Source organism: Triticum aestivum, chromosome 2A (assembly GCF_018294505.1).
Source record: "Triticum aestivum cultivar Chinese Spring chromosome 2A, IWGSC CS RefSeq v2.1, whole genome shotgun sequence".
Taxonomy (NCBI): domain Eukaryota; kingdom Viridiplantae; phylum Streptophyta; class Magnoliopsida; order Poales; family Poaceae; genus Triticum; species Triticum aestivum.
The window spans coordinates 191,429,427-191,717,784 of record NC_057797.1 but is presented as its reverse complement, the minus strand read 5'-3'; the positions used below and the strand labels follow the sequence as shown (position 1 = coordinate 191,717,784).

At 46.6% G+C, this 288,358-nt stretch overlaps 1 protein-coding gene across 1 annotated transcript; it reads left to right on the top strand.

The window, feature by feature from the left end:
• Positions 1 to 73,822: 73,822 nt before the first annotated feature.
• Positions 73,823 to 221,654, top strand: LOC123191620 (equilibrative nucleotide transporter 3-like). The gene is made up of 11 exons (XM_044604283.1): positions 73,823 to 73,861; positions 74,918 to 74,986; positions 75,122 to 75,226; positions 141,870 to 142,025; positions 142,102 to 142,245; positions 142,351 to 142,448; positions 142,520 to 142,700; positions 151,165 to 151,170; positions 156,503 to 156,657; positions 156,738 to 156,961; positions 221,464 to 221,654. The coding sequence occupies exons 1-11, from the start codon at positions 73,823 to 73,825 to the stop codon at positions 221,652 to 221,654; spliced, it is 1,368 nt and encodes a 455-aa protein (XP_044460218.1).
• Positions 221,655 to 288,358: the final 66,704 nt, after the last annotated feature.

The window sequence follows — 288,358 nt, the reverse complement described above, 5'->3', positions numbered from 1 at the left end:
TATGACCAGGATCGTATGTCTGCATGGAGTTCCGAGGACCATCATATCGGATAGAGGAAAACAGTTTACTTCAAAGTTTTGGCATCAGCTGCACCAGACTTTGGGAACGAGATTGGAGTTCAGTACATCATTTCACCCGTAGAACGATGGACAGGCCGAGAGAGCCAACCATATTCTGGAGGACATGTTGAGAGCTTGTGCGCTAGATTATGGATCTAGTTGAGATGACAATCTGCCTTACGCAGAGTTCTCATACGACAAGGTGCAGAACACCATTCAAGTTACTAAGCCAGTTTGAAGATGGCACCGTTCGAAGCCCTGTATGGACGAAGGTTCATAACACCATTGATGTGGGATGAAGTTGGAGACCGACAGTTGTTTGGACCAGACTTGATCAAAGAGTCTGAGGAGAAGGTTAAACTGATTCGAGATAGATTGAAGATAGCTCAGTCCAGACAGAAGAGTTATGCGGATTCGAAAAGCAAGGAGGTAACCTATGAAATTGGAGACAGAGCATATCTGCGAGTATCACCTGCGAGGAGTGAAACGTTTTGGAGTTAAGGGAAAGTTAGCCCTGAGATTTGTAGGACCGTATCGTGTTTCGAAATGGATGGGAGTAGTGGCCTACAAGTTGGAGTTACCTGAAGGACTGTCAGGAGTTCACGATGTGTTTCACGTTTCCTAGTTGAAGAAGTGCCATGCTGAGATGGCCGACATACCGCTAAGAGATACCGTACCCATGGAGGCGATTCAGTTGGACAATGACTTGACTTATGAGGAGAGGCTAGTCAAGATTTTGGAGTTTGCCAGCCGAGTCACCCGCAGCAAGGTTATTAAGTTTTGCAAAGTTTAGTGGAGCCATCATACCGAGGACGAAGCCACATGGGAACAAGAGGATGATCTTCGCAAAGACCACCCACACCTATTTTCTAGCCAACCTGAATCTCGAGAGCGAGATTCATCTTAAGGGGGGTAGGTTTGTAACATCCCAAATTTCCAATTTGGAATGTTATACATAGATCATTCTTGCATATCATATTTTATTGCTTTTCTTCTAGCGATCCTCGAAATCCTAAGCAACTCAAGGACCCTCGGAGAGAGTTGGGGATTTCCCCGGTCAAATTTGATTTTGTCAAATTTTGAAACGAGGATTTTGGTTTTAATTATTTTTCTCTTCGAAAATAATTCATATTAAAATATATGAGAGGAGATAACATGACTTCTCCAAAATAATTGAAATATTGGAGGAAAAATATTAAAATCAATATTTGTTTTATTTGGTTTTTTTGCAATTTTGTTTGCATTAGAAAAATTGCACGTTTTCAAAATTGCATTTTAGGGCCAAGAAAATGTTCATCTCGTACTAAATATTTCATTTAGATGGTGAAAATTTGTTTTGGCATTTTTAGTTTTTTATTTTATTTTCTAAGCTTTTTTTTTGTGTCGGTGGAATTTTTTTTTAAAAAAGAGTGCGCAGGCCAACTGGGCCGAAGCCCAGCCGCCGGCCCGTCCCCTCCCGCGTGCCATCTCCAACCAGGAGACCGGCCGCCGCCGCCGCCCGACGCGAGGAGTCCGACTCGGACTTCCCCGCCGCCCTTGTCCCCTCCCCAAGGCACACACCCCCTCCTTATATACTCTCCCCCCCGCCGCCACCACCACCCACCACCGCTGCCTCGCCCCGCCCCTCAGCCCAAGCCGCCGCGCCGCCGCCGCTTGCCCGTGCCGACGCCGCCGCCTGCCGCTGCCGTGCCGCTGCCGCCGCCTCACCCGCTGCCACGCCTTGCCTCGCCGTCGCCGCCGTACCTCGCCAGACCGACGAGGTAGTCACCGGTTTTTTTAAAAAGAAAAACCGATCTGGTTTTTTTAAGAAAACCCTAGCTCATTTTTTTTGGTTCGCCGGTTTTTCCCGGTTTTTCTTTTAGCGGACGCTCATCCGGACGTTTGTTTTAATGAACGGTTTTCACCCGTTAGTTACAGATCACGAAAACTCGTTCGTTAGCCTGTTCATCAGTTTTCTTTTATCAGATTATTCCGTGATTATTCCTGATCACGATTTCTGATCCGATTTTCGTTCTAGTTTATCTTTTCGCTCGTTAGTCGGAATCAGGCGATTCAAGCGCCTAGATCTTCATCTCGGGACCCTCTTTCCGCTTAACCAACTAGAACAACATTTTACTACTGTAAAATTTGACCTAGGTCCATATTAGTAAACGGATCTTGTTTCCTTCGCCGTTTGAGTTTCGTTGCTCCGTTTGATTTGATTCTTTTTGCAAACCGTGCTTCTTTGCTATGTTGATCTTCTTATTTGAGATTTACCCGTGCTTCTTTGCTTGATATCTTATGTATGCTATTGTTTGTTTGCGATAGAATTCCCGGAGTGCGAAGCATGTTTTTTGGAGTCTCAAGGTTTCGCGGATCGTCAACAAGGCAAGTAACACTTTGATCATACCCCTTTATCACCCAGTTTTTATGCATTAGTTCCAATCCTCAAACATTGCATGGTTAGGATGTCTTTAACATGTGGGTTGGGAAGTAATTGATGAGGTTGAACCTATTGCCCTATTACATTCAAACCCTTGGGAGTTACTTCTGCGCGTTGCTTATATTGCTATGCTATGCTCGTAGAAGTGGTTTGGGTGAGTGAAATCCATGACAGATGTGAGATTGTTAATTAATGGTTCAACTTAAGGTGGCAACTTAAATACACATCTGGGTGGACTGAGGCACCCGGAGTACCCAGTGTTGCCTGTATTTTTTTGGAAATCCCGTTGTACCCTTGTGATCTTCCTATGGACCGCCACCCAGGCTCAAAGAGAACTGAGATTATTCATGCTAGAAACTTCTGTGTGCAGCCACAAGCTATTATGGGCTCTAGCATAGTTGAGTAAGTTGCGTGAAGCTCTTGAAGAGGTGAATCAGCAGGTAGAGGGATGTAGGTTGGTATGGTTTGCCCGGAGTAAGGACTTAATGCTTCTGAAATACTATGTCTCGGTCATCCGTTTCTCAGACACCCGACAGTGTGAGAAATCCAACGGAGGAGATCGGGTCTTGTGGGGAAAAGTGCGCAAACCTCTACAGAGTGTAGAAACTAATCATGGTTAGCCGTGTCCCCGGTTATGTACATCTTGAGTATCTAGTACTTGGAGTATCTTAAGTATCTCATCACTCTAAATTAATATTGTTGGGTTGATAATTACCTTAATTCGGATTGAGTTGGAGGAACGTTCTCAATGATGTTTCAACTACCATGATAGTTAATTTAAAATCTATTCCTTCATTGTAGGAAAAATTTGGCTTTTCGCAAAACTATAACCATAGAGCTTTCCACCAGCCAAATATGCATGTAGTGATAGCATTATTCTGTTCTTGCTCTACTGTGTTACTTTGCTAGCATATTCCATGTGCTGACCCGTTTTCGGGCTGCAACATATTATGTTGCAGACTTTTCAGACGAGGAGTAAGGTTCGTTAGGTCATTGCCGTGCAGCTTAGCTATGCCGTTGGAGTTGATGGACTCACTTTATCTTCCAAGCCTTCCGCTGTTATCGTATTAGATGGCCTTAAGCCATATTTATTGTAATAAGTTCTCTTTGGAGACATTCGATGTAATAAGTGTGTGATTGCTACTCTGTTATAAATCCTCAAGTACTGTGTGTGTCAGCATTACCGATCCAGGGATGACACTGAAGCACAGAGACTTGACCGTTTGAGGTCGAGTCGCTACACCATCATTAGAATATACATGCTAAGTTCTATAATGAAAAATTCCCACTAGTATATGAAAGTGATAAAATAAGAGACTCTCTATCATGAAGATCGTGGTGCTACTTTGAAGCACAAGTGTGGAAAAAAAGATAGTAACATTGTCCCTTCTCTCTTTTTCTCTCATTTTTTTCTCTTTTTTATTTGGGCCTTCTTTTTTGGCCTATTTTCTCTTCTTTTTCCGTCCGGAGTCTCATCCTGATTTGTGGGGGAATCATAGTCTCCCTCATCCTTTCCTCACTGGGACAATGCTCTAATAATGATGGTCATCACACTTCTTTTTACTTACAACTCAAGAATTACAACTCAATACTTAGAACAAAATATGATTCTATGTGAATGCCTCCGGCGGTGTACTAGGATTGCGATGAATCAAGAGTGACATGTATGGAAAAATTATGAACGGTGGCTTTGCCACAAATACGATGTCAACTACATGATCATGCAAAGCAATATGACAATGATGATGCGTGTCATAATAAATGGAATGGTGGAAAGTTGCATGGAAATATATCTCGGAATGGCTATGGAAATGCCATAATAGGTAGGTATGGTGGCTATTTTGAGGAAGATATAAGGAGGCTTATGTGTGATAGAGCGTATCATATCACGGGGTTTGGATGCATCGGCGAAGTTTGCACCAACTCTTAAGGTGAGAAAGGGCAATGCACGGTACCGAAGAGGCTAGCAATGATGGAAGGGTGAGAGTGCGTATAATCCATGGACTCAACATTAGTCATAAAGAACTCACATACTTATTGCAAAAATCTACAAGTCATCAAAACCAAGCATTACGCGCATGCTCCTAGGGGGATAGATTGGTAGGAAGAGACCATCGCTCGTCCCTGACTGCCACTCATAAGGAAAGCAATCAAAGAACACCCCATGCTTCAAATTTGTCACATAATGTTTACCATACGTGCATGCTACGGGACTTGCCAACTTCAACACAAGTATCCATCAATTTCACAATTACTCAACTAGCACACCTCTAATATTACCACCTTTATATCTCAAAACCATCTATCAAGCATCCAACTTCTCTTAGCATTTAAAATTTATAGCCAAAGTGAATTACCATTCTGTTCTAAAGGACTCTCAAAATGATATAAGTGAAGCATGTGAGATCAATTATTTCTATAAAATAGAACCACCGCCGTGCTCTAAAAGATATAAGCGAAGCACTAGAGCAAAAATTATCTAACTCAAAAGATATTAGTGAAGCACATAGAGTATTCTAATAAATTCCAATTCATGTGTGTCTCTCCCAAAAAGTGTGTACAGAAAGGATGATTGTGTTAAACTAAAAAGCAAAGACTCAAATCATACAAGACGCTCCAAGCAAAACACATATCATGTGGAGAATAAAAATATAGCTCCAAGTAAAGTTACCGATGGACGAAGACGAAAGAGGGGATGCCTTCTGAGGCATCCCCAAGCTTAGGCTTTTGGTTGTCCTTGTATTTTACCTTGGGGTGCCTTGAGCATCACGAAGCTTAGGCTCTTGCCACTCCTTGTTCCATAATCCATCAAATCTTTACCCAAAACTTGAAAACTTCACAACACAAAACTTAAAAGAAAATCTTCATGAGCTCCGTTAGTAAAAGAAAACAAACCACCACTTCAAGGCACTGTAATGAAATCATTATTTATTTATATTGGTGTTAAACGTACTGTATTACAACTTTTCTAGGGTTCATAAACTCCATTACTAGCCATAGATTCATCCAAATAAGCAAACAACACATGAAAATCAGAATCTGTCAAAAACAGAACAATCTGTAGTAATCTGTAGGTTTAGAATACTTCTGGAATCCAAAAAATTCTAAAATAAATTTCTTGACGTGCGGAATTTATCTATTAATCATCTTAAAAAATAATTAACTAAATAGCACTCTCGAGTAAAAAATGGCAGCAATTCTCGTGAGCGCTAAAGCTTCTGTTTTTTTTACAGCAAGATCAAAAAGACTTCCCCCAAGTCTTCCCAACGGTTCTACTTGGCAAAACACTAATTAAACACAAAAAACACAACCAAAACATAGGCTAGATAAATTATTTATTACTAAACAGGAAAAAAATCAAGGAATAAAAATAAAATTGGGTTGCCTCCCAACAAGCGCTATCGTTTAACGCCCCTAGCTAGGCATAAAAGAAAGGATAGATCTAAGTATTATCATCATCTCCAGTCCCATCATTATCAAGATTCATATTGCAAAACAAAGATTTAATAGGGGACACATCAATAACTTTTAGATCTTCATCATTATTATCATGGAAACTAGAAGAACAAGCTTTCACAAAGCAATCTTTTTTAGCACGCATCCTAGCGGTTCTTTCTTTACACTCATCAATGGAAAGTCTCATAGCTTTGAGAGACTCATTGATATCATGCTTAGGTGGAATAGATCTAAGTTTCAAAGAATCAACATCAAGAGAAATTATATCCACGTTCCTAGCCAACTCATCAATCTTAGACATTTTTTCTTCAATCAAAGCATTGAAACTCTTTTGTGAAGTAATAAATTCTTTAATATTAGATTCAAAATCAGAGGGCATTTTATTATAATTTCCATAAGAATTGTTGTAGGAATTACCATAACTATTAGAGGAATTACTAGGAAACAGCCTAGGATTAAAATTACCTCTATACGCGTTATTACCAAAATTGTTCCTACCAACAAAATTCACATCCATAGATTCATTATTATTCTCAATCAAAGTAGACAAAGGCATATCATTAGTGTAACGCCCCGAGACCGATGTGCCAGGTGTCCTCCAGTTATTCACTATTGTTGCTTGGTCTTTTCTTGCGTTTCATGCATTCAATATCATGTCATCATGTGCATTTCATTTGCATACATTTTCGTCTCATGCATCCGAGCATTTTCCCCGTTGTCCGTTTTGCAATCCGGCGCTCCTATGTCATCCGGTGTCCCTTTCTACCTCTTTTCGTGTGCGGGTGTTAAACGTTTTCGGATTGGACCGAGACTTGCCATGTGGCCTTGGTTTACTACCGGTAGACCGCCTGTCAAGTTTCGTGCCATTTGGACTTCGTTTGATACTCCAACGGTTAACCGAGGGACCGAAAAGGCCTCGTGTGTGTTGCACCCCAACACCCTTCCAAAGTGGCCCAAAACCCACCTAAACCTGTTCCATGATCTCGGTCATTTGATCACGATCACGTAGTCGAAAACCGCACCTCATTTGGACTCTCCTAGCTCCCTCTACCTATAAATATGTGCCCCTTTCCGAAATTCGCGGTCTAACCCTAGAGTCTTCCACCCTCGCGCCGCCGGACACAGCCATCCCGCGCCGGACATGTCCGCCGGACGCGTCTCCCGGACCAGTTAGGAGGTGCCACGTCTGCATCGACGCCGCCCGCATCCACTCACGGCATGCCACGTGTCCGCCTGGCCTCCCCACTTCGCCGCACCACCCGCCGGCCCGCCCGGGCCCAGGGCCGGCCCCCGCGGCCTGTCTCTGCGCCGCTGCTCACCCGCGGGTTCCCCGCGCCCGAGCGCCTCGTTCCTCTGCGCCGGTCCCGCCATGCGACCTAGCTTGCCGAGACGCCGGCCTACGCCGCCGCCGAATCGCCGCCGCGCCCCGTCTCCGCCACCACCTCGTCTCCAGCACCGCCGTCCCTCGTCCTCGCCTACTCGTGCCGCTAGGGACCCTGCCTCATCTCCGGCCATGCTCCGGCTAGATCCGGGCGGGAGCGCCCGGATCCGCTCCTCGCCGACCTCCTCCGCAGCCGCCCTCGCCGGAGATGACCTCGAGATGCGTGCCCCGTTGACCTAGATCCAGATCTGGAGGGTACAATTTCGCCTAAGTCCTTTTTCCCTGTAATATTTTTTGCCCATATTCATCGCATCATAACTCTGCACTCGTGGCTCCAATTCGCGCGTGTAGCATATCAAAATGTTCGTCTCGACGAGTGCATCATTTCATCTCATTGCATCATTTTCATTTGAGCTCATCTTGATGCCCGAAATGCTTTTGGAAGAGGGCTATGTGATGAATATGTCAGATCTGTTTCAGCAAATGACGTTTTGTCATTTTTGCCATCATTAATGTGTGCATGCTATGATCCTGAGCTCTACATGTGTTTTGTTATATGCCATGCCATCTTTGCAGAGGTGCTTGCCATGTATTTTTGTGATATTTGTGGTGTCTAGCACAAGCATGCAAAGTAGCGTAATCATTGATGTTGATTTCAGGGACTTCGAATTTCACTAAGTCCTTGTCCTGATTTTATTGTTATGCCATATGTTCATGTTGTTTCCTAGTGATCCATGCCTCTTTTGAGGATGGTCAGTAAGGATGTTTTGTTAATATTGTTGTGCTATTTCCATCTGTGTCTTTGTTTGCATTTATGGAGCAACCTAGCTTGAGTCAATCGAGCTCTTCTTTTAATATAAAAATGTTCCTGGCAGATTGTTGGCATGTTTAGCGATTTTGCCGAGGATGTTGTTGTTGATCTGTGCATGCTATGTTGTTGTTCTTGCCATGTCTAGCTTCTATGCCATGTCTTCTTGATGGGTGTATGCTTATATTTTTATGCCATGCTTTGTAGTGAGTTCATCGAGCTCGTAAACATGCCTACTTGTTAACTGTTTTGCATGCTCCAGTTTTTCACTAAGTTTGAATCTATTTATGTTTTTGCTATGTTCACATGCTTGCAATTGTATTTTCTGATCCCTTTTGGCTCAAGGTCATTAAGGGTCTTTTGTTAAGTGGCTTGAGTAGATTCATGCTATTCCTTTCTTTGCCATGTTAAGTTCCTATAGCATGTAGTTTTCATGCTCTAAAGTTTGCTTCCTGATGATAAATTCCAGACTTGTGTTAATTTCACTCAGTCTGAAACCTGTTATCATTTGCTCTTTTTCCATGCTTGTTTGAACCTGCTATTGAGTGAATTAGCCATAGCTCAGTGTTCATCTTTTGTCAAGCATCTTGAGTGGATCCCTGCCATGTATTTTGTTGCCATGTTTGAGTGCTGCAGCAGATTTATCTTGATGCATTTCGATGGCTACTTGCTGATTATCACAGACCGGTGCCATATTTGCTTTTGCTTCCATTTCCAAACCGTGCATCCGATTCCGGTGATCTTTATATCGATTTCAACCGAAATCACCTCACCTTTCCAATGACACTCTTGGATTTCTAAGTTGAGGCCAGGTCCAATCATTCCTTTCCAAATCATGCATATGCACCGCATACCGCATCCCGCATATCATGCCTTGTTCATGTGGTGGTTGTTTACTATGTCGTGTGCTTCTTTCCGGTGTTGCTTCTTCGGGTTGGTTCCGATAATGTCGCATTTGTGAGGACCCATTCGACTATGTCCGTTCGTCTTCTTCGTGGACTCGTTCTTCTTCCTTGCGGGATTTCAAGCAAGGTGACCATACCCTCGAAATCACTTCTATCTTTGCTTGGTATTTGCTCACTCTTTTGCTATGCCTATGCTACGATACCTGCCACATGCTTTACCATGCCTCCCATATTGTTAAGCCAAGCATCTAACCCACCTTGTCCTAGCAAACCGTTGGTTGGCTCTGTTACCGCTTTGCTCAGAGCCTCTTATAGCGTTGTTAGTTGCAGGTGAAGATTGAAGCTTGTTCCATGTTTGGAACATGGTTATTTTGTTGGGATATCACAATATCTCTTATTTAATTAATGCATCTATATACTTGGTAAAGGGTGGAAGGCTCGGCCTTATGCCTAGTGTTTTGTTCCACTCTTGCCGCCCTAGTTTCCGTCGTATCGGTGTTATGTTCCCGGATTTTGCGTTCCTTACATGGTTGGGTTATAATGGGAACCCCTTGACAGTTCGCCTTGAATAAAACTCCTCCAGCAATGCCCAACCTTGGTTTTACCATTTGCCACCTAGCCTTTTCTTTCCCTTGGGTTCTGCAGACTCAAGGGTCATCTTTATTTAAACCCCCCTGGGCCAGTGCTCCTCTGATTGTTGGTCGAACCGAGTAGACTGCGGGGCCACCTCGGGGCAACTTGAGGGTTGGTTTTACTTGTAGGATGTCTCATCTGAGTGTGCCCTGAGAACGAGATATGTGTAGCTCCTATCTGGATTTGTCGGCACATTCGGGCGGTGTTGCTGGACTTGTTTTACCATTGTCGAGGATGTCTTGTAACCGGAATGCCGAGTCTGATCGGATTGTCTTGGGAGAAGGAATATCCTTCATTGACCGTGAGAGCTTGTGATGGGCTAAGTTGGGACACCCCTGCAGTGATTGAACTTTCGAAAGCCGTGCCCGCGGTTATGGGCAGATGGGAATTTATTATTGTCCGGTTGTAGAAAACCTGAAGTTGATCTTAATTAAAATGCACCAACCACATGTGTGACCGTGATGGTCTCTTCTCGGCGGGGTCCGGTAAGTGAACACGGTGTTGGAGTAATGCTTGACGTAGGTTGTTCTAGGATCACTTCTTGATCATAGTTGTTCGATTGTGCTTTTGCCTTCTCTTCTCGCTCTCATTTGCGTATGTTAGCCACCATATATGCTAGTCGCTTGCTGCAGCTCCACCTCATACCTTTTACCTTACCTATAAGCTTAAATAGTCTTGATCGCGAGGGTGTGAGATTGCTGAGTCCCCGTGACTCACAGATACTTCCAAAACCAGTTTGCAGGTGCCGATGTTACCGAGCAGGTGACACAACCAAGCTCAAAGAGGAGCTCAATGAAGATCTTGTCCTTTGTGTTGTTCCGTTTCTAGTTGATCAGTAGTGGAGCCCAGTCGGGACGATCAGGGATTTGTGTAGCATTTGGGGTAGTCTTCTTTCATTTTGGTTCCATAGTCGGACGCTGATTATATCTGAATGATGTAATGCTTTATTGTTGTATTGTGTGAAGTGGCGATTGTAAGCCATCTATGTATCTCTTTCCCTTATGTATTACATGGGTTGTGTGAAGATTACCTCACTTGCGACATTGCTTTCAATGCGGTTATGCCTCTAAGTCGTGCTTCGACACGTGGGAGATATAGCCGCATCGAGGGTGTTACAAGTTGGTAATCCGAGCCTTCCCCGACCTTAGGAGCCCCCTGCTTGATCGAATCGTAGGCGTTGTTGAGTCTAGAAAAATGTTTTGAGTCTTATAGGATTATATATATTGGAGAGTTAGGAATTATTTTTACTCCTTAGTCCCTTCGTCGCTCTGGTGAGACATCCTGACGTAGAGTTTTGACTCTTCTCTTCTCAAATTTCACTAAATTTTTTAGGATCACGCGGGTATCTTGGAATCGTTCTGATGGTTTTGTGACGAGAACATTGTTCTGGGTGCCTCCTGTCATTTAGGGGTTGTGGCAGTGTCCTGGGGATTTGAGCTCCGAGGTGTTGTCATCACAATTTTATCGTTGCAGTTCTGGAATACCTGAGTTTAGTTTCACCGACATTGAAAATCTCTTTTATGCAGTTGTTGGTGAGATAACCTCGACGCCACCCAGTACTGGGGCGGGAGTTCGGGAGTATTGCCATAACTTGTATAACGGATGCTTTTCGAAGGTTGAGGTAAACGATTTCCAAAGGTTTCTTGGTTATGTTTTGAAGGATGGATACAGTTGGATGTATGATTTGTTAGTTTTGGGTGAGATATTATGCTTCCCCTGTATCCCCAACACCTGATTGCATAAACAGGAAAATTTCGGGAGTTTATAAGTGGGAATTCAAGTAGCTCTTAGGATTTCTTTCCGACAGAGGTATGATATGAAATTGGGGTTCGATGTCTAGTGGTCCAACTATCCACGGTTGGTTTTACAGTGGTCTCGTTGTGTCTTAAAGAGTCCTTGGCTATGTCGACTCCGGGACGCTTCGTATGTCATGTGCACTACCTTGTACAAGATGGTGTTGTACGATCAAGCCCGTGTAGGCCCCACCACAAAAACTTCGGACGAAATCTCTATCATATGTTTGTTCCGGCTTATTCTGCAAGCCAATCCTTTGTTTTGTTTTGAGTTGTGGTATTCGAGTTGCTTTGAAGTCAAATGTTGATTCCATACCTTCCCCAAATGGCGTTCTCATACTCCGATGTGAATACCAATCCTTCTCGATCATCAAGATTGTTTTGTCAATCCTTTTCAACCGGTGTGCTTCTCTTCAAGCGGACCCGTCCATTTTCAACATCCGCAAGATTCAATCTAAGCTCTCAACATTGTTTGTTTCATCCATCCCAAGTTGCCTTTGTTTTCCCACCCTCCCACCCTTGTTTCTTCAAGGACTCAGATTTCTTAATCAAGTATCCTTTTATTCATGTAAAGTCTCTCCATTCCTTTCCGTTAATGTTCTTACCCAGTGATTCTCATGAAGATTCTAACGGAGCCTCAAGTTCGTCATTCTTCATTCTTTTCTTCTCCGGTGGAACCAATTCAAGCTTTGAAGATCATATCCTTTCCTCGTTTCAAATGTCTGCTCTTGCCGGTGCACCTCTCTATCATCCACTTCTCGCTATTTAATTGTTCCATAGTGCTCAAGATATCTCGAAGATTCGTGTTTTCCACTCTGCATTCGTTCAAGATCTTTCGAGGTTGTTATCTCATTCAAGTCATTTAATTCAATTGGTGCAACCTCTCTTTTAAATCATTTCAATGGTGTTTCTTTTGAGTGGGCCCTAACCCACATGTCTTTTTCCAGGATCTTACCTGACTCTTCTGATTTTCCTGAAGCTTTTCAAATTCATTTCAAAGTGTGACGTAAGAATGAATTTTCATCAGTCAGATGTGTTTCTGCAAGATCTCTCAATTTTCTTTTCATCATTGGATCAACCTTTCCAATTTTAATTCCGGAGTACCTCAATAAATCATGGTGGTGTTTCTCGTCATCATTCTCAGGTTTTGAAGACCGAAGAAGACTTTTCCTCCATATCTATCCGCTCTCTCAGAGATTCATGGCTCTAGGTTGATGTCATCGTCTCATAACTATTTTTGATAGTGAGAATTCTTTTCACCCATCTGGAGTAATTCAGAGTATTTTCATTTTGATTCTCCGGAGCCCATCATCTCATAATTATTCATTCTCAGCTTTCAGTTATCATTCTCCAATCTTACCAGTGCTTCGTTCATATATATCCTCTAATCAGTTCATGATCCCTTCATTCTCATGTACCAAATTCCCTCAAGTATCTTCATTCGTTCTTTAATTCCTTCTTTCCGGTGTTTCTTTACCTTTTCTTCAATCGTTCTCAATTCTTACAGTGGTTCATTCAAGACTTCTTTCCCTTCATTATCATATTAATTATTCGTTGTTTCAACCCTACCGATGGTTCGTTGAAGACCTTCTCAAGTTTAAGCTATACTTCTCTTTAATCCTTTCTACGAGAATAAGTAGTATGCCAAATCCACTGCTTGTCATCAATTTAAATTGGTGAAGGATAAGCATAATATAATTCTTATTCTTGTTTCATCGAGTAAATTCAATTCCTTAGTCCGGAGGCTCATCAAGCTCTCGGTTTACTATTGTTTCATCTTTTCTTTTCCGGAGTTCCAAGCTCTCTCAAATATATCGTCGTGAAGGTCCATCTAATCATTGCAAGGTTGCACCTTGTGTTTTCAACTTCTCTTTCCTTTCATTTGATCATCATTTTGTTACCGGAGTTCTTCATGGAGGTTCTACATGATGGTTCATCAAGGATTTAATTCCTTCTCCAAGTTTTCATCGAGATTCCTTTTAAGGAGCTCAAGCATTCTTCATCTCGCATTCTGGAGTGCATTTCTTTCGTCCGTATCATTGGAGGTGGTATTATGTCATTCTTGATAATTTGAGCTCATGTTTCATGATTCACAGGTTATGAAGAATGGGGTATTTTAAATCCATCAACCTCTTCATTGGAGTTATCTTGGGTTATATTCCACTTAAAGCCTTCCCTAAGGATTATTGCTAATTATGGTGCTTATAAGTGACCCAAGTTCTTCATCTATCCTCCCGGTGAAATATTGTCTCGTCTCCTTGTTCATATCAATCCAATTTTTTCCCGTGAGTGGCAGGATGTCACCTCATAATTTGAGATGTATTCCATAAGCCCACATCAAGCTTATTCTTTTCGTCGTTGGTTTTCCAACAACTCCGTTCAACCCTTCTCCTAAAGATGCACTTTTCAAGCTTTTTGTGCCAGAAGTTGTCCTTTTCTTCTCCATTCTTTTAGTTCAATTATCTATTTTTCTATCTTTTCATTCCGGAGGCATTGCGATGTTGCTCTTTTCAACCCATCATCTTGTTTTGTCAAGATCATGCTTCTTTCTTTGCTTACCCATTTACCGGAGTGTTCTGTCCTTTTTGCTCAAGTTCTTTTCGCCTTATCAAGCCTTGCATCCCTTCTCAACCGGAGTGCTGCCCAAAGTTGTTCTTCCTTGTTCCTCTTTGCTAACATAGTGCTTTCAACTTCAGTTATCTCCATTGTATTCTTTTCTCGAAATGGTTTAAACTTTTCAAGGTTCTTTGCTCTTACTCATTTGTCAAAGGAAGCAACTTAGTTTTACCTCTTCTCTTTCTCTTCCGTTTTCCCTCCGGTGCCATTCTAGATCTCGGGACGAGATCCTCTTGTAGTGGTGGAGTGTTGTAACGCCCCGAGGCCGATGTGCCAGGTGTCCTCCAGTTATTCGCTGTTGTTGCTTGGTCTTTGCTTGCGTGTCATGCACTCCATATCATGTCATCATGTGCATTTCATTCGCATACATGTTCGTCTCATGCACCCGAGCATTTTCCCCATTGTCCGTTTTGCAATCCGGCGCTCCTATGTCATCAGGTGTCCCTTTCTACCTCTTTTCATGTGCGGGTGTTAAACGTTTTCGGATTGGACAGAGACTTTCCATGTGGCCTTGGTTTACTACCGTAGACCGCCTGTCAAGTTTCCTGCCATTTGGACTTCGTTTGATACTCCGGTTAACCGAGGGACTGAAAAGGCCTTGTGTGTGTTGCAGCCCAAAACCCCTCCAAAGTGGCCCAAAACCCACTAAACCTGTTCCATCATCTCGGTCGTTCGATCATGATCGTGTGGTCGAAAACCGCACCTCATTTGGACTCTCCTAGCTCCCTCTACCTATAAATATGTGCCCCTCTCCGAAATTCGTGGTCTAACCCTAGGATCTTCCCCCTCGCGCCGCCGGACACAGCCATCCCGCGCCGGACATGTCCGCCGGACGCATCACCCGGACCAATCAGGAGGTGCCACGTCTGCATCACCGCCGCCCGCATCCCACTCCACTGGCGCGCCACGTGTCCGCCCCGGCCTCCCCACCTTCGCACGCACCACTCGCCGGCCCGCCCGGGCCCGGGGCCGGCCCCGCCGTTCTCCGCGCCGCTGGCTCACCCGCGGGTTCCCCGCGCCCGACCTCCTCGTTCCTCCACGCCGGTCCCACTGTGCAACCTAGCTTGCCGAGATGCTGGCCTGCGCCGCGCCCCGTCTCCACCACCACCTCGTCTCCAGCATCGCCGTCCCTCGTCCTCGGCCTACTCGCGCCGCTAGGGTCCCTGCTCATTCTCCGCGCCATGCTCGGGCTAGAATCTGGGCGGGAGCGCCCGGTCCGCTCCTGCGCCGACCTCCATCCGCAGCCGCCCTCGCGGAGAAGAACCCCTCGCGAAGTTGACCTCGGGATGTGTGCCCCGTTGACCTAGATCCAGATCTGGAGGGTACAATTTCGCCCAAGTCCTTTTTCCCTGTAATATTTTTTACCCATATTCATCGCATCATAACTCTGCACTTGTAGCTCCGATTCGCGTGTGTAGCATATCAAAATGTTCGTCTCGACGAGTACATCATTTCATCTCATTGCATCATTTTCGTTTGAGCTCATCTTGATGCCCGAAATGCTGTTGGAAGAGGGCTATGTGATGAATATGTCAGAACTGTTTCAGCAAATGGCCTTTTGTCATTTTTGCCATGATTAATGTGTGCATGCTATGATCCTAAGCTCTACATGTCTTTTGTTATATGCCATGCCATCTTTGCAGAGGTTCTTGCCATGTATTTTTGTGATATATGTGGTGTCTAGCACAAGCATGCAAAGTAGTGTAATCGTTAATGCTGATTTTAGGGACTTAGAACTTCACTAAGTCCTTGTCCTGATTTTATTGTTATGCCATATGTTCATGTTGTTTCCTAGTGATCCGTGCCTCTTTTGAGGATGGTCAGTAAGGATGTTTTGTTAACATTTTTGTGCTATTTCCATCCATGTCTTTGTTTGCATTTATGGAGCATCCTAGCTTGAGTCAATCGAGCTCCTCTTTTGCTATAAAAAAGTTCCTGGCAGATTGTTGACATGTTTAGCGATTTTGCCGAGGATGTTGTTGTTGATCCGTACATGCTATGTTGTTGTTCTTTCCATGTCTAGCTTCTATGCCATGTCTTCTTGATGGGTGTATGCTTAGATTTTCATGCCATGCTTTGTAGTGAGTGCATCGAGCTCGTAAACATGCCTACTTGTTAACTATTTTGCATGCTCCAGTTTTTTACTAAGTCTGAATCTGTTTATGTTTTTGCTATGTTCACATGCTTGCAATTGTATTTTTGGATCCCTTTTGACTCAATGTCACTAAGGGAATTTTGTTAAGTGGTTTGAGTACCTTCATGCCATGCCTTGCTTTGCCATGTAAAGTTCCTGTAGCATGTAGTTTTCATGCTCTAAAGTTTGCTTCCTGATGATAAATTCCAGACTTGTGTTAATTTCACTCAGTCTGAAACCTGTTATCATTTGCTCTTTTGACATGCTTGTTTGAACCTGCTATTGAGTGAATTAGCCGTAGCTCAGTGTTCATCTTTTGTCGAGCATCTTGAGTGGATCCCTGCCATGTATTTTGTTGCCATGTTTGAGTGCTGCAGCATATTTATCTTGATGCATTTAGATGGCTACTTGCTGATTATCACAGACCGGTGCCATATTTGTTTTTGCTTGCCATTTCCAAACCATGCATCCGATTCCGGTGATCTTTATATCGATTTCAACTGAAATCACCTCACCTTTCCAGTGGCACTCTTGGATTTCCAAGTTGAGGCTAGGTCCAATCATTCCTTTCCAAATCATGCATATGCACCGCATCCCGCATATCATGCCTTGTTCATGTGGTGGTTGTTTACTATGTTGTGTGCTTCTTTCCGGTGTTGCTTCTTCGGGTAGGTTCCGATAACGTCGTGTTTGTGAGGACCCGTTCGACTACGTCCGTTTGTCTTCTTCGTGGAATCGTTCTTCTTCCTTGCGGGATTTCAGGCAAGATGACCATACCCTCGAAATCACTTCTATCTTTGCTTGCTAGTTTCTCGCTCTTTTGCTATGCCTATGCTACGATACCTACCACATGCTTTACCATGCCTCCCATATTGTTAAGCCAAGCATCTAACCCACCTTGTCCTAGCAAACCGTTGGTTGGCTATGTTACCGCTTTGCTCAGCCCCTCTTATAGCATTGTTAGTTGCAGCTGAAGATTGGAGCTTGTTCCATGTTTGGAACATGGTTATTTTGTTGGGATATCACAATATATCTTATTTAATTAATGCATCTATATACTTGGTAAAGGGTGGAAGGCTCAGCCTTATGCCTAGTGTTTTGTTCCACTCTTGCCGCCCTAGTTTCCGTCATATCGGTGTTATGTTCCCAGATTTTGCGTTCCTTACACGGTTGGGTTATAATGGGAACCCCTTGACAGTTCGCCTTGAATAAAACTCCTCCAGCAATGCCCAACCTTGGTTTTACCATTTTCCACCTAGCCTTTTCTTTCCCTTGGGTTCTGCAGACTCAAGGGTCATCTTTATTTAAAACCCCCTGGGCCAGTGCTGCTCTGAGTGTTGGTCCGACCGAGTAGACTGTGGGGCCACCTCGGGGCAACTTGAGGGTTGGTTTTACTCGTAGAATGTCTCATCTGAGTGTGCCCTGAGAACGAGATATGTGCAGCTCCTATCGGGATTTGTCGGCACATTCGGGCGGTGTTGCTGGACTTGTTTTACCATTGTCGAGGATGTCTTGTAACCAGGATGCCGAGTCTGATCGGATTATCTTGGGAGAAGGAATATCCGTTGTTGACCATGAGAGCTTGTGATGGGCTAAGTTGGGACACCCCTGCAGGGATTTGAACTTTCGAAGCCATGCCCGCGGTTATGGGCAGATGGGAATTTGTTAATGTCCGGTTGTAGAAAACCTGAAGTTGATCTTAATTAAAATGCACCAACCGCGTGTGTGACCATGATGGTCTCTTCTCGGCGGGGTCCGGGAAGTGAACACGGTGTTGGAGTAATGCTTGACGTAGGTTGTTCTAGGATCACTTCTTGATCATAGTTGTTCGACCGTGCTTTTGCCTTCTCTTCTCGCTCTCAGTTGCGTATGTTAGCCACCATATATGCTAGTCGCTTGCTGCAGCTCCACCTCATACCTTTTACCTTACCTACAAGCTTAAATAGTCTTGATCGCGAGGGTGTGAGATTGCTAAGTCCCCGTGACTCACAGATACTTCCAAAACCAGTTTGCAGGTGCCGATGTTACCGAGCAGGTGACACAACCAAGCTCAAAGAGGAGCTTGATGAATATCTTGCCCTTTGTGTTGTTCCGTTTCCAGTTGATTAGTAGTGGAGCCCAGTCAGGACAATCGGGGATCTGTGTAGCATTTGGGGTAGTCTTCTTTCATTTTGGTTCCGTAGTCGGACCTTGATTGTATCTGGATGATGTAATGCTTTATTCTTGTATTGTGTGAAGTGGCGATTGTAAGCCATCTATGTATCTCTTTCCCTTATGTATTACATGGGTTGTGTGAGGATTACCTCACTTGCGACATTGCTTTCAATGCGGTTATGCCTATAAGTCGTGCTTCAACACGTGGGAGATATAGCCGCATCGAGGGCGTTACAATTAGGATCGGTAGGAGCACTCTTATTAGCAAACAATTTCAGAAGTTCATCCATCTTTCCACTCAAAACATTAATTTCTTCAATTGCATGCACTTTTTTACTAGTAGATCTTTCAGTGCGCCATGGAGAATAATTAACCATAATATTATCTAGGAGTTTGGTAGCTTCTCCTAAAGTGATTCCCATAAAAGTGCCTCTGGCGGCCGAATCTAAAAGATTTCTAGAAGCAAAATTCAATACGGCATAATTTTGTTGTATAATCATCCATAAATTCAAACCATGTGTAGGGCAATTACGTATCATTAATTTCATCCTCTCCCAAGATTGTGCAACATGCTCATGATCAAGTTGCTTAAAATTCATAATATCGTTTCTAAGAGAGATGATCTTAGCGGGAGGAGAATACTTAGAGATAAAATCATCTTTGCACTTATTCCATGAATCAATACTATTTTTAGGCAAAGACGAAAACCAAGCTTTAACACGATCTCTAAGCGAAAACGGAAATAGCTTAAGTTTAACAATATCATTATCCACATCTTTCTTCTTTTGTATATCACACAAATCAACAAAGTTGTTTAGATGGGTAGCGGCATCTTCACTAGGAAGGCTAGAAAACGGATCTTTCATGACAAGATTCAGCAAAGCAGTATTAATCTCACAAGATTCAATATCTGTAAGAGGAGCAATCGGAGTGCTAATAAAATCATTATTGTTGGTATTGGCAAAGTCACACAATTTAGTATTATCTTGAGCCATTGTGACAAGCAAGCAATCCAACACACAAGCAAACAAGTGAAGGAAAAGCGAATGGAAAGAGAGGACGAAAGGAAAAGAGGGCGAATAAAATGGCAAGTGTGAAGTGGGGGAGAGCAAAACAAGAGGCAAATGGCAAATAATGTAATGCGAAGGATAAGAGTTGTGATGGGTACTTGGTATGTCTTGACTTGGCGTAGATCTCCCCGGCAATGGCGCCATAAATCCTTCTTGCCACCTATTGAGCATGCGTTGGTTTTCCCTTGAAGAGGAAAGGGTGATGCAGCAAAGCAGCGTAAGTATTTCCCTCGGTTTTTTAGAACCAAGGTATCAATCCAGTAGGAGACCACGCGCGAGTCACCTCGTACCTACACTTTTTTTTCATTTTGGATTTTAAAACATATACGTAAAACACAATCTACTACATTAATTCTTTGGTCTCAATTTCGCCCACTAGTATTTATAATACTTCAGGAGCTAATGAAACTATTTTGGAAGAACCTCGCAACCAACGCGATAAAGGGGTTGTCAATCCCTTCACGGCCACTTGCAAGAGTGAGATCTGATAGAGATAATAATAATAAGATAAATATTTTTGGTATTTTTATGATATAAATTGAAAGTAAATATTGCAAAATAAAATAGATTAGAAACTTGTATGATGAAAAATAGACCCGTGGACAATAGGTTTCACTAGTGGCTTCTCTCAAGATAGCATAAGTATTACGGTGGGTGAACAAATTAGTGTCGAGCAATTGATAGAATTGAGCATAGTTATGAGAATATCTAGGTATGATCATGTATATAGGCATCATGTCCGTGACAAGTAGACCAACTCCTTCCTGCATCTACTACTATTACTTCACACATCGACCGCTATCCAGCATGCATCTAGAGTATTAAGTTCATCAGAACAGAGTACCGCTTTAAGCAAGATGACATGATGTAGATGGATGAACTCATGCAATATGATATAAACCCCATCTTTTTATCCTTGATGGCAACAATACAATACATGTCGTTTCCCTTTCTGTCACTGGGATCGAGCACCGCAAGATTGATCCCAAAGCTAAGCACTTTTCCCATTGCAAGAAAGATCAATCTAGTAGGCCAAACCAAACTGATAATTCAAAGAGACATGCAGAGATAACCAATCATACATAAAAGAATTCAGAGAAGATTCAAATATTGTTCATAGATAATATTGATCATAAACCCACAATTCATCGGATCACGACAAACACACCGCAAAAAGAGTTACATTGAATAGATCTCCAAGAAGATCGAGGAGAACTTTGCATTGAGATCCAAAGAGAGAGAATAAGCCATCTAGCTAATAACTATGGACCCGAACGTCAGAGGTAAACTACCCACACATCATCGGAGGGGCCATGGAGTTGATGTAGAGGCCCTCCGTGATCAATGCCCCCTCCGGCGGAGCTCCGGAAAAGGCCCCAAGATGGGATCTCTTGTGTGCAGAAGGTTGCGGCTGTGGAAATAGGGTTTCATGGTGCTCCTGGATGTTTTGGGGGTACGTAGATAAATATAGGAGGAAGAAGTAGGTCGGTTGAGCCACGAGGGGCCCACGAGGGGGAGGGGCGCCCATGGGGGGTAGGTGCGCCCTCTGCCTCGTGGCCACCTTGTTGGTTGCTTGATGTCCACTCCAAGTCCTCTGGATCACGTTTGTTCCAGAAATCACGCTCCCGAAGGTTTCATTCCGTTTGGACTCCGTTTGATATTCTTTTTCTGTGAAACACTGAAATAGTCAAAAAACAGCAATTTGGGCTGGGCCTCCGGTTAATAGGTTAGTCCCAAAAATAATATAAAAGTGTAAAATAAAGCCCATTAACATCCAAAACAGATAATATAATAGCATGGAACAAGAAAAATTATAGATACGTTGGAGACGTATCTTCCACATACTAAACTATCATTTAGTCTTTCGCAATTGCTAACACTCACGCAATATTTATGGATATGAAGTTTTAATCGGACACAGAGAAAGATAGGGGCTTATAGTTTTGCCTCCCAACCTTTTACCTCAAGGGTAATGTCAACAATAATAGTTCATGAAAACTCACATCCAATTAGCTATATATATCAGGATCTTTCCAACAGACAGTACTTGCCAAAGGATAAAATTTAAAAAGGAAAGGTGAAGATCACCGTGACTCTTGCATGAAGTATAAGACTAGAATGAAAGATAGGCCCTTCGCAGAGGGAAGCAGAGGTCGTCATGTGCTTTTATGGTTGGATGCACAAAATCTTAATGTGAAAGAACATCACTTTATATTTCCACTTGTGATATGGACCTTTATTATGCATTCCATCTCTTTTATTTCTTCCACATCACAAGATCGTATAAAGCTTATTTTCTCCACACTAATAAATCATACATATTTAGAGAGCAGTTTTTATTGCTTGCAACAATGACAACTTACTTGAAGGATCTTACTCAATCCATAGGTAGATATGGTGGACTCTCATGGCAAAACTGGGTTTAAGGATATTAGGAAGCACAAGTATTATCTCTACTTGGTGCAAAGAATTTGGCTAGCATGAGAGGGAAAGGCAAGCTCAACATGTTGGATGATCCATGACAATATAATTTATTTTGGATGTAAGAAAACATAACCCATTACGTTGTCTTCCTTGTCCAACATCAACTTTTTAGCATGTCATATTTTAATGAGTGCTCACAATCATAAAAGATGTCCAAGATAGTATATTTATATGTGAAAACCCCTCTTTCTTTATTACTTCCTATTAATTGCAACGATGACCAAAACTATGCTTGTCAACTCCCAATAATTTTTATTCATCATACTCTTTATATGTGAAGTCATTACTCTCCATAAGATCCATATGATCTTTTTATTTCTTTTTTACTCTTTTTGTTTTATTTTTATTCCCTCAAGATCATAGCAATAAAATCAAGCCCTTGACTCAACACTAATCTTTATTATATATAGCTCACGGACTCAGTTACATAGAAGGATCATAAAGCAAAACTCAAAACTAGATCATACTAAAACTTTATTCTACTAGATCAAAATATTACCAAAAGGATCAAACTAAGAAAAACGGTAAAGATAAAAGTGTGATGGTGATACGATACTAGGGCACCTCCCCCAAGCTTGACAGTTGCCAAGGGGAGTGCCCATACCCATGTGTTTATGTCTCTTTCTTCGGGGGGGGGGTGATGTGATATTCTTGGTGATGATGCCCCTCAGGATACGATTCTCTTCCTCAAGCTTATTGACTTGCTGCTTGAGGTCCATTATTTCCTTACGGAGCTTGCCCGTGATGGCTAAAGCTCCTTTCACCCAAGGATGTTGCATAGCTGCGGGAGAACAAGTAACACTCTTTTTCATATTTTCATAAGAAATAAATCTAACGTTGGAAGGGATGACCGAGTTTGGAATATCTGAGCTCTGTAGTTCCGCAATCGTGAATCCGGCTTGGAAACGAGAAGTAACTTCTTGATCCTCCTCCATGGCATCTATCCTTTTCAAGTCAGCCTCCATCTCTTGCTCAGTTAATGGACCAAAGTGGTCAGCATTGTTGTTTGCTCTTGGCCCCGGTATCGGATGAGACAACCGACTCTCCCCGACTGACTCTTGAGAAGACATCTTGCTCTAAATATGCAGCAGAAACAGCTCAAAACAAAAACAGAGGATGTTTGTGTGGTACGGTGGTCAAAACCTTCGGGGGATTATATAATGAATTTTTACCAACCAAAAGAAGTATCGTGCAAGAAATCAGAATCCGGAGGGCACACGAGGTGCCCACAAGGCAGGGGGTAGCGCGCGCCCTCCACCCTCGTGGATGCCTCATGTTCTTCCTGGACTACTTATTTTCCTATTTTCTTAATATTCTGAAACGGAGAAAAATTGCTATTAGAACTATTTTGGAGTCAGTTTAGTTACGGTACCACATACCTCTTCCTTTTTAGAGTCTGAATTGTTCTGGAAAATGTCCCTTATGTATTCCTCCGGGGTTACGATTTCAGTAACATTAGTTTCAACATTTATAGGATTACCTGAGATATAATGTTTGATTCTTTGACCATTCACCACCCTTGGATTTGTGCCTTCGAAGTTGTTGATTTTTATGGCACCGGAACGATAGACCTCCTCGATAATGTAAGGACCTTCCCATTTGGAGAGGAGTTTTCCTGCAAAAAATCTTAAACAAGAGTTGTATAACAATACATAATCACCTACATTAAACTCACGTTTTTGTATCCTTCTGTCATGCCATATTTTAACTTTTTCTTTAAACAGTTTGGCATTCTCATAGGCCTGGGCTCTCCATTCATCAAGTGAGCTAATGTCAAAAAGCCTCTTCTCACCGACAAGTTTGAAATCATAATTGAGCTCTTTAATGGCCCAATATGCCTTCTGTTCTAGTTCAAGAGGTAGGTGACATGCTTTACCATAAACCATTTTATACAGAGACATACCCACAGGATTTTTGTATGCAGTTCTATAAGCCCATAATGCATCATCAAGTTTCTTGGACCAATTCTTCTAGATCTATTACAGTCTTTTGCAAAATTAATTTAAGCTCTCTATTACTCAATTCTACTTGACCACTAGACTGTGGATGATATGGAGATGCAATTCTATGATTAACATCATACTTAGCAAGCATTTACGAAAAGAACCATGAATAAAATGTGAACCACCATCAGTCATTAAATATCTAGGGACTCCAACCTCGGAAAAATAACTTCTTTAAGCATCTTAATAGAGGTGTTATGATCAGCACTACTAGTTGGAATAGCTTCTACCCACTTAGTAACGTAATCAACAACAACTAAAATATGTGTATACCCATTAGAGGAAGGAAATGGTCCCATATAATCAAAGCCCCAAACATCAAATGGTTCAATAACAAGTGAATAATTCATAGGCATTTCTTGACGTCTACTAATATTACCAATTCTTTGACATTCATCACAAGACAAGACAAACTTACGGGCATCCTTGAAGAGAGTAGGCCAATAAAAACCGGATTGCAATACCTTATGTGCAGTTCTATCTCCAGCATGGTGTCCTCCATAAGCCTCGAGTGACACTTGCGTAGGATCTGTTCCTGTTCATGCTCAGGTACACAACGTCTAATAACACCATCTACTCCTTCTTTATAAAGATGTGGGTCATCCCAGAAGTAATGTCTTAAATCATATAAGAACTTTTTCTTTTGCTGGTATGTGAAACTAGGTGGTATAGACTTAGCAACTGTGTAATTAGCATAATCAGCATACCATGGAGCAGTACAAGAAGCATTTATGACAGCTAATTGTTCATCAGGAAAGCTATTATCAATAGGTAGAGGGTCATTAAGAACATTCTCTAACCTAGACAAGTTGTCTGCTATGGGGTTCTCAGCTCCCTTTCTATCAATAATATGCAAATCAAATTCTTGTAGCAAGAGAACCCATCTAATAAGTCTGGGTTTAGCATCTTTCCTTTCCATAAGATATTTAATAGCAGCATGATCAGTGTGAACAGTTACTTTAGAATCAACTATATAAGGTCTGAACTTATCACAAGCAAGTACAACTGCTAAAAATTCCTTTTCAGTAGTAGCATAATTTCTTTGGGCACTGTCTAGAGTTTTACTAACATATTGGACAACATTTAATTTCTTATCAACTCTTTGTCCTAGAACAGCCCCTACAGCATAATCACTAGCATCACACATAATTTCAAATGGTAAATTCCAATCAGGAGGCTAAACAATAGGTGTAGAAATCAAAGCTTTCTTAAGTATTTCAAATGCTTCTACACAATCATCATCAAAGACAAAAGGAACATCTTTTTGTAAGAGATTAGTCAAAGGCCTAGAAATTTTAGATAAGTCCTTAATGAACCTCCTATAAAAACTGGCATGACCAAGGAAACTTCTTATACCTTTAATGTCCTTAGGACACATCATCTTTTCAATAGCATCAACTTTAGCTTTATCGACTTCAATACCTCTTTTAGAAATTTTATGCCCCAAGACAATACCTTCATTAACCATAAAATGGCACTTCTCCCAATTCAAGACAAGATTAGTTTCTTCACATCTTTGCAAAACTCGATCAAGGTTTCTTAAGCAATCATCGAAAGAAGTTCCATAAATAGAGAAATCATCCATGAAAACCTCAACAATCTTTTCACAAAAGTTAGAGAATATAGGAGTCATACATCTTTGAAAGGTAGCAGGTGCATTGCATAAACCAAAAGGCATACGTCTATAAGCAAAGGTACCAAAAGGGCAAGTAAAAGTTGTCTTTTCTCGATCCTCCTTTGACACAGGTATTTGAGAGAAACCATAATAACCATCTAGAAAGCAAAAATGTGTATGTTTGGATAATCTTTCTAGCATTTGATCAATAAGAGGTAAAGGTTAATGATCCTTTTTAGTAGCTTTATTTAATTTGCGGAAATCAATTACCATTCTATAACCTGTAACAATTCTTTGTGTGATCAATTCATCTTTATCATTAGGAACAACAGTAATACCTCCCTTCTTAGGGACACAACGGACATGACTTACCCACTGACTATCAGCAATGGGATAAATTATACCTGCCTCTAGAAGCTTTAGTATTTCTTTTCTTACCACTTCTTTCATCTTAGGATTTAACTGTCGTTGGTGATCAACAACTGGTTTTGTGTCTTTCTCCAATTTTATTTTGTGCTGGCATAGAGTGGGACTAATGCCTTTAAGATCAACAAGAGTATATCCAATAGTCACACGGTGCTTCTTCAGAGTTTTCAATAATTTCTTTTCTTCATGCTTTGAAAGGTTAGCACTAATAATAATAGGATATATCTTTTTTTTCATCGATGTAAGCATATTTAAGAGTATCAGGTAATGGTTTAAGCTCAAACACGGGATCACCCTTGGGTGGAGGGGGATCCCCTAAGATTTCGACAGGCAGATTGTGTTTCAAATTAGGTCACCATTTAAGGAATACTTCATCTATTTCCCTTCTTTCGTTCATAAACATATCATTTTCATGGTCTAGCAAATATTGATATAAAGGATCATTAGAAGGCACGACAATAGAAGCAAGACCAATAATTTCATCTTTACTAGGCAATTCTTTATGATGGGGTTGTCTATGAAATTTAGCAAAATTAAAGTCCTGATACATATCCCCCAAACCAATAGTAACAACATCCTTTTTACAATCTATGTTAGCATTAACAGTATTCAAGAAGGGTCTACCAAATATAATGGGACAAAAGTCATCTTGTGGGGAACCACGAACAAGAAAATCAGCAGGATATTTAACTTTCCCACACAAGACTTCAACATCCCTAACAATCCCAACTGGTGAAATAGTGTCTCTATTGGCAAGCTTAATTGTAACATCAATTTCCTCTATCTCATCAGGTGCAATATCTTGCATAATTTATTTATATAAGGAATGAGGTATTGCACTTGCACTAGCACCCATATCACATAAGCCATGATAGCAATGATCTCCTACTGTAACAGAAATAACAGGCATGCCTACAACAGGTCTATGTCTATTTTTAGTATCGGGTCTAGCAATTCTAGCAGCTTCATCACAGAAGTAAATGACATGCCCATCAATATTATCGGCCAAGAGATCTTTAACCATAGCAATACTAGGTTCAACTTTAATTTGCTCAGAGGGTGTAGGTGTTCTAGTATTACTCTTATGAACCACAGTTGAAGCTTTAGCATGATCCTTTATTCTAACAGGGAAAGGTGGTTTCTCAATATAAGCGGTAGGAATGACAGGATCAACATTATACGTGATAGTATTTTCTTCAACTTTAATAGGTGAAACTAATTTTACTTTAATGGGAGGATTATATTTAAACCACCTCTCCTTAGGGAGATCAACATGAGTAGCAAAGGATTCACAGAAAGAAGCTACTATCTCATAATCAAGTCCTTATTTAGTGCTAAATTCACGAAAGGCATCGGTATCCATAAAAGATTTAACACAATCAAACTTTGGGGTTATACCTGACTCCTTACCTTCGTTAAGACCCCAATATTCAGAGTTGCGTTTAATTCTTTCAAATAAATCCCATTTGAATTCAATAGTCTTCATCATAAAAGAACCAGTACAAGAAGTATCGAGCATGGAGCGATTATTGAGAGAAAGCTGGGCATAAAATTTTTGAATAACAATTTCTCTTGAGAGCTCATGATTGGGGCATGAATATAACATTGACTTAAGCCTCCCCCAAGCTTGAGCGATGCTTTCTCCTTCGCGAGGCCAAAAATTATATATATAATTATGATCACAATGAACGAGATGCATAGGATAAAACTTCTAATGAAATTCCAATTTCAATCGGTTGTAGTTCCATGATCCCATATCATCACATAGCCTAAACCATGGCAATGCCTTCCCCTTCAAAGATAATGGGAAGACCTTCTTCTTGATAACATCCTCGGGCATACCTGCAAGCTTAAATAATCCACAAACTTCATCCACATAGATTAGGTGCAAATCAGGATGTAATGTTCCATCACTTGTGAAAGGATTAGGTAGCAGTTTCTCTATCATACCCGAAGGGATTTCAAAGTAAACATTTTCAGTAGGTTCAGTAGGTTCAGGAGCAACTCTTTGCTCTACTAGTCGGGGTGAAGATACCCCGAACAAGCCCCTCAAAGGATTATGTTCCATAGTAACAAGTGACAGTAAATTTCAGCACACTATATAGAATTTTCCTTACCAAATTCCACCTACCAAAGGCGCTTCACTCCACGACAACGGCGCCAGAAAAGAGTCTTGATGACCCACATGTATAGGGGATCTATCATAGTCCTTTAGATAAGTAAGAGTGTCGAACCCAACGAGGAGCAAAAGGAAATGATAAGCAGTTTTTAGTAAGGTATTCTCTGCAAGCACTGAAATTATCGGTAACAAATAGTTTTGTGATAAGGTAATTTGTAACGGGTGACAAGTAATAAAAGTAAATAAGGTGCAGCGAGATGGCTCAATCCTTTTTGTAGCAAAGGACAAGCCTGGACAAACTCTTATATAAAGGAAAGCGCTCCTGAGGACACATGTGAATTATCATCAAGCTAGTTTTCATCACGCTCATATGATTCGCGTTTGGTACTTTGATAATTTGATATGTGGGTGGACCGGTGCTTGGGTACTGCCCTTCCTTGGACAAGCATCCCACTTATGATTAACCCCTATTGCAAGCATCCGCAACTACAAAAGAAGTATTAAGGTAAACCTAACCATAGCATGAAACATAGGGATCCAAATCAACCCCTTACGAAGCAACTCATAAACTAGGGTTTAAGCTTCTGTCACTCTAGCAACCCATCATCTACTTATTACTTCCCAAGGACTTCCTCTAGTCCCAAACAATGGTGAAATGTCATGTAGTCGATGTTCACATGACACCACTAGAGGAGAGACAACATACATCTCATCAAAATATCGAACGAATACCAAATTCACATGACTACTTATAGCAAGACTTCTCCCATGTCCTCAGGAACAAACGTAACTACTCACAAAGAATATTCATGTTCATAATCAGAGGGGTATTAATATGCATAAAGGATCTGAACATATGATCTTCCACCAAATAAACCAACTAGCATCAACTACAAGGAGTAATCAACACTACTAGTAACCCACAGGTACCAATCTGAGGTTTTGAGACAGAGATTGGATACAAGAGATGAACTCGGGTTTGAGATGAGATGGTGCTGGTGAAGATGTTGATGGAGATTGACCCCCTCCCGATGAGAGGATCGATGGTAATGATGATGGTGATGATTTCCCCCTCCCGGAGGGATGTTTCCCCGGTAGAACAGCTCCGCCGGAGCCCTAGATTGGTTCCGCCAAGGTTCCGCCTCGTGGCGGCGGAGTTTCGTCCCGTAAGCTTGCTTATGGTTTTTCCCGGATGAAAGACCTCATATAGCAGAAGATGGGCATCAGAGGGCTGCCTGAGGGCCCACGAGGCAGGGGGGCACGCCCAGGGGGTAGGGCGTGCCCCCACCCTCGTGGATGGTGGGTGGCCCCCCTCTGGTGCTTCCTTCGCCCAATATTTTTTTATTCTGAAATGTGCTCCCGTGAAGTTTCAGGACTTTTGGAGTTGTGTAGAATAGGTCTCTAATATTTGCTCCTTTTCCAGCCCAGAATTCCAGCTGTCGGCATTCTCCCTCTTCATGTAAACCTTGTAAAATAAGAGAGAATAGGCATAAGTATTGTGACATAATGTGTAATAAAAGCCCATAATGCAATAAATATCGATAGAAAAGCATGATGCAAAATGGACGTATCATCATTGCAAACATGTTTCATTCATAATAGGCTGATTCAGGAACGATGAACTAATCATATTTACAAAAACAAGAGAGGTCGAGTTCATACCAGCTTTTCTCATCTCAATCAGTTCATCATATATCTTCATTATTGCCTTTCACTTGCACAACCGAACGGTGTGGATAATAATAATAATAGTGCATGTGCATTGGACTAAGCTGGAATCTGCAAGCATTCAATACAAGGGAGAAGACAAGGTAATATGGGCTCTTGGTTAGATCAACTATAATTCATATGAGAGCCACTCAACATTTTCATCATGGTCTTATCCTCTTGACCCCCAAAGAAAAGAAAATAAACAAAACTATTTACACGGGAAAGCTCCCAACAAGCAAAAGAAAAACGAGAAATCTTTTTTTGGTTTTATTTTTAATTACTACTACTACAAGCATGGAAAATAAACTAGCTAAAAGCTACAACTAATTTTTAGTTTTTCATAAGGTTTTTCAAACACACAAGAAGAAAGCTTAAAAAGATATTAAACTAGCATGGATGATACAATTAAAAAGTATGAGCACCGACAACTGGCATGAGTGTGTGAACATGAATGTAATGTCGTTGAGAAATACATACTCCCCCAAGCTTAGGCTTTTGGCATAAGTTGGTCTATGGCCACGGATCAAAGCTACTCTCTCTGGTGTACTGAGGAGGGTCCTCGGGGTGCCACTGGTTGGCGATCTCCTCCAGATCCCTCTGATAAACAGACTGATGGTGAGGATCATATAGTGGCTCCGGCTCTGGAGCTGATGTCAGGCCCTGGTATGCTTGAACGGCCTCCGGCAAAACTAGGTACATGTTGTTCGAGCTGGTCATGGAGGAAGTTGGTGAGGCCTCCGTAGTACGAGGGAGATTATACTTGGGCTTCTTATTCTCTTCACTTTGCTTATCCTTCGAGCTTCGGCTCGATGAGCCCCTCAAAAATCTCTTCATCTTTTTCTGAAAATTTCTGAATTTTTTAGTAACTTAAAATAAAAGTGAACCAAACTCAACAAAGTTGATAGCAACTACTCCTACAAGTGTCCAGAGGCTATATCATGCATTAAAACTACCTTCGACCACTTAAATTTGACATGCAAGCTCAAGAACATGGTCACCTAAGTAGAAAAAATTTGCAATAAATAAAGCACTAGAACAAAAACTAATTGGACCATTGGAGGAGTCACATACCGAGGAACAATCCCCCAAAGCAATTTTGTGAATGGAGCTTTGAGCAAGGAGATCTAAAATGGCAGCAAGATGAGCTAGAACACGGGTTTGAGCTGGTGGATGATTTTTTCTGGAGGAAGACGAAGTGTGTGGGTGCAAGAATAAGTGGAGGGGACCCACGTGGGGTCCACGAGGCAGGGAGCGCGCCCAGGGGGTAGGGCGCGCCATCCACCTTCATGAGCACATGGTGGGCCCCCTGGTCTGTTCTCAGTGCCAATAATTCTTAAATATTCTGGAAAAAATCATATTAAATGTTCAGGGCATTTGGAAAACTTTTATTTCGGGGATTTTTTTATTGCAAGTATAAATTAGAAAATAGACAGAAAATACTATTTTTACTTTATTTAAAATAAATAATAGAAAGTAAAAGGAGGGTACAGAGAGTTGTGCTTTCTAACTTCATCCATCTCATGCTCATTAAAAGGAATCCACTAACAAGGTTGATCAAGTCTTGTTAACAAACTAATTCCGAATTGCATCAAACCGGAGAAATTTCAAATAACACTAGGTTACCTCAACTGGGATATGCACATCCCCAACAATAAGAATATCATATTTCTTCTTGACAGTAGGAAGAAGAAATTCAAAACCTCCAATAGTAATTGTTGTAATTTTTCCAATAGAATTGATACTATGGACTTGAGGTTTTTTCCTCGGGAAGTGTACCGTATGCTCATTACCATTAACATGAAAACTGACATTGCCTTTGTTGAAATCAATAACAGCCCGTGCAGTATTCAAAAAGGGTCTACCAAAGATAATCAACATACTATCGTCCTCGGGAATATGTAACATCCCAAATTTTCAATTTGGAATGTTATACATAGGTCATTCATGCATATCATATTTTATTGCATTTTGTTTCCGCAATCCTCGAAATGCTAAGAAACTCAAGGACCCATGGAGAGAGTTGAGGATTTCCCGGTTTTCATATTTGATTTTATCAAATAATGAAACGAGGATTTTGATTTTAATTATTTTTCTCTCCGAAAATATTTCCTATTAAAATACATCAGAGGAGATAATATGACTTCTTCAAAATAATTGAAATATAGGAGGAAAAATATTAAAATCATTTATTCATTTTATTTGGTTTTATTCAGATTTTATTTGCGTTAGAAAAATTGCATGTTTTGAAAATTGCATTTTAGGGCCAAGAAAATGTTCATCCCGTCCTAAATATTTTATTTAGACGGTGAAAATTTGTTTTGGCATTTTCAGATTTTTATTTATTTTTCTAGGCTTTTATTTCTGTCGGCGAAATTATTAAAAAAAAGTTTCCCGCGCCCGACTGGGCCTAAGGCCCAGCCGAGCCAGGCCGGTCCGAGCCGCCGCCGCTTCCCCCGCGCGCCGCCGCCGCCGACCCGGACTCCCCGCCGCCACCACTGCCTTGCCCCCTCCCCCAAGCAGCCGCCTCCCCTCCCTTTAAATACCGCCCCCTTGGAGCCCAAGTCATCGCCGTTGCCGCAGCCCCTCGCCCCGCCGCCTGCAGCCGCCCGCGCCGCCGCCAGGAGCCACCGCCGCCGCAGCCCCGCCACCCCACGCCACCCCGCTGTCGCACCGGAACCCCGCCGGAGCCGAGCCGAGGTAGCCGCCCCGCCGCCCCGGTTTTCTAAAGAAAACCGTTCGATTTTTTTTAGAAAACCCTAGGTTTTATTTTTTTAGATCAGTTTATTTAGTTTTTCTTTTTCTCGGTTTATTGTCCAGCGAGCGTTCGCTCGTTCGTTCGTTCCAACGAACGCATTCATTGTTTAGTTACAGTTAACGAACGTCTGCTCGTTAAACTGTTCATCATTTTCTTTTTCTCAGATTTATCCGTGATTATTTCTAATCGCGATTTCTGATCCAATCTTAGTTTCTGTTTATCCTTTCGCTCGTTAGTCGTAATCAGGCGATTCAAGCGCCTAGATCTTCGTGTCGAGATCCTCTTTCTGTTTAACCAACTTGAACAAGATTTTGGTACTGTAAAATTTGGCCTTAGTTCAGATTAGTAAGCGGATCTTGTTTCTTTCGCCGTTTGAGTTTCGTTGCTCCGTTTGATTTGATTCTTTTTGCAAACCGGAGTTCTTAAGTTGAACTTTCTGGTCAACCTCTTTTGTTTGAGTTTTTGCTTGTGCATCTTGCTTGTTGCGTATGTATTTTATTGTTTGTTTGCGATAGAATTCCCGGAGTGCGAAGCGTGCTACTACGAGTCCCTAGGTTTCGCGGATCGTCAGCAAGGCAAGTAACACATTGATCATACTCTTTTCATACCCAGTTTTTATGCATTAATTCCAATCCTCAAACCTTGCATGATTAGGATGCTATTAACTTGTGGGTTGGGAATTAGTTATTGAGGTAGAACCTATTGCCTTGTTATATTCAAACCCTTGGGAGTTACTTCTATGCGTTGCTTATTACTATGCTATGCTCGTAGACGTGGTTCGGGTTTGAGTGAAATCCATGACAGTTGTGAGATTGTTAATTAATGGTTCAACCTAAGGTGGCAACTTAAATTAACATCTGGGTGGATTGAGACACCTGGGGAACCCAGTGTTGTCTGTATTTTTTGGAAATCCTGGGGTACCTGTGTGATCTTCCTATGGACCGCCACCCAGGCTCAAAGGGAACTGAGATGATTCATGCTAGAAACTTCCGTGTGCAGCCACAAGCTATTATGGGCTCTAGCATAGTTGAGTAAGTTACATGAAGCTCTTGAAGAGGTAGATCAGCAGGTAGTGGGTTTTTGTAGGTTTGGTATGGTCTACCCGGAGTAGAGAGTTAATGTTTCTGAAAGACCGTGTCTCGGTCATCCGTTTCTCAAACACCATGAAGTGCGGCAAATCCAACGGAGGCGATCGAGTATTGTGGGGAAAAGTGTGCAAAACTCTGCAAAGTGTACAATCTAATCATGGTTAGCCATGTCCCCGGTTATGGAGAATCATGAGTATCTAGTACTTAGGTTATCACAAGTATCTCATCACTTTTAATTAATATTGTTGGGTTGTTAATTACTTTAATTGGGATTTAGTTGGGGGTACCTTCTCAATGTTGTTCAACCACAATGATAGTTAAATATAAAATCTATTCCTTTGTTGTAGGGAAAAATTGGCTTTTCGCAAAAACTATAACCATAGAGCTTTCCACCAGCCATATATGCATGTAGTGATAGCATTATTCTGTTCATGCTCTACTGTGTTATATTGCCAGCATATTCCATGTGCTGACCCGTTTTCGGGCTGCAACGTATTATGTTGCAGACTTTTCAAACAAGGAGTAAGGTTCGTTAGGTCGTTGCCGTGCAGCTCAGCTATGCCGTTGGAGTTGATGGACTCACTTATCTTCCAGACCTTCCGTTGTTATCATATTAGATGGCCTTAAGCCATATTATTGTAATAAGTTCTCTCTCTTGAGACATTCAATGTAATATGTGTGTGATTGCTACTCTGTTATAAATCCTTCTAGTAGTGTGTGTGTCAGCATTACCGATCTAGGGATGACACTGAAGCACAGAGACTTGACCGTTTGAGGTCGGGTCGCTACAAGATGGTATCAGAGCACACGCTGAGTGTAGGACACGACCACTAAGATTAACCCTAGGTCACACTTCTCTACTCATTTCTGACTCCTCTCCCCTTTCTACTCTTTAGGATGACGGAGATGAAGAACAAGTTTGCACAATCGGATGAAGACACACCTTTTGGACGCCACTTGAAGGAGGTCAGTAGGTGCTTGAACATTGGAATACCAAGCTTCACTGGGACGTACAATGCCACCCTACCAGAAGAGGAGCGCTGGATGATTCAAGTACAAGTTCCAGGAAGAACATTCTCGCCAACTTCTAAACCCATAGAGTTTTCTTTTGAAGCACCCACCTGGAGTCTAGGCAAGAGCATGACAGCCCACATTACCATGGGACGCATTGGAGAAGTATACAACAGGGAACTCAAGGACACTATCTACCAAATATGTGGGCGCCGAGACGAGCAATGGGAAGTAATCAGCACCAAAAAGGATAGATCCATTGCAGCTTTCATCCAGGAGTTAAACTAGCACATTCGACGCCGGGAGAACCAGATGTGCGTGGACATGATGGACTTGAAGAAGGCGAAGACTAGGATCAACGAACTGGAGAAAGAACTCAAGTTTACACGCGATGGATATGACGAGGAAATCAAGACACTACTGGAGAAGAATGACGACCTGGTTAAGAAGATCGGAGTATTCATGGGAGGTCCAGCACCGGGAGTAGAAGATGACGATTCCACTTGCCCGGACAACTACATCATCATCGACGACACCGATTCAGATCCTAGTGATGATGACTTCGAATATGAAGCTGGAGCAGACATCATGGAGTCTTCCACCGATCAAAATTTTTAGATGACCACCACATATTAGTAGTATTCCCCCATGTATTTAGTAGTAGTTGAGCACTTTTGCGATAGTTCTAGACCGTTGTATGCCCTTGCTTGATCGATTGAGTGAAATGTTTGTGTTTGTCTCATGTGCATATGGGTAGTGCTCTCTCATTAGACCCCTTTTTTTATTTTGATCTCTTCCATCTAAACCCATCAGATGCCTTCGAGACGTGACCCCGGTTTTGCTTTCCCGCCGGAGCTCACCCAGTTGATCCAGCAGCAGAATGCGTTGATGCAATTGCTAGTTCAGAACCAGGGCAACAACACCAAGAACAACAACAACAACCCACCGCCAGTGGACAACCTAGCCCGTTTTCTAAGGTTACAGCCACCGGTGTTTTCCAGTAGCACCGAGCCTATAGTTGCTGATGATTGGCTACGCCGTACTGGAAGGGAGTTGACCACCGCAGGTTGCACAGATGCTGAGAAGGTGCGCTTTGCCGCACATCAATTGGATGGACCAGCAGCCTCATGGTGGGAGAATTACACTGCCACCTTTCCTATAGCCAATATCACTTGGGAGTAGTTTCAGCAAGCTTTCCGCACAGCCCATGTCTCAACAGGAGCTATGCAGATGAAGAAGTAGGAGTTCCGCAACCTATGCCAGGGGAACCATACTATGGCTCAGTACGTGGATGATTTTAGCAAGTTGTCACACTATGCCCCTAATGATGTGGCCACAGATGCCGCGAAGCAGGGGAAGTTTATGGAAGGGCTGAATAATGAGATGAGCATGCAGTTGATGGTAGCAACCTTCAACAACTATCAGGAGTTGGTAGATAAGGCTCTTATGATTGAAGGGAAGCAACAGCAGATTGAGAGCCGCAAGAGGAAGTATGGACAAGGGAAGTATAACTCAGGAGCTCAGCAGAAGCCTCGCCTAACCCCGAACTCAGGAGGACTTGTTCATAACCATGGAGGTCACAACCACACAGGAGGAGGATCACATAACCACAATGGTGCTTGAAAGTGCGTTATATCGACTAGAGGGGGGTGAATAGGCGATTTTTATGAAAGTCTTCAAAACGTGCGAGTTATGAAGACAAACCGCGAAGATTATGCCTATTACTATGCAGCGGAAGTTAGATTACACTAGGTCAGCCATGATCATGTATTCAATAGAGAGAAAGCACAATGACAAACAACTTCAGTGTAATAAGGATCAGGTAGGAAGAAGTTATGAAGCCAAACAGTTCATACATTCACGTGGGGAAGACAAAAGATAAAGCAAGCATGCAATGGCTTCACAATGTGTAACAGTAAGAAAAGGAAGTGAAGATGAAACCAGTGACTCGCTGAAGACAATGATATGTTGGACCAGTTCCAGTTGCTGTGACAACTGTACGTCTGGTTGGAGCGGCTAGGTATTTAAACCTTAGGACACACAGTCCCGGACACCTAGTCCTGAACACACAGTCCAGGATACCAAGTCCTCACCGTATTCTCCTTGAGCTAAGGTCACTTAGTCCTCGCCCAATCACTCTGGTAAGTCTTCAAGGTAGACTCCCAAACCTTCACAAACTTCGTTCACTGGCAATCCACAATGTCTCTTGGATGCTCTGAACGCGACGCCTAACCGTCTGGAGGATTCACAGTCCTCAAGTGTAATAAGTCTTCAGATCACACAGACAAGAAGACTTAAGTGATGCCCAATTTACTCTGGCTCTGGGTGGTTAGGGCTTTTCTCCTCACTAGGAATTTTCTCTCAAAGGCTTCGAGGTGGGTTGCTCTCAAACGACAAAAGCCGTGCACTGAAATCTGAGCAGCCAACCGTTTATGGTTGTGGGGGTGGGCTATTTATAGCCACTTGGCAACCCGACCTGATTTGTCCGAAATGACCCTGGGTCACTAAGGAACTGACATGTGTCTCAACGGTCAGATTTCAAACTCTCATGGCAACTTTGCTTGGGCTACAAGCAAAGCTGACTTGTCCGGCTCTGGACAAGATTCGCTCTCATTGTCTTCGCTCGAAGACATAGGTTTTTGATTTAGGCATCACTTCAGTCATTCTGACTGGTTCTCCTGGACCCCACTTAACAGTACGGTGGTTCCTATGACTCAACACAAAAGAAAAAGAACTACGAAAGATCTAAGTCTTCGAGCTCCATAGGCTTCATAACGTGTCTTCTTTTGTCATAGTCTTCAATGTGAATATCTTCATATACCACCTTTGTCTTCAATGTCTTCATACATTTTTAGGGGTCATCTCTGGTAGTAAAACCGAATCAATGAGGGACTTCTACCTGTGTTTTCCTGCAATTCTCACAAACACATTAGTCCCTCAACTAGGTTTGTTGTCAATACTCCAAAACCAACTAGGGGTGGCACTAGATGCACTTACAATCTCCCCCTTTTTGGTGATTGATGACAAACTAGTTGAAGTTTTCAATGGGGAATATAATGTGTGAAGTTTGTAAAGGATAGGGAATGTCTTCATAAGTTGCAAGGGCTCCCCCTGAAGATGTGCATATAAGTTAATTTGCTTTTGGAATGCAAATGCACATGGCAGGTTGTACTTGTGGAGATCCACTTCAGCTTATGATGACAATCCACTATGCATGTGCAAGTATATGAAGACAATGACATGCATAATGGAAAATGGACGTCTGCAGAATGAGATAAGTGCGGAATTTATCGTCGCACACGCGGAATTTATCTTCGCAAACAAAGTAGCAAACGAGTAGCAGACGACCATCGAGTTTTAGTGTTTACAACTCAAAGAACCAAATGAAGCAAAAAACAAGAGTTGTAAGCACGAAGCAAAATATATCAAAACATAAGGCACCCGCCCATATTGACCCGCTTGAAGACTATAAACATCATACGCTTCTCCCCCTTTTGTCAGTAATGACCAAAAAGGTTTGAAGACATAGAGTTTGCTACGCGTTCCCAGGCGCAGCAGGGTCGGTGGAGTTGTTTGGCGGTGCAGAGCTGGGATGAGCTGAAGCAGGTGGTGGTGATGTAGCATCATCGTCTTCATCAATAATCCTTGCAGTAACTATGGCAGCAGATGAAGAAAACTCAGAGTCTTCAAGTGATGGTGTGTTGCGCATCACATCCCTTCTGGGAGGTGTGGTGTCAAACTTGAAACTCTCTGTGAAGCCATCCTCTTCAAGTTCAGCTTCAGTACATATCATTGAGAGCCCTTTCCATGTACGACGGCATGTTTCATGTGTAACGAAAGAATTCTTGGTGGCTAGGTTTCGAAGACGATTGACATCCACCAAGAGGCTCTTCATCTGACGCTTTAGCCAGTCGTGATGCCTATCTTGCTTTTGGTGAAGGGCCACAAGAAGCTCTCGGTCAGTGAGGACACGAGCACGCTTCTTGGGTCTTGGAGCATTTGTGCTGTCTATGGCTTCAGTAGATGCTGGTGCACGTGTAGTGCCAGCCAATGGATATACCCTGGATATGGCTTCAACACCTTCAACATTCTGCGTGAAGCTCTGGTGTTCTGCATTCTGAAGACTTATTGGTTGCTTGTTAGGCTCAGGATATATTGCTTCAGCAGAGGTATCCACATCTGGCAAGAAGATCCAATGGTTTCGGGCAGAGGGCTGATACGAGATCGCAAAGTGCAGTTTGATTAGCCTCATCACCCAAGGAGCATAGAACTTCAAACCAAATAATTCCGAGCCTGACGCTGCAAGTTGGCGTATGAAGAGATCCTGTGCGTTGAAGCATTTGCCATGCATGATATAGAATATGAGAGTCTTCATTGCACCCTCAATCTTGGCATGTGGTGAGTGTCCCTTAATGGGCCAGAGAGTGCTCCGGATGATGTGATATATGGCCCTGGCCAGGTACTCTAGGTCTTCAACGAAGAACTCAGTTGGATAGGGTGCATCCTGAGGCAATGGCTTCATCATTGAGAGCATCTGACTCATATTGGGTTCAGGCCTCTGGAATATGCTTTCAATGGCTTCAGAATGTAGTTGACAGCCTTCCTCGAAGAATTCGCCAGGAGTGGGTAGCCCGGTGAGCTCAATGATATCAAATGCATTGGCTTCATGATGGACATTACCGATCATCCACTCCAGGACCCAAGTCTTCGGATCTCTGTTGTATCCTTTTATATGGAGGGTGGCATAAAACTGAAGCAAAAGCTCTTCATTCCAGTGCTCTTCATCCGTCACAAACGGCAGCAGACCCACTTGCTTGAAGCAATCCAAGGCTTCCTCAAGACATGGCAGACCAGTAATGTCAACCTCAAGGCGCTTGTGCGGGAAGATGCGACCTTGGTTGTATAGGATGCATGAATAATAGCTGCGCTGAGAATAGCTCCAGAACCTGTCTGATACGATCCATTCCCTTGAATAGGGGTTCTTGGAGCTATTGAAAAATGTATTGTCTGCCTTGAAGCTGTTAATATCAAAGGAGCCAGGTGCTGATGTAGGACCTGGAAACCTTGGAAGCCTTGGGACTGGCTTCTGGACATGAGGCCTGTGCTCAATATGATAATCAAACTGTGGACCTGCAGCAGACTCAGGGACTGAAGTGTCTGGCTCAGTAGCTTTGCTGTCCGCTGAAGCATTTGGTGGGGCGGGCTCCACATTGGCTTTAGTGTTTGTGGTGGCAGCCGCAACATTTTCTGCCTCCGCTTGTGTAGTTGGAGGGACAACCTCAGGCACGTTCTCCTGAAGAACTGCATCTTGATGGAGCGGGGGAGTGGGTTCTGGAGATGCTTCTTCATTGTCTTCGGCTGATGCAGCCGAAATTTCTGCAGTATGGACTTGAGGCCGTGGACCTTTGCGAAGCCTACGGAACACAGACGACACTTGTGGGGTCGGAGTGGGCTGGACCTCAAAGTCTTCTTCCTCCTGAGGGCGATCCGCCCATGACTCATCTTGTGCCATTGGCGTCAGAGGACGACCAATACTGATGAGTTCACTTGTTTCAAGCTGAGGAAGGGCTGCATCATCTTGTACATTGTCTTGATGACCAATGTCTTCAGCAGCGATGGGGTCGGCTGCTGGAATATCTTCAGCTTCAGGAGCCTCTGTGGGAGCAGGCTCATGAACTGTCGGTCTTCTTTCTGCATTGGGGTGAATGACAGAGAGGGGTTCAACCATCAAGGGCTCTGTGGGAGCAACCCGAGATTTCTTGATCTTGCGCTTCTTTTTGCTGGGGGCAGTAGGAGAGGCTTTAGAGCTCTTCCTTTTTCTGGCTTCAGCCTCTGCAGTTCTTGTCTTCTTAAGCTCTGAAGCTGTTGACCGGCTCTTTGGCTTCGAGCTAGTCGTTGCAGTGGGGAAGACAATTTGAACCGCTTCTTGTCTAGGTGCCTCTGGTTCATTCACAGCAGACTGCTTCTTCTTCTTAGCGGCCATCTTGGGGTCGATGCCAGGACGCCCAAGTGCCTTGCACTTCTCGGCCTCATTGTAGGCCTGCACACATCGTTCTGCCAGAGACTTCATTCGCTCACGCGAGCCCTGAGCTTCAGCATGCTTCTTCAGAAAATTTTCTTTGAGCTCATGCAGCATGGTTTTGAAGCTCTTCACTTCCTGCACGCTGATCCTGGCCATGTGCTTCTTGAACTGAGCCTTTTCATGATCAATTTTCTGCTTCAGCTCAACTATGCGCTGAGCAATGGCAAGTTCTGAAGCAATTGCGCCTTGGAAGGCGACGCTGAGGCCAACAGGCAGCTGCAGATCTTTGAAGCTTATGTCCGGTGAGGCAAACCATTCATCGATGAAGTTGTGGATAATGGCAACATCAAAGAGAGGTAGGTTGTTAAAGGTTTCTGCTTCTTCCTTGCTTTTGATAAGCTGCTCTGGAGCGTCATCTCCTAGATCTTCATCGCTTGATAGATCAATGGCTTCGCTGCGTAGAATGGCAGCAGAAGTGAGCTCTTTGCCTGTTTGTTGCCGGGGCTCCTTTTCCTTCTGGGGCTTGGAGACGCGGGAGACGTCTTCAGACTGCACACTGACTTCAGGAGGTGCAGTTTTCAATGGCTTCGCCCTTGAGATTTTTGAGGCAGGGGCCGGCTTTGAAGCTTTTGGTTTCTTTGTCTGCTTTGGCTTCGGCACAGCAGGGGCTTCATCAGACTTAGAGTCAGCTGGGGGGTCATTCACTGCAGTCCCTTGGACTAAGATGTGAGTGATCAGGCCCTCAAGATTGGCAAACGGACCGATTACATTGGGTTCTGCGTCGCGTGTGCCATCTGCCCTTGGTGCGGAGGGACCAGGGTTGAAGTCTAACCCAAATTTCTTCTTGTTTAGCTTCGCTGACTGTTGGGCAAACTGAAAGTTGCGCTTGAAGAGATTGTCGTCACGACACCAGAGGAGTGACGACGGATGCGCATCGTTAGGCTGTGGTCCTCGGACCATGCATGGGTAGAAGCCTTGAGCAATGGCTTCATCTCTGGTCCTGGGACAAGAGTTCTTGTATGAGATGTCCCCCCATGGTCTCCTGATGGCACTTTTCTCAGCATACTCCTGAGTGACGAAGCGGTATTTGAACCACTGTTCTGCCCAATAGCGTCGAATCCATTGGATTCGGGTCTTGCGCTGCCCATAGCTCTCTTCTGGATCTATTTTGTACATTTCTGTCAAGTCTTCAGGCAGATCCTTGGAAGTTCCCTCACGTCTCTGTCTGCCCCCCTTCCTTGCTGCTGCTTCTGAAGCCATAAACTTTAACTTGAAAGGCTTCAAAACTTTCAAAGGCTTCAAAGGCTTTCTTTTTCTGGACCAACAGGAACTGGCTTCAGGAGAGTTTATGTGATGCTGTAGGAATTCTGCAAATGAATGCAGACTATGAGAACCGAAGGATTCTCCCACGGACATGTACCTGTGACAGCATTAAGGTGCGAGGGAAGGGGAAGAGGTCATATGCATTCTCAGAAGGTTTTGAAGATTAATCAGTTTAGAAGACATTGACCTCATCGTGCGAAGACATTCACTCATAGATAAGAAGTTGGTTCCAGATTTGTACGAACCCACAGATCAGTACAAGTGAGGAATCTAACTACTTTATGAAGCACAAGTGAATATACTAGGCATGTTATGAGATGCAGCGAGAGATCTAACTAGTGTGAAGAGAAACTTCTTATGGTAGAAAGTGACAGAACCATGAGATCAAAAGAGGCTGTAAAAAGAAGTTTTATTTACCACACTGGAACTGCTAGACGGAAGGGAGTTGATGCCGAGCAGTTCAGTCCTCCGTGCCCTAACTTGGCGACGGAAAACACCTACGGCGACGGCGGAGAGGACGATGTCCGCGGTCGGCGTGAGGACGGCGTTGGAGAGGTTGCGGCAGCGAAGCGCTTCGTCTCCGGCGTCGTCGAGTGCTAGCGGTGGCGCTAGGGTTCTTGCGAGGGTGGAAGAAGGAGATAATGACTGCGGTAAGTGTGAATTTATAGGCTCAGGGGCGGCACTGTGCTATTACACAGGTGCCCCTGGCGGTTCGCATTTGAGGAACGCGTGGCCAGTTAGCGGAAGTTTGGGGTTTGTTCCACGTCCCACGCACGCCTAAATTGTCGGGCGGTCGTTCCTGCTTCTCCGGATTTTATGTGGAGGAATGAGCATTAAAAATGGACTTTATGGTTGTCTCTATATCTTCAGCTGACAAGGACACAGTGAAGACATTCGACAGTTTCAATAGAATGCATATGACTTGGAGAGATAGAATTTGAGATAGAAAGCATAGAGAGATTAGGGTCCGATCACATTCACTTAGTTCAAAAGATTCAACCAAGAAGACATAGCTATAAGTGAATGCTGTAGAGGACAGAACACTAGCATATATATATCTATATAATCAACGTAGTGAAGATAATCATGAAGACATGTTGAAGCCAACCAATGAAGACAACCAAATGTGAAGATATTGCAAGGTAACGCCATGAGTGAAACACTTCAAAATGGAACGTTTGGTGGTGGCGTTACCCACCGTATAGGAAGTATTAGACCCAGACACGGCGCACAATTATCGTGGCGCTCCGAAGTCAAATTCCACATTAATGTATTCACACTTAGAATGTATGTCTTCATTGAATGAAGATATACTTTACTTTGTGTGTTGCACATCTAAGTCATCAATATGCATAAGTGTTAGGATGTGTGCCTGATCACAGGACATTTGAGGATTCCAAGATATTTAGCTCACACCGTAACTTGCAAAATCTCTTCTCATCCAAGGGCTTGGTGAAGATATCCGCCAATTGCTCTTCAGTGTTGACGTGTATGATATCAATGTCTTCCTTCACAACATGATCTCTGAGAAAGTGATGACGAATTTCAATGTGCTTTGTCTTCGAGTGCTGAACTGGGTTGTTGGCAATCTTGATGGCGCTTTCGTTGTCGCAGTAAAGTGGCACTTGCTTCAGATGAATGCCATAGTCCTTGAGTGTTTGCTTCATCCACAGAAGCTGAGCGCAGCAAGATCCAGCAGCAATGTATTCAGATTCAGCAGTGGAGAGAGATACACAGTTCTGCTTCTTTGAAGACCAACATACAAGTGATCGTCCCAGAAAGTGACATGTGCCTGATGTAGACTTGCGATCAACCTTGTCACCAGCATAATCAGCATCCGAAAATCCAACCAAATCAAACTCTGAGCCCTTTGGATACCATAATCCTAGAGTTGGGGTGTGAGCCAAATATCGAAGAATTCGCTTCACAGCTAAGTGATGCGACTCCTTTGGTGCCGCTTGAAATCGAGCACACATGCAAACACTAAGCATAATATCTGGCCTAGATGCACATAAATAAAGCAAAGACCCAATCATGGAGCGGTATACCTTTTGATCGAGCTCTTTACCATTGTCGTCAGGACCTAGATGATGTTTGGCTGGCATTGGTGTTGTGAAGCCTTTGCAGTCTTGCATACCGAACTTCTTCAGGCAATCTTTGAGATACTTCTCTTGAGATATGAAGATGCCATTGCGTTGTTGTCGTATTTGAAGACCAAGGAAGAACTTCAGCTCCCCCATCATGGACATCTGATATTGCTCTTGCATCATATATCCAAACTCTTCACTGTACTTCTGGTTGGTGCAGCCAAAGATAATGTCATCCACATATATTTGGCACACAAACAGTTCACCATCATATGTCTTCGTGAAAAGAGTGGGATCCAGGGAACCAGGTATGAAGCCTTTGCTCTTCAGGAAGTATTTGAGTGTGTCATACCAGGCTCTAGGGGCTTGTTTGAGGCCATACAGTGCCTTGTTGAGCTTGTATACCATGTCAGGATGTTTTGGATTTTCAAAGCCAGGTGGCTGTGCAACATACACTTCCTCTTCAATCTTGCGATTGAGAAAGGAACTTTTCACATCCATTTGATATAGAAGTATGTTATGATGATTTGCATAGGCCAGCAGTATGCGTATAGCTTCAAGCCTTGCTACAGGAGCAAATTTTTCATCAAAGGCAATGCCCTCCACTTGAGTATATCCTTGAGCAACGAGACGAGCTTTGTTTCTGACAACTTGACCATGCTCATCTTGATTGTTGCGGTATATCCATTTGGTGCCTATTATGTTGTGCTTCCGTGGATCAGGACGCTTAACCAGTTCCCATACATTATTCAGCTCAAACTGTTGAAGCTCTTCTTGCATAGCTTGAATCCATTCAGGTTCCATGAAGGCTTCTTCAACTTTCTTGGGTTTTGATATTGAGACGAATGCGAAGTGCCCACAGAAATTTGCTAGCTGAGTTGCCCTTGAATGAGTAAGTGGACCAGGTGCATTGATGCTGTCAATTATTCTGTCGATCTGCACTTCATTGGCAACACGAGGATGTACAGGGCGAAGACTTTGCTCTTGCTGATCTTTCTTGAACTTGACGCCCTCGATGCCTATGACATGCTTCTTCTTTGCAAGGGTGTGGAGGTTCCTCATGCCAGCATGCCCAAGCCTCCGATGCCAAAGCCAGCATTCTGAAGCTTTTGCAAGAAGACATACTACAAGTTGTGGTCCTGCTGAGAAATCTACCACGTACAAATCACCTTTCTGATACCCTTCAAACACTAGAGACTTGTCAGATTCCATTAGTACCAGGCAACGATATTTTCCAAACATTACGATCATATTCAAATCGCAAAGCATTGAGACAGACATTAAGTTGAAGCCAAGGGATTCAACAAGCATGACTTTATCCATGTGTTGATCCTTTGAGATTGCAACTCTACCTAGACCCAATACCTTACTTTTACCAGTGTCAGCAAATGTGATGTGGCTCTTGTCGGATGGACGTAATGTTGAGTCCATAAGAAGGCTTCTTTTGCCAGTCATGTGATTTGTACACCCACTGTCAATAATCCATTCTGAAGACTTTGAAGTCGCTGGTGTCGTACCCTACAGTGCAGTTAGGGGGATAGGCTTCACAAAGAGAATTGTGAAGCATAAACATTTGACGAACCAGTGGGTTATGAAAACTTAGATCCAGATTAGGACTAATAGGGAGAGTAGCATGCGATTCAGGAACGAAGTACATAATGATGCCATTCGGGCATTTTATCTTGCGCCCTACAAGATTTTTAAGGTCCCCAGCAATAGCATCAGAAGATTTTGTTTTTCTGCTGGAGACCTTTCCCTGCAAAAGAGAGTTAAGCTTTCTTAACCACCCACATCTTCAAGGGTGGCTTAGAAGCAATAAGTCTAAGTGCAGCATCTGAGAATTTTGGCTTTGAAGCCTTAGCAAACAGTCTAGCAGGTGGACAATAGTACTCATAGGAATAGGCAGAATAATTTTTGGTCATATGAACATGACGATTCGAAGAACCGCTCTCATATTCATATGCCTGAGTATGGTTTCCCTGCACAACATTTGCATTAGTGTGACTCAGGTGAGTCCTCTATTTGTATGGAGCCTTTGGACCATATGAAGCCTTTGGTCTGAGGTTTGTCTTCTTCAAGTGAGGTGTCATGAAGACATTCATAGGAAGATTTTCCAGACATTTTTTTGAAACCCAGATCTTCTTCATAGGCGGTCCATTCCTGCAGCTAGTACCAATGTACCTGGCAAACACTTCACCATTCTGATTCTTAAACAGTTTATAGTTTGCATCAAAGGATTCATCAATGGTAATGGGGTTAGCACAAGTGAAGCCAGATAAATTGGATGGATCTGCTGAAAGTTCCTTTGCAGCAACCCATGTGGTTTTGGGGTACTGCTCAGGTTTCCAGTAAGAGCCATCTACATTTATTTTCCTTACGAACCCAACACCCTCTTTCCTAGGGTTTCTGTTCAGAATCTGCTTCTTGAGGACATCACATAATGTCCGATGTCCTTTAAGACTTTTGTACATCCCTGTTTCAAGCAATGTCTTCAACCTAGCATTCTCATCAGCAATAGCAGTGGTATCCTCAGCAGAGGGGTTAGTTACCACATCAACAGTTGAAGATATTGCAACAGAAGTAGCAGTGGAACATTCAGCAACAGAAGTAGCATTATCACGCTCAATGCATTTAAGACATGGTGGTTCAAATCCTTCCTGAGCGGGACTGATCTGTTCGGCGCGAAGTGACTCATTTTCCTTTTGAAGATCTTCATGAGCTGCTCTCAATTTCTCAAGTTCTTGCTTCCTTTGAAGATAATCATAGGAAAGCTTTTCATGAGTTGTTGAGAGAGTATCAAGACGATCCTCAAGTTCCTGATACTTAACGTGAAGATTTTTTATGTCTTCAATTAAGGATTCAGATCGAGTCATTTCAGCACCCAACAGATCATCGCTTCTGTCTAACAGTTTTTGAATATGTTCCATAGCTTTCTGTTGTTCAGTTGCAATTTTAGCATGTGTTTTGTAGCTGGGTTTTGAATCACAGTCAGAGTCATCGTCACTAGATGTTTGATAGCGAGTAGTGCGTGTGTTTACCTTGGCACCGCGTGCCATGAAGCAGTAGGTAGGAGTGGAGTCGTTCTTGTCATTTGCGTCGGTGTCGGTGATGCAGTCATTGTCTTCAGTGTTGAAGATGGACTTGGCGACATATGCTGTAGCCAGACTCGCAATGCCAGAATCAGACTCCTCCTCAGACTCCACCTCTGCCTCCTCAGATGCAGACTCCTCCTCTGAATCCATCTCTTTGCCAACAAACACACGTGCCTTGCCAGATGTGCTCTTCTTGTGTGATGAAGACTTTGAGGAAGACTTGGAAGAAGACTTTGAGTATTTCTTCTTCTTCTTGTCGTCAGAATCATATTCCTTGCTCTTCTTCTTTCTTCTGTTCTCATTGTCCCACTGTGGACACTCAGAGATGAAGTGTCCAGTTTTCTTGCACTTGTGACATGTTTTCTTCTTGTAGTCATGAGCAGAAGCTTCATCATTCCTTGAGCTTGATCGTGAAGATTTTCTGAAGCCTTTCTTCTTGGTGAATTTTTGGAACTTCTTCACTAGCATTGCAAGTTCCCTTCCAATGTCTTCAGGATCATTAGAACTGCTGTCAGATTCTTCTTCAGATGAGGAAACAGCTTTTGCCTTCAAGGCACGAGTTCGCCCATAGTTTGGACCATAGATATCTCTTTTCTCAGAAAGCTAAAACTCATGTGTGTTGAGCCTCTCAAGTATGTCAGATGGATCGAGTGTCTTGAAATCAGGATGTTCTTGAATCATCAGGGCTAGAATGTCAAACGAACTATCAAGTGATCTCAACAGCGTCTTGACGATTTCATGTTTGGTGATCTCAGTGGCAGAGAGGACTTGAAGCTCATTTGTGATATCAGTGAGCCGATCAAATGTGTGCTGGACATTCTCATTGTCATTTCGCTTGAAGCGGTTGAAGAGGTTGCGAAGTACACTGATTCTTTGATCTCTCTGGGTTGAGACGCCTTCATTGACCTTGGAGAGCCAGTCCCAGACCAGCTTGGATGTCTTCAAGGCACTCACACGGCCATACTGTCCTTTTGTCAGATGGCCACAGATGATATTTTTGGCGGTAGAGTCCAGTTGAGTGAACTTCTTGACATCAGCAGCAGTGACACCTTCTCCAGCCTTGGGAACGCCGTTCTCGACGACATACCATAGGTCGACGTCAATGGCTTCAAGATGCATGCGCATCTTATTCTTCCAGTAGGGATATTCAGTACCATCGAAGACGGGGCATGCAACAGAGACTTTGATTATCCCTGCAGTCGACATAGCTAAAACTCCAGGTGGTTAAACCGAATCACACAGAACAAGGGAGCACCTTGCTCTGATACCAATTGAAAGTGCATTATATCGACTAGAGGGGGGGTGAATAGGCGATTTTTATGATAGTCTTCAAAATGTGCGAGTTATGACGACAAACCGCGAAGATTATGCCTATTACTATGCAGCGGAAGTTAGATTACACTAGGCCAGCCATGATCATGTATTCAATAGAGAGAAAGCACAATGACAAACAACTTCAGTGTAATAAGGATCAGGTAGGAAGAAGTTATGAAGCCAAACAGTTCATACATTCACGTGGTGAAGACAAAAGATAAAGCAAGCATGCAATGGCTTCACAATGTGTAACAGTAAGAAAAGGAAGTGAAGATAAAACCAGTGACTCGTTGAAGACAATGATATGTTGGACCAGTTCCAGTTGCTGTGACAACTGTACGTCTGGTTGGAGCGGCTAGATATTTAAACCTTAGGACACACAGTCCCGGACACCTGGTCTTGAACACACAGTCCAGGACACCAAGTCCTCACCGTATTCTCCTTAAGCTAAGGTCACTTAGTCCTCGCCCAATCACTCTGGTAAGTCTTCAAGGTAGACTCCCAAACCTTCACAAACTTCGTTCACTGGCAATCCACAATGTCTCTTGGATGCTCTGAACGCGATGCCTAACCGTCTGGAGGATTCACAGTCCTCAAGTGTAATAAGTCTTCAGATCAAGCAGACACGAAGACTTAAGTGATGCCCAATTTACTCTGGCTCTGGGTGGTTAGGGCTTTTCTCCTCACTAGGAATTTTCTCTCAAAGGCTTTGAGGTGGGTTGCTCTCAAACGACAAAAGCCGTGCACTGAAATCTGAGCAGCCAACCGTTTATGGTTGTGGGGGTGGGCTATTTATAGCCACTTGGCAACCCGACCTGATTTGTCCGAAATGACCCTGGGTCACTAAGGAACTGACACGTGTCTCAACGGTCAGATTTCAAACTCACATGACAACTTTGCTTGGGCTACAAGCAAAGCTGACTTGTCCGGCTCTGGACAAGATTCGCTCTCATTGTCTTCGCTCAAAGACATAGGTTTTTTGATTTAGGCATCACTTCAGTCATTCTGACTGGTTCTCCTGGACCCCACTTAACAGTACGGTGGTTCCTATGACTCAACACAAAAGAAAAAGAACTACGAAAGATCTAAGTCTTCGAGCTCCATAGGCTTCATAACGTGTCTTCTTTTGTCATAGTCTTCAATGTGAATATCTTCATATATCACCTTTGTCTTCAATGTCTTCATACATTTTTAGGGGTCATTTCTGGTAGTAAAACCGAATCAATGAGGGACTTCTACCTGTGTTTTCCTGCAATTCTCACAAACACATTAGTCCCTCAACTAGGTTTGTCGTCAATACTCCAAAACCAACTAGGGGTGGCACTAGATGCACTTACAGTGCTAAGAATGGGAATGGGAGTGGAGCTAACAACAATCAGAACCGCTCCAACCCGTCCACACCCGCCAAAAGAGAACTAAGTCAAGTTACTTGCTTTAAGTGCGGGAAGACAGGGCACTATGCCAATGATTGCCCTGAAGGAAGGAATGGAAACGGAAATGGGAGCGCTGGGAAGAAGCCTAATCCATTCAACAAGGGACAAGTGAACCACGTTAACGTGGAGGAGGTTGAAGAGCAGCCGGACGCGGTAATAGGTAAGTTTTTGGTTAAGTCATTTACCGCTCTTGTTCTTTTCGATACTGGTGCATCACATTCATACATATCAAGGGGATTCGTGGATAAGTTTAAACTAATAACCGAAACCATTAGGACCCCTCTTTTAGTGAGTTCACCCGGAGCAGAGTACATGGCTAGCCGATGGTGCGATCAGATACCCCTAACCATTGGTACACATGTTTTTCCGTCTGACCTAATTATCTTGGAGTCACAAGGATTGGAGGTGATATTGGGTATGGACTGGATGTCAAAGTATGGAGGAAATATTGACTGTGCTAGTAAGTCGATTTATCTCACCACCCCGGAGGGAAAAAGGATTAAGTATGTATCTAGGCATGCGCCAAGAAGTAGCCAAGTAAATACCCTCACGGGAGTTGTTCAGGAAGAAGTGCCTGTAGTAAAGGATTACCCGGATGTTTTCCCAGAGGAATTGCCAGGCATGCCACCAGATCGAGATATCGAGTTTTTGATTGAGCTATTGCCAGGCACAGGGCCAATATCCAAGAGACCCTATCGGATGCCCGCAAATGATTTGGAGGAAATTAAGAAACATATCAAGGAGTTATTGGAGACAGGTTACATTCAAAGAAGTTCATCACCTTGGGGAGCCCTCGTGCTTTTGGTTGAGAAGAAGGATAAATCCCTAAGGATGGTTGTTGATTATCGAGCCTTGAATGAAGTAACGATTAAGAACAAGTACCCACTGCCGATGATCAACGATATGTTCGATCAGTTACAAGGAGCCAATGTGTTTTCAAAGATCAATTTGCGATCGGGGTACCATCAGTTGAAAATACGAGAGAAGGATATACCAAAGACATCGTTCACAATACGGTATGGGTTATACGAGTACACGGTCATGTCATTTGGACTGACTAATGCCCCTGCCTATTTCATGAGCATGATGAACAAGGTGTTCATGGAGTATTTGGACAAGTTTGTGGTGGTGTTTATTGATGATATTATGGTATACTCGAAGAACGAAGAGGAGCACAAGCAGCATTTGCGCTTAGTTCTCGACAAACTCAGGGAACACCAGTTGTATGCTAAGTTTAGCAAATGCGAGTTTTGGTTGAAGGAAGTCGGGTTCCTTGGACATGTTATATCGGGAGAAAGTATAGCAGTAAACCCTAGCAAAGTTCATTCAGTCATTGAACGGTTGGCACCCACCACAGTTAGCGAGATCTGCAGCTTTCTTGGACTTGCAGGATACTACCGAAGATTCATTGAGAACTTTTCCAAGATTGCGAAGCCAATGACTGAACTATTGAAGAAGGATACTAAGTTTAAATGGACAGAAGATTGCGAGGAAAGTTTCTAGGAGTTGAAGAAACGTTTGACTACAGCCCCAGTGCTAACACTGCCAGATATACATAAGGAGTTCCAAGTGTATTGCGATGCCTCTCGCTTAGGACTTGGATGTGTGCTTATGCAGGACAGAAGAGTTGTTTCGTATGCCTCACGACAACTAAAACCTGATGAGTTGAATTATGCCACGCATGATCTGGAGCTAGCAGCCATAGTGCATGCGTTGAAGACTTGGAGACATTACCTAATTGGGAACCGTTGTGATATGTACATGGATCATAAGAGTTTGAAGTACATCTTCGCCCAGAAGGAGTTGAACCTTAGATAGAGGAGATGGTTGGAGCTTATAAAAGATTACGGCATGAAGCTACACTATCATCCAGGAAAGGCCAATGTCGTAGCAGACGCTTTGAGCCGGAAGAGTTATTCTAATATCCTGGAAAGTAAGGGACTGCCGAAGGAGTTAGCAGAGGATATCATGGAACTTCGATTAGAGATAGTTGCTAGAGGATTCGTTGCAACAATGGAGGTCCAGTCCACATTGCTGGACAAGATTCGGGATGCTCAGAAGGATGACAAAGAGATTGCTGAGATAAAGGAGAAGATGGGCAAAGGAAAGGCCAAAGGTTTTCATGAGGATGAGCACGATACCCTATGGTTTGAGGACCGGGTATATGTGCCCAATAACCAGGAGATCAGGAAGTTAATACTTCAAGAGGCTCATGACTCACCCTACTCGATACACCCTGGAAACACCAAGATGTATTTGGATTTGAAGGAACGTTTCTGGTGGACTGGTATGAAGAAGGATATTGCCGAGTATGTAGCCGTATGTGATGTATGTCAGAGAGTGAAGGCAAAGCATCAGAAGCCAGCAGGACTGTTACAGCCTATGCCGATACCCGAATGGAAGTGGGATAAACTTGGCATGGACTTTATCACCGGATTGCCCAAGACCAAAGCAGGATATGATTCAATATGGGTAGTAGTTGATCGCTTGACCAAAGTGTCTCACTTCATCCCAGTGAAAACCACTTATACAAGTGCGAAGTTGGCCAAGATATACATGTCCCGGATCGTATGTCTGCATGGAGTTCCGAGGACCATCGTATCAGATAGAGGAACACAGTTTACTTCAAAGTTCGGCATCAGTTACACCAGACTTTGGGAACGAGATTGGAGTTCAGTACAGCGTTTCACCTATAGACGGATGGACAGACCGAGAGAGTCAACCAAATTTGGGAGGACATGTTGAGAGCCTGTGCGCTAGATTATGGATCTAGTTGGGATGACAATTTGCCTTACGCAGAGTTCTCGTACAACAATAGCTACCAAGCCAGTTTGAAGATGGCATCGTTTGAAGCTCTGTATGGACGCAGGTGCAGAACACCGTTGATGTGGGATGAGGTAGGAGATCGACAGTTGTTTGGACCAGACTTGATCAAGGAGTCTGAGGAGAAGGTTAAATTGATTCGTGATAGACAAAAGATTGCTCAGTCCAGGCAGAAGAGTTACGCAGACTCGAAACGCAAGGAGGTAACCTATGAAATTGGAGATAGAGTATATCTGCGAGTATCTCCCTTGCGAGGAGTGAAACGTTTTGGACTTAAGGGAAAGTTAGCTCTGAGATTTGTAGGACTGTATCGTGTTTTGGAACAGATGGGAGAAGTTTCCTACAAGCTGGAATTACCTGAGGGATTGTCAGGAGTTCATGATGTGTTTCATGTCTCACAGTTGAAGAAGTGTCATGCTGAGATGGCCGATATACCGTTAAGAGATACAGTACCCTTGGAGGCGATTCAGTTGGACAGTGATTTGACTTACGAGGAGAAGCCAGTTAAGATCCTTGAGTTTGCCAGCAGAGTCACCCGCAGTAAGGTTATCAAGTTTTTGCAAAGTTCAGTGGAACCACCATACCGAGGATGAAGCCACCTGGGAACGAGAGTATGATCTCCACAAATACCACCCACACCTATTTTCTGGCCAACCCAAATCTCGAGGGCGAGATTCATCTTAAGGGGGGTAGGTTTGTAACATCCCAAATTTTCAATTTGGAATGTTATACATAGGTCATTCATGCATATCATATTTTATTGCATTTTGTTTCCGAAATCCTCGAAATCCTAAGCAACTCAAGGACCCACGGAGAGAGTTGAGGATTTCCCGGTTTCCATATTTGATTTCATCAAATAATGAAACGAGGATTTTGATTTTAATTATTTTTCTCTCTGAAAATATTTCCTATTAAAATACATGAGAGGAGATAATATGACTTCTCCAAAATAATTGAAATATTGGAGGAAAAATATTAAAATCATTTGTTCGATTTTATTTGGTTTTATTCGGATTTTATTTGCGTTAGAAAAATTGCATGTTTTCAAAATTGCATTTTAGGGCCGAGAAAATGTTCATCCCGTCCTAAATATTTTATTTAGACGGTGAAAATTTGTTTTGGCATTTTTAGATTTTTATTTACTTTTCTAGGATTTTATTTCTGTCGACAAAATTATTTAAAAAAAAGTTTCCCGCGCCCGACTGGGCCTAAGGCCCAACTGAGCCAGGCCGGCCCGAGCCGCCGCCGCCTCCCGTGCGCGCGCCGTCACCGCCGACCCGGACTCCCCGCCGCCGCTGCCTTGCCCCCTCCCCCAAGCAGCCGCCGCCCCCTCCCTTTAAATACCGCTGCCGCCCCTGGAGCCCAAGTCGTCGCCACCGCCGCAGCCCCTCGCCCCGCCGCCTGCAGCCGCCCGCGCCGCCGCCAGGAGCCGCCGCCGCCTCCCGCCACTGCCGCCGCAGCCCCCCCACCCCACGCCGCCCCGCCGTCGCACCGGAACCCCGCCGGAGCTGAGCCGAGGTAGCCGCCCCGCCGTTCGGTTTTTTTAGAAAACCCTAGGTTTTATTTTTTTAGATCGGTTATTTAGTTTTTCTTTTCTCGGTTTATTGTCCAGCGAGCATTCGCTCGTTCGTTCGTTCCAACGAACGCGTTCATCATTTATTTACAGTTAACGAACGTCCGCTCGTTAAACTGTTCATCATTTTCTTTTTCTCAGATTTATCCGCGATTATTTGTCATCGCGATTTCTGATCCGATCTTAGTTTCTGTTTATCTTTTCTCTCGTTAGTCGGAATCAGGCGATTCAAGCGCCTAGATCTTTGTCTCAAGATCCTCTTTCTGTTTAACCAACTTGAACAAGATTTTGGTACTATAAAATTTGGCCTTAGTTCAGATTACTAAACGTATCTTGTTTGTTTCGCCGTTTGAGTTTCGTTGCTCCGTTTGATTTGATTCTTTTTGCAAACCAGAGTTCTTAAGTTGAACTTTCTGGTCAACCTCTTTTGTTTGAGTTTTTGCTTGTGCATCTTGCTTTTTTCTTATGTATGTTATTGTTTGTTTGCGATAGAATTCCCGGAGTGCGAAGCATGCTACTACGAGTCCCTAGGTTTTGCGGATCGTCAGCAAGGCACGTAACACATTGATCATACTCTTTTCATACCCAGTTTTTATGCATTAGTTCCAATCCTCAAACCTTGCATGATTAGGATGCTATTAACTTATGGGTTGGGAAGTAGTTATTGAGGTAGAACCTATTTCCCTGTTATATTCAAACCCTTGGGAGTTACTTCTACGCGTTGCTTATTACTATGCTATGCTATGCTCGTAGACGTGGTTCGGGTTTGAGTGAAATCCATGACAGTTGTGAGATTGTTAATTAATGGATCAACCTAAGGTGGCAACTTAAATTAACATCTGGGTGGATTGAGACACCTGGGGAACCTAGTGTTGCCTTTATTTTTTGGAAATCCCGGGGTACCGTGTGATCTTCCTATGGACTGCCACCCAGGCTCAAAGGGAACTAAGATGATTCATGCTAGAAACTTCCGTGTGCAGCCACAAGCTATTATGGGCTCTAGCATAGTTGAGTAAGTTACGTGAAGCTCTTGAAGAGGTAGATCAGCAGGTAGTGGGTTTTTGTAGGTTTAGTATGGTCTACCCGGAGTAGAGAGTTAATGTTTTTGAAAGACTGTGTCTCGGTCATCCGTTTCTCAAACACCATGCAGTGCGAGAAATCCAACGGAGGCGATCGAGTCTTGTGGGGAAAAGTGCGCAAATCTCTGCAGAGTGTACAACCTAATCATGGTTAGCCGTGTCCCCGGTTATGGACAATCTTGAGTATCTAGTACTTGGGTTATCACATGTATCTCATCACTTTTAATTAATATTGTTGGGTTGTTAATTACTTTAATTGGGATTGAGTTGGGGGTACCTTCTCAATGTTGTTCAACCACCATGATAGTTAAATATAAAATCTATTCCTTTGTTGTAGGGAAAAATTGGCTTTTGGCAAAAACTATAACCATAGAGCTTTCCACCAGCCATATATGCATGTAGTGATAGCATTATTCTGTTCATGCTCTACTGTGTTATATTGCTAGCATATTCCATGTGCTGACCCGTTTTCGGGCTGCAACGTATTATGTTGCAGACTTTTCAGACGAGGAGTAAGGTTCGTTAGGTCGTTGCCGTGCAGCTCAGCTATGCCGTTGGAGTTGATGGACTCACTTATCTTCCAAGCCTTCCGGCTTTATCGTATTAGATGGCCTTAAGCCATATTATTGTAATAAGTTCTCTCTCTCTCGAGACATTCGATGTAATAAGTGTGTGATTGCTACTCTGTTATAAATCCATCAAGTATTGTGTGTGTCAGCATTACCGATCCAGGGATGACATTGAAGCACAGAGACTTGACCGTCTGAGGTCGAGTCGCTACAGAATATCAGGAATAACAAAGTCCGTTAAAATATTAACGTTCGCAACCACAACAGGCACATCCTCACAAATACCGACAGGTATAGCAGTTGAAATTCTATGATATAAAGAGAGATGCATAACACTAACATCAGCTCCAAGATCATATAAAGCAGTTTTAACATAGTTTCTCTTAATGGAGCATGGTATAGTTGGTACTCCTGGATCTCCAAGTTTCTTTGGCATTCCACCCTTAAAAGTATAATTAGCAAGCATGGTGGAAATTTCAGCTTCCAGTATCTTTCTTTTATTAGTAACAATATCCTTCATGTACTTAGCATAAGGGTTCATTTTAAGCATATCAGTCAAACGCATACGCAAAAAGATAGGTCTAATCATTTCGGCAAAGTGCTCAAAATCCTCATCATCCTTTTTCTTGGATGGTTTAGAAGGAAAAGGCATGGGTTTCTAAACCCATGGTTCTCTTTCTTTACCGTGCTTCCTAGCAACAAAGTCTCTCTTATCATAACGTTGATTCTTTGATTGTGGGTTATCAAGATCAACAGCAGGTTCATCTCTACATCATTTTTATTACTAGGTTGAGCATCAACATGAACATCATCATTAATATTATCACTAGGTTCATGTTCATTACCAGATTGTGTTTCAGCATCAGAAATAGAAATATCATTGGGATTCTCAGGTGTGTCAACAATGGGTTCACTAGAAGCATGCAAAGTCCTATCATTTTTCTTTTTCTTTTTCTTAGAAGAACTAAGTGCACCAATATTAGTCCTCTGAGAATCTTGCTCAATTATCTTAGGGTGGCCCTCAGGATACAAAGGTTCCTGAGTCATTTTACCCCCTTTAGTCATAACTCTAACAACATTATCATTTTTCTTATTATTTAATTCATTGAGCAAATCATTCTGAGCCTTAAGTACTTGTTCTACTTGAGTGGTAACCATAGAAGCATGTTTACTAATAAGTTTAAGTTCGCCTTTAACTCTAGACATATAATCACTCAAGTGTTCAATCATATAAGCATTACGTTTCAATTGTCTACCAACATAAGCATTGAAGTTTTCATGTTTAACAATAAAATTATCAAACTCATCTAAGCATTGGCTAGCAGACTTATAACGAGGAATATCACCTTCATCAAATCAATAGAGAGAATTTACCTTTACTACCTGTGTCGGGTTATCAAGACCATGTATTTCTTCAATAGGTGGTAAATTCTTAACATCTTTAGCTTTAATACCTTTTTCTTTCATATATTTGTTTGCCTCTTGCATATCTTCAGGACTGAGAAATAGCATACCCCTTTTCTTCGGAGTTGGCTTAGGAGTTGGTTCAGGAAGTGTCCAATTGATACGTCTCCAACGTATCTATAATTTTTTATTGTTCCATGCTATTATATTATCTGTTTTGGATGTTAATGGGCTTTATTTTACACTTTTATATTATTTTTGGGACTAACCTATTAACCGGAGGCCCAACCCAAATTGCTGTTTTTTTGCCTATTTCAGTGTTTCGCAAAAAATAATATCAAACGGATTCCAAACAGAATGAAACCTTCTGGAGTGTGATTTTTGGAACAAACGCGAACCAGAGGACTTGGAGTGGATGTCAAGCAAGCAACAAGGTGGCCACGAGGCAGGGGGCACGCCTACCCCCTAGGCACGCCCCCCCCCCCTCGTGGGCCCCTCGTGGCTCAAACGACCTACTTCTTCCTCCTATATATATATATATCTATGTACCCCCAAAACATCTAGGAGCACCACGAAACCCTATTTCCACCGCCGCAACCTTCTGTACCCAAGAGATCCCATCTTGGGCCCTTTTCCGAAGCTCCGCTAGATGGGGCATTGATCACGGAGGGCCTCTACATCAACTCCATGGCCCCTCCGATGATGTGTGAGTAGTTTACGTCAGACCTTTGGGTCCATAGTTATTAGCTAGATGGCTTCTTCTCTCTATTTGGATCTCAATACAAAGTTCTCCTCGATCTTCTTGGAGATCTATTCGATGTAACTCTTTTTGCGGTGTGTTTGTCGAGATCTGATGAATTGTGGGTTTATGATCAAGATTATCTATGAACAATATTTGAATCTTCTCTGAATTCTTTTATGTATGATTGGTTATATTTGCAAGTCTCTTCGAAATATCAGTTTGGTTTGGCCTACTAGATTGATCTTTCTTGCAATGGGAGAAGTGCTTGGCTTTGGGTTCAATCTTGCGGTGCTCGATCCCAGTGATAGAAAGGTAAACGACACATATTGTATTGTTGTCATCGAGGATAAAAGATGGGGTTTATATCATATTGCATGAGTTTATCCCTCTACATCATGTCATCTTGCTTAAAGCGTTACTCTATTCTTATGAACTTAATACTCTAGATGCATGCTAGATAGTGGTCGATGTGTGGAGTAATAGTAGTAGATGCAGGCAGGAGTCGGTCTACTTGTCACAGACGTGATGCCTATATACATGATCATACCTAGATATCCTCATAACTATGCTCAACTCTATCAATTCCTCGACAGTAATTTGTTCACCCACCGTAATACTTATGCTATCTTGAGAGAAGCCACTAGTGAAACCTATGGCCCCCGGGTCTATTTTTCATCATACAAGTTTCCAATCTATTTTATTTTGCAATCTTTACTTTCAATTTATATCTTAAAAATACCAAAAATATTTATCTTATTATTATTATCTCTATCAGATCTCACTCTTGCAAGTGGCCGTGAAGGGATTGACAACCCCTTTATCGCGTTGGTTGTGAGGTTCTGATTTGTTTGTGTAGGTACGAGGTGACCCACACGTGGTCTCCTACTGGATTGGTACCTTGGTTCTCAAAAACCGAGGGAAATATTTACGCTGCTTTGCTGCATCACCTTTCCTCTTCAAGGGAAAACCAACGCATGCTCAAGAGGTAGCAAGAAGGATTTCTGGCGCCGTTGCCAGGGAGTCTACGCACAAGTCAAGACATACCAAGTACCCATCACAAACTCTTATCCCTCGAATTACATTATTTGCCATTTGCCTCTCGTTTTCCTCTCCCCCACTTCAGCCTTGGCATTTTATCCGACCTTCTTTTGTTCGTCTTTCCATTTGCTTTGATGTCTTACTTGGCTCGTTTGTTCGTTTGGTTGGAATAGTTGTTTATTTATTGCTAAACTGAGAACCTAAGATCTATGGATCCTCATCCACTTGCTAATATTTTTAAGAGATCCAACTATGATGAACCAATTGCTAGTGAGTTTTATGCACTAGATTATCTTTATGAAGTTTTGCTTGAAATTCGTGAATCTTAAACTTGTGATGAAGTACTTCATGGAGTGATTCTCGATGGATCTTTGACTAGAAAGCATGATTGCAATGATGATAGTATAAATTCTATTAATGTCAATTGTGCTTATAATATGCAAAACCCTAAGCTTGGGGATGCTAGTTTTGCTATTTCTACTACTTGTTGCAATGGTCATGATTGGGGTGATTCTTCTTATAATCTTGAAAATTTATTTAAGCCCCATGATGAATATGAGATTGACTATAATGTCTGCAATAATATTGAAAGTGGGTTTGGAAGAGTGTCAACTTTAGATCCCACATATTTGGAGAATGTTCAATCTTATGAAGTTTTTGATAAAAGTGGGTTTGGAGAGGTCATGACTTTAGTTAATGTTAATCCCACTATGTTGGAAGAGTGTCAACTTTGCATACATGTGGATCGTGTTAAGAATATGTTTTGTGATAGCTATATTGTTGAATTTTCTTATGATCCTACATGTAATTATTATGAGAGAGGAAAATATGGTTGTAGAAATTTTCATGTTACTAAATTACCTCTTGTTATGTTGAGATTGCTATTGTTTCTTTCCGCTTCCTTGCATATGCTAGTTTTTGCTTGCCTTGACAATTTTTTTGCCTATAAGATGCCTATGCATAGGAAGTATGTTAGACTTAGATGTGTTTTTCACGTGTTTTATGATGCTCTCTTTGTGCTTCAATTCTTTTCTTTCATGTGAGCATCGTTGAAATCTTATGCCTAGCTATAAGGCTTTAAAGAAAAGTGCTTGTTGGGAGACAACCCAATATTTTTCCTTGCTGTTATTCAATAATAATTTATCTAGCCTCTGTTTTGGTTTTTTTCTGTTTAATTAGTGTTTGTGCCAAGTAGAACCGTTGGGAAGACTTTGGGAAAGTCTTTTTGATCTTGCTGTAAAAAACAGAAACTTTAGCACTCACGAGAATTGCTGCCATTTTTTTACTGGAGAGTGATATTTAGTTAATTATTTTTGAACATGATTAATAGATAAATTCCTCACGTCCAGAGATTTATTTTAGAATTTTTAGGGTTCCAGAAGTATTCGAAACCTACAGATTACTACAGACTGTTCTATTTTTGACGGGTTCTGTTTTTCGTGTGTTGTTTGCTTATTTTGGTAAACTATGGCTAGTAATAGAGTTTATGAACCATAGAAAAGTTGGAATACAGTAGGTTTAACACCAATATAAATAAATAATGAGTTCATTACAGTACCTTGAAGTGGTGGTTTGTTTTCTTTTACTAACGGAGCTCACGAAGATTTTCTTTTAAGTTTTGTGTTGTGAAGTTTCCAAGTTTTGGGTAAAGATTTGATGGATTATGGAACAAGGAGTGGCAAGAGCTTAAGCTTGGGGATTCCCAAGGCACCCCAAGGTAAAATACAAAGACAAACAAAAGCCTAAGCTTGGGGATGCCCGAAAGGCATCCCCTCTTTCGTCTTCGTCCATCGATAACTTTACTTGGAGCTATATTTTTATTCGCCACATGATATGTGTTTTGCTTGGAGCGTCTTGTATGACTTGAGTCTTTGATTTTTAGTTTACCACAATAATCCTTGCTATACACACCTTTTGGGAGAGATACACATGAATTGGAATTTATTAGAATACTCTATGTGCTTCACTTATATCTTTTGAGTTAGATAATTTTTGCTCTAGTGCTTCGCTTATATCTTTTAGAGCACGACGGGGGTTCTATTTTATAGAAATAATTGATCTCTCATGCTTCACTTATATCATTTTGAGAGTCCTTTAGTACAGCATGGTAATTCACTTTGGCTATAAATTTTAAATGCTAAGAGAAGTTGGATGCTTGATAGATGGTTTTCAGATATAAAGGTGGTAATATTAGAGGTGTGCTAGTTGAGTAATTGTGAAATTGATGAATACTTGTGTTGAAGTTGGCAATTCCCATAGCATGCACATATGGTAAACTTTATGTGACAAATTTTAAGAATGGGGTGTTCTTTTATTGCTTTCCTTATGAGTGGCGGTCGGGGATGAGCGATGGTCTTTTCCTACCAATCTATCCCCCTAGGAGCATGCGCGTAGTGCTTGGTTTTGATGACTTGTAGATTTTTGCAATAAGTATGTGAGTTCTTTATGACTAATGTTGAGTCCATGGATTATACACACTCTCGCCCTTCCATCATTGCTAGCCTCTTCGGTACCGTGCATTGCCCTTTCTCACCTTGAGAGTTGGTGCAAACTTCGCCGGTGCATCCAAACCCCGTGATATGATACGCTCTATCACACATAAGCCTCCTTATATCTTCCTCAAAACAGCCACCATACCTACCTATTATGGCATTTCCATAGCCATTCCAAGATATATTGCCATGCAACTTTCCACCGTTCCATTTATTATGACACGCATCATCATTGTCATATTGCTTTGCATGATCATGTAGTTGACATCGTATTTGTGGCAAGGCCACCATGCTCAATTTTTCATACATGTCACTCTTGATTCATCGCAATCCTAGTACACCGCCGGAGGCATTCACATAGAGTCATATTTTGTTCTAAGTATTGAGTTGTAATTCTTGAGTTGTAAGTAAAAAGAAGTGTGATGATCATCATTATTAGAGCATTGTCCCAGTGAGGAAAGGATGATGGAGACTATGATTCCCCCACAAGTCGGGATGAGACTCCGGACGAAAAAAAAGAAAGAAATAAAAGAGGTCAAAAAAGAAGGCCCAAATAAAAAAATTAAAAAAAGATAAAAAAATGAGAGAAAAAGAGAGAAGGGACAATGTTACTATCCTTTTTTCCACACTTGTGCTTCAAAGTAGCACCATGATCTTCATGATAAAGAGTCTCTTATTTTGTCACTTTCATATACTAGTGGGAATTTTTCATTACAGAACTTGGCCTCTATATCCCAATGATGGGCTTCCTCAAATGCCCTAGGTCTTCGTGAGCAAGCGAGTTGGATGCACACCCACTTAGTTTCTTTGATGAGCTTTCACATATTTATAGCTCTAGTGCATCCGTTGCATGGCAATCCCTACTCCTTGCATTGACATCAATTGGTGGGCATCTCCATAGCCCATTGATTAGCCATGTCAATGTGAGACTTTCTCCCATTTTGTCTTCTCACACAACCTCAATCGTCATATTCTATTCCACCCATAGTGCTATGTCCATGGCTTGCGCTCATATATTGCGTAAAAGTTGAAAGAGTTTGAAAAGGCTAAGTATGAAACAATTGCTTGGCTTGTCATCGGGGTTGTGCATGATGAGAGCATTTTGTGTGACAAAAATGAAGCATGGCCAAACTATATGATTTTGTAGGGATGCGTTTTCTTTGGCTATGGTATTTTGATAGGACATAATTGCTTGATTAGCATACTTGGAGTATTACTATTTTTATGTCAACAATAAACTTTTATCTTGAATCTTTCGGATCTGAACATTCATGCCACAATAGAGAAAAATACATTGAAGAATATTCTAGAAACCATTCCACATCAAAAATTCTGTTTTTATCATTTATTTACTCGAGGACGAGCAGGAATTAAGTTTGGGGATGCTTGATACGTCTCCAACGTATCTATAATTTTTTATTGTTCCATGATATTATATTATCTGTTTTGGATGCCAATAGGCTTTATTTTACACATTTATATTATTTTTGGGACTAACCTATTAACCGGAGGCCCAGTCCAAATTGTTGTTTTTTTGCCTATTTCAGTGTTCCGCAAAAAAACAATATCAAACGGAGTCCAAATGGAATGAAACCTTTGGGAGCGTGATTTTTGGAACAAACGTGATCCAAGGACTTGGAGTGGACGTCAATCAAGCAACAAGGTGGCCATGAGGCAGGGGGGCGCGCCTACCCCCTTGGGCGCGCCGTCCCCCTCGTGGGCCCCTCGTGGCTCAACCGACCTACTTCTTCCTCGTATATATATCTACGTACCCCCAAAACATCCAGGAGCACCATGAAACCCTATTTCCACTGCCGCAACCTTCTGTACCCAAAAGATCCCATCTTGGGGCCTTTTCCGGAGCTCTGCCGGAGGGGGCATTGATTACGGAGGGCCTCTACATCAACTCCATGGCCCCTCCGATGATGTGTGAGTAGTTTACCTCATACCTTCAGGTCCAGAGTCGTTAGCTAGATGGCTTTTTCTCTCTCTTTGGATCTCAATACAAAGTTCTCCTCGATCTTCTTGGAGATCTATTCGATGTAACTATTTTTGCGGTGTGTTTGTCGAGATCCGATGAATTGTGGGTTTATGGTCAAGATTATCTATGAACAATATTTAAATCTTCTCTGAATTCTTCTATGTATGATTGGTTATCTTTGCAAGTCTCTTCGAATTATCAGTTTGGTTTGGCCTACTAGATTGATCTTTCTTGCAATGGGAGAAGTGCTTAGCTTTGGGTTCAATCTTGCGGTTCTTGATCCCAATGACAGAAAGGGAAACGACACGTATTGTATTGTTGCCATCGAGGATAAAAAGATGGGGTTTATATCTTATTGCATGAGTTTACCCCTCTGCATCATGTCATCTTGCTTAAAGCGTTACTCTGTTCTTATGAACTTAATACTCTAGATGCATGCTGGATAGCGGTCGATGTGTGGAGTAATAGTAGTAGATGCAGGCAGGAGTCAGTCTACTTGTCACGGACGTGATGCCTATATACATGATCATACCTAGATATTCTCATAACTATGCTCAATTCTATCAATTGCTCGACAGTAATTTGTTCACCCACCGTAATACTTATGCTATCTTGAGAGAAGCCACTAGTGAAACCTATGGCCCCCGGGTCTATTTTTCATCATACAAGTTTCCAATCTTTTTAATTTTGCAATCTTTACTTTCAATTTATATCAGAAAAATACCAAAAATATTTATCTTATTATTATTATCTCTATCAGATCTCACTCTTGCAAGTGGCCGTGAAGGGATTGACAACCCCTTTATCGCGTTGGTTGCGAGGTTCTTCCAAAATAGTTTCATTAGCTCCTGAAGTATTATAAATACAAGTAGGTGAAATTGAGACCAAAGAATTAATTTAGTAGATTGTGTTTTACGTATATGTTTTAAAATCCAAAATGAAAAAAAATTGTAGGTATGAGGTGACTCGCGCGTGGTTCATAGCCATAAAAAGGATCAGATTCAACCAAAGTAATTAACTCGGGATCGACAGAAAAATCATAATCCTTATCGATAATACAGATAGGTGAAGTAGCAAAAGCAAGGTCATATTTCATTCTAGCATTCAAGCATTTTTCTTTAAGCTTAGCTAATAATTTCTTAAGATCACATCTATCATTGCAAGCTAAAAAGTCTCTAGCAGTTTCCTTATCCATAACATAACCCTCAGGCACAACAGGCAATTCATATCTAGGGGGAGAATCTTCATCATCACTTTCATAAATATTATCAGTTTCAATAATTTCATTCTCTCTAATCCTGGCAAGTTGTTCATCAAGAAATTCACCTAGTGGCACAGTATTATCAAGCATAGAAGTAGTTTCATCATAAGAATCATCCAAAGCAGAAGTGGCATCATCAATAACATGCGACATATCAGAATGAATAGCAGGTGTAGGTATCGCAAGTTTACTCAAAACAGAAGGTGAATCAAGTGCAGAGCTAGATGGCAGTTCCTCACCTCCCCTCATAGTTGAGGGAAAAATCTTGGTTCTTTTATCTTTCAAGTTCTTCATAGTGATCAGAAGATATAAATCCCAAGTGACTCAAAGAATAGAGCTATGCTCCCCGGCAACGGTGCCAGAAAATAGTCTTGATAACCCACAAGTATAGGGGATCGCAACAGTTTTCGAGGGTAGAGTATTCAACCCAAATTTATTGATTCGACACAAGGGGAGCCAAAGAATATTCTCAAGTATTAGCAGCTGATTTGTCAATTCAACAACACCTGGAAAACTTAATATCTGTAGCAAAGTATTTAGTAGCAAAGTAATATGATAGTAGCGGTAACGGTGGCAAAAGTAGCAGTAGCAGTTTTGTAGCAAGCGTAACAGTGGAAATGGAAAAGTAACTAAGCAAATATCAATATGTGAAAAGCTCGTAGGCATTGGATCAGTGATGGATAATTATGTCAGATGTGATTCCTCATGCAATAGTTATGACATAGGGTGACACAGAACTAGCTCCAGTTCATCAATGCAATGTAGGCATGTATTTCGAATGTAGTCATACATGCTTATGGAAAAGAACTTGCATGGCATCTTTTGTCCTACCCTCCCGTGGCAGCGGGGTCCTATTGGAAACTAAGGGTTATTAAGGCCTCCTTTTAATAGAGTACCGGACCAAAGCATTAACACTTAGTGAATACTTGAATTCCTCAAACTACGGTCATCACCAGTAAGTATCCCGATTATTGTCACTTTAGGGTTAACGGATCATAACACATAATAGGTGACTTTAGACTTGCAAGATAGGATCAAGAACTCACATATATTAATGAAACATAATAGGTACAGACCTGAAATCATGGCACTCGGGCCCTAGTGACAAGCATTAAGCATAGCAAAGTCATAGCAACATCAATTTCAGAACATAATGGATACTAGGGATCAAACCCTAACAAAGGTAACTCGATTACATGATAAATCTCATCCAACCCATCACCGTCCAGCAAGCCTATGATGGAATAAATCACTCATGGCGGTGAGCATCATGAATTTGGTGATGGAGGAAGGTTGATGGTGACGATGGCGATGGATCCCTCTCTTTGGAGCCTCAAAAGGACTCCAGATCAGCCCTCCCGAGAGAGATTAGGGCTTGGCGGCACCTCCGTATCGTAAAATGCAATGAATCCTTCTCCTTGATCTTTTTTCTCCCTGAACGTGACTACATAGAGTTGGAATTGAGGTCGGTGGAGCACCAGGGAGCCCACGAGGCAGGGGTGCGCCCAAGGGGGTAGGCGCGCCCCCACCCTCGTGGATAGGGTGTGCCCCCTGGCCTTGACTCTTTCGCCAGTATTTTTTATATACTTCAAAAATATTCTCAGTTGATTTTCAGGTCATTCAAAGAACTTTTATTTCTGCATAAAAATAACCCCATGGCAATTCTGCTGAAAACAGCGTCAGTCCGGGTTAGTTCCATTCAAATCATGCAAGTTAGAGTCCAAAACAAGGGAAAAAGTGTTTGGAAAAGTAGATATGATGGAGACGTATCATAGAGTCTTGAGCTTGAGCCAATATATGTCCTTAGCATTTTGAGGGGTCCACATCTCTAGTCCATGCCATGCGAGTCATTGAACTTTCTAAAATGATTATATTGAAAGAATATTAGTCCAATGAGCTATATGTTTTCAAGAATTACCAAAACCACCCAAGGATTAGTTGCTCTTTCAGAAGGAAGGGGGGCCGAATCCTACTAGGAGTGGAGTCCTAGTAGGACTCCCCCCATGGCACGCCACCCCTAGGGCCGGCCACCACCTCCTCCCCTCCTTTATATACGGGGGCGAAGGGCACCCCAAAGGCACACCAATAGTTCTCTTATCCGTGTGCGGTGCCCCACTCCAAAGTTTACTCCTTCGGTCATAGCGTCGTAGTTCTTAGGCGAGGCCCTGCGTGGATCACATCACCATCACCGTCACTACGCCGTCATGCTGACAGAACTCTCCCTCGACCCTCTACTGGATCAAGAGTTCGAGGGACGTCATCGAGCTGAATGTGTGCTAAACACGGAGGTGTTGTACATTCGGTACTTTGATCGGTTGGATCGTGAAGACGTTCGACTACATCAACTGCGTTAACCTAAATCTTCCGCTTTCGGTCTACGAGGGTACATGGACACACTCTCCCACTCTCATTGTTATGCATCTCCTAGATAGATGTTGCGTGATCGTAGGATTTTTTTTGAAATTGCATGTTACGTTACCAACAGGCCATAGGGGAGAGAGAAGGCAGCCCACAAGGGGTGGCCGCCCCCCCACGGGAGTCCGACTTGGACTAGGGAAGGGGGCGACGCCCCCTTTCCTTTTCCTCCTCCCTCTCCTCCCCCCTTGTCCCCCTCCTTGAGAAGGAATAAGAGGGGGGGTCGAATCCTAATAGGACTAGGAGTCCTAGTAGGACTCTCCCCACTTGGAACGCCCCCTAGGGCCGACCTCCTCCCTCTCCCTCCTTTATATACGTGGGCAGGGCACCCCTTGGTGACACACCAATTGTTCCAAGCTGTGTGCGGTGTCTCCCTCCACAGTTTACTCCTTTGGTCATATTAACATAGTGCTTAAGTGAAGCCCTGCGCGTATCACATCACCATCACCGTCACCACGCCGTCGTGCTGACAAAACTCTCCCTCGACACTTTGCTGGATCAAGAGTGCGAGGGGCGCCATCGAGCTGAACGTGTGCTGAACTCGGAGGTGTCGTACGTTCGGTACTTGATCGGTTGGATCACGAAGACGTTCGACTACATCAACCATGTTAACCTAACGCTTACACTTTCGGTCTATAAGGGTACATGGACACACTCTTCCCCTCTTGTTGCTATGCATCTCCTAGATATATCTTGCGTGATCGTAGGAAATTTTTCAAAATTACTGCTATGTTCCCCAACAGTGGTATCAGAGCCAGGTTTATGCATAGATGATATGCACGAGTAGAACACAAAGAGTTGTGGGCGATCATAGTCATACTGTTTACCATCAACGTCTTATTTTGATTTGGTGGCTTTATTGGATGAAGCGGCCAGGACCAACCTTACATGACCACGTTCATGAGACCGGTTCCACCAACAAACATGCAACTTGTTTTACATAAAGTTGGCTGGCGGGTGTCTATTTCTCCAACTTTAGTTGAATCAAATTTGACTACGACCAGTCCTTGTTGAAGGTTAAAACAACAACAAAGTAGAGGACGTCTAACTTGTTTTTGCAGGGCATGTTGTGATGTGATATGGTCAAGACATGATGTGATATAAGTTATTGTATGAGATGATCATGTTTTGTAAAAGTTATCGGCAACTGGCAGGAGCCTTATGGTTGTCACTTTATTGTATGAAATGCAATCGCCATGTAATTGCTTTACTTTATCACTATGCGGTAGCGATAGTCGTAGAAGAAATACTTGGCGAGACGACAACGACGCTATGATGGAGATCAAGGTGTCAAGCTGGTGAAGATGGAGATCATGACGGTGCTTTGGAGATGGGGATAAAAGGCACAAGATGATGATGGCCATATCATGTCACATATTTTGATTGCATGTGATGTTTATCTTTTATGCATCTTATTTTTCTTAGTATGGCAGTAGCATTATAAGATGATCCCTCACTAAAATTTCAAGGTATAAGTGTTTTCTCTGAGTATGCACCATTGAGACAGTTCGTCGTGCCGAGACACCACGTGATGATCGGGTGTGATAAGCTCTACGTTCTCATACAATGGGTGCAAGATAGTTTTGCACGTGTGGAATACTCGGGTTAAACTTGACAAGCCTAGCATGTATAGACATGGCCTCGGAACGCTGGAGACCAAAAGGTCAAACATGAATCATATAGTAGATATGATTAACATAGAGATGTTCACCATTGAAAACTACTCCATCTCACGTGATGATAGGACATGGTTTACTTGATATGGATCACATGATCATTTAGATGACTCGAGGGATGTCTATCTAAGCGGGAGTTCTTAAGTAATATGATTAATTGAACTTAATTTATCATGAACTTAGTCCTGATAGTATTTGCATATATATGTTATAGATCAATAGCTCGTGTATAGCTCCCATGTTTTATTTTAATATGTTCCTAGAGAAAACTAAGTTGAAAGATGATAGTAGCAATGATGCGGACTAGGTCCGTGATCTGAGGATTATCCTCATTGCTGCACAGCTGAATTATGTCCTTGATGCACCGCTAGGTGACAGACCTATTGCAGGAGCAGAAGAGGATGTTATGAACGTTTGACAAGCTCGGTATGATGACTACTTGATAGTTTAGTGCACCATGCTTTACGGTTTAGAACCGGGACTTCAAAAACATTTTGAATGCCACAGAGCATATAAGATGTTCCAAGAGTTGAAATTGGTATTTCAGACTCATGCCCGTGTCGAGAGGTATGAGACCTCTGACAAGTACTTTGCCTACAAGATGGAGGAGAATATCTTAGCTAGTGAGCATGTGCATAGAATATCTGGGTACTACAATCGCTTGAATCAAGTGGGTGTTAATCTTCCAGATAAGATAGTGACTGACAGAGTTCTCTAGGCACTATCACCAAGTTACTAGAACTTCATGGTGAACTACAATATGCAAGGGATAACGAAAACGATTCCCAAGCTCTTCGAGATGTTGAAATCGGTGAAGGTAGAAATCAAGAAATAGCACCAAGTGTTGATGGTTAACAAGACCATTAGTTTCAAGAAAAAGGGCAAGGGATAGAAAGGGAACTTCAAGAAGAATGGTAAGCAAGTTGCCACTCCCGTGACGAAGCCCAAAGCTATACCCAAACCTGAAACTAAGTGCTTCTACTATAAAGTAAAAGGTCACTGGAAGTGGAATTGCCCCAAAAACTTGGCGGATAAGAAGGATGGCAAAGTGAACAAAGGTATATTTGATGTACATGTTATTAATGTGTTCTTTACTAGTGTTCATAGTAGTCCATGGGTATTTGACACCGGTTTAGTTGCTAAGATTTGTAACTCGAAACGGGAGTTGCAAAATGAACAGATACTAGTTAAGGGCGAAGTGACGATGTGTGTTGAAAGTGATTTCAAGGTTGATAAGATCACCATCACACACTCCCTATACCTTCTGGATTAGTGTTGGACCTAAATAAATGTTATTTGGTGTTTGCGTTGAGCATGAATATGATTGAATCATGTTTATTGCGATATGGTTATTCATGTAAGTCAGAAAATAATTGTTGTTGTGTTTACATGAATGAAACATTCTATGGTCATACACTCAATATAAATGGTTTATTGAATCTCGATCATAGTGGTACACATATTCATAATATTGATGCCAAAAGATGCAAAGTTGATAATCATAGTGCAACATATTTGTGGCACTGCCGTTTATGTCATATTGGTGTAAAACGCATGAAGAAACTCCATGCAGATGGGCTTTTGGAATCACTTGATTATGAATCATTTGATGCTTGCAAACCATGCCTCATGGGCAAGATGACTAAAACCCCGTTCTCCAGAACAATGGAGCGAGCCATTGACTTATTGGAAATAATACATACCAATGTATGAGGTCTGATGAGTATTGAGGCTCGCGGCGAGTATCGTTATTTTCCGACCTTCACAAATGATTTGAGCAGATATGGGTATATCTACTTAATGAAACACAAGTCTGAAACATTTGAAAACTTCAAAGAATTTCAGAGTGAAGTGGATAATCATCGTAACAAGAAAATAATGTTTCTATGATCTAATCACGAAGGCGAATATTTAAGTTATGATTTTGGCCTTCATTTAAAACAATGTGGAATAGTTTCACAACTTGCGCCACCTGGAACACCACAACATAATGGTATGTCCGAACGTCGTAACTGTACTTTATTGGATATGGTGTGATCTATGATGTCTCTTACCGATTTACCACTATCGTTTTGGGGTTATGCTTTAGAGACAGCTGCATTCACATTAAATAGGGCACCATCTAAATCCGTTGAGACGACACCATATGAACTGTGGTTTAGCAAGAAACCTAAGCTGTCATTTCTTAAAGTTTGGGGTTGCGATGCTTATGTGAAAAACCTTCAGCCTGATAAGCTCGAACCCAAATCGGAGAAATGTGTCTTCATAAGATACCCAAAAGAAATTGTTGGGTACACCTTCTATCACAGATCCGAGGGCAAGATATTTGTTCCTAAAAATGGATCCTTTCTAGAAAGGCGTTTTTCTCGAAAGAAGTGAGTGGGAGGAAAGTAGAACTTGATGAGGTAATTGTACCTTCTCTCGAATTGGAAAGTAGCTCATCATAGAAAACCATTCCCGTGATGCCTACACCAACTAGTGAGGAAGCTAATGATAATGATAATGAAACTTCGGATAAAGTTACTACTGAACCTGGTAGGGCAACTAGAGCATGTTCAACACTAGAGTGGTGCGGTAATCCTGTTCTGGAAGTCATGTTACTAGACCATGACGAACCTACGAACTATGAAGAAGCGATGATGAGCCCAGATTCCGATAAATGGATTGAGGCCATGAAATCTAAGATAGGATCCATGTATGAGAACAAAGTGTGGAATTTGATGGACTTGCCCGATGATCGGCAATCCATAGAGAATAAATGGATCTTCAATAAGAAGACTGACGCTGATGGTAATATTACTGTCTACAAAGCTCGATTTGTTGTGAAAGGTTTTTCACAAGTTCAAGGAGTTGACTACGATGAGACCTTCTCATCTGTAGCGATGCTTAAGTCTGTCCGAATCATGTTAGCAATTGCCGCATTTTATGATTATGAAATCTGGCAAATGGATGTCAAAACTGCATTCCTTAATGGATTTCTTAAAGAAGAGTTTTATATGATGCAACCAGAAGATTTTGTCGATCCTAAAGGTGCTAACAAAGTGTGTAAGCTCCAGGATCCATTTATGGACTGGTGCAAGCATCTCGGAGTTGGAATATACGCTTTAATGAAGTGATCAAAGCATATGGTTTTATACAAACTTTTGGACAAGCCTGTATTTACAAGAAAGTGTGTGGAAGCTCTGTAGCATTTCTGATATTATATGTGGATGACATAATGTTGATCGGGAATGGTATAGAATTTCTGGATAGCATAAAAGGATAATTAAATAAGAATTTTTCAATGAAAGACCTCGGTGAAGCTGCTTATATATTGAGCATCAAGATCTATAGAGATGGATCAAGACGCTTGATAGGACTTTCAAAAAGCACATACCTTGACAAGATTTGAAGGAGTTCAAAGTGGATCAATCAAATAAAGGATTCTTACCCGTGTTACAGGTGTGAAGTTGAGCAAGACTCAAAACCCAACCACGGCAGAATATATAGAGAGAATGAAAGTCATTCCCTATGCCTCAGCCATAGGTTCTATAAATTATGCTATGTTGTGTACCAGACCTATTGTGTACCTTACCACGAGTTTGGAAAGGGGGTACGATAGTGATCCAGGAGTGGATCACTGGAGAACGGTCAAATTTATCATTAGTTACCTAAGAGGACTAAGGAAATATTTCTCGGTTATGGAGGTGATAAAGAGTTCATTGTAAAGAGTTACGTCGATGCAAGCTTTGACACTAATCCAGATGACTCTGAGTCTCGATCTGGATACATATTGAAAGTGGGAGAAATTAGCTAGATTAGCTCCGTGCAGAGCATTGTAGACATAGAAATTTGCAAAATACATATGTATCTGAATGTGGCCGACCCGCTGACTAAACCTCTCTCACAAGCAAAACATGATCACACCTTAGTAATCTTTGGGTGTTAATCACATGGCAATGTGAACTAGATTACTGACTCTAGTAAACCCTTTGGGTGTTGGTCACATAGTGCTGTGAACTATGGGTGTTAATCACATGGTGATGTGAACCGTTGGTGTTAAATCACATGGCAATGTGAACTAGATCAATGACTCTAGTGCAAGTGGGAGACTGAAGGAAATATGCCCTAGAGGCAATAATAAAGTTGTTATTTATTTTTCCTTATATCATGATAAATGTTTATTATTCATGCTAGAATTGTATTAACCAGAAACTTGATACATGTGTGGATACATAAACAAAACACAGTGTCCCTAGTATGCCTCTAGCAGACTAGCTCATTAATCAAAGATGGTTAAGTTTCCTTACCATAGACATGTGTTGTCATTTTACGAACGGGATAACATCATTAGGAGAATGACGTGATGGACAAGACCCGTTCATTAGCTTAGCATAATGATCGTTAAGTTTTATTGCTATTGCTTTCTTCATGACTTATACATATTCCTTTGACTATGAGATTATGCGAGTTAGTTGCGGGATGATGCATTACGGAACGAGAAAGAGACTTGCCGGTAACGAGATTGAACTAGGTATGAGGATACCGACAATCGAATATCAGGCGAGTAACATACCGATAACAAAGGGAATAACGTATGTTGTCATTGCGGTTTGACCAATAAAGATCTTTGTAGAATATGTAGGAACCAATATGAGCATCCAGGTTCCATTGTTGGTTATTGACCGGAGATATGTCTCGGTCATGTCTACATAGTTCTCGAACCCATAGGGTCCGCACACTTAATGTTCGATGACGATTTGTATTATGAGTTATGTGTTTTGGTGACCAAAGATTGTTTAGAGTCCTGGATGAGATCACGGACATGACGAGGAGTCTTGAAATGGTCGAGAGGTAAACATTGATATATTGGACAATGGTATTCGGACACCGGAACAGTTCCAGATTGTTTGGGGTATTTTTCAGAGTACCAGGAGGTTACCGGAACCCCTGGGGAAAGTATTGGGCCACTATGGGCCATAGGGGGGGAGAGAAGGCATCCCACAAGGGGTGGCCAAATTGGACTAGGGAAGGGGGCGGCGCCCCCCTTTCCTTCTCCTCCTCACTCTCCTACCCCTTTTCCCCCTCCATGAGAAGGAATAAGAGGGGGGCGAATCCTACTAGGACTGGGAGTCCAAGTAGGACTCCCCCCACTTGGCGTGCCCCCTAGGGCCGGGCTCCTCCCTCTCCCTCCTTTATATAGATGGGCAGGTCACCCCTTGGTGACACACCAATTGTTCCAAGCCGTGTGCGGTGTCTCCCTCCATGGTTTACTCCTCTGGTCATATTCACGTAGTGCTTAGGCGAAGCCCTGCGCGGATCACATCACCATCACCGTCACCATGTCGTCGTTCTGAGGAAACTCTCCCTCGACACTTTCCTGGATCAAGAGTTCGAGGGACGTCATCGAGCTGAATGTGTCCTGAACTCGGAGGTGTCGTACGTTCGGTACTTGATCGGTTGGATCGCGAAGACGTTCGACTACATCAACCATGTTGACCTAACGCTTCCGCTTTTGGTCTACAAGGGTATGTGGACACACTATTCCCCTCTTGTTGCTATGCATCTCCTAGATAGATCTTTAGTGATTGTAGGATTTTTTTTGAAATTGCATGCTACATTCCTCAACAGTTGGGTAGCAATTTTGTAACCGGTTATTGATCGGGTTGTTCACCTAAATGTATATAGGGGGATTCGAGGGTTCAGTTGTAGATACTCTTACAAGAAAGAAAAAATACGTTAAGGGTTAGATGACATGTGTGCTTAGCGCAGCAGTTACTTTCACGAACTAGTACTTCTGCCCCGGATGTTCTATTCTAACCGAGAAAGAGGCGTAGTTGTGTCGTCTGATTATCCTAAGCGTATATGCTAGCTAGGGACTTCTATTAGTATGTTCTTTCATGACGCTTTCAATGCTAGCCGTCCCAAAGTCTTTCTTTTCTCATTTGTGTTGCTTGTTCTCGTGCTACAGGGCCACCAAAGCGAACTAAGCATGGCGCACGATGAAGTTGATCATCGCGGAGTGCACACAACTCAGGAGGTTTGTTACATCATGGATCACCATTTTCCTCCTGAGATAATTTTTTGCTTGATTGCTCTCTCCCTTGAATCACCTCAAACATCTATTTATTTCTGCAAGCACATACAATATATATGATATGCATGCGTTGATCAGGGAAAGAGTTTGGGCGTTTTCATCTGCTGGCTTCTGGGCAACGGATGCCTCTTCGGGTACAACAACATGCTCACCATCGAAGATTACTTCGTCCACCTCTTCCCAGTATAACAAACTTTTACCAGTATATGAATGTTTTTCTTCTTCCACTTTGAGTATGCCACACACACACACACACACAAAACTAACTTTTGACACTTGTAAATTCAGAACTACACTACAAAAAAGACACATCCGTGACATTTTGGCCGAACGAAAAAAAATTATGTCATACATATGAAACTTCTATGACGATAATTGTGACAAAACCCGGTTTCATCATAGATGTGGTGGGCTCCTACTTCTATGACAAAAAATCATGACAGAAAATGAGCTTTTCGTCCTGGGCGGGATGGAGACTCTGCTGCATGACATTCTTTGGGCCGTCCATGATGGAAAAAACCATGGTAGAAGCGAGGGGGAGGAAAATTTTGGGGAGTTCCCAGTTACGATGGGCGGTCGGGGGCCGAGCGATGCGCGTTTCTCTAGTACATGTACGCGCGTGTGTGCGAGGCGTTGGCTCTAACTGAACATGAGCAAGGCGTTGGGCTCTAACTGAACCCGAGTGATTGCACTGCAGGCTACGCGTTACTGAACCCGAGCGATCGATCGATGGATGTTAACTGAACCCGATCGAGCGATTCCTTCGCTGATGCTGCTAACTGAAGCCGATCGATGCTGCCTCTGGGATGAACAGTGAGCATTGCGGGGGGGGGGGGGTTAGATGAACAGTGAGCGATGGCTTTGCCTTTGGATGAACAGGACCCCGTGGTGTGGTGGGGGGCTGGATGAATAGTAGATGGTGGAGGGGTGCCCGTGGAGGGGTGGTTGAACAGGACCCCGTGGTGTGGAGGGCTAGATGAACAGTAGACGGTGGAGGTGTCGGGGGTTAGGTGCGACATATGCCAAAGGATGGCTTATCATGGTGGGGGCGAGTAGAACGTCGCCGGTGCCTGGAAACGGGATTAGGCAAAGGCATGCACGCCGGCGAATCTTACCCAGCTTCGGGGCTCTCTGGGGAGATAATATCCCTACTGCTGCTCTGCGGGGTCTCCGCATGATCACTATGGCAAAGGGTTTACACGATTGCTCCTTGAGCTGTTTCCTCGAGGTAGGAGAAGGCAAGGCTAGCTCTCTCCTCCCTATATGGTCTGGTCTAGTGCTAATGGATTCGAACCCTTTACATGGGTGCCATGGGGGGTTTATATAGGCCTACCCCCAAGGGTACAATGGTAATCCGGATGGGCGCGGGACCAGCCGTCAGTTTCTCCGGCCTCCGTCTTCTCCGCCGACTGCTGGGGCCCGCCGACTGGCGGGCCCCGGTGACCGGCCCGGTACGGTGCCGACAGGCCGTGTCCGCCGCTGGCGGGTCTTGTCGGCTGCTGATTAGTGTAGCCGTGCTTCTAATGATGCGGGCTTGGTCATGGGGTCGTGGCAACAGCCTTGCCGCCTGGTGGGCGATCACTATTGCCACTCCCCATCACATCTGGTTAATGGCGCGTGGTCCCCGAGGGAGGGGCTGGCCGACTCTCGGGGGCCGACTCCCAACGGGTCCGACTGGGGGCACTCTCGCCGTCTTCTGGAGTCCCGCTGATTGGTGGGGCCCGCCGCCTCAGGGTCATACAGACAAGCCGTCGTGGGTACAGGATCCTGCACACTGGTGCTGATGTCAGGGATGGCATGGCAACAGTGCCGCGCCGGACGAAGAACTCCGCGGGTACGGCGTACTGTGGCCATGACTGCCTTTGGAAAGGGGTGGGAGTGAGCTTCACTGTAGCCACTCCTCGTCCCGTCCCTCTTGATGAGGGCATGGGGCTTGTTGGCGTCGCGGGCTGACTCTCCATGGTCGGCTTCTCTGGAAGTCGTCAGTTAGGAGTCGGCTCCTCCTGAAGTCGTCCCTGGGACTCGGCCACGAGTGGGCAGTCGGTTGCCTTGCCGGCGACTTCTCAAAAGGCGGCTCTTCGTCCCGGGGTCTTGAGGGGCACAGCCTGCCCCAATGTCTTGAAAGGTTCTGGGACCCGGGTTAGCCTACCCGTGGCCCATTACTCTGACAGTAGTCCCCGAAGCTGATGAGGCGCCATGGACGATCGGCCGGGGAGCCTCAGCAGTTTCTCTTTCCGGGTGCCCGAGACATGAATCTTGCTTGACTTCTGCCGGGCCGACTAGAAGGAGTCGGACTGGCTCAACTCTGATTTTACGCAACATTCCGAACGCCGCGGCGGGATCTAAATGGCGTGCTGGCTAAGCTTCCAGGCCGCCGCCTGTTCCGGGCCTGTCACGTGGCAACACGCGGCCGGGCCAGTCTGCCTGCCCACGCGCGTGACGGGACATGCCCACAGGCGGGGTCCGCCACTACCGCGCCTCAGCGCACAAGCGGATCCGCTGCGGCCCGAGCAGACGGTTGGGATTCCCAAAAAGTTAGTGCGCGCAGTAACTTTGGCGTGGGAACGTGGGGGTCGTGGGGTCGTGGGCGCAGTAAATCCCACGACCGCCCCCTCGGCTTCGCAGCCCATGAGGCTATAAGTAGGGGGAGGAGGGGGCGTGGTAGAGCACGCGCGCCCCTCCTCCATGCTACTCCTTGCTCTTCTTCTTGCTCTTCTCCGCACTGCCGCGCACCCAAGCTTTGCCGAACGCCGCGGTGATCCGCTCACGATGAGCTCTTCCTCCGCCGCCGTGCCTCCCTTGGTGCATTCCAGCACCTGGGACGGCTCGGAGGTCCATGACGACCACATCGAGTTCCTCTGCCAGACTCGTCGGCTCCCCGACGAGAATTACGTGCGGGTACGCCTTGCACCGAAGGGGGAGATCTCTCCGGCGCCGGAGGAGGGCGAGCGGGTCGTCTTCCGCTCGCACTACCTGTGCGGCCTAGGGCTGCCGATGAGCAGCTTCTTCCGTTCCTTTATGGAGTTCTACGTCCTCCAGCCGCACCACCTCACGCCCAACACAGTGGTGCTACTGTCCGCCTTTGTCGCCCTGTGCGAAGGCTTTCTCGGAGTCCTCCCCACCATCGAGCTCTGGGGGGAGTTCTTCTACTCCAAGCTCGACACCCAGGCCGCCGGCGTGCCGGCTCAGTGCGGTGCGTTTATCACCATGCGGAGGTCGGGAGCCGACAACCCCTTCCCCACCATCAAGCTGATAAAGTCGGTGCAGATGTGGCAGCGATCGTACTTCTACGTGAAGAGTGTCTTCGCGGAGGGCGATTGGGTCAATCTGCCGGCTGGGAGGCTGCCCAACTGGTCATACCGGGCCAAGTCGCTGACGCTTGCGGGAGCCGGCACTGTCACGTGACTCCGAGTGTTGACGCAGTCGGAGGGCTTGACTGGTCCGGATCTGCTGGCCGCCTTCATGACGCGCCGAGTTCTCCCGCTCCAAGGTCGCCCCCACATGATATGCCAAATGAGCGGGCACCGTGACCCGAGTCGGATGTGCACCAAGGACGTGCCTCACGAGGAGGTGGCCTACATGGTGAACTACCTCTCGGACAACAAGATCCTAGAGGATTGGCGGTTCGGCAAGGAGCCGTACTCTCACGCCAACCCCCCGCCCGTAGTGAGTTGCCCTTTTCCTTTTTCTTTGAGTTGTCTTCTTTCTTGCTGAGTTTGCCTTGTCCGACCTGACCAGTCGGCTTTGGTCAGAATCCCCTCCTCCATCCATCAGCCGGCACCGCGGGGCCGGCCTGCGAGTTCCTCGCCGACCGGGCGGAGAGCGACGTCGACGACCCCGATCTGGGGGCAGCGGCTTTGGAAGACGACGCCGAGGGAGGAGGCGGCCCGCGGCTCGGAGCCAGTCTAGAGGACTGGCCTGATGATGATGAGGAGGTCGTCCCCCGCCACCGGCCAGGAGCCGGTCATCCCGGCGCGGGCTCTTTTCCCGCGCCGGGTGCTCCAGGCGGCGGGAAGAAGCACAGGGCCGTGCCGACCTTGTTCGGCAGTGTGCCGAAGAAGCCCAAGAGCTCGGCTGCGGCGACCAAGCGGGACGAGGCGGCCACGAAGGCCATCCGCTTCCGCAAGGAAGTAAAGAAGCCACCACTAGTCTCTGCGTGAGCATTCTATCTTTACGCTTTTATTCCTTTTTTGTGGCCTTTGTCTGAGTTTTTACTTGCTCCTCATGCTTCAGGGCTCCCCTTACTCTTGAGAGGGTCGTCGCCGCCTCCGTTATGGGGTCGGCGGAGACGTCCGCCACCACTCGGCGGATTGACCCCGTCACCGACCTCCGGGAGGCGACGGAGCGGAACGCGTGGGAGAAGCGCGACGAGGAAGAAGCCGCCCGCCGGGAGAAAGCGAAGGCCGAGAAGGCGGAGGCCTCCGCCCTGAAGAAGCTGGAGGCGGCCGAGGCCGCCGCTGCGGCAGAGCGGCCAGCTGAGGAAGCCGTGCACCACCAATCGGTGGTGTTCGTCATCTCGCTGAACTCTGCGCCGCCGCCTCCGGAGTTCACGGGGCAGACTGGGAAGCCGGCGGCGAGAACCCCATCATGTAACGGGAAGGCGGCGACGCCTCCACGCCGGACGTGATCGTTCCGCCGCCGCCTCCACCGCCATCTGGGAGCGTGCAAGGCAAACAGCCGGCGGACCCACCGGTGCCGCCAACTGAAGATGAGGCCGTGGCAAGGCTACTCCTTCAAGTCGGCTCACCAACGTGTCGCTGTCTTGAGAAGGCGACTTTGGCGCCACGCCCCTTGGAGACCGGCACCGCCAGCTTGACGATTCCAGATGCCGAAGCGACGAGCACTGCGCCCATTGGGTGGGTGCAAGGAGGCGGCACGGGCCCGCTGAACCAGGCGCTTCTGGATGTCCAGACGAAGCTGCGAGCCGAGAGCGATGCCATCCAAAACTGCACCAAGGCGCACCTGGCGTCGCGGGCAGCCATCCGGGTATGTTTTCTCTTTTGACTCTGTTTTCTTGTTCGTCTCTGTGGGGGCGCGCCAGCACACCCACTGGGTGTAGTCCTCGAGTTTCGGGCCGACTGCTGAGCAGGCGGCCCGGAACTCCAATTGGTGAGTTCCGGGTACTAACTTGGTCTGAAATACTTGTTGCAGGACTATCACAACCTCCGTGTCACCGCCTTCAACTGCAACGTTGAAGAGCTAGGCAAGCGGACCGCCGACTTGTCGGAGAGCTGGAGTGAGTTCTTTTTCTTCTTTGCGGGGGCGCGTTGGCGCACCCGCGGGCTGTAGTCCCCGAGATTCGGGCCGACTGCTGAGCAGTCGGGCCGGATCTCCCCGGCGACCTTCTTTGTTGATGACTTAACGCCTTCTTTCTTCTTTCTCTTCAGGGGCCAACGCCACTCTTCAACAGCAGCTGAGCGAAGCCAACTCCGCGTTGCGTGCTAAGGGGGAGGAGTGCAGCAAGCTCGCCACCGAGCGCGATGTGCTGGCCACACAATTGGCAGAGCAGAAGGAGCTGCTCAAGAAGACGCAGAAGGAGGCGGAAGAGGCGGAGGCCACCCTCCTAGCCGAGTTCGCGAGCGAGCGCTCCTCCTGGTCTGACAAGGAGGCATTGCTGACCTCCGGCTTCCACGAGATTGAGGACATCGTTGATGCTGAGTTTCTTTACTTTCTTTCTTCGAGGTTCTGACTGTAAGTCGAGCCGACTACTGGTTTTTGACTTGTTCTTCATTCTTTCCGTCTTGGCAGACTTCTTCCCCGGCCACTCGTAGGCCGCCATTCGAGCTATCGAGGCTGACCGCGAGGAGCGGAGGGCGGATGGCGTGGAGATCATCGCTGATACCCCTCGGACCCTTAACGAGCATATCCTGAGCATCGAGGCTCGCCTTCGGCTGGCTCACCGGATGCTATGCCGGCTTCAACGTGTCGGCGCCCAGGTGATTGCTGCCCTGTGGCCAGACATGCAGGCTCCATCCACCCCCAGTCGGACCGCCGACTGGCTAGAGGTCGCGGCTGGCCGTCTTGAGGCCTGGAAAGGTTCCTCGGCCCGGGCTGGAGTGCGCCGCGCCCTAGAATTCGTCAAGGCATGGTATCCAGGGCTGGACCTAGACCGACTAGCCACACTCCGGTCAGAGGCCTAGCCGGAGCTGGCAGCCGCGGAAGACGCTGTCGCCAAGCACGCCGCGGCGATCGCCGAGTACACCGACACCAGCATCTTCGTCCCCGAGCAGGCTGAGGACGGCAAGGAGGTACCGCCGGAGTGGTTTGGGATGAAGCCAGACTATGGCGAGGACTCGACGGAGGTGATCGGCTCCAGCGTCTAGGAGGAAGGCGAGGCGGAGGACGGAGGCGAGACGGAGGCACCAGAAGACGGAGCGGACGGCCAGCCTCAGCTCGACCGCGCCTCCAGCAATGAGCCGCGTGCGACCGAGCCGACTGCCGCCGGAGGCGATCAAGCCGAGACTGCCTAGCTGGCCGCCCCAATGCCTGACACCGCCGTCTCCTCCGACCCTCTGAATCCGTCTGCCGCCTCCTAGGCTGCCGCCTTATCTTTATTTTACCTGTTTTAGTAGTCTTTGAAGAACTTTGTTAATTCGCACAATTCCACTCGCGGGGTGTATTTTGAACTTTTGCTCGAAGATTCGGCCAAGGGCCTCTGTTATGTAAATATTTATCCGAATTCTATCTTTTCTTGCACATTGCTCTTTTGGCTTTTTCCTTTGCCGCCTTCCCTCAGTTGCCATCTTTGTCAGTCGAACAGCCACTCTACGGACTACCGCTGGATCAAATGCTTGGCTACTTTTGGGAAGGCAAGTACTTAGCCGTTTTCAGAGTTTTTTAGCAAGTTGAATAGAAGGCGGCGAGCCGACTGCTCAATAGTCAGTTTGTGAAAAGAAAAAAAAGGCTGGAAGCCGGCCTTAAGCTATGTTTATGCTTTGAGTCCTTAGCCATTTTTCATGTGGACGCCCATTCTTCCTTACTCCTGCCCACCAGACAGTCGCTCTGCGAGCTGCAGCTCCTGGCAGGAGACGGCTTAGACGCCACACACTACTTGTCCGGCCGTAGGAAGCATTTCATAGCGCAGGACGGCAAGTCCCCGGGCCGACTACTCGAACCCGGTGTCAAGCGGCGTAACAAAGAGTAACATACTCGTAGGCATAATTCTTATCATATAGATAAAAGAGGGCATTCCCCGAGTTCGTCTCGGGGGGCCCAAAGTCTTGGTACTTTAATACAAAAGGTAGCATGGTACATACTGCATCAACTGTAAAATTTTTGGAGGAGATTTGCATTCCATGGCCGCTCTGTTTCTTTGCCGGAATCGTCCCTCTTGCGTGCTCGGGGCTTCTAAGCGTCGATCAGGTAGTAGGAGTCATTGCCCAGCACTTTGCTGATGATGAAGGGGCCTTCCCAAGGCGCCGACAGCTTGTGTTGGCCGAATGTTCGCTGGATCAGTCGGAGCACAAGGTCGCCTCTTGGAAAGATCTCGGCCTGACCTTCCTGTTGTAGTATCTGCGCAGGCTCTGCTGGTAGATGCTGGACCGGCTGAGTGCCAGCAGCCGGCCCTCTTCCAGCAGATCGACGCCGTCTTGACGTGCTTCTTCTGCTTCCTCCTTGGTGTACATGGTGACTCGCGGGGAATCGAACTCTATGTCTGTTGGGATGACGGCTTCAACATTGTAGACGAGGAAGAAAGGCGTGAAGCCGGTTGACTTGTTTGGGGTTGTGCGCAGACTCCAGAGGACGGCTGGAAACTCATCAAGCCAACAGCCGGCCGAACGCTCCAGCGGTTCGATCAGTCGAGGTTTGATACCAGACAGGATGAGGCCATTTGCCCACTCCACCTGGCCATTTGACTACGGATGGGTAACAGACGCTAAGTCCAGTCGGATGCCCTGTGTCACGCAGAAACGGGCCAAGGCGCCTTTGGCAAAATTTGTGCCGTTGTTGGTGATGATGCTATGTGGTACGCCGTACCGAATTGTGATGTCGGAGATGAAAGTCACGGCAGTCGGACCATTCAATTTCTTAATTGGCTTCGCTTCTATCCACTTGGTGAACTTGTCCACCGCGACAAGTAAGTGAGTTAAGCCACCTCGTGCCATCTTGAATGGTCCCACCATGTCTGGGCCCCAAATTGCGAAGGGCCAGGCAATGGGGATGGTCTTGAGTGCAGAAGCCGGCTGATGCGGCTTGGAGCTGAACTTCTGGCACCCTTTGCATTTTTTGACCAATTCCTTGGCCTCTTCCAAGGCCGTTGGCCAAAATAAACTGTGTCGGAAGGCTTTGGCGACGAGTGCTCTTGAAGCCGCATGGTGGCCGCACTCGCCTTGATGGATGTCTTTGAGAATTGCTTGGCCTTGCTCTGGCTCTATGCAGCACTGGTAGAGACCAGTGACGCTGCGCCTGACCAGCTCTCTGTTGACTATGGTGTAGGCTGCCGCTCGGCGTTGTACTTGCCGAGCTAAGGTCTCATCAGTCGGTAGCTCTTTGCTCACCAGGAATTTGAGGATGGGTTGGGCCCATGAAGGTGCTGCTATTTCTTCGACTGCCAGAACTGCAACTTGGACGAGGGTGGCTGGGCTGGGAGGCGGCGGGCAAGAGTCAGCAACTGCTTGTTGGATTGATGAAGTCCCTGGGCCGGCTGGCGCAGCCCTCAGGCCGAGTTCTGGAGTCTTCGGGCTGGCTGCCGTAGTCCCCGGGCCGGGCTCTGCAGTCCCTGGGCCGGCTTCGACTGTGGCGGCTTTGGAGCCATCTGCCAAAATCCTCGTACCGTCTGCCGGAGCTCTGGAGTTGGATCCGACTTCTTCGAGGGGAGCCGGCACAAAGATGGAGTCTGATTCTGGTGAAGGCTTGACAGACAGCTTGAGGAGGCGCTGAAGGGCGACGCCGGATGGTATTGCTTGGCGGGTAGAGCCAATTCGTGCCAGGGCGTCTTCTTGGTCGTTGTCGTTTCTTGGCACATGGAGGAACTTGCACCCCTCGAAATATCCACTGAGTTGTTGCACGAGGAATCGGTAACTCGCCATGTTTGCATCTTTGGCATCCCAGTCGCCAGACGACTGCTGGACCACCAAATCCGAGTCGCCATAACAAGGATCCGGCGAATGCCAAGCTCTTTGGCAAGCCGGAGCCCGTGAATGAGCGCCTCGTATTCGGCGATGTTGTTGGAGGCGGCAAAGTGGATCTGCAGTGCATATTTGAGTTTTTTGCCTTTAGGAGAAGTGAGGACAACGCCGGCTCCCAAGCCGGTACGCATCTTGGAGCCGTCGAAATGCATCCGCCAATGGGTGGAGTCGGGCGCTGGAGGTAGGTACTATGTCTCGGCCCAGTCGACGAGGAAGTCGGCCAGTGCTTGTGACTTGATGGCGGTGCGGGGCTGGTAGTGGATGGTGTAGGGAGCCAGCTCTATGGCCCATTTGGCCACTCGGCCAAAAGCATCTCGGCTTCCGATGATCTCGGCAAGTGGGGCCGTGCAGACCACAGTGATTGGATGCTCTTGAAAGTAAGGCTTCAATTTCTTGGCGGCAAAGTGCACGCCATAGCACATCTTCTGGTAGTGGGGGTAGTTCTGCTTGGAGGTCGACAGCACTTCGCTTAGGTAGTATACCGGTCTCTGGACAGGTAGCGCCTTGCCTTCCTCCTTGCGTTCCACTACAATGATTGTGCTGACTACTCGGTTGGTGGCGGCGATGTACAGGAGCATAGGCTCCTTAGGAGTCAGGGCCGCAAGAACAGGTGGAGTAGTCAACATCTTCTTCAACTGGAGAAAAGCTTCATCCGCCTTGTGGTTCCACTCGAAAAAAGTGGTCTTCTTCATGAGCTGGTATAAGGGGAGAGCTTTCTCGCCCAGCCGACTGATGAATCGGCTGATGGACGCCAAGCAGCTAGTGAACTTTTGCTTGTCCAGCAGTCGGCTGGGTACCTCCATCCTCTCAATGGCATTGATTTTTATAGGATTGCACTCTATGCCGCGTTCAGAGACCAGGAAACCAAGGAGTTGGCCGGCTGGTACTCCGAAGATGCACTTCTCAGGGTTGAGCTTGATCTGGAATTGGCGCAGGTTCTCAAAGGTCTCCTTGAGGTCTTCCAGCAGTGTTCCACGTTTCTCCGTCTTCACCACCACATCGTCCATGTAGACGTGGGCGTTTCTGCTGAGTTGCTTAAGGAGACACTTCTGCATGCAACGCTGAAAGGTGGCGTCGGCATTCCTCAAGCCAAACATCATGGTGAGGCAGCAAAAGGCTCCACACGGTGTGATGAAGGCGGTCTTCAGTCTGTCAGCCAGGTTCAGCTTGATCTGGTGATACCCCGAATATGCATCCAAGAAGCTCAACAGCTCGCAACCGGCTGTGGAGTCTATCACCTGATCAATTCTCGGCAAAGCAAACGGGTCCTTGGGGCAAGCCGTCAATACACATTCGCCACTGCTTGTTCTTCTTCAGTACCAGGACCGGGTTGGCTAGCCACTCTGGAAAGAATACTTCCATAATGAAGCCGACTGCTTGGAGTTGGGCTATCTCTTCTCCGACAACTCTTCTCTTCTCTTCTGATAGGCGGCGTAAGGGCTGCCTGACAGGCTTTGCATCAGATCGGACATGTAACTTGTGCTCGGCGAATTCCGTCGGTACACCTGGCATGTCTTTGGGGGACCATGCGAAGATGTCCCAATTCTCACGGAGGAAATCAACAAGCTCGCCTTCCTATTTGCTATCGAGGTTTGCGCCTACGACAGCGTACCTCTCTGGGTGCTCCGGATCCAAGGGTATCTTCTTTGTCTCTTTGGCCGGCTTGAACGAACCCTCAGCCTCCGACTCCTTGGGGTTAGGCGACACCTCTAGCTGCTTGCCGGCCAATGCCACAACCCGGTCAAGAAGCCGCTTCTCGGCCGCGATCACCAGGGACTCGGCCAACCGACTACTCTCAGCCGCACAGGTAGACGACTTCCGGTAGTCGCCGGCTACGGTCAAAACCCCCTTGGAACTAGGCATCCTCATCTTGAGGTAGGCGTAGTGGGGGATTGCCATGAACTTGGCCAGGGCAGGTCGGCCAAGTAACGCATGGTATGGGCTCTCGAGATCAACCACCTCAAACCAAACTAACTCTCGGCAGAAGTGATCTTTGTCTCCAAAGAGGACGTCCATCAGGATCTTGCCGATTGGTGAGCAGGAAAGGCCAGGAACAATGCCGTGGAACACAGTCCGGCTGTTCTGGAGCTATCTTTGCTTGATTCCTAACTTCTCCATGGTGTCTTTGTACAGGATGTTGATGCTGCTGCCTCCGTCTATCAGAACTCGCGAGAAACGAGCAGCTCGTCTATCCGTGGCGAAGGTGGCATCCAAGACCAAGGCATAAGAGCCCGGACTCGGCATCACCTCTGGGTGATCAGCTCTGCTCCAGCTGACAGGCTTCTCGGACTAGTGCATGAATTCTGGTGTCTCTGATGCTACTACATTCACCTCTTGCTGCTGCAGCCGCCTGCTGCGTCGATCATCAGCCATGCTGGTAAATATCACGTAGGCTCCATGTTCTTCGGGGTACTCGTCTTGTACTGCGCCGACTGGCCTGACAGCCGGCTGCTGGGGCGGAGGCGAAGGCTGCTGCCCAGCAGGCGGGGGAGGCTGGAGGCCGTCTCCTTTGGCAATCCTGGTGAGCCAGTGGCACTTCCGGGTGGTGTGATTCGACGGCTTCGCGCCGCTGTGGAATTTGCAAGGACCATCCAGAGTCTGCTCGTATGAGAATGCCGGTAACCAGTTGGGCTTGCCGCCTTTCTGTCGCTTGGGAGGAGGCAGCCCTTCCGGCTACTGATCTTTGACTGTCGCTACCTGCCGGCTGCTGGAAGCTGGCTGTGGGACCTTGCGCTTGTGGTCGCTCTGCTGTTGTCGCCGACTGGCGTCTCCAGCCGGAGTTCTAGGAGCCTGAGGGGCCACTTTGCCAGTCGCACTAACTTGAATATCCGCCTTCATGGAGGAGTCGGCCATGGCATACTTGTCTGCTATGACCAGCAATTCGTCGAGGGTTTCTGGCTTGTCGCAGAGGAGCTTGTGCTTGAGGAGGGTGCCTTCTCTGCACCCGGCAGTGAAGTACTCAATAGCCTGCATCTCATGCACGCCCTCGCAGGAGTTCCGAAGCTCAGCCCAACGCATGAGGTAGTCGCGAGTCGACTCGTTGGGGCCTTGCACGCACAAGGAAAGCTGACGAGGCTTGGGAGGACACTTGTACGTGCTTGTGAAGTTGCGGACGAATGCATCGGTGAAGTCGACCCAGTTGTTGATGCTGCGGGGCTTCAGGCTGTTTAGCCATGTCCAGGCCGTGCCCTGGAGCATGAGCGGAACGTATTTTACGGCAACACGCTTGTTGCCGTTCGCTATGCTGACGGCTGTGGAGTAATCAACCAGCCAGTCCTCCGGCTTCACGGAGCCGGTGTACTTGGGCGTGTCTCTTGGGAGCGTGAACCCTTTGGGAAAGGGCTTGTCTCGAATCTGGGGCCCGAAACAAGGCGGACCCAACTTGTCTTCTTCTTCCAGCGCCAGGGATCGGTGAAGTCGGTCGATCCGGTGGCGGGTGTCGTTTTCTCCGACTCCCTCTCAGCGGCCAAGGTGGTCGCCGAGAGTCGGGTGGTCAACAGGCAGCGGGGAGACTCGCCTTTCCTTGCGAGGAGGAGGAGGCGGACAGTCGTCCCGTCGTTCCACTGTTCTCGGGCGGCTGTCTTGGTTGCGCTCTATGGTAATGCGAGTCCAACTGTAGCTGACAGCCGGATCCTTGTCTTTTCTTCCTCAGGCGCCGCCAGTCGGTGTTCGAGACGTCACGCCTTGGTCTCGGCATGGAGGCGGGTTGTCGTTTTGTCGCTGCGGCGCCTCCGTGCGGCAGCCGGCCTCGTTCTGTGCGGCAGCCGCGTCGAGGAGCCGCTGGACTCGCTCCATCATCAGGCGGCGGTCTTCGCCCTCGAAGTTGTCCAGCTCGTCCGCCGCCGCCTGGGCGGCTCGAATGTTCTCTGCAGGCGTGGCGTACATAGGGCGATTTGCCCCGAACAGGTTGGCGATGGCCACACCGCGCTGCTGGACCGCGCATAGGCGGCTGGGCCCAGCTGGGGCTGGCGAGCCACCCACAGCGCGATCCATCTCACGCTGGTAGGCTTCTGACAAGCGTCTCATGCTTGACAGCTTCTTCGCGCCTTCGACGAGCTGAAGGCGGCGCGCCTCCAACATCTCCACGCCAGCGTCTTCCGGAATGGGCGCAGTCAGGTCTTGCAGTGCCGCGCCAAGGGGGTCATGCGCTCCTCCGCCGGGAGGCTCGTCATGGCCGATGATGAGCACCTCGGTGATGGTGCTTCCGTCGCTCTCCGCATGAGGGAGCGGCTCGTCGTAGACCACCACATTGGTGGGGAATGCGTCGAGCGACGCGGTGTCGGAGTCGACCAGCATCGGGTCGGTGGAGCCTACAGACTCCAAGTCCACGGCAGGCTCACCGGTGACGTGGAGTTGGTCAAGGAAACCCGCGAGGAGGCTCTTGGGGCCGCTCGTGCCTGCGTCGGATGCAGGCTCGTCGGAGAGGCGAACCTCACCGACAAGATCGGCGAGGCAGCTGGCTGCGCAGGTGATCTCGGCGCTGTTCAGCGCGTTAGTGCAAACTCCGTCTGGCGTGCCAGGCTGGCTGCGCTCGCCAGGGAGGAAAAGGGTTCCCGTCCAGAGCAAGTCTCCAGACGACGGTGCACCAGGCCCCACGGTGGGCGCCAAATGTCGGGGGTTGGGTGCGACATATGCCAAAGGATGGCTTATCATGGTGGGGGCAAGTAGAACTCATCGGTGCCTGGAAACGGGATAAGGCGAAGGCATGCACGCCGGCGAATCTTACCCAGCTTCGGGCTCTCCGAGGAGATAATACCCCTACTGCTGCTCTGCGGGGTCTCCGCATGATCACTATGGCAAAGGGTTTACACGATTGCTCCTTGAGCTATTTCCTGGAGGTAGGAGAAGGCAAGGCTAGCTCTCTCCTACCTATATGGTCTGATCTAGTGCTAATGGATTCAAACCCTTTGCATGGGTGACCTGGGGGTTTATATAGGCCTACCCCCCAAGGGTACAATGGTAATACGGCTGGGCACGGGCCCAGCAGTCAGTTTCTCCGGCCTCCGTCTTCTCCGCCGACTGCTGGGGCCCGCCGACTGGCGGGACTCGCCGACCGGCCCAGTACGGAGCCGACAGGCCGTGTCCGCCGCTGGCGGGGTCTTGCCGGCTACTGATTACTGTAGCCGTGCTTCTAATGACGTGGGCTTGGTCATGGGGTCGTGGCAACAGCCCTGCGGCCTGGCGGGCGATCACTATTGCCACTCCCCTCACATCTGGTTAATGGCACGTGGGTCCCGGGGGAGGGGCGGGCTGACTCTCGGGGGCTGGCTCCCAACGGGTCCGACTGGGGGCACTCTCGCCATCTTCTAGAGTCCCGCTGATTGGTGGGGCCCGCCGCCTCAGGGTCGTACAGACAAGCCGTCGTGGGTACAGGATCCTGCACACTGGTGCTGATGTCAGGGCTGGCATGGCAACAATGCCGCGCCGGACAGAGAACTCCGCGGGTACGGTGTACTGTGGCCATGCCTGCCCTTGGAAAGGGGTGGGAGTGAGCTTCACCGTAGCCACTCCCCGTCCCATCCCTCTTGATGAGGGCATGGGGCTTGTTGGCGTCGCGGGCCGACTCCCCATGGCCGGCTTCTCTGGAAGTCGTCAGTCAGGAGTCGGCTCCTCCTGAAGTCGTCCCTGGGACTCGACCGCGAGTGGGCAGTCGGTTGCCTTGCCGCCGACTTCTTAGAAGGCGGCTCTTCGTCCTGGGGTCTTGAGGGGCGCAGCCTGCCCTGATGTCTTGAAAGGTTCTGGGACCCGGGTTAGCCTACCCGTGGCCCATTACTCCGACAGGAGGGGTGCCCGTGGATGGGTGGTTGAACAGGACCCCGTGGTGTGGAGGGCTGGATGAACAGTAGATGGTGGAGGGGTGGTTGAACAGTAGCCGGTGGAGTAGCGCGCGGTGGAGGCTGGATGAACAGGAGCCCATGGAGGCTGGATGAACAGGAGCCCGTGGAGGCTGGAGGAGGTCGATGGTGGAGATGAACAGTATCCCGTGGAGTCCCGTTTTGTGGTACGCCACACCCCTCCCGATGAACAGGACCCCCGTTTAACCGTCGCGCTCTAGCACAAGTCCGTTTGCTCCGTTTTGCGGTACGCCACACCCCTCCCGATCAACAGGACCCCCGTTTCGACCGTAGGAGGTCCGTTTCCTCCGTTTTGCGGTACGCCGCACCCCTCCCGATCAACAGGACCCCCGTTTCAACCGGAGGAGGTCCGTTTCCTCCATTTTGCGGTACGCCACACCCGTCCCGATGAACAGGATCTTTTTTTGAACGTGGCCGGTCGAACACAAGGCTGTTTCCTCCATTCCGCGGTACACCAGGCCTCGTTTCCATTGCCTGTTCCGTCCAAGCCCTCCCGATGAACACGACACATTCTGTTGCCTCCCCATGAACACGACGCATTCCGTTGCCTCCCCATGAACACGACGATGACGCTGTTTCTCCGTTCCGACCCAGCCATGTACACGAGCCCTCGCCGTACGTATGCGCGAGTAGGCGTTCGAGACCCCGCCCGTATGTACACATATGTGGACGTATTTTCTTTCTTGCACACCGACCGTTGTACGTACGTGTACATGCTACGTGCGCGCCTCTAGATCGACCAGTATATATCTACGTACACGTTCGCGACCAGAATGACAACGCTACGTACGCTTCGACCGGGTGGGTCCCGACTGTCAGGCACTTCCTTGCATACGAAGATGTAGCTGGTGGGTCCCAGTAGTCAGGGGGCGAATCGATTTGTTTTTTTTGCCCGAACGCACTTCCTTGCATGCGAAGGTGTAGCTGGTGGGTCCCAGCAGTCAGGGGGGAAACGTTTTTTTCACGAAATACGGTGGCCCGTCCGGTGGGTCCCCGCTGTCAGGTGGAGGAATAATTATTTTGCACGTAATAAGGAGGCACTTCCTTACTGCGGCCGTGGACCCAGCTGTCAGCCTCTCCACGTACAGTCCACGTCTGATGGAAGTCGTTCCTTGACCATGTTGACCACGCCGTGCCGAGAGCACCAGGACGGTGGACGACGGCAAGGCCTAGGAAGGGGACAAAGGGGAGCCGGGGAACACGCGACAGTGGAAGCCCGCGTGGAGAGGAGTACGAAGGTTCACTGGTTCGGCTGCGGTGTGAGGCTGCCGTTGCCGCAGGGCCTGGCCAGCGGTGGGAATAGTAGGGGGCGGTGAGGCCTCCGCGGCAGCACAGCCGGAGCATGTGGCACAACCGGCGCTGCTTTGGGCGGCTGGAGCAAGAAGACAAGAGGTTGAAGAAGCACTACGGCCATTGGATGGACATCATACGGTCACTGGAGCTAGAATCATTCATATTGACTAAAGTTGACAAAGGCCCCCGTCCCAGTCAACTTAGTAGGCCCACAAGTCAGCCTCCCACCATGGTGGGTCCCATCTAGCAGGGGGAGTATTCATTTTTTTGTGCGTAATAAGGAGGCACTTCTGGTGGGTCCGAGCTGACAGCAAGGGGAACCTTTTTTCACGAAATACGCTAGCCCGTCAGGTGGGTCCGAGCAGTCAGGGGGAAACGTTTTTTTGTGAAATAAGGTGGCCCGTCCGGTGGGTCCCTGCTGTAAGGTGGAGGAATAATTATTTTGCGCGTAATAAGGAGGCACTTCCTTGCGGCCGCCTGGACCCAGCTGTCAGCCTCTCCATGTACAGTACTCTTCTGATGGAAGTCGGTCGTTGACCACGTTGACCACGCCGCGCCGAGAGCACCAGGGCGGTGGTCTGGACGACGGCAAGGCCTAGGAAGGGGACGACGCGGAGCAAGGGAAGACGCAACAGTGGAACGAGGGTTCACTGGTTCGGCTGCGGTGTGAGGCTGCCGTCGCCGCAGAATAACAGGGGGTGTGGGTGAGTGGAGGGATGGCCTGGCCAGCGGTGGGAGTAGTATGGGGGCGGTGAGGCCTCCACGGCAGTACAGCCGGCCACTTGAGGCAGGAGCAGGCGGCACGGCCGGCGCTGCTTTGGGCGGCTGGACCAAGAAGACCAGAGGTTGAAGAAGCAGTACGGCCGTTGCATGGACATCGTACGGTCACTGAAGCTAGAAACGTTTATTATTGACTAAGTTGACAAAGCCCTTGGTACGCTCCAACTTAGTAGGCCCGCAGGTCAGCCTCCGAAACGGTGCGCCCCAGATGTTAGGGGGGGAATCATTTTTTGGGCGGTCGAAGCTAAGAATATTCGAGATTGAAGAAGAAGCACGACATCCGTTGGACAGACATCCAACGGCCACTACTGCTAGAACCGTGTGTTGACTACAATAAGTTGGCAAAGCCTTGCATACGCGTTAACTTATTTTTTTAGGGGACGCGTCACTTAGTAGGCCCACAAGTGTGTGGCAGAGAACTTATAGCCCATTTGCGTTTTATAAGAATGTACAACCCATTTTGGAATTCTAATGGAATTTACAATAGCCCATTTATAGTTTGTTAAAAGTACATCCCATTTTCTAGCTAGGGCAATGATTAATAATTTCAACCAACCGTTGAAGACAGAATTCAATAAAATTTCCCACATTTTGATGGGCTCCGAAATATTTTTATCCCGAAATTTCTAGTCAGATTAAATATAAATTGTATTATGTAAAAATCCAACGAAACATTACGCGCGCAACAATGAAAATTTAAGATTTTCAAAATCCATAAATAATATTTTATAAACTAATTTCGTGTTTGGTGCATTTTTTTATAGTTACTGCCCAGTTTTTATAATTACATCCCATTTATTATTTTTTAAAGCCCATTTTCCTGTTAAGCCTAATGCATCCCTCCTAGGAAAGATTTGCAGCCCGGCGGGGCGGAGAATAACAAGTGTCCTTGCCTGGGTATTCCTCAAAAAGACGTATAGCTGGGCTAGCCATTTTCATCTTGAAAAAATTAGTATCTGGGCTGGATATCTGGCCTGGGCTAGACGGGCCACAGCCCGCCCAGTTAATACCCTGCTCTCCTCTGAACAACAACAAAATCATCGCCAAGAAAAACTCTGCAGTGCTCACGCCTCAAAAACACAAATACTGCTCGAGCTGCTTGGTCCCAGCTGTCGGCCGCACCTTGTGCAATTCTCTCATTTATATTGACTACATAGGCTAACAATGGATTGGGACCGTGATGTCAGGAAACCAGGAGAAAGCAAAAAAATATAGTTGTACATAATAAGGAGGCACTTGCGTACGTACGGCTATGGCCCTAGTGGGTCCCTAGTGTCATCCAGTCAAAATAGAGCCATCTCCTAAATCCTCATGTTCGTTGATGATGTTAACAATGCTCGGCGCCACGGCGAGCGCAACAACTTGAAGGACAATGGAGAGGGCCTCGCGGGCCGTACGGATGGTCTGTTACTATGCCCGCTACGCATTCAGGAAGCCAGGATCATCGGACACCTATGAGCACCTTCGAGAAACTGAGACGGCATGAAACGGTAAAGCCGCGCTTGGGAGCTCTGGTTTATTTCAAACCTATATTAACATACAAGTGTAATTTACTCATCATCGAAAACAACGCGTAAAATATAGGCGTAATGAAACCGAGGGCCCGAGGTCTCTAAGTAAAACCGGCGGGTTACGCGTGTAATTTGAGAGACCAGTGTATATTTTACAAGCACTGTTATATGGATGACATTACCAGACGATACATGCACGACGTGCATATCATGCCATCCATGGGAAAGGCTGAAACGACAACTAACGGCTGGATTAGCAATCATCCGAGTGTCATTCAGCGTTTTTATCGTGTGTCAAGTACTTCCGATATTTTACTAGTCAAAATCGACCAACCAAGCGCCTTCGCCCGAGACCATCTGCTTTAATTTACAAGCGCCAGTTTTACAAGCGATTTTGGATGGAAAACGATGATCCAATCACGGCCTAATATCATGAGTTGGTCGGAAGATCATATGGTTTCACGTCTAACCTACCCGACTTGTCGTATAGGCTATGAATGAAACATCAGACGATGAACTTCTTAAGCACGGAAACAACAGAAGAGGATGATCTTCTTAACTAGCAAATCACTGGCATTAGATCAACATGCAAAACAATACGAAGCATTATTCTCAGGAGGCACGGTGAATAGCTCGTGATGCCGCATGCCACAACATTCCAAGCTCAACTTTGCAATCAAACACAAGGCCTGGCATTACATAGACAATATTCAAAACAAACTCTTAACACAGGAATATCTTAGCAGAGTAACTATTTACTTCTAAACTAAACACAGGAATAGGAAAAAAACACTCGACACTGCTCACAGCAAGGGCGTCCCACTCAAAAATATCAAATGCATGTCTTCTGGCTAACATCAATGAGCAAATTTTGACAAGGTTTCCCAATTCCAATATATTAAACTAACGTCTTCTTGCTAACATCAATGATTAAGCTTTGACAAGCTTTTCCCATTCAAAATATGTAATGCCTATGATCGTGGAGTCCTGTCGCTTCTTGCTAACATCAATGATTAAACTTTGACAAGCTTTTCCCATTCAAAATATGTAATGCCTATGATCGTGGAGTCCTGTTGCTTCTTGTAGTTGTTTGGGAACTTCTTGCCCAGGGTACTCCATGTGTTGTTAAAGTGCCAATGGTCTCTCCAGACTAGTCATGTCACCGGTGTCTAATATTTATGGCACCGACTGTAGCAATGGAGGGATTCGGTGCCAAACTAAGAAAAGGTGAAATTGGCACCTGTTTTGGCCTACATAGTGGAAGGCCTAATACTCTATAAAGCTTCTCGGTCATTCCTTCTGTAATGTAGTGCAAACAATGACTGCTTCTTTCTGCAAAGTGGAACGACCAACTGGACCCAGTAATGCAGCAGTTTGCCTTGGACACATTGGCTCCTTTTGTGTAGTTGAACTAAAATCAAAGTTGGAATAAAAACGAGCTTTAATTTTGATATCCCTGTAAGCAACAAAAGGTATAAGGGAAACAATTACTAAGAAATAACGGTTGATGACTTGTACTCCCAGAAGAAAAACATCTACTGATCTACCTTATCTTAATGGGAAACAAAGCAGGAGAGTAGCAATTCTCAATCAGTGTGATTCATTCATATTAACTGAGACATTATCTTAACAATGCCTTGTTTCAAGATGTATAAAGAACGAAAAAGTAGAAAAGTATCATTCCTAAACAATGCGACTGATTCATCTTAACAGAGACATTATCTTAACAATACCTTGGTTAAACATGTAGAAAGAACTACAAAGCAGGATAGTACCATTTGTAAAACACTATAAGTTTGTAACTGATATATAATAACAAAGACATTATCTGAACAATACATTTCTTAAACATGTACTCCGGCCGATCCCTAACAGAAATGGTACTCCTGCCGATCCCTAACAAGTGTTTGCAGTTTTGAACTAAGATTCAGTTCCAGGGTAGAGTGGGCGCAACAACAGTATGTGCTTCCATCTACTTATAAAGGGGGTGATGTAGAGTTTGTTGTAACAAAGCAACAAGCATCATGTCTGGGTTGGTTCCATTTTTGTTCACTACTTAATGGGAAAAGACAGCAATACAATAGCTTCAATTCAACATTTATTTAAAACAATACCAATACAAGTAGCACAACGTCTCAAAGCACACTGCACAATCATGTGGCTGAAGGCCTGTACTGACCTTTCATGAGACCGACAACGATAAAATACGAATTTGCCAACACGAATAGGAAATCCAATCTCGTTTTGTGCAGTTGCACTGAAATCAAGAAAAGTGTTTCACGTGGCGAAGCAAAATGTTGCAATAGCAACAAGTTGAATAGATATCCCTGTATAAACAAAGGCAAAAAAGGAGTCAATTACTGGCTAATAAAGGAGGAAGAAACATGCGGCCACAAAAATGGTAGTCCCGCCAATCCCTAACAAGTGTTGCAGTTTTGAAATAAGATTCAGTAGTTAATTCTGAGAGTGGCATCAATTACTGGCTTATAAAGGGTGTGATGCTGAATTTGTTGTAACAAAGCAACAAGCATCATGTCTGGGTTGGTCCCATTTTTGTTCACTACTTAATGGGAAAAGACAGCAATACAATAGCTTCAATTCATCATTTATTTAAAACAGTACCAATACAAGTAGCACAGCATCTCAAAACACACTGCATGATCATGTGGATGAAGGCAAGTACCAACCTGTCATGACACACACAAGATCACATATGAATTTGCCAACACAAATAGGAAATCCAATCTCGTTTTGTGCAGTTACACTGAAATCAAGCAAAGTGTTTCACGTAGTGAAGCAAAATGTCACAATAGCAACAAGTTGAATAGATATCCCTGTATAAACAGAGGCAAAAAAGGAATCAATTACTGGCTAATAAAGGAGGATGAATCATGCGGCCACAAAAATGGTAATCCCGCCAATCCCTAACAAGTGTTGTAGTTTTGAAATAAGATTCAGTAGTTAATTCTGAGAGTGGCATCAATTACTGGCTTATAAAGGGGGTGATGCTGAATTTGTTGTAACAAAGCAACAAACATCATGTCTGGGTTGGTCCCATTTTTGTTCACTACTTAATGGGAAAAGACAGCAATAAAATAGCTTCAATTCATCATTTATTTAAAACAGTACCAATACAAGTAGCACAACATCTCAAAGCACACTGCACAATCATGTGGATGAAGGCCTGTACTGACCTTTCATGAGACGACCAACATAAAATATGAATCTACCAACACGAATAGGAAATCCAATCAAGTTTTGTGCAGTTGCACTGAAATCAAGCAAAGTTGCCGGTGTGATATTTAAGTTTTCTATAGCAACAAGTTGAATAGATATCCATGTTTTAAGAGGCAAAAAAGAAAAAAATTACCGGCCAATAAAGGAGGATGAAACATGCGGCCACAAAAAGAAGCGTCTACCTTATCTTGATGGAAAACAAAGTATAGGACAATAGCATTTCTAAAACGGTTGCATTAATTCATATTAACAGAGAAATTATTTTAAAATAGATCAGTAGTTAATTCTGGGATTAACAATAGCAAAATAGCTGCCTGGGACATGCCAGCACCATGTGCGTCCACACGTATAAATGGGTGATGCAGAGTATGTAGCCAAGCAGCATATATGCGCTGGTCCCATATTTGTTCTCTTTGAACCTTCTTCCTATGTGAGGGAAGCAAATCTAGTTGTGCACAAACTACCCGACCCCCTAGTTTCTTTCCCTTTTCAACAAAGAGATCGGTTCCTTACAGATGTGTGTACTGGGTTACCCCCTTTTTCCCTTTTCGACCTACAAAGCGGCTGGATAGCCAGTCTATACTACTTTCCGCCCCTCCTTTCCTCATTGAACAATGTCCTAGATTCTTGCTCCAGCCCACCGCACCCTTCTTTCCTCTTTGAACCAAGACCTAGATTCGACTATAGATCGAAAAAGATCCACATGCAGCTAGAGCAACGACGGTTTCAAAGAAACTTATACCTTAGGGTCGTCGGGATGTGGCAAGGCGTGCGGCGGGAGGCCGGATCTGCCCACACTACGTATGACAACGAGGAAGAAGGGGTCGGTGGCCCTCACGCACAGGCGCTGGGTGAAAGAGAACAGCGCAGCCGGCAATGGATTGCCTCCCTCACCGAAGGCGATAGAGTGAACGCTGCACCTCCTCCCCTTCCTGGTGCGACGGGATAGGGACGCCTCCTTCACCAGCTGTGAGGGGGGAGAGAGACAAGAGGCCAACGCAATCTTGTTTAGATCTGGTGAAGAGAGGGTGAGAGCCTGTGAATATAGCAAACCCTAGCAAATGAACGCTGAGCTTCTAGCGTGTAACATATATGTAGTGCGGCGAGCGTGTGGAGAGTGCAAATCCTAGCGAACAAGCACTGAGGCTCCCGGTTATATATATACTACTGTAGTACGGACTGAGCTCCGGTGCCTTCACTGCACCTGCTTTTGGCTGTATGACAGGTGAGCCAGCCACATTTTGGGCCCACCTGTCGTAAATCCAAAGGCAGGTGCACTAAGTCAATGAAGCTGCGTCCATATAGTATTCTCATGTATATGACTAAAATATAGTGGAGTGGTTTTCTTATTCTCTCCATAACAATCATTTTAAATTGTGTAAGTATGAAACGAAACTCTTTATTTAATGTACAGTGAAGAAAACTAGTACTACTTCCAATGAACTAACGACCCATGCCCACGCATCCTGGTCGCACTTCATCTCCTTCACATGTGGTACACTACCCTCCCTTAAGAAAATTCGATCAAAAACACACACCCGTTTCCAGGTCGCGAGAGTCGTCGCGCACACACACATAGACATAGACATGCATATCCGTGTTTACGTAAAATTCCATTTCCATCTCCATCTCCAATCATATTTGTCCAACTGGCACATTATTTACGTTGTTAATTATATACGCAGCAATATTAACGTACATCATCTCTTGTTTGCGCACGTCCGGACCGCTGCCACGGCCGGTCCTGACCAACCCGAACCCTCTTCATCACCCGCGCGTGCTTCCCGCCCGAAACGGTCAGTGCCGCATTCATGCCCAGCCAGAGAGGACGCGACCTCTCACTGGCGCCGGCATTGAAGCGGCGCGCCGGTCGAGAGAGCGTCACCCGCACCGCTTCAGGTGCACGTGGCTGCTCCGCGTTCAAAGGTCGCAATAGTCGGCTACAACATGCGCGATCTCTTCCAGTAGTAAGTTCTTGGGAGTCCGTGCTACAGCTAGCTGTCCTCCCCCAACTCGTCAATCTCTTCCAGTAGTGCTAGTACTCCATGGTGCGATCCATCGGCAAGCAGGCGGGAAAGTTATGGTATACTACTCGGTTTGCGGTGAGTGGCATGCCGAGTGACTGTGTGGGGTCGAGCCGTGGAGGAGGGTGAGACACGAACACGCCAGACGTGATTTAAACGTTGGTTTTTCTCGATGGCGCGATCCAACGAAACGAAACGTTGGTTTCTCTCCGTTTCCATTTTTTCTCTGGAAAAATGGAAACTATTCCACTCCATTTTCATTCCTATTCCAAGGTTGCCCTGTTACAACATTCCATCAAATACAAAGGAAACCTAACACGCATGCTGATGCATCTCAATGATTCACAGATCATAGCCAATATTTACTTCAGAACTAAATAAAAAAGTTGTGAGAGCGTGTACGATAGAAAAACTACTGATGGGGTCACTACGACTTAAACCCTAAACCCTAAACATGATTTAATTTCCTGGGCAGGTAGAACCTGTTGAAGGAAAGACGACTGGCACCATCGGATCATACGATGCTTTTGTGCAGTTCCACTAAAATCGACCTGAGCATCCCTCATGGCAAAGATATTGAAGAAGTGTGATTAGAATAATAGTACTGGCACTAGTTCATGAGACATAAACTCATCACAAGTAGAAGCCGGTAGAAGTAGAGAAAGATCGACATGGAGATGGAGCTACAGCAGTGGAGCAAGCCGGCTCCAAAAGGAAGATGGACTACCTGGGACGTCGGGCTGTAGCTAGAAGGACGGTTGGGACGCGGCATCAGCCCATACCGCGGTGACCCCCGATTGGGACGCACCGACTGTGGGTTTTCTCCCTCGCCGATGTCGACCGCGTCTACACAGAACATTGTTCCCTTCCCCCAGCTGCGGGATCAGGCCCGTCGTTCTATGCTTGTGAAGAGAGCAACCTAAGCAAGCAGGCTTGTAGCTTAGGCTCCTGCTAGTGTATATATTGTGGTTTTCTTTTTCTCTCCATATCAACCATTTTATATTGTGTACGTGTCATTCAAGAGTGAAATGATGGTTGCTTCTTCCGACTAACTTACTGTGTGATTTAACTGCTCCTTAGTGGCCCCTACACGTACTCCCCCTACGTGTATGCCACAGTCACACATACACATGGACGCAAAAACGCGCGTGATGCCCTAATGCATGCATGTCCGAACACATGACGGAACACACACGGTCACGCTCAAGTGCTCAACCTACACGTGCATGCACACACGTACTCAGTCAGGGTGAGCTAGTGACCGTATGAACACCGGAAAATATATATATATATATATATATATATATATATATATATATATTGAGCGCAATGAGCGTATTATGAAGTCCACTGACCATATTTTTACAAATATACAGTGACAGACAGTGTATTTATCTCGTTTGAAATTAAGCCATATTAACCGGAGAGGAGGCAGCATGGACTAGCATTACTTTGATGTGTCCCGTCAACTTGCCGAACGAGGAGAAGGTTGTAGGATGGGAGAAGCTTGCACGCGGTGGCTCGCAGGACAAGGATAAACTTTTGACTAATGCAAGCTCTCCCTCGCTCAGGCGGTGGACGTGCAACAGTTAATTCGGTGTCAGATTTCTAGAAGCATACACTATACTACTAGTGCTATTATTGTTCGACTTCCCGAATAGCCAATCGCAAAGTTTACTAGTACTACTACTATAGTCCATAAAGGTACGTACTATACTAGTACTAGGAACCGGATGGAGGAGCATCTGCACTCTTATTATAATTTAAAAATGTGATAAAGCAATCTTCAACACATTTGGTTCTCTTCGAGGGTTCTCGCATGTGATAATGGAAGTTGATTGCACGGAACACTCGCCACAATTCTCGCTTAATTCTGGCTCATATCCTGTTACAAATAGTAGCGCTCAGTAATATTTCCTCTTTTGTTTGTTATTCACCATGTAAACAGGTCAGCAAACCTTGCGGCGCATCTTCGTGCGAACCGTGCTTGCTGCACTTTGAATGTGGTCGAGAGCTGGCTTGATGAAACACCTCGCTTCCTACTTCTTTTTTTGCGGGGTACCTCGCTTCCTAGTGACTAGTGTCTTGGCTGATCGTCCTAAGAATGCTTATATATGAATAAAGCTCTCTCATTTACCCGCAAAAAAGATTAAGCCATATTAACCGGAAAGGAGGGTGTATGGACTAGCACTAATTTTTGGTGTGTCCCGTCAACTCACAGAACAAGGAGAAGCTTGCAGGACAAGGTGAAGCTCGCTTATGCCTTTTAACTAATGCAACCTACCCTCGGTGGACATGCATCAGTCCATTCGGTGTCAGATTGTCAGAGTCATACACTGTAGTACCCAACATGCTGAGTACCATCATTGTTTGACTTCATGAAGGGGCGAAGAGCCAAGCGCAGTAGTACGCGTACTTGGTTTTGCACCGTCATACTACTCCACCATCCGTCACAGTTTACAGGGCGCGCTTTATTATGATGTATTTCTCTCAATGCATTTCGACCACCAGAGACACTTTAGACGCGTTTGGTTTAATGCTCAATTAATTAGGGCGTGGTAACCGCAATCAAGTCCACAATTTTCTCTCCATGTACTAATCATTTGTAGGTGTAGTGGGATATTTCGCCCAAATCACGAGTGTCATGTTCCCCACAGGGACTAGGCGACGACAACTATGCTCGGCTAAATCTAGGTAACACAATTCCGATTATGAAATGCAAGAAAATGAACCTAAACTAAACAAGGTTGTTCCCGAAGATTGTGAAAAAAGGAAATACAAACAAAAAAGGAAGATACAGAACATACTCACTATCTTTTTGCTATTTTTATTAGGCTTGAGAAATTAAAACACTAACACAGACAAACATCAATGACGAAAGGGAATCAATAGGACATGAACACTTTTAACTATTGACATGCAAAAGAGAGAAGAAACAAAATTATAGGATAGAATAGAAATGTTTCACATCACATTCACAGGCACATATTCATATATCACAAGTACTTGAGCAACAGTCTATAGTAAACTGGAAAATAATTAGCAAGTGCAGTACATTATTAATCTATTTAACTAGTTCTCATACATAGAAATGAGTGTCACAATGCAATAGTACAAACTCTACTGATCAACAAAGTAAGTAAGAACAACACATGTCTTCGGACTGAACAAATATCATCTTCACACAACAATATTTCTTTATGAATCACACAAACACACGCACACAAATAGAACAATAGCAGGTTTGGTTTGGTGGAGAAGAACGGCAGATTTGTGGTTCATAAATACTAGGAGCAGCAGCAAGAGGTGTGGGGAGAAAAGAAGCAGCAGCGGGTGTGAGGAGAGGGCTTTAGAAGAAGTGCAGCAGTAGCGCTAGGAGAGATGGGACATCAGCAAGGTACATAGAGAAAGAGAAGAACAACAACAAGGTAAGGGAAGAAGTAGCAGCAGTAGGGTCGCAAGAAGAGCATCAGCAGGAAGAGTAGAAGGGCGGCAGGGAGCGGTGAAAGAAGAAAGGAGCAGCAGCAGGAGGCGTTGAGAGAGGGAGCAGCAGCAGAAGGAGTTGAGGTTCAGAAAAGAAGGGAAGTGGAGGAAGTGGAGTAATGGCGCTGGTGGTGAGGGGTGCTGGTGATGTGATGGCATGGTGGATGGATAGATGGATGGATTCGGGGAGGAGAAGGAGATGGTGCTGGTGGTGCACGGTGCGTGGTGGAGATGGAATGGATGGATGGCTGGGTGGCGCACCGCTACACTGGCCTCGCCGCGGCGGCGGCCGGTGGTGGAGAGGAAGGGGTGAGGGAGAGGAAGAGAGATGCCAGGCCCGATTTGCAATGAGGTGCGGCTAGGGATTTCATTCCCCTCTCTAATCTGCCACATTTGCACATTAGCCCTCCTCTTCTCTTCATTTCTGCCCAAGAAGATCCTCCTCTTCTTTTAGTTTGCTCCCCTACATTACTTCTTTCCTTCACGCTCAGGCCTTGACGCATTTCTTTCATAACCTTCTCTCTTCTCGTTAGCCACATAGTAGAAGTCTTGACGATTATAGTGCCTTTGCGCACTTTTCTACAAAATAAACATTCACTAGTCAACATTCTCTTTTATGATTATCATTCGAATATTCAACAAGTCGTAGCAAGAATGGATGGATATATTTCAATAAATGGTGAATTTGTGTGCCCAAATTGTATATAAGAAATGTGCTTATCAAGTTCCCCCACACTTAAACTTTTGCTTGTCCTCAAGCAAAGGAATATGACAAGAGCTAGATAATGAACAGTGAGCTGACTGGAGAATGTCTCAGTGAAGTAGATCTCCAAACAAAGCATGCTTTGGACTTAGCTAATCAAAATCAATGGTTAAGAGTGCTACAAAGCAATAGGATACTAGTAGACTCAATTATTTTAAACCTTTACAATGATAAAAGTAGATCAACAAGTTCAAATGCTGCTTGTGCCAAAGGATTCCTAAAGAGAGCATGATCCCAAAAAATAACTTATTACCAGGAACATAGCATTATGGTTGAAGCACTTATTGAATTTGAAGGAAGTAATTATAATATTTTATCGGTCTCACCAAAGGAACATACCACCGATCCCGAGAACATGGTATAGTTTTTTTGTTTGTCTCCCCAAAGGAACATACCACCGATCCCGAGAACATGGTATACACCTGGTTCGACAATTACAATTTTTTATAATATAATTAACTCCTATCCGATCCAACTAGATTTCACAAGCCACCGATCCAGGGAACATGACATGCTACTGTTAGGTAAGATCAGATTATTATTCATTATAAGAAATACCTTTTTTAATGAACAACACATAAGCACAAAAACAGGAATCCTCACTTCTCCATGTCTAGTTCACATGCTACCGATCCAGGGAACATAGCATGCTAATCCATAGTGGTTAGGTGATTGCTCTCAATGGGAACACACTTAGAACAAATTCAACATCTAAACATGGTGATCTAGGTGTATCATAGTAAATGCAGAAAATGACGAAGTTTTCTCGTGTACTAGGGATTTGAGCACTCAAAACTAATAGTTCTCACTAATTTCAGCAAAGCACGCATGGTGTAGATCACTAGTTTACAAGGCATTCAGAAATCAAGTTCATAAATTTACATCTAGAACTATGCCAAAGGTGAATTTCAGCTTGACAACAAGTAATAACTGGCTCAAGCAACCCAACTAGCAATTGAATTCAGCATGTATTTATGATGTTCAGAATGGGTCATGAAACAGCTCACCGGACACTATGAAGTAGCACTTGCTTGATCACTCTCTAAGCTGCAGCTCTTCTCCTTTGCTTCTCTATCCTCATGCCTGCTCCAGCTTCACTCTTCGTCGTGTGTGCTCCTTGCTTCTCCTCATCACCATGCCGTGAATCCACCGGGGTCCCATGGAATGTCACCTCAAAGCTGGTCAGCATGTATTGATTCGTGCACAAGCAAAAACCTGAAAGAACACTCCACAAAAGAGACAATGCAAGCAGTAGGGATAATACCCTTCAAGTCATCAATCGAGTATCCAATTACATAAGCATAGCTATAAAGCACATGTTTAGGATGGTAGAAATCAGCAAAGTCAACACTAACATGAGGATGATATTTATCATTAAGCTCAAGACTAGCATGGGAATGATATGTTTCATTAAGCATAGGGCTAGCACGAGGAAAGTAATTGTGATCATCATGAATGAGCAATGCCACCAACAGTGTATGTATCATCATATCCAAGCAAATGATTTTTCAAATCAATCTTAAGTGATGGCATCATGTAATGCAAGGTAGAAGCAAATAAATCATACGGACTCATGTCATCAAGAAGATTGGGTAAACCTGACACATCATGCTCATTTATGACAGTAGGCCAATGAATCTCAGGTTCTTCATCTTCATCTACAGCAGCTTCTTGTACTTCTTCAGGAGTAGTAGATGATGAGTCTTCAACTTGATCACTTGGGAATTGCAGCTCTTGATCATCTTGTTCCTTGTCTTCTAGTTCATCTTCTTCAATCTGAGGTATCTCTTGCTCAAGGTACTTGCTATCTTGCTCAGCTAGATGTGATGGTATTGGAACCTCACATGCCTCAAGGGATATCCCGGAACACTCAGCTCAAGGAGGGAAGAGATAGTACTTCCAGCGTTGATGTTCTTCTCAATCTTCCTTACTTCTTCCACTAGCTCCTTTCCACTCTTAATCTTCCTCATTTCCTCAAGTATCACCTTCCTAATAGGATCATCCTCGGAACTCCAAGTGAACTCAAGACTCAAAAGTGTGAGCTTGTCTATGTCATCGAACTCATCTTGTGTGGGCACTTGCACATGAGATTGCACAACAGGTGTAGGAGTTGTTGGTTGACCAAGTGGAGGACCATTTAACTCCATTGGACACATCTCCTGGTGCTGCGGTATATGAGTAGGAGGTGAATAAATCTGTTGTGGAGCATAGTTGTTGCTCTCCTCATTGTACCTAATTCCCTGCATATGATTACTAGAAGCAAGCGGTGAGATCTCAGGGTTGTTGCTCCTATATGACATATTCTGGTTTTCAGGCCACCCATATGAGTAATTGTTTTGGTATGAGCTAGACTATGGGGCGAAGCTCATGCCATAACAATCAGGAGAGTGAGAGTAACCACGCTGACATTTAGCGGGTGAATGGCCCTGAAATCCACAAATATGGCATGTAGGAGCAACATAAGGATGACCTCTAGAATAAGGATCATAAGAGCTAGCCCTATCCTCAAAAACTACTTTTCGTTGCCGAGCTAAATCATCTAATCGATGGGAAATCTTACTTATCAGTTCTTGAATAGTTTCCGTGTTGTTTGTAGTGTTCCTCGCATCTCCGAGACAATCTGAATAATATGCCATAACCGAGTAGATAGCTCTAACCTGCAAAAGGAAAACAAAACAAAAAGATACTAACTAGAACAGGGGTTAGTGGTTAGAGATATATCACAAATATATGGCACAAACTAGAAAAAGAAGAAAAACCTAGTCTATAGCCTAACACAATCGCTCGATGCTAGTCCCCGGCAACGGCGCCAAAATGATCATTTGTAGGTGCGGTGGGATATTTCGCCCAAATCGCGAGTGTCGTGTTCCCCACAGGGACTAGGCGATGACAACTATGCTCGGCTAAATCTAGGTAACACAATTCCTATTATGAATGCAAGAAAATAAACCTAAACTAAACAAGGTTGTTCCCAAAGATCGTCAAAAAAGGAAATACAAACAGAAAAGGAAGATACAGAACATACTCACTATCTTTTTGCTATTTTTATTAGGCTTAAGAAATTAAAACACTAACACAGACAAACACCAATGACGAAAGGGAATCAACAGGACATGAACACTTTTAACTATTGACATGCAAAAGAGGGAAGAAACAAAATTATAGGACAGAATAGAAATGTTTCACATCACATTCACACGCACATATTCATATATCACAAGTACTTGAGCAACAGTCTACAGTAAACTGGACACTAATTAGCAAGTGCAGTACATTATTAATATATTTAACTAGTTCTCATACATAGAAATGAGTGTCACAATGCAACAGTACAAACTCTACCGATCAACAAAGTAAGTAAGAACAACACATGTCTTCGGACTAAACAAATATCATCTTCACACAACAATATTTCCCCTATAATTGTGCACGGACAGTCTGAGCCACGGGCACCACCACACTAAGCAAGGCAAGGGAGGTGAGCCAAGGTAAGGCCGAAGCTCAGGAGAAGCAGAACGACGCCAAGACCAAGACCACAAAGAACAAAGAGGGCGAAGCGGACCCCCCGGCAAGATCCTTGCCGGGAGGCGGTTTTAGCAAACCCGGCAAGACCCTTGTCGTGGCAGCTCGCCCCACACCTACGGAGTGAGTCACCCTTGAGTCCACTGCCCCCATGGGGCAAGGATTCGGGAGACATCCCCGTGGTGGCATGCGGATCTTTGTGAAGACATTCAAGATCAGATACACCCTTTAGAAGATGATGATCCTTGGCGGGATCCCGGCCAAGGAGGACCACAAGGCCCCCGGCAAGAGCCTTGCCGGGGATGAGAGCAGGTGCCACGGCAAGACCTTTGCCGGGGCTCTGGCAAGGCCCTTGCCAAGAACACCCGTAGGGCCACCATCAGGCCGACGCTAGTCAAACCTCCACCGCCGTTCGCATGCAGCTGCCGACCCAACCAGCTGGGCAAGAACCTGCGTGGCGGCATGCGGATCTTCGTGGAGACCCACCACTGCGCCACCTCAGCTGCCTGCCTGCGTACATGGCACCGCGGGCGCCGCTGGCCAGGGCGCGTGTCGACTCGAGAGGGAGCAGCGACGGACGAGACAGGGCTCTCCCCCATCCCCGATAAAGCAAGGACACCTGGGCAAGACACATTAAATGTGCCTTGTCATGTAATGCAAGGGATAACCTCACATCACTGTACCCTTTGCACCTCCTGTGTGCCACTGTGGCAACCCCTTTCCTATAAAAGGAGGCCCGAGGCGACCAAGAGGAGGATTCGGCTTTTTGGAGCTCCTCACGCCCCATAGCTAGCTCAAGAACACAGATATACAATCCACCAAAGCAGGAGTAGGGTTTTACGCATCCTCGCGGCCCGAACCTGGATAAACGAACCGTGTGCTATCTGTTTGATCCGCTCTTCTCACAACCCCACGCCCCACAACCGTAGTAGGGATTCTTGTGATCCCATAGGTGTCGTTCCCACCGACATCTTTGGCGCGCCAGGTAGGGGGCGCAGTTGTGAGAATCGGCTTTAGCAGTTAGTTCGATGCTTCTTCATCATCATGGCACCCAAGAAGAAGACGACGGTGGTGGTTGGCCCGTCGGAAGCCGGACATCCCGTCCCGACGCGGGCGAGCAGCGGACCGGTCGCAGAAAGGACCCGGGGCATCGTTCGTGAACACCAACACCGTCCCAGCAGCCGGAGTTTGGGAGGCGGCGATGTTCGTGTGCCTGGTAACGGGCCGCACGCCGCCAAATCCAAAGACGGAGCCAGGCCCTCCGCGGGTGGCGCGGGGCCTTCCAAGATCGCTGCCACCCCGCCCGAAGGCGATGCGAGGGCCTCCAAGACTCCCACGCCGGCGCCGACGGCGCGCTCCTCTCAAGCGGCGCACGACGAACGGCGTAATCACGCCGAAGACCCCGGGCGTCGCCGCGGGAAGAGCCCCGAGCACCACTCCCGGGAGGTAGAAGACCTGCCCGCTCGCCGAGCCGCTGGTGAAGATGGCATGCGACCACGGGGTCGTGATAGAGCTCCTTCTGACATGGTCGGAAGTCGAAGCGCATCGCGATCCGTGCAGGTTTCGCTGCCACCTACGCCAGCAAAAGCCCTGGCACGCGCGCAGTTGCTCCTCAATTTTCCTCCCACTACGGGGAAACTCGACGAATGGAGAGCCACTATCCGAAGCCTTGTTGCGGTGGCCAACAAAGACAAACCGAGTCCGGTGGAGCCCCCGGGTCGACGCTTCGACCGAGTCCCACGCACCAGTGGCAGGAAAGCCGGCAGCGCCGCGACCACGGTGCACTCGCCTCCTCCTTGCTCGGTACCGCGGACGCCAGCCCGTTGCGATGTTACGTGCGATGAAATCTCCATAGTGTCGTCCGATCCGCGGACCCACTGTGACCAGCGCCAAGTCCTTCGGGAACGAGAACATGAAGACGCTCGAGCGCGCCACCAGTCAGACAGGCGAGCAGGGCCTGCTGTGAACCACCCGGCACGGGAGAGCCCTGGAGGCCTACCTTACGAGGTAGGCTGTCCGGCTTTTACCCGTGAGCTGCGGCAGTTCCAGTGGCTCACTCACCGCACCTTCAAACCTGACATGGGCGAAAAGTACAGCGGCAAGACCCACCCGTCTGAGTTCCTCAGCATCTACACCATTGGGATGCAAGCTGCTGGAGCCCGCGACGATAAGGTGCTTGCGAATTACTTTCCGTTGGTTCTTAAACCCAACGCCATGTCATGGTTGATGCACTTGCCGGTAGACTCTATTTCCTCCTGGTCGGATTTGTGCCATGAGTTTGTGGGCACCTTTATTGGAGGCCACCAAGCCCATGGCCAAGCGAGCGACCTGCACGTCATTCCTCAGAAGGGAGGCGAGAGTCTCCGCAAGTATAGACAGAGGTTCAGCCGGATACAGTACAATATCCCAGATGTTCACCCTACCGCCATCATCAGCGTGTTCCATCAGAACGTGCGTAACCGCAAGATGCGCGCAGAGCTGGCAATGAACAAGGTGAAAGATGTAGCAGAACTCTATGTTCTTGCTGACAGATGTGCCCGGGCTGAAGAGGGAAGGAAGTACCCCAGCGAAGACGCCGGCGTGGAAACCGACTCCTCAGATGAAGATACTGCCGCCCCAGCGAAGAAGGGCCGGCGCCGCAATAGGAAGCGCAAAGGTAAAGCCGTGCTTGCTGTCGAGGGATCTGGTGACACCGGCTCCACCAAGAAAACCAAGGCAGATGACCCCGGTAAGGAAATTGCCGGATATGTCGCCCCGGGTCTTGGCGGTTGCCGAGAAGCCAGGAAACTCCAATAAGCGATACTGCAAGATCCATCGCACCAAAGGCCATGCTCTCCAAGACTGCCGACAGGTTGAGCTCCTCGCTGAGAAGCAGAGTGCTGAATATGAGAGGCGGGACAAGGAGAAGGGCCAAGATGGTGCTAAGGGGTCCGGCAAGAAGCGTGACGGCCAGGCGGGCCGTCGCGGCAAGGATAAACAACAGGAGAGGCCCACCCGGGGCCGTGACAAAAAGCTAGAAGACGACGATCACGAAGAGGACGACGAATCCGATGACCAAGAGTTTCAGAAAGCTACAGAGGCCATGTGCATCGACGGCGGCGCCTCGCTGCATACTTCTCACCGCCAGCTTAAACAGTGGGCGCGAGAGATTACAGCAGCAGAGCCGTCGTTTGATGCCCAAAGGCCGCTGAAGTGGTCCAGCACACGTATCATTTTTTACACTGAGGATCACCCTGATCGCACTACTGCAGTCGGGTGCTTGCCATTGTTGGTTTCACCAACAATACGCAACCTCAAGGTGACAAAGATGCTAGTCGATGGCGGGGCCGGTCTGAACTTGATCTCGCCTGCCGTGATCGAGAAACTGCAGATTCCTGATGGAGACCTCGAAGAGACGGGCACGTTTCAGGTGGTCAACCCGGGAAGAAGCCAACCTAAGGGAAAGGTCACGCTGCCCATGACTTTTGGAAGCAATCTAAACTACAGGATGGAGAGGATTGTGTTTGATGTTGCCAAGATCCCTTTGCCTTACAACGGGATCCTTGGCCGCCCAGCGCTGGCCAAGTTCATGGCAGTGTCACACTACGCCTACAACACCCTGAAGATGCCAGGACCTGTGACGATCATTACCATCCCCTCCGATAAGAAAGATGCGCTGATTTGCGCTGACCAACTATACCAGCAAGCAGTTGCAGCAGCTGCCGCCACTAGGGCACTTGCTCCTGCCGCTGGGACCCCGGGAGGGAAGAAGAAGAAGAAGACCGGTGGGACCTCGGACACCCACTCTGGCAAACACACCTCTTCGGAGTGTAGCGCTCCCGTCGAGGACGTGCCAGAGAGCTCCACCGGCGGAAACAAGAAGCCCAGGGCCATACCGCTGGGAACCAAGAAGGTTTCTGTCAATGAGGACGACACGGGAGGGGCATTCACCATAAGCTCCACCCTTGACGACAAATAGCAAGACGCGCTCATCACCTTCCTGCGGGCGAATGTCGATGTGTTTGCATGGCAAGCTTCCGACATCCCCGGCGTTCCCAGGGAGGTGATTGAGCACCACCTTGCTGTCTGTCCTCATGCGCGGCCCGTCAAGCAGAAGGTCAAAAATAAAGCTTTGGAACGACAAGAGTTCATCACAGAGGAGATCCGGAAACTGGTAGCAACGGGTTTGGTAAGAGGAGTGCTCCATCCAACGTGGTTGGCCAATCCGGTCGTAGTGCGCAAGGCTAATGGGAAGTGGAGGCTATGTATTGATTACACAGATATCAATAAGTCTTGTCCTAAGGACCCCTTCCCGTTGCCGCGCATCGACCAGATTGTCGACTCCACAGCTGGGTGTGATCTGTTGTCATTCCTCGATGCCTACTCCGGCTACCACTAGATCTTCATGACAAGAGAAGACGAAGAGAAAACAGCATTCATCACCCCATGTGGTACGTATTGTTTCATGCGGATGCCTTTTGGGCTGAAGAGTGCTGGTTCGACGTTTGCAAGGGCGGTCCAGATTGGTTTTGAACCCCAGCTCCAAAGAAATATGGAAGCTTATATGGATGACATAGTGGTCAAAACCAAGGACAGGGCAACCCTCATACCGGATTTGCAAGAAACATTTGCAAACCTGCGCAAGATCAATCTCAAGCTGAACCCTGAGAAGTGCGTCTTTGGCGTCCCGTCCGGCAAGCTTCTCGGGTTCTTTGTATCACTACGTGGGATAGAGGCCAATCCGGATAAGATGAAAGCTATAGAGCAGATTGAAGCATCCAAGCGAATCAAGGATGTGCATCAGCTTGCTGGTTGCGTCGCCGCCATGGGCAGATTCATTTCCAAGTCTGTCGAGCGCGCCCTTCCCTTTTTTAAGATCCTGAAAAAGGCGGGCCCGATGGAGTGGACGCCAGAAGCCGAAGCAGCATTGCAAGATTTGAAAAAGTACCTCTCCTCCGTGCCAATACTAGTTGCGCCTAGGCCACAGGAGCCAGTTGCTGCTATACCTGGCGGCAATGAACCAGGTGGTCAGCGCTGCACTAGTGGCGCAGAGAGAGGTTGACGACGAGGTAATGGCAGCGACAGAGCCCGACGCCACCAATGCAGAGACGACACTGCCAGTTGAAGTGCCGCCGAAGAACAAAATGATGCAGCACCCGGTCTACTTTGTTAGTTCCCTCCTGCAGGGAGCTAGATCAAGGTACTCCGGCATGCAGAAACTGCTCTTCGGCCTTCTTATGGCCTCGAGGAAGCTGCATCACTACTTCCAGGCACACGAGATCACTGTCGTCACTCGCCTCCCTCTACAATGGATATTGCACAATCCAGATGCAACGAGAAGAATTGTGGAATGGGCACTGGAGCTGTCCAGCTTTGGCCTCAAGTTTGAAAGTACTTCGACGATTCAGAGCCGAGTCCTGGCGGAGTTCATTGCAGAATGGACCGCAACGCCTGACGAAGAAGACCAAGAGATTGCTCTCCCCGGCAAGGAGGCAAGTTGTAGTTGGATCATGTACTTTGATGTAGCTTTCTCCTTACACGGCGCCGGGGCTGGCGTACTGCTTGTCGCGCCCACCGGAGAGCACCTCAAGTACGTGATCCAGATGCACTTCCCTGGGAGGTGTCAACAAACAATACGGCAGAGTACGAAGGGCTGCTTGCTAGTCTTAGGATCGCGGCGGACCTTGGAATCAAGAAGCTCATCGTCAGGGGCGACTCGCAGCTCGTCGTCAAGCAAGTCAACAAGGACTACTAGAGACCGTTTATGAAGGCCTACGTCGATGAAGTGAGAAAGCTGGAAGAGCGTTTCGACGGTATACAGGCTGAATATGTTCCCCGAGCGGAGAATGATATCGCCGATTACCTGTCAAAACACGCTGCCCTCAAGCTACCTGTGGAACCAGGTACCTTTGTGCTCCAGCTAACTCAACCATCCGTTGATCCATCAACAGAGCAGAACAAGAGGAGGAAATCAGGACCCGGCAAGTACTTTCCCGCCAAGCTCCCTGGAGCCGCCGGCAAGGATGTTGCCGGGGACACTGAACCCGCCACGGGACGGCTAGCTCCGGCGGAGCGTCAAGCTCTTGCCGTCGAGACAGCCGCTCCCATAGCGGAGGAAATGCCTTTAGTCCTCGCCGTCGAGCCCCAGGCTCCAATGTGGGCACAGGATACCATCGATTCCTCCAAACAGGGGAACTTCCTGAAGAGCAGGAAGAAGCGGAAAAAGTAGCCCGTCACTCTACCATGTACCAGTTCGTCGATGAAGTCCTGTACAGAAAGAGGCCGAACGGTGTGAAATTGAAGTGTATCCCTCGGGAGGAAGGACTGGAGCTGTTGGCGGAGATACATGGAGGCATATGTGGATCCCACATCGGGTCAAGGGCCCTTTCCGGCAAAGCATTTGGGCAAGGCTTCTTCTGGCCCACCGCCCTCCAGGATGCGACGACACTAGTCACCAGGTGTGAAGCGTGTCAGTTCCATTCAAAGAAGCTTCATTAGCCAGCTCAAGCCCTTCAAACCATTCCTCTCTCCTGGCCCTTCTCGATCTGGGGGCTCGACATACTGGGCCCTTTCCCCCGCGCTATCAGGGGCTTTGAGTACTTGTACGTTGCAATCGACAAGTTCACAAAGTGGCCGGAGGTGGAGGCAGTGAGGAAGGTCACAGCTCAGTCAGTCGTCAAGTTCTTCAAGGGACTAGTGTGCCGTTTTGGTGTACCCAACAGGGTCATCACCGACAACGGCACACAGTTCACAAGCCGCACCTTCATGCAATATATCCAAGACCTCGGCAGCAAAGTCTGTTTTGCTTCCATTGCTCACCCACGAAGCAATGGTCAAGCTGAGAGGGAAAATGCTGAAGTACTGCGAGGCTTAAGGACCAAGACCTTTGACAGGCTGCACAAGAGTGGAAGGCGCTGGATTGATGAGTTGCCGACGGTTCTTTGGTCGATCAGGACGACGCCAAATCGAGCCACCAGCCAGACACCCTTTGCCCTAGTATACGGGGCAGAAGCAGTTCTCCCCATTGAATTCATATATGGGTCACCTCGAGTGCTCGCTTATGATGAGCTTGAGCAAGAGCAACTGCGGCAAGATGACGCAATGCTCCTTGAGGAAGATCGTCTTCGGGCGGCTGTGAGAGCAGCACGCTACCAGCAAGCCTTGCGCTGCTACCATAGTCGCAAGGTTCATGCCCGAAGCCTTGAGGAAGGCGACCTTGTCCTTCGGCGCGTTCAATCATCCAAGAATTCCAACAAGTTGATGCCAAAGTGGGAAGGCCCTTATCACGTAATACGAGTCACCAGGGCCGGCGCAGTCCGCCTAGAGACCGAAGATGCCATTCCGGTGAGTAACTACTGGAACATTGAGCATCTTTGCAAGTTTTACCCGTGAGGCGCGGCTTGCCGGGCCCCCCGGCAAGCCACCTTTTGTACAAGCATTGCCGATGAGGCGTGTAACCCTTTGTACAAAGCCAGTCGCAGACCCTAAGCATAGATAAATGAAGCGCTGGCGCCCTAAGTTATAGCATGCATGCTAGGTCCAGTCTCGTCCTTGGTTAGGGTTGATAGTGCTTAGCGGCGACTAACCCCTAGCTTAGAGGTCGAGTGTGCATCTCTTTGTCTTTCTTTTTTCTTATTTGGTTCACAGGACACACGGATATCTGTGCTAAACCACTTGGGGAGGAAAAGAAGATGAACAGACCAGCATCTAGCCCCCGGCAAGCCAGCATTGCCGGGGGCTGCAAGAGCAAAGATTCACCCACGGCGAACCAGGGTTGCCGGGGGCTGCATCTTCAGATAAGTTCTTCATCCCTTATCATGCATTCCATTATGGACTGAGGTATGTGAGACCTCGTTTTCCCCTAAGCTACCATGATCCCATAACTCTAGGCCCTAGGGCTCGTTCCTGGGGCCAAGTTTGGTCGTAGTCGCGACAACGAAAGGATGAAACAAGGAGCTAGAACCCGCCTCATCCCTGCCTCCGCCAAAGGCGTGAGGAAGGTCGAGCGAAGTGGGGAGACGGCAAGGCCTGTTGCCGGGCAAGGAAATGTTTATCTTGAAGATATCAAGGATTTAATCCTTGTCGTGGGTTCCACCCGCAAACAAATGACCCGGCAAGCATCCCTTTTTCATTAAAAACATTCCACTCAGGTACAGTCCATAGGGAATGAAAAACATGAATGATGGGATTACAAGTTTTAAATTCAACAAAGGCCCGAAGGCTTACAAACTAAAAAGAGATAAGGTGCCTGTAATCCCTTTCTTGTCCCTCTCCTCAGGAGGCAGGTCAAGGAGGCGAAAGAGACAAAAGGAGCGCCTAGGTGAGCTACGGGTGGTAGAAGACACCAAGAGAACATCTTGGTGGCCGTCCAAAGGCTGGATGGTGATGGCGGCACCGGAAGCAGAGCTCGAAGATGAGGCGGCAGGACGTCAGCACGCATCGAAGCAGTCGGTGCCTGCGTACTCCGACTTGACGGCCTTGCCGCCCGCCCTCTTCCTCTTCCGCAGCCTCCCAACGCCATCCGCCCAAGGAGACGACCCCGAGAAGTTCAGGGAGCCGGCGACATGGATGATGGGGTCGCCGGTGCCGCACAGAGCGGCGCCCGACACCTAATCGGACCCGTCATCCTGCCGCCTACTACCCTCGTCGTCGCTGCCGCTGTCCTCCTTGTCACTCCCGCCCGCGGAGGAGTCTTCACTATCAGAAGAGTTCTCCACGCAGCACCTTGCACGGGTCCCAAAACACCTGAAGACCTTGATGGAGAGAAGGCCACCATCCATCAGCTTAAAATGGAGAGTGAGCCCCTCTGTCAAGCGGTGGATATGAGCAAACGTGTTCCATCCCCGACAAAGATACATCACATGAGGGGCGGGGAAGTCGACGCGGACCCGCGTGCCGCTGATCCCACATCCCCTCATGTGCAGCTGCAGCGACTCCGGCAGATCCAGCTCCATCTTCCGCGCGAATGGAGTCGGGAGGCGAAGGCGACGGCGAGGCGGCCGGTGCAGCCTGACGAAGAACTCGCAAGGGTCATCCCCAGCGTGGCCCTCCCTGGGAGGAGGAACTGCTGGCGGAGGCGAGGCCGGCGCGCCGCCCCGTCCTCCTCTTCCCCGAGCGCCTCGGCCTCGCCCACGGCCTCGCCCCCTCCCCCTTCCCCTCGTGGCTGGCTTTGCCACCGCGGGTGCAGGAGAAGGAGGGACGCGTTATCGAGCGGCGACCCTCACCGCCACCGTTGAAGGACCAGGATTCCCTCTCTCCATGGCGGATGGAAGGGGGGAGCATAAGCTGAAGGAAGGAGGAGATGAAATGAATGCGGGACGCCATCCCCCTCCCGCTCTTTATAAAGGAACGGGGTGGGGGCTCGGCCGCCCCGCTCAGCAAATCAAGACGCGGAAGGCGCAGGGAACTGGGACCGACCCGCCGCCCCAGCCCGCGGCGGCCCAGTTTCCCGCCTCCACCGTTCGCCACCCCAAGCACATGAGAGCCACGTGGCAGGCGTGCAGGACCGAGGCAGCGGGTGAGGCGACCTCTCCCCACCCCGTGATCGTGGGGAGTGGACGCCTTGAAGACCACGCCTCGGCCCCGTTCAGTAAATGGGCCGCGCCTCCATGCCTCCCTCCGTTTATGGGGAAGGCGCGAACCGCCCCCTTTACTATGACGTGACGCATGCATGCAGAGCTCAGCCCCACGCATGCCTCCCATGTCACACATGCCTCCCCATGCCGTGCCACGCGCGGGAAGCATGGGAAGCGCAGCGCGCGAAGAGACTTACCACGGTAAACACCGCCCCGCCTGCCCGCGCACCATTTTTGGGCCTAGCCCAACGATGCGATTGCGCTTACGTGTGGCCCAGGCCCGGGGGCTCCTGTCGGTGTACAAAAAGAGGGGTACACTTTTTGTACCCCTATAACTATGCACGGACAGTCTGAGCCACAGGCACCACCACACTGAGCAAGGCAAGGGAGGTGAGCCAAGGTAAGGCCGAAGCTCAGGAGAAGCAGAATGATGCCAAGACCAAGACCATAAAGAGCAAAGGGGACAAAGCGGACCCCCCCCGGCAAGATCCTTGCTGGGAGGCGGTTTTAGCAAACCCGGCAAGACCCTTGCCGTGGCAGCTCGCCCCACACCTACGGAGTGACTCACCCTTGAGTTGTCGGGACCCCGATCCTAAGTCACACCGATCTAGCATGTAACACATCATATCACTTTGCGGCCTCACGCACGGTATTCCCACGGGTGCCACCTTACCTGGCCCGGGACCGTTTGCGCCTTTTGGCTCACATATATGATAGTGTCGCTAGCGTCCATATGACAAAGAACCCGGGCCGACATGGCTAGTCGTGAACCCAAAGCGGTGCTATCCTATGGGGACAGGCATACATGAATCACATCGAGCATGTCGGTCAACAACATATGAATCCGGGCTGTAGCACTGGGCTAACAGGACTCCAGAATTCACCGCGTGACATTTCCCCGAAGGGACAGACACAGGAACGAACTGAAACACATGCCGGCCAGTCAAGTGTCCTGAGTATTAGTGCTGGGCTAGCAGGATCCGGTGAACCGGGCTGTAGCGGACTACTATGGCTCAAGGAAGCACTAGACTACATTTCCCCATAAGAGAGGCTGCCAAGGATAAACAACCAGATTGTCGGATCCCACACATAGCAATACACGTTACACGTACGAATAACATGCAAGTATGTGTTGTACAACATGGCATCACAACATAACGCAAACTCATATAGATAAAGGCCCAAAAGAGCCACATAGCATTAAGTACAAGCAAGGGTCACATGACCCATCATTCGGAGCATACAAGCAACAAGCAGAAGCATTACATGTCTGAGTACAGACAACTACAAATGAAAAAGGCTGAGGAGCTTGACTATCTACAACATCCGATCAAGATCGTAGCTGAGGTACAAGCTACTTGTCGAAGTCCACGTAAACTAGTAAGACCGAAGTCTCCGCTGCAAAAACATAAATAAAGCAACATGAGTACAAAGGTACTCAGCAAGACTTACATCAGATCCTATCATACCTGCACTTGTATCGAGAAGGTAATGTGGAGTTTAGTTGCAGCAAGCCAGCTTTGACTCAGTGGCTATCCTGCACTACGACTGCTGGTAACTCTTTTGAGGTGGCGCACACGAGTCCACTAATCACCACGTCAATACACTACTATGGATTCATTCCCGTCTTCCTACGAGAAGGCCATCCATAGCACTCACACTTGTCTTGAGCATTTTAGAGTATCCACTTCAAGTTGTCTATGTACCACGTAAGCATCCAAGAAGTCCGTAACCGAGGACACGGCTATTCGAATAGATCATGATAACCCTACAGGGGTGTACTTCTTCACACACGCTCTCACCACTTATCACCATGTACACGTCATGTACCTCGACAACCTTCAAGCGGAAGCCTGGCGAGGGTATCGGCCACGACCTGACTAACCACACAGGACTCTAGTCTAGGTTTATCGCCTATTCGGGTTCCATCCGTAAGGAGATCCGGACGGGGTGTCGCTCACTGCCCCAAATGATGTGTGCAGGGTTCCCAAGCCCACCTCGCCAGATGGATCTACGCTTGGTACACCGTGCCACTTGTGCCTAGTCTGTCCCAAGCCCACCTGGCCGGGTGCCACTTGGTAGACTACTAACACTACCTACAAACACCAGAAACTAATTGCAACTCCTGGACAAAGATCAAGTTGGTTAATAAGTCGAGAGAGCTTGGAGTGCCCGGAGCCCAATGTGTGGTAGTATCTAGTCATTGGACAACATACACAGAACTCGGTGCTTAAGGACGGTTCCAGTGAGACAACCCACCATGTACTCCTACATGGCCTCTCATCGCTACCTTTACCAAATCGTGTTCACACGCTTAACTCTCAGCACCAGAACATATCGTACCACTCCAATTCATTCCCGATGAATCAGACGTGACACAACTCTAAGCAATAGAAGGCATGGCATGGCAAGAACACAACATGTCTCAATCAACTCCTACACATGCTAGTGGGTTTTAACTATTTACTGTGGCAATGACAGGTCATGCAGAGGAATGGGTTCAACTACCGCAGCATAAAGTAGCAGTTGAATCGTTGTTGTCCTATCGAGAAGGAACGGTGCCAGAAATCAAACACAAGCATATGCAACATTATGATGCATGAACATGGCATGAGTATGTGATGTTGTTTGAGCTAATGCAACTAGCATTCATTTGGTTAAAGTCCATTTGAACTAAAGATTCAAATGCACCTTTAACATAAGCTCTTAGATATGCCATAAGTGTGTTTTCATATATACAGCATGTATAGATGGTTTGTCATGCATGAAAATGGTACAGATGGATAGATTGAATTTTTCTGATAATTTTTCATATATAAATTATTTCAATCTGAGCTACGGTTGAATTTCTATGAATTTTTGAAGTTTATATCATTTTCGGGAATTTCCTGATTTATTTTAATACCAAAAAAATGATATGTTGCGTCAGCATGACAGCAGCATTGCGTCAGCAGGTCAAAGGAGCTGTCCGAGTCAAACCTGACGTGTGGGATCCACACGTCAGTGACTCAGTTAGTTAACACGGGGTTTATTTAGCCTAATTAGGATTAGTGGGCGCCGGGCCCACTGGTAGTGACAAACTAGGTAACTAACCTAGGTTAATTAGTGATAATCTAATACTAACTAAATGTCAGGGGGGTGTCCCACGCGTCAATGACACAAGGGGGAGGTCAAACTGGGCCCACCCAGTCAACGGTCAGCGGCATCAAAGCCACTGGCGGCTTGACGCCGGCGAGCCAGACATGGCGGAGGGCCTCGGATTTCGCCCTCCGGTGACCATTTGGATGGCGGAGACCACTGGCGAGGAGACAGCGCTCGTCCGTGTCATTCGGAGCAAGTGGGAGAGGCGGCGACGGCCGGAGCTCGCCGGAGCGGAGCTCGGGGCGGCGGCCGGAGTACGGGCTTCAAGCAGAAGCGGCTGTGGGGCACGGGGAGGCCACCCGAGGGGCTCTGCGGCACCCTCGTGGCACCAGGAGCACGGTGACGTGCTCAGTTGCGGCTGGCTCGGCCCTTGGCCGCGGTGGCGCCATGGCCGGCGGCGAGGTGCTACGGCTTCGGTCGAAACGGCGGCTGCGGTGATCGAGAAGCAAGGGGAAAAGGGGCAAACGACGATGGAGCTCACAGCGGTCGCAGAGGGCGTCGAAGCGGGCTCGGGGAAGCGTTGGTTGCCACAAATTCGATGGTGGCGATCCACGGCGGTCGAGGCCGAAGACGAGCGTGATGAGGACGCTACGTTGCATCCCGGCTTGCCTGGGTCGGTGGAGAAGACGAGGACGATGTCGCAGAGCTCGTAGACACGTCAGAGGGACGAGGCGGAGACAGTGGCCGCGGCAGCAGCGATCGGCGGTGACGAGCTCGCTCGGATGCGAGGAAAGGGAGAGATCCAGGGGAGGAGGGAGAGCGAGAGAGAGTGCGAGAGGTCCGGGGGAAGTGTGTGGCGTCGTCGGGGGCCTCCAGCAGCGAGCGGGGAAGCAGGAGGTGGCCGGCGCGTGCTCGCGCGCGTTGGGCACATGCGCGCCGTCCTCCTGGCAGGAGGTAGGCGACGACTGGCGTTGCTAGTTGGCTGGGCCGGCTAGAGGAGCTGGGCCGCCAGCTGGGCTGCCAGGCAAGTAAGGCTAGGTGAGCTTTCTCCATTCTGTTTTCTTTTCTATTTTCTGACCTTTGTTTTGATTTAATAAAAATACTAAATCAAGTTATTTTCTTCTGGAAATTTTTGCAAGGGCCTAAAGGATTATTCCAAAGCCCCTCACCAAAATTCAGAATTATTGGACAATATTATATATATATATAAATATTTATCCAACGCAAATAATTACTGGATTAATTCCAAATGGCCAAAATAAATATTTATGAGCTCCTAAAAATATTGGTTTGAAATTTTACCTCTGCCCAATATTTTCAGAGAGAGACATGAACATTTTCTTGGACCCTTTTGGAGCAATTTTTATCTGGGTCATTTCCAGAAATGATTTCTGAGGGTTTTACAAATCCCCATTTCAAATTTAAATGAAATTTAAACGTGATGCACACATGACTAGCTAGCCTAGGTCATACCAGAACTAGGGATGTGACAACTCGCCCCCACTCGGAAGAATCTCGTCCCGAGATTCAGGAGTCGGCAGGAAGGAAGCGGGTTACTCAAGTCGAAGACGATCTTCACGCTCCCAAGTAGCTTCTCTCTCGGAATGATGAGACCACTGAACCGAGAAGCAACGCCTGAGTTGAGAGACGTGGAAGACATCATGTACTCAAGAAAGATGTGGGGGTAGCTCCAACTGGTAGGCAACCTCTCCTCGTTTAGCGAGAATGCGAAAAGGACCAATGTAACGAGGAGCCAACTTGCCTTTGATATCGAAACGATGGGTACCCTTCAAGGGAGTAACCCGAAGATAAACCTTGTCGCCAACTTCATAAGCCACTTCCTTATGACGACGGTCATACTGGCTCTTTTGACGAGATTGGGTTGTTTTCAAATTCTCACGAATGACGCGAACTTGCTCATCTGCCTCCTGGATCATATCCGGTCCAAAGAATTGTCTTTCACCGGTTTCTGACCAGTTCAAAGGTGTTCGACATCTTCGTCCATACAGAATCTCAAAAGGAGCTTTCTTGAGGCTGGTTTGGTAGCTGTTGTTATAAGCAAACTCGGCGAAGGGAAGACACTTCTCCCAATCCATACCGAATGAGATAAGGCAAGCTCTAAGCATGTCTTCAAGAATCTGGTTGACCCTTTCCACCTGACCACTTGATTGAGGGTGGAAAGCGGTACTGAAGGAAAGATGGGTGCCCATGGCAGTTTGGAAACTCTCCCAGAAATGAGAAGTGAAAAGACTACCACGGTCTGAATTGATCTCTAGTGGAACACCATGAAGTGATACTATTCGAGAAATATATAAGTCAGCGAGCTGACTAGCAGTGATACTCTCTCGAACGGGTAGGAAGTGAGCCACTTTGGAAAGACGATCAATGACTACGAAGATAGCATTATTCCCTCTCTTGGTCCTGGGAAAGCCGGTGATGAAGTCCATACCAACTTTATCCCATTTCCACTCAGGAATAGCTAAAGGTTGAAGAGTGCTAGAAGGTCTCTGATGCTCTGCCTTCACGCGATGACAAACGTCACAGTTAGCAATAAATTGAGCAATTTCTCTCTTCATCCTAGTCCACCAGAACCTCTGGCGTAGGTCCTGATACATCTTAGTACTACCGGGATGAATCGTGAGAGGATATTCATGCGCCTCCTTAAGGATTAATTGTCGAAGATGTTGATTCTTGGGAACCACCAAGCGACTCTCAAACAAAACAACACCACGATCATCTATAGAGAAACTACCACCAACTCCCTTGTTAATGTTTCTCTTGATCCGGGAAATTCCCGTATCCTGCTGCTGAGTAGAGATGATTTGATCCACAAGAGTAGGTTTCGCCACCAAGGTAGAAAGGAATCCGTGAGGAGCAAGGTGGAGGTTAAGCTTACATAATTCCTCATGGAGAAGTGGTTGGCCCTGCTGCAACATTAAATTGTTGCAATAGGACTTACGACTTAGCGCATCAGCCATGACATTCCCCTTACCTGGGGTGTAGGTAATCCCTAAATCATAATCTGAGATCAACTCCAACCAACGTCTTTGCCTAAGGTTCAAATCTGGTTGGGTGAAGATATACTTGAGACTCTGGTGATCGGTGTAAATCTCGCAACGTTTACCGAGAAGGTAATGTCGCCATGTCTTAAGTGCATAGACTACGGCTGCAAGCTCTAGATCATGTGTAGGATAATTCTCCTCATGTGGATGCAACTGTCGAGATGCATAGGCAATCACATGGCGATCTTGCATAAGAATGCAACCTAGTCCCTGTCGTGAGGCATCACAATAGATAACAAAGTCCTTAGTGAAGTCCGGTGGCACAAGTATGGGAGCAAAAGTTAGGCATCTTTTCAGTTCCTGAAAACTGTGCTCACACTGTGGGGACCACTCAAACTTTTTATCTTTCTTGAGAAGTTCCATGAGAGGTTTGGCCACTTTGGAGAAGTTATCAACGAATCGGCGACAATAACTGGCTAGACCAAGGAAACTCCTAACTTGCTTAACTGTTTTAGGCAGAGTCCAATCAAGAACGGCCTGAACTCTTTCGGGATTGATAGCAATGCCCTTACCAGAGATTACATGGATGAGATAGGTCACTTCTGGCAACCAAAATTTGCACTTGGAGAACTTGGCATAAAGGTGGTGCTCTCTGAGTTTTTCTAACACAAGTCTAAGATGTTCGGCATGCTCTTCCTCGTTCTTCGAGTAAATAAGGATATCATCGAGGTAAACCATGACGAACTTATCTAAGTACTCCATGAAGATCGAGTTCATCAAGCGAGAGAAAGTAGCTGGAGCGTTGGTTAGACCAAAGGACATGACGGTGTACTCGTACTGACCATAACGAGTGACAAAAGCCATCTTAGGAATATCCCCATTTCTGATCTTGATTTAGTGGTAGCCTAACCTCAAATCCATCTTGGAGAAGACTGAGGATCCAGCGAGCTGATCATACAGATCGTTGATCCTGGGGAGCGGATACTTGTTCTTTATCGTGACCAAATTAACGGGACGATAATCTACAACCATTCGGTCCGTACCATCCTTCTTCTTGACGAAGAGGACGGAGCAAGCCAGGGAGAAGAACTAGGACATATGAAACCCTTTTGCAAGGATTCATCGAGTTGTTTCTTAAGCTCGACTAGTTCTAAGGGTGCCATCTTGTAAGGTCTCCTAGAAATTGGGGCGGTTCCGGGGATAAGATCTATAACAAACTCTACATCTCTGTCAGGTGGAATACCTGGCAGTTCTTCTAGAAAGACATCCGGAAAGTTGTGGACTACCGGAATATCTTCAAGGTCAGGAAGAGGGCTGACATTTAGAGAATATAGTTGACGCCTTGCAATTTTGGTGGAGACAGTGACTACCTTGCCAGAGGGGTGTGTGAGCTGAACAGTCCTGGTGTAACAGTCAATCTTGGCATAATGAGCTTTCATCCAGTCCATACCCAAAATGATGTTAATATCTGAAGACTTGAGGGATATCAAGGAAGCTAGAAATACAAGTCTGTCAACATGTATTTCATTGCCATAACTTATCCTAGAAGTTTGCCACTTGGATCCAGGAGTTTGAATGAGTAGTGGGGAGGGCATATCACAAAATGACATGTCGTGCAAACGGGCATAACTTTCGGAAATGAAGGAGTGAGATGCCCCGGTATCGAATAGAACCGAAGCTGGGTGACAGTTGACAAGGAGTGTACCAAGAACGACATCTGGATCATCATGAGCGTCTTTAGCTGAGACATGATGCACACGTCCAAGTTCAGTGGGAGCTGACTTGGCACTGATCATCTGGTGTGAAGGCTTACTACCACGGCCAACGGACTTCTCGGGATGGGGTGGAGCAACACGGGTCTGGGTGCAAATACGGGCAATGTGGCCTGGCTCTCTGCACTTGTAACAAATCTTGGAGGTAGGACAAGGACCCGCATTGACAAGTGGTCTACCAATAGGCATGGGTGTAGCATATGGTTGAACTGGGTGAGGTGCCACACAAGAAGGCCTTGGTGTATAACCGGGTGGAAGAGCGGAGTTCGGAACCCAAATCCGGCGCTTCTGAGAACTAGAACCGGAGGAAGAACCCAAATCACGGGTGTGCTTACGAGATTCCTCGTAGGTGAGTTGAGTTGTCTCTACATTAATGGCCTTTTTCACAAGAGCGTGGAATGTATTGCAACAATGCAAGTGGAGATCACGACGCAACTTGGGGTTGAGACCCTTCCGGAACCTAGCCTGCTTCTTGGCATTTGTGGACACTTCTTCTGTAGCATAGCGGGCGAGGTTCTCAAACTCTCTACTGTAAGCATCAACAGCCATCTAACCCTGGGTGAAACTATAGAACTGTTCTCTCTTGCGATCGATGAGGGCTTCAGGAATGTGATGCTCGCGAAAAGCCTCAGTGAAATCTCTCCAGGTAGGAATTTGACCAGCTGGAAGCATAGCCTCATAGTTCTACCACCAGAGACTAGCAGGACCTTCCAGGTGATATGCAGCATAAGTGACCTTGTCACTTTCAGCTACGTTTGCAGAATGCAGCTTGTGTGTGATACTATGGAGCCAGTCATTTGCATCGAGTGGCTCAATGGAATGATGGAAGGTGGGTGGTTTCAGATCAATGAAATCCTGGATGGTCGCTGACTCTTTGCACCGATGTGCGGTGTTCTCCTCGATAAGTGCCAACAAGCGGTTAGACTCACGCTTGTTCCTCTCCATCTCTATCATGAACTCTGCCAATGAAGGTTGGTCGGGAGGATCCTCCTCATCCCTACCACCTCCGTGGTTCAGGCAACAAGCAACAGAACTTCGGTTAACTAATGACATCCCGAGAAGCGGAACCAATGACGAGGTCAACAAGAACTATAGGATGCAACATGTAGCACAAGGAAATTTAGTATCTCTCAAACTCCTAGGACAATTCCGGCAGCATAACGGCAGTAAAATGCTCAGAATGAGACATTCTGCGAAAGACGGGGTAGCACCATACTCAACATCATCACTCAAGGTTCTGAGATATTACTAAACAGGCTACACCAGAGGTACTCGAACTGGGATATGACTCTGATCAACCAATCCTAAGAGACTATGGAGTAGTAACATGTGATCCTGATAGACAGAAAAGAAAGCCTAGTTCCTTAACCCCGTAGGAAAGATAGGATGACTCAGATCAGAAGGGCATGAGATATAAGTAGTAAAAAGAGCCTTACGTTCCCTTCCACAATCAATTCCCTTACATAACTAAAGAATTTCTAGACTCAACTTCGACCAGGTTGGCTTGGAAATCCTACAAGCAGTCAGGCTCTGATACCAAAGCTGTCGGGACCCTGATCCTAAGTCACACCGATCTAGCATGTAACACATCATATCACTTTGCGGCCTCATGCACGGTATTCCCACGGGTGCCACCTTACCTGGCCCGGGACCGTTTGCGCCTTTTGGCTCACGTATATGATAGTGTCACTAGCATCCATATGACAAAGAACCCGGGCCAACATGGCTAGTCGTGAACCCAAAGCGGTGCTAAACTATGGGGACAGGCATACATGAATCACATCGAGCATGTCGGTCAACAGCATATGAATCCGGGCTGTAGCACTGGGCTAATAGGACTCCGGAAGTCACCGCGTGACATTTCCCCGAAGGGACAGACACAGGAACGAAGTGAAACACATGCCGGCCAGTCAAGTGTCCTGAGCAGCAGTGCTGGGCTAGCAGGACTCCGGTGAACTGGGCTGTAGCGGACTACTATGGCTAAAGGAAGCACTAGACTACATTTCCCCATAAGAGAGGCTGCCAAGGATAAACAACCAGATTGTCAGATCCCACACATAGCAATACACGTTACACGTACGCGTAACATGCAAGTATGTGATGTACAACATGGCATCACAACATAACGCAAACTCATATAGATAAAGGCCCAAAAGAGCCACATAGCATTAAGTACAAGCAAGGGTCACATGACCCATCATTCGGAGCATACAAGCAACAAGCGGAAGCATTACATGTCTGAGTACAGACAACTACAAATGAAAAAGGCTGAGGTGCCTGACTATCTACAACATCTGATGAAGATCGTAGCTGAGGTACAAGCTAGTTGTCGAAGTCCACGTAAACTAGTAAGACCGAAGTCTCCGCTGCAAAAACATAAATAAAGCAACATGAGTACAAAGGTACTCATCAAGACTTACATCAGATCCTATCATACCTGCACTTGTATCAAGAAGGTAATGTGGAGTTTAGTTGCAGCAAGCCAGCTTTGACTCAGTGGCTATCCTGTACTACGACTGCTGGTAACACTTTTGAGGTGGCGCACACGAGTCCACTAATCACCACGTCAATACACTACTATGGATTCATTCCCGTCTTCCTACGAGAAGGCCATCCATAGCACTCACACTTGTCTTGAGCATTTTAGAGTATCCACTTCAAGTTGTCTATGTACCACATAAGCATCCAAGAAGTCCATAACCGAGGACACGACTATTCGAATAGATCATGATAACCCTGCAGGGGTGTACTTCTTCACACACGCTCTCACCACTTATCACCATGTACACGTCATGTACCTCGGCAACCTTCAAGCGGAAGCCTGGCGAGGGTGTCGGCCACGACCTGACTAACCACACAGGACTCTAGTCCAGGTTTATCGCCTATTCGGGTTCCATCCGTAAGGAGATCCGGCCGGGGTGTCGCTCACGGCCCCAAACAATGTGTGCAGGGTTCCCAAGCCCACCTCGCCGGATGGATCTATGCTTCGTACACCATGCCACTTGTGCCTAGTCTGTCCCAAGCCCACTTGGCCGGGTGCCACTTGGTAGACTACTAACACTACCTACAAACACCAGAAACTAATTGCAACTCCTGGAAAAAGATCAAGTTTGTTAATAAGTCGAGAGAGCTTGGAGTGCCCGGAGCCCAATGTGTGGTAGTAGCTAGTCATTGGACAACATACACAGAACTCAGTGCTTAAGGATGGTTCCAGTGAGACAACCCACCATGTACTCCTACATGGCCTCTCACCGCTACCTTTACCAAATCGTGTTCACACGCTTAACTCTCAGCACCAAAACATATCGTACCACTCCAATTCATTCCCGATGAATCAGACCTGACACAACTCTAAGCAATAGCAGGCATGGCATGGCAAGAACACAACATGGCTCAATCAACTCCTACACATGCTAGTGGGTTTTAACTATTTACTGTGGCAATGACAGGTCATGCAGAGGTATGGGTTCAACTACCGCAGCATAAAGTAGCAGTTGAATCGTTGTTGTCCTAATGCAATAATGAGAGCAGGAGCGAGAGAGTAGGATTGTATCGGAATGAACAAGGGGGTTTGCTTGCCTGGTAGATCAACAGGGGGGCACTGCTCCACTGATAGGTACTCTCGAACACTTTTCGAAGCAGGACCTATCGAGAAGGAACGGTGTCGGAAATCAAACACAAGCATATGCAACATTATGATGCATGAACATGGCATGAGTATGTGATGTTGTTTGAGCTAATGCAACTAGCATTCATTTGGTTAAAGTGCATTTGAACTAAAGATTCAAATGCACCTTTAACATAAGCTCTTAGATATGCCATAAGTGTGTTTTCATATATACAGCATGTATAGATGGTTTGTCATGCATGAAAATGGTACAAATGGATAGATTGAATTTTTCTGATAATTTTTCATATATAAATTATTTCAATCTGAGCTACGGTTGAATTTCTATGAATTTTTGAAGTTTATATCATTTTCTGGAATTTCCTGATTTATTTTAATACCAGAAAATGATATATTGCGTCAGCATGACGGCAGCATTGCGTCAGCAGGTCAAAGGAGCTGTCCGAGTCAAACCTGACGTGTGGGATCCACATGTCAGTGACTCAGTTAGTTAACAAGGGGTTTATTTAGCCTAATTAGGATTAGTGGGCGCCGGGCCCACTGGTCAATGACTAACTCGGTAACTAACCTAGGTTAATTAGTGCTAATCTAATACTAACTAAATGTCAGGGGGGTGGCCCACGCGTTAGTGACACAAGGGGGATGTCAAACTGGGCCCACCCAGTCAACGGTCAGCGGGGTCAAAGCCACCGACGGCTTGACGCCGGCGAGCCAGACGCGGCGGAGGGCCTCGAATTTCGCCCTCCAGCGGCCATTTTGATGGCGGAGACCACTGGCGAGGAGCCAGCGCTCGTCCGCATCATCTGGAGCAAGTGGGAGAGGCGGGGACGGCCGGAGCTCACCGGAGCGGAGCTCGGGGCGGCGGCCAGAGCACGGGCTTCAAGCGGAAGCGGCTGTGGGGCACGGGGAGGCCACCCGAGGGGCTCTGCGGCACCCTCGTGGCACCAGGAGCACGGTGACGTGCTCAGTTGCGGCTGGCTCGGCCCCTGGCCGCAGTGGCGCCATGGCCGGCGGCGAGGTGCTACGGCTTCGGTCGAAATGGCGGCTGCGGTGATCGAGAAGCAAGGGGAAAGGGGCAAACGACGATGGAACTCACAGCAGTTGTAGAGGGCGTCGAAGCGGGCTCGGGGAAGCGTTGGTTGCCGCGAATTCGACGGCGGCGATCCACGGCGGCCGAGGCCGAAGACGAGCACGATGAGGACGCTATGGTGCGTCCCGGCTTGCCTGGGTCGGTGGAGAAGACGAGGACGACGTCGCAGAGCTCGTAGACATGTCAGAGGGACGAGGCGGAGACGGTGGCCGCGGCAGCAGCGATCGGCGGTGACGAGCTCGCTCGGATGCGAGGAAAGGGAGAGATCCAGGGGAGGAGGGAGAGCGAGAGAGAGAGTGCGAGAGGTCCGGGGCAAGTGCGTGGCGTCGTCGGGGGCCTCCAGCAGCGAGCGGGGAAGCAGGAGGTGGCCGGCGCATGCTCGCGCGCGTCGGGCACACGCACGCCATCCTCCTGGCAGGAGGTAGGCGACGACTGGTGTCGCCAGTCGGCTGGGCCGGCTAGAGGAGCTGGGCCGCCAGCTGGGCTGCCAGGCAAGTAAGGCCAGGTGAGCTTTCTCCATTTTGTTTTCTTTTCTATTTTCTGACCTTTGTTTTGATTTAATAAAGATACTAAATCAAGTTATTTTCTGCTGAAAATTTTTGCAGGGGCCTAAAGGATTATTCCAAAGCCCCTCACCAAAATTTAGAATTATTGGACAATATTATATATATATATATAAATATTTATCCAATGCAAATAATTACTGGATTAATTCCAAATGGCCAAAATAAATATTTATGAGCTCCTAAAAATATTGGTTTGAAATTTTACCTCTGCCCAATATTTTCAGAGAGACATGAACATTTTCTTGGACCCTTTTGGAGCAATTTTTATCTGGGTCATTTCCAGAAATGATTTCTAAGGGTTTTACAAATCCCCATTTCAAATTTAAATGAAATTTAAACGTGATGCACACATGACTAGCTAGCCTAGGTCATACCAGAACTAGGGATGTGACATGAGTCCACTGTCCCCATGGGGCAAGGATTCGGGAGACATCCCCGTGGTGGCATGCGGATCTTTGTGAAGACATTCAAGATCAGATACACCCTTTAGAAGATGATGATCCTTGGCGGGATCCCGGCCAAGGAGGACCACAAGGCCCCCGGCAAGAGCCTTGCCGGGGATGATAGCAGGCGCCACGGCAAGACTGTTGCCGGGGCCCCGGCAAGGCCCTTGCCAAGAACACCCGTAGGGCCACCATCAGGCCCACGCCGGTCAAACCTCCACCGCCGTTCGCATGCAGCTGCCGACCCAACCAGCTGGGCAGGCACCTGCGTGGCGGCATGCGGATCTTCATGGAGACCCACCACTGCGCCACCTCAGCTGCCTGCCTGCCTACATGGCACCGCGGGCGCCGCTGGCCAGGGCGCGTTTCGACTTGAGAGGGAGCGGCGACGGACGAGACAGGGCTCTCCCCCGTCCCCGATAAAGCAAGGACACCTAGGCAAGACGCATTAAATGCGCCTTGTCATGTAATGCAAGGGATAACCTCACATCACTGTACCCTTTCCACCTCCTGTGTGCCACTGTGGCAACCCCTTTCCTATAAAAGGAGGCCCCAGGCAACCAAGAGGAGGATTCAGCTTTTTGGAGCTCCTCACGCCCCATAGCTAGCTCAAGAACACAGATATACAATCCACCAAACCAGGAGTAGGGTTTTACGCATCCTCGCGGCCCGAACCTGGATAAACGAACCATGTGCTATCTGTTTGATCCGCTCTTCTCACGACCCCGCGCCCTGCAACCGTAGTAGGGATTCTTGTGATCCCATAGGTGTCGTTCCCACCGACAATTTCTTTATGAATCACACAAACACACACACACAAAGAGAACAACAGCAGGTTTGGTTTGGGGGAGAAGAATGGCAGATTTGTGGATCAGAAATACTAGGAGCAGCAGCAAGAGGTGTGGGGAGAAAAGAAGTAGCAGCGGGTGTGAGGAGAGGGCTTCAGAAGAAGTGCAGCAGTAGCGCTAGGAGAGATGGGACATCAGCAAGGTACATAGAGAAAGAGAAGAACAACAACAAGGTAAGGGAAGAAGTAGCAGCAGCAGGGTCGCAAGAAGAGCATCACCATGAAGAGTAGAAGGGCAGCAGGGAGCGATGAAAGAAGAAAGGAGCAGCAGCAGGAGGCATTGAGAGAGGGAGCCGCAGCAGAAGGCGTTGAGGTTTAGAAAAGAAGGGAAGCGGAGGAAGTGGAGTAATGGCACTGGTGGTGAGGGGTGCTGGTGATGTGATGGCGTGGTGGATGGATAGATGGATGGATTCGGGGAGGAGAAGGAGATGGTGCTGGTGGTGCATGGTGCGTGGTGGAGATGGAATGGATGGATGGCTGGGTGGCGCACCGCTACACTGGCCTCGCCGCGGCGGCAGCCGGTGGTGGAGAGGAAGGGGTGAGGGAGAGGAAGAGAGATGCCAGGCCCGATTTGCAATGAGGTGCGGCTAGGGATTTCATTCCCCTCTCTGATCTGCCACATTTGCACATTAGCCCTCCTCTTCTCTTCATTTCTGCCCAAGAAGATCCTCCTCTTCTTTTAGTTTGCTCCCCTACATTACTTCTTTCCTTCACGCTCAGGCCTTGACGCATTTCTTTCATAACCTTCTCTCTTCTCGTTAGCCACATAGTAGAAGTCTTGACGATTATAGTGCCTTTGCGCACTTTTCTACAAAATAAACATTCACTAGTCAACATTCTCTTTTATGATTATCATTCGAATATTCAACAAGTCGTAGCAAGAATGGATGGATATATTTCAATAAATGATGAATTTGTGTGCCCAAATTATATATAAGAAATGTGCTTATCAAGTACTGTACTACTACGGAGTGCATGCATGTGTGTACCCGGGGTGGAAGCACTACATGCATGTTTGTACGCATTATTCCCTCTAGTAATAGACCTCGTGCTATAACTACCAATGCTATTTTTCAGGCCGATCTCTAGTCGCCTTGGTCCCGCAGATTTTTTTATTTTTTCTGAAGCGCGTTGTATAAACAGTGACTGATGGAGTAGTATGAGCGGATTCAAAGAAGAGCGTATTGATGGTTGCTTCTTCAAAGCAACTTACAGTGGGAAAGGTGGGGCTTTTGATTTGACTGCTCATTACTCACTATTAATGCGGCGCAACGACTCGGCTGAGTCTCCCATGCGGTTGTGCACTACCCCCTCGGTTCTTAAATATACTCCGGAGTATTTGTCTTTCTAGAGATTTCAATGAGTGACTACTCAAATATTTGTCTTTTTAGAGATTTCAAATGGACTGGCACATACGGATGTATATAGACATATTTCAGAGTGTAGATTCACTCATTTTGCTCCGTATGTAGTGACTTGTTGAAATCTCTGTTAAGACGAATAGAATATTTAGAAACGGAGGGAGTACACATAGGAAGCAAAATGAGTGAATCTACACTCTAAAATATGCCCGTTTGAAATTTGTAAAAAAGACAAATATTTAGGAACGAAGGAGTATAATTTTGTGCATGGCACATGGACCCGGATGATGAAGAGGCTTCTGGCAATGCTATCAAGCTTCCATCATTTGTTTACATAATTGACGTACTATACAAATAATTTTCCATCGACATGAAATTGTACAATGGTGTGAGCTTTCAGCTTTTGTTTCGTGTGTCTTGCCATCGATGCTCTTTCAGAAACAATAAAAAACTAACTTTCTTGCTAATGCATGTCAATTATTAGCAGATCAGAGCTAATAATTACATCACAACTGAAGACAAAGTTATGAGAAGGTGTTAAACTAAAATTGATCCATGCTTTCATTGGCAGCAACGTCCCCCCAGCTCTGTCTAAATCAACAAGGCATGTTGGGAAAAAAGTAGCTGTCTGGAGCATGCAACATTCCGATCATTTTGTGCAGTTCCACTAAAATAGAGCTGAGCGTCCCTGTTCCAAAGATATCAAGTGTGATTACGATAATAGAGGACTGCTGATGAAGCAATAAACACACAAATAGAAGCCGGTCACCTTTGCAGTCTCTCTTAAGACTAACTAGTTGGAGAAGATTAGGCTCGGAGTTGGCTGAGGAGGATAGAGCAAAAACAATCTCCCTTTGTGCAGTCGCACTAAAATGTAGAGACGTTGCACGTGTGACATTTTAGTACAACTGCACAAAACACTCTTAAGAAAAAAGTGGTTTGTGCAGTTCACCAAAAGTTCACAATAGCAACGAGGTGAAATGGATGGCCCTGTTTGCAAAAAAGAGGTAGAAAGGAAACAATTACTGGCCAATAACAGTCGATGACACATGCGACGACAAAAAAGAAACATATTCCTTGTCCTAAGGGAAGATAACAACACGGTTGTGTTTGTCTAAAACGGTGTGAGGACGAGAATGCAATATGGAAAGTACGCCGGACGAGCTACGTTTTGGGCAAAGAACTATGGAAGATCCACATGCGGCGACGTGGGAAAACGGGCAGTGGAGCAAGGCCGGAGGGGATACCTGGAGGTCATCGGGATGTAACTAGGTGAGCGGCGGCGGGCGGAATCTGCGAGCAGGTGGCGTAGGCCCTGCCGCGCTGGAGCTTGGTCAGAGAGAACGGCGTGTACCACAGATCGGGATGTGCTGCCTCGGCGCCGTCGAACAGAGAAATGATGCACTTCCTCCCTTTCCCCCGCCGGACGGGATGCGGCCGGATCATTGACCAACGGTGAGAGAGAGAGAGGCCACCGCACTCCCTTTCCCCCGGCGGACGGGATGTGGCCGGATCAGTGACCAATGGTGTGAGAGAGAGAGAGGCCACCGGAGCCTTGTGTGAGATACTATGAAGAGCGGACTACCTTTTCCTCCATAAAAATCATTTTATATTCTGTGTACGTGCCATTGAGCGCTATAACTTTATTTAAAAATAACGCGGCAACGCGTCAAGTCGAACTTTGTTTCGTGCACGCGTGGTACACGACCTCCCTAGGTAAACAACCGCTACAGGCGTTCAAATTAGAACGTGGCTGCCATTTCGTAAAGAAATGAGCTGCACCGTGTACCCGCGCGGGTGTGGCTGGGCACGAAGCGTGAGTACGTGCACGGTGCACCTATTCTCTTCTTGTATACGTACACCACCTACATGGGGTTGTGTGAGAGAGATACAAACCTAGAGAGATATAGTGTGTGGGTTCTTGAGAGTTTTTTTGTGGGGGGGGGGTCAATCAAAAAATTTAACATATGCAATGTGTGTGAAATAGAGTCCTGGATATAACATATATATAGAGGGGGCGATCCACGAGAAGAGAGTGGAGGTATCATCGGCTTGAGGTGTCCATAGAATCGAAGAGAGGGATGATGTGTGTGTGTGTGTGCGCGCGCGATCGATAAAGAGTGCCATCGAATTTGTGTGTGCCCACGTCAAAGATATAGAGTGGCTGGCCTACTGGAACGTGAGATGGGACATGTGCAGTTTGTCTCTGTGGCATGGATACCTACCTGCAGCGCTCGACTATCGGTGTGTGGTGGGGGAAGAGGGAGGCCCAATTAACTATAGAGGTACAATGGCTGGTATATGTGTGGAGGAGGAGAGAGGCCTACCTCATGTATTAAGGAGATCGATCTGCCTCATGTATTAAGGGAGATCGATCGGCATCCATGCATATGTGCAGGAGATGAATAAGGTTGGGAGAGAGACAGAGCTAGAGTGTTGGAGGGGGTGGTAGTGGAGTTGCTTCTAACAAATGGTGGGATAGGCTTGCTAGACAAACGGAGGGCACGCCCGCAATATCAATAAGAGAGGAGATGGCTGCTTGTTGTCTGTGCACGTGCGTGTGAGAGACGGGTCAGGAGGCATGCACGAATGATGAGGGGGGACGATGTGGCTGTGGTAAGCAGACGTAACTACATAGGAAGATCAATCGCCCTTTGTAAGAGAAAGGAGAGACATAACTTGTGAGGTACGTCGATCGATGGGGGGTAGTTAAAGTCGATCTAGGTATATGTTGGGAGATCGATCGGTATACATGCATGTGTGTGTTAGAAGCAAATGAGGCACGAGGAGAAGGATAGAGAGAGAGGGATGCATGTAGGAGGTGGTACGAGAGGCATACTATATCGAGGGGGAGGAGTGTGCGAGTACGAGAACGATGAAAAGAGTGGTGGGAGTGAGGCATGGACGGTGACAAGAGAAGAGGGGAAGCTTGTGTTTGTGCTAGGCACACCTGGCTAGAGAGGCATATCGATCGATGTGTGCCGTAAAGAAGGAGCTGGGGGGCCTACACACACCGTGGGTGAACGACCTAAAGTGAAAAGACGAATTTGCGCGATGGAGCTAGAGAATGCTGAGGGAGGGTGAGAGGGATGCGGGCGTGTGCATGCACAAGAGAAAGTTAGCGCTAGCTACAAAGATAAGAGGGTTGTGTGGGTGTAAAAGACGAATAGAGATCATATATACTTCATTATAAAAAGCGAATTCGGATATTTGAAGAATTTATCATAGTGTTTCAAACCGACGGATGTGTGAATATATATAACGGTGATACACATGGTGTGGTTATGAACATGGTATACTACATTTAATATATTTTATCTCTACTCTTATAAAAAACGGAGTTGTTGATGATGGTGTGCCTGCCATCCTGCATTATAGGCCGTCTGATTTATATCTGGCGGATAGCAAGGAAACTATGATGGTTGAAGTTGGCAACAATCATGATTGTAGATTCTTATTGAAATAGAGAAACGAATTCAAATTTAGTTCGAATTGCAGCGGTAGTATAGACATTTGGAATGCACTAAAATGTTGGTATGAGTAGGTTACATGCATTATACAGCAAGCGAAAAAATTTAATCGGACATAACATGGATTCATACTCCCTCCTTCCATCTATATAGGGCGTAATGAGATTTTTAAGACCGCCTTTGACTATTGACAAGATTAATAGTACATGACATGCACAATGTGAAAATTATATCATTGAAAGAACCTTTCACAGACGAATTTAACGGTGTGCTTTGTGTAAGTTGCATGTCATATATCATTGCTCTAATATTTGGTCAAAGTTAGCATCGAAAAACGCATTAGGCCCTATATAGATGGAAGGAGGGAGTAGCTTTGAATAGCATTTGTATAGTAAAACGGGGCAAGACTCTCTCTTTGTGTGGTGTGAATAGTTTTATTTTTTTCGTTTTCTTTTTGGTTGAGGGAAGTGCGAATTGATTTGGTACGTACAAGTACAATATTACTACACGTTAGGCTTGTCCCTAAAATTCAACCCGCGTCTTGTTATATCCCGAAAATTCAGATATCGTGCTCCCAAAACTGGCGCCTTCACAACCCGTGCCTTGCTATCCCGAAATTACAACGCGCGCGAAAACTCCCTCCAGCTGCCAAATCCCGACACGCGAAATCCCCCTTCTAACCCTCGACCGAAAGGGCCGCTAGTACAAATCAGTGGGGGGTACTTCTGTAACACACCCTACATTTTGGACAAGCGCGTTCCTAAGTCATGCTTGACCCCCTCCCATCGCCCCCTTTTCGCCATTCGAAATCCCAGGCCGCCATAACCTCTCCGCTCCAGCCGCGAAACCCCACCCTCCTCCGTCCGCCACGTCACCGCTGCCCAGCCGGAGCCTCTTCCCCGACGACGTCATCCACTCCAACAGCTCGATGTCCCTCGTCCACCTCCCCGGATGAGGATCCGTCGTCCATCTCGCCATCCAGCCGGTTCAGCCGCCCCGTCCTCGACCTCCAAGGAGCTGCTCCGATGATCGCCTCATCTATCGCGGCTACTCCATCCCCACAGCCGCCTTAACCTGCTCCACCGGAACCGCAACATCCTCACCGACTCCTCGGACGAAGCCGAGGCCTACTCGGCGCCACCAAAGAGGTAGTACACTCATCGCATCGCACCTTCTCCTTAACTCGACCTCCTGGCACCAATGGTGCTCCATCCCGCACCCCCATGGAGCGGCTACCTTGAAGCCAGTGCCGTGGGCGACATCTCCATGGCGGCTCTCCCCTAGTGCGAGGCCCATTCGGCGGCGGCGACCATACTAGTCAGATCTGCTGCTGCTGCTCCGGCTCACGCTCGATCGCTCGCTCGCCCAGCTGCTGCTGCTGCTCTCCCCCTCGCTCGTGCTGCTGCTCTGCTCCGATTAAGCCACACTTCAGTCGACTGAATCGACTTTTGGGTCAGTCGATTTTCAGGGTTGGGGGGGGCTCGCCGGAGTTAAGGAAGAACCACCCGCAGCGGGGACGGGGGCTCGCCGGAGAGGTACCCCACTACCTATCTTAGGGTTCAGGGTGGGGGCGGGGGGCCTAGAGGGCTGGCCGGGGCGGCGGTGGCGAGTTGTTTTGGGGCGACGAGGCGGCGCTAGGGCCGGCGGTTCGGCCGGTGGTGGCTGGCGGCTCAGGGGGGTGCAGGTTGAAGATGAACTGCAGGCCCTCCCTAAACTACATGTCAAGTGCCTCTCTGCTACCATTGCGTTCAGTTTCGACAGTAGCATTCAGATTCCACAGTAAATTTCAGTTTCGACAGTTAAGTTCAGAGTCAACAGTTTTTACCTCATCTGTTGTAGTCAGGTGGTTTTTGGTGATGTTAATTTTACATCCATTTTACATCATCTATTGGAGATGCTATTAGAATCCCACTTGAGATTGACGATGTCTGTCTTGTGCTGCTTCAGCCTTGACGTCTTACGGCTCACCGGAGCTGCTCCAACGACAGAACGATCCATCACAACAGAGCAGTGCCCTGGACGCCGTCTACAGATTCCTCAGATCTTCCTCCACACCTCCGACAGCCACCTCTGCCTCAACTGCTTCAGCGACCAACCCAATGATGCTGAGGTCGACACGGCTACGGCAAAGAGGTTGTACACTTGTTGCATCACTTATTACTATACATTCACGTCGATCCATTAGGGCTATTTTGGTTCAACGGAAAAACATCGATCCACTGGTTGTTACCATCACTCTAAATTTCTGCATGCTCTCCTTACATAATCTCACCATATTTTTTTCGTATGCATGTCAGATATTGTACACAGTCATGCTGAACATGTAGAGAAAAAGAGAAGAGTTTTGCGCGGCAATACAATGTCATGCAGACATCGCTCCATGGTGGGTTCAATGGCAAACCCTCCCCACCCCTCTCCAGATTGTAATCCAGAGGAAGATATCTGTTCTGAGGCGGATTCGGACGCCGCTGACCACTCCTATTTACCCCCAAGGTGTTTGCTCTACCTTGGCATGATGATGTTAGTCATATCATGCATATGTTGCCTTGCAGTGCCTACTTTTGACATCATATATGTCATCTGCTTAGTTTAGACATGTTCTGTAATGCCACCTGTTTAGTTTCTATATCATATATGGGAATTATGCAGTCTCATGTCTTTTAGCCAGCCATAATATATGTGAAATGTGCAATGCCATCCTGTTTAACCAGGCATCATATATTTGAATGATATCTTGCCCATCCTTTTCTTCATTACATTTCCATTTGTCGACAATGTTTGTACATTAAACTACTCTTCCTGTGAATCAGCCATTTGGGTGGGAGATGGAAAAATCTGGAGTGAAAACAAGGCCTTCAGAGCAGACAGTGCTACCTGTCGAAGCAGATCTCTTGTTGGGTCCCGATAGCTCCTCAGAGATGGATTCAGAGACAGATGACCAGTCCTATTCCCCCACTGAGGTGTATGCTCTAACTTGGCACGGTTATACTGCTCATATCATGCATACGGTGTCTTGCATTGCATAGTTTAGACATCATATACACAATATTCAACACCATGTTCTTAGTTCAGACATCATATCGAATGCCCTCTGTTTAGCATATAAATCACATATGTGAATTAAATGATGCGATCCTGATTACTTAGATAACATGTAGGTGAATTATGTCATGCGATCCTGTTTAGTTATTCATCATATCTTTGAATTATGTTATGCTATGCTATCCAGTTTAGATAGACATCATATATGTGAAATTATGTCATGCTATCCGTTTTAGTTAAACAATATACATGTCAACTATTTCATGCCCTCTTTTTTCCACACTATCTATTGCATCTGTCTCTCATACAATGTCTGTACATTCAACTATGTTTCCTGTTTATCAGCCATTTGAATTGGAGCGGGTGATGCCAGTATCTAGCGGACTAAAAACACGGTCTTCAAATAAAACAGTGCTACCTCTTGGTGGAGATAGCACCCCGGTTGTACATGCACAAGAACCAGCCCTACCACACATAACCCAAACTCTCGCAGATTGTACCCCTACTACGATGGACAGAGAACCAGCTTCACCCAATCTAACCCCAACCCCAGCCGATAGTAACCCAGTTCCTGTTGACACAGCACCATCTCCACCACAGAGCTCCCAAACAAGAGCAGTTAGTAAGGCAGCTCCAGTGCCCAAAGGGCCAGTACTATCACGGCGAACCCCAACTCCACCAGTTAGTACGCCTATTCCTGTGGAGGAAGCACAACCAGCTAGTCGTAGTTTAGCATCTATCGCATTTGATGTTGTTAAATCGTATGTGCGTATCTTCCCATCTTGGAAATATTATACTGAAGATGAAGGAAAATGCCAGTTGCAGGTGTTTGTCCAGGAGTTATGTGTAAGTAATGTTATTCATGGCAATTACTTTGCTTCGTCCCATACATCCTACCTCCATGATGGTTATAATACAGCAAATTTTCCCATTTTTCTCTATAGAGAAGGACCGATTTGGAAACTCAGGATGAGGTAACCTGTGCTAATACCTCTGCTATCTTCAAGAATGCTTGGTGGCAGTATCGGAATTACCTGAAGAAAACGTACTTCACCGGCAAAGAAACTCATCAAATTCCCTTACGTTCTCCTGAGACACATTTACTGGACGATGACTGGGAACGCCTTGTTCTGTACTGGTCCCGAACCAAGAATGTGGTAAGGTCTATGAGCTCATTTTCTATTTTTAAGTATTATATTCTTGCGTCTTACTGTACTCTGTTCATGTAGAACAAGTGCCTAAACCTGAAGAACAACTGTTCTAATTTAAGATTCCATTGCTACCATAGGACATAGATATATGTTTGTTTGATGCTTTTATTATGTACTAGTACTTGGCAATAGAAGACTTGGTAGTTTAATCCTGTCCACCTTACTAATGAACTGGTTCACCGAAATGAGTTTCATATACTAGTACATGCTAAACTTGTTATGTGTCTGCTTGTTTCTTCTTTTAGAATGCTGACAGAATATTGGGGAAGAGTGCCTTATTAAGCAACGGTAAAGGAAGTAATGCAGATAAGGTTCAGGATAGTGACACATCCTGTCTTGGTTTAGTGTTGGAGTTACTGGCCACTACCGCTTGCACAAGCTATTCAAACTCACTGTCTGAATCAGTTCGGTTTCTTGAGTCTCAACTACAAGCTGAAAGACATCGATCAGCTGTGCTGCGACAAGAAGCGGAAGGACTGCGGAAGTCCCTGGAGCATTCAGATGCATACTTTCTGGTGCAACAGCAAGCGTTGGAGGATTTTAGCGCCAAACAGGACAAAGCTAATCAGCTTGCTAAGCTTATTGCCAGCATGGTGGATACCCAGGATAACGTTTCTTGAGCTCTTCTGAAGTTGTTTCAGTTATGCTCTTGTTTTGCTGCCGCGTTTATTTGCACTGGTGGCCAATTTTGACGACCAGTGTATATGATATGCTGCTTTGTTCCCTATATTTGCACTGGTGGCGAACTTTGATGCCCAGTGGATGTAATATGTGTAATAGCCGTGATAGCCTAGCGTTAGTTGCTTGCTTATTTATTTCCTTGTTGTCTTGTTTATTTGTTTGCTTGTAGTCATTGCAGTTCTTTTTCCGCGGTTAACTAGTGGCTGCAATAACCTATTTTTTAAAACTAGGCCACAATAACCATGGGCTAATATTTACTGTAGTGACACTGGGCCTCCTACGGGCCATAGAAACAGTGGGCCTTCTACGGGCCGTAGAAACAATGGGCCTTCTACGGGCCGTATCATCAATGGGCCTTATACGGGCCGTATGATCGATTGGCCAAACATGGGCCAATAACAGGCCGCATTATGGCCGTAAACGGGCTAGAGTTGGAATCGTCCGTTCATGGGCCGACCGTAACGGGCCATCGTTAATAGGCCGTATTTGATGACGCTATGAAAACGGCCCAACGTATTAACGGACCACAAACGGGCCGACTGTAACCACGGGCTGAATTTGGCCCACAAGCAGAAAATGACAGTAATGGGCCGTAAGTAAACGAATGCTGGAAATGAGCCCAAGAATAAATGGGCTCTGAGAAGGCCGAAAGATAACATGGGCTGGAAACGGCCCAACGGAATAACGGGCCGTTAATGGGTATAAAGTGATACACTGTTCATTACGGGCCAGTTTCACCACGGGCCGTTAATGGGTGTAAAGTGATACACTGTTCATTACGGGCCAGTTTCACCACGGGCCGTTAATAGGCCAAGAGTTACATAGGGCCTCATATGGGCCGAAAGACGTCATGGGCCATACATGGGCCAGAAGTGAAAACGGGCTGGAATCATATTGGATGGCCCAGATGACGCTACTGGGCCTAATTCGGATAGGGCGTAACGGGCCTTGGGTTAGCGGGCTGTAAATGGGCTATATGAGAACAGGCCATTAACAGGCTTTACATGGGCCGGCCCGCCACCTTTTGACCAAGTCAAACGGGCCGACCTTTTCACAGGAATGGGCCTCTGTTGGGCTGTGCCACATGTCGACGTATCATATGCGCCTATCTGACCCACTGACGAGCTGACACGTGTTTCGTCCGGCCAATAAGAATTTTACATGTGGAAATTTCCCATTGGTCGGGGTTGTTAATGGGTTATCGGATCCAAAACCCGACCCGATAGCTTAACGGCGTTCCGTTACAGTGGATGCCACATTCCAGTCACCCTTGACAAAAGCACTTCTGTGACACGCGATTTATCGTCATGGAAGTGGACACTTCCGTGATGATAATTTTGGTAATGTCATGTAACACTTCTATGACAGCACAGGTATGACTATCTTGATTCTGTCATAAATTTGTCATGGATGTACATGCATGACAAAAAAAGCGACCTACTGTGACAAACACGTATCATCACAGAAGTGTATTTTTTGTAGTGCTACCATCCGGTTAGAGCTATCACTCTCACCTATCAGCCGTTTGTGCTCGTGGTAGTTTTGGTGTTTTCCTACCACGAGGCGAATGTAAACACCAGGGTGCGCAACTTGGTGGGGTACTCACTCTTCTTCCTCGGCTCAGTCGCACTCATCATCATAAGCACATCTTCAGAAACTCAGTGGTTTGAACCATTAAACATTGACTGCTCGATTCCTCTCCCCTACATCGTAGCTGGATCTTGCGACGTTGGGAAGAGGTGGAATCACAACTTTCACCGGTGTGTGTACGATTGTCGCGGTGTTCGGTGTCGCGGAAGGTCACGTCGAAGGTGCCATGACCGGGGACCTATGCTTGATGTTCCCGGAGTTCATGCAGGTGCACATACAGGGTTTTTGTACTAGCGAGGCAGTTTGTTTTTGTGTAGGAAACATTTCTTTTTCTTTGAGAAATAGTAAATTGATATAACTTGTTTGGATCCAGTCATTTTCTGTTGGCATGGCTGCATCAGGCGCAATAACGTCGGCAAGGCTCGTTACGAAAGCAGCCTTTGAGAAATCCAGAGACAACCTTCGCAGGGGAGCTAGTATGTCGCATCAAACCACCAATTCATTCTGAGTTTTTGCTTATTCATGCTCATATCTTACTATATTGCAATGTTGTTCTTTGCTACATCATGCTTCTTCGAGATGATGTGTGTCGTGTTGTACGCCCACGTCTTCCCCAAGCGGCCAATAGTGAAATTCTACCATGCAAAGGCGGCTTCCAAGGGATCTCTGACGGTCGCCGCCGACCTTGCTGCCGCCAGCCCCCAAAGACACCCAAAACCATCAGTACCCCCCTCAACGCCAGTTGAAAACTATAATCTAGCTCCCGGTAGACGGCAAATGAAAGATCCATACGTACATTCCAGGCTGAGGACATGAAGGAAATATGCCCTAGAGGCAATAATAAAGTTGTTATTTATATTTCCTTATATCATTATAAATGTTTATTATTCATGCTAGAATTGTATTAACAGGAAACTTAGTACATGTGTGAATACATAGACAAAACAGAGTGTCGCTAGTATGCCTCTACTTGAATAGATCGTTAATCAAAGATGGTTAGGTTTCCTGACCATAGACATGTGTTGTCATTTGATGTACGGGATCACATCATTAGAGAATGATGTGATGGACATCATTAGAGAATGATGTTAATCAAAGATGGTTAGGTTTAGCCCACTGTGTCCAGGAGGAAGGAGAATCAACAACCCACTGGGTGCGTCGGGTTTCGGAGATTTTGCATTCGTCAGACCGCATCAATGCTGACACAGCCGTTTTAACATTGGAAGGTAATTGCCGGTTTGCACCGTTGAAACTGAAGTTGGGACAGCTCAAACGCCATTGTAATGACATGGGAACACTTATGGCGGCTCTGGTGAAATATGCCAACTCTGATAGTACCAAAGACCCCGAGTCTGAGGATGACAAGACAGGGAAGGGAAAAAAGAGCGGTAGCACCAAGCAGCAGCAACATAATCTGGCGGGTCATGGGAACAATGGTAAACGCAAGGCAGATAATAGCTTGGACTTTGTGGCTAACACCAACGCCCAGGATAACGGTCAGCGGCGTAAGGGTAAACCGCCCCAGCGGGGTGGAGGGTCAGGCCCCAATCTGGAGCGCCTGTTAAACCAGCCTTGCCCAAAGCATGGATCAAAGGAGAGGCCAGCTACGCATCTTTGGAAGGATTGCTTCATCATGCGGGAGTTCAAAATTTCAAATCTCTTTCAATATGACAATGGACCGCCCGGGGGTTTAGGAGGCGGTTTCCATGGGCCGAGTTATGGTGGTGGCAGTTCCGGTTTAGGATTCTTTTTTTCGAGGGTACGCAAATTGCGTACCTTAGCTTTATAGAAGGATAGAAATAAGACATACAACAATGTCAACCATTCGCTGCAGAGAAGAAGGTGACCAACTCCACACCCGGTTCGTACAAGGACAACCAAACACAACAATACAGCTACGACACAAGAAGCCTACCCAACACCAAGCCCCTTGTCATGTCTCGGCCGACACTGAAGACCTCCGAAGAATAGCAACTCCAGCTTCCTTGGAGTAGCCAGCGACGACCGTACATGGCGCCGAAGGAGAAAGATCCGGGTAGCGGTTAACACCGGAGGAGCACATCATGGGACCTCGAGTCTCCCAGCAGAATGCTCCCAACAGAGTAACAACCTCAAAGACATTGCCATCATGCTGATCCTACAAATCAGGGCTTTCGCCCCGGAGACAGCTGCCGATACGAGGTCGCGAGGAAGATGGCGTTGCACTCGATGAAGCCTCCAGGAAGGTAAATGACACCGGCAGGTGCCATCAACGCCGATCAGGCCACAACCGAACATGATTTTCATCTGTAGCTCTGCACATCTCCAAGTCTCCAAGATCCCGGCCAGTCCCGATCAGATGCCTCACACCGCCGTCACCGCAATAACTTGCCATCGAAGCCCCCCTCACCGTCGAGGGATTCCAAGGAAACCAAACCGGACATGGCCATCAGAGCAGCCAGGGCAACCAGGGAGGTTACAACCATCAAGGGAATCAGTAGCAGCTGCAATCAGGTTATCATAGCAATCCAAAACAGTTGAATAGTGGGCAGTACCATGTCTTCACCACTAGCTTATGTAAGCGCGATCAGAAGCTTCATAAAAGAGCTGTGAACTCTGTTGAACCGGCGGTACCTCGTTATCTGTGCTGGTCTGAATAGCCCATCCTGTGGAGTCGAGAGGATCATCCACCCCGGGTTGAAAATCCGGGTCATCTGGCTTTAGTGGTGGCACCTCAGGTTTGGGGGTATAAATTTACCAAGGTGTTTATGGCTGGAGTTAACAGATAAGAATCTTAAACCGTATCAATATCCTTTACTATGAAACCTTTTGTTGCATGGGGTTAACAGATAAGAATCTTAAACCGTTGAACACTGTGTTTCATGGGGTAGTGCCTAGTAAATAGGCATACCTAGTTGGCAAGATAGCTTTGGAAGTTGCTTTTGGAGACGATCATGATTCAATATCAGAGGTGTTGACTTTTGAAGTGCTAAAAATCAAGAGTCCATATCATGCCCTGTTCGGACGACCGGCTTATGCTAAGTTCATGGAAAGGCCCTGTTATGTTTATTTGCAGCTTAAGATGCCGGGTCATAAGGGGACCATCACGGTGCATGGGAGTCAGAAGATTGCTTTGGAATGTGAAGAAGGTGATGCAGCTTATGCTGAGTCGGTTTGTGCTACAGAGGAGCTAAAATTTTATAAGGACAATGTTGATCTGGCAGATATGACCTCTCTGAAAAAGCCAACTATTGAGAATGATCCGGCACTGAAATTTAAATCGGCTGAGGAGACTAAGCTGGTTGACTTTGTTCCTGGCGATTCATCCAAGCAGTTCAGCATCAGCACTAACCTGGATCCGAAATAGGAAAGCGCGCTCATCGAGCTCATCCATGAGAATCGGGACATCTTTGCATGGAAGCCTTCTGACATGCCGGGTGTACCGAGGGAACTCGCTGAGCACACCCTTAATATAGATCCTAAGTTTAAACCGGTCAAGTAGTTTCTTCGCTGCTTCAACGAAGAAAGGCGTAAAGCTATTGGTGAGGAGGTAGCCCGGCTTTTGGAAGCAGGGTTTATTATGGAGGTCTTTCACCCTGAGTGGTTAGCTAATCCGGTGCTGGTACTTAAGAAAAACGGCACTTGGCGTATGTGTGTGAATTACACAGACTTAAACAAAGCCTGTCCAGCTAACCCCTTTGCTCTCCCTCGTATCGATCAAATTATTGATGCTACAGCAGGTTATGACCGTTTGTGTTTTCTAGATGCTTATTCTGGTTATCATCAGATCAAAATGGTAGTTAAGGACCAGGAGAAGACAGCCTTCATAACTCCCTTTGGAGCCTTCTGCTATGTATCTATGCCTTTCGGGCTCAAGAGTGCCCATGCAACTTATCAGCGCTGTGTCTAGAATTGTCTGCATAAACAGATTGGGCGCAATGTACATGCATATGTGGATGACATTGTGGTCAAGTCCAGAAAGGAGGAGACACTAATAGGTGACTTGAAGGAAACTTTTGATAACCTCCGGGTTTATAAGATGATGCTTAATCTAGCCAAATGTGTCATTGGTGTACCGGCAGGCAAGCTTTTTGGTTTTCTGGTGTCTAACAGGGGCATTGAAGCTAATCCGGAGAAGATCACGACTATCACGTCTCTGGCTAAACCGGCGTGCATTAATGATGTTCAACGTTTGGCGGGCCGGATTGCAGCCTTAAGCCGGTTTATCAGTCTCCTTGGAGAGAAGGCTATCCCTTTGTATCATATGCTAAAGAAACAGATCACTTCGTCTGGAGTGATGCTGCTGATGAAGCGCTTGAAGATCTGAAGAGATAGTTAGCCAAGCCACCTGTCCTTGCGGCTCCGGTTGATAAGGAGCCCTTATTGCTATATATGGCTGCTAATGCCCGAGCTGTTAGTGTGGCTATTGTTGTGGAGCGCCAGGAGGCTGGGAAAGAGTATCCGGTTCAACGGCCGGTTTATTATATCAGTGAGGTGCTTATCAAGTCCAAACAGAGACACCCACATTGGCAGAAGCTGGTGTATGGGGATTTTATGGCAAGCCAGAAGCTCAAGCATTATTTTCAGGGTCATCCTATCACAGTGATCAGATCAGCCCCTTGGGAGATATCATCCAAAACAGAGAAGCAACTGGCCGGATTGCTAAATGGGCTATTGAGCATGGACCTCATGGGCTAAAGTATACACCTCGCACAACAATCAAATCCCAAGCACTTGTGGACTTCATCAATGATTGGACAGAGTCGCAAACACCGGAGGAAAAACCAGACAACACTTATTGGACTATTCATTTTGATGGGTCCAGGCAATTCGAGGGCTCGGGGGCTGGAGTCATATTAACTTCCCCACGAGGTGATAAGTTTTGTTATGTTCTCCATTTAATGTTCCCTTGTACTAACAATGCAGCTAAGTATGAGGCCTTGCTCCATGGTCTTCGGATGGCTAAGGAAATGAGCTTAAGCCGGGTTATGTGCTTTGGTGACTCGAACCTGGTGGCTCAATAGGTATCTGGCACTTGGGTTTCCAAGGATCCACTCATGGCAGCATATAGACGAGAGGTGGTTGCAGTGGCTGGTCATTTCAAGGGTTATCAAGTGGACCATATAGACCGGCGGAAGAATGAAGCTCCAGACACTTTAAGTCACTTAGGCTCTCAACGTAAACCGGTGCCACCCAATACCTTTCTCGATGTACTGCATAATCCGTCAGTGAAGATACCTACGAAGGAGGATTTGGCTGTGCCCGACCCAGAGGCTCAATTGGTGGCGGCTCTTCATGTTATTCCAGATTGGACGGTCCCGTACCTGGCATACATGAACCGGGGCGAGTTACCATACGACGAAACCTTGGCCCGGCAGATAATCCGGCGATCCAAGTCAATGACCATTGTCAATGGGGAGCTACATCATTGTAGCGTCATAGGAGCATTTCAGCGTTGTCTCTCTCCTCAAGAAGGTTGTGAGATTTTGCGTGAGATCCATGAGGGAGATTGTGGTCACCATACCGGTTCAAAATCCTTGGTGGCTAAGGCCTTTAGTTACGTCTTCTATTGGTTGACGGCTCATGTTGATGCTGAGGATTTGGTAAAGAGGTGTGATGGTTGTCAAAAGTTGGCATGCCACGCTCATGTTCCGGCTCAAGAATTAAGAATGATTCCAATAACTTGTCCGTTTGCAACTTGGGGGCTCGATATGGTTGGACCTTTTAAGAGGTCCAAGGACAAGAAGACCCACCTACTGGTGGTGGTTGATAAGTTTACCAAGTGGGTCGAGGCAGAGCCAGTCAGTAAGCGTGATGCGGCCATGGCGGTTCAATTCATCAAAAAGGTGATATTCCGGTTTGGCTTTCCACACAGCATTATCACTGATAATGGTACTAATCTATCGAAAGGTGCTATGGAAGAATTTTGTCAATGTGAGCACATCCGTCTTGACGTGTCATCAATGGCTCACCCCCAATCTAATGGTCAAGCAGAAAGGGCCAGTCAAGAAATTTTGCGAGGTATCAAACCCCGGCTTATGTTTCCTTTAAAGGGGACGTAGGGTTGTTGGGTGGAGGAGTTACCTTCTGTGTTATGGAGCATCAACACCACACCAAACAGATCTACGGGTTATACGCCTTTCTTCATGGTTTACGGAGCAGAGGTAGTTCTCCCTAGTGACATACGTCATGACTCGCCCCGTGTGGCGGCTTATGTTGAAGCTGATAATGAAAAAGCACATCGGGACTCATTGGACCTGTCAGATGAGGAGCGTGATCTTGCGGCGGCACGTTCGGTGATTTATCAACAAGATCTGCGACGTTATCACAGCCGCCGGGTTAAAACCAGAACTTTTCAAGAAGGCGATCTGGTGCTCCGGCTCATCCAGGATCAGACTGATATGCACAGGTTATCCCCACCTTGGGAAGGGCCTTTTGTGGTCAGCAAAAATTTTCACAATGGATTATACTACTATATCGATGTTCGAGAGCACAAAGACTCACGTAAATCAGAGGAGGAGACCCAGTGGCCGTGAAATATAGCTCATCTTCGGCCTTACTATACTTGAGCCATAGGCTCTTTTTTATGTACATAATTATGACAATGTATATATTATAATCAATATAATAAACCGGAGCCTCAGCTAAAGCGGGTCCTCTGTTGTTTTTACATCATATGTGTTTTCATGGAGGCTTCTGTTTACAAAGCAGAATTTTGTTGATCTGGCTTGTAAAGCCACACATATAAAAGGAAATCACTAGGGGGCTTGGTCATATCTGAACCTTAGCTACACCTCTTGATCGGCTTAGGGCCGAAGGGAAATCACTAGGGGGCTTGGTTGTATTCACACCATAGCTACACCTCTTGGTAGGCTTAAGGCCAAAAGGAAATTATGTGGGGCCAAAGAGAGTGTTGCACCAGCACAGCTCAAACATAGGCACCCACCGGGCACAGCTCAAATATTGCTTGGGGGCTCTTTGCTTCTCAAATAACAAAGAGTCTGCACCCTTGTAATAGGCTATCAAGCCAGGCTTGGAAGCCAGGTGTATTCACCTAAAACCCCGGGTTATCCTGCCTCTTTAAGTAAGCCACTCCGTCCAAGTAAACATTATGACCCATCGAACGTTTGACAAGTCAATCTCATAGACCCTGAAGTTGTCAAAGTTAAAACGATGATTGGTTAAAGATTGAGGTCCATCTTAAAAGGCTTTGTAAAATGGTTTAACTCAGTGGCGTGACAAACCATGAAAAGCCTTGATTTAGGGCCTGGTAGCCCATGAAAAGCCTCACATATTCTTCTTGTATTTTTTTCCAAAGTGTTCCTTCTCTTTTGATAAATTTCATAAGTATTTTCTGACAAACCGGTGTTTATTACAACCCGGCATGGCTTACAATGCTAAATTGTTAGTACATGATGAGTTATCATCCGGCCTTTATTGTTCTGGTCTGGTTTTGACTACAAGTCACCAGTTTTATATGGATAAAACCGGTGTTTATCATAACCTAGTACGATTTTATCGTAAACCGACAACCGGGAAGGAGTCATCTATACTCCAGCTTGGTGTCATCACCCTTTAATAATAGCCATGGGTCAAACAACGAGGTAACAAGTAATTTATTCTTTATTTTATATCTGGTTGTTTTTAAACAGCCTTGGCTTTACAACTAGCCTATATATTTGGGCATCATGACCCGTCCAGCGGTAAACCGCCAGGACCCCTTCAATCTCTTGTATGCAGGAACAAGTTAAAATACAACACTGCGGATTATGCATATAATAAAGATCCCAAAAGCACGGCGAGTTATCAGTATCAAGCAAAACAAGTATGCTCGATGGCATAATAGACAAGTGTTTGAACTAGCCTATTACAAGGCGTTTTAATGCCTACACTGGATAATTGTTTCAGTAAATAATGGTAGGATGCGACAGACTAAACCGGCCTCCGGTTCAGGATTCATCACCAGGACGACTTGAAGATTGAGGGTCATCTTGAGTCGGTGCATCCTCCTCCTCTCTACCCAGTGGCTAGAAACCAATTATTGTCCAATCGATTCCAGTTAAAGATTGGAACACGACTTCTTCACTTATAAGGGTGGAAGGATCAATGTCAGGGGCATAAGTGTGCTTACGAATTGGCAGAACAAGATCTTCTACATCATGTGTTGGCGCGGGATATCTTTTCTGATCAGCGTCATAAACCAGCTGGTAATGAGATAGATCCGTTTCATCCGCCAATTTGCTCGCTATGGGTCGCAGTTCCCTTGTCGGCCTTCGGAGATCATCATTATTGAATTCTGAACCGTCTTCCTTTACACCGGGATAGCCTTGGCCAATATCTGCCGGTTCAAGATCTGGAATCCATGCCTTGGCCCAGATTAGCGCAGTCAGCGCGCCCGACCTTGCAGCTGATCTTTTAAGTTCATCCAACCGGGCAGGCAACATTGACAGCTTCTCGATGGTTTCTTTTATCAGCGTTGGAGGCGGCCTATTATAAGCAGCAGCGCAACTAGCCCATTGGGATCCGGAATACAACTGCTCTATCAAAGTATAGGCAGCCTTCAACTTCATCCGCATGTCAGAGCCCAGATGGGTAATGCGGGTCCCTGTGACATTGCAAGCATCAGTAAACCGGTAATTCATACGGTAAAATGACTTTAAAAACATCAGATTCAGATACTTACCAAATACAGCAGAGGTCATAGCATTTATTTGCCACTTTAAGCCGGTCAGTTCTTCGACCACCGGTTTAAGGGCTGCATCTGCGTCTTCGGCCTTCTTTACTAAAGCGGCCTTCTCCATGTCCCAATCTGCACGTTCCTTCTTGAAGTTTTCCTTCAGCTTCTCCATGGCTGTTAAGGCATTGGTCAGTTCCTCTTTGGCTTTAGAAGCCTCCGCTTGCTGAGATTTGATGTTCTCTTGAAGATCGGCGGTTTGGGCGTCCTTTTTGCTCAGCTCAGCCTATAAAGAACAGACATGTCATCAACGGGCTATATATATTTGAAGTACCAACAGTATAACAAGTTATGCACTTTGCACTTGGGGGCTAATGCCTACTCGCTTCATTCTAGAAAATTATTTCAAGTCCCAAGTATAATGCAAGCATCATTCTTGGCACTTGGGGGCTAATGTACATCTGCTCAAAAGTAACAGTGGTTAAAGTCCCGTTTCACCTTGGAAAGGTAAACCGGCCCTTGGGGACTACGCAGGCGAAAGTTGCGAGGATACAATGCTAAAGTACCGGTTCATTTTTAAAGGATCAACCGACCATTGGAGGATAAGTATGCAGAAGTGCGGTATTATGAAGTCTCGGTTTTTGATTACTATTATAAATCGGCCCTTGGGAGCTACTAGAATTGGTACTTACAATTGGACTTAAGAGAGAAAAAGATTGGTAATTACCTCATAACGTTCCTTCATTAAGTTCACTAAACCGGCTTCGTGATCACGGTTTGTGTACAGGCGGTTTAAAAAACCAGAATGGAGCTCCTGGGCGTTGAGGTGCGCATAGCTTGATAAATCGGTACTCCAGTTGCCTTTCTCCATGGCAGCATGTTCTTCTTTGGCGCTATGTTTTGCTAAGGCAACAGGATGGCTAGGGGAGGTGTGGACAATGCCGGTAATGATAACATCAGCTTCCTTGTCACTAGCGGCCTTTAATAGAGTTGATGGAATATCAGTAGCCTTAACCAGACTAGACGGTCCATCATCAGTATGGACTGGACTTGCCGGTTTATCCGCTTGCACTGCGGTATCAACTTCTACTTGTTCACTAAAGACATGATCTGGAGGTGGCGGGTCATCAAGCATGGCATCAGCATTTGCTCTTTCCGGTTCTAGAATTATCTCTGGCTCAACAATCACATGGTCATCAGACGGTTTATCTACACGACCCTTCTTACTGGGTCTCGACTTGGCTCTGAAAGAGAAAGATATACACATCAGTATAGCACATAAGCATAAAGCGTCAAAAAGAGACAGCTTAAGACATTTTACCCAGGGACGGTCTTGAGGGGCGGAAGTTGTGTGGCAGTTGATTCGCCGGATGATGAAGGTGGCGTTCCCTGATAATTCGAATCGGACGGATTAAGAGGCTGTCAGAAATAACCCGCCTTGGGGTAAGAAGTATTGGAAGTATTTGAAACCCGAACCGGAGTATTTGGCAGATCGGTGGAAGTGATTACTTGGCTGCTATGACGGGTTGTGCGGCGAGCTTCATGTTGCTGCTTCTTCAAAAGAAAGTTTGGGTCCAAGTAAGGTAGGGGGTGAGAAAATCTTACTTTCCGGATTGCTTGACGGATTTTTTGTGTTGGCAGAGGATCTGAATCGGAGGAAAGGATAATTACCTCTGCGTCGTCAGCTTGGCTGCCCTCGGCGTCATCCTGATAAATATCATTGTCAATGAGGTGTATGAAAAGTGAACCAAGAGAATCAAGTTCTACCTCTGCATCCGGTTCATCAGGGTCGTCATCAAGCTCTAAACCGATTGGCTTAGTTGCCTTCCTCTTAGCAGATTTCTTGATAGCCTTCGTTTTAAGACGAGGAGCCTTAACCATTTTCTCCTGAGGTTAGTTTTTCTAGAACGGGTCATCACCCTGTTTAAAAGATGAGCAGAGGGTATTAAAAGTTGCACAGTTCAGAAATATCAGGTATAAAGTGGAAGCAAAACAATTCTTACAGCGGGCGGTTTGTTCTGTGTGTAAAAGGGACTTAGCTTCCGGTTCATTCAGCATTTTCTTGACAGACTCAGTAACTTCATCATCTGTTAGCTAAATGTCAATATGACGTTGGGAGTCTTTTACGTCACCGGTATACTCGCACATTAAACCGGAGCGGCGACTTAACGGCAAGATACTCTAGGATAGCCAGCAATGAACAAAGTCCACAGCTGTTAAACCGTTGGCCATGAAAGCTCTAAGCTTGGCGAGTTGTGTTGCATACGAGGCCCGTTCCTTGGCACTTAGTCATTGCGGAAGCGGATGAGTGTTGGTAAGCCGGTGAGCACGGTAACCCGACAGAGGGTTCTCATCTTCAGGAGAAGTGTCCTTGCAATAGAACCAAGTCTGATTCCAATCCTTTGGGTGATTGTGAAGTTTGGCGTGAGGAAAAATAACATCCTTCCTTTTCTAAATGGAGATGCCACCGAATTTAGTTTTGGGCCCGTCTATGATTCTGTGCGACGGTTTAAGTGGAAGAAATCCCGGAGCAGCTCGACAGTTGGCTCTTCTTGTAGATAGGCTTCACAAAACACCTGAAAGTTGCAGATATTGGATACATAGTTGGGTCCAAAGTCTTGAGGGTGGATCTGAAAGCTAGCAAGTACATCCCGGAAAAACTTGGATCCAGGCAGTTTAAAACCACGGCCCATATGATCAGCAAACACTACTACTTCGCCATCTCTGGGGGTAGGAGGATTTTCTACACCAGGAACTCGCCACTGGATTTCATTCTTCTTCGGTAAGGTGCCAATTTTGACACATCCACTCAGTTGCTCCTTAGTAACCCGGGAAGGTGCCTAGTTATAGGAATAGAATTGTTTGGCCATTGCAAGTGAAGAGCTGGAAAAGATTACTGCCGGTTTATGATTCATAAATGACAACGCATAAAGTGTAACAGGTTGAGAAAAAAAGGAATTCAAGCATGTAGAATTGTTAAACCGGAGGCAGTTATAAACCGCCTACGATAGAGCGTTTATAAATGGTAAAGCGATGAGCAGTTTACAAGGGGGCTAATGGCATATGATATATTACTTTCTACAAGGATAGACCGCCTATGCAGATAAGGAAGATACAGATCTAAGGCAAAAATGACTAAGTGAGGAAAAACTGGTTTCACAAGATTGCATTGGAATTTTAGATCTACCGTAAGTCAGGAAAAGAGAAAATATCTAGACCTAAAAAGTTTGGTCCCGAAGCAGTTCAGAAAAGGTCCAGATCAAGTTCTTATGTGTTTAAGGTTTGGTTTAATGGCCGAGATAAGGAGTACCATAGCTACTGCACGGAACACGTCAAGCTCGAGGTCTACTATCTATGGACTAACGAAGAACCCGAAGAGAGCGCCATGAACCCGTATGAACCCTAAATGGATCTACAAAGGACAGAGGGAAAGGCTTACAGCAGTTGTTGAAGCAGCGGAGGTGTGCCATGTTTCTCTGGTGCGATCAGGTTGATGTAGCGGCCAACGGTGAGGCAAAGGTGAAGCTCGACGACGGCGGCGGCACTCGGGTGCAGGGGCGTCGCGAGGAGGAAGAAGAGATGGAAAGGCAAAGGAAAGAAAGGGAAAGGGGTCCTCAGCCCTATTTATAAGGGTAAAGAGATAAGCGACAGGCGCGGGAATTGAGGAGCCCAAATAATGGATAGATAACGAGTTTGTCGTTTCGATTGTTGGATGCTCATTAATGAAAGGGTATCTTCGATTATAAATGAACATGTGACGTCATGGCGGTTTATTGCAGATCTGTAGGATGACGTCACCGCGATTTACAAGATTTATGTAAAGGTGCAAAGGGAGGAATTCTTCTAAGTGTTAAAGATTGACATGAACAAGTTCAAATCAATCTGGGGCCTAATGTTGGGGATATTACTACTAGACATAAACCGACCAGGAGAGGCCGGGTTATCCTCGGGATAATTACCTTACTTGAAGCCCATGAAGACATGAAGGATGGCGCTTCATGGAGGCCCAAGGCCCAAAGGCGGGTTAAAGCCCGTAGATGTAAACTGACATTGATGTATGCTTGTATGATAAGATAGGAGTAGAGATCGAGCCGGACACGTTTATGATCCGGCTTCGGGACTCTGTAAACCGGCGGGCGTCGACCTATGTATATAAAGGGGCGACCCGGCGGCGGTTTAGGGACAACACAGAACAACTCGAGAGCCAGGCAAAGCGGATTCGCTCCCTAGTCATCGAAACCCTAGCAATTCCATCACAACTGGAGTAGGCTTTTACCTTCATTGTAAGGGGTCAAACCAGTATAAACTCTCGCGTCCTTTGTCCTCTTGAAACCTCTTTAAGATAACCCATAGAGATGGCTCCATGACTAAGTCCTTTCATGAGGACATCCGTTGTGACAAAACCACGACAAGACCCATCCATTAGCTTAGCATTATGATCGTTTAGTTTTATTGCTATTGCTTTCTTCATGACTTATACATATTCCTCTGACTATGAGATTATGCAACTCCCGAATACCGGAGGAACACTTTGTGTGCTATCAAACATCACAATGTAACTAGGTGATTATAAAGATGCTCTACAAGTGTCTCCTATGGTGTTTGTTGAGTTGGCATAGATCAACATTAGGTATCTCCGGGCCCTCTCGGTAATGTAGATCACTATAAGCCTTGCAAGCAATGTGACTAATGAGTTAGTTGCGAGATGATGCATTACGCAACGAGTAAAGAGACTTGCCGGTAACGATATTGAACTAGGTATGAGGATACCGACGATCAAATCTCGGGCAAGTAACATACCGATGACAAACGGAATAACATATGTTGTTATGCGGTTTGACCGATAAAGATCTTCGTAGAATATGTAGGAGCCAATATGAGCATCCAGGTTCTGCTATTGCTTATTGACCATAGATGTGCCTCGGTCATGTCTACATAGTTCTCGAACCCATCGGGTCCGCACGCTTAACGTTCGATGACGATTTGTATTATGAGTTATGTGTTTTGGTGACCGAAGTTTGTTCGGACTCCCGGATGAGATCACGGACATGACGAGGAGTCTAGAAATGGTCGAGAGGTAAAGATTGATATATTGGAAGGTTATATACGGACACTGTAATGGTTCTGATAAGGTTCAGGGATTTTTCGGAGTACCGGGAAGCTATCGAAACCACCCGGGAAAGTTAATGGGCCTAATGGTCCATAGTGAAGGAGAGGAGGCAGGCCACGGGAGGTGGCACTCGCCCCCCTTGCCCAATCCTAATTGGACAAGGGGAGGGGGCACGACCCCCCCCTTCCTTCTCCTCCTCCCTCCTTTCCCCTTTCCCCTTTCATTTGGTTGGAAGGAGGGGGGCGAATCCTACTTGGACTAGGAGCCCAAGTAGGACTCCCCCCTTGGCGTGCCCCCCTTGTGCCGACCACCTCCTCCTCCCCCCTTTATATATGGGGGCGGGGGCACCCCAAAGGGGCACCAAGATTTCTCTTAGCCGTGTGCGGTGCCCCCCTCCACGGTTTACTCCTCCGGTCATAGTGTCGTAGTGCTTAGGCGAAGCCCTGCACGGATCACAGCACCATCACCATCACCATGCCGTGGTGCTGATTGAACTCTCCCTCGACCCTCTACTATATCAAGAGCTCGAGGGACGTCATCGAGCTGAGCGTGTGCTGAATACGGAGGTGGCGTACGTTTGGTACTTGGATCGGTTGGATCGTGAAGATGTTCAACAACATCAACCGCGTTAACATAACGCTTCCTCTTTGGGCTATGAGGGTACGTGGACACACTCTCCCCCTCTCGTTGCTATGCATCTCCTAGATAGATCTTGCGTGATCGTAGGATTTTTTTGAAATTGCATGCTACGTTTCCCAACAGGATGACCCAGCCATCCCTGAACGTTTGAGGAACAAGCACATCCTTATGCAGAACATGGACTATGCCTTGGACATGTTCCTCATCTACCTGCTGACGTTGTCCGTCTTCCTCGGATTTCTCGCCGAAGAACTCGGATCACACAGCTTGGGCTCCTGGTAATTAAGCCACCATCCCATTTTAGCATGCATCCAGATTTTGCTTACTACTACGAAGGATGGAATGAAAACACGCGCAGGTACGCGCTGGTGCTGATCGCGACCTACAACGGCTCAGACCTGGTCGGGAGATACGTGCCTCTGGTGGAGATCATCAAGGTGACATCCCGGAGGGGGCGGATGGCCATGGTGCTAGCCCGGTACCTGCTCCTCCCGGTGTTCTACTGTGCCGCCAGGTACAGAGGGGAGGCCTGGATGGTCGCGCTTGCGTCGGCTCTCGGACTCAGCAACGGGTACCTGATACGTCCATTTTGCATCATGTTTTCTTACTGTTATTTATAATGTTTTTACCCATAATAATGCTTTTTGGAGTAATTCTAATGCCTTTTCTCTCATAATATGCAAGCTATACACAAAGAGGAAGAATTCCGGCATCTGGAAAAGCTACGTCAGGCCACCTATTCTGCACAACTCCAAACAAGCTGAAACTTCTCAGATATTTTTTATCAATTACATGATGAATATTGGAGCAAATAACTACCAGAGGGGGCCCACCAGGTGGGCACAACCCCCTTGGGTGCGCCAGGGAGCCCAGGCGCGCCCTAGTGGGTTGTGCTCATCCAGGCCCACCTCCGGTGCCCATCTTCTGTTATATAAGTCATTTTGACCTAGAAAAAATAAGGAGAGGACTTTTGTGACGGAGCACCGCCGTCTCGAGGTGGAACTTTGGCAGGAGCACTTTTGCCCTCCGGCGGAGCGATTCCGGTGGGGGAACTTCCCTCCCGGGGGGGATCATCGTCATCTTCATCACCAACAACTCTCCCATCTTGGGGAGGGAAATCTCCATCAACATCTTCAATAGCACCATCTCATCTCAAACCCTAGTTCATCTCTTGTGTTCAATCTTGTTATAGGAACTATAGATTGGTGCTTGTGGGTGACTAGTAGTGTTGATTACATCTTGTAGTTGATTACTATATGGTTTATTTGGTGGAAGATTATATGTTTAGATCCAATATGTTATTTAATACTCCTCTGATCTTGAGCATGATTATCATTTGTGAGTAGTTACTTTTGTTCTTGAGGTCACGGGAGAAATCATGTTGCAAGTAATCATGTGAACTTGATATGTGTTCGATATTTTGATAGTATGTATGTTGTGATTCTCTTAGTGGTGTCATGTGAACGTCGACTACATGACACTTCACCATATTTGGTCCTAAGGGAATGCATTGTGGAGTAGCAATAAGATGATGGGTTGGGAGAGTGATAGAAGCTTAAACCCCAGTTAGCGCTATTCCGTAAGGGACCGGTTGGATCTAAAAGTTTAATGCTATGGTTAGAATTTATTCTTAATATGTTTCTCGTAATTGTGGATGCTTGTGGGAGGGTTAATCATAAGGAGGAGGGTTTTTCAAGTAAGAACATCACCTAAGCACCGGTCCACCCACATATCAAATTATCAAACTACCAAACACAAATTGAACCAACATGGTGAAAGTGACTAGATGAAATTCCCGTGTACCCTCAAGAACGCTTTGCTTATCATAAGAAACCATTTTGGCATGTTCGTTGCCTCAAAAGGATTGGGCTACCTTGTTGCACTTTCGTTACTACTATCGTTACTTGCTCATTACAAATTACCTTGCTATCAAACTACTCTGCTACTTATAATTTCAGCACTTGCAGACATTACCTTGCTAGAAACCACTTGTCATTTCCTTCTGCTCCTCGTTGGGTTCGACACTCTTACTTATCGAAAAGAGTTAAAATTGATCCCCTATACTTGTGGGTCATCAAGGCTATTTTCTGGCGCCGTTGCCTGGGAGTGAAGCGCCTTTGGTAAGTGGAATTTGGTAAGGAAACATTTATATAGTGTGCTGAAATTTATTGTCATCATTTGAGGGGTTTGTTTGGGGTATCTTCACCTCAACCGTAAGAGAAGTGGTTTAAATATCACACACCTATTAAAGAACAAATCAAATAACCAGTACCAGTTAAAGAAGAAACTATACTTTACAATGTTGATCCAGTTGTTCCTTCTGCTTATATTGGGAAACCACCTTTCCCTATTAGGAAAAAGGAACATGCTAAAGTTTCAACTGTGGTCAACAAAATCTGTATTAGAACACCTAAACCTGATGAACAAATCAAATTTGAACCTAGTATTGCTATGGTTAAAGATCTCTTGGAAGAAAATGTAGATGTGCATGTTATTTACTTCTGTGAAGAAGCTGCTAGAATTGCCAAACCTGATAAAAAAGGACAAACGTAGACCTGTTGCTGGCATGCCCGTTGTCTCAGTTAAAATAGGAGATCATTGTTATCATGGTTTATGTGACATAGGTGCTACTATGAGTGATATTCCTTACACCTTATATCAAGAAATTATGAATGACATAGCACCCGCTGAAATAGAAGACATAGATGTTACTATTAAACTTGCTAATAGAGACAGTATCTCACCAATTGGGATTGTTAGAGATGTTGAAGTATTGTGTGGGAAAATAAAATACCCTACTGATTTTCTTGTTCTTGGTTCCCCACAAGATGACTTTTGTCTGATTATCTTTGGTAGACCTTTCTTGAACATTGTTATTGCTAAAATAGATTGTAAGAAACAAACTTTCGGTGTTAGTTTTGGTGATGAGTCTCATGAGTTTAATTTTTCCAAGTTTAGTAGAAAGCTTCATGAAAAATAATTGCCTAGTAAAGATGAATTAATTGGTATTGCTTCTATTGCTATGCCTCCTACTGATCCACTAGAAAAATATTTGCTAGACCATGAAAATGATGTACATATGCATGAAAGAAATGAAATAGATAAGATTTTATTTGAACAACGTCCTCTCCTTAAACACAGCTTGCCTATTGAAACTCTAGGAGGTCCTCCTCCACCTAAAGGTGATACTGTGTTTGAATTAAAACAATTGCCAGACACTTTGAAATATGCTTATCTTGATGAAAAGAAGATATATCCTATTATTATTATTAGTGCTAACCTTTCAGAACATGAAGAAGAAAGATTATTGAAAGTTCTAAGGAAGCACCGAGCTGCTATTGGATATACTCTTGATGATTTAAAGGGCATTAGTCCCACTCTATGTCAGCACAAAATTAATATGAAACCTAATGCTAAACCCGTTGTTGATCATCAACGTCGGTTAAATCCAAAAATGAAGGAAGTGGTAAGGACGAAAATCTTAAAACTTCTGGAAGCAGGTATAATCTATCCTATAGCTGATAGTAGATGGGTAAGTCCTATTCATTGTGTCCCTAAGAAAGAAGGTATAATTGTTGTTCCTAATGATAAGAATGAACTTAATTGATTTTAGAAAATTAAACAAAGCAACTATAAAAGATCATTACCCTCTGCCTTTTATTTATCAAATGCTTGAAAGATTGTCTAAGCACACACATTTTTTCTTCCTTGATGGATACTCTGTTTTTTCACAAATACATGTTTCTCAACATGATCAAGAAAAGACCACTTTTACTTGTCCCTTTGGAACCTATGCTTATAGACATATGCCTTTCAGTTTATGTAATGCACCTCCTACCTTTCAAAGATGTATGACTGCTATATTCTCTGACTTTTATGAAAATATTGTTGAGGTTTTCATGGACGACTTCTCTATTTATGGGAAGTCTTTTGATGATTGTTTAAGCAATCTTGATCGAGTTTTGCAGAGATGTGAACAAATAATGTTGTCTTGAATTGGGAGAAGTGCACTTTATGGTTAATGAAGGCATTGTCTTGGGTCATAAAATTTCCAAAAGAGGTATTGAAGTGGACAAAGCAAAGGTTGATGCAATGAGAAAATGCCATGTCCTAAAGATATAAAAGGTATTCGTAGTTTCTTAGGTCATGCTGGTTTCTATAGGAGATTTATCAAAGACTTTTCTAAAATTTCTAGGCCTCTTACCAATCTTTTGTAAAAGGATATTCCTTTTGTTTTTGATGATGATTCTTTACAAGCCTTTGAAACCCTGAAGAAAGCCTTAATTTCTCCACCTATTGTTCAACCACCTGATTGGAACTTGCCTTTTGAAATTATGTGTGATGCTAGTGATTATGCTGTTGGTGCTGTTCTAGGACAAAGAGTTGATAAGAAACTGAATGTTATTCATTATGCTAGTAAAACTCTAGACAATGCTCAACGAAATTATGCTACTACTGAAAAGGAATTCTTAGCAGTGGTGTTTGCTTGTGATAAATTTAGACCTTATATTGTTGATTCCAAAGTAATTGTCCACACCGATGATATTGCTATTAAATATCTCATGGAAAGGAAAGATGCTAAACCTAGACTTATTCAATGGGTTCTCTTGTTACAAGAATTTGATTTACATATCATTGATAGAAAAGGAGCTGAGAACCCTGTAGCTGATAATCTATCTAGGCTTGACAATGTGCCTGATGACCCACTACCTATTGATGATAGTTTCCCCAATGAGCAGTTAGCTGCAATAAATGCTGCTCATAGTACTCCTTGGTATGCTGGCTATGCTAATTACATTGTTGCTAAATATTTACCACCTAGTTTTACATACCAACAAAAGAAAAAATCTTCTATGATTTAAGACATTACTTTTGGGATGACCCACATCTTTATAAAGAAGAAATAGATGGTATTATTAGATGTTGTGTACCTGAGCATGAATAGGGACAAATTCTACGGAAATGTCACTCCGAAGCTTACGGAGGAAATCATGCTGGAGATAGAACCTCTCACAAGGTATTGCAATCTGGATTTTATTGGCCTACTCTCTTGAAGGATGCTCGTATGTTCATCTTATCTTGTGATGAATGTCAAAGAATAGGAAATATCGGTAAGCATCAAGAAATGCCTATGAATTACTCACTTGCTGTTGAACCATTCGATGTTTGGGGATTTGATTACATGGGACCAATTCCTTCCTCTAATGGGTATACACATATTTTGGTTGCTGTTGATTATGTTACTAAATGGGTGGAAGCTATTACAACCAGTAGTGTTGATCACAACACCTCTATTAAAATGCTTAAGGAAGTTATTTTCCCAAGGTTTGGAGTCCCTAGATATTTAATGACGGATGGTGGTTCACACTTTATTCATGGTGCTTTCCGTAAAATGCTTTCCAAGTATGATGTTAACCATAGAATTGCATCACCTTATCATCCTCAGTCTAGTGGTCAAGTTGAACTTAACAACAGAGAAATAAAATTAATTTTGCAAAAGACTATCAATAGGTCCAGGAAGAATTGGTCTAAGAAATTAGATGATGCACTTTGGGCTTATAGAACAACATATAAAAATCCTATGGGCATGTATCCTTATAAAATGGTTTATGGAAAAGCTTGTCATCTGCCTCTTGAGTTAGAACATAAAGCATATTGGGCAATCAAAGAGCTCGATTATGATTTCAAACTTGCTGGTGAAAAGAGGTTATTTGATATCAGCTCATTAGATGAATGGAGAACCCAAGCTTATGAAAATGCAAAATTATTCAAAGAAAAGGTTAAAAGATGGCATGACAAAAGAATCCAAAAGCGTGAGTTTAAAGTCAGAGAATATGTTCTTTTGTACAACTCTCGTTTCATATTCTTTGCAAGAAAACTCCTCTCAAAATGGGAAGGCCCCTATGTTATCGAGGAGGTTTATCGGTCTAGAGCCATCAAAATAAATAATGTCGAAGGTACTAACCCAAAGGTTGTCAATGGGCAACGAATAAAACATCATATCTCAGGTACGCCCATTAATGTTGAAAGTAATATTATCCAAACTATGACACCGGAAGAACACATAAAAGAGTCCTTCTGGAACACTCCAGAATCGTGAAAATAAGGAGGTGCATGATACGGTAAGTAAATGGAATCCGAAAAATCCGCAAAAATATTTTTTGTCAGTTTTCGAATATTTAGAAAAATAGGGAAATAAGAAACTACTGGGAAGCATACCTGGTGGGCACAAGACACCAGGGGGTTGTTCCCACTTGGGACACCTTCCGAACTCTGCTTTTCTTCCATTTGCTTGTTCCCCAAGATGAAAAGTCTATATATACTCCCCGAACCAGTTGATCATCGTATCGCGGAGAAATCCCCTGTTCTTCTTTCTTGCTGTTTTCTATGCAGTTCTGAAAATATGTCGTCCCAAGACTCTAACGGAGACAACTATGTCTCACATCTCATTGCTGGCCCAAAGACGTATGGGGACCTATCTCGTTATGGTCAAACTACAGATGATGAGGAGGATGCTCACTTGATGAGGATCGGTGATTCAAGCTCGGAGGAGGAGGATGTTCCTCTACCTCAAGCTGGGGGTATGCACGTGGAGTTCAAGAAGTCAAGTCTCCCTAAGAAATCTAACCGGTCTAAAAACCAATCTATTCCTTTTCATTTTCAGCAGAAAAGCAAAAGGGATTTATGTGACAAGATCTTGAAGCTGGAGCTGGAAGTCGATGATTTAAAGGAGGAAATTTCTCTCCTTAACTACAATATGAAAAAGTTGAAGGCACAATTACCATCACCACCATCATCTTCACCACCAAAAGAGAATTGAGTATCGGGTATGGGTACTCCCCTTGGCTTCCGCCAAGCTTGGGGGAGGTGCCCCGGTATCATATCATCCCACTATCTTTTTGCCTTTACTTATTTTAGCTCGATCTTTTGCTTTAGATGAATAAAAGTTTAGTTCGGTCCTTTCCTTTCAAGAGTTTTCTTAGTGATCTATCCTTGTAATCGTGTGCAAGATATATAATAAAGTTAGTTTGATTTTTTTCTTTCTTTACTTTCATGTTGCAATAAAAAAGGAAATAAATCGAGAACATCATATACTAATCTTATGGTAGGTGATGAAACCACAAAAGGAAAAGTATAAGTAGAAAATTTTATTAGAGATTGACAAACAAAGCATTAGTCAATGATGCAACTCATGAAAGAATTAATAAGGGAATAGAAGATACACATATAAATATACTATCCTAGAAATCTTTTGTGATTGTGAGCCCTCATCAAAATATTATATGCCAAAATTATTGACATTGGACAAGGAAGACAACTTAATGGTTTATGTTTGTTTATATTTGTTGGGGAACGTAGTAATAATTAAAAAAATCCTACGTGTCGCCAAGATCAATCTAGGAGATGCTAGCAACGGGAGAGAGGGAGTGTATCTTCATACCCTTGAAGATTGCTAAGGGGAATTGAGGGAGTCCTGGATTAGCGGGTCTCCAGATAGCCGGACTATATCCTTTGGCCGAACTGTTGGACTATGAAGATACAAGATTGAAGACTTCGTCTCGTGTCCGGATGGGACTCTACTTGGCGTGGAAGGCAAGCTAGGAAATACGGATATGTATATCTCCTCCTTTGTAACCGACCTTGTGTAACCCTAGCCCTCTCCGGTGTCTATATAAGCGGGAGGATTTTAGTCCGTAGGACAACATACAATCAAGCGGGAGGGTTTTAGTCCGTAGGACAACATACCATAGGCTAGCTTCTAGGGTTTAGCCTCTCTGGTCTCGTGGTAGATCTACTCTTGTACTACCCATATCATCAATATTAATCAAGCAGGACGTAGGGTTTTACCTCCATCGAGAGGGACCGAACCTAGGTAAAACATCATGTTCCCTGCCTCCTGTTACCATCCACCTTAGATGCACAATTCGGGACCCCCTACCCGAGATCTGCTGGTTTTGACACCGACATTGGTGCTTTCATTGAGAGTTCCTCTGTGCCATCGCCAGAAGGAAGGATGTCTCGTCTCGTCTTTAAAGATGGTACTACTGTCGAGGGAGCTTTGGCTGTCGGCCAAACTCTCCGGCTAAGCGGTTTCATCATGACCGCCTGTTCGGCCGCCGCGTCGACGATGACTTCTCAGGTCATCGAAAACAGCCTCCACGTCAAATCGGCACTCGCCGAACAGATGGATCCAATAGAGCTCGCCTCCTTAAACGAGCTCTTAGATCGCATCGCTGCCCTGGGAGTCGCTACGGACTATGATCGGATTGGGCTTAAACCCGATCAAAGGGAGATTAACTCTCCACCGGTCACCCATCATATTGCAGTGGTGGAGGAACAATGCGGCGACCTTTCCTCCATCTTGAGGACCAACTATGTCTGGATTCCCGAGCTCTCTGAGCCGGGCGCCCGTTCGCAAGAGGACAACACCCAATCCCTGGACTTAGAGTCAGGCAGCGGGCCAGGGTTATCGGGTCACACCCCGGAATCGGAACTTTCAAAATTGGAAATTCCTCGGCCCCTGGATCCCAGATCAGGTGAGGGTTCGGGTTCAATTTCACCCACCCACCCAAACATAAGCGATCTTTCCCACATCAGGCAAGAGCCCCATTAAACAGTACATCACTACTGGGCCAGATTCCTCCTTGCGATGAACAAGGTTAAGGACTGTCGCGAGGAAGATGCAATCTTATTTTTCCGCAATAATTGCACGGACAAGGGAATCCTTAACGCCATAAATCGCCGTGAGATAACACGCTTCGCTGACTTGGCGTCCATAGTACGAAAGTACTGTGTGGTGGAAAGTGCCTGGAAAACCGAAACAAACTTTTGGGATAGTCTGGCCCTGAACACAAACCCAGTCCGAAATAAAAGGGTGCATTATCACAATACACCCGGGTTAACTACCAAAAAGCAAAAGCCCTCTATGGGGCAAGGAACCGTACTAGAGGGATGGCTCAACGGACCCTGCAAAATTCATAGTACAACGGATGCAATACCAACGCACAGCCTTAGAGCATGTTGGATACTTCGGCAGGTGACCAAAAGTGGTGAGGATCTACTCCTCCCAAATACCACAGAGCACCATCCCGTGGACAACAATACGGTGTTAACGGTCTTTGAGACCTTCGCGTCAAATAATAGACGCAAGCGAACACTCCGCAGCATGGACGAAATCTGCCACGTAGCAGCAATAAATCCTTGGAGTGACACGGCTATTACCTTCAATGCCAGTGACGAACCTAAATTCCGAACAGCCTAAGCACCAGCCGCACTAGTCCTCGGTCCAATCGTGGACGGCTTTCGACTCACCAAGGTACTCATGGACGGCGGCAACGGATTAAACCTCATCTATGAGGAAACTCTTCAAAAGATGGAAATAGACTGGAGCCGCATTGAGCAAAGTAGCACAACCTTTAGAGGAATCATCCCCAGTCGGGAAGCACGTTGTGCTGGGAAAATCACACTAGATGTGGTATTCGGCACGCCGGATAATTACAGATCCGAAGAAATTACATTCCAAGTGGCCCCATTCAGCAGTGGTTATCACGCTCTTTTAGGATGGGAGGCATTCACAATCTTCCAAGCCGTACCACATTACGGGTACATGAAGCTCAAAATGCCCGGGCCCAACGGAATCATCACTCTCGCCAGCGATCCAGACACAGTGTAGGATCGAAAGTATGTCTAGAGGGGGGGGGTGATTAGACTACTTGACCAAATAAAAACTTTACCTTTTCCCAATTTTAGTTCTTGGCAGATTTAAGCTAATTTAGGACAAGTCAAGCAATCATCACATAATTCAAGCAAGCATGCAAAGAGTATATAGGCAACAGAAAGTAAAGCATGCAACTTGCAAGAATGTAAAGGGAAGGGTTTGGAGAATTCAAACGCTATTGGAGACACAGATGTTTTTCCCGTGGTTCGGATAGGTGGTGCTATCCTACATCCACGTTGATGGAGACTTCAACCCACGAAGGGTAACGGTTGCGCGAGTCCACACAGGGCTCCACCCAAGGGTAACGGTTGCGCGAGTCCACACAGGGCTCCACCCACGAAGGGTCCACGAAGAAGCAACCACCCACAAAGGGTCCACGAAGAAGCAACCTTGCCTATCCCACCATGGCCATCACCCACACAGGAGTTGCCTCACTAGCGGTAGATCTTCACGAAGTAGGCGATCTCCTTGCCCTTACAAACTCCTTGGTTCAACTCCACAATCTTGTCGGAGGCTCCCAAGTGACACCTAGCCAATCTAGGAGACACCACTCTCAAAGAAGTAACAAATGGTGTGTAGGTAATGAACTCCTTGCTCTTGTGCTTCAAATGATAGTCTCCCCAACACTCAACTCTCTCTCATAGGATTTGGATTTGGTGGAAAGAGGGTTTGAGTGGAAAGCAACTTGGGAAGGCTAGAGATCAAGATTCATATGGTAGGAATGGAATGTCTTGGTCTCAACACATGAGTAGGCGGTTCTCTCTCAGAACATATGAGTTGGAATGGTGTGTGTGTTCTGATGGCTCTCTCCTCGAATGAGAAGAAGGTGCAGGGGTATATATAGCCTCCACACAAAATCCAACCGTTACACAGTTTTCCAATCTCGGTGGGACCGAATCAATAAGCTCGGTCGGACCGAAAATGTAAACCTAGTGACCGTTAGTGATTTTCGATGGGACTGACATGCAACTCGGTAGGACTGATGTGGTTAGGGTTTGGGCATAACGTAATCTCGGTGAGACTGATTACACAAACTCGGTGAGACCGAATTTGGTAATTAGCTAACCAGAGAGTTGGTCAGGCAAACTCGGTGGGACCGATTTGCTCTTTCGGTGAGACCGAGTGGAACTCGGTGAGACCGAAAAGTTACAAAGGGGAAACACTGAGTTTACATTGCAATCTCGGTGGGACCGATTCGCTCTTTCGGTGGGACCGAAAAGTTACAAAAGGGAAACAGAGAGTTTGCAACCCAATCTCGGTGAGACCGAGATCCCTATCGGTAGGACCGAATTGCTAGGGTTTGGCAGTGGCTAATGACAAGTGAAACTCGGTGGCGCCGGATAGGAAGAATCGGTAGGACCGAGTTTGGCTTAGGGTTTAGGTCATATGTGGATATGGGAAAGTAGTTGAGGGTTTTGGAGCATATCACTAAGCACATGAAGCAAGAAGCTCATTAAGCAACACCTCATCCCTCCTTGATAGTATTGGCTTTTCCTAAAGACTCAATGTGATCTTGGATCACTAAAATGTAAAATGAAGAGTCTTGAGCTTTTGAGCTTGAGCCAATCCTTTGTCCTTAGCATTTTGAGGGTTCCACTTTCACATCCATGCCATGCCAATCATTGAGCTTTCCTGAAATAATCATCTTGGAATAGTATTAGCTCAGTGAGCTATATGTTGTTATGAATTACCAAAACCACCTAGGGATAGTTGCACTTTCAATCTCCCCCTTTTTGGTAATTGATGACAAAATATAGATCAAAGCTTCGACAAATGATAATAAGCATGAAATATATCGTCGCTTTGAGAAGTATGTGATAAGTAAGAGCCCCCCCTAAATGTGTGCATATTTAAAATTTTCTTTGGACTGCAAATGCACAAAGAGTTAGAGTCATGGGTTACTTTTCCATGTCACATACATCTTGGTGGAGCGCTTAAAATGATAAGAATGAAATACATGCACTCATCACCAAGAAAAGTGAATGATCACACAAGATAGATAAGATGATAATATTAAGCAAACATTAAGTGTAGCTTATGATCAAACACATGATCATCAATGTCTCACAAATAATGACGTAGTATCTCAGGCACTCAAAAGCAAACAAGTTCGAAAAACCACCAAATAAAGAAAGAGAGAAAAGCAACACTCTCTCTCTCGAAGCCTATGATCTATACATCTTCTCCCCCTTTGGCAACAAGTTACCAAAAAGTTCCTAGAAAATGCATAGCACTAGATCGACGCTCAGGCTTGATCTTCAGGTGGTGGTGGAGTCCGGATCACTCCAAGGACGAAGGCTTTTGTAGATGCTGAAGTAGTCGCTGGAGTTGGAGCTGAAGTAGATGCTGGAGCTGGTGCTAAGGTGGTGGCTCTTGTGTCAGCAACTGGCACGACAGATGACCTCGGGCCTCGTGGCACTCTGGCAAAGGTATGAGTGGTAGTCCTGCCTCTCCTCTCCTGCATGTCCTCCTGGAGCTGCTCCACTGCAGACTGAACTTCCGTTACCTTGACATCCAGGTCATAGAACTTCTATTCCATGATTCTCTCTAGGCTCTGCTGATTCTAAGTGAGGGTGGCCAGACTTTGCTCAATCCTCAGCGTGGATGCAATCAAGTAACCAAGCTGCTCTTGTTTGGTCTTCAAGAAGTATTCAGATGCCTCCTCTTGGGTAGGCATCTTGGCAGCTTTCTCCTTCCTCGCCTTCTCCTTCTTTGCAAATGCTTGGGCAGATGATGGCTCGTTCTCAGTCATGAAAACTTGATTGTCCTTGAAATCTGGACAGATGGGCAGGTGTTCCTTGTCCAATAGATATATGCCCGTGCCCATCTTGGAGTTGATGAGCTCCTGAATCTGAGGGGCATATCCGCAGCTCCTCTTCTGATCTGCTGCAGTCCTCTTGATAGTTTCCACTATGAGGCTCATCACCTTAAACTTCTGAGGCACATCAAACACATGTAGCAAGTTGATAGCATGGCCTCTGATCATCTTGTGATCTCCAGACTTAGGCAATAAGGTGTGCCTTAGTATCCAATTGATCGTCGGGAGCCCTGACAGAAGGTAATGCACAGAGCCAAACTTGAAGGTGTCAAGAGCTTCATTGGGAATTTCCTTGTACATATTGGACATGGAGTTATGGTCCATCTTCTTCTTGGCATAGATATCCAAGTCATCATCTTGCTCCTCTGGGGCATTAATGATCTGTGCCCACTCAGCCATTGTGGATTGGTACCTTGTACCCTCAGACATCCATGTGATCCTCCCATCTAGATAAAAGTGAGTTGTGGAGTAGAACTGCATGATAAGCTCCTCATTCCACTTTGTGAGCTTCTGCCCAACAAAGTCAGCTACTCCACAAGCATGAAAGCTGTCATATACTCCTGGGTAGTGTTCCTCCTTCTCCCTCATGTAGGTCCAGCCAACCCATCTCATGTCACAGACAATTGGCTTCTTATCTAGCAAAATAGTCTCATAGAAATCCTGCTGCTCCTTGGTGTGAAACCTGTAGTCCACTGCTGTCCTTCTCCTTGAAGCATACGGGTCTGCTTCTCTCCATTTCCTCAGCCCTGAATCTCTCCTGAGCTTCATATCCTCAGCCACAGGATGAGCATCATTGTGGTATGGAATCTTGGGCTTTAGCTTTCTTAGGACATTCTCCTCCTCATCCTCAACAACAGTCTCAGGCACTGGGGCCTTGTTCTTCTCAGCTGCAGGAATGCTCCTTGTATATCTCTTAGGTTTTGGCTTGGAGGCAGCTTTGGGCTTAGATGCAGTAGCCCCTGACCTTATGGCATCACCCATCAGCTTGGGTGCCTTGGGTGCTGGTGTAGCTACCTCTTCTTCCTCTTCTTCTTCCATGATGGAAGCTTTTCCAAGCACTCTAGCCACAGTCTTCTTCACCCTCTCCTTCCTTTTCTTGCCCTCAGCTGCAACTGGCTCTTGGGGAGTGGGCTTCTTAGTTGAGGCTCTTGCCTTTGACATGGGCTGCCTGCCTGCTGGCCTTTTGATTTTCAGACCTGGCTTAGTGCCTTGAGCTGGCTCAATTCTCTTGGAAGTGGCCTCTTCCTCTGCCACATAGTCCTCATCTTCGGAATCTGAAGTCCTCTTCTTCCTTTGTCTCGTGGCAGCCTTTCGCAAATTTCTAGGAGTGCTCCTGCTGCCTTCATCAGATGAACTGGAGGGACTAGTGCCCTCACTCATCACCACTTGCTGCTCTGACATATTTTGGCTATCACTTTGATCAGACATGCTGCAAACTGACTGCTGACCCTGTGAATAGATTATAGATGAGATAGAAAAGATGAGCATCACAAAATGCAGAGTATTTTTTGCAAAAGAATGATCCAAAAACTTAGTTTTAGTTTCCTACTGAAATCATCTCGGATCTACCGATTTTCAAACTCGGTGATACCGAAGCAGTTTTGGAACCTAAACTAGTGAACTCGGTAGGACCGAGTCACAGTTCGGTGGCACCGAGACTGCTAGGGTTTCACTGAGTTCAAAATCGGTCACGCCGATAAGTAATTCTCGGTCAGACCGAGTCTCACTTGTGCAATGGCAAGAGCCAAATCGGTGGGACCGAGTTTTTCAACTCGGTGGGTCCGAGATGGTTTCGGTGGAAACCTAAACCTAGAATTTTCGAATCAAACCTAATCTACGGGCGTTTTGACTGGATAGAAGTTTATCAAACGTGGCTAGAATCAATATGATCACAATGTGCTAGGAATCAGATCGAGGAATAGCACAAAGATCAAGTCCATACCCTAGTTCGGTGGGGACTTGCTACGGCGGCAACGGCAGGGCAGAATTCCCGTTGTCGGCGACGGAGACCAGCGACTGGAGGCTGCTGGTGGCGAGAAGATGATCCGGAGACCACAAGGGAAGAGCAGGCTATCGCGCGGGCGAAGGGGTTCGGATAAATTTCCAAATTTTTCCCGTGACTATATATAGCCCGACCCTGTCGGTGTGACCGAGTGGAACAACTCGGTGGCACCAAGATTCATAACTGTGTGCAGTTACTGAAACTCGGTGTGACCGAAAGGTTCAAATCGGTTGCACCGAGATCGAAAACCTAGATCAACTTAATGATCTCGGTAGGACCGAAAGTGGAGTATCGGTCAGACCGAGAATCATAAAGAGGTTTTGGAAGTTTAAGTCTATGACGAATCGGGGACTCCGAGCGCTCCTCACATAGAGTGGTTCGAATCTGACTTGATCAAATTTTGTGATGCAGCATGAATAGAGTTTGAGACAAGAAAAGCATAGATAGCTAGAGGAGGTTCTTAGGCATTCTTTTCCATCCACTTGGCAAAAGAAGATAAAACCAAACAATCAAAACAACAAGTGGATGTCCTCGAATGAGTAAAATGTGCAACCAACATGCTCACACAATAAGATGGCAAATGAAATATGTGACAAGGCATGCACAACCAATTCTAGCATCTATCAAGCAATTTGCGATGACTAGGTCATCTATATATGAGTATATTGACTTAGGAGTCAAGTGAGAGCACTTGATCATAGGTCATACTCATCGTTTAAGCTCAAGTGGGGTTACCACTTTTACATAAAGCATTGTTTTGTTCACATCTTTAGAGTTGCTTTAGCTCAAGTCTTAGAGTAAAGCTCCCCCTAGATGTGATATCCCCCCTAAGAGGGATGAACAAACCTTGGGTTTTGTCAATGACGACTTCATGTAGATATTGAAGATGTGGATGCTCAATGTTGATGTAGATCTCTTGGAGCTATCCATTTGAGTGAATTGCACTTTCAATACCTACATGGGTTAGTCCCACAAGGAACAAGCAAGGATATCCATAGACATAGAGTGATGCACACAAAAGATGATGTCCATGAAAACTTTTAGGTCACCTTGTCCCTTGTCTTACCAACAAGAGGGTTTGTGACTCCTTGAACTAGTGTAAGATGTGGAAGTTGATTGCACTTGTTCTTGCCAAAATGATAAGAGTGAAGTATGTTGGCGGAGTCACCCTCAAGAACTCTCTAGTTCTTCTTCTTTTGGATCCACACCATCTTGATGGGAATCCTTGGAGTTGTAGTCGTACTTGATGAAGTGGAACTTGAAGTAGTCTTGGGAATCCACTTGACTAAGGTCTTTGGAGCTTCTTCAAATGCATCGATTTCCTCTTGAAGCTTGTCCTTGCCTTTTTGCTTGTAGTCTTGTGGTGGAAGATCATCTTGAGCTTGTGTCCCCTTGAAAGAAGTATACTTCTCTTGTTGAGGGACAAACTTTGTCTTGGGGTATTGATCTTCTTCCCACTCAACTCCATTGGCATTGAACTTTCGTTCAAAACCAACACCTTGATTCCTCCGGTGCATTCCTTGCTTGCGCACAATTTCCTCGAATTGCTTACTCCCGGCAAGGCTTTTGTACACTCCTTTCTCTATAATTCCCTTCAATAAGCTATTTTCTTGCGCAAGTATAACTTGGCTAAGAGAATCATTAGTGGAATCAAGAGAACTACTAGAAGCAACAATATTGGATTTAGCATGATCATTGTTACTACTAGAGGAAGAATCTACCTTGTTAGATTTGACTTGAGGCATGTAAGTGGATAAGAGTAAACGCTTGGCAATGTAAGCGTAATTTCTCATGAGCTCTTAAAAGTTCTCGATGATCTTCGAAGATAGTGTCATGAGCTAACTTAAGAGTTTTTAGTTCTTTAGTTAGAGCCTCAATCTTCTCCTTATCATTGTCATTCGTTTTATCTTGATTAGCATGTTTAATTGACATTTCATCATAGTATTCATCACTAGAGTTGTCAACAAGCAAATCATCACCTAACAAGTCATCTTCATCACTATTGAAATCAACATACTCGGGGTGTGTTACCTTAGGACCTTTGGCCACGAAGCATCTTCCAATTCCCTCATTTGGTGAGTCAAATATGTCGTAGGAGTTGGTTGAAACAAGTGCTAGACCGGCAACACCTTCATCTTGAGTATCTTCGGAGCCGGAGTAATAACTTCTCTCGGAGTGGCTGTCGGAGTCGGAGCCGGATACCCATTCACCAACATGAGCTTGATGTCTTCATCTTGTGTAGCTCCTTGATGATTTTTCCTTCCTTTCCGAATCCTTGCTTCTCCGTGAGTATCTTCGTTCATAATGATCATCTCTACTCCTTCTCTCTCTTGGTGGTGTTTCTTTGCTTCTTCTTTTTGGAGAATCTTCTCTTCTTTTGTAGGGAGCCATACACTCATTGGAATAGTGTCCGGGTCTTCCACAATTGTAGCATTTTCGCTCTCGACTAGAAGATCTTTTCTCATTGTAGGACCTTGACTTGAAGCTTCTATCTTTGCTTCTACTCTTGTAGAACTTGTTGAAGTTCTTCACCATTAAGCTCAATTCTTCATTGAAGTCTTGTTTCTCACTTGATGATGTAGGGGCTTCACATGAGGCTTTATAGGCACCACTTGATTTGTTGTGAAGTTCCTCTTTATCCTTAAGTGACATCTCATGAGCAACAATTCTTCCAATCACTTCCGTTGGCTTGAGATCTTTGTAATTGGGCATCATTTGGATCAATGTGCACACGGTATCATATTTTCCATCCAAGGCTCTTAGAATCTTCTTGATGATGAATTTATCGGTCATCTCTTCACTTCCTAAGCCGGCAATCTCATTTGTGATGAGAGCAAGCCTAGAGTACATTTCGGCGACACCTTCACCATCCTTCATCTTGAACTTGTCAAGTTGGCTTTGAAGCACATCCAACTTGGATTCCTTGATGGAGTCGGTACCTTCGTGCATATAAATCAAAGTGTCCCAAATTTCCTTTGCATCTCAAGACGGCTGATTTTGTTGAATTCTTCGGGGCACAATCCGTTGAAGAGAATATCACAAGCTTGAGCATTGTATTGCAACATCTTCAACTCATCTGCGGTAGCTTCACGGTTCGGTTCTCTCCCATCAAAGAAGTCACCTTGCAAACCAACACACACAATAGCCCAAACGGCAGGGTTATGTCCAAGAATATGCATTTTCATTTTATGCTTCCAACTAGCAAAATTAGTACCATCAAAGTAAGGACCTCTACGGTGATAATTTCCCTCGCTAGACGCCATACTCTCCTAGGTTGTGAAACCAAGGCTATGACCACCAAAAGCTATGGAGATCAAGCAAATGGAGACCAAAGCTCTGATACCACTTGTAGGATCGAAAGTATGTCTAGAGGGGGGTGATTAGACTACTTGACCAAATAAAAACTTAACCTTTTCCCAATTTTAGTTCTTGGTAGATTTTAGCTAATTTAGGACAAGTCAAGCAATCATCACATAATTCAAGCAAGCATGCAAAGAGTATATAGGCAGCGGAAAGTAAAGCATGCAACTTGCAAGAATGTAAAGGGAAGGGTTTGGAGAATTCAAACGCTATTGGAGACATGGATGTTTTCCCCGTGGTTCGGATAGGTGGTGCTATCCTACATCCACGTTGATGGAGACTTCAACCCACGAAGGGTAACGGTTGCGCGAGTCCACACAGGGCTCCACCCGAGGGTAACGGTTGCGCGAGTCCACACAGGGCTCCACCCACAATGGGTCCATGAAGAAGCAGCCACCCACAAAGGGTCCACGAAGAAGCAACCTTGCCTATCCCACCATGGCCATCGCTCACACAGGACTTGCCTCACTAGCGGTAGATCTTCACGAAGTAGGCGATCTCCTTGCCCTTACAAACTCCTTGGTTCTACTCCACAATCTTGTCGGAGGCTCCCAAGTGACACCTAGCCAATCTAGGAGACACCACTCTCCAAGAAGTAACAAATGGTGTGTAGGTAATGAACTCCTTGTTCTTGTGCTTCAAATGATAGCCTCCCCAACACTCAACTCTCTCTCATAGGATTTGGATTTGGTGGAAAGAGGGTTTTAGTGGAAAGCAACTTGGGAAGGCTAGAGATCAAGATTCATATGGTAGGAATGGAATGTCTTGGTCTCAACACATGAGTAGGTGGTTCTCTCTCAGAACATATGAGTTGGAATGGTGTGTGTGTTTTGATGGCTCTCTCCTTGAATGAGAAGAAGGTGGAGGGGTATATATAGCCTCCACACAAAATCCAACCGTTACACAGTTTTCCAATCTCGGTGGGACCGAATCAATAAGCTCGGTCGGACCGAAAATGTAAACCTAGTGACCGTTAGTGATTTTCGGTGGGACTGACATGCAACTCGGTAGGACCGATGTGGTTAGGGTTTGGGCATAACGTAATCTCGGTGAGACCGATTACACAAACTCGGTGAGACCGAATTTGTTAATTAGCTAACCAGAGAGTTGGTCAGGCAAACTCGGTTGGACCGATTTGCTCTTTCGGTGAGACCGAGTGGAACTCGGTGAGACCGAAAATTTACAAAGGGGAAACACTGAGTTTACATTGCAATCTCGGTGGGACAGATGCGCTCTTTCGGTGGGACCGAAAAGTTATGAAAGGGAAACAGAGAGTTTGCAACCCCATCTCGGTGAGGCCGAGATCCCTATCGGTAGGACCGAATTGCTAGGGTTTGGCAGTGGCTAATGACAAGTGAAACTCGGTGGCGCCGGATAGGAAGAATCGGTAGGACCGAGTTTGGCTTAGGGTTTAGGTCATATGTGGATATGGGAAAGTAGTTGAGGGTTTTGGAGCATATCACTAAGCATATGAAGCAAGAGGCTCATTAAGCAACACCTCTTCCCTCCTTGATAGTATTGGCTTTTCCTAAAGACTCAATGTGATCTTGGATCACTAAAATATAAAATGAAGAGTCTTGAGCTTTTGAGCTTGAGCCAATCCTTTGTCCTTAGCATTCTGAGGGTTCCACTTTCACATCCATGCCATGCCAATCATTGAGCTTTCCTGAAATAATCATCTTGGAATAGTATTAGCTCAATGAGCTATATGTTGTTATGAATTACCAAAACCACCTAGGGATAGTTGCACTTTCACACAGCACTCCGCGCCGAAAACAGAACAGCCGCATTGGCCCTCGAGGCATTATCTGAAGCCCTCTCGGTCGAGGAATTAACTACGCTACGCTCCATAGTGGACCGGGATGACGTGATACTCAACAAGAGATCCAAGTCCACCTCTTTTAAACCAGCGGATGAAATAGTCAAATTCCAAGTCCACCCAACGGACCCTACAAAAACAACCTCCATCGGGGCACAGCTAAGCCCCACTGTGGACGCTGCACTACGAGAGTTCCTGCGTGAGAACTGGGACATATTCGCCTGGCATCCCTCAGACATGCCAGGAATTCCACGCAGGCTGGCCGAGCATAGCCTCAATATCCTAAAGGGATTCAAGCCGGTCAAGCAAGCACTTCGGCGTTTCTCTGAACCTAAGAGACAGGCCATGGGAGAGGAACTAGCCAAGTTATTGGAGGCCAGATTCATCAAAGAAATAAAACACCCAGACTGGCTAGCAAACCTGGTGATGGTACCAAAGAAGGACAAATCCTGGCGCCTTTGTGTCGACTTCAAAGACCTCAATAAAGCTTGCCCAAAGGATCCCTTCCCCCTCCCACGCATCGATCAATTTTTTTTCTACCGCAGGACACGAGTCATTGTGTTTCCTCGACGCATACTCTGGTTGCCACCAAATCAAGATGGCGGAGTCCGACCAAGCCGCAACGGCATTCATCACGCCATATGGTCCCTTCTGTTTTAACACAATGCCTTTGGGCTCAAAAACGCCGGCGTAACATATAAGCGCATAATTCAGACATGTCTGGAGAAACAAATCGGCAAAACAGTAGAGGCATACATAGACGATGTGGTCGTCAAAACCAAACACGTCGACTCTTTGATAGACGACTTGAGGCTCACATTCGACAACCTCCGAACATATGACATCAAGCTCAATCCGGAAAAATGCGTTTTTGGCGTATGGTCGGAAAGCTCCTGGGATTCATTGTCTTCAGTAGAGGTATTAAAGTTAATCCGGCCAAAATCCGAGCGTTGTCACAGTTGGCTACCCCAACAGACCTCAAACAAATCCAGAAGCTAACTGGATGCGTGGCGGCTCTAAGCCGCTTTATCTCCCGCTTGGGAGAAAAGGCTTTACCCCTTTATCGCCTCCTTCGGTGCACCGAACACTTCGAATGGACGAACGCGGCCACAGCCGGATTGGAAGAAATAAAGGCCATTCTGGCAACCAACCCGATCCTGGCCGCACCAAACATCGGTGAACCAATGATGTTGTATATTGCGGCAACTCATCAAGTTGTAAGCACGGTGCTCGTTGTCGAACGGGAAGCGGACGGACACAAATTCCCTCTTCAAAAGCCGGTATACTATGTATCCACTATCCTCACTCCATGCAAATCACGGTACCCGCATTACCAAAAAATAGCATATGCGGTATTCATGGCATCACGGAAACTGCGACACTACTTTCAAGAGTGTTCGATTACAGTAGCCTCGGAAGTTCCACTTAATGATATTATCAACAACCGCGACGCTACGGGCCGGATTGCCAAATGGGCTATTGATCTCCTCCCATTCGACATAACATACAAACCTCGCCGAGCCATTAAATCGCAAGTACTGGCTGACTTCGTCGCCGAATGGACGGGGCCGAACTCCCTAAAGAGTACGGCGCATACTCCAATTGGATCATGCACTTCGACGGTTCTAAAATGTTGGCCGATCTAGGGGCTGGCGTCGTCCTGGCGTCCCCAACCGGAGATACCGTTCGGTACATACTACAAATATTGTATACAGATTCCAACAATGCAGCCGAATACGAAGCTCTGTTGCATGGTCTTCGGATGGCAGTCTCCATGGGCATTCAACGCCTGGAAGTGCGTGGGGATTCAAACCTCGCAATATCCCAAATAAATGGAGATTTTGACGCCAAGGATCCGAAAATGGTAGCCTATCGAAATGCCGTCCTAAAAATGTTAGCTCGGTTCGAGGGACTCTAATTTCGCCATGTGGCTCGGGAAAACAATCAGGCGGCGGATATCCTCGCCCGCATCGGCACAAAACGCGACGCGGTCCCTCCCAACATATTTCTGGAAAGGCTCTTCAAGCCATCCATAGCATGGGAAGGGGACATCGGTAACAACAGTCCGTACCCGGCCAAAATACCCGATACCGAACTCTCTGACACAATCGGAGGCTCCGCCACCGAAATAACACCTTTAGCCCACGAAATAATGGCCATTATTGCCCCGTGGGCAGAACCATTCCTGGCCTACCTAACTAGACAGGAACTTCCAGAGGACCAAAATGAGGCACGCTGCATAGTGCGGCGATCCAAGGCCTACAGGGTCCATGAGGGAGAATTGTACAAGAAAAGCACTACCGGAGTCCTTCAAAGGTGCATCTCCGAAGAGGAAGGGCGGAATCTTTTGGCAGAAATTCATGCCGGACTCGGCGGCCATCACACCGCAGCCCGGGCTCTTGTAAGCAAGGCCTTCCGTACAAGATTCTATTGGCCAACGGCCCTGGCAGATGCACAAGACTTGGTCCAATGTTGCGCCGGTTGCCAGCTCTTTGCAAATTAAAGCCACATGCCACCCACCGCCCTCCAAACAATCCCCATTACATGGCCCTTTGCGGTCTGGGGGCTTGACATGGTTGGACCCCTTAAAGGGGGAACCCACAAGAAAAAATACTTATTGGTCATGGTGGATAAATTCACCAAATGGATAGAGGCTAAACCGGTTAAAACAGTCGAATCCGGACCGGTGATAGATTTCATATCTGGGGTTGTACACCGTTACGGTGTCCCCCACAGCATCATCACTAATAACGGCACGAACTTCACGGCCGACGAGGTAAAACTCTGGTGCAGCAAAATGGGCATCAAGCTCGATTATGCTTCAGTCTATCACCCACAAACCAACGGTCAAGTCGAACGAGCAAACGGTCTTATAATGAGCGGCATTAAACCCAGATTAGTGTGTTCCTTAACGGAGTCTGACACGCACTGGGTAGAGGAGCTCGACTCCGTACTTTGGGGGCTGCGGACCATGCCGAATTGTAGTTCCGGATATACACCGTTTTTATGGTGTACGGCATAGAGGCGGTCTTGCCATGTGACATAATTCATGACTCACCTCGAGTGCGCATGTACAAAGAAAGAGAAGCCGAGCTCGATCGGCAGGACAGTCTGGACACCTTGGAGGAAGAGCACGACGTAGCCAAAGCCCGTTCCGCATTTTACCAGCAACAAGCTCGCAGATACCAAAGCAGAGAAGTACGGGCCAAAACTTATAACATTGGCGAACTAGTTCTACGCCTGTCGGATAAGAAAAATAACAGGCTCGAGCCCAAATGGGAAGGTCCCTTCATTATCGACCAAGTTCTGACCGGTGGAGCGTACCGACTGCAGGATGCATCAACTAGTCGACTCGAACCAAACCCATGGAACGCAGCCAGGCTCCAAAGATTCTACGCCTAGCACTGGACTCTATGTTAGTCCCCTCCCTTTGTCCATTTTCTGCATATGCATCATCTATCTTGTTTCCCTTTCTTTCTTTTTCTTATTATTTCTCTAGGCCTTCAAGGGACACCTTGTGCTTCACTTGTACATTACAGATGCGCTAGCCGCACTCTCCATACCTGGGGGCTTCTTTCACAGAAGCTTAAATTATTTACCTGGGCCTCACGCCCAACACATGTGTTATACTTCCGCATGTACCTTTTTTCACCATTATATGCATCGATATGACTTAAGTTTTGGCCAAGCTGGGTTGCCTGGCTCTTGTATTTATGCCCTACGTTCCCGTTAATTCGGCTAGGGCATAAGGGGAGCACCTCTGTGATTGTTACTGTCGGGTCAGCCGGATGTGTACCTCAGACTGGGTGAAGCCGAAAGCTAGCATTCTTAAAGGAATATTCGGTCAGTGAACAAAAGATGACTTTTATTTATTATCCATATCTGCCCCTAGATGCTTTTTCTGCATTTCTTATCGCAGTCTGAACATGCACTTTAGGGCATGCTTACCCAGGGAAAGGAACCCTTAATGGAACTATTCTCCCCGGAAGATGTTTCTTACTACCCCTGTAATATAACATAACTAGTTGGGCACTTGTCTCATAAAGCACTAATGACCCCTATGCCTGGTCTCCATGCATACCCCGGTTCTTATATAACTGAGTGGGTATTCGGATTCACTCCGGACTATCGGGCCCGGAGGTTGAAGCGAAAAGGTCTGCAACGACAAATGATCTACAATTTGGCTAGAAGGCATTATACATGTCACTTTAATTACATAGTCATGCAGACTAACTAAACTCCTCTTCTATACCATCCAACAGGCGGTCTAGCTTACAATCCTGTTGGGAATACTTTGCGGCTAATTTTACTTGCCCATAAACTAAGCTAACGGGGATCTCTTTTCCGTCGGGCCCCACAGGTCCGACCTCGGCCATGTGATTTGGGTCTGCCTTGATATACCGAGTCTTCACCATGGCCCAGGCCTCTCTGGCACCCTGTCGGCAGGCCGATATCTTCCATAATCGGAGGCGCCGCCATGCTCCCTTGAGCTTCTCCGTAAGCTCTGCAACGCCCTCTGGCAAGGAGACAGGTGGCCACAAAGCCTGGGCAACACCTTGCATCACCTGCCGAACTTGTTCATGCAGATGTGATAGCTCGGACAGAAGATCACCCGCAGACCCGGGCATTTCCTCCGCGGGACGACCCATCAGCATACCTACAGGCATAACGCTATTAATCGACTTCTTCGCCGAACTCCTTTAGTAAGATTCGTTCAAGCACTTACTAAAAATGCCGCACCGAAGCCGCTTATTCTCCTTCTCGGAGTCCGCAAGCTGGCCCCAAACGTCTTTTAGTTTAACGTTCAGCTTAACATTGGCATCTTGAAGACTGTTTTTCTCCAGCATAAGCTTACTCAGCATGCGTTTGCCAGCCTCTAGCTATCGCATAACATGATGGTCCCCTGGACTTTCTCCGGACTCATCTACAAAATCAATTGTTAGATCTACAGACACGCTGCACACTATATGGTAATCACCATTCTTTAAAGTAAATGTTACCATCGGGAGGCTTTTTCTGTTCCTGCAATGCGGCAAGAGCGGCCCCCAGTTGGCTCTTGCATTCCTCCAGCTCCTGGGACAGCCTAGTATTCTTCTCTGTAAGAACCTGCACATTATAGATGATCCTTAAATCAGTTCTGCTAACTGTTTCAAGTCTCAGGGGCTACTGATACATATAAATTGTCAGATTTACTCACCCGTACATCATTTACATACTGATTCGTGGCTCTGGCGAGACCATCCTAAGCAGCACGGAGGTACGCCCCTCCAGAATTGAAGGCGTCGAACGCCTCTGGTGAGAAACAAGCGTCCAGGAGTATGGCCCGGTGGCGCCTATGATTCATGGCGCTTTCCACTTCTGAGTTTGTAGCGGACAATCTATCTGCATCCTCTGTCGGAGGATTATCCGGCGCCTACCCCATATCGCCTTCCGCCTCTATGTCCGGTCCTGGCGCCCGACTGGTGGAAGCTTGATTGGCAGGATCGCCGGACATATTTCGGCGAGTGTTCTTTCTGTTAAAGAAACACGGGCGTCATTACATTTCAAAAAAGACGACAACCACGGAGCAGGGTTTTTCCTATACATTTGCGCCGGCGTCTCCGTCCTGACCGCCTTCCTTTTTGGCCTACCCGGCCTCGGCACCTCTTGTTGGCGAGTTGCCGCGGGTTCAGCAGGGTGTCCCGAATGCCTTCCCTGTAAAAGATGCCATGTGTATATGGTGGGTGAAGTGCCTAAAAGGGGATCCTAGTTTTGGAGTTGGGACTTTTTGATTTTTCTTACCTGCGATGCAGGAAGCAGTCCGGGATAGTCGGTCCTAATGGCCACCGGGGTATCGTCGCAGCTTAACTGATAGAACTGCCGGCTATCAGTTCCACGGAGATAACCGGATCTTCTTCGAGTCCGGAATCGATGGCCCGGTAAGGGTCCTCTGGTTGTGGAGAAGGGATGCTGACCTCCTTTATGGCTTCTCACAGTTCCTGCCGCAAGGTGGCAAGGTGAATACTTACGACTAAGAATGCGGGAAAAATGGGAGCAGGGAAATATAACTTACCCAACTTGGAGGATTGTACATAGAGAATCCATCCTGTGGCTTGATGCGGGTGAACTCCTCTTCCTCGCCCTTGAACTGTTCGGACAGAATCTTCGCTAGAGCGGCAGCATTGTCCGGACCCTTACGCCCGCAGCGGGTGGCGTCATCCGCCCTGTTATAACACCACAAGGGGTGCCCACGATATTGGAGTGGCTGCACTCCCCGCATTATGCAAATCGACGTAACTTCGATTATTGTCAATCCGGATCAAGCTAGTGCTTTGATCCGGTTCATCAGATAGAGGACTTCTCCATTGTCTTCCGCCTGGGGGCTCCGTGGGCGCCAACTTTGGCGCTTCTTCAGAGGAGCATTGTTGAACTCGGGCAGACCCCGCTGAACAGGGTCTGGAAGGGGGACGTCCTCCATATAAAACCATTCTGAAGGCCAGTCTTCGGATGGCTTCTTCGGGGTACTGGACAAATATCCGGTATCGATCATGCGCCATACTTCGGCTCCGCCCACTTGATAAAGTGATTTCCTCTGTGTGTGAGGGACAAGGCAAAATAGCCTTTTCCACAGCTCGAAGTGAGCCTCGCAACCCAGGAACAACTCGCAGAGAGCAACATAGCCGGCGATCTGTAGGATGGAGGCAGGGGTGCGATTGTGTAGTTGGAGGCCGTAGAACTCCAGGAGCCCGCAGAGGAACGGATGAATTGGAAATCCGAGTCCCCTTAGTAAGTAAGGAACAAGGCAAACCCGTTCCCCCATGGAGGGACAGGGAAAGTTCTCCGCTTGCTCCCCGCCATTGTAGGTGGCGAGACCGGCTTGAACGGGCACCATGTACGCTGGAGGGAGAAATCCCTTAGTCTGCAGCTCGACTAATCGACTGTGCAGGACTGAATACCTCTCCCAATCACCGGGCTTAGGGCTACGGGGGCGGGAGGAGGAGCTGCGGAGGTCGGCCATGCTGGAATGGATCTTTCTGAAGCACGCTCTGATGAATTCTCGCTGGGTGAGGATGATATGGATTGGATCTAAGAAGCCCCATCCCTTTAATAGACAATTTATTTTTCTGGCTAGGGGGCGAATGTAAAAATGCCCTGGCGCCTCGTATTCATTCGACGCAAGGAAGATAGCCCTTATTGGGCACAGAAGCCAAGAGGTTCAACATTTATGGAGCCGGACACTGCTTACGAACACTTGAGAGTTGGAGAAGAACCCGCCCTGCAATGCCGAAGACAACACTTCGCGCCGGACTCATCGTCATTGAAGCCTGGTTCGGGGGCTACTGAGGGAGTCCTGGATTAGGGGGTCTTCGGACAGCCGGACTATAACCTTTGGCCGGACTGTTGGACTATGAAGGTACAAGATTGCAGACTTCGTCTCGTGTCCGGATGGGACTCTACTTGGCGTGGAAGGCAAGCTAGGCAATACGGATATGTATATCACCTCCTTTGTAACCGACCTTGTGTAACCCTAGCCCTCTCCGGTGTCTATATAAGCCAGAGGGTTTTACTCCGTAGGACAACATACGATCATACCATAGGCTAGCTTCTAGGGTTTAGCCTCTCTAATATCGTGGTAGATCTACTCTTGTACTACCCATATCATCAATATTAATCAAGCAGGACGTAGGGTATTACCTCCATCGAGAGAGCCCGAACCTGGATAAAACATTGTGTTCCCTGCCTCATATTACCATCCACCTTAGACGCATAGTTCGGGACCCCCTACCCGAGATCTGCCGGTTTTGACACCGACAGGAAGCCTTACAAGAATGCGGTTGATGGAGTCGTACTCGTGGTGATTCAAATCACGGAAGATCCGATCCAAGCGCCGAACGGACGGTGCCTCTGCGTTCAACACACGTACATCCCGGGGATGTCTCCTCCTTCTTGATCCAGCAACAGGAGAGGAGAAGTCGAGGAAGAGCTTCGACATCACGACGGCATGGTGGTGGAGCTTGCGGTTCTCCGGCAGGGCTTCGCCAAGCACTACGGAGGAGGAGGACGTGTAGGAGGAGGCAGGGCTGCGCTAGGGGAAGGGGTGCAGCAGCCCTCCCACCCCCACTATTTATAGGGGAAGGGAAGAGGGGGCCGCGCCCCTAGATGCATCTAGAGGGGGGCAGCGGCCAAGAGGGGGAAACTTGCCCCCCAAGCAGGTGGGAGGCGCCCCCTCCCCCTAGGGTTTCCAACCCTAGGCACCTTGGGCCCTTGGGGGGCACACCAGCCCACTAGGGGGCTGGTTCCCTCCCATATTCAGCCCATTTAAGTCCTTTGAGGCAGGTGGCCCAACCCGGTGGACCCCCGGACACCTTTCGGTGGTCCCGGTACAATACCGATAACCCCCGAAACCATTCCGTCGACTGAAAATGGACTTCCCATATATAAATCTTCACTTCCGGACCATTCCGGAACTCCTTGTGATGTCCGGGATCTCCTCCGGGACTCCGAACAACCTTCGGTAACCACATACAATTTCCCATAACAACTCTAGCATTACCAAACCTTAAGTGTGTAGACCCTACGGGTTCAGGAACCATGCAGACATGACCGAGACATCTCTCCGGCCAATAACAAACAACGGGATCTAGATACCCATGTTGGCTCGCACATGTTCCACGATGATCTCATCAAATAAACCATGATGTCGGGGATTCAATCAATCGCGTATACAATTCCCTTTGTCCATCGGTATGTTACTTGCCCGAGTTTCGATCGTCGGTATCCCCAAACCTCGTTCAATCTCGTTACCGGCAGGTCTCTTTACTCGTTCTATAACGCATGATCCCATGGCTAACTCCTTAGTCACATTGAGCTCGTTATGATGATGCATTACTGAGTGGGCCCAGAGATACCTCTCCATCATACGGAGTGACAAATCCCAGTCTCGATTCATGCCAACCCAACAGACACTTTTGGAGATACCTGTAGTGCACCTTTATAGCCACCCAGTTACGTTGTGACATTTGGTGCACCCAAAGCATTCCTACGGTATTCGGGAGTTGCACAATCTCATGGTCTAAGGAAATGATACTTGCCATTAGAAAAGCTCTAGCAAACGAACTACACGATCTTGTGCTATGCTTAGGATTGGGTCTTGTCCATCACATCATTCTCCTAATGATGTGATCCCGTTATCAACAACATACAATGTCCATGGTTAGGAAACCATAACCATCTATTGATCAACGAGCTAGTCAACTAGAGGCTTACTAGGGACAATTTGTGGTCTATGTATTCACATGTATTACGGTTTCCGGTTAATACAATTATAGCATGAACAATAGACAATTATCATGAACAAGGAGATATAATAATAACCATTTTATTATTGCCTCTAGAATATATTTCCAACAGTCTCCCACTTGCACTAGAGTCAATAATCTAGTTACATTGTGATGAATCGAACACCCATAGAGTTTTGGTGCTGATCATGTTTTGCTCGTGGAAGAGGTTTACTCAACGGATCTGCGACATTCTGATCCGTATGTACTTTACAAATATCTATGTCTCCATCTTGAATATATTCAGGAATGGAGTTGAAGCGGCGCTTGATGTGCCTGGTCTTCTTGTGAAACCTGGGCTCCTTGGCAAGGGCAATAGCTCCAGTGTTGTCATAGAAGAGAGTCATCGGGCCCAACGCATTGGGAATTACTCCTAGTTCGATGATGAACTCCTTCATCCAGACTACTTCCTGTGCAGCCTCCGAGGCACCTATATACTCCGCTTCACATGTAGATCCCGCCATGACGCTTTGCTTGCAACTGCACCAACTGACTACACCACCATTCAAAATGTACACGTATTCGTTTTGTGACTTGGAGTCATCCAGATCTGTGTTGAAGCTAGCATCGATGTAACCCTTTATGATGAGCTCTTTGTCACCTCCATAAACGAGAAACATATCCTTAGTCCTTTCTAGGTACTTCGAGATATTCTTGACCGCTGTCCAATGTACCATACCGGGATCACTTTGGTACCTCCCTACCAAACTTATGGCAAGGTTCACTTCAGGTCTGGTACATAGCATGGCATACATAATAGAGCCTATGGTTGAGGCATAGGGAATGACACTCATCTTTTCTCTATCTTCTACCGAGGTCGGGCATTGAGCCATGCTCAATCACACACCTTTCAATACGGGCAAGAACCGCTTCTTGGACTGATCCATATTGAACTTCTTCAATATCTTGTCAAGGTATGTGCTTTGTGAAAGACCAAGGAGGCGTCTCGATCTATCTCTATCACTAAAAAAGGCACATCCGTGACATTTTGGGCCGAACGAATTTTTTTTTCTATCATGCTTATGACACTGCTATGACGATAATTGTGACAAAACCCAGTATCATCATAGATGTGATGGGGTCCTAATTCTATGACAAAAAATCATGACAGAAAATGGGCTTTTCGTCCTGGGTGGGCCAGAGACGCAGCTGCATGACATTCTTTGAGCCGTCCATGACGGAAAAAACCATGGTAGAAGTGAGGGCGAGGAAAATATCGGGGAGTTCCCGGTTACGGTAGGTGGTTGGGGGCCTAGCGATGCGGGTGGAGGGCTCGTTGAACAGTAGCGGGTGGAGGGCTGGTTGAACAGTAGCGCGTGGAGGGGTGGTTGAACAGGACCCTATGGAGAGGGCCGGTTGAACATTAGCTAGTGGAGGAGCGCGCGGTGGAGGCTGGATGAACAGGAGCCCATGGATGAACAGTCTCAGCTGGAGGCTGGAGGAGGTCGACGGTGGACGAACAGTAGCTCGTGGAGGTAGTCGACGGTGGAGATGAACAGTAGCCCATGGAGTCCCGTTTTATGGTACGCCACACCCCACCCGATGAACAGGACCCCTGTTTTAATCGTAGAGCTCCAACACAAGTTTGTTTCCTCTGTTTTGCGGTACGCCACACCCCTCCCGATCAACAGGATCCCATTTCCACCGTAGGAGGTCCGTTTCCTCTGTTTTGCGGTCCGCCAGACCCCTCCCAATGAACAGGATCCTTTTTCGACTGTCGCCAGTCAAACACAAGGCTGTTTCCTCCGTTCTGCGGTACGCCGGGTGAGGGAGTCCTCGATTAGGGGGTGTTCGGATAGCCGAACTATACCTTCAGCCGGACTCCTGGACTATGAAGATACAAGATTGGAGACTCCATCCCGTGTCCGGAAGGGACGTTCCTTGGCATGGAAGGCAAGCTTGGCGATATGGATGTTCAGATCTCCTACCATTGTAACCGACTCTATGTAACCCTAACCCTATCCGGTGTCTATATAAACCGGAGGGTTTTAGTCCGTAGGACAACATACACATCAACAATCATACCATAGGCTAGCTTCTAGGGTTTAGCCTCTCTGATCTCGTGGTAGATCTACTCTTGTACTACCCATATCATCAATATTAATCAAGCAGGACGTAGGGTTTTACCTCCATCGAGAGGGCCCGAACCTGGGTAAAATTTCGTGTCCCTTGCCTCCTGTTACCATCCGGCCTAGATGCACAGTTCGGGACCCCCTACCCGAGATCCGCCGGTTTTGACACCGACATTGGTGCTTTCATTGAGAGTTCCTCTGTGGCCCGATGGCTCCAACGATCATCAATGGCAATGCAGTCCAGGGTGAGACCTTCCTCCCCGGACAGATCTTCGTCTTTGGCGGCTTCGCACTGCGGGCCAATTCACTTGGCCATCTAGAGTAGATCGAAAGCTACACCCCTGACCGTCAGGTCAGATTCGGAAGTTTAAACTACACGGCTGACATCCGCGGGGACTTGATCTTCGACGGATTCGAACCACTGTCGAGCGCGCCGCACTGTCATGACGAGCATGATCTAACCCTGCCGCCGAACGGTGCCCTGGAGGCCGCACCCGCATCGGCTCCGACCCTTGGTTCGGAGCCAACCGCGCCGATCGAGGATGGGCGGTTGGACGCCACCTCAGGGGCTGTAATCCCAACGGCGGTTGAGCCGAACACCAGCCCCGTACTCTGCAAGACTTGTGACTCCATGGAGCCGGATTCTTCTCCGGACTCCGAACCCTCCGCGCCCCTGCCGATCGAATCCGATTGGGCGCCGATCATGGAGTTCACAGCCGCGGACGTCTTTCAGCACTCGCCTTTCGGCGATATCCTGAAGTCACTGAAGTCTCTCTCTTTATCAGGAGAGCCCTGGTCGGACTATGGTCAGCAAGGTTGGGGTACGGACGATGAAGAAATTCAAAACCCATGCACCACCCACTTCATAGCCACTGTCGACGACTTAACCGACATGCTCAACTTCGACTCCGACGACATTGACGGTATGGACGCCGATGAAGGAGACAATGAAGAACCAGCGCCTATTGAGCCCTGGAACGCCACCTTGTCATACGACGTATACATGGTGGACACACCAAAATATGACGATGAAGAGCCGAAGGATGCACCGAAGGATTGTTCCCTCGAAAAGCAGTCAAAGCGGCGACGCAAGCGCTGCCCCAAATCCCGCCTCGACAGAAATAGTGATCACACAGACCCAGCGCTGGAGCAGGGCGAACCGCTGCCGGACAAAGGCAATCCGGATAATCAAACCGCACAAATAAACCCTATCAAGGATAATGGTCCGGACGACATAACGCCGGACAGGCACCCGGAGCAGCAGAACGCCCGTAAAAGGCTTGTTGCCACCGCGAGGAGCCTTAAAAAGCAGAAGCGAAGGCTCAAGGCCGCGCAAGACACACTCCAATTCAGATTGAGCAAAATACTCAACACTGCAGCAAGGTACGGTGACAATCGCCCCTCCAAGAGCTACCCAAAGAGGAAGCTGCTACCCGAATTCGATGAGGAGGCCGCAGACCCCCCACAACCAAATATCGAAGCAGCCACCTGGTCGGATAGACGACCCCTCTACCAACACAGAGCGGCATACAACACCGCTCACAATACAACACGCAAGCCAGGCGAGGGTTCGCACCCAAAGGACGGCGCAACAAGATACATCTATGGACCACGCAAGCACCCCCCAGCATACAATGCAACACAACGAATATCCGAACAACGCGGTACACCCAGCTACAGGGGTGCCGCACACCCTCTATGTTTCACCGACGAGGTGCTGGACCATGAATTTCCAGAGGGATTCAAACCCGTAAACATAGAGGCATACGATGGAACAACAAACCCCGGGGTTTGGATTGAGGACTATATCCTTCATATCCATACGGCTCGAGGAGATGATCTCCACGCCAGCAAATACTTACCCCTCAAGCTCAAAGGGCCAGCTCGTCACTGGCTCAAAGGCCTCCCCGAAAGCTCCATTGGAAGTTGGGAAGAGCTCGAAGACGCCTTTCGGGCAAATTTTCAAGGGACTTATGTCCGACCTCCGGATGCGGATGATCTGAGTCATATAACTCAGCAGCCCGGAGAGTCAGCCCGAAAGCTTTGGAATAGGTTTCTTACTAAAAAGAACTAGATTGTCGACTGTCCGGACGCCGAAGCCTTAGCGGCTTTCAAGCATAGCATCCGTGACGAATGGCTCGCCAGACACCTCGACCAAAATAAGCCGAGAACGATGGCCGCATTAACAAACCTCGTGACCCGCTTTTGTGCGGGTGAGGACAGCTGGCTAGCCAGATGCAGCACCAGCGACCCCAGTACATCGGAAGTTAGAGATGGAAACGGGAAATCACGGCGCAACAGCAATAACAAACGCCGGAATAAAGAAGACAACACGAAGGGCACGATAGTAAATGCCGGATTCAAAAGCTCTCGGCCAGGTGAAAAGCCGCCCACTAAAGGCACCAGGGATGAACTGTCCAGCCTCAACGAAATTCTGGACCAAGTATGTCAGATCCATAGTACCCCGGGTAAACCTGCTAATCATGCCCACAGAGAATGTTGGGTCTTAAAGCAGTCCGGCAAGCTCAACGCCGTACACAAGGGGGAGGACACACCAAGTGAAGACGAGGACGAGCCCCCCAAGCAAGACACAGGGGAACAAAAGAAATTCCCACCAGAAGTCAAAATAGTAAACGTACTACACATGATCAAGGGAAAAAACAATGCGGCACCCCCAGGAAAATATACCCAAGTGCCTGTCACCTCGAAGTCCTGCCAATGGTCGTCTCAACCGATCACTTTCGACCATCGTGATTACTCAGCAAGTATCCGACACACAGGATGGGATGCCTTGGTATTAGACCCAGTAATTGGCGGATATCACTTCACACGAGTCTTGATGGACGGCGGCAGCAGCCTAAACCTAATATACCAGGATGCAATCCGCGGGATGGGGTTAGACCCAACACAAATTTGCCATAGCAATACTACCTTTAAAGGAGTAACGCCAGGCCCAGGGGCTCGTTGTACGGGCTCTCTCCTACTACAAGTTATATTCGGCTCCCCCGATAACTTCCGTAGCGAGCATTTAACCTTCCACATCGCTCCGTTTCAAAGTGGCTATCAAGCACTGCTCAGGCGCGAAGCTTTCGCTCGCTTTAATGCAATACCACACTACGCCTCCCTGACACTCAATATGCCCGGTCCACGTGACATCATTTCAGTACACGGAAATATCAAGCAATCTCTGCGCACCAAAGAGAGTGAGGCTGCCTTGGCAGCCACACACTAAAGGCGCCCGGACTAGCCAAAGCGCCCCATAGTTCGTCAAGACCTCAGACACAACTAATCGAGTCCGGCGCCGCTACTTATACAGAATAAATGGTCACACCCTATTTACAAGGGGCTCAACGCGCGCAGACATGTGGCCGTTCCTCCTCATCTTGAATTATGCATAGTTTCTTCAATTATCTTTTTGCACGACAACCTTTTTCACCTAAATTCCTCTCTTTTACAGACGATCATCATGCCACACCCGTCCAGGATATGGCACAACGGAGACATAGGCACAGACGTGCAGCAGGGACCCGCTCCAAGGATTCTTTTTAGATTAAGACCCTGCGTAAACCTTTTTTACTGTCTCTTGTTGATACATATCCACCGTTGAGAAGGATGCTGACGTCTTGGCATGTGGCCATGCCAGACCAATGCACGTACATGGACATAAGGGGCTTCTTACGAAGACTGTTATTTAGGCCCGGTTTATGCCACAAAGACCGAATACCTTAGGGAGTGTTCGGCGTCGCGAGTTTGGCCCTATATGCGTCAGCACCGAATCATTATCTTTGGTCAAATGTTGGGTTTGCCCGACTCCTGTGTTTTGGTGCCTTACGTTCCTCTTTACCAGCTAAGGTAGCACCAGGAGAACTACTGCGATTGTGCCCTGGTTCATCCAGATGAGCACCTTAGTAGAGAAAGCCGAAAACTGACTATCATGATCTAGTGCGAGACTGGTCAACCACTTGATGACCCATGGGAATGTTAGAATTCCTCCGCCTTAACGAAGGGCCACTTTCCAGCCAGGCATATACGCATCCCGGGATCGGGAGAGTGCGGAGCCACCAGGGGCTATCTAGTAGCCCCGCTGTCAAACTCCTATGGCTAAGTGAATGTGTTAAAGCATTATAGTCCGGTTGCCTCACTCGCTCCGCTATCACCTCCTTAATAGGACCAAGACGTTGGGTTAAGTGTGAACGCGTGTTTCTGCAAACACCTCCGCATTATATGCGTGGGGGTTGAAGCCGACGAATGCAATCTTTCAGGTTATACACATGTATACATAAACGGCTGCCCAGGAGGCATCACATTACTTTCAGGCAAAAGTTTAAAAGTAGCCTTATGAAAATTTATAAAAGCATTTCGCTTACAATGAGATTACATGTCACTCAAACATAATATTTTTTGAGCACTGGGTCTCTATCAAACGAGCACCCTCAAGAACTTCCTCAAAGTAGTGCTCAGCAGCCCTTCGACCTATGGCTAAATCATGCGCTGCAACAGTGGTAGCATCCATCTCTGCCCAGCATGCTTTAGCACGGGCAAAGGCCATTCGTGCGCCTTCTATGCATGCCGACCTCCTCATCGCATTTATGCACGGCACCACGTCAAGGAACTGCTGCACCAAGCTAAAATAGCTGCTCGGTTTCGACCTTCCCGGCCATAGCTGATCCACAACAGACCTCATGGAGAGTCCGAACAACCTATTTAGTTCGGCCCATTCGGCTAATTGGTCCGTCAATGAAAGCGGACGCTCGGGAGAAAGGAACTATTTCCAAAACAGCTGGTCTACTTCACGGTTCGTCTGACTCTGGAAGTATTTGGCCGCATCGGCAGCGCTCGCCGCCAAATCCATACACATCCTCCGAACTCCACAGCCGATCCAGAGGGGCATACCGTGGATCTCCGAACTTCCTCTGCAGCATAAAGGATTTCCCGGCTACAATATCCCCAGCTTCCCGCAGCTCCTCCTTCTTTTCCCTCATAGCAGAATGGAGGTCTTTTCCCGTTGCAGCAGCCTTCTCAAGGTCCTATGCCTTCACCTGGTTTTCCTTTTCAAGAGCCCGGCAACGGTCGACAGCGGCTTTTAATTCTACAGCCATATTAGCCATCTTATCCCGGCTCTCGCCATGCGCGGCCTTCTCGGCTCGCAACTCTTCGGCTGCCTTCAAAGCAGCCACATTACCCAATCTCGCTTGTTCCATGGCTTGGGCAAGTTCTGCCCGCAAGGCTTCAACAGTGGCAGCTCCATCTGCAGTAATAACATGTTAAATATACTGGCTTCATGCTGCTCTTACTATGCGGCGTTTACCAGATTATAACACCTACCCTGCGCCTCGTGAAGCCTTTTGTTAACAAGCTCGATGTCGGCGTCTGCCGCATCCAACTGCCGTTCTAAATGGGCAAACTCGCGAGCCCGGCTAGCCACCGGAGCTTCCATCACCTGCACATAAAGGCAGTATGGTTATTACCTGGGAATATGATCCTCTGTTCGTCATCGTTTCCGACGACGACTAGAGTCTCAGGGGCTACTATCTACACAGGGCACACCTAGTATGTGCAGGACTATCATACATTATTTTAAGTACCTCAAAGCCTGTCAGTAGACTCATAAAAGCTTTATGCAATCCGCTTTCGACGGACGAGATTCTCTCCATCACCGTATTCATCAGCACACGGTGTTCATCTGAGATGGCCGCTCGCCCCACCAACTCCCTCAGAACATCTGACCGCACACTAGACGGTGCCGGACTCGTTTGTCTGCTCTCTTCGGGAGCCGAACACTAGGAACTTCGGGGGTCGACGGGATTATCTTCTGGACTCGCCGGTCTCGGAGAGGCCCTCCGCGACGACACTTCAGGGTCGCCCGCTTCCGGAGCAGAGGAGTCCGGAGCTAGATCATGGAAATCTAGCCCGTAGTAAAACATCAAGCCCCTGACAAAAGGATCCAGTGCAAGGCCTAGACCTCGGAGGAAGTGGGAGACGAACACGACGCTCTCGTTGGGTTCGGGGGAGGGAACGGCCTGCCCCCGGGGAGGCAGCCGATGCAGAATCTCAGCGGTCAGATATCTGGCCTCCCTCAACTTTTTGACGTCTTCTTCCGTGACGGAAGAAGGCACCCATCGGCCTTGAAGGCTAGATCCGGACATGACTGAAGGTTTGGAGCACCTGACCTGAACTTCAGGCGTTTGATCTTGAGGTGGGGGAAGGATTCGATTGAGCACAGGAGGGAAAAATAAAAGGCCTCGTCCCTTTATAAAGAGGGTGGATATCGAGCGTCCTCCCCGTGTCCGTTTGAACTTGCCTATGATCTAGGAGTCCTAGAAGCGGTTGGGTTACCCACACCCGTATTGATGAGAATCCTGGAATAAGGGGACACGGTCTCTGCTTTAACAAGACGTGCCAAGGAAACCGCCTCGCATGACGCGCTAAGATGGGACAGTAAAACGGTTCGAATAAAAGCTTGGCCGTGGTGTGATGTCACACTACGGAGTACGTCAGTAGATTAGATTTGTATAAATATTATTCTCTCTATGGCAATATGTGGAAACTTTTTTTGCAGAGCCGGACACTATCTTTGTGTTCAAAATCTTCTATGAAGTACTTGGAGGAGGAACCCGCCTTGCAATGCCAAAGACAATCTGCGCGCCGGACTCGTCGTCATTGAAGCCTGGTTCAGGGGTTACTGAGGGAGTCCTGGATTAGGGGGTGTTCGGATAGCCGAACTATACCTTCAGCCGGACTCCTGGACTATGAAGATACAAGATTGAAGACTCCGTCTCGTGTCCAGAAGGGACTTTCCTTGGCGTGGAAGGCAAGCTTGGCGATATGGATGTTCAGATCTCCTACCATTGTAACCGACTCTATGTAACCCTAACCCTATCCGGTGTCTATATAAACCGGAGGGTTTTAGTCCGTAGGACAACATACACATCAACAATCATACCATAGGCTAGCTTCTAGGGTTTAGCCTCTCTGATCTTGTGGTAGATCTACTCTTGTACTACCCATATCATCAATATTAATCAAGCAGGAAGTAGGGTTTTACCTGCATCGAGAGGGCCCGAACCTAGGTAAAACTTCGTGTCCCTTGCCTCCTGTTACCATCCGGCCTAGACGCACAGTTCGGGACCCCCTACCCGAAGTCCGCCGGTTTTGACACCGACACCAGGCCTCGTTTCCATCGATTGTTCTGTCCAAGCTGATTGGCTCCCAATGAACACGACGATGCATTCCGTTCCAACCCAGCCGGTCGCCTCCCCATGATCACGATGATGGTGCAGCTTCTTTGTTTCGACCCAGCCATGTACACGAGCCCTGGCCGTCGTATGCGCAAGTAGGCATTCGAGACCCCGCCCGTATATACGTACGTGGCTGTATTTTCTTTCTTGCACGTTGGCTGTTGTACATACGTGTACATGCTATGTGCGCGCCTCTACTACGACGTGCACGCCTCTACATCGATCAGTATGTACGTACATGTTCGCGACCAGAATGACAACGCTACGTATGCTTCGACCAGGTGGGTCCCGACTATCAGGCACTTCCTTGCGTGCGAAGATGTAGCTAGTGGGTCCCAGCAGTCAGGGGCGAATCATTATTTTTTTTGCCCGTAATATGGACGCACTTTCTTGCGTGCGAAGATGTAGCTGGTGGTTCCCAGCAGTCAGGGGGGAAACATTTTTTTCGTGAAATACGGTGGCCCGTCCGATGGGTCCCTGCTGTCAGGTGGAGGAATCATTATTTTGCGCATAATAAGGAGGCATTTCCTTGTGTGCAGCCGTGGACCCAGCTGTCAGCCTCTCCACGTATAGTTCATGTCTGATGGATGTTGTTTGTTGACCACGGCGCGCCGAGAGCACCAGGAAAGGAACGACTCGGAGCCGGGGAAGACTCAACAGTGGTTGCCCACGCAGTGGGGAGTACGAGGGTTTACTGGTCCGGCTGCCATTGCTGGAAAATAATAGGAGGTGTGGGTGAGTAGAGGAAGAATGGTCTGGCCAGCAATGGAGTAGGGTGGGGCGGTGCGGCCTATGCGGCAGCACAGCCGGCTATGGGAGGCGGGAACAGGCAGTCCCACCAGCGCTGGTTTGGGCGGCTAGAGTAAGAAGACCAGAGGTTGAAAAAGCACTACGGCCATTGGATGGACATCATACGGTCTCTGCAGCTAGAATCATTTATATTGAGTAAGTTTACAAAGCCATTGGTACGCGTCAACTTAGTAGGCCCAAAGGTCAGCCTCCGAAATGGCACGCCCCAGATGTCAGGGGAGGAATCATTTTTTGGCCGGCTGAATCTAGAATATCCGAGATTGAAGAAGAAGCACGACATCCGTTGGATGGACATCCAACGACCACTGCTGCTAGAACTGTGTGTTGACTATAAGTTGACAAAGCCTTGCATACGCGTCAACTTACTTTTTTTAGGGGACGCGTCAACTTAGTAGGCCCACAAGTGTGTGGCAGAGAACTTATAGCCCATTTGCGATTTGCAAGAATGTACAACCCATTTTTGAATTCTAATGGAATTTACTGCAGCCCATTTACAGTTTGTTAAAAGTACAGCCCATTTTCTAGCTAGGACAATGGTTAATAATTTCAACCAACCGTTCAAAACAGAATTCAATAAAATTTCCCACATTTTGATGGGATTCGAAATATTTTTATTCCGAAATTTCTAGTCAGATTAAATACAATTTCAATATAAATTTGTATTACGTAAAAATTCCAACGAAACATTGCGCGCACAACAATTAATAAAATTAAAAATTTCAAAATCCAGAAAAAAATATAAACTAATTACGTGTTTGGTGCATTTCTTTATAGTTACTTCCAATTTTTATAATGACATCCCATTTATTATTTCTTAAAGCCCATTTCCTTGTTAAGCCTAATGCATCCCTCCTTGGAAGGATTTGCAGCCCAGCGGGGCAGAGAATAACAAGTTGACCTTGTTTGGGTATTCCTAAAAAAAAGTATAGTTGGGCTAGCCATTTTTAGCTTGAAAAAAATTAATATCTGGGCTGGATATCTGGCCTGGGATAGACGGGCCATAGCCCGCCCAGTTAATACCCTGCTCTCCTCTAAACAACAATGAAAACATCACTCAAGAAAAACTCTACAGTGCTCACACCTCAAAAACACAAATACTACTCGAGCTGCTTGGTCCCAGCTGTCGGCCACTCCTTGTGCAATTATCTAGTTTATTACTACATAGGTTGACAATGGTGTGGGACCGTGATGTCAGGAAATCGGGAGGAAGCAAAAAATATTATAGTTGTATATAATAAGGAGGCACTTGCATACGTGCGGCTATGGCCCTGGTGGGTCCACACTATCATCCTCTCCAAGTAAAGTCATCTCCTCATTCGTCATGTCCGTTGACCATGTTGACAACGCAAGACGGCGGCGCCACGGCGAGCGCAACAACTCGAAGGACGACGGAGAGGGCCTAGCGGGCCCTACGGTGAAGGAAATATGCCCTAGAAGCAATTATAAAGTTGTTATTTATATTTCCTTATATCATGATAAATATTTATTATTCATGCTAGAATTCTATTAACCGAAACTTAGTACATGTGTGAATACATAGACAAACAGAGTGTCCCTAGTATGCCTCTACTTGACTAGCTCGTTAATCAAAGATGGTTAAGTTTACTAGTCATGGACATGTTTTGTCATTTGATGAACGGGATCACATCATTAGAGAATGATGTGATGGACAAGACCAATCCCTTAGCTTAGCATAATGATCGTTTAATTTATTGATATTGCTTTCTTCATGACTTATACATGTTCCTATGACTATGATATTATGCAACTCCTGAATACCGGAGGAACACTTAGTGTTCTATCAAACATCACAACATAACTGGGTGATTATAAAGATGCTCTACAGGTGTCTCCGATGGTGTTTGTTGGGTTGGCATAGATCGAGATTAGGATTTGTCACCACGTGTATCGGAGAGGTATCTCTCGGCCCTCTCGGTAATGCTCATCACTATAAGCCTTGCAAGCAATGTGACTAACGAGTTAGTTGCGGGATGAAGTATTACGGAACGAGTAAAGAGAGTTGCCTGTAATGAGATTGAACTAGGTATGATGATACCGACGATCGAATCTCCGGCAAGTAACATACCGATGACAAAGGGAACAACGTATGTTGTTATGCGGTTTGACCGATAAAGATCTTCGTAGAATATGTAGGAACCAATATGAGCATCCAGGTTTTGCTATTGGTTATTGACCAGAGATGAGTCTCGGTCATGTCTACATACACTGGTGCGTGTCGGTCCTAAACAAACGGTTTAAAACCTCTTTCTGCGACGGCATCTGGAACCGTCGCCAAGTGAGTGTGGGCGATAGGGGGGTCCTTCCACACGACCCAGAAACCATCGGGGATATGCCCTCCTGACACACATGTTCAGCAAAATGAGGTCGTGTGCGACCGAAAAGTGCTCAAATATGGATATACGTACAATAGAGCTAAAAATACAATTATACGACAAAATTGTTTCCGGTCGCAAGTACATCCCACACAGTCGGGCCCCACTAAACGTTTCCGTTCATATATACATCCCACACAGTCGCTACAAGGAAAATGTTTCCGTTCACAGGTACATCACACACATTTTTTGCTGTTAAATCATTTGTGATAGCGTTGCTACTGCACACGATATTAATAGTTTTATTGTTTGCGTTATTGAATGCATCACACACGGTGCGTAGGAAGAAACTGTGTGGCAAAGGCTGTCCATCACACACACTTTTTATGTGATAAACGTTTGCGCAAGGTGGCCTAACGCAAACGGTTTTCAAGAGAAAGTCGTGTATGCAATGGAGATTGATCGCACACGTAGTGGATCCTAGAAACATTTCTGATCGTCAATAAATTTTGGAGCTAGACAGAACTGCTTTTCTTGGTGAATGGAATGATATATATATATATTATCAGTCTGGCATTTGATTATTTGTATGACAAGAAATGTCTGACTATCCTTGCTGAATTCATTGCGTATTTGGACTGATTTCTGGGTGCCGCAATGTTTTAGTTTTGACTTGTAGCAGATTCAATCATTGTGCATACCCATACCTTTGTCTTGAAATGCACTGTTGATCCAATTTTGTCCTCTTTCAGATTTAGTATTTGTTGCGATAAAGTGTATCTCTGACAGGTACTTGTTACTGAAAGTCTAATCAGAATACAATTTGTATCCAGACGGATGTCTGCGATACAATGTTGTCAGCTGAAAACCTCATTGATTTTAACTGAATTCCTTGGTGTATATCTGTACTGTTTATGGCTTCTTCTGATTTGGTGTCGGTCGAGGAGTAATTTCCATAAGGGGGTAACACCGAGGATTCAAAACAAAGAAGCACAAGAAAATGATTTATTGCAACAAAGCACACAACAAACAATCTACAAAGCTGGTCCACACAGGCACACACAAGCTTGATACTACAGCAGATGCACAAGCACTACACGAAGAACTACACCCTACGCTTGAGCAAACGCTCGCGCACTGACAAGGAAGCTAAGGGATTAGAGAGTGGAACCGCTGACTCTGAAACTCTGGATGGACGAGGCAGAAGATTTGGAGAAGTTGGCGGAGACTGAGGTAAAGCGACACCAAGAAATCTCCTGGCTCGAATGGCGTCTCGGACTAACTCAACAATAAGAAGACACTCGGCTATCATGTAACGAGACATGGCGAGGATAGCTAGGTCATCTTGAGGGTCGACAGACGGAAACTGGATCCGCCTAGGATTCTCGACGATGGTGGGATAATATTGATAAGCACCCCTTCTCTTGCACCATGTTTTCTTGATGCCGAAGACCGGTGATTCCTGCCATTGCGGCAAGCTGAACGACACGCTCGGGAGTAGCGCTGTAACCAACATGGAAACTTTAGGTGTGCTTACCGACAGGAATCGGGGCTGATAGATGAACATGAGCAACATATTCCCAAATTCTTCCTCCAGCAGAATACTAGAATACTTGATAATGAGGTGGATCTCTGAGGGGATAAATGCTACACCACATGTCGCCAAGGAGGGCGGCAAAGCTGAGAGGTGCAGGAGTGGGACTGAACTCAATGGGAACAACAACGGAAGCTATGGGGATGGCACTGAACCCATGGAAGTTGACCGCCATCTACGCATGAAACAGGGGTTAACGGTAACCGAAATAAGACTATATGCAGCAAACAAATGTAACAACCAAATGCAGCAAGCAAGGGCAACAACCAGACCCTGTACTACTGTTTTCTAACGTTCCAGCAGACTAGGACGCTCTACAGCTAGACCTGCTCTGAAACCAAGCCTGTGGCACCCCGGCTCAGAGAAAACCGGAACGCCCCGTATTCCAGCCCAGAGATCGAGGTGAAGTCTTCTGGAATACGGCACTGCTTAGCATAGAACAAACCAGCTCTCTATTACAACACGAATAGGAATACAAGGTCTCTGCTATTATAATGAATAACATCAGCACGGCGACACTATGCCATCCTCAGTTGCTCGATGCAAGCAGCATAACAAGTTGAGGCAGCGGAACAACTACTGGCAACGGAACAACGAACGACGACGATGGACTCCAATCCATAGAGACTCTGGCTGGAACGTTTATCCTAGCTCGCGAACACAGTAACAACACCAAACAAGCAAGCAATCCAGGCACGACCTGCAAACTGGCATGACACACCAGGTCAGTACATTGAATGTACTTGCAAGATCACAATAACCATAAGCAATCAAGACAAACAATAGCATGGCAATTATAGGTTAAGCAGGAATTATCATGAGATCATCAGGATAACATGGCATCAACAAATACGAACATAATACAGTTAGAACAATATGAGCATGGCATGAACATATAAATCTGACGATACTAGCATGCAACATGATGACACTATATGCACCACTTATTCTGTTCGGGTTACCATCATATGCATCACTTACCAACCCCAGATATTACACGATCATCTCAGGATCAAATCAAGCGTGGTATAAACAATACCGTAGTAATCATTAGATGACCACAAGGAGCTTGATCTTTACCCATGATTCTTGCACACCATCACGAATATCCAACAACTCTGTATCCTCGATACCGCGGTGATCATTCACGGATCACAAACGGATCCATTCTTGGTTCAATGGGTTACCTAGTAACCAAACGGTGACCATTCACGGATCACAGAACCAAGTTATCTCATCATCGAACCGGGGTTGTTATTAAGCACATCATTATTATTATTACTGTTGACCCATAGTGTGACCGACATGAACTGAGCCCTTATCCGCGGGCACGGCTATCGATAGATTTAATACACACTCTGCAGAGGTTAGCACAGTGTACCCACACCACGGAACCCATGGCCTCGCACTCCCATTCGGGTGGACCAACGACATTCCGACAAAACCGTCCTACTGCCATGACACTCTCCCGGCCACTTCGACCAACACCCCCTCAGGGTTCAGTCCTGGGTGGCTCCGTGCCTACAAAAGGCACCAACGGCCACCGTTGTGGCAAAACATAAACGGTCCCAAACGGGGACAAAAAGGCGCCAAACTACTACGGGCACACAACGCTTATGTCTGCCTACCTGATCAGGGTAGCGCGCGCCCATAACCTTCCCTCGTTGGAGGCACCGACGAGAGGCACGACAATAGACCCAGTTAGGACCTTCCCATTAGGTAAGCGTTGTTGCACTGGTCAGCTTGATATGGTGGCACCATGACTCAGCCATCAGTTGTTCAAGTTCAATTAAGTCCGGTTAAACTTGAATGCAATAAGCTGAGTCATATTAAAATAACATGATGCAACAACAATGCATGAACATGAATCAACATAAGCATGGAGGTGCAACATATTCATCGAGCATAACCATAATGAAACATTAACCGGATGATGGACATAACATTACACATGAGCATATCATGACCACTAGCATCATAAATAAATAACATGCAAGAACTCATCCAGACTACTACCAAGTAAGCATATAACCAGCAGGATACAAAGTTACATGCATAGCAATGACACTAGAAAACAACTCATAAATATGCATCCGAGAGAATACACTGCTACTACTATCAAGCATGACAGACAACAATAATACTATTAATAAGTGCAAGACAACAAGATGCAGAAGAGCATAGTATGAAAGTGAACACAGATCTATAAGCATCACTGAAACAACGGTAACCATATCAAAACAAGCAGAAATTTATTATATATTCAAGTTGAAAACCATGGCTACTGCATTACTATCATGCAAGTGGTTGTTGTGGCTTTCCTGGGGGTGACGGAGACTCCGAGAAGAAGTGCGGTGAAGCCGCGGAACAAAACGTCTGACGATTCTCTCTCAGAGGGGGCTGATTAGAGGCAAGGACAAAATGGTCATTTTCACTGTGGGACCACCTAGTGAAAATGTTACCGAAAGATAGAGCTTGATGAGACAAAAAAGTAAGTGCTGGTTTCACCTCAATCGGAGTTACGGTTGAAAAGTTGTGAGGTGTTGAAGATCAGGGATCAATCTGTGAATAAACTTCAGAAAATAGGCCCCTGGTGGAAAAACTGAAAACGCCTTCCGGCAGTTTAGGTTTTCTGAAAAGGAAAACGCATTTAGAGCCATAGTAGAGAGAAATATGTTTCCCTTAACAAAAAACACACTTTAGCCAAAGAAGGAAAGAAATACGTTTTCAGGAACTGAATGCGCACTGACCGGAATACGTGTCCACTTGACACGTCAGCGGGGGCGCCTGGGCCACTGACCGGCCGGGCCCTGGGGACAGGGGGCACGGGCGCTCGTCCTCTTCTTCCTCCCGCTGCGCCCCGACGGAAACAGAGGAGGCAAGGAGTGGGGCCGCGATGCCGGCGATGGCCTGGCCGGCTCAGGCCACCTCAGGCCAAGGCGCAAGCACTGGTGGCTTCAGGGCAGAGTGCCGCACCCGTTCCGGGGGGAAAGAGGCACCGGAGATGAGCGGGAGAGACGGCGCCGTGAGGGGAACAGAGAGGCACCGTCGGCGATGGTGGAGATTAGCGCGAGTCTCTGGTGGCTCTGGTGACAAACGGAGGAGGTGGGGAGGCTCATGGATGTGTGGGGAGTGCGTTGGCGGCGTCGGGAGAGATGGAGGAGCTCCGGATGGCTTGGTTGAGGTGGAGGCCGGGAGGTGGGGGTGTCGGCCGGACTCGGGGCACGCGGACATGGTGCTCTCCGGCGATGAACAAGGAGTAGGGGCGACTCGTAGAGACGAGGGAAAGCTCTTGGACAGCTCGGGAGGAGAGGAGAGGGGCTAGGTTCACCAGAACCGAGGAGGAACCGAGGCGACCATGGCGATCTTCGGCGAAGAGAAGAGGAACCGAGGACTCTGGTGGGCTAGGGAGGCAAATGAGGAGTGGATGAGCTGCGGGAGGGCTTGGGGCACGCTTATATAGCCGAGGGGAGGGCTCTACAGCAACGTTAGCGAGCTTGTGCAGTGCTCTAGTATTGGACAGAGGCTGTGCATGGCACGGGCATGGCGTTTGTGACGCATTGAAAGCGAACCACGATGAGGCAGCGATGCAGTGAGATGCAGTCAATCACGGGGAAGCTCCAGGACATGGTTGGACATCGAGACGAGGAGGGAGGAGACGAGCACAGTGGCCAGACCGAGCCAGAGCTTGCAATGTGTGTGACGCCAGCGTGATCACCACGGGCACTGGTGCAAATTGCACGTTCTGGCCGGGCTACCATGTCCAGTAGATAGACCATCAGGTAATCAGTCAAAATGAGGAAATAAATTCGTCCAGGTGCAAAGAAGAGATTTGCACCTAGCGCCAAGTAAATCAACAGGAAGGTGCTTGTAACATGTTGTGGTGACACCAGCTTGGTAACGTGGTAAATAATTTGTCTAGTGATGATCACACACTATGGTGATTAAGATGGCAAAGTTTCAGCTCAAGAAAGGGAGTTTAGCTAGTGGTTGTTGTAGAAATGACCAAACTGGACATAAATACAAAACATGAAGTAGCACTCACATATCAATTGGGATTGAGTTGAATTTGGGAATGGCCCAATGATTTGAAGATATGAAGATTCCCAAAAAGTTTCAGGCCATTTGGATGAGCCAAAATAACACTTGCTTCATATAGCTTTGCTCTGGACAGAAACTTGGAAACATTGCACAGGGCAAATGGATTACCTAATTGAGCTAAAACTTGGTGGGGGGAGTTGATATAGGTAGAAGTTTGTCCTGGTAAAGTTTCAGCTCAATTGAAGCAATATAAAATATAGTTGCTTCACAAACTGAAAATCTGACCAGAAACCAAGATTTGGAGCTGGGATCACATAGATGAGTTACATGAGCTCAAATTTGGTGGAGAGTCATGATTTGATCATATAGAGGACCTTGCAAAATTTCAGCTCATTTGGATATCCCTAGCTTGTACTTCCTTCACAATTACTTCCCTCAGAAAGGAACTTTGAAAATTTGCTCAGGAATATTTACTAAGCAAATTGAGTTGAATTTTGGCATGCGGAAATTATTTGGATAGGAAAAGATGTCCAAGAGGTTGGGGTCAATCAATCAAATATAAATAGCACTTCCTTTGCAAAGTGCCATTTAAGGTAGAATAGGAAAAGAATTATTGGATGAGTATTTTTGAACATGGCAAGGAAATGTTTTGACATATTTGAACCATATAGGACCCAAGCAATTTATGAGAATTATTTGAGAATTTTTGAAGTGACATAAATATAGGTTGATTGACAACCTAGGGTTTTAAAGGGTTATTCCTTTATCAGAAAAGGATTATTCCCAATAAAAAGAATATTGGGTTAGGTCAAGGATGGAAATGACATGATCTTGGGATGATGATGAGGGTGACAAGCCACTATAAAACCTAGGAACACATGATCTTCCTAAGTTTCAGAACCACACAGCCACGGAAAAGCAAATCAAAACAGGAAATCCTAGAAAATTAAAGGAAAAGAAAAGGGCAAAAATCCAGGCTGTTATAGCTGGTTGATTGGATTATGGGTGAAGTTACAAGGGGTGTGAACCCTTGTCCCAAAGGAGGGGGGTGGCTTATATAGAGTGCGCCAGGACCCCAGCCATCCCCCGTTACATAGGGTTCAATGTACATAAAGAGGGGACGTTACTGGTAATGTCAGCATTAAAGTGATATAAATGACCCTTAAGACTACAGAGTGAATGCCCGACCGTTGCCATCCAGAGTGACCTTAGATCTTCTGTACTCCGAGTGGTTCTGATGTGGTCGAATGATTATATCTTGGTCGAATGGAATTGGGTTATCCGAGTGGAACTCATGGTCGAGTGGGTTGCATCTTGAGGTGATTCTGATACGTCTCCAACATATCTATAATTTATGAAGTATTCATGCTATTATATTATCAACCTTGGATGTTTTATATGCATTTATATGCTATTTTATATGATTTTTGGGACTAACCTATTAACCTAGAGCCTAGTGTCAGTTTCTATTTTTTCCTTGTTTTTGAGTTTTATAGAAAAGGAATATCAAACGGAGTCCAATTGACGTGCCAATTTTTGACCATTTTTTATGGACCAAAAGAAGACCCCGGAGTAAAAGAGTTGGGCCAGAAGAGTCCCGGGCTATCCACGAGGGTGGGGGGCACACCCACCCCCCTGGGCATGGGCCCCTGCCTCGTGGACGCCTCGGGCACCTCCTTGACGTGAGACTGACGCCAAAAATTCCTATAAATACAGAAACCTCGGAAAATTAACCTAGATCGGGAGTTCAGCCGCCAGAAGCCTTCGTAGCCACCGAAAACCAATCTAGGCCATCTCTGGCACCCTGCCGGAGGGGGCCATCATCAACGAAGGGCATGGAGGAGGATCCCGGAGGGGCCATCATCACCATGAAGGCCAAGGACTAGAGGAGGAACCTCTCCCCATCCAGGGGGGAGGCCATGGAGGAGGAAGTTCAAGGGGGAGAACCTCTCCTCCTCTCTCTTGGTGGCACCGGAGTGCCATCAAGAGGGAATCATCGTCGCGGTGATTGTTTTCATCAACATCACCATCATCATCACCAGCATCATCTCTTTTACGCGGTCCACTCTCCCGCACCCCGTTGTAAGCCCTACTTGAACATGGTTCTTTATGCCACATATTATGATCCAATGATGTGTTGCCATCCTATGATGTTTTGAGTAGATATCTTTTATCTTTGGGTTGATTGATGATCTAGATTGGTATGAGTTGTATGTTTTACTTTGATGTTGTCCTATGGTGCCCTCTGTGTCGCGCAAGCATGAGGGGTTCCCGCTGTAGGGTGTTGCAATACGTTCATGATTTGCTTATAGTGGGTTGGTGATTGACTGAAACACAAACCCGAGTAAGGGGGTTGTTGCATATGGGAATAAAGAGGACTTGATGCTTTAATGCTATGGTTGGGTTTTACCTTAATGATCTCTAGTAGTTGCAGATGCTTGCTAGAGTTCCAATCATAAGTGTATATGATCCAAGTAGAGAAAGTATGTTAGCTTATGCCTCTCCCTCATATGAAACTGCAATAGTGATTACCGGTCTTGTTAACGATTGCCTAGGACAATTCCGCACACCGATCCACCATTATTCCACACTCGCTATTTATAATATTTAGTAATATATTCTAACTTCATGATAACAGCACCTACTTTTATATTTTAGCTCTCTGATATAATACAAAGTTATCCTCTTCATACCCACAACCTAGTTTTATTTCTCGTTGCTAGTTGGAAGCAAACGTTTGGTGTACGTAGAGTCGTATCAGTGGTAGATAGGGCTTGAGAGAATATTGATCTGACCTTTAGCTCCTTGTGGGTTCGACACTCCATACTTATCACTTCCACCTTTGGAAATTTCTACGATGATTCCATGCACTTGGGGATTATCAAGCTCTTTTCTGGCGCCGTTGCCGGGGAGCAATAGCGTGGAGTTGATATTCTCGTGTGTGCTTGTTTGCTTTCTTCACTAAGTGGATTTTGTTTTTACTTTTTTTGTTTCTGTTTAGTTGTGGGTGAAACATACAAAAAAATTTAAAAGAATGAAAATACCAAAAAAAAATTACTTGCCTCTCATGCCTAAAAAGTTTTTCAAAAAGAGAAGTGATTGGAAAGTTATGCATTGAAGAAGTGAGGGCCGACCTTGAGCACTTGTGTTCATGCTCACGGAAACAATGTAGAATTTTTCATGAAAGTTTCTCTGTAAAATAATGTGCCAAGCTTTGGTTTTAGGATGATTAGATTCCTTGTTTACTATGTGCAGAACAAAAATAGAAACTTTGGCTGTAGCGCGTGATTTTACATTTTTTTTACTGCGAAGTCAAATGGGTCTGAAACGTTTTGCAAATTACTTCTGTGTAAATGTTTGAAATTGTAAAATTTATTTCATAATTTTTGGAGTTACATAAGTTTACTGAACCTTCAGATTACTACAGACTGTCCTGTTTTAGACAGATTCTGTTTTTCGTGTGTTGTTTGCTTATTTTGATGAATCTATGGGTAGTATCAGGGAGTATGAACCATGGTGAAGTTGGAATATAGTAGATATAGTTCTAATATGAAAATGGAATGAGCTTGAAACAGTACCTAAAGGTAGTGATTTGCTTTATTATACTAACGGATCTCACAAAGTTTTTGTTAAAGTTTTTTGTGGATGAAGTGTTCGAAGAACGAGGAGTTACCGATGTGAGAAGAATAAAGAGAGGCAAGAGCTCAAGCTTGGGGATGACCAAGGCACCCCAAGTAAATATTCTAAGGATACTCAAGCATCTAATCTTGGGGATGCCCCGGTTGGCATCCCATCTTTCTTTTTCAACAATTATCGGTATACCTTGGTTTTTGTTTCATTCACATGATTTGTGTCCTTTGTTCTTCCTTTATGAACCATGATAGTATGAGATAGCCCTTCATTGATTTATAGAATGCTTCATGTGCTTCACTTATATCTTTTAAGTATGATCTTATAGAATTGCTCTTTGTGCTTCACTTAAATCTTTTGAGTATGGTTTTATAGAATGCTTCGTGTGCTTCACTTATACATTTTGAGCTTGGACATTGGTTAGTTTATATTAATTGTAGAAAGCTCCATGAACTTCACTTATATCTTTTGGAGTATGAATAATACTATCATCTAAAGCGGGTTTGGAAGAGTGCAACTCTAGGAACTAGTGATCCCGCTATTCCGAATGAGAAGAATTTTGCTTATGTGGAGAGTAGAAAAATTTCTATGCTTGTAGATCATGAAAAGAATGCTTTATGTGATGGTTATATTGTTTAAATCATTCATGATGCTACTGAAAAAATATTATGAGGGAGGAATACATGCTTGTAGGAGTGCAATAATGTCAAGTTTTTCTCTCTATGTGCTTAAAGTTTTGATGTTATACTTGTTTTTCCTTCCTATGCTAGTTGATTCTTGTTCCTATAAATTGTGTTCTCACAAAATCCCTAGGCATAGGAAGTGGGTTAGGTTTAAATTTTCTAGTCATATTATTCATGATGCTCTCTTTATGTTTCAATTCTTATCTTTTATGTGAGCATCATTGAAATCATCATGCCTACCTAAAAGGCATTAAAGAAAAGCGCTCGTTGGGAGACAACCCAATATTTACCCTTAATGTTTTTGTGTGTTCTCATTATTAAGCTACTGTATTAATCATGTATTATATCTTTTGTTTCAATAAAGTGCCAAGTAAGACCTTTGGGAAGACTTGGGTGAAAGTTAATGTGATCTTGCTGTAAAAAACAGAAACTTTGTGCTCACGAGATTAGCTGCCATTTTTTGTATAAGAGTGCTTTGGTGCTGATTCTTTTTGAAAAATATTAATAGACAAATTCCTCATGTCCACCAATTTATTTCATAATTTTTTGAGTAGCAGAAGTATGGTTAGTGTTCAGATCATTACAGACTGTTCTGTTTCTAACAGATTCTGTTTTCATTGCATAGTTTGCTTGTTTTATAGTTTCTATGACTTATATTCCTCAATATAAATTGTAGAAATGATAAGGTACAGTAGGCATTGTGTTATGAACCTTGTTTTTGACAGTACCAAAGTGAATTGTTTACTCTTTATCATACTAACCTATCTCACGAAGTTCCATTAAGTTTTGTGTGATTGAAGTTTTCAAGCTTTGGGTGAGATATCGATATGAGGAGAATAAGGAGTGGAAAGACCCTAAGCTTGGGGATGCCCGAGGCACCCCAAGGTAATATTCAAGGAATACTCAAGCGCCTCAGCTTCGGGATGCCCCGGAAGGCATCCCCTCTTTCATCTTCAAAACTATCGGTATACCTTACTCGGAGCTATATTTTTATTTGTCACATGATATGTGTTTTGCTTGGAGCGTATTTTCAATTTTACTTGCTGTTTGAATAAAATCATTGGATCTGAAATATTAAATGAAAAGGAATCCTCCCATGGCTAGTTAATTATTTGACTACTCAGTGTCCTTCACTATTATCTTTTGGAGTAGTTTGTCATTTACTCACGTGCTTCACGTATATCCTATGAGTAAATGGTTGAATAATTTAATATCATAAATCTGAATTTATATATGTTTCATATGCTTATACCATGGGGAGTAATGACTTCACATAGAATAAGTATAGGTAGTAAACTTATTGAAAGTTAGCAAACGTAGAATTGGTCACTTGAACAATTGATGAAAGAATATTGAAGGAAGAGACATTTCACATATAAATATACTATCTTGGACATATTTTGTAACTGTGAGCACTCATTAAAATATGACATGCTAAAAGGTTGATGTTGGACAAGGAAGATAACGTAATGGGTTATGTTTTCTTATATCCGAAATAAAGTATATTGTCTTGGATCATCCAACATGTTGAGCCTGCTTTTCCCCCTCACACTAGCCAAATTCTTTGCACCAAGTAGAGATACTACTTGTGCTTCCAAACATTCCTTAAACCAGTTTTGCCATGAGAGTCCACCATACCTACCTATGGATTGAGTAAGATCCTTCAAGTAAGTTGTCATCGGTGCATGCAATAAAAATTGCCTTCTAAATATGTATGATCTATTAATGTGGAGAAAATAAGCTTTATACGATCTTGTGATGTGGAAGAAATAAAAGCGATGGGCTACATAATAAAGGTCCATATCACAAGTGGCAATATAAAGTGACATTCTTTTGCATTGAGATTTTGTGCATCCAACCATAAAAGCGCGTGACAACCTCTGCTTCCCTCTGGGAAGGGCCTATCTTTTACTTTTATCTTCTACCTTATGCAGGAGTCATGGTGATCTTCACCTTTCCTTTTTACATTTTATCCTTTAGCAAGCACATTTGTTGGAAAGATCCTGATATATATATCCAATTGGATGTAAGTTATCATGAACTATTATTGTTGACATTACCCTTGAGGTAAAAGATGGGAGGCGAATCTATAAGACCCTATCTTTCTCTATGTCCGATTAAAACTTTGAACCCATAAATATCACGTGAGTGTTAGCAATTGTGAAAGACTAAATGATAGTTGAGTATGTGGAGTTTGCTAAATCAAAGCTTTGACATAGACCCTTCCTGAAAATAAGATGAATTGCAATTGTTTGATGACTGAGAATATAGTTTGTTAGTTTCAAGAAAGTTTATGATCTATACTTTAATATGTGAATAGTTTGTTACTTGATCATGAAAAGTTTTATGAAGATGAGCTACTGTTATGATATATAATGATTCTATAAAAAGTGATTGAAACTATCATTGAAGAAACTTATGCACTTGCTAGCATTCACACTTCATAAATTATTTCTTTTATCATTTACCTACTCAAGGACGAGCAGGAATTAAGCTTGGGGACGCTGATACGTCACCAACGTATCTATAATTTATGAAGTATTCATGCTATTATATTATCAACCTTGGATGTTTTATATGCATTTATATGCTATTTTATATGGTTTTTGGGACTAACCTATTAACCTAGAGCCCAAGCCCAGTTTCAGTTTTTTCCTTGTTTTTGAGTTTTACAGAAAAGGAATATCAAACATAGTCCAATTGACGTGCCAATTTTTGACGATTTTTTATGGACCAAAAGAAGACCCCAGAGTAAAAGAGTTGGGCCAGAAGAGTCCCGGGATGTCCACGAGGGTGGGGGCGCGCCCACCCCCTGGGCGTGGGCCCCTGCCTCGTGGGCGCCTCGAGCACCTCCTTGACGTGAGGCCGACGCCAAAAAATCCTATAAATATAGAAACCTCGGAAAATTAACCTAGATCGGGAGTTTCGCTGCCAGAAGCCTCCGTAGCGACCGAAAACCAATCTAGGCCATCTCTGGCACCCTGCTGGAGGGGGCCATCATCACCGGAGGGCATGGAGGAGGATCCCAGAGGGGCCATCATCACCATGAAGGCCAAGGAACCTCTCCCCATCTAGGGGGAGGCCATGGAGGAGGAAGTTCAAGGGGCAGAACCTCTCCTCCTCTCTCTTGGTGGCACCGGAGTGCCATCGAGAGGGGAATCATCGCCGCGGTGATCGTCTTCATCAACATCACCATCATCATCACCATCATCATCTCTTTTACGCGGTCCACTCTTCCGCACCCCGCTGTAATCCCTACTTGAACATGGTTCTTTATGCCACATATTATGATCCAATGATGTGTTGCCATCCTATGATGTTTTGAGTAGATATCTTTTGTCTTTGGGTTGATTGATGATCTAGATTGGTATGAGTTGTATGTTTTACTTTGATGCTGTCCTATGGTGCCCTCCGTGTCGTGCAAGCGTGAGGGGTTCCCACTGTAGGGTGTTGCAATACGTTCATGATTTGCTTATAGTGGGTTGGTGAGTGACTGAAACACAAACCCGAGTAAGGGGGTTGTTGCGTATGGGAATAAAGAGGACCTTATGCTTTAATGCTATGGTTGGGTTTTACCTTAATGATCTCTAGTAGTTGTGGATGCTTGATAGAGTTCCAATCATAAGTGCATATGATTCAAGTAGAGAAAGTATGTTAGCTTATGCCTCTCCCTCATACGAAACTGCAATAGTGATTACCGGTCTTGTTAACGATTGCCTAGGACAATTCTGCACACCGATCCACCATTATTCCACACTCGCTATTTATAATATTTAGTAATATATTCTAACTTCATGATAACAGCACCTACTTCTATATTTTAGCTCTCCGATATCCAAAGTTATCCTCTTCATACCCACAACCTAGTTTTATTTCTCATTGCTAGTTGGGAGCAAACGTTCAGTGTACGTAGAGTCGTATCAGTGGCAGATAGGGCTTGAGAGAATATTGATCTTACCTTTAGCTCCTTGTGGGTTCGACACTCCATACTTATCACTTCCACCTTTGGAAATTGCTACGATGATTCTTTGCACTTGGGGATTATCATATTCCAGTCGGTAGAATTTGATGTCCTTTGAATGTCTTCGATTGTAGGGCAGTGTCCTTGGGAAGGGTGCTTAGACTAGGTCTATTGCCCTACCCTAGGTACATGTCATCGTCACGGGCAGCGGGGGAGGGGGGATATCATACGGAAACCAACATTCAGTGGAAACCAGTGAAAACCACGAGAAAAAGATGTTTTGAAGTTTAAAAAAATCAAAAAATGCGGGATGTTAAGACGATGATGTTTTATTTGTTGGGGATCGTAGCAGAAATTTAAAATTTTCTACGCATCACCAAGATCAATCTATGGAGTAATCTAGCAACGAGGGGAAGGGGAGTGCATCTACATACCCTTGTAGATCGCTAAGCGGAAGCGTTGCAAGAAAGCGGTTGGTGGAGTCATACACGCAGCGATTCAGATCGCGGTCGATTCCGATCTAAGCACCGAACAACTGCGCCTCCGCGTTCAACACACGTACAGCCCGGTGACGTCTCCCGTGCCTTGATCCAGCAAGGAGAGAGGGAGAGGTTGGGGAAGACTCCATCCAGCAGCAGCACGATGGCGTGGTGATGGTGGAGGAGCACGGGACTCCAGCAGGGCTTCGCCAAGCACTACGAGAGACGAGGAGGGAGAGAGATCGGGCTGCGCCAAGAGGGAGATCTAAATCATGTGTTGGGCAGCCCCATACCTCAAGTATATATAGGGGAAGCAGAGGGGCTGCGCCCCCATCTAGGGTTCCATCCCTAGGGGTGGCGGCAGCCCCCAAAACCCATCTAGGGTGCGGCCAAGGGGGGAAGAGAGGGGGGCGCCCCAGGGTGGGCCTTAAGGCCCATCTGGTCCTAGGGTTTGCCCCCTTCCCACTCTCCATGCGCCTTGGCCCTTGGTGGGGGGCGCACCAGACCACCTGGGGCTGGTCCCCTCCCACACTTGGCCCATGCAGCTTTCTGGGGCTGGTGGCCCCACCTGGTGGACCCCCGGGACCCTCCCGGTGGTCCCGGTACGTTACCGATAGCACTCGAAACTTTTCCGGTGACCAAAACGGGACTTCCCATATATAAATCTTTACCTCCGGACCATTCCGGAACTCCTCGTGACGTCTGGGATCTCATCCGGGATTCCGAACAACATTCGGTAATCGCGTACATACTTTCCCTATAACCCTAGCGTCATCGAAGCTTAAGTGTGTAGACCCTACGGGCTCGGGAGTCATGCATACATGGCCGAGACAACTCTCCGGTCAATAACCAACAGCGGGATCTGGATACCCATGTTGGCTCCCACATGCTCCACGATGATCTCATCGGATGAACCACGATGTCAAGGATTCAATCAATCCCGTATACAATTCCCTTTGTCTATCGGTACGATACTTGCCCGAGATTCGATCGTCGGTATCCCGATACCTCGTTCAATCTCGTTCCCGGCAAGTCTCTTTACTCGTTCCATAACACATCATCCCGTGATCAACTCCTTGGTCACATTGTGCACATTATGATGATGTCCTACCAAGTGGGCCCAGAGATACCTCTCCGTTACATGGAGTGACAAATCCCAGTCTCGATTCGTGCCAACCCAACAGACACTTTCGGAGATACCCATAGTGCATCTTTATAGCCACCCAGTTACGTTGTGACGTTTGGTACACCCAAAGCATTCCTACGGTATCCAGGATTTGCGCAATCTCATGGTTTAAGGAAATGATACTTGACATTAGAAAACCTTTAGCATACGAACTACACGATCTTGTGCTAGGCTTAGGATTGGGTCTTGTCCATCACATCATTCTCCTAATGATGTGATCCCGTCATCAACGACATCCAATGTCCATGGTCAAGAAACCGTAACCATCTATTGATCAACGAGCTAGTCAACTAGAGGCTTACTAGGGACATGGTGTTGTCTATGTATCCACACATGTATCTGAGTTTCCTATCAATCCAATTCTAGCATGGATAATAAACGATTATCATGAACAAGGAAATATAATAATAACTAATTTATTATTTCCTCTAGGGCATATTTCCAACATTATTGGCACACAAAAATTCAAGTTGAAACACATTAAGAGATGTGAGCTATGAAAAAGACAAAATCAGTGTTGAATAGTGCCAAATATTAATGTCACTATTCAGGGCGGAATTTGTCTTTTTCATAGATCACATCTCGTAATGTTTTTCAACTTGAAATTTTGTGTCTCAATAAAACATCACCTTCTTAACATCCCACATTTTTTTCTTCAGATTTTTATGAAACTTTAAAATATGGTTTCCACGAAGTTTTCATTGAATATCGGCTTTCGTGAGTGTACCATGTTCTATTTGAAAACATTTCATTAGAAGAATCTCGGTTTTTAAATCCCCGTAAATCCAAAACTAAGCTGAAAATCGTGAAACCTGCCATGGTGTCATGAATCGCACTTATATGTAGAGGAATTTTTTTCGTCCATTGTGGCACAAGTTTTATTACAAGCCTCTTACAAACCGGAGCTTCTCTCAAAGAAGCCTCATGGTTCCGATAGGGAAACGTGTCCCCCTTGTGGGCGAAACGTAATCACTGCCTCTTTTCACCTTGTATTTTCTTCTACGGGAAACATGGAACGACAGGATATTCGTGCTGAAATTTAAACTTATTCATGGTTCGTTTTTCCTTTTTATACACTAATTGAGTTTCCTAGGCATTTAATGTCCATAATTCAAATCTAATCTACAAATACATGCTCCAGTTCACCAAAATGGCTAGAAAAATTATACATGTGTCCTTGGGTGCATGTTTAGGTCCCATGCCAGGAATGGGAACGAATTACAACCGTACTGGTGTCATGGCTCATACTCAACATTTCGAATCTCGGTTTTTAAGTCCCCATAAATCCTAAACTCACCAGAAAGTCATCAAAGGTGGCATGGTGTCACGTCATGGCACATATATGTCGTGGTAAAAACATTATCCAGTTTGGGCCAAGCTTTATTACAAACCTCTTACAAAAACTAGAGCTTCTCCCAAAGAAGCCTCGTGGTTCTGATAGGGAAACGTGTTCCCCTTGTGGGCGAAACGTAATCACTGCCTCTTTTCACCTTGTATTTTCTTCTACGGGCAACATGGAACCACAGGATATCCGTGCTGAAATTTAAACTTATTCAGGGTTCGTTTGGCCTTTTTATACACTAATTGAGTTTCCTAGGCATTTAATGTCCATAATTCAAATCTGAACTACAAATACATGCTCCAGTTCACCAAAATGGCTAGAAAAATTATACATGTGTCCTTGGGTGCATGTTTAGGTCTCATGCCAGGAATGGGAATGAATTACAACCGTACCGGTGTCCTGGCTCTTCCTCAAACATTTCGAATCTCAATTTCTAAGTCCCCATAAATCCTAAACTCACCAGAAAGTCATCAAAGGTGGCAAGGTGTCATGTCATGGCACATATATGTCGTGGTAAAAACATTGCCAATTTGGGCCAAGCTTTATTACAAACCTCTGACAAACCGGATCCTGTCGAAGAACCCTCATGGTTTCGATAGGGAAACGTGTCCCCTTGTGGGCCAAACGATAATCACTCCCTCTTCTAGCCTCGTATTTTCTTATACATGTGACACGGAACAACTAGAGATTCGGGCTGAACTTTGAAGTTATTCAGGGTTCGTTTGCCTTTTTTATTCATTAATTGAGTTTGCTAGGCATTTAATGTCCATCATTCAAATTCGAACTACAAATACATGCTCCAGTGCACCAAAATGGCTAGAAAAAACATACATGTTTCCTTGGGTGCATGTTTAGGTCCCATGGAACGAATGGGAACGAATTCAACCATCTCGCCGTCCTGGCCTGGCCACAAACATTGCGAATCTCGGTTTTTAAATGTCTGTAAATCCAAAACTCACCAGGAAATCATGAAACTTGGTATGGTGTCACTACATGGTATATATAATTGTCCAATTTGGGAGAAGCTATATTACAAGCCTTTTACAAACCGGAGCATGTCACAACCCTCGTGGTTCCGGTAGGGAAACATGCCCCTCTTGTGGGCAAAATGATAATCGATGCCTCTTCTCGCCTTGACCTTTGTTTTCTACAGGCAACATAGAATAACAGGAGTGTCGGGCTGAAATTTGAAACTATTTAGGGTTCGTTTGGCCATTGTATATATATTACTAATTACTAAGTTTAGTATGCATTTAATGTAGTCCATAATTCAAATTTGAACTACAACCACATGCTCCAGTGAAGCAAAATGGGTGGGAAATCATACATGTGTCATTGGGTGCATGATTAGGTCTCGTTTAAGGAATGAGAATGAATTACAAACTTGTCATTGTTCTGAAACAATGAGAATCTCGGTTTTTAAATCCCAGTAAATAAAAAAGTCACCCAAAAAACATGAAACTTGGCATGGTTTCATGACATGGCACATGTATGCCGTGGTAAGAAAAATCGTCCAGTTTGAGAAGAGGCGCACACATTAGTAGCCAACGAAGTCCTTTTTGAAAAAATCTAACACATTAATATCCCAAAGGTTGTATTATATTTATCATGTCGAAATTTAACCATACTCGGTGGCGTGCATGCAGCTATTTGATTAGACGGGACGAGCTCGAGAAGTCCGCCGTGAAGCTTTGACTGGACGCGTGTGAGCAGTCCGCCGCGCAGGCTCGATGGGACGCGTGCATCATGTCCACCTCGCAAGCTCGACGGGACACGTGCGAGCAGCAAGGGTGCCCATGCTCAACGGGAAGCGAGCTCTTTGAACTCCATGCACCAGCCGCCGCCCACCTCGCTCACAACTTCTCCATTAATGGGTTAATTAAAGCACCTGGACGGAGGGTATTTGCTTGTGATCCCATGGCAGCATTTGCTTTGTTCGTGTTTTCAACTAGTATTCCGCCCTAATTTAAATTGCCACATAGGGCAACGGATAATACGACCACAAATAAAATGGCAACGGATAATACGACGACAAATTTACAATGGCACACATAATAATTGTCTTACATATTCTGGATAATTTAGAATGGCACATGCGGCAAAGCCCAGAAGACACGGGGGCAAGAGAAGAAGGAAATTGCAGACAATGATCTGGGTCGCTACTGTCTCTACTCGTCGATGGATCGCCGGGCGGCGAAATCCTCCAGCTCCTTCTTCAACTCCTCATGACTTTGCTTGAAAGCAGCCACGGATTCATCCACCTCTTGCTCGCGCTCGATTCGGAGCTTCCTCAAGCCACCCATCAGTTCCTCGATGACCGCTTTCAGCGTCATCTCTGAGGCACTGCTCTGCTCATGCAGCATCTTCCATCCGGTGGCCTCCTCCTCCTTCTCGACGACCAACTTGAGGAGCTTCGCATTGTCATCCATGAGTTGCTCGACGAGGCTGGTCTCCTTGTCAACCGAGGCATTGCTGATCTTGAGCAGCTTCATCAAGCCGTTGACCAGCTCCTGCTACGTAGTGACACCAGCGAGAATGTCGTCATCGCCGGTGAAGGACTTCAGGAACACCGGCTGTCATGATGGCCGATGCCGTGAATGCACTTGTGAGAGCCCTCGCGTGCCCATGAGAGCTTGTTCGAGGGCTCCACGGTGCGCCCGAACATCTCTGCTACGGCTGCGGCTTCGCGGCGGGACCTCTCTAGTGCTTCCACGGCCTTGGTCTTTGCCGCCTGGTTATATGTCCACCCTAAACTCCTCCTACCGGTCATGGCGGAACGACTTGACAGAGAAAACCAGTTTTGTGGGTGATGAGGAGAGGAACTGTGACGTAATTTCTAAGTGGGTAGTTTTTATAGCCCGGTGCTAAGTGTGAATACATATTAGTTTGAGAGGTGTGAATAGATTTGCAATTACTTATTGCATTGTAATCAGCAATGTGACGAGAAACAAGGTCAAAATTTATTGATGGCAGAAGGTTGACCATGTGGTTGCTCGCCGTTGAGGCGGCCGCGGCGCGCTCCGCTCTGGCGTCCCTGCGTGCGCTTTGCTCACCGTTGAGGCAAAGTCACAATGGCAACTATTAATAATTCTTAATAATTGTCTGACATATTCATGATAATTTAAAATGCCAAATGCGACAAGGCCCAGAACACTCACGACCTTGATGTGGTCTTCCGACGATGGTCTTCTCGGACTCCATGATCAGCATAGCACCCTTGCAGCCATGTACTCACAGACGCATGTGTAACTTACTAATCATCGCACACGAGTACTCGCAGACGCATCGTGTGCGATACTCCTAGCCACCGCAAGCAACTAGTTTGCATTTTTCAAAGTTTTTTGCACACACAGAATCACACACGAACTAACTGTAAAAACCATCTGTGTTGTAAATTCTCATGCAAACAGTTCATCCGAGTCGGCTGTTTGCCACGTATCACACACATCTTGTTAAGTTGAACTATTTCTGTTGCGTTCGCTAATCAAAAATAGTTCGTCCGAGTGAGTTGTATGCCCTATATCACACACACCTTGATGTGGCTAACCATTTATGTTGCACTCCCTAATAGAAAGCGGTTCATCAGAGCAAACTGTATGCCGTATATTGCACACACATTGATATGGCTGCCCGTTTCTGTTGTTCTGCCTCATCACAAATAGTTCGAACGGGTTAACCGTGTGGCCTGAATCGCGCGCGCAACTAAAATCTGAACCGTGTTTGATGCATCCTCCATCACAAACGTTTTGCACCTTTTTTGATGGTTTTCATACATCACCGTTTGCGATTACTGCATCGCACATAGTTTCTCGAAGGGTCTCTGATCGTAGTGTCGCGTTAGCAGCATCCTGCAGTAGTGATAGTTCTCGAACCGGTAGGGTCCGCACGCTTAACCATTGTTGACGATCGGTATTATGAGTTTATGTGTTTTGATCTACCGAAGGTTGTTCGAAGTCCCGGATATGATTACGAACATGACGAGGAGTCTCGAAATGGTCGAGACATAAAGATCGATATATTTGTCAGATTTCGGGTTCTGGCAAAACCCTTGAGGTTCGAACACTGGGGTGCACACGAAGATCTCTCCCCCTTTCTAGCTCGCGCACATCATGATCTCGCGGCCTAGCTTGACGGACCCAAAGAACAAGAGGACACAAGATTTATACTGGTTCGGGCCACCAATGTGGTGTAATACCCTACTCCAGTGTGGTGTGTGTTGGAGATATGCCCTAGAGGAAATCATGTATGATGATATTTCCTATATGTTTATGAATAAAGATAGTCCTTGGACATTATCAATGATGTGTATCAGCAAGTACGTGACTTTTTTGTGGGACTATGCATCGTATGATGACTGTCCTAAAAGGTCCCTAGTCGAAAGGGCTGTGTGGACATGCAGCCAACTAGACTAGTATATGACAAGGTCGATGGCTTGGTCTCACTAGCCATGGAGCATTGGATGCTAACCGGATAATATGGACTTGGAAGGATCTGGTCGGATTCGACGTAGTCGGATCCGAGTTGAGATAAGGTCCGAGTCGGACAGACCCAACTATGAGACGCAACGATATGTCATCTGTGAGTCTCGAGTACAACATATGTTCTATGACCTAAGACCTGAGCTGACGCATGTACTCGGGATGGTAACAGACTTGCTTTGGGCCGACCAAACACTACTCCGTAACTGGGTAGTTATAAAGGTAGGTTTCGGGTTTGTCCAGAACCATGCTGCGAGACGTGGTCGAGCAAGATGGGATTTGCCCCCCCCCCCCCCCCCGATCAGGAGAGATATACTCTGGGCCCCTCGTGTGATCCGACCAGGATAAGCATGACCATGCGACAAGGATTATGAGATAATCCGGTTTGTGGTCGGCATCACTGGAACGAGAAAGAGGTCGGGCTAGCACAAGGATGACAGACTCGCCTTGAGCCCGACAACATATATCGTGTGGCAAAAGGAATGGAAGTGTGATGTACAAGTTCGCCTAACCAGCTTCATAGTCTGTTTGGTGTTCGGCATGCCTTGCTAGAGGCCGCTACCAACTGTGCAGTTCAGAGGTGATCCGAACTGCGACCAAGCCGGCTTGAACCTAAGGGGTCGCGCGTTTAAGGGAAGGAACCTACGAGGTCGGATCCGAGGACACTGGTCGGATGTGATCTGAGCTGTATTCGGATTGTGGCCAAGTTGACTTATGGGCTTTAGGGTTCATGCGAGGCCCAAGTGTTGAGCCCGCGACGGACGCCTATATAAAGTGGAGGTGCCGCACACTCATGCTATTGATCGCTTTGGCGCTGTCACTAGGGTTCACATGTGTTGCGAATAGACACCTCCACTCACCGCCGGTTGTGTGATCGGACCTAGCAGTCCGCCGCACGACGTTCCTCCTGCACGCACGGATACCGTTAGAGGCGGTGCAGTTGCGCCGCTCCGGCAATCCTGTACATGGGAACCGACGACCGGCTGTGTGAGGGTGATCGGAAAAGGAGGAGACGATCCATGCGGACGCGCTGCCCCAACTCTTCTTCCGCTGCACGGCACTACGCGTCTAGTGGTAACGAATTGTGATCCATCTCCCGTAGCATGTTCTTGGTTGTTCTGCACGTAGGAAAATTTTAATTTGCAGTCGACACACCCTACCGTAGAACCCAACAGTGTGGTGGATTGCCTCTTGGGATGAGGATGAACAATTACAAGGGAAGAACAGACTCCTGAGGAGAGGTGTTCTTGTGCTTGGTGGGCTTGTGTGGTTGAGGATGATCTGAATGATCCCTTCCTATGGTGGTGGCTAGTCCTATTTATAGAGGCCCTGGTCCTCTCCCCAAATATTGAGCGGGAAGGGATCCAACAACGGGCAAATTCAAAGGGAGACAACTAGTACAAATTATCCTGACTAAAGGTGGTCTTCGCCTGCCAAAGGCTCTGGTGGTGACGCCGTCTTGGGCTCCACGGTGACCTCCATCCTGCCGTCCTGCTGGTCTTGGTCTCGTTGCACCGATATGGAAACCTTTGCCTGATGCCTCGGGACTCCTCGCCTACGCTTGCCTCTTTAGCACCAAAGAGGAAACAAGGACACTGCACGCTAGCGCCCGCCTGGCTCCAGTCGTCATGGCTTGCGTCACAGAAACCTCGTGAGGTGTCCCTTGCCTTGATCTCTCCGCCCCTCGCAAGCCAGCCTGGTGAGGCCGCCCCCAAGGAGGTCTTGTGTCGCCCGCCTCGCAAGGGTCTTGAGTGTTTGCTGGTGAAGATGGGCCGTGCAGGGCTGCTGGTGGATCCACGCCGCGGGCCACAGGCAGGCAAGTCCGGGGACCCCTGTTCGCAAGACACCGACAGTAGCCCTCGAGCCCAAGGCGCGCTCATACTTGGCTTCGAGGTGAATCCAAGGGCAAGTGCAGAGCGCCGCGGGCCCCAACAGCCTGCGCCCTCGGTTGATGCGTGGCGATTGATTGGTCGTGGGCGCCTCCGCTTTCCCACGCTGCCTCGGCAACTGCCCGTCTGACAAAAAGGCTGGCGCGGGCAACGCTTGCCTTCATTTCTTTCCTTCGTCTTGCTCCAGATCCCCTTTCTCGCTCCTTGCTTCCAAAATCTCCAGATCTGCTTCAATCCCCTTCCGAGCTTCCGACCAATGGCGCCCCGAAAGGACAATGCCATTTCGCTGCCTGCCTAGTATGAGCTGGCTCTAGACGCGCTCAATGTCTCGGAGAACAACCTCGCTGCCACACGCCTGCTGACGGCGGGGGAGAACAATGAGAAGGGGAAGATCGAGCTTCGGGCTGGTTCCGACGTGCCGGAGGCTTCGAAGAGCTCCTTCTACCCCTTCTTTATGAGCACCGTCGTTGCGGGCCTGGTTCCCCCCTTCTCCGACTTCTTCTAGGCCGTCCTCCGTCATTACAGGTTGCAGGCCCTCCATCTCCATCCCAACTCCGTTCTTCTCTTGTCGATCTTTGCCTTCTACTTTGAGGCGTATGTCGTGGTGATGTCATCCATGGCACTACTGCGCCACTTCTTCTTCCTCCGAATCAACGACAGTCACACCTCTAGGTGCGCCAACTTCGTCGCAGCCAGCAAGGCCAACGCGATCTCGAAGGCCGGAAAGAAGGCCGATGGCTTCAGGAGCAAGTGGGTCATGATGGATGCCAAGTGTGTCCACCCGTGGTTGAAGCTGCCGACGGAGATGCCCCAGTTTGACAAGGGGTGGTCCCACGCGAAGCTTACTGACGATCGGGCGAAGTCGGTGCTAGAGAAGATGACCACTGACCTGAGGCCGGGCAACACGAAGGCGGCAAAGCTGACGGGGGCCATGCTCCTGAGAGAATTCCTGATGCTGCGGGTGGCTCCTCTCCAGGCGTGCCCACGCCCCTTGTGGACGCTTGGGGCGGGGAAGACAAGCTTCGCTTGAGTCCGGAGGCCTTGTCTGAAGAGGAGCTGGCTGTGGCTCTCCGCCTCTTGGTCGGGGACGACCAAGAGTATCCGCTGAGTACCCTCGTTCCCTTGTTCCTTCGCAAGGACGGGGCGCAGGTCGTAGCCGCCATGCCCACCTTTGACGGGCGTGGCCTGGTGTCGCTGGCGCCCACTGGGATCCCGTTGGCGATGGCGCCGGTGGACGTGTCTTCTGGCGATTCCCACAGGGAGGGGGAAGAGGAGGAGGGCGAGGAGCGCGACTCGGAGGCGACTCCCAAGGGGATCGGGGAGACCTCCCCCTTGCGCAAGGCCGACATCGTCCGCACCCTTCCTGACGATGATGACGAGGCTGGCGTCCTCCTGGAGAGAGAGGAGCCATCCCTGGTTCCAACGAGGGGTAGGTCGGCGCTAATCTCCCGAGATGACGCTCCTGCTCTGACTTCTCCTGGAGCTGCTTCTGGCCCATCCGCTGCCCCCCCTTACGCTCTTGGAGCCTGCGCGCCTGCGCCTCAGGCTGCGAGGCTCTCGTGCTTCAAGCTTACGAAGCAGAGGGACTACACTGTGGTAGACCAGTAAGTGTTCTTGTCCTATTTTGTTCTTGCTTCTGATGCTTACCATTGACGCTTCTCCGTTGTGCGATTAGGCCGACGCCCACGGTGAAGAGGAGGAAGGAGGATGAGGTGGCGCTGCTCGAGACCAGATCACCTATGATGGCCGCACCGTTCTCCATGGATAAGGGCAGAGATGACACTCATGCTTCTCCGGCCCGATCATCCTCGCGAGGTTTGGGGGAGCATCCTCGGGAGGAGTCAGCCCCCGTGGCCCCGCTGGCTCCAGATGTGCCAACGCCTGGCTCGGTCACCGAAATCCCCAAGGCTCAGGAGCCTCCATCCTCCCAGGCCATGGTGACAATGTCGCCTCCTCCCCCTTCTGCTGTACTACTATCTCTGGATCCATCGGCCTCCCCTGACATTCTGGAGTGCGCTCTTTCTGCGATGGCCCTGATGCAAGAAGATCATTAAGGCACCGATCGTCGCCTGGTGGCCAGGCGCCTGGAGTTGGTCTCTGGCTGGCTTCACTCCGATGTGTCTGTCCAGGCCACGTTGAGCCAGGCTGCTGTGGACTCCGAGAAGGACAGGGAGGCCATCGCCCAAGCTGTGGCCGCCCGTGAGGTGGCGTTGAAGGATGCCAGGGCCGCCCAGGACCACTGTCGGTCGTTGGAGGCCGATCTAGAGACCGTGCGGAGGGAGCGCGCGAAAGAAGCCCGAGGCCGCAAGGCGGAGGAGGAGAAGATGAAGAAGGCCCAAGAGGACGCCATCAGGGATCGCGACGCCGAGCTGGAGCAGTTGATAAAGGCGCAGGCCACAGAGTGCAGGCGGCTCGAGGAGCTGGAGCAGAAGCTGAAGGCGGAGAAGGCCGAGCTTGAAGCCAAGGCGAAGGTCCTGGATGAGGACAGCGTGTCCCTCAAGCTCCTCGAGGAGAGGTCTTGGATGGCGCTGCGGTCACCCTACGAGAAGGGCTTGGAGGAGCCACTGGCCGCGGGCGGCGAGGGCCCTGCCCAGCTGCTTCCTTATCTGGTCGATGCGCTTGAGGACGTCGTGAGCAGTATTGGCCCCATGGCAGAGGAAGAAACCCGCGTTCTTTCCTCAGCCGCATCGACGCGCGTCTTCAGCAATCTCCATCTTCGTGATCCTGCCACCCGCCTTGACGAGCTGCTGGAGCCTGTGGACGACGAGCATTGCGCGGCCGCTGCCGCTGCCGCTGCCGTGAAGGGTCAGGTGGAGGCCCTGCTGAAGAAGTTCCGCGCCTTCGCTCCCGCACCCCCGACCAGCGGAGCTACTGATCCTGCAACTCCGGCTGGTGGTATAGGTGAAGGCGACACCATTGAAGAAGAAGCATCCCTTGTAGGCGACGGCGGTGTCTAGGGATGATAGATTGACTTGATGGCGGCTCCTTTCCTGTTTGGTTTCTGCAATACGCAGCATGCCTCGTGGAGGCGTTAAACTCACATTTGGTTTCAGGAGAACAATATATCTTGTAATATTTTCTTTGAAATTCTGCGATTTCCTTTCCATTTGCTTTACGTTCTACGTTGGCAGGGCCCGACCCCATGCATACCTCAGCCGCCATTGGGATGTCCGGATCACCAGGACGGACCAAGGAGTGAGGGGCTACGTGCTCGGTTAGGGTCCTGAGTCACGATGCTCAGGAGTCCCCCTTGACGCGCAAACAGCCTATGGAAAGGAGATCTGGGAGTAGGCCTAGTGTTCTACGTCGATAGGGCCCGACCCCGCGCATACCTCATCCACCAATGGGCCATCCGGATCACCAGGACTGACCAAGGAGTGAGGGGCTACGTGGTCAGTTAGGCTCCTGAGTCGCGATGCTCAGGAATCCCCCTTGACGTTCAAACGACCTTCATACCTTGGCTCCTCTTGGGAGGGCGCGTGATTACTAGGTCCGAGGGACCTAGAAGGGTGGCGTACGCTTGGGCGTGACCCGAGCGCAGCCCCCATGCCCAGCCCCTTTGCGCGACTCTCCCGAGGGGAGGTGTTGCGATGAGGCCAGCCAATCAGCTCGGAGGCTCCCTGAGGTTGATACGGCCGTGAGGCCGCCCTCAGTTGTTTATCACCAGCGCAGAGCATAGCACTTCTACATTTGCACGAGTGTAGCCGCTCCTCGGCAGTGTCGACTCCCAGCGCGGAGCATGGTGCTTCCGCTGGCACGTGGGAGGGGACTCTCTACTGCGGAGAGCCCCCGGGGCGTGTACAGCCCCGCCCTGACATGTGGCTTGCATGACAGGGCTAGACGAGGTGTGTCTGGGCACTCGTGAGCCAGCGCGGGACTCACAAGGCCCTACCTCAAGGCGGGTTGCGCCTGGTCTTGATTCTTGACGGCCGTGGTGTTCATGCGACATGGTTAGGCAACCTGCGCCAAATTAATTTCCTGAGGTTATCGCACGAGAAGGCCAAGCACTAACGACCCCAGGAGGTGACGTGAACAGGGCCAGCCCGCCAGACAGAGCTCAGCCATTGGATTTATCGACGCTGCAGGGACGGGCCCGAGCACAGATGCCGTGCCTAGCCTTCTTATGCGAAGGATCGTGAAGAAAGACGATCGGCGCGTGGCTCCCATGGTGGGTGACTATCAAGCAGGTGATAACCATAGATAGATTATGCATGGAAAGCAAACTAGCTTAGGTAAATGCAAGAAAGATACATGCCACTAGGTCGGACCCGAGCGGTCTGGGGATGATGAAGCCCGAGGGGCGCCCCCAGTAGAGTAAGCTAAAGACGTAAAAGGATATGTGCTGCAGGGACAGGCCCATGCGGCCTGGGAATGATGCAGTCTGGGGGCGCTCCCAGCTAAATAAACTTGGAAAATGTTACCTGGTTTGGTTGTCGAAGGAGTGTTGGGGTAGCTGAAGATGCACTACAAAAAAAGACACATCTGTGACATTTTGGGCCGAACGAATTTTTTTCTGTCATACTTATGACACTTCTATGATGATAATTGTGACAAAACCTGGTATCATCATAGATGTGGTGGGCTCCTACTTTTATGATAAAAATCATGACAGAAAATGGGTTTTTCGTCCTGGGCGGGCCGGAGACACAGCTGCATGACATTCTTTGGGCCGTCCATGACGGAAAAAGCCATGGTAGAAGCGAGGGCGAGGAAAATATCAGGGTGTTCCCGGTTACGGTGGGTGGTCGGGGCCGAGCGATGCGCGTTTCTCTCATACACGCACACGCGTGGGTGCGAGGCATTGGGCTCTAACTGAACCTGAGCGAGGCGTTGGGTTCTAACTAAACCCGAGTGATTGCACTCCAGGCTACGAGTTAATGAACCCGAGCGATCGATCGATGGTTGTTAACTGAACCCAATCGAGCGATTCCTTCGCTACTGCTGCTAACTGAAGCCGATCGACGCTGCCTCTGGATGAACATTGAGCGTTGCTGGGGGGTTTGGATGAACAGTTCCCGGTGGGGGTGGATGAACAGGACCACGTGGTGTTGCCTCTGGATGAACAGGACCCCGATTGATCGAGCCAGTTGGGGCTGGATGAACAGGACCACGTGGAGGGCTGGATGAATAGGACGACCCCATCGAGGGCTGGATGAACAGTAGATGGTGGAGGGCAGGATGAACAGTAGCCCGTGTAGGGGTGGTTGAACAGGAGCCCGTGGAGAGGGCTGGATGAACAGTAGCCGGTGGAGTAGCGTGCGGTGGAGGCTGGATGAACAGGAGTCCGTGGATGAACAATCGCATGTGGAGGCTGGAGGAGGTCGACGGTGGATGAACAGTAGCTCGTGGCGGCTGGAGGGGGTTGACGGTGGAGATGAACAATATCTCATGGAGTCCCTTTTTGCGTTACGCCACACCCCTCCCAATGAACAGGACCCCCATTTCGACCGTAGCGCTCCAACACAAGTCTGTTTCCTCCGTTTTACGGTACGACACACCCCTCCTGATGAACATGACCCCTGTTTTGACCGTAGGAGGTCCGTTTCCTCTGTTTTGTGGTACACCAGACCCCTCCCGATGAACAAGATCCCGTTTCGAACATGGCCGGTCGAACACAAGGTCGTTTCCTCCATTGTGCGGTACACCAGGCCTCGTTTCCATCGGCTGTTCTGTCCAAGCCCTCCCCGATGAACACGATGACGCATTCCATTCCGACCCAGCCGGTTGGCTCCCCATGAACATGACGATGACGCAGTTTCTCTGTTCTGACCCAGCCATGTACACGAGCCCTGGCCGTACGTATGCGCAAGTAGGCGTTCGAGACCCCGCCCGTATGTACGTACGTGGCCGTATTTTCTTTCTTGCACACTGGCCGTTGTACGTACGTGTACATGCTACGTGCGCGCCTCTACTACGACACGTGTGCACCTCTACATCAATCAGTATGTACGTACATGTTCGCGACCAGAATGACAACGATACGTATGCTTCGACCAGGTGGGTCCCGACTGTCAGGCACTTCCTTGCGTGCGAAGATGTAGCTGGTGGGTCCCAGCAGTCAGGGGGGCGAATCGTTTTTTTGCCCAAACGCACTTCCTTGCATGCGAAGATGTAGCTGGTAGGTCCCAGTAGTCAGGGGGGAAACATTTTTTTTCACGAAATACGGTTGCCCGTCCGGTGGGTCCCTGCTGTTAGGTGGAGGAATCATTATTTTCTGCATAATAAGGAGGTACTTCCTTGCTGTAGCCGTGGACCCAGCTGTCAGCCTCTCCACATACAGTCCACATCTGATGGAAGCCGTTCCTTGACCACGTTGACCACGCCGTGCCGAGAGCACCAGGGAGGTGGACAATGGCAAGGCCTAGGAAGGGGACAACGTGGAGCCGGGGAAGACGCGACAGTGGATTCCCACGCGTAGAGGAGTATGAGGGTTCACTGGTTCGCTGTGGTGTGAGGCTTCCGTCACCGCAGAATAACAGGGGGGGTGGGTGAGTAGAGGGATGACCTGTCCAGCAGTGGGAGTAGTAGGGGGCGGTGAGGCCTCCACCGCATCGCAACCGGCCACGGGAGGCGGGAGCACGAGGCACGACCGGCGCTGGTTTGGGCGGCTGGAGCAAGAAGACCAGAGGTTGAAGAAACACTACGGCCGTTGGATGGACATCGTACGGTCACTGGAGCTAGAATCGTGCATATTGATTAAGTTGAGAAAGACCTCCGTCCCCGTCAACTTAGTAGGCCCACAAGTTAGCCTGCCACTATACTGGGTCCCAGCTAGCAGGGGAGTATTCATTTTTTTTGTAATAAGGAGGCACTTCCTTGCATGCGAAGATGTAGATGGTGGGTCCCAGCAGTCAGGGGGGAAACGTTTTTTTCGCAAAATACGGTAGCCCGTCCAATGGGTCCCTGCTGTCAGGTGGAGGAATAATTATTTTGTGTGTAATAAGGAGGCACTTCCTTGCGGCCGCCATGGACCCAACTGTCAGCCTCTCCACGTACAGTACTCTTTCAATAGAAGTTGTTCCTTGACCATGTTGACCATGCCGCGCCGAGAGCACCAGGGCGGTGGACGACAGCGAGGCCTAGGAAGGGGACGACGCGGAGCCGAGGAAGACGCGGTAGTGGAAGCCCACGCGGAGAGGAGTACAAGGGTTCACTAGTTCGTCTGCGGTGTGAGGCTACCATCGCCGCAGAATAACAGGGGTGTGGGTGAGTGGACGGACGACCTGGATATCGGTGGGAGTAGTAGGGGCGGTGAGGCCTCCGCGGCAGCACAGCCGACCACGGGAGGCAGGAGCAGGCTGCACGACCGGCGCTGCTTTGGCGGCCGGAGCAAGAAGACCAGAGGTTGAAGAAGTAGTACGGCCATTGGATGGACATCGTACGGTGACTGGAAGCTAGAATCGTGCATATTGACTAAGTTGACAAAGCCCTCCGTCCCCGTCAACTTAGTAGGCCCACAAGTCAGCCTGCCACTATACTGGGTCCCAGCTAGCAGGGGGAGTATTCATTTTTTTGTGTGTAATAAGGAGGTGCTTCCTTGCGTGTGAAGATGTAGCTGGTGGGTCCCAGCAGTCAGGGGGGAAACGTTTTTTCGTGAAATACGATGGCCTGTCCGGTGGGTCCCTGCTGTCAGGTGGAGGAATAATTATTTTGTGTGTAATATGGAGGCACTTCCTTGCGGCCGTCGTGGACCCAACTGTCAGCCTCTCCACATAAAGTACTCTTTCGATGGAAGTCGTTCCTTGACCACGTTGACCATGTCGCGCCGAGAGCACCAGGGCGGTGGACGACAACGAGGCCTAGGAAGGGGACGGCGCGGAGCCGAGGAAGATGCGGTAGTGGAAGCCCACGTGGAGAGGAGTATGAGGGTTCACTGGTTCGGCTGCGGTGTGAGGTTACCATCGCCGTAGAATAACAGGGGGTGTGGGTGAGTGGAGGGATGGCATGGACAGTGGTGGGAGTAGTAGGGGGCGGTGAGGCCTCCATGGCAGCACAGCCGACCACGGGAGGCAGGAGCAGGCGGCACGACGGGCGCTGCTTTGGGTGGCTGGAGCAAGAAGACCAGAGGTTCAAGAAGCACTACGGCCGTTGGATGGACATCGTACGGTCACTACAGCTAGAATCGTTTATATTGACTAAGTTGAGAAAGCCCTTAGTACGTGTGAACTTAGTAGGCCCACAGGTCAGCCTCCGAAACGGTGCGCCCCAGATGTCAGGGGGAGGAATCATTTTTTTGGGCGGCCGAAGCTAGAATATCCGAGATTGAAGAAGTAGCACGACATCCGTTGGATAGACATCCAACGGCCACTGCTGCTAGAACCGTGTGTTGACTATAATAAGTTGACAAAACCTTGCATATGCGTCAACTTCTTTTTTTAGGGGGCACATCAACTTAGTAGGCCCACAAGTGTGTGGCAGAGAACTTTAGCCCATTTGCGATTTATTAGAATGTACAACCCATTTTTAAATTCTAATGGAATTTACTACAGCCCATCTACAGTTTTTTAAAAGTACAACCCAGTTTCTAGCTAGGACAACGATTAATAATTTCAACCAGACGTTCAAGATTTATTCAAAAAAAAACCAACGGTTCAAGATAGAATTCAATAAAATTTCCCACATTTTGATGGGATCCGAAATATTTTTATCCCGAAATTTCTAGTCAGATTAAATATAAATTTGTATTACGTAAAATTTCAACGAAACATTGCACGCGCAACAATTAAAAATTAAGATTTTCAAAATCCATAAATAATATTTTATAAACTAATTTCGTGTTTGGTGCATTTTTTATAGTTACTGCCCTGTTTTTCTATTTACATCCCATTTATTATTTTTTAAAGCCCATTTGCATCCCTCCTAGGAAAGATTTGCAGCCCAGCGGGGCAGAGAATAACAAGTTGACCTTGCGTGGGTATTCCTCAAAAAACGTATAGCTGGGCTAGCAATTTTCATCTTGAAAAAAACTCATATCTGGGCTGGATATCTGTCCTGGGCTAGATGGCCACAGCCCGCCCAGTTAATACCCTGCTCTCCTCTGAACAACAACGGAAACATCGCCAAGAAAAACTTTGCAGTGCTCACGCCTCAAAAACAGAAATACTGCTCGAGCTGCTTGGTCCCAGCTGTCGGCCGCACCTTGTGCAATTCTCTCGTTTATATTGACTACATAGGTTGACAATGGTGTGGGACCGTGATGTCCGGAAACCAGGAGGAAGCAAAAAAATATATAGTTGTACATAATAAGGAGGCACTTGCGTACATACGGCTATGGCCCTAGTGGGTACCTAGTGTCATCCCGTCAAAATAAAGTCATCTCTCGAATCCTCATGTTCATTGACCATGTTAACAATACTCAGCACCACGGTGAGCGCAACAACTCGAAGGACGACGGAGAGGGCCTCGCGGGCCCTATGGATTGTCTGATCAACGCCCGCTACTCATTTAGGCAACCAGGATCATCGGACACCTACAAGCACCTTCAAGAGACTGAGACGGCATGAAATGGTAAGGCCGCGCTTGGGAGCTCTGGTTTATTTCACACATGTATTAAGATACAAGTGTAATTTACTCGTCATCGGAAACAACGCATAAAATACAGGCGTAATGAAACCGAGGGACCGAGGTCTGTAAGTAAAACCGGCGGGTTACGCGTGTAATTTGAGAGACCAGTGTATATTTTACTAGTCGAAATCGACCAACCAAGTGCTTCGCCCGAGACCATCTGCTTTTATTTGCAAGCGTTAGTTTTACAAGCGGTTTTGGTTGGAAAACGACAATCCAATCATGGCCTAAGATGATGAGTTGGTCGGAAGATCATATGGTTTCACGTCTAACCTACCCGACTTGTCGTATAGGCTATGAATGAAACATAAGACGATGAACTTCTTAAGCACGGAAACAACAGAAGAGGATGATCTTCTTAACAAGCAAATCACTGGCATTAGATTGACATGCAAAACAATAGAAGCATTATTCTCAAGAAGCACGGTGAACAACTCATGATGCCACATGCCACAACATTCCAAGCTCAACTTTGCAATCAAACACAAGGCCTGGCATTACATAGAAAATATTCAGAACAAACTCTTAAAATATCTTACATAAGTCAACATTCATGTGACTATGCATCTCAGCAGAGTAAATATTTACTTCTGAACTGAAGATAGGAATAGGAAAAAACAATAGATGTTGCTCACAGCAAAGGGCGTCCCACTCAAAAATATCAAATGCATGTCTTCTAGTAACATCAATGAGCAAAAATTGACAAGGTTTTCCAATTCCAATATATTAAACTAATGTCAACTTTGACAAGATTTTCCCATTCAAAATATGTAATGCCTATGATTGTGGAACGGGCAGGGTTTGTCATCTGATAGTCTGATGGCTCAAGGTGACGACGAATGATTATAGAACCATTCGATGTATTGTGCATGATGAAGTATTATGGAGGACACAAACCATCTGAACATTTTGTGCTGTTCCACTAAAATCAAGTTGAGCATCCTTGTGAATTTCGTATTTATATGCTGCCAGAAAACAAAGACGCATCAACACACACATGAATATTGGCCCCGGTGTCAACCCACCAATCGGTGGACTAACAAACTGAAAGTATGGTAAACAGATTACCATACCCAGATGCCCCACCATTGTTTCTTAGAGTGACATTGACCGACCTGGAGTCCTGTCCTGGCTTCTTGGTACTTGCTTGGGCACTTGTTTTCCCAGTGTTCCTCAGAACCACAAGTAAAGCAGCCATCTCTCTTTTTGTCTTTCTTCTTACCCTTCTTAATGGCCGACGCTGGCAACACCATTCAAACATATAGTCCGGTGGCTCAAGGTGACGACGAATGATTAGAGAACCATTCGATGTATTGTGCATGATGAAGTATTATGGAGGACACAAACCATCCGGACATTTTGTGCAGTTCCACTAAAATCAAGTTGAGCATCCCTGTGGAAATCGTATTTATATGCTGCAAGAAAACAAAGACACAATAGCACACACATGAATATTGGCCCCAGTGTCAACCCACCAATCGGTGGACTAACAAACTGAAAGTATGGTAAACAGATTACCATACCCAGATGCCCCATCATTGTTGCTTAGAATGACATTGACAGATTTGGAGTCCTGTCCTGGCTTCCTGTACTTGTTTGGGCACTTTTTGCATAGTGCACTCCACGTGTTTTAGAGTTTCCTATGCTCTCTGTAGACTAGTCATGTCACCAGTGTCTACTAATACTCTGTAAATCTGCTCGATCATTCCTTGTGTAATGTAGCGCAAACAGTGACTGCTTCTTTCTACAAAGTGGTAAGACCAACTAGACCCACTAATGCAGCAGTTTGCCTCAGACACATTGGCTCCTTTTGTGCAGTTCAACCAAAATCAAAGTCGGAATAAAACCGAGCTTTAATTTTGATATCCCTGTAAGCAACAATAGGTGTAAGGGAAACAATTACTGAGAAATAACGGTTGATGACTTGTACTCCCAGAAGAAAAACATCTACTGATCTACCTTATCTTAATGGGAAACAAAGCAGGAGAGTAGCAATTCTCAATCAGTGTGATTCATTCATATTAACTGAGACATTAGCTTAGCAATGCCTTGTTTCAACATGTATAAAGAACGACAAAGCAGAAAAGTATCATTCCTAAAACAATGCGACTGATTCATTTTAACAGAGACATTATCTTAACAATACCTTGGTTAAACATGTAGAAAGAACTACAAAGCAGGATAGTACCATTTGTAAAACACTACAACCGATATATAATAACAGAGACATTATCTGAACTATACATTTCTTAAACATGTACTCCGGCCGATCCCTAACAAAAATGGTACTCCCGCCGATCCCTAACACCATGTGCTTCCATCTACTTATAAAGGGGGTGATGCAGAGTTTGTTGTAACAAAGCAATAAGCATCATGTATGGGTTGGTGCCATTTTTGTTCACTACTTAATGGGAAAAGAGAGCAATACAATAGCTTCAATTCAATATTTATTTAAAACAGTACCAATACAAGTAGCACAACATCTCAAAACACATTGCACGATCATGTGGATGGGACACGGGACATGCCAGCACCATGTGCGTCCACACGTTTAAATGGGTGATGCAGAGTATGTAGCCAAGTAGCATATATGTGTTAGTCCCATATTTGTTCTCTTTGAAACTTTTTGCTATGTGAGGGCAGCAAATCTAGTCCTGCACAAACTACCCGACCCCCCAGTTTCTTTCCCATTTCAACAAATAGTTCGGTTCCTTACAGATGTGTGTACTGGGTTACCCCCTTTTTCCCTTTTCGACCAACAAAGTGGCTAGATAGCTAGTCTATACTACTTTCCCTCCCTCCTTTCCTCATTGAACCACGTCCTAGATTCATGCTCCACCCCGCCGCACCCTTCTTTCCTCTTTGAACCAAGACCTAGATTCGACTACAGAATCGAAAAAGATTCGCATGCATCTAGACCAATGATGGTTTCAAAGAAACTTATACCTTAGGGTCATCGGGATGTGGCAAGGCTTGCGGCGGGAGGTCGGATCTGCCCACACTATGTATGGCAGTGAGGAAGAAGGGGTCGGTGGCCCTCCCGCACAGGCGTTGGGTGAAATAGAAAAGTGTAGCCGGCAGTGGATTGCCTCCCTCGGTGAAGGTGATAGAGTGAATGTTGCACCTCCTCCCCTTCCCGGTGCAAAGGGATCCGGACGCCTCCTTCGACAGCTGTGAGGGGGGTGAGAGACTGTGAATATAGAAAACCCTAGCAAAGGAACGCTAAGCCTCCAGCGTGTATATATATATTGTAGTACGGACTGAGCTCCGGTGCCTTAACTACACCTGCTTTTGGCTGTATGATAGGTGGGCCAACCACATTTTGGGCCCACCTGTCATAAACCCAAAGTCAGGTGCACCAAAGTCAATGAAGCTGCGTCCATATAGTACTCATGTTTACGACTAATATATAGTGGAGTGGTTTTCTTATTCTCTCCATAACAATCGTTTTAAATTGTGCAAGTATGAAACGAAACTCTTTATCTAATGTACTAGTGAAGAAAACTACTACTCCCTCTATTCCTAAATATTTGTCTCTCTAGAGATTTCAACAAATGACTACATACAGAGCAAAATGAGTGAATCTACACTATAAAAAATGTCTATATACATCCGTATGTCGTAGTCCATTTCAAACCACTTGAAAGACAAATATTTAGGAACGGAGGGAATACTTCCAATGAACTAATGATCCACGCATCCTGGTCGTACTTCCTGTCCTTCACATGCGGTACACTACCCTCCCTTAAGTGAACAACCACACATGCGCCAAATTATCGGAAACGTGTGAGAGTGTGTACAAATAAAGAATTTTAATTTCAATTATCGGAAAGGTTTGAGAGTATGTACAGTTTGCCCTCTCTAATAATTATGGTTTCTTGTGTTCGGCCTAAACTTGGTAAAACTTTACAAAGTTTTACTTCAGTCAAATCTAATATGCATAGTAAATAAAAATGGAGGGCTACTATGTCCATCCGGGTTTTTAGTCCACACCATTTTTTAATAAAATTTAATGGCTGGACAAATAAAATTACAGGGGAGCTGGAGACAAAGTTGTGAGAAGGCTTAGAAATCAATACAAAACTTATGCTCTTAGTACCAACGTTGATCCTTCTTCGAGGAAACATTTGGTTCATAGCCAATTGTGTGATAAAATTGCACCAACGTGAAAGATGACTGCGTCTCCAATGCAACCAAGGTGAATTGATGAAGGATATCATCTTTGTGGGTAACAAGCAAAGAGCACTGATGGAAGACAACTTATTTTTCATTGAAAATCGATCAGCTTCACTAGCCGACGCAACCATGAGGCGCAACCATGAGCATCGATAGGTCATCATGGTGATGCATCATCCATTTGGCATCAAGTTTGGGTGAGGCACCTATGAAGTTCGACAAATCCTCATTGTGGTATGTTTCTTCTTAGTAATCAAGCTCGAGGAAGGAAGAACCACGTGGCAGAGGACAGTGAGGCGGAACAACAATGGCCATCCAATTTTGTGCAGTTCCACTAAAATTGAGGAAGACATGCCCGGGTATGGAGATACGCATCGCTGTTTCCAAAAATATAAAAAGGGATATAGTGTTGTTACTTTGTTTCACAAGATTAACAACGAAATCTTAATTGTCAATAAGAATTATGAAAAGTACACCAACAAACAGAAGCATCATGATTATCTTGATGGGAACTAAACCAGGATACCCGAGAAAAAAAGCATTTCTTCATTTAACCAGTGATAGTATTAGATTAGCAGCAGCAATAGGAGCATATGGACAATGACCGCACAACCACCATGTACTTTTTGTCGAAACAACATGTATACCTCCACCGAGGCATAAATCAGGACAACTTTTCGAGTGGCATTTACTCTATAATAGTAGGTGATGTTGGACCAGCCGACGAACCCTAGCTACTATACATGGGGAGCTGGGGAGTAGTCACATAGAAGAAAACCCGCATGCAGCAACCTGGGGAGCTGGACCAGTACAAGAAGTTATACCTCAGGTGGGCGAGATGTCGCTTAGGCGGGCGGGCGGGATCTGCCCACACAACGACATTGAACAAGGGCGCGGAGGACCTTCATCCGCGCGAGCGCCTGCTCCGAGAGGACGGTGCGCATCGGCTTCCTCCATCGCCGATGGTGACAACGTCAACGCTGCACCTCCTAACCTTCCACAGCGGACGGGATTCAGCCGGATCTGTGACCACCGGTGAGGAGAGAGATAGTGTGGACACTGTCATCTTGTTTTGATATGGTGGGGGTGAGAGAGCGAGACGCGAGAAACTCTATCAAACAAGAGGCTATAATGGAGTAAAAAAATCTCTCCATAGCAGTGGTTTTAAATAGAATACGCGCGTTCCCAGAAAAAAGAAATGGAAACTGGCGGACAATTTTTTAACGTACCAAGAAAGAAAACTCGATCAAAAACATGCCCCCGCTTCCAGGTCGCGAGAGTCGTCGCGCACACACACATAGACATAAACATTCATATCCGTGTTTACGTAAAATTCCATTTCCATCTCCATCTCCAATCATATTTGTCCAACTCGCACATTATTTACGTTGTTAATTATATACGCGACAATATTAACGTACACCATCTCTTGTTTGCGGGCGTCCGGACTGCTGGCACGACCGCTCCTGACCAACCCGAACCCTCTTCATCACCCGCGCGTGCTTCCCGCCCGAAACGGTCAGTGCCACATTCATGCCCCGCCAGAGTGGACGCGACCTCTCACTGGCACCGGCATTGAAGTGGCGCGCCGGCCGAGAGAGCGTCGCCCGTGCCGCTTCTCGGTGCACGCGACTGCTTCGTGTTCAAAGGTCGCAATAGCCAGCCACAACATGCATGTAAAAAGTTCTTGGGAGTCCGTGCTACATCTAGTTGTCCTCCCCCAACTTGTCAATCTCTTCTAGTTGTACTAGTACTCCATGGCATGATCCATCAACAAGCAGGCGGGAAAGTTATCGTATACTCGGTTTGCGGTGAGTAGCATGCCGAGCGACCATGTGGGGTCGAGCCATGGAGGAGGGTGAGACACGAACACGACAGACGTGATTTAAAGAGTAATGCTACGCGCACAGACAAGTTTTTACGAGATTCACGGGGTGGTTTAGCTGGCAGGTTTTCAATGGATAGAAATAAGGTAAGGGGCCCACTCCCACTTAAAATCAGGGGGGAGAGAAGATTAGTTGTGAATGACCCTGTAAAAGATCCCTGTAAAAGCGCGTGAGTTTAGAATTTTCGTGATTTAAACGTTGGTTTTGCTCGATGGCGCGATCCAACGAAACGAAACATTGGTTTCTCTCCGTTTCCATTTTTTCTCCGGAAAAACGGAAACATTCCACTCCATTTTCATTCCTACTCCAAGGTTGCCCCATTACAACATTCCATCAAATACAAAGGAAAACTAACATGCATGTTGATGCATCTCAATGATTCACAGATCATAGCCAATATTTACTTCATGACTAAAGAAAAAAGGTGTGAGAGCGTGTACAAAAGAAAAACTACTGATGGGGTCACTACGACTTAAACCCTAAACCCTAAACAGGATTTAATTTCCTGGCCAGGTAGAACCTGTCGAAGGAAAGATGGCTGGCACCCTCGGATCATACGATGCTTTTGTGCAGTTCCACTGAAATCAAGCTTAGCATCCCTGATGGCAAAGATATTGAAGAAGTGTGATTAGAATAATAGTACTGGCACTAGTTCATGAGACATAAACTCATCACAAGTAGAAGCCGGTAGAAGTGGAGAAAGATCGACATGGAGATGGAGCTACGTGGGGAGCTGTGGCAATGGAGCAAGCCGGCTCCAAAAGGAAGATGGACTACCTGGGACGTCGGGCTGTAGCTAGAAGGGCGGTTGGGACGCGACATCATCCCATACCGCGGTGACCCCCGATTGGGATGCACCGACTGTGGATTTTCTCCCTCGCCAATGTCGACTGCGTCTACGCAGAACATTGTTCCCTTCCCCCAGCTGTGGGATCAGGCCGGATATGTGACCAGCCGTGTGGCCACCATCGTTCTATGCTTGTGAAGAGAGCAACCCAAGCAAGCCGGCTTATAGCTTAGGCTCCTGCTAGTGTGATGCAGAGCATCCCAAGGTCATCCCCATGGACCTACCATCGTCTCATCATGTGCCTACTAGACCCATGACTCGATCACGTGCGAGAGCCCTTGAAACCGAGGTGACATCTCACCTCTCACAATTCCACTTCGATGCACATGAAGCATGGCTACTACCTCATATGGATACTTTGTGCATACTCAGGTACAATGGAGAAGCTAAGGAGGAAGGTCAAGAAGAAGAGGAAGATGGACGAGAAGACGGAGAAGAAGAAGGGTTGCAGGAAAAGTCCCAGCCATCGGACGACCGGCCGGGACCGGACGTCCGGCTCCTGAAGCATCAGCCGAGCCCCAGCCAGCGGACGTCCGGTCCAGACCGGACGACCGGTGCCCCGACACCCGAAGCAAATGAGCGGACGTCCGGTCCGGACCGGACGACCGGCGCACCTGCACCCGAACCAAAGTCAGCGGAAGACCGCGTTTTCGGACATCCGGCACCCCCATTACAGAGCGGAACCAGCGGACGACCGGAGGATACCAGACGTCCGGCAGCTCCTGAGAAACCGGACGACCGGTCCCCAGCGGACGTTCGGTGCCTGTCTGCGCACAGTGTTCGGGCTTGAGGCCCATGTACCCCTTCACTTTGCCCCATTTGCACTTAGACTATAAATAGACCCCCCATTCATCCTAGCTAGGGTCAGCATTGGTTTAGCTCATTTTGAGAGATAGAGCATTGCTCATCCATATCGGATCTACTCCACGAGAGAGACCGCGACCCCTCTTCGGAGAAGATCCACCTTGGATTCAAGACCCCTTTCTAAGGGAAGATCCCCTTGTGGATTCAAGACCTCCTCACGGAGAAGAATCGGTTACCGTGTATCGTCCCTAGTTGTCCCTGAATTCGTGTATCGTTCTATGTACTTGAGGATCTAGCCCATGTGTGACTTATTTGTGTCGGTTTAGTGATTTCCTCTTGTGTTTTTCCTTCCGTTCATCCTCGTGTTCTTTGTGTTCTCCCCGGGATCCGCTCCTTTCGTGAAAGATCGGGTGATAAGGTTCCTACCCTACATCATCTTGGTATCATGAGCAAGGTTGATCACGATTTCGGACCCCCCTCTTCGTTTTTCTAGCTTGATTTTGTTGTTTTTCATCCCAATCCGAAAATCCCCACAAAAATAGCCCAATTTTTTTTTCTTGTGTTTTGTGAGTTTTGATGATGTTTTGTTGGATTTGATCCGTGAATTTGTTGTGTTGCACGTGGATCTCGCCTTCCCCCACCATTTCCACCCCGTAATCCCTTCCAAAATCCCCAAAATCACCTCCCGGATCTGAAATTTCGCGTTGACCCCGACCACCGGACGACCGTCACCTCACCGGACGTCCGGTTACCCAGGAAGCACCGGACATCCGACCTTACCGGACGACCGGCGACCGGACATCCGTCCACTTCCGGACGACCGCTACTTCCCCCACATCATCTGCTACACCACCACCGACTTTCCGCAAACATTGCCACTTAACCTCTACCTACTCCAACAATTTTGGTCGCCTTTGGTTTTGAGAATTTGAGTTGCGGTACCGTATCCTTTTGTGTTTCGGCTATCTAGGTACGGTTCGACATCGACATCACCGCCACTCATCTTCGCCACGGACGCGTCATCAACACTGGTCATCAACAACGACCACCTCGACTACGACTTGGTATTCATGCCACCATTTTGATACCATACTGGAAGCAAGACCGGTAACCTCATATTGGTATTGGACATATCACTCTTGCCATTACATTGATAGCCATCATCGCCTTACTCCTTTGCATTGCTTACGCATCGAGACTAGCCATTGAGTATTGCCGGCAACGAGACTTGTGCACTTTAGTGATCATACTTCCCATAGCATAGATACATACATCATTGTTACCTATATTGGTATCATCTCTGGTGTCACAAAGTTGTCATCACATACTCACTTGCTATCTTGGTTCGTCAAGCATTGCATGAGAAAAGAGCTCAAACATCAAAGAGCCAACCAAGCTTTTAAGCAAAGAGCTTTTAAGCAAGAACCATAGCATCATACAACATTAAGATTGTCATACTCGATCATCTTGGATCATATCATAGCAACACCTTGCATAAAAAATATTTGGGATAGAAGTCGTTGCATTTTTGCTATGTAGGTTGTGCACAAGTTCTTGTATCTGCCTATCGTGCAATCGTGCTAGCGTCTCTCTAGTGTTGTGCAACAAGAGCATTTTTGTGGATTCCACATTTTGGCTCACCCTTGGTTGCACAACCCCACTTATGTTTTTGCGTGTGTGTTTCCGTGTACCGTATATGCTTGGTCTACTTGTTACATTGCATCTTGCGAATCTTCTCCAACATTATTGAATCTTGCTTACATTCACATTAAAAATTGTGCCACCATCCTAACCAAGCTCCACCATAAGCTTTACCTTGTGTAGGTGTGAGAAACCGACAAGAATTCGTACCAATTGGGCTATTTCCTTGTCCTACATTGGAGTGATCATCGATTCACTTTCAACTTCGGTCAAGGTACATTTGGTATTCGTTCTTCTCTTTCTACCACTCACACTTGTCTTGGAATGATGGATAGGCCAAGTACTTCTACCAACCCACTCTTCATGGAGCAAGACGACGACATGAACTCCTTCGTCACCAAGAGTCACCTCTTTGGTGCACAACGTGCTTTGCATCAAGAGCAACAAGCTATGAGTGAATGCATCGACAACCTTGCCGCCGACTTGCGACTTTCCGAGCAACGTACAAGGGACTACTTCGACCACAAGCTCGACGATCACAAGCAAGAGAATGACACAAGGATGAACGAGATTCGCGCTTTGTTGCTCAATCGCTCTTCTTCCACTTCAAGAAGGAGCCGTTCAAGTCGCCATTCCAACTCAAGTACACCGACATCGAACACTCTTCGTCGAGCCGCGCACACTGACCGTCAAGCAAACCTCAATCCGCTTCGGGACACCGACTCTCAAGAGCGCCGACGACGTCAAGCCGAAGAAGCCTTTGCGCTAGCTCGAGAACGACAACAACAACGCCAACATGAAGAGGAAGAACGCGTGCGTCTACACCAAAATGCACAAGATGCTGAGGCTCAACGTCAAGAACAACAATTTTGTGACGCTCAAGCACTTGAGGCGCAACAAGCTCTACACGATGCGAGTCGAGCCGTTGCCGACTGAGGCCGACAAGCCCATGAAGAAGAGGAAGCACTTCGCGAAGAAATTCACGAACGACGATTTCAAGCTCGCATGCATCGTCTAGTTCCTCCTCGAGCTCGACGCGCTCCTCCACAAGCTCGCCAAGACCATCAAGTTCATCAAGAGCATGAAGACAATGGGAATCCTCCGCGACAAGAGCAACACAAGGTTGACAACCCTCCGCGTCAAGAACACCATGAGTTGAACAATCATCTACAACATGGGCGTCATCATCCCCGACCCCAACACAATGAAGAACAACGATACGGCAAGCTCAAGTTCACCATGCCCAAGTTCAACGGAAGTAACGATCCCGAAGAATACCTTTCATGGGCATTGAAAGTTGACAAGATCTTCCGTTTGCACAATTATGAAGAAGAGAAGAAGATCGCGATGGCATCCCTTGAGTTCCAAGACTATGTCCTCATTTGGTGGGAACAAGTCATTGAGCGCCGCGAGGCAAGAGGTGATCCACCCATCACTACTTGGGCACAAATGAAGGATGTCATGAGAGCATGCTTCGTGCCTACCTACTACAACCACGACCTCTTCAAGAAACTCCAACAACTCAAGCAAGGAACCAAGAGTGTTGAAGAATACTACAAGGAGATGGAGATTGCAATGATAAGAGCCAATGTGACGGAAGATGATGAGCGAACTATGGCACGTTTCTTGAATGGACTCAATCATCCTATCAAGAAGATTGCCGACTTCCAACCATACTCAAATCTCATTGAGCTCATGCACCAAGCTACCAAAGCGGAACGCCAAGTGCAAGATGATTTCAAGTATGCGAAGTTCTCATCCAAGTCCTATGGTTTCTCCAATAACCAAGCTTCAACAACTCCAACACTGACTACAAGACCGTCTACTTCTAACATTGATAAGTCGACTTCCAAGAAAGCTTCGCCTACTACAAGCAACTTCAAGCCGAGAGGTTCATCATCATCAACCCCTACCGATGAGACCGTCAAGACGAGTTCCCCTCAAGTGTTTCACTTGCGGAGGCCGAGGCCACAAGTCCTATGAGTGCACCAACAAGCGCACCATGATCTTCAACGACGATGGCACTTATGATTCCATGAGCGAAGGAGAAATGGAAGCCCTTGAGAAAGTCGCCATGCACCGCCAAGTGAACAATGAAGAAGAACAAGTCTTTTGTGATGAAGACTCAAGTCCCACACTTGTTGTCTCCAAAGACTTGACTCTCCAACATCACCAAGAAGAAGACCAAAGATGCACCATATTCCACACCAAGGCCGGCATCAATGGACGATCCGTCAAGGTCATCATCGATGGAGGGAGTTGTCACAATCTCGCAAGTGAAGAACTTTGCTCCAAGCTCCAATTGCCCAAGACGAAGGATCCACATCCATACAAAGTGCAATGGCTTAGTGACTCCGGCACTATCCAAGTCGAGCACCGAGTACAAGTGAGGGAGTCCTGGATTAGGGGGTGTTCGGATAGCCGAACTATACCTTCAGCCGGACTCCTGGACTATGAAGATACAAGATTGAAGACTCCGCCCCGTGTCCGGAAGGGACTTTCCTTGGCGTGGAAGGCAAGCTTGAAGATATGGATGTTCAGATCTCCTACCATTGTAACCGACTTTATGTAACCCTAACCCTCTTCGGTGTCTATATAAACCGGAGGGTTTTAGTCCATAGAACAACATACACATCAACAATCATACCATAGGCTAGCTTCTAGGGTTTAGCCTCTCTGATCTCGTGGTAGATCAACTCTTGTAATACCCATATCATCAATATTAATCAAGCAGGACGTAGGGTTTTACCTCCATTGAGAGGGCCCGAACCTGGGTAAAACTTCGTGTCCCCTGCCTCCTATTACCATCCGGCCTAGACGCACAGTTCGGGACCCCCTACCCGAGATCCGCCTGTTTTGACACCAACATTGGTGCTTTCATTGAGAGTTCCTCTGTGTCGTCGCCATCAGGAAGGATGCCTCGCCCCGTCTTTAAAGACGGCACCGTTGCTAAGGGAGCTTTGGCTGTCGGCCAAACCCTCTGGCTAGGTGGTTTTCTTATGACCACCTGTTCGGCTTCTACGCCGACGATGACCTCTCGAGCCATCGAAAACAATCTTCATGTCAACTCGGAACTTGCCGAGTAGTTAGATCCAATAGAGCTTTCCTCCATAAACAAGCTCTTGGATTGCTTCGCCGCCCTGGGAGTCGCTACGGATTACGATCAGATTGGGCCTAAAACCGATCTGAGAGAGATCAGCTCTCCCCAAGCCACCCATCATGTTGCCATGGTAGAGGGACAGTGCGGTGACCCTTCATCTATCCTAAGGACTCGCTACGTCCGGATTCCCGATCCCTCCAAGCCGGATGTCCGCGGAGGGGAGGATATCACTCAAGACCTGAACCTTGAATCAGGCGACGGATTGGATTCATTGGACGACATCCAGGAATCCAAATTTTCGAGTTCGGAAATTCCTAGGCCTCTGGGCCTCAGAAGGGGTAAGGCTTCGGATTTAATTCCACCCACCCACCCGAACATTAGCGATCTATCCCAAATTAGGCAAGAGCCCAAAGAAACAGTACATCATTATTGGGCCAGATTCCTCCTGGTTATGCACAGGATAAAGGGCTTCCGCGAGGAAGACGCAATTTCATCCTTCTGCAATAATTGCACGGACAAGGGAATCAACGCCATAAGTCGCCGTGATATTACACGCTTCGTTGACTTAGCGTCCATAGTATGAAAGTACTGTGCGATGGAAAGCGCCCAGAAAACCGAAACAAAATTTTGGGACAATCCGGCCCTTAATGCAAGCCCAGTCCAAAATAAAAGGGTGCATCATCGCCAGACACCCGAGTCAAACACGAAAAGGCAAAAACCCTCTACAGGGCATGGAACCGTACTGGAAGGATGGCTTAATGGACCCTGTAAAATTCATAGTACAGAGGACGCCACACCAACTCACAGCCTTAGAGCATGTTGGATACTCCGGCAGGTGGCCAAAATTGTCGAAAACCTCCTAATCCCGGAGGCCACAGAAAGCCACCCCAGAGACACCAATACGGTATTAACAGTCTTCGAGACCTTCGCATCAAATAATATGTGAAAAAGGACACTCCGTAGCCTTGCTGAAGTCTACCAAGTAGCAACAATAAACCCATGGAGTGACACGGCCATTACCTTTAACGCCAGTTATGAACCTAAATTCTGAACAGCCCGAGCACCAGCTGCATTGGTCCTCAGTCCAATAGTGGACGGGTTTCGTCTCACCAAGGTACTCATGGACGGCGGCAGCGGATTGAACCTCATCTATGAGGAAACTCTTCAAAAAATGGATATATACTGGAACCGCATCATGCGAAGCAGCACAACCTTTAGAGGAATAATCCCCAGTCGGGAAGCGCGCTATACAGGAAAAATCACACTAGATGTGGTGTTTGGCACGCCGGACAATTACATGTCCGAAGAGGTCATGTTCCATGTGGCCCCGTTCAGCAGCGGTTACCACGCCTTGCTAGGGCGGGAAGCATTTATAATCTTCCAAGCAATACCCCATTAAGGGTACATGAAGCTCAAGATGCCCGGGCCTAACGGGATCATCACCGTCGCTAGTGATCCGGACGTAGCACTCCGCGCCGAAAACAAGACAGCCACGTTGGCCCTTGAGGCACTATCCGAAGCCCTAGCAGCGGAGGAGCTGACTGCGCTGCGCTCTATCGTGAATAGGGACGATGTGGTACTCGACAAAAGATCCAAATCTACCTCCTTTAAACCAGCAGACGAAATAGTCAAATTCCAAGTCCATCCAACGGACCCCAATAAAACAGCTTCCATCGGGGCATAGTTAAACCCTGATGTCGACGCCGCATTGTGAGAGTTCCTACGAGAGAACTGGGACATTTTCGCCTGGCACCCTTCAGACATGCCAGGAATCCCACGCAGGCTGGCCGAGCACAGCTTAAATATCCAAACAGGATTCAAACCTATCAAACAGGCTCTTCGGCATTTTTCCGAACCTAAGAGACATGCTATGGGAGAGGAGCTAGCAAAGCTATTAGAGGCCGGAATCATCAGAGATATAAAACATCCGGACTAGCTAGCAAACCTGGTGATGGTACCAAAGGAGGACAAATCCTGGCACCTGTGTGTTGATTTTAAAGACCTTAACAAGGCTTGCCCAAAGGATCCGTTCCCCCTCCCCCGCATCGATCAAATTATCGATGCTACCGCATGACACGATTCGTTATGTTTCCTCGATGCATATTCTGGCTACCATCAAATCAAGATGGCAGAACCAAACCAAGTCGTAACGGCACTTATCACACCATACGGGCCATTTTGCTTCAACACGATGCCCTTCGGGCTCAAAAACGCCGGCGCAACATATCAGCGCATGATTCAGACATGTCTGGCAAGCTAGATCGGTAAAACAGTGGAGGCATGCGTAGACGATGTGGTCGTCAAAACAAGACATGTTGAATCTCTAGTAAACGACTTGAGGCTCACATTTGATAATCTCCGAACATACGACATCAAGCTCAACCCGGAAAAATGCATTTTCGGCGTTCCAGCCGGAAAGCTCTTGGGCTTCATTGTATCCAATAGAGGAATTGAAGCAAATCCAGCCAAGATCCGAGCTCTATCGCAATTGGATATCCCAAAGGACCTCAAACAAATACAGAAGTTAACCGGATGTGTGGCGGCTCTAAGCCGCTTTATCTCCCGCCTGGGAGAAAAGGCCCTTCCCCTTTACCGCCTCCTTCGGCGCACCGAACACTTCAAATGGACAGACGCAGCCACGGCTGGACTCGACAAAATAAAAGCCATACTGGCAACAAACCCAGTCATGGCCGCGCCAAACACCAGCGAACCAATGCTATTGTACATCACAGCAACACATCAGGTTGTAAGCGCAGTGCTCGTCGTCGAACGAGAAGCAGACGGACACAAATTCCCCCTTGAAAGGCCTGTCTATTATGTGTCCACTGTCCTCACTCCCTACAAATCACGGTACCCGCATTATCAAAAGATTGCGTACGCGGTATTCATGGCATCCCGGAAGCTACGACACTACTTTCAAGAGTGTTCAATAACAGTAGCCTCGGAAGTAGCACTTAACGACATTATTAACAACCATGACGCAACGGGCCGGATTGCGAAATGGGCCATCGAGCTCCTCCCGTTCGACATAACTTATAAGCCACGACGAGCCATCAAGTCACAAGTTTTGGCCGATTTCGTCGCAGAATGGATGGAGGCCGAACTCCCTAAAGAGTACGGCCCATATTCAAATTGGATCATGCATTTTGACGGCTCCAAAATGTTGGCCGGACTGGGGGCTGGTGTTGTTTTGACGTCCCCCACAGGAGACACAATTCAATACGTACTACAGATTCTGTACACAGACTCCAACAACGCAGCCGAATATGAGGCCCTTCTACATGGTCTCCGGATGGCAGTATCCATGGGCATCCAACGCCTAGAGGTGCGCGGGGACTCGAACCTCACAATATCCCAAATAAACGGAGACTTCTATGCCAAGGATCCGAAAATGGCAGCTTACCGCAACACCGTCCTAAAAATGTTAGCTCGGTTCGAGGGGCTTGAATTTCACCATATAGCCCGGGAAAATAATCAGGCGACAGATGTCCTGGCACGCATCGGCGCAAAACGCGATGTAGCCCCCCCCCAACATCTTCTTGGAAAGGCTTTTTAAGCCATCCGTGGCATGGGAAGGGGAGCCGAACAATTACAGCCCGGACCCAACGGCACCGCCCGACTCCAAACATTCTGACACAATCGGTGGCCCTGCCATTGAAGTAACACCTTTAGCCCACGTAATAATGGCCGTCATTGCCCCATGGACGGAACCATTCCTCGCCTACCTTACTAGGCAGGTACTCCCAGAGGACCAGAATGAGGCACGCTGCATAGTGCGGCGATCCAAAGCCTACAGAGTCCACGAGGGGGAGCTTTATAAGAAAAGCACTACCGGAGTCCTTCAAAGGTGCATCTTCGAAGAGGAGGGGCGGAATCTCCTGGCTGAAATCCATGACGGACTCGGCGGTCATCACACTGTAGCCCGATCTCTGGTAAGCAAGGCCTTCCGTACAGGCTTTTATTGGCCGACGGCCTGGGCAAACGCTCAGGACTTAGTCCAGCGATGCACCGGTTGCCAGCTCTTTGCAAACCAAAGCCACATGCCACCCACCGCCCTCCAAACTATCCCCATCACTTGGCCCTTTGCGGTCTGGGGGCTTGATATGGTTTGACCCCTTAAAGGCGGAACCCACAAGCACAAATACCTACTCGTCATGGTGGATAAGTTCACCAAATGGATAGAAGCCAAGCCTGTTAAGACGGCTGAATCCGGGCCTGTGATAGACTTCATATCCGGGGTTGTACACCGTTACGGAGTCCCCCACAGCATCATCACTAATAATGGCACGAACTTTACGGCCGACGAGGTAAAACTCTGGTGCAAAAACTTGGGCATCAAGCTCGATTACGCTTCTCTCTATCACCCACAGACTAACGACCAGGTCGAACGTGCAAATGGTCTTATCATGAGCGGCATTAAACCCAGATTAGTACGGTCCCTCAAGGAATCTAACACACACTAGGTATAGGAGCTCGACTCCATACTCTGGGGGCTGCGGACCACACCGAATCGCACCACCGGATATACACCATTCTTCATGGTGTACGGCACTGAGGTAGTTTTGCCTTGCGACATAATTCATGACTCGCCTCGAGTGCGCATGTACGAAGAAAGAGAAGCCGAGCTCGATCGGCAGGACAGTTTGGACACATTAGAGGAGGAGCGTGACATGGCAAAAGCCCATTCTGCATTTTATCAACAGCAGGCTCGAAGATACCAAAGCAGAGAAGTACGGGCCAAAAATTACAATGTTGGCGAATTAGTTCTACGCCTGCCGGACAAGAAAAAGGACAATCTCAAGCCCAAGTGGGAAGGTCCCTTCATCATCGACCAAGTCCTGACTGGTGGTGCGTACCGCCTGCGAAGTGCATCGGATAACCGACTCGAGCCGAACCCATGGAACACAGCCCGCCTCCGAAGATTCTATGCCTAGCGCCGGATCCTTTGTTCGTCTCCTTACTCTGTCCATTTTTTATATATACCTTCTGTCTTACATTTCTCTCCTTCTCTCTCTCTTTCCCTCTTATAGCCTTTAGAGGCTCACAAAGTGACGCGCTATCCGCGCTCAGCAAACCTGGGGGCTTCTTTCGACAGAAGCTTATTTCTACGGGCTTCACGCCCAACACATGTGTCAAACTTCCGCATGTACCTTTTATTCACCACTATATGCATCGATATGACTTAAGTTTTGGCCAAGCTGGGTTGCCTGGCTCCTGTGCTTACCCCTACGTTCCCGATTGTTCGACTAGGCGGTAAAGGGAGCACCTCTGCGATTGTTACTGTCGGGTCAGCCGGACGTGTACCTCAGACTGGGTGAAGCCGAAAGCTAGCGTTCTTAAGGGAATATTCGGTCAGTGAACTAAAGACGATCTTTTTTTCCACGTGCCCCCAGATGTTTTTCCTGCGTTTCTCTTCGCAGCATGGACATGCACTTTAGGGCATGCCTCTCAGGGAAAGGAACCCCTAACGGAACTATTCTCCCTGGTAGATGTTTCTTACTAACCATGTAATATAACATAACTAGTCGGGCACTTGTCTATTCACGCCATAATGACCCCTACGCCTGGTCTCCACGCATTCCCTGGTTCTTATATAACCGCATGGGAATTCGGACACACTCCGGACCATCAGGTCCCGAGGCTGAAGCGAAAAGGTCGGCCATGACAAATGATCTACAATCCGGCTAGAAGGCATTATAAATGTCAATTAAATTACATAGTCATTTTGACTGATTGTACTCCTCTTCAATACCATCTAACAGGCTGTCTAATTTACAGTCCTGCTGGGAATACTTCGCGGCCAACTCTACTTGGCCGTATACTAAGCTCACAGGGATCTCCTTCCCATCAGGCCCGACAGGACCAACCTCGGCCATATGGTTGGGGTCGGCCTGTGAATACCGCGTCTTCACCATGGCCCAAGCCTCCCTAACGCCTTGACGGCAGGCTGATATCTTCCACAACTGGAAGCACCGCTGTGCTCCCCTCAGCTTCTCTGCAAGCTCTCCAAGACCTTCGGGCGTGGAGACGGATGGCCACAGGGCCTGGGTGACGCCTCATATCGCCTGCCGAATTCGATCGAGCAATTGCAAGAGCTCGGGAAGAAGGTCACCCGTAGAACCGGGCATCTCCTCTGCAGGACGACCTGTTAACATACCTACGGATGTTGCTCTGTTAATCGACGGCACCGCCAAACTTTATTTCAAAAGGTTCGTTCAAGCACTTACTAAATATGCCGCGCCGAAACCGCTGATTCTCCTTCACGGAGTCTGACAGCTGGGCACGAACATCTTTTAGCTCGACGCCCAGCCGGGTGTTGGCATCTTGGAGAACGTTCTTCTCCCCCATCACCTTTAATAGCACCCTCTCACCAGCCTTTAGTTGGCGCAGGAGGTGTTGACTTTCCGGATTCAATCCGGCGCCATCTGCAATTTTATTTGTCAGATTCGCACCAAAGCTGCGCTTCACCACATACTTATCTTTCGAAATGTATATTACCAGAGGGGGTCTCCTTAGGCTCCCCTGCCGCGGCTACTGCGGCCTCCAGTTGGGCTTTATACTCTTCTAGCTCCTGGGACAGTAGGGAATTATTTTCTGTAAGAACCTGCATTTCAAATGATCCTTAAACCAGTTATTCTAACTGTTTTCAGTCTCGGGGGCTACTGCTACATATATATATACCAAAATTTTCTTACCCGTATGTCTTTTACATATTGCTCCGTGGCTCTGGCTAGACCATTTTGAGCGGCACGGAGGTGCGCATCTCCCGAATTGAAGGCATCTAATGCCTCTTGGGAGAAGCAAGCGTCGCGAAGAATTGTCCGGCGACACCTGTGGTTCATGGCACTTTCCACCTCAGAGTTGGTGGCAGATAACCCGTCCGCATCCTCCGTCGGAGGAACCTCTGGCACATGCCTTGCGTTCGCTTCCGCCTCCGGACCAGGCTTTGGAGCCTGGCTGGTGGAGGCGCGATTAGCAGCCTCTCCGGATATAGTCCGGCGAGGTCTCTTTGTCCTGAAAAGGGCACGAGTGTCAAATGTGCCTCGAAGTTATAACAACTGGGATAAAGAGGCGCGCCATACCTTCGCACTGATGCCTCGGTCCGGACTACACCTCTTTTCTGCCCATGGGGCCCTGCGGCCCCTGGTTAGTTTGTCGTCGCAGGTTCGGCCTTCCGCCTCAGAAACCTCCCCTGCAAAGTTCGATTGCAATCAGGAAATTGAACACGCGTGGACGGACCCCTGTCCGGGGTACAGGGACTTCGGTCTCAGGTACCTGGGGTGTTCGGATTAGCCCTGGGTAATCGGCCGTAATGGCCACCAAGGCGTTATCCTCACTCAATTGGTGGAACACTCCATCAATCAGCTCCACAGATATGTCCGGATCCTCTTGAGAGGCCGGGTCGAGAGACCGTCCTGGGTCCTCGGGTTGTGGAGGCGGGCTGCTTATGTCCTTAACGGCCTGGCGCAGTTCCTGCGTTGAAGTCATCAGACTAAGTATTTAACAATGGGAACACTAAACAGATGAGCAAGTAAATGCGACCACTTACCCAGCTTGGGGGATTGTGCATAGAGTATCCACCTTGTGGGTTGACGCGGAGAAATTCCTCCTCTTCTCCCTTGTACAAAGTGGACAAGATCTTTAATAGAGCGGCAACTGAATCTGGGCCTTTACGGCCGTAGCGGGTGGCGTCGTCCTCCCTGTTGAAATCCCACATGGGGTGGCTTCTGTACTGAAGCGGCTGCACCCCCCGCATGATGCATTCGGCCATAACTCCGATCATGGTTAGTCCGGAATGGGCCAACAATCTTATTCGGCCCATGAGATAAATGATGTCCCTGTCACTTTACCTTTGAGGGCTACATGGACGCCAGCTTAGGCGCTTCTTTAAAGGAGCACTATCGAACTCTGGGAGGCCGATCCGGACAGGATCCCGCAGCGGGACGTATTCTATATAGAACCATTCCGAGGGCCAATCTTCGGACGCCTTCTTTGGGGTTCCGGACAGATATCCTGTCCTGGCGATGCGCCATACTTCGGCTCCGCCCACTTGATACATTGACCCTTTCTTGGGACGGGGCACGAGGCAAAATAGCTCCTTCCATAGTCCGAAATGAGCTTCAATACCCAAGAACAGCTCGCAGAGGGCTACAAAGCCCGCGATATGCAATACTGAGGCAGGCATGAGATGATGTAGTTGGAGGCCATAGAACTCCAGCAGCCCCCGGAGGAACGGGTGGATGGGAAATCCGAGCCCCCTTATTAAGTAAGGGACAAGGCACACCCGCTCTCCTTTGGATCGATTAGGGGCATTCTCTGCTTGCTCTCCGCCGTTGTAGACGGCAAGACCGGCTTGGACCAGGACCATATAGGCTGGGGGGAGAAATCCCTTGGTCTGAAGCGTCACTAGCTCGCTATGCGGAGTAGAACATCTCTCCCAATATCCAGGCTTAGGGCTAGAAGGGCGAGCGTAGGAGTTGCGGCGGCTGGCCATGGTGGAATGGACCGTTGTTGGATGCGCTCTGATGAACACTCGTGGAGGGGAGAAGGTGTGGATTGGATCTAAATCCTCGTCCCCTTAAAAAGGGCCACTCATTTGTGCGCCTAGGGGTATGAATGTAAAAACACTCAGACTTTTCGTATTCATTTGACACGTGGAAAACGGCCATTATTGGGCGTAGAAGCCAAGGAGCGCAACATCTACAAGAAACCGGACTTTATTCAAACAGGTACACGGAATTTGGAGGAGAACCCGCCTTGCAATGCTGAAGACAATCTGTGCGCCGGACTCATCGTCATTGAAGCCTGGTTTGGGGGCTACTAAGGGAGTCCTGGATTAGGGGGTGTTCGGATAGCCAAACTATACCTTCAGCCGGACTCCTGGACTATGAAGATACAAGATTGAAGACTCCGTCCCGTGTCCGGAAGGGACTTTCCTTGGCGTGGAAGGCAAGCTTGAAGATACGGATGTTCAGATCTCCTACCATTGTAACCGACTTTATGTAACCCTAACCCTCTCCGGTGTCTATATAAACCGGATGGTTTTAGTCTGTAGGACAACATACACATCAACAATCATACCATAGGCTAGCTTCTAGGGTTTAGCCTCTCTGATCTCGTGGTAGATCAACTCTTGTAATACCCATATCATCAATACTAATCAAGCAGGACGTAGGGTTTTACCTCCATCGAGAGGGCCCGAACCTGGGTAAAACTTCGTGTCCCCTGCCTCCTGTTACCATCTGGCCTAGACGCACAATTCGGGACCCCCTACCCGAGATCCGCCGGTTTTGACACCGATAACAAGTCTCCTTCCAAATCGGCGCCTATGAAGACACCTTGGAGTGCGATGTCATCCCAATGACCGTTTGCCATCTTCTCCTTGGACGGCCATGGCAATTCGATAGAGGAGTCGTCCACAATGGGCGTACCAACCACTATAGCTTCAATATGCAAGGAAAGGAGTTTGTGTTATGACCTATGTCTCCAAGCCAAGTGATCGCCGATAAGCAAGCAACCCATCATGGAGAGAATGGTGAGAGAGTGAGCCACCAAAAAGAGAGTGAGCACCACAAGCCCAAATTGAGTGCCTCCACAATGAGCGAAAACAAGAACCTAGTTCTACTTGCCACCAAACGTGAGATGAGAGAAGTGTGTGAGAACCCATCTAGTGTCCTACACTACGTCCTCGTGTGCAAGGACAATACACCACAAAATAACACTTCTCACACTCTTCCTCTAGTGTTGTCTTCTCTTTTGCAGGAATTTCAAGATGTTTTCCCCGATGAGCTACCTCCGGGACTACCTCCACCACGAGGCATTGAGCACCGCATCGACCTCATCCCCGGAGCACCACTTCCGAACAAAGCTCCCTACCGCGTCAACCCCGAAGAAACCAAAGAAATCCAAAGGCAAGTAAAGCATCTCATAGACCATGGACATGTGCGTGAAAGTTTGAGCCCTTGTGCCGTGCCGGTCATTCTTGTGCCAAAACGTGACGGTAGTTTTCGCATGTGCTCCGACTGTAGACTTATCAATGCTATCACCGTTTGTTATAGGTACCCCATTCCACGCCTAGATGATATGCTAGATGAGCTTAGTGGTGCCACTATATTTTCCAAAATTGATCTTAAGAGTGGTTACTATCAAATTCGCATACAAGAGGGTGATGAATGGAAAACCGCATTCAAAACCAAGTTTGGTTTGTATGAGTGGTTAGTCATGCCTATGGGTCTCTCGGAAGCACCGAGCACTTTTATGCGCCTTATGAATCATGTCTTTCGCCCTTACATTGGTATATTTGTTGTGGTTTACTTCGATGACATTCTTGTGTTTAGCAAATCTATCCAAGAGCATGTCACCCATGTCCGCACCGTTTTGCAAACTCTTAGGAAAGAGCGTCTCTATGCTAATATGGAGAAATGCGTTTTTGGTGTTGATACGCTCGTTTTCTTGGGTTTTGTGGTCTCTTCTAAGGGTGTTCATGTAGATGAGTCCAAGATCAATGCTATTAAGACTTGGCCGCAACCAACCAACTTGCATTAAGTGCGTAGTTTTCTTGGTCTTGCGGGTTTCTATCATCGCTTTGTGAAGGATTTTAGCACCATTGCTTCGCCTTTGCATGCTTTGAGCAAGAAGAATGCGCTGTTTATTTGGGGACCATCCCAAGATACCACATTCAATGAGCTTAAGAATTTGCTTACTCATGCTCCCGTGCTTGCTTTACCCAACTTCGACAAGCCTTTTGAGATTCATTGTGATGCTAGCGGTAATGGCATAGGAGGTGTGTTAACGCAAGAGAAGCACCCCATAGCTTACTTTAGTGAGAAACTTTCCGGAGCGCAACTCAACTATCCTATCTATGACAAAGAGCTATATGCTTTAGTCCGCATTTTACATGAATGGGAACATTACCTTCGTCCCCATGAGTTTATCATTCATACCGATCATGAGACCCTCAAGTATCTCAAGGGTCAAACTAAGTTGAACAAGCATCATGCTAAATGGAGTGAATTCATTGAGTCTTTTCCCTATGTCATCAAGTACATCAAGGGTAAAGAAAACATCGTAGCGGATGCTCTTTCCCGCATATGCATGCGAGTCACGCAACTTGAGTTAGATGTCATTGGCTTCGAGCATATCAAAGAATTGTATGCGCATGATGAAACTTTTGCCACTCCTTATGCCAAGTGTTTGTCGCATACATCATGGGAACGCTATTACATCAAAGACGGCTACCTTATGAGAGCTAACAAACTTTGCATCCCCAAGTCATCCCTTCGTTTATTGCTTTTGCAGGAATCACATGGAGGAGGCTTAATGGGACATTTCGGACGCGACAAGACGTTCACCACACTCTCGAAGAGCTACTTTTGGCCAAAGATGTTTCGGGACGTCAATCGCTTCACCAACCGATGTTCGACATGCCGCAAAGCTAAGTCCAAAGCTCAATCTCATGGTCTCTATATGCCTTTACCAATTCCATACCAACTTTGGGAGGACATAAGCATGGACTTTGTACTTGGTTTGCCAAAAACTCGCAATGGGAAAGATTCTATATTTGTTGTTCTGGACCGTTTCTCCAAAATGGCACATTTTATTCCTTGTCACAGGATAGACGATGCTTCACATGTTGCTAATCTCTTTTGTAGGGAAATATTGCATCTCCATGGTGTGCCAAAGACAATTGTCTCGGACCGCGACGTCAAGTTCCTTAGCTACTTTTGGAAGACCCTATGTGCCAAGCTCGGAGTCAAGCTACTTTTCTCCATGGTGTACCATCGTCAAACCGACGGCCAAACGGAGGTGACAAACCGCACACTCTCCGCTCTACTTCGAGTACTCATCAAGAAGAACATCAAGGAGTGGGAGGAGTGCCTACCTATCGCCGAGTTCGCCTACAACCGAGCAAGACACTCAACAACCGGCAAGTCGCCTTTGGAGGTCGTTTATGGATTCAAACCATTGTCACCATTGGACATTCTTCCTCTACCACTCCAAGAGCGCATCAATTTGGACGCAAGTGCGTGTGTGACACATCTCAAGAAGATGCATGAAGATACAAGAAACACCATCGAGCGCCAAGTTCAACGCCTTGCGACCAAGCTCAACTTCAACAAGCAACCTATGGTCTTCAACATTGGTGATCGAGTGTGGCTACACCTTCGCAAGGACCGCTTCCCACAAGAACGCAAATCCAAGCTTCGACCACGAGCGGATGGACCCTTCAAGGTGCTTGCACGCTACAACGACAACGCTTACAAGATCGACCTCCCGCGTGACAAGTACAACGTGAGCGACATCTTCAACGCAAAGATCTCTCTCCCTTCCATGGTGATGAAGATTTTGATCCGAGGACGGATCTTCCCCAAGGGAGGGGAGGTGATGCGGAGCATCCCAAGGTCATCCCCATGGACCTACCATCGTCTCATCAAGTGCCTACCGGACCCATGACTCGATCACGTGCAAGAGCCCTTGAAACCAACGTGACATCTCTCCTCTCACAATTCCACTTTGATGCACATGAAGCATGGCTACTACCTCATATGGATACTTTGTGCATACTCAGGTACAATGGAGAAGCTAAGGAGCAAGGTCAAGAAGAAGAGGAAGATGGACGAGAAGACGGAGAAGAAGAAGGGCTGCAGGAAAAGTCCTAGCCACTTGACGACCGGCCGGGACCGGACGTCCGACGCCTGAAGCATCAGCCGAGCCCCAGCCAGCGGACGTTCGGTCCAGACCGGACAACTGGTGCCCCGACACCCGAAGCAAACGAGCGGACGTCCGGTCTGGACCGGACGACCGGCGCACCTGCACCCGAACCAAAGTCAGCGGAAGACCGACGTTTCCGGACGTCAGACACCCCCATTACAGAGCGGAACCAGCGGACGACCGGAGGACACCGGACGTCCGGCAGCTCCTGAGACACCAGATGACCGGTCCCCAGCGGATGTCCGGTACCTGTTTGCGCACAGTGTTCGGGCCCGAGGCCCATGTACCCCTTCACTTCGCCCCATTTGCACTTAGACTATAAATAGACCCCCCGTTCATCCTAGCTAGGGTCAGCATTGGTTTAGCTCATTTTGAGAGATAGAGCATTGATCATCCATATCGGATCTACTCCACGAGAGAGACCGTGGCCCCTCTTCGGAGAAGATCCACCTTGGATTCAAGACCCCTTTCTAAGGGAAGATCCCCTTGTGGATTCAAGACCTCCTCACGAAGAAGAACCGGTTACCGTGTATCATCCCTAGTTGTCCGTGAATTCGTGTATCGTTCTATGTACTCGAGGATCTAGCCCATGTGTGACTTATTTGTGTCGGTTTAGTGATTTCCTCTTGTGTTTTTCCTTCCGTTCATCCTCGTGTTCTTCGTGTTTTCCCCGGGATCCGCTCCTTTCATGAAAGATCGGGCGATAGGGTTCCTACCCTACATCATAGTGTATATATAGTGGTTTTCTTTTTCTCTCCATATCAACCATTTTATATTGCGTATGTGTCATTGAAGAGTGAAATGATGGTTGCTTCTTCCGGACGCCCTAATGTATGCATGTCCGAGCACACGACGGAACACACACGGTCACGCTCAAGTGCTCAACCTACACGTGCATGCACACACATACTCAGCCAAGGAGAGCTAGTGACCGTATAACCACCGGAAAATGTATATATTGAGCGCAATGAGCGTATTATGGAGTCCACTAACCGTATTTTTACAAATATACATTGACAGACAGTGTATTTATCTAGTTTGAAATTAAGCCATATTAACCAGAGAGGAGGCAGTATGGACTAGCATTACTTTGTTGTGTCCCGTCAACTTGCTGAACGAGGAGAAGCTTGCAGGACGGAAGAAGCTTGTGCGCGGTGGCTCGTAGGACAAGGAGAAACTTTTGACTAATGCAAGCTCTCCTTCGCTCAGGCGGTGGACGCGCAACAATTAATTCAGTGTTAGATTGCCAGAAGCATACACTATACTAGTACTACTATTGTTCGACTTCTCAAAGAGGCGAACAGCCAAGCGCAAAGTTTACTAGTACTAGTACTACTACTATAGTCTATAGAGGTATGTACTATACTAGTACTAGGAACTAGATGGAGGAGAATTTGCACTCTTATTATATTTTTAAAATGTGATAAAGCAATCTTCAACACATTTGGTTCTCTTCGAGGGTTCTCGCATATGATAATGGAAGTTGATTGCATGGAACACTCGCCACAATTCTTGCTTACTTCTGGCTCATATCCTGTTACAAATAGGAGCGCTCGGTAATATTTCCTCTTTTTTTATTCAGCATGTAAACAGGTCAGCAAACCTTGTGACGCATCTTTGTGCGAACCGTGCTTGTTGAACTTTGAATGTGGCCGAGAGCTGGCTTGATGAAACACCTCGCTTCCTACTTCTTTTTTTGCGGGGTACCTCGCTTCCTAGTGACCAGTGTCTTGGCTGATTGTCCTAAGAATGCTTATATATGAATAAAGCTCTCTCATTTACCCACAAAAAAGATTAAGCCATATTAACTGGAAAGGAGGGAGTATGAACTAGCACTACTTTTTGGTGTGTCTCATCAAGTCACAAAACAAGGAGAAGCTTGCAGGACAAGGTGAAGCTCGCTTACGCCTTTTGAATAATGCAACCTACCCTCGCCCAGGCGGTGGACATGCATCAGTTCATTCGGTGTCAAATTTCCAGAGGCATACACTGTAGTACCAAACATGCGGAGTACCATCATTGTTCAACTTCACGAAGAGGCGAAGAGCCAAGCGCAAGGTTTAGTAGTACGAGTATTACTACTACTAGAACCGCATGGTGGAGCGTTTGTACTCTTATTTTTTTTAATCTCTGATAAAGTACACATTTATTCCGGAGAAGGGCGGAAAACGGCAACCCAACATGTAATGATGATATTAATCAACCTTGCTCGAATATATCTTGGCCTCCGTGCGAGCACGTCTGTGTGTTCTCGCTCATCGTCTCTCTCAAGGAATGGGGGGTTAGCCATTTTCCCGTCAATTGAGATCTGTTTGCTCACACTCCGGTCCCACATGTCAGTGATATGCCAAGAGGAGGTGCGTTCACCGACTGGCCATACGCGTACTTGGTTTTGCACCTTCATACTACTCCTCCCTCCGTCATAGTTTATAGGGCGCGCTTCATTATGATGCATTTCTCTCAATGCATTTCCACCACTAGAGAGACTTTAGATGCATTTGGTTTAATGCTCAATTAATTAGGGCATGATAACCGCAATCAAGTCCACAATTTTCTCTCGATGTACTACGGAGTGGAGTAAGTGCATGCATGTGTGTACCCAGGGTGGAAGCATTGCATGCATGTGTGTACACATTATTTCCTCTAGTAATAGACGCCGTGCTATAACTACCAATGCTATTTTTCTGGCCGATCGCTAGTCGCCTTGGTCCCGGAGATTTTTTCTTTTTCTGAAGCGCGCTCTATAAACAGTGACGGATGGAGTAGTATGAGCGGATTCAAAGAAGATTGTATTGATGGTTGCTTCTTCCGAGCAACTTACAGTGGGAAAGGTGGGGCTTATGATTTGACTGCTCATTACTCACTATTAATGTGGCACAACGACCGGGCTGAGTCTCCCATGCGGCTGTGCACTACCCCCTCGGTTCTTAAATATACTCTGGAGTATTTGTCTTTCTAGATATTTCAACGAGTGACTACTCAAATATTTGTCTTCTTAGAGATTCAAATGGACTACTACATACGGATGTATATAGACATATTTTAGAGTGTAGATTCACTCATTTTGCTCCGTATGTAGTCACTTGCTAAAATCTCTCGAGAGACAAATATTTAGGAACAGAGGGAGTACACATACGAAGCAAAATGAGTGAATCTACACTCTAAAATATGCCCATTTGAAATTTGTAAAAAGACAAATATTTAGGAACGAAGGAGTATAATTTTGTGCATGGCACATGGACCCGGATGCCAAAGAGGCTTCTAGCAATGCTATCAAGCTTCCAACATTTGTTTACATAATTGACGTACTATACAAATAATTTTCTAGCGACACGAAATTGTACAATGGTGTGAGCTTTCAGCTTTTGTTTCGTGTGTCTTGCCATCGATGCTCTTTCAGAAACAATAAAAAACTAACTTCCTTGCTAATGCATCTCAATTATTAGCAGATCAGAGCTAATATTTACATCACAACTGAAGACAAAGTTGTGAGAAGGTGTTAAATTAAAATTGATCCATGCTTTCGTTGGCAGCAACGTCCCCCCAGCTCTGTCTAAATCAACAAGGCATGTTGGGAAAAAACTAGTTGTCTGGAGCATGCAACATTCCGATCATTTTGTGCAGTTCCACTAAAATAGAGCTGAGCGTCCCTGTTCCAAAGATACTAAGTGTGATTATGATAATAGAGGACTGCTGATGAAACAATAAACACATAAATAGAAGCCGGTCACCTTTGTAGTCTCTCTTAAGACTAACTAGTTGGAGAAGATTAGGCTCGGAGTTGGATGACGAGGATAGAGCAAAACCAATCTCCCTTTGTGTAGTCGCACTGAAATGTAGAGACGTTGCCCGTGTGACATTTTAGTACAACTGCACAAAACACTCTTAAGAAAAAAGTGATTTGTGCAGTTAACCAAAAGGTCGCAATAGCAACAAGGTGAAATGGATAGCCCTATTTGCAAAAAATAGGTAGAAAGGAAACAATTACTGGCCAATAACAGTTGATGACACATGCGACAACAAAAAAGAAGCATATTCCTTGTCCTAAGGGAAGATAACAACATGGTTGTGTTTGTCTAAAACGGTGTGAGGACGAGATTGCAATATGGAAAGTACGCCGGACGAGCTATGTTTTGGGCAAAGAACTATGGAAGATCAACATGCAGCGACGTGGGAAGACGGGCATTGGAGCAAGGCCGGAGGGGATACCTGGAGGTCGTCGGGATGTAACTAGGTGAGCGGCGGCGGGCGGAATCTGCCCATACTGCGGCAGCGAGCAGGTGGCGTAGGCCCTACCGCGCCGGAGCTTGGTCAGAGAGAACAGCGTGTACCGCATATCGGGACGTGCTGCCTCGGCGCCGTCAAACGGAGAAATGATGCACGTCCTCCCTTTCCACCGGCGGACGGGATGCGGCCGGATCAGTGACCAACGGTGAGAGAGAGAGAGAGAGGCCACCGCAGCCTTGTGTGAGATACTCTGAAGAGAGACAAACCAGGCAGGCAGGCTCCATTGTATATAGTGGAGTGGACTACCTTTTTCTCCATGAAAATCGTTTTATATTCTATGTACGTGCCATTGAGCGATATAACTTTATTTAAAAATAACGCGCCAACGCATCAAGTCAAACTTTGTTTCATGCACGCGTGGTACACGACCTCCGTAGGTAAACAACTGCTACACGCGTTCAAATTAGCACGTGGGCTGCCATTTCGTACAGAAATGAGCTCCACCGTGTACTCGCGTGGCTGTGGCTGGCCACAAAGCGTGAGTACGTGCACGGTGCACCTATTCTCTTCTTGTATATGTACACCACCTACGTGGGGTTGTGTGAGAGAGATACAAACGTAGAGAGATATGGTGTGTGGGTTCATGAGAGTTTTTTTGGGGGGGGGGGTCAATCAAAAAATGTAACATATGCAATGTGTGTGAAATAGAGTCCTGGATATATCATATATGTAGAGGGGGCGATCCACAAGAAGAGAGTGGAGGTATCATCGGGTTGAGGTGTCCATAGAATTGAAGAGAGGGATGATGATGTGTGTGTGTGCGCACGCGATCGATAAAGAGTGCCATCGAATTTGTGTGTGCGCACATCATAGATATAGAGTGGATGGCCTACTGGAACGTGAGAGGGGACAGGTGCAGTTTGTCTCTGTGGCATGGATACCTACCTACAGCGCTCGACTATCGGTGTGTGATGAGGGGGCGGGGGGGGGGAGGGAGGCCTAATTAACTATAGAGGTACAATGGCTGGTATATGTGTGGAGGAGGAGAGAGGCCTACGTCATGTATTAAGGGAGATCAATCTACCTCATGTATTAAGGGAGATCGATCGACATCCATGCATATGTGTAGGAGAGGAATAAGGTTGGGAGAGAGACAGAGATAGAGTGTTGGAGGGTGTGGTAGTGGAGTTGCTTCTAACAAATGGTGGGATAGGTTTGCTAGACAACCGGAGGGCACGCCTGCAATATCAATAAGAGAGGGGATGGCTGCCTGTCTGTGCACGTGCGTGTGAGAGACGGGTCAGGAGGCACGCACGAATGATGAGGGGGGACGATATGGCTGTGGTAAGCAGACGTAACTACATAGGAAGATCAATCATCCTTTGTTAGAGAAAGGAGAGACATAACTTGTGAGGTATGTCGATCGATGGGGGGGAATAGTTAAAGTCGACATAGGTATATGTTGGGAGATCGATCGATATACATGCATGTGTGTGTTAGAAGCAAATGAGGCACGGGGAGAAGGATAGAGAGAGAGAGGGATCCATCTAGGAGGTGGTGCGAGAGTCATACTATATCGATGGGGAAGGAGTGTGCGAGTACGAGATCGATGACAAGAGTGGTGGGAGTGAGGCATGGACGGTGATAAGAGAAGAGGGGAAGCTTGTGTTTGTGCTAGGCACACCTGGCTAGAGAGGCATATTGATGGATGTGTGCCGTAAAGAAGGAGCTGGGCCTACACACAACGTGGGTGAACGACCTAAAGTGAAAAGACGAATTTGCGTGATGCAGCTAGAGAATGCTGAGGGAGGGTCAGAGGGATGCGGGCTTGTGCATGCACGAGAGAAAGTTAGCGCTAGCTACAAAGATAGGAGGATTGTGTGGGTGTAAAAGATGAATAGATATCATACTTCATTATAAAAAGAGAATTCAGATATTTGAAGAATTTACCATAGTGTTTTAAACCGATGCATGTGTAAATATATATAACGGTGATACACATGGTGTGGTTATGAACATGTTATACGACATATAATATATTTTATCTCTACTCTTATGAAAAAACGGAGTTGTTGATGATGGTGTGCCTGCCATCCTGCAATATAGGCCGTCCGATTTATATCTGACATATAGGAAGGAAATTATGGCAATTTTGAAAAAAAGATACCCACACCCCTCTCCATATTTGAAAATTAGGCCTCCCGTTGATCATGTTGATGTTCTGTGGAACACATGGGCACCTTGCTAGTACTACGTATAATATATAGAACATTGATCATAATTTGGGCTAATGTGTGGCTTTTGCAGCTCAGGTCTAAATACTTGTCATAATGTAGGGGCGGGGCACTATACTGTGTGTGATAAACACGGTGTACATATGGAACATGGTTTAGATTATGAATATATAGTTAGTACATCAAATATACTATTATTTGGAATCAAGATCAAGTGTATTCAAAAAATAGAATTCGAGTTCATGTAGTACACATAGTTCATATCTATCTTTATAGTAATCATGTGGTGTGTTATTAAGGTAATACAGGAATGATGGTTGAAGTTGGCAACAATCACGATTGTAGATTCTTATTGAAATAGAGAAACAGATTCAAATTCAATTCGAATTGTAGCGGTAGTATAGACATTTGGAATGCACTAAAATGTTGGTATGAGTAGGTTACATGCATCATACAGCAAGCGAAAAAAATTTAATTGGACATAACATGGATTCATGCTCCCTCTTTCTTCCATCTATATAGGGCGTACTGCGTTTTTAAGACCGCCTTTGACTATTGACAAGATTAATAGTACATGACATGCACAATGTGGAAATTATATCATTGAAAGAACCTTTCACAGACGAATTTAACGGTGTGCTTTGTGTAAGTTGCATGTCATATATTATTACTCTAATATTTGGTCAAATTTAGCATCGAAAAATGCATTAGGCCCTATATAGATGGAAGGAGGGAGTAGCTTTGAATAGCATTTTTATAGTAAAATGGGGCAAGACTCTCTCTTTGTTTGGTGTGAATAGTTTTATTTTTTTCGTTTTCTCTTTGGTTGAGGGAAGTGCGACTTGATTTGGTACGTACAAGTACAATATTACACGTTAGGCTTGTCCCTAAAATTCAACACGCGCCTTGTTATATCGCGAAAATTCAGATATCGTGCTCCCAAAACTGGCGCCTTCACAACCCGCGCCTTGCTATCCCAAAATTACAACGCGCCTGAAAACTCCCTCCGGCTGCCAAATCCCGACACACGAAATCCCCCTTCTAACCCTGAGCGGAAAGGGCCGCTAGTTCAAATCGCTGGGGGTACTTTTGTAACACACCCTATATTTTGGACAAGCGCGTCCCTAAGTCATGGTTCACCCCCTCCCATCGCCTCCTTTTTGCCATTCGAAATCCCAGGCCGCCATAACCTCTCCTATCCATCCACGAAACCCCACCCTCCTTCGTCCGCCATCTCACCGCTTCCCAGCCGGAGCCTCTTCTCCGACAATGTCGTCCATCGCAACAGCTCAATGTCCCTCGTCCACCTCCCCGGATGAGGATCCGTCGTCCATCTCATCGTCCTGCCGGTTCAGCCACCCCGTCCTCCACCTCCAAGGAGATGCTTTGACGATCGCCTCATGTATCGCGGCTGCTCCATCCCCACAGCGCCGCCTTAACCTGCTCCACAGGAACTGCAGCATCCTCATCGAATCCTCGGACAAAGCCGAGGCCTACTCGGCGCCACCAAAGAGGTTGTACACTCATCGCATTGCACCTTCTCCTTAACTTGACCCCCCGGCGCCGACGGTGCTCCATCCCGCACCCCCATGGAGCGGCTACCTTGAAGCCGGCGCCACGGGTGACATCTCCATGGCGGCTCTCCCCCAATGCGAGGCCCCTTCGGCGGCGGCATCCATGCCAGCCGGATCTATTGCTGCCGCTCCGGCTCTTGCTCGCTCACTCACGCTACTGCTGCTGCTCCGTCTCTCGCTCAATTGCTCACTTGCCCAACTGATGCTGCTCCGGCTCTCGCTCGCTCGCGCTGCTGCTGCTGCTCTCTGCCTCGCTCGTGCTACTGCTCTGCTCTAATTTAGCTACACTTTAGTCGACTAAATCGACTTTTGGGTCAGTCGATTTTCAGGGGGTGGGGGGCTCGCCGGAGTTAAGGAAGAACCACCCGCAACGGGGACGGGGGCTCGCCGGAGTGGTACCCCACTATCTATCTTAGGGTTCAGGGTGGGGGCCGGGGGGGGGGGCTAGAGGGCTGGACGAGGAGGCGGCGGACCGGCGGACCGACGGTGGTGAGTTGTTTCAAGGCGGCGAGGTGGCGCTGGGGCCGGCAGTTCGGCCGGTGGTGGCTGGCGGCTCAGGGGGGTGCAGATTGAAGATGAACTGCAGGCCCTCCCTAAACTACATGGCCAGTGCCTCTCTGCTACCATTGCGCTCAGTTTCGATAGTAACATTCAGATTCCACAATAAATTTCAGTTTCGACAGTTAAGTTCAGAGTCAACAGTTTTTACCTTATCTGTTGTAGTCAGGTGGTTTTTGGTGATGTAAATTTTACATCTATTTTACATCATCTGTTGGAGATGCTATTAGAATCCCACTTGAGATTGACGATGTCTGTCTTGTGCTTCTTCAGCCTTGACATCCTGTTCACCTCTTGGACTCCAAGTCAGGTCCAAATTAATGTTCAAACTTGAGTTCTAAATTAGTTGCGGGGCACATATTGAGGAAGAAATGAATAGTATCTCTATCTAATATCTGGTTCACCTAGGGTATGCCTATGTTGTTAATCTTGGGTGGGAAACAAATAGTAAGGTAATCATCATCTGTCTTTTTATTAAATTAAAGCAATCATCAGCTTGCTATCATTATTTTTGGATCCATCCACTAGTTGTTACCATCACACTAAATTTCTGCATGCTCTCCTTACATAATCTCACCATATTTTTTTCGTATGCATGTCAGATATTGTACGCAGTCATGTTGAACATGTAGAGAAAAAGAGAAGAGTTTTGTGCGACAATACAATGTCATGCAAACATCGCTTCAAGGTGGGTTCAATGGCAAACCCTCCCCACCCCTCTCCAGATTGCAATCCAGAGGAAGATATCTGTTCTGAGGCGGATTCAGACGCCTCTGACCACTCCTATTTACCCCCAAGGTGTTTTCTCTACCTTGGCATGATGGTGTTAGTCATATCATGCATATGTTTCCTTGTAGTGCCTACTTTTGACATCATATATGTCATCTGCTTAGTTTGCACATGTTCTCTAATGCCACCTGTTTAGTTTCTATATCATATATGGGAATTATGCAGTCTCATGTCTTTTAGCCAGTCATAATATATGTGAAATGTGCAATGCCATCCTGTTTAACCAAGCATCATATATTTGAATGATATCTTGCCCATCCTTTTCTTCATTACATTTCCATTCGTCGACAATGTTTGTACATTAAACTACTCTTCCTATGAATCAACCATTTGGGTGGGAGATTGAAAAATCAGGAGTGAAAACAAGGCCTTTAGAGCAGACAGTGCTACCAGTCGAAGCAGATCTCTTGTTGGGTCCCGGTAGCTCCTCAGGGATGGATTCAGAGACAAATGACCAGTCCTATTCCCCCACCGAGGTGTATGCTCTAGGTTGGCACGGTTATACTGCTCATATCATGCATATGGTGTCTTGCATTGCATAGTTTAGACATCATATACACAATATTCAACACCATGTTCTTAGTTCAGACATCATATCGAATCCCCTTTGTTTAGCATATAAATCACATATGTGAATTAAATGATGTGATCCTGATTACTTAGATAACATGTAGGTGAATTATGTCATGCAATCCTATTTAGTTATTCATCATATCTTTGAATTATGTTATGCTATGCTATCCAGTTTAGATAGACATCATATATGTGAAATTATGTCATGCTATCCGTTTTAATTAAACAATATACATGTCAACTATTTCATGCCCTCTTTTTTCCACACTATCTATTGCATCTGTCTCTCATACAATGTTTGTACATTCAACTACGTTTCCTGTTTATCATCCATTTGAATTGGAGCAGGTGATGCCAGTATCTAGCGGACTAAAAACACAGTCTTCAAATAAAACAGTGCTACCTCTTGGTGGAGATAGCACCCCGGTTGTACACGCACGAGAACCAGCCCTACCACACATAACCCAAGCTCTCACAGATTGTACCCCTACTGCGATGGATAGAGAACCAGCTTCACCCAATCTAACCCCAACCCCAGCAGATAGTAACCCAGTTCCTGTTGACACATCACCATCTCCACCACAGAGCTCCCAAACAAGAGCAGTTAGTAAGGCAGCTCCAGTGCCCAAAGGGCCAACACTACCACGGCGAATCCCAACTCCACCAGTTAGTACGCCTATTCCTGTGGAGGAAGCACAACCAGTTAGTCGTAGTTTAGCATCTATCGCATTTGATGTTGTTAAATCGTATGTGCGTATCTTCCCATCTTGGAAATATTATACTGAAGATGAAGGAAAATGCCAGTTGCAGGTGTTTGTCCAGGAGTTATGTGTAAGTAATGTTATTCATGGCAATTACTTTGCTTTGTCCCATACATCCTACCTCCATGATGGTTATAATACAACAAATTTTCCCATTTTTCTCTATAGAGAAGGACCGATTGGGAAACTCAGGATGAAGTAACCTGTGCTAATACCTCTTCTATCTTCAAGAATGCTTGGTGGCAGTATCAGAATTACCTAAAGAAAACTTACTTCACCGGCAAAGAAACTCATCAAATTCCCTTACATTCTCCTGAGACACATTTACTGGACGATGACTGGGAACGCCTTATTTTGTACTGGTCCCGAACCAAGAATGTGGTAAGTTCTATGAGCTCATTTTCTATTTTTAAGTACTATATTCTTGTGTCTTACTGTACTCTGTTCATGTAGAACATGTTTCTAAACTTGAAGAACAACTTTTCTAATTTAAGATTCCATCGATATCATAGTTCAAAAAAGAGTAGGCGTTAATTGTGCATTTTGCCACCGCCTTGCGCTTTACTGACCAAAGCGCATGCTTATGCGCAGTTATGCATAGATTAAGCATAGTTATGCACAATGCATTTTGCCAATGCCTAGAGCCTAGGCGTGCTTAAGCGCTCGCTTAGGCGCGCCTTTCTTAACTATGATTGCTATCGTGCATACTGCTTTGCTCTTGTATCACTATATTTACTCATACAAACTTATTTTTAAATTGAAGGATCCAATCGAAACTCCAATGGCACAAAAAGTATGTTCATGCATGTTTCTTTAACATGTTTGCTCTTATCAATAGCTCTGTTGATTTCAATTTCAATTGTGTATACAGTTGACTTCTCATATCATGCACATTCATAGCATCACAATAGAGCCAATAGTGTTGTTGTACATGTAGACCCGTGGTACCCATCTGAAATCTTGTTGTGTCGTGTAGTTTCCCACACTTTATATTCTTTCACTGCTGCTTTGTCTTGAACTAATATGATTTGAACTGTGTCTTTATTTTGATTTGGGAAGACAATGCAGTGACCATAGGATATAGATATATGTTTGTTTGATGCTTTTATTACGTACTAGTATTTGGCAATAGAAGACTTGGTAGTTTAATCATGTCCACCTTACTAATGAACTGGTTCACTAAAATGAGTTTCATATACTAGTACATGCTAAACCTGTTATGTGTGTGCTTGTTTCTTCTTTTAGAATGCTGACAGAATATTGGGGAAGAGTGCCTTAGTAAGCAATGGTAAAGGAAGTAATGCAGATAAAGTTCAGGATAGTAACACATCCTTGTTGGTCTCCAACAAAGCTGATAAAAAAGCTAAGGAAGACTATCTCGAAGATAGTGAGACAACCCCAAAGTCCTGTCTTGGTTTAGTGTTCGAGTTACTGGCCACTACCGCTTGCACAAGCTATTCAAACTTACTGTCTGAATTAGTTCGTTTTCTTGAGTCTCAACTACAAGCTGAAAGACATCGATCAGCTGTGCTGCGACAAGAAGCAAAAGGACTGCGGAAGTCCCTGGAGCATTCAGATGGATACTTTCTGGTGCAACAACAAGCATTGGAGGATTTTAGCGCCAAACAAGACAAAGCTAATAAGCTTGCTAAGCTTATTGCCAGCATGGTGGATACCCAGGATAATGTTTCTTGAGCTCTTCTGAAGTTGTTTCGGTTATGCTCTTGTTTTGCTGCCGCGTTTATTTGCACTGGTGGCCAATTTTGATGGCAAGTGTATGTAATATGTTGCTTTGTTCCCTATATTTGCACTGGTGGCGAACTTTGATGCCCAGTGGATGTAATATGTGTAATACCGGTAATAGGCTAGTGTTAATTGCTTGCTTATTTATTTCCTTATTGTCTTGTTTAGTTGTTTGCTTGTAGTCACTGCAGTTCTTTTTCTGTGTTTTTCTAGTGGCCACAATAACCTATTTTTGGAAACAAGGCCAAAATAATCATGGCAACACACGGACTATTGTAACCATGGGCCTCCTGTGGGTCGTATGATCCATGGGCCTTCTACGAGTCGTAGCATCCATTGGCCTTCTATACGGGCCGTAGGATCCATGGGGCTTCTACGGGCCGTACGATCCATGGGCTTTCTACGGGCCGTACGATCAACGGGCCTTCTACGGGCCGTAGGATCCATGGGCCTTCTACGGGGCGTATCATCATTTCGCCAATCATGGGCCGTACTATTCGTGGACCATAACGGGCCATTAATAGGCCGTATTTGATAACTCTATGAAAACAGCCCAACGGGGTTTTTTTTACATGAAAACGGCCCAACATATTAATGGGCCACAAACGGGCCGACTGTATCCACAGGCTGAATTTGGCCCACAAGCAGAAAATGACAGTAACGTGCCGTAAGTAACCGAATGCTGGAAATGAGCCCAAAAATAAATGGGCCCTGAGAAGGCCAAAAGATAACCTAGGAGGGAAACGGCCCAATGGAATAATGGGCCGTTAATGGGTATGAAGTGATACACTGTTCATTACGGGCCAGTTTCACCACGGGTCGGGCCAAGAGTTACAGAGGGCCTCATATGGGCCAAAAGATGTCATGGTCCATACATGGGCCAGAAGTTAAAATGGGCTGGAATCTTATTGGACGGCCTAGATGACGGTACTGGGCCTAATTCGGAGAGGTCATAACGGGCCCTAAGTTAGCGGGCTGTAAATGGGCTATATGCGAACAGACCGTTAACAGGCTTTCCGTGGGCCGGCCCGCCACCTTTTGACCAAGTAAAACAGGCCGGCCTTTTCACAGGAATGGGCCTCTCTTGGGTCGTGCCACGTGTCGATGTATCATAGGCGCCTTGGGTCCAATGAGTGGATGACATCTGTCCCAACGGTGAGCCGACACGTGTTTCCTCCAGCCAATCATGATTTTACACGTGGAAAATCCCCATTGGTCGGGGCTATTAACGGGTTATCGGATCCAAAACCGGGCCCGATAGCTTAACGGCGTTCTGTTACGGTGGATGCCACATGCCGGTCACTCTTGACGAAAGCACTTCTGTGACGCGTGATTTATCGTCATGGAAGTGGACACTTTCGTGATGATAATTTTGGTAATGTCATGGAACACTTCTACGACAGCACAGGTATGACTATCTTGATTCTGTCATAAAATAGTCATGGATGTACATGCATGACAAAAAACATGACCTACTATGACAAACACGTATCATCACAGAAGTGTATTTTTTTGTAGTGATGTGCGCTGAAGAAGTCTCTCTTCACAAGACGTCGAGACCTAGAGCCTCGGGAGGCTCTGGAGGCTCAGGTGGCCTCCTGAGGACCGTCTCCATCTCCACCAGGACTGCGTGATGCTTGGCCTCCTGACCTGCCAGGATGCTCCGCAGGTTGCGCCGGAAGGCGGTTGCTGCGCTCGGCAGGCCGAACGGCATGCGCACATAGCTGTGAGGTGGACCCTCACACCGACCAGCACACGAAGGCCAGAAGCGCTCCTGAGATGCGGCCCGTTGAGCCCTGGGATGTCGATGTAGACACGCAGCTCACCACCCTCGACCGGGTGGGGAGCTACACCAGGTGGGCGGTGGTCGCCGCGCATTGCCCTTGCTTCCTGGAGCTCATGAATGGTCTTGACGATGAACTCCTGAGCGCCGGGCGCTCCTCACCCGGTGCGCTCCTGAGGGAAACGTGCCGCGAAGCACGCCTCCACGTGGTGCGCGAGCACCTCCCTTGTGGTCCTGGCTAGGTCCGAGGCCCTCCAGAAGAGAGCTCCCGAGCCCTACCCAGGAGGGCACCGGGCGCGCCTCCCTATGTGAGGGAGGGAGGCACCCCAGGCGCAGGCGCCGATCCTGAGGTGGCGCCGCTGGAGGTGGCGCTCCCCTGAGGCCTAGTGCGGAGTAGCTGTTTCTTCTTCTTGTGGCTAGCCTCAGGAGGGTACTACACATACGCGCTGCCAGGATCCCTGACTGCTACATCTTGGAAGGCGCGCTCGAGGGAGCACATCGCGTCTCTTTCTTCACAGGAGATTGTGATGATTCCGCCTCTTCCAGGCATCTTGAGGACATTGTAGCCATGGTGGGTGACTGCCATGAATTTGGCTAGTGCTGGGTACCCGAGGATGGCATTGTACGGTAGGCGGATGTGGGCGACCTCAAAGTCGACAAGCTTGGTGTGGTAGTTGTCGCGCTGACCCGAAGGTGACAGGGAGACGAACTTGCCCTATCGGGGTGGTGGAGCCGTTAGTCACTCCTGAGAAAGGTTTGGTGAGCTGGAGCTGATCGTATGGCACTTGAAGGCTGTCGAACATCTCGACGGACAGGACACTGAGCCATGTGGCACCGTCGATGAGGGTCTTGGTGACTTGGACATTGCTGATGACGGGTGAACGGAGCATCGGGAGGAAGGCGGCGGTTGCCGCGCATTTGAGCTGGTCCGTAGAGCTAAAGGTGATGGCATACTTGGACCATCTGAGCGGGCGCGTGGCCTCGAGCTTGGCGAGGGCTGCATTCACCTCGCGAGAGAACTGCTTGAAGATGTGCTAGGAAGCTGGGGCCTGAGCGCCACCCAAGATGCAGGCGATGGCGCGCGCCTCCTGGAAGCCCCCAGCCCCTTCATCCTGTTGGTGGTCGTCGTTCCTCCTTGGTGGTAGCGGCAGTGGATGGAGACCAGGATTGCCCTGAGGATGGTCCTCGCGAGGCTGGTCCCTCCAGGCGCCCTCACGAGGCCGGTCCTGCCAACGGTCCTTGTGAGGCTGGTCGCGCCACTCCTGGCGGGGCCCGTGGTCATCCCAACGTCCTCCACCTCATACACTTCCTCGGCCGTAGCCTCGGTCGTTGCGCTCGGGGCGTCGACCGAAGCGTCCATCTCGAATGGCCCTGAGCTCATGATAGTCGTTGGTGTTGTGGTTGCGCACGTTGTGGAAGGCGCAGAACGTACAGCTACCCTTGGACGACTCGGGAAGGTCTCGGCCACGCTTTGTGTCTGGCTCTGCCACGAGTACGACCACCCTTTGCGCTTCACGTCCTTGACCTTGGCCTTCTTTTCCTCTGGATCTGTGTCAAGGAGCTCGAGGAGGGAGAGACGCCCCTCCTCAGCTCTTGCACACTTAGTAGTTATGTTGAACAGCTCCAAAGTTGTGCACAGCTCCTCATGGATGGTGAGCTCCTCCTTCATCTTGATGTCGCGGAGGCCATCGGAAAACGCTGAGATGATGGCCTCATCCGTCACCTTGGAGATCTTGAGACGCATGCTGTTGAAGCACTGGATGTACTTCTGCAAGGTCTCTCCCGGCTGTTGCTTGATGCGGCGCAGGTCACCCACGGCCGGGGGGCAGTCGCGCGTGCCCTGGAAGTTGGCGACGAAGTGGTCGTGCATCTCATCCTAGGAGGAGATCGAGCCCGAGGGCAGGTTCAGGAGCCATGAGCGGGCGCCGTCTTTGAGAGCCATGGGGAACTAGTTCGCCATGACCTTTTCGCCGCCGTTGGCTACCTCGATGCTCAGCTCATAGAGCTGCAAGAACTCCGCAAGGCTGAGGGTGTCGTTGTAGTGAGGAGGTAGATCCGGCTTGAACTTGCCCGGCCAGACGATGCTACGCAGCTCAGGAGTGAAGGCGCGGCAACCTACTGTTGCCATCGGGGCCCTTCGTGGAGGCGGAGCTTGATCTTGGTGTCCCTGCGCCGCCATGGCAAGTGGCGCATGGCCCTGCCGTGGCAAGCGATCCTGACGTGGCGGTGCTGGAAGCGGTGGAGCATTTTCTTGCGGACTGGGAACCTCTTGGCAGATTCTTTCTTCGTGCGCGGGCACACGGCACGGTGGATCACGCCGCGGGACCGCACATCTTGGAGCAAGGACACCGTCTTGACGCAGAGGGGGTGGAGGTGCTCCATGAGCAGCGCATCTCGGCGCGAGGGCGTCGTCTTGATGCGGAGGGGGTGGAGGCGCTCTGTGAGCCACATCGCTCGCAGCTGGGGGCGGGCGAGGGAACGAGTGGGATGGTGTAGGAGAGCCCCAGCGGCGCTGACGAGCTGGGCGATGCGGTCCAACTAGTCCTCATAGAGGTCGTCGACCGGGCGGTAACATAGGAGCTCGCGTGCCGTGAGCAACGCGGCCTGCGCGTCCATGGGTGCGCAGCAGGCATGAGACGATGAGCCGGCCGGAGTCAGCAACGGGGTGGCGGTGCGGCCGTCTCGCCACATGGAGGGGTGCAGTGAGGAGGCTTGCTGCTCGTTTGTCGTCGGGCCAGTAGCGGCGTTGGCGGCGGGTGACAGAGAACAACGGGGAGGCCCGCCGACAGGGGTTGTCTGGGCGACGCGGGTGGCGAGAGCGACTCAGCGCGGGCCCAGCGAGCGTCGGCCATTAACTTGGTGGAGTGGCGAAGCGTGGATTGACGAGGGAAAAGCTTCGGCCACCCCTACCTGGCGCACCAAATGTCGGATTTCAGGTTCCGGCAAAACCCTTGAGGTTCGAACACTAGGGTGTGCACGAAGATCTCTCCCCCTCTCTAGCTCGCGCACATCATGATCTCGTGGCCTAGCTCGACGGACCGAAAGAACAAGAGGACACGAGATTTATACTGGATCGGGCCACCAATGTGGTGTAATACCCTACTCCAGTGTGGTGTGGTGGATTGCCTCTTGGGCTGAGGATGAACAATTACAAGGGAAGAACAGCCTCGTGAGGAGAGGTGTTCTTGTGCTTGGTGAGCTTGTGTGGTTGAGGATGATCTGAATGATCCCTTCCTATGGTGGTGGCTAGTCCTATTTATAGAGGCCCTGGTCCTCTCCCCAAATATTGAGCGGGAAGGGATCCAACAACGGCCACATTCAAAGGAAGACTACTAGTACAAGTTATCCTGACTAAAGGTGGTCTTCGCCTGCCAAAGGCTCTGGTGGTGACGCCGTCTTGGGCTCCACGGTGACCTTCATCCTGCCGTCCTGCTGGTCTTGGTATCGTTGCACTGATATGGAATCCTTTGCCTGATGCCTCGGGACTCCTCGCTTGCGCTTGCCTCTTTAGCACCTAAGAGGAAACGAGGACACCGAGCATGCTAGCGCCCGCCTGGCTCCAGTCGTCATGGCTTGCATCACAGAAACCTTGCGAGGTGTCCCTTGCCTTGATCTCTCCGCCCCTCGCGAGCCGGCCTGGTGAGGCCGCCCCCGAGGAGGTCTTGTGTCGTCCACCTCGTGAGGCTTGGCCCCCCGCGAGGGTCTTGAGTGTTTGCTGCCATACAAGGCTGCTGGTGGAGCCACACCGCAGGCCGCAGGCAGGCAAGTCTGGGGACCCCCGTTCCCAGGACGCCGACAATATTGGATGACTACGTTTGGACATCGGAATGGTTCTGGGTGAGTTCGGGCATATACCGGAGTACCGGGAGGTTACCGGAACCCCCCAGGAAGTATATGGGCCTTATTGGGCCATAGTGGCAGAGAGGAGAAGGGAGCCTAGGAGGGGGCACCCCCAAGCCTAATCTGAATTGGGTGGGAGCCGGCCCACTTTCCTTCCCCCTCTCTCCCCCTTCCTTTCTCACCTAATCCAACTAGGGAAGGGAGGGAATCCTACTCCCGGTGGGAGTAGGACTCCCTTGGGCGTGCCATAGAGGGCCGTCCCCTCATCCTCCTCCACTCCTTTATAAACGGGGGAGGGGGCACCCCATAGACACACAAGTTGGTAATTGTCTTAGCCGTGTGTGGTGCCCCCTCCACCATAATCCACCTCGGTCATATCGTTGCAGTGCTTAGGCGAAGACATGTTCCGGTAGCTTCATCATCACCGTCATCATGCTGTCGTGCTGACAAAACTCTCCCTCGACACTCAGCTGGATCTAGAGTTCGCGGGACGTCTCCGAGCTGAGCGTGTGCAGATCGCGGAGGTGCCGTACCTTCAGTGCTAGGATCGGTTGGATCGTGAAGACGTTCGATTACATCAACCGCATTGTCATAATGCTTCCGCTTATGGTCTACGAGGGTACGTGGACAACACTCTTTCCCTCTCGTTGCTATGCATCACCATGATAAATCTTGCGTGTGCGTAGGAATTTTTGTGAAATTACTGTGTTCCCCAACAGTGGTATCAGAGCCAGGTCTATGCGTAGATGTTATATGCACGAGTAGAACATAAAGGAGTTGTGGGCGTGGGTATATACATATTGCTTTTCATCACTAGTTGATTCTTGATTCAGCAGTATTGTTGGTTGAAGCGACTCAGACCGACATTACGCGTACGCTTACGCGAGACTGCTTCTACCGACGTGCTTCGCACACAGGTGGCTAGTGGGTGTCTGTCTCTCCAACTTTAGTTGAATCGGATTCAATGAACAAGGTTCTTTCTGAATATCAAAACGCAATCACTATACCGCTTTGTGGTTTTTGATGCGTAGGTAAGAACGGTTCTTGCTCAGCCCATAGCAGCCACGTAAAACTTGCAACAACAAAGTAGAGGACGTCTAACTTGTTTTTGTAGGGCATGTTGTGATATGATATGGTCAAGACGTGATGAGATATAAATTGTTGTATGAGATGATCATGTTTTGTTAAAGTTATCGGCAACTAGCAAGAGCCTTATGGTTGTCTCTTTATTGCATAAGATGCAAGTGCCATATAATTACTTTACTTTATCGCTATGCGATAGCAATAGTTGCAAAAGCAATAGTTAGCGAGACGACCATGTGACGACACGCTACTAAAGATCAAGATGATGGAGATCATGGTGTCATGCTGGTGACAATGGAGATCATGATGGTACTTTTGAGATGGAGATCAAAGGCACAAGATGATGATGGCCATATCATGTCACATATTTTGATTGCATGTGATGTTTATCTTTTATGCATCTTATTTTGCTTAGTATGACGGTAGCATTATGAGATGATCCCTTACTAAAATTTCAAGGTATAAGTGTTCTCCTTGAGTATGCACCGTTGCGACAGTTCTTCGTGCTGAGACACCACGTGATGATCGGGTGTGATAAGCTCTACGTTCACATACAACGGGTGCAAGCCAGTTTTGCACAAGCAGAATACTCTGGTTAAACTTGACAAGCCTAGCATATGCAGATATGGCCTCAGAACACTGAGACCGAAAGGTCGAGCGTGAATCATATGATAGATATGATCAACATAGTGATGTTCACCATTGCAAACTACTCCATCTCACGTGATGATCGGACATGGTTTAGTTGATATGGATCACGTGATCACTTAGATGATTGGAGGGATGTCTATCTAAGTGTGAGTTCTTAAGTAATATGATTAATTGAACTTAAATTTATCATGAACTTAGTCCTGATAGTATTTGCATATCTATGTTGTAGATCAATTGCTCGCGTATAGCTTCCCCGTTTTATTTATGAGATGTTCCTAGAGAAAACTATGATGAAAGATGTTAGTAGCAATGATGCGGACAAGCACCATGATCTGAGGATTATCCTCGTTACTGCATAGAAGAATTATGTCCTTGATGCACCGCTAGGTGACAGACCTATTGCAGGAGCAGAGGCAGACATTATGAACGTTTGGCAAGCTCGGTATGATGACTACTTGATAATTTAGTGCGCCATGCTTTACGGATTAGAACCGGGACTACAAAAATGTTCTGAATGCCACCGAGCATATAAGATGTTCCAAGAGTTGAAATTAGTATTTCAGACTCATGCCCGTGTCGAGAAGTATGAGACCTCTGACAGTACTTTGCCTACAAGATGGAGGAGAATAGCTCAACTAGTGAGCATGTGCTCAGATTGTTTGGGTACTACAATTGCTTGAATCAAGTGGTAGTTAATCTTCCAGATAAGATAGTGATTGGCAAAGTTCTCTAGTAACTATCACCAAGTTACTGGAACTTAGTGATGAACTATAATATGCAAGGGATGACGTAAAATTATTCCCGAGCTCTTCGCGATGCTGAAATCAGCGAAGCTAGAAATCAAGAAAAGCATCAAGTGTTGATGGTTGACAAAACCACTAGTTTCAAGTAAAAGGGCAAGGGAAAGAAAGGGAACATCAAGTAGAATGGCAAGCAAGGTTCCACTCCCATGAAGAAGCCCAAAGCTAGACTGAAGCCTAAAACTGAGTGCTTCTACTGCAAAGGAAATGGTCACTGGAAGCGGAACTGCCCCCAATACTTGGCGGATAAGAAGGATGGCAAAGTGAACAAAAGTATATATGATATACATGTTATTGATGTGTACTTTACTAGTGTTCATAGTAGCCCCTAGGTATTTGATACTGGTTCAGTTGCTATGATTAGCAACTTGAAACATGAGTTACAAAATGAACAGAGACTAGTTGAGGGCGAGGTGATGATGTGTGTTGGAAGTAATTCCAAGGTTGATAAGATCACCATCGCACACTCCCTTTACCTTCGAGATTACTGTTGAACCTAAAATAAATGTAATTTGGTGTTTGCGTTGAGCATAATATGATTGGATCATGTTTATTGCAATACGGTTATTCATTTAAGTCAACGGATAATTGTTATTCTATTTACATGAATAAAACCTTCTGTGGTCATACACCCAAGGTGAATGGTTTATTGAATCTCGATCTTAGTGATACACATATTCATAATATTGAAACCAAAAAGATGCAAAGTTAATAGGGACAATTCCATTTCTACCCCTAACTAGAACCCACTACTCAAATTTGCCCCTCTACCGTTAGTTGCCCTTATAGAAATGCCCTTCTGCGCCGTTACCGTCCGGTCAAACAGCTTTGACCATCTCAAAAAAATAGTAAAAAAATAAAAAAAATCTGAAATTTTGTGGGATTGAAGCTAGTCATGTGCGCAAGGTGCGTGCAAATTTTCGTGCTATTTAGACATACTAGGAGCTCATGGAAAAGGAAAACAATAAATCTGTACATCTTTGAATAGTAAATTCAAAAAAATAGCAAGAAAATTCAAAAACATATGAAATTTTTTGGCATCCAAGATTCTTGGGTGCACAAGGTGTGTGCAAAATTTTGTTATCAAATGACATGTGAAGAGCTCTCGCAAAAAAACCAAAATAGTGTATTTTTTACAAGTTTTTTTCTAAGACAAATTTTGTTTTTTTCTCCATGAGCTCCTACAATGTCCAAACACAACAAAATTTTGCACACACCTTCCGCAGCTAAGCATCTTGGATGCCAAAAGAATTCATATTTTTTTGAACTTTTTTGCTATTTTTTTGAATTTACGGTTCACACGCGTATATATTTATTGTTTTTCCTTCACCACGAACTCCTAGAATGCCCAAACAACATGAAAATTTGCACGCACCTTTCGAACCTGAGTACCTTCGATCCCACAAAGTTTCAGATTTTTTTTTACTTTTTTGCTATTTTTCGAGATGGTCAAAGTTGTTTGACCAAACGGTAACGACGCAGAAGGACATTTCTATAAGGGCAACTAACGATAGAGGGGAAAATTTGAGCACACATTGAAATTAGGGGCAAATTTGAGTAGTGGGTTCCAGTTAGGGGCAGAAATGGAATTGTCCCAAGTTAATAATGATAGTGCAACTTATATGTGGCACTGCCGTTTAGGTCATATTGGTCTAAAGTGCATGAAGAAACTCCATGCTGATGAGCTTTTGGAATCACTTGATGCTTGCGAACCATGCCTCATGGGCAGGATGACTAAAACTCCGTTCTACGGAACAATGAAGCGAGCAACAGACTTCTTGGAAATAATACATACTGATGTATGTAGTCTGATGAGTGTTGAGGCTCGCGATAGGTATCGTTATTTTCTGACCTTCACAAATGATTTGAGAAGATATGGGTATATCTACTTGATGAAACGTAAGTCTGAAACATTTCAAAAGTTCAAAGAATTTCAGTGTGAAGTGGAAAATCATCGTAACAAGAAAATAAAGTGTCTACGATCTGATCACAGAAATAAATATTTGAGTTATGAGTTTGTTCTTCATTTGAAACAATGTGGAATAGTTTCGCAACTCACGCCACCTGGAACACCATAGTGTAATGGTGTGTCCAAACATCGTGACCATACTTTATTAGATATGGTGCAAACTATGATGTCTCTTACCGATTTACCACTATCGTTTTGGGGTTATGCATTAGAGACAGTTGCATTCACGTTAAATAGGGCACCATCTAAATCCGTTGAGACGACACTGTATGAACTATGGTTTGGCAAGAAAGCAAATCTATCATTTCTTAAAGTTTGGGGTTGCGATGCTTATGTGAAAAAGTTTCAAACTGATAAGCTCAAACCCAAATCTGAGAAGTGTGTCTTTATAGGGTACCCAAAAGAAACTGTTGGGTACACCTTCTATCACAGATCCGAAGGCAAGCTATTTTGTTGAATGGATCCTTTCTAAGAGAAGGAGTTTCTCTCGAAAGAAGTGAGTGGGAGGAAAGCAGAACTTGATGAGGTAATTGTAACTTCTCGCGAATTGGAAAGTAGTTCATCACAGAAATCAGTTACAGTGATTCCTACACCAATTAGTGAGGAAGCTAATGATGATGATCATGAAACTTCAAATCAAGTTACTACCGAACCCCGTAGGTCAACCAGAGTAAGATCCGCACCAGAGTGGTACGGTAATCCTGTTTTGGAGGTCATGTTACTTGACCATGACGAACCTACGAACTATGAGGAAGCGATGATGAGCCCACATTCCGCAAAATGGCTTGAGGCCATGAAATCTGAGATGGGATCCATGTATGAGAAGAAAGTGTGGACTTTGATTGACTTGCCCATTGATCTGTGAGCCATAGAGAATAAATGGATCTTCAAGAAGAAGACTGACGCTGACGGTAATGTTACTGTCTACAAAGCTCGACTTGTTGCAAGAGGTTTTTGACAAGATCAAGGAGTTGACTACGATGAGAGCTTCTCACCCGTAGCGATGCTTAAGTCCGTTCGAATCATGTTAGCAATTGCCGCATTTTATGATTATGAAATTTGGCAAATGGATGTCAAAACTACATTCCTTAATGGATATCTTAAAGAAAAGTTGTATATGATGCAACCCGAAGGTTTTGTCGATCCTAAAGTTGTATATGAGCAAGCTCCAGCGATCCATTTATGGACTGGTACAAGCCTCTCGGAGTTGGAATATATGCTTTGATAGTGTGATCAAAGCATATCGTTTTATAAAGACTTGCGGTGAAGCCTGTATTTACAAGAAAGTGAGTGGGAGCACTACAACATTTCTGATAAGTATATGTGAATGGCATATTGTTGATCGGAAATAATGTAGAATTTCTGGAAAACATAAAGGAGTGTTTGAAAGGAGTTTTTCAAAGAAAAACCTCGGTGAAGCTACTTACATATCGAGCATAAAGATCTATAGAGATAGATCAAGACGCTTGATATATTTTGAATGAGTACATACCTTGACAAGATTTTGAAGTAGTTCAAAAATGGAATAGTCAAAGAAGGAGTTCTTGCCGGTGTTGCAAGGTATGAAGTTGAGTAAAGACTCAAAACCCGACCACGGCAGAAAATAGAAAGAGAATGAAAAGTCATTCCCTATGCCTCAGTCATAGGTTCTACAAAGTATGCTATGCTATGTACCAGACCTATTGTGTACCTCACCATGAGATTGGTAAGAGGGTACAATAGTGATCCAGGAGTGGATCACTGGACAGCGGTCAAAAAATATCCTTAGTGGAATAAGGAAATGTTTCTCGGTTATGGAGGTGACAAAGAGTTCGTCGTAAAGAGTTACGTCGATGCAAGCTTTGACACCGATCTGGATGGCTCTAAGTCTCGATCTAGATAAATATTGGAAGTGGGAGCAATTAGCTATAGTAGCTCCATGCAAAGCATTGTAGACATAGAAAATTTGCAAAATACATATGGCTCTGAATGTGGCAGACCCGTTGACTAAATTTCTCTCGCAAGCAAAACATGATCACTCTTTGGGTGTTAATCACACAGCGATGTGAACTAGATTATTGACTCTAGTAAACCCTTTGGGTATTAGTCACATGGAGATGTGAACTAATCACATAAAGATGTGAACTATTGGTGTTCTATCACATGACGATGTGAACTAGATTATTGACTCTAGTTCAAGTGGGAGACTGAAGGAAATATGCCCTAGAGGCAATAATAAAGTTGTTATTTGTATTTCCTTATATCATGATAAATTTTTATTATTCATGCTAGAATTGTATTAACCGGAAACTTAGTACAAGTGTGAATGAATAGACAAGCAGAGTGTCCCTAGTATGTCTCTACTTGACTAGGTCATTAACCAAAGATGGTTAAGTTTCCTAGCCATGGACATGTGTTGTCATTTGATGAATGGGGTCACATCATTAGAGAATGATGTGATGGACAAGACCCATCCATTAGCTTAGCATAGTGATCGTTTAGTTTATTGCTATTGCTTTATTCATGACTTATACATGTTCCTACGACTATGAGATTATGCAACTCCCGAATACCAGAGGAACACTTAGTGTGATATCAAACATCACAACATAACTGGGTGATTATAAAGATGCTCTACAGGTGTCTCCGATGGTGTTTGTTGGGTTGGAATAGATCGAGATTAGGATTTGTCACTCCGTGTATCGGAGAGGTATCTCTAGGGCCCTCTCGGTAATGCTCATCACTATAAGCCTTGCAAGCAATGTGACTAATGAGTTAGTTGCGGGATGAAGTATTACGGAACGAGTAAAGAGACTTGTCAGTAACGAGATTGAACTAGGTATGATGATACCAACGATCGAATCTCGGGCAAGTAACATACCAATGACAAAGGGAACAACGTATGTTGCTATGCGGTTTGACCGATAAAGATATTCGTAGAATATGTAGGAACCAATATGAGTATCCAGGTTCCGCTATTGGTTATTGACCGAAGATGAGTCTCAGTCATGTCTACATAGTTCTCGAACCCGTAGGGTCCGCACGCTTAACATTCAGTGACGATCGGTATTATGAGTTTATGTGTTTTGATGTACCGAAGGTTGCTCGTAGTCCCAGATATGATCACGGACATGACGAGGAGTCTTGAAATGCTCGATACATAAAGAATGATATATTGGATCACTATGTTTGGACATCGGAATGGTTCCGGGTGAGTTCGGGCATATACCAGAGTACCCGGAGGTTACCGGAACCCCCGGGAAGTATATGGGCCTTATTGGGCCATAGTGGGAGAGAGGACAAGGGAGCCTAGGAGGGGGCGCCCCCCAAGCCCAACCGAATTGGGTTCCCCCCTTTCCTCCCCCTCTCTCCCCCTTCCTTCCTCTCCTAATCCAACTAGGGAACGGGGGAATCCTACTCCTGGTGGGAGTACGACTCCCTTGGGCGCGCCATAGAGGGTCAGCCCCTCCCCCTCCTCCACTCCTTTATATACGGGGGAGGGGGCACCCCATAGACACACAAGTTGACAATTGTCTTAGCCGTGTGCGGTGCCCCCCTCCACCATAATCCACTTCGGTCATATCATTGCAGTGCTTAGGCGAAGCCCTGTTCCGGTAGATTCATCATCACCGTCATCCCGCCGTCGTGCTGATGAAACTCTCCCTCAACACTCAGCTAGATCTAGAGTTCGCAGGACGTCTCCGAGCTGAACGTGTGCAGATCGCGGAGGTGTCGTACCTTTGGTGCTAGGATCGGTCGGACCGTGAAGACGTTCGATTACATCAACCGCGTTGTCGTAACGCTTCTTCTTACGGTCTACTAGGGTACATGGACAACACTCTTTCCCTCTCGTTGCTATGCATCACCATGATAGATCTTGCATGTGCATAGGAATTTTTTTGAAATTATTGCGTCCCCAACATACGGATGGTTTGATACAACGCCCGCTGCTCATTCGGGAAGCCAGGATCATAGGGCCACATGTCCGCGACGTCATTGTCGTTCGCTTGTTCACCGGTGCTCATTGAGGAGATGGAGGTTGCAGCACACGTCCTCCTGCACTGGTAGCTCTTCCGTCATTAGGGTGTCGAAGTGTGGCCGCTCCTGCTCTATGGTGAACATGGCATGAACCATCTTGGACAGTGGCGCCGGCTCCTGGTCGGAAGCTACGTCCATCATCTAATTGTCGATGCTCACCTTGGCGAGCCAGCATGTCTAGCTACTGGACTGACCCGCTGCCAAGCACGAGTCTGACTGTCGTGGCCTAATACGTCTCCAACGTATCTATAATTTTTGATTGTCCCATGATATTATATTATCTATTTTGGATGTTTAATGAGCTTTAATATACCTTTTTATATTTTTTTGGGACTAACCTACTAACCAAAGTCCTGCTACCTCTTGAGCATGCGTTGGTTTTCCCTTGAAGAGGAAAGGGTGATGCATCACAGTAGCGTAAGTATTTCCCTCAGTTTTTGAGAACCAATGTATCAATCCAGTAGGAGATAACATACAAGTCACCTAGTACCTGCACAAACAAACAAGAACCTCGCAACCAACGCGATAAAAGGGGTTGTCAATCCCTTCACGGTCTCTTACGAGAGTGAGATCTGATAGAGATAATAAGATAAATATTTTTAGTATTTTTGTTGTATAGATCGGAATATAAAGATTGCAAAATAAATAGTAATAGAAATAGCAAGTTGATATGAAAATAATATAATGGAAGATAGACCCCGGGGCCATAGGTTTCACTAGTGGCTTCTCTCAAGATAGCAATTTCTATGGTGGGTGAACAGATTACTATCGAGCAATTGATAGAAAAGCGCATAGTTATGAGAATATCTAGGCATGATCATGTATATAGGCATCACGTCCGCGACAAGTAGACCGAAACGATTCTGCATCTGCTACTATTACTCCACACATCGACCGCTATCTAGCATGCATCTAGAGTATTAAGTTCATAAGAACAGAGTAACGCATTAGGCAAGATAACATGATGTAGAGGGATAAACTCAAGCAATATGATATAACCCCCATCTTTTTATCCTCGATGGCAACAATACAATACGTACCTTGTTGTCCCTGCTGTCACTAGGAAAGGACACCGCAAGATTGAATCCAAAGCTAAGCACTTCTCCCATTGCAAGAACGATCAGTCTAGTAGGCCAAACCAAACTGATAATTCGAAGAGACTTGCAAAGATATTTAAATCATGCATAAAAGATTTCAGAGAAGAATCAAATATTGTCCATAGATAATCTTGATCATAAACCCACAATTCATCGGATCTCGACAAACACACCGCAAAAAGAATTACATCAAATAGATCTCCAAGAGAATTGAGGAGAACTTTGTATTGAGATCCAAAGAGAGAGAAGAAGCCATCTAGCTAATAACTATGGACCCAATGGCCTGTGGTAAACTACTCACACATCATCGTAGAGCTATGGTGTTGCTGTAGAAGCCCTCCGTGATCGATTCCCCTTCCGGCGGAGCACCGGAAAAGGCCCCAAGATGGGATCTCATGGGTACAGAAGGTTGCGGCGGTGAAAATAGGGTTTCGTGCACTCCTGGATGTTTTTGGGGTATATGGGTATATATAGGAGGAAGAAGTACGTCGGTGGAGCTGCGAGGGGGGCATGAGGGTTAGGGGCGCGCCCCCTGCCTTGTGGCCTCCTCACTTCTTTCTTGAGGGCCACTCCAAGTCTCCTAGATCACGTTTGTTCCAAAAATAACTCTCCCGAATGTTTCATTCCATTTGGATTCCGTTTGATATTCCTTTTCTGCAAAACACTGAAATAGGCAAAAAATAGCAATTTGCACTAGCCCTTTGGTTAGTAGGTTAGTCCCAAAAATAATATAAAAAGGTAAATTAAAGCCCATTAAACATCCAAAACAGATAATATAATAGCATGGAACAATGAAAAATTATAGATACGTTGGAGACGTATCAAGCATCCCCAAGCTTAATTCCTGCTCGTCCTCGAGTAGGTAAATGATAAAAAACAAAAAATTTGATGTGGAATGCTACCTAGCATAATTCTCAATGTAATTTTCTTTATTGTGGCATGAATGCTCAGATCCGAAAGATTCAAGACAAATGTTGAATATTGACATAAAAATAATAATACTTCAAGCTTACTAACAAAGCAATCATGTCTTCTCAAAATAACATGGCCAAAGAGAGTTATCCCTACAAAATCATATAGTCTGGCTATGCTCTATCTTCACCACACAAAGTATTTAAATCATGCACAACCCCAATGACAAGCCAAGCAATTGTTTCATACTTTTGATGTTCTGAAACTTTTTCAATCTTCATGCAATACATGAGCGTGAGCCATGGACATAGCACTATATGTGGAATAGAATGGTGGTTGTGGAGAAGACAAAAAGGAGAAGATAGTCTCACATCAACTAGGCGTATCGACGGGCTATGGAGATGGCCATCAATAGATATCAATGTGAGTGAGTAGGGATTGCCATGCAATGGATGCACTAGAGCTATAAGTGTATGAAAGCTCACCAAAAGAAACTAAGTGGGTGTGCATCCAACTTGTTTGCTCACGAAGACCTAGGGCATTTTGAGGAAGCCCATCATTGGAATATACAAGACAAGTTCTATAATGTAAAATTCCCACTAGTATATGAAAGTGACAACATAGGAGACTCTCTCTATCATGAAGATCATGGTGCTACTTTGAAGCACAAGTGTGGTAAAAGGATAGTAGCATTGTCCGTTCTCTCTTTTTCTCTAAACTTTTTTCTTGGGCCTTTTTTTATGGCCTCTCTTTTTTTCGTTCGGAGTCTCATCCTGTCTTGTGGGGGAATCATAGTCTCCAGCATCCTTTCCTCACATGGGACAATGCTCTAATAATGATGATCATCACACTTTTATTTACTTACAACTCGAAAAGTTACAGCTCGATACTTAGAACAAAATATGACACTATGTGAATGCCTCCGACGGTGTACCGGGATGTGCAATGACTCATGAGTGACATGTATGAAAGAATTATGAACGGTGGCTTTGCCACAAATACAATGTCAACTACATAATCATGCAAAGCAATATGACAATGATGAAACATGTCATAATAATCGGAACGGTGGTAAGTTTCATGGCAATATATCTCGGAATGGCTATGGAAATGCCATAATAGATAGGTATGGTGGCTGTTTTGAGGAAGGTATATGGTGGGTTTATGGTACCGGCGAAAGTTGCGCGGTACTAGAGAGGCTAGCAATGGTGGAAGGGTGAGAGTGTGTATAATCCATGGACTCAACATTAGTCATAAAGAACTCACATACTTATTTCAAAAATCTATTAGTTATCGAAACAAAGTACTATGCGCACGCTCCTAGGGGGATAGATTGGTAGGAAAAGACCATCGCTTGTCCCCAACCGCCACTCATAAGGAAGACAATCAATAAATAAATCATGCTCCGACTTCATCACATAACGGTTCACCATACGTGCATGCTACGGGAATCACAAACTTTGGAACAAGTATTTCTCAAATTCACAACTACTCAACTAGCATGAATCTTAATATCACCATCTTGATATCTCAAAACAATCATCAAGTATCAAACTTCTCATAGTATTCAATGCACTTTTTATGATAGTTTTTATTATACCCATCTTGGATGCCTATTATATTAGGACTAATTTTATAGCCAAAGCAAATTACCATGCTGTTCTAGAGGACTCTCAAAATTATATAAGTGAAGCATGAGAGATCAATAATTTATGTAAAATAAAACCACCAATGTGCTCTGAAAGATATAAGTGAAGCACTAGAGCAAAATTATCTAGCTCAAAAGATATATGTGAAGCACATAGAGTATTCTAATAAATTCCGATTCATGTGTGTCCCTCCAAAAGGTGTGTACAGCAAGTATGATTGTGGTAAACTAAAAAGCAAAGACTCAAATCATACAAGACACTCCAAGCAAAACGCATATCATGTGGTGAATAAAAATATAGCCTCAAGTCAACTTACCGGTGGACGAAGACGAAAGAGGGGATGCCTTCTGGGGAATCCCCAAGCTTAGGATTTTGGTTGTCCATGATTTTCACCTTGGGGTGCGTTGGGCATCCCCAAGCTTAGGCTCTTGCCACTCCTTGTTCCAAAATCCATCAAATCTTCATCCAAAACATGAAAACTTCACAACACAAAACTTCAACAGAAAATCTCATGAGCTCCGTTAGTATAAGAAAACAAACCACCATTTCAATATACTGTAATGAACTCATTATTTATTTATATTGGTGTTAAACCTACTGTATTCCAACTTCCCTATGGTTCATACCCCCCGATACTAGCCATAGATTCATCAAAATAAGCAAACAACACACGAAAAACAGAATCTGTCAAAAACAGAACAGTCTGTAGTAATCTATTGGTTTCGAATACTTCTGTAACCCCAACAATTCTGAAATAAATTCGTGGACGTGAGAAATTTGTCTATTAATCATATGCAAAAATAATCAACCTAATCTCACTCTCTAATAAAAAATGGCAGCAAATATCGTGAGCACTAAAGTTTCTGTTTTTTACAGCAAGATAACATAAACTTCCCCCAAGTCATCCCAAAGGTTCTACTTGGCAAAAATAGTAATTAAAAGCATAAAACCACATCTAAACAGAAGCTAGATGAATTATTTATTACTAAACAGAAAAAAAATTGGTTGCCTTCCAACAAGCGCTGTCGTTTAACGCCCCTAGCTAGGCATAAAAACAAGAATAGATCTAGGTATTGTCATCTTTGGTAGGCAATTCTTCAATAGAACACTTATAACCCTTAGGAGTTTCCTTCTTTTTATTAATGATCAAACTCCTAGGCAAGAAATCAAGGAAATCATTCATAGTAAAAGGTTCCTTAATGATAGTGAAAAATTTACGGTGAACACTTATTGCTTTAAGATCCGCATTTTCCTTACTAGAAGATTCACCCTTTTATTTTTAGGCACATACATAAACTTGGCAACTCTAGTAGTAGGAGGATTTGGAGTGTTTTTCACGGAAGAAAAGGCAGACCCTAAGTTGGTAATAATATCCTCAAGTTTATCAATTCTTGTGGAATCTTGATCTATTTTTTCATTGACTATGGGTTCTTTTCTTCTTTAAAAAAATTCAGAGTAACTCCTACCTTAGATCCATATTGGGTAATCTGGTTGTGAATTTTTTTATCCAAATTCTTGATCAACTCTACTGTCGCAACTTTATTTTCAATAATTTCAAGCCATTGCATCACATGTTCCAAAGATAAAATAGTTCCATTAACCAAGAGAGGTGGTGAGCCAAACAAATCTATCATAGCATTATAAGAATCAAAAGTATGGCTACCCAAGAAATTCCCTCTGGTAATGGTATCAAGAATATATCTATTCCAAGGGGTGATTCCTACATAAAAATCGTGAAGAAGAACGGAAGTGGATTTCTTCCTACTGGATCTATTCTGAGCATTGCAAATTCCATACCAAGCACCTTTTAGATTTTCTCCCTCCTTTTGTTTAAAATTAAGAACTTCATTATGGGTAGTACTATCGATGATAGAAGGGCTATCCATAATAGCAAAACCAACGATCTAACACACAGATACACCAGAAGCAAGTAAAAAGATATGAACGAAAAAGAGGCGAGCGGAAAATAGGGCGAATAAAACAGCAAGGCTGAAGTGGGGGAGAGGAAAACGAGAGGCAAATGGAAAATAATTTAATGCGAGGGATAAGAGTTTGTGATGGGTACTTGGTATGTCTTGACTTGATGCAACCTCCCCGGCAACGGCGCCAGAAATCCTTCTTGCTACCTCTTGAGCATGCATTGGTTTTTCCTTGAAGAGGAAAGGGTGATGCAGCACAGTAGCGTAAGTATTTCTCTCAGTTTTTGAGAACCAAGGTATC

Excerpts from the sequence above, each read along its gene's own strand:
- LOC123191620 (XM_044604283.1), top strand. The coding sequence starts at position 73,823 with ATGGTATTCGGACACCGGAACAGTTCCAGATTGTTTGGG. Across the intron at positions 142,449-142,519 it reads AGAGACAACCTTCGCAGGGG|TGCAATGTTGTTCTTTGCTA; the intron begins AGCTAGTATGTC and ends ATCTTACTATAT. Across the intron at positions 156,962-221,463 it reads CAGCAACGGGTACCTGATAC|ACGCGCTCAATGTCTCGGAG; the intron begins GTCCATTTTGCA and ends AGCTGGCTCTAG.